A 286,655-nucleotide genomic window follows, 5' to 3' on the forward strand; every position below is an offset into this window, starting at 1 on the left:
AGTTAAAACCACAAATTATTTGAATTAGACACTAAGGCGTCACAGCAGTTCATGTGAAATAATTCTTGTTATGGCAACGCTGTTTTCTTAGAATAGATGTTGTAGCATCTCATAATGCAGAAAAACCAAATTTTTAAATTAATGGATATCTGTGTTATAATCGATGTCGCCCTGTTGCAGAAAATAAATCACGTTACCATGTCATCACGTTACATCCGTTTTCGACAAAAACAACGGTATCATGTTACATTCGTTTTTAAGGAAAAGGAAAAGCATCTCGTTTGCTGTTTCAATTTCAAACTGAAATTCAAACTAACGAAAATTAAAATAGCAGGGACGTGTTTAGAAATTTTGTATCAAAGCCTAACGTGGTGTGCTTTTCAATGCGGTAGAATTCTTGTAGAATCCGTGGCGTTAATTTAATTAGACTTTAAGGCATCGCAGCAGTCTAAGAGAAAAACAAAGGTATCATGTTACAAACCTTTGCACGAAAAGCACAAATATCAAGTTTGCTGTTTCATTATCAAACTGAATTCAAACTAACGAAAATTAAAATAGCAGGGACGTGTTTAGAAATTTTGTATCAAAGCCTAACGTGGTGTGCTTTTCAATGCAGTATGATTCTTGTAGAATCCGTGGCGTTAATTTAATTAGACTGAAACGCATCATGGCATTCTAAGAGAAAAACAAACGTATCATGTTACAAACCTTTGCACGAAAAGCACAAATATCACGTTTGCTGCTTCAATAGTCTTTTATAAAACCAAGTTAGCGAAATTTGACATAAAACACAACGGGTTTAAATGATTGAAAACTTTCTTTACTAAAAGATTGTGCTCTTAGAATGTCATCTAATCGCCCGCTTGTGTGACGTTTCAATTACGGCAATCTTTTTCCCGGATGTAGGTTGTCACGTGATTTAGTTGTTTGCTACATTTCTCAGTTACGATCCGCCATTTTGGAAAGTGGAAGGAAGTTAGACAGCTCGACTGATCTGCTGATTAGTTCGTGTACAAGAAACATTAACGAGTGTTGCAGTGTTCACGTTTATGCTGAACACTGCGTATCTGCATCTAAGCTCACTTACTTACAATATGCACTACGCGTTAGCAAGCGCCCACACTAAATTGAAGCTTCGTGTACGTGAGCGTTTGTTTTGGTCGGGCAAAAGCTTGCTAACCGAAGTATTTGAGTAGTACTTGAGTAGTAATTGTTGGACCTAAATAGTATTTGAAGTTTGACTGTTGAGAAGACTGTCCAGTTTGGAGAAAGACGTGACTTGCGTGAGAATTCATAACAAATTAAAGGTAAGACATATTTCAGTTCAACTTAAAGCTTATATCTATATCTTACCATGATTTCACTCATGCAGTATAGAATGGCCGTGGGTTTGCACTATGCTTTTCTGAAAGCCAGAGAAATATCCCGTTGTGTAAAAGGGCAGTTTTGGTCGACTTTGTTGTTTATGTTTTATCTGGAGGCGATATACTTGCCTGTATTACAGAGACAAGTACGTTTATGGCAAATGAATTATTATGTCAGGTTTTGGTTCACTCAAATGTGGTTGAATCGCTTTTACCTTCCAATGTTAATTAGATTAGCTAATGATGTTGAAACGAATCCTGGACCTTTCTTTTCTGTGGATGCGTCAAAAACAGTTAAAAGTGATCATGGTTCTTCCATGATGGTGTTAGCACTCAGATTATCTCAGCTGGGATTAAAACCCCTGGATGTTGGTGGTGCCGGAGATTGTTTTTTCAGAGCTGTTTCACATCAGTTATATGGCACTGCAGCTTATCATTCACAGGTGCGAGCAGTAGGTATTGAACATCTTAGAAATCACCCTGAACATTTTATTGAAAGCAATGTTGAATATTCTTGGTTGGAGTATTTAAATAACATGTCAAGACAGGGAACTTGGTGTGATAATCTTATTATACAGGCCGTGGCTAATGCATTAAACTGTACAATTTATATCACGGAAAGTGCTGAAAACTTTGCGGAGAGTAATATAATACATCCTGCCGATACACGTGAAAGACCCAGGACTACAATTTATATAGGACACTTGGATGAAATTCATTATGTTTCAACTGCTCCCACGGAGAATGAAGAATGCAACTTATTATACGGACAGCAGAGTCAAATGGGTACTCCAAGTAAATTACCAGCTGTAGAATCTGAGGAAAGAACCTTATTTAATGATAACGCTCAAGCTGGTGTCACACAAATAGTCAGTCCAATACTTCAAAAGTATTCTGATACCGCTCCTATTAATGATAGAGTGGAGAAACGTAGAACGTATATTAGGCAATATATGCAAAAGAAACGGGCTGATAGGCAATTCAGAGAACGAGAGAATAAGCAAAAACAACAAAAAAGGAGAGAAAACCTTGAAAACTCACGAGAAAACCAAAGGGAAGCTTTTACTAGTTATAAACAAGCAAATCCAGAGAAAGTCAAACAAAGCGAGAAAAAAGCAAAAACAAGACAACGAGAAAGTAATCTAGAGAAAGTTAGAGAATGCCAAAGACGGAGGTTTCTAAAATATAAAGAAGCAAATCCAGAGAAAGTCAAACAGAGGGACAAAAAAACAAAAACAAAACAACGAGAATGTAATCTAGAGAAAGTTAAAGAGTGCCAAAGAAGAGGTTTTCAAAAACGTAAAGCAGCAAACCCGGAGAAAGTTAAAGAAATGGATGTTAAAAAAATAAGTAAACGACGGGAGAAAAATCCAGAGAAAGTGAAAGAATGCCAAAGACGAGGTTTTAATAAGTATAAGCAAACAAACCCAGAAAAAGCACAACTAAAATACACAAGATACAAAGCTCGCCTACAAAATGTGAGAGATAGTCAAAACGTTGGAATAAACATCGAAAACAATTGCAAAGACCCTGGTCAAAATAGAAAACGAACAAAGGGTTCAGGCAACAAAGACCAATTCCAACAAGAGACTTGTAAACGAAAAAGAACTAATGAATTTGTGCTGGAAAATAAGAAACAAAAATGCCAAAGTTCGCTCGACCAAACAATGACTGAACAAATTGAAACTTTTCATAAGAATATAAAATGTGGCCCAGAATATATCTGCACTTGCTGTGATCAGTTATGGTACAGATCATCTGTGATAAAATGTAATCCAAATGTTTATAAAGTGTGTTCACAAAACATTCTTAAAGTATCCCTGACTGGAGTTAAAAGTTTAAATAATATTGAATGGATTTGTTCTACGTGTAATTCTAACCTGAAAGAAGGTAAATTACCAAGTTGTGCCAAAGCTAACAAAATGACCTTTCCCAATAAACCGAAAGTATTAAATCTGACTGTTCTTGAAGAAAGACTTGTATCACCACGGATACCATTTATGCAGTTAAGGGAATTACCTAGTGGTGGTCAGTTGAGCATTCATGGTAATGTTGTTAATGTACCAGCCAATGTCAACTCTACAGTTAATGTTTTACCAAGACCAGTAAACGAATCACAGACTATTCCGATTAAACTAAAGAGACGTCTCAGTTACAAACATCACTATCAATTTCAGAATATCAGACCTAGCAAAGTTTTAGAAGCTGCAAAATATTTAGTCCAGACAAGTCAGTTATTTCAGAATGAAGGTATACAAGTTTCTGATGGTTGGCTGAAAACATTGAATGAAAATAACGAAGAGTGGTCAGAATTTCTTGAAAAGCCAAACAGCAAAACCTCGAATTCGGTTGAAGAGATTTACCATACAGATAAGAACCAGGATGAAGAAAGTACATTTTTGGACACAAATGATTACAATGACGACAGCGATAGTTATGATGACTGGTCTGAAGAAAGAGAACGCCCATCAGGAGTTATGGATACTTTGCTTCAAGAACCAGACATGAATGAACATGGGGATAACATAATGAGCTTTGCACCTGCTGAAGGAAACAGACCACTAGGACTATTTATTGATAAAGATTCTGAATTTCTGTCATTTCCGACTATATACTGTGGAAAACGAAGAGCGGATAATAATGACAGATTAGTTCCAGTGCATTATAGTACAATCTGCAAATGGGAGCTACGAAGTCAAGACAGAAGAGTTGCACAAAGTGTACCAAACATTTTCTTTAAGCTAAAGAAGTTGCAAATTAAGCAAATTCAAGGTAGTGCATCACTCTCTCTTCGGAAGTGCAAAAGAAAGGGTAAAAAATATACGGCAGGTGATTTGAAATCAGCAGAGTCTCTGGAAAAGTTGATACATCTTGATGAAGGCTTTAGAGTATTTAGAAATCTTAGGGCATCACCCCCGTACTTCGAGAGATGCAAAAGAGACTTGTTTGCAATGATCCGTCTGCTTGGCAAACCTACGTGGTTCTGTTCATTTTCAGCAGCAGAGACAAGGTGGACCCATTTGCTAAAAATATTAGGACGGCTTGTCGATAAAAGAGATTACACTGACAATGAAATCCAGGGTATGACTTGGCAAAAGAAATTAGACCTGATTAAAAGTGATCCTGTCACATGTGCGAGGAACTTTGAACACATGGTTCAATTATTTCTACGTGACATTATTAGAAGTCAACTGAAGCCTATTGGTGAAGTAGTTGATTTTTTCTATAGAGTTGAATTCCAGCAACGTGGTTCTCCACACATACATTCTTTGTTTTGGGTGAAAAATGCTCCTCAATATGGAGAAAACGCAAATGACGATATTGTTAAATTTGTTGATAGTTATGTTGCATGTATGGTTGATTCAGATGAACTGGGTGATCTAGTTAATTTGCAGAGACACCGTCACTCAAAAACTTGCAAAAAACAGGGTCATAAGATTTGCAGATTTAATTTTCCATTACCACCAATGCCAAGAACGATGATTTTAGAACCCCTTAATGACGAGAATGAGAAGTGCACAGAAAAGAAAAATTATGAAAAAGTAAGCGAATTATTAGATAACTTAAAATACGATGAAGAAATGAACTTTGAAGAATTTCTCCAAAAACTGGGGTTAACAGAAGAAGAATATATCATGGCTCTAAGATATTCACTAAAGCGCGACACACTTTTGCTGAAAAGATCTCCATCTGAAATAAGAATTAATAACTACAATTCTGACTTGTTGAAGGCTTGGCAAGCTAATATGGACATTCAGTACATCTTGGATCCGTACGCTTGTGCTGTATATATTTTGTCATATATTACTAAAGGACAAAGAGGAATGAGCAAGTTACTAAGAAGAGCATCTGAAGAAGCAAGCTCTGGTAATAAAGATATCATGAACAAAGTCAGACATATTGAAAACAAATTTCTCAATGCTGTTGAGATTAGTGCACAGGAAGCAGTGTATTTGGTTTTGCAAATGCCTTTAAGAAGGTCATCTCGTGAATTTCAGTTTATTAACACATCCAACCCAGAGGAAAGAACGTTCCTACTGAAAACAATGGATAAGCTTCAAGAACTACCAGATAATTCCGAAGATATTGAATCTGATAACTTGATCAAAAGATATCAAAGACGACAAAAACAAATGGAAGAATTATGTCTAGCTGATTTTGCGGCGTGGTACAATTGTAAAAAGCAAAATAAAAGCCAAATAGAACATAGGAGTCAAATTGAAACTTCTACTTCTGATGACTGTCTACCTGAAAATGATTTTGACGATAATGTTGATGACGATTTCAGTGACGATGGAAAAGAAATGTGTATTGAATTTGAACTAAAAGGTGGATTTAAACTTACCAAAAGACGCAAGCCAAAAATTATTCGTTCAGTACGATTTAACAAAAACAAGGACCCTGAGAATTACAGCAGAGAGCAGTTGATGTTATACACTTGTTGGAGAAATGAAAGCAAAGATCTTATCGAAAACTGTAAAACTTACCAAGAACGATATGAGCAATGTAAGAACACCATAGCCCAGAACAGAAAACGATATGAATGTCACACAGAAGTGCTTGACAATGCTTTAGAGAATAATGACGATGATGAACTTGAAGAATTTCCAGATGTTGCGCCAAATACACAACATATTGACAAACAGGATCGAGAAATAGGGGCAAAACCAAGTGCATTCTTTGGATGCTTTGATCCAGGCACAAATAAACAACACAATCAATATGATTTAATGGATGATATTGGTATTTTTCCAAGAACAAATGACGCTGAAGACCTTGTGCTTAAACGCATGGCTGATGATGATTTTAGAAAACTTGTTCGTTCACTTAACATTAAGCAAATGGAATTTTTCTACCATGTCTTGCATTCCATCAAAACTAGCGATGAGGCACTAAGACTGTTTTTAAGTGGTGGAGCTGGCGTTGGAAAGACTACGGTTACTAATGCTCTGTATGAAGCCTTGATCAGATACTTGAATAGTGTACCAGGTGAAAATCCCGATGAAGTCAGAGTACTTAAAGTAGCTCCGACTGGGAAAGCGGCATTTAATATTAGCGGCAACACTCTCCACTCTGCGTTTAAGATACCTGCCAACCGAGGTTTTCAGTATTGTACACTTGATAGAGACAGACTTAACACTATTAGAGCACAGTTAAGAAGACTTGAAGTTATTTTTATTGACGAGATTAGTATGGTAGGCAGTGGCATGTTTACATTTCTGAATTTACGCTTGCAACAGATCATGGGTACAGAAAAACTATTTGGAGGAGTGAATTTGGTAACTGTTGGTGACCTGTTTCAATTGAAGCCAGTATTTGATAAATGGATTTTTGAGAATTCAACAGATTCCTATAGTGCATTAGCCACAAAAATTTGGCAAGAACATTTTAAGATGTTTGAACTATCGGAAATCATGAGACAAAAAGATGACAAAGAATTTGCAGAGCTTTTAAATCGATTGAGAGAAGGGAAACACACAGAGCAAGACGTAGAGGTCCTAAAAAGAAGGATTTTAAAAGTAAAGCCAACAGATAGTAGTGATTATCCTGTGAACGTCACTCACTTATTTAGTACTAACAAAGCAGTGGACAATCATAACATTGAAATATTCAATAATTCGAAAAACCCAAAAGCTCACATCTCTGCAATTGATGTTATAATTGGAGATTTGTCTGATGAACTTAAGGAAAAAATGAAACAAAAAATCCCAAATGATCCAACCAAAACCATGGGATTGTATCCTGTCTGTTCTGTCCATGTTGCAGGGAAGTATGACCTAACAACAAATATTTCGGTTCTTGATGGCATGACCAATGGAGCTGAATGTACCGTTGCAAAAATAGACTACAGAGTACCTGATTCGACCAGACCAAGTATTATATGGGTGTTGTTTCGGGATCCTCACATTGGCCGTCATTTCCGAAGAGAATATGCACATTTATATAATGTACAAATACAGAGCACTTGGACACCAATCTTAGAAATCACAAGACAGTTTCGAATTTACAAACGAAATCAAGTTCAAGTTCTTCGTAGACAATTTCCTTTACGACCAGCAGCAGCAAAAACGATACATCGTTGTCAAGGTGATACACTTAACGAAGCGGTTGTTGATTTGCCAGCTTCAACAAGAGAGCACATGCATTACGTTGGTCTCAGCAGACTAAGAAATATTTCAGGTTTGCATGTCTTAAATTTGAATGAGAAAAAAATTGCAGTGAGCTAAAAAGTTTCAGATGAAATGAATAGACTAAGGTCGAAAGCATCTTTAAAACCATACATCCCTTTTCTTTATGAAATATCAAATAGTAAAAGTAACTTGAAGATTTTGTTCCAGAATGTAAGATCTTTGCATCTCCATATAAAAGATGTAATCTGTGATTATAGTGTTCGAGCAGCTCATTTGAATATTTTTGTTGAATCAGCTTTATGCTCAAGAGACAATGATGAAGCATATAACATGGATAATTTTCGCCTCTACCGAAATGACCATGATCCAAAGAGTAACACTAGAACAACATACGGAACAGCTGTGTATGTCAGAAATGATATAGAGTGTGCCTGCAATCCCTTTAGATGGAACTACAACAACACAGAAATGACTGTTGCCATTATAAAGTTCCCTGTTTGTCAAGTACATGTTGTTGGTATCTATCGCTCAAAATCTAAAGTTGTACATTCCAAATTAATCGAAGCGTTAGAACACTTACATCAGACTATTCTCACTGAGCCACAGACTCCAGTCATAATTCTGGGTGACTTTAATGTCAATTTAATGGAACCCTCTTATGAACAAAAAGCACTTGTGAGATATATGATCGAGCAGAAAGGTTACACTCAGCTGGTAAAACAGTACACAACAGATTACAAAACTCAGATAGACCACATATATACAAATATTCCACAACAAATTCAAAGTTCTGGTACATTAGAGTCATATTATAGTGACCATAAACCCATTTTTGTTTGTCTTAGCCTATAAGCAGTTAGCTTTAAAACAAATGATTTTCCATTGCAGTTTGTTATTTTCTCAAGATACAGGGATGATGAGGTTGTTAGGCACAGCTCAATTTGTTTTTGTGGCCTTTTGTTTAGATTTTTCTGCCTTGAGTTATTTTTTGTCTTTTTACCACCCTCATAAGGACCCATAAGGACCATAAGGATAATAAGGATTATCAGGACAATATAGTTGTTGCTGCTGCTGCTGTTGTTGTTGTTGTTATGTTGTTGTCGAGTAAAATGTTTTACCTCACTCTTAAAAGAGTGAGGTACAGTGGTCAGGTAGTGATACAAGTCACTACCTGTTGTCCCTCCCCGAAGGCTGTCACAGTTAAATGTAAGTTGTATTTACTTTCTTCTTAATGTTGAATTGATAGAATGTGGTTAAGTTATTATTTTTGTTTCTGCATGTCACTGCAGACTGCTGTTTGAAAGTAGACAGAATGGTGATGGTTTCAAGAAACATTTAATTTCAAAGGACGTAGTGTACTTTCAAGACATCTTAAAGTACGGCAGATTCGAACCTTAGTACTTTCTACTTGTTTAAAGATACTGAAGAACAGTAATGGACATTCTTCTTACATGTACTACATGTTTCATATGAAGATATTACATATAATCGATCTTAGGATACTTTATGGTATGCACAAGATCAACTCATTTCCAACAGTACTAGATGGTGCTGCAAATATCCCACTGAAGACGCCTGAAAAAAGTTTTGCTCATGGGAGACTACAATTGCACTAAACTGAGTTCCAGCTGGTCTAAATATGTCACTGAAAAAGATACATGCATGTGCAATCAAAAGCCCATGGTGTGCTTCAAAACAATTCTAGAGACACTACAGATGGTACTCAGGATATATATGTGCATCTAAGATTATGTGACCCTTCAAGGTCCTTAAAGGGCTTATAAAAACACCAAAGATGTTACTCATAAATTTTGCCATAGTCACCAACGTTTATAAACTTCTAGTTGTACATATACAATGTACATGCATATACAGTTGACAATATGGACATCAGAACAGACCCAAGTGACCAAGTTACTGCCAGTTGCTGATTTAACTGATGTCTGGACTACTCATTCCAAAAGATACATGTATGTAAATCAAAAGCCCATGGTCTGCTTTAAAACAATTCTAGAGACACTACAGATGGTACTCTGGATATACATGTGCAACTATGTTCATGTAAAGTGACCCTTCAAGGACTTATAAAAACACCAAAGATGTTACTCAAAAATGTGGCCATAGTCACCTTTAAAACGACGTTTATAAACTTGTAGTTGTACATATACTATGTAAATGCATATACAGTTAACAATATGGACATCAGAATAGACCCAAGTGACCAGGTTACTGCCATTGCTGATTTAACTGAGGTCTGGGCTACTCGGTCCAAGAACTACTGCATAGTGTGCTTTGCAGTTCTTTTGTAATCAACAAGGTTTCTTAAACATGAGGAGTTAGAAATATAAATATTATTCTGTTGAAATGTGTTTTGTCTTAAGTTAGTTTTGCGTCTAAAATGGAAATACACACGCTCCTAAGATTATTTGTAAACTAGTGTATGGTCCACTTTGACATAGATCTTTTTACTAGCTAGGCTGAAACGTATTTAGTCTGATCACGAATGAAACATAACCCCCCTCCCCCCCCCCCCCCACAAAAAAAAAAACAAAAACAACTACCCCTACAAAACTCTCTTATCCGTAGAGGCTCCTTCAGTGGGGAAGGCAAAAAAACACGAAAAATGAAAAAATAGGGGGGCTTTTGTTGCCATTCTCCCCAGGCTCCACACGCTTACTTTTCACCTCTCCCCATTTCCCAGCCCGTACGAAACTAAAGGGGCCTCTGCGAAGGAGAGAGGCTCCAAAAACAATCAGCAACTGTTCCTCAGACGACCCATTTGTGGACAGTGTGTTCTTTCACCAACAACCGTCATCCTGCGTACATCAGGTTTGGAGGAAATAAAATGATGCAAGTCAACATAAAAACAGCGTTTCAAACTGAAAAGTAAACTCATTTGACTTATTCTCAAGCGAAATTATTATTATTCTGTCAATTGATTTGCCATATTGCATTCTGCACTTACCTTTGAAACTCTGAGTTATTATCTGATTGTTTTTTGCCATGTCCAAGACGCACATTTTTAGGCCCGGGAAGTTGCAGCGAAGTTGACACTTTGTCTCGGGCAGAAACGTTTTAGAGAGGCCCAAAATGACTTTTTTTCCTAATTATCCCTATGCTTCTTTCGTGATCCTTTTATTTCTGTTAAGATGCGCGCCGCTTTTGCTGTTTATTAAGAAAGGCAAACAGATCACGCACGGAAAAAATAATAAGCGAATCCGCCAGGACTTTTGTGCTACTGCTTTAATTTTCTTATCCTAAGAAATCGTTTCTAACAGCACCAAACATCGAAAACATATTTCGAAGTACCATAGAATTTCACTCGCTTAAAAGACGTGAGCTTTTGCCTATAGCTTGTGAAATTTTAAATACATTTTCTCAGACTGTGATAAGAAATCATTGTTGGTGTTATTACGGATAATTACGTACACTGATTTACCTTTTATTAAGGATTAAGGTTAGGAAATAACACTATAGGATTTAAATTATTCTGGTACTCGATTTTTGTCCAACTCAAACAAATATTACTCGACTTCCTGGTGGATTCCGTCTTAAAACTTTTTCCCGAAGCACTAAAATCACGGAATTTCTAAAAAGTTAGTAGTAGTCAGCACGATTGTTCCATCAAACGGGGGATCTCGGGCGAACAAAAAGAGTAAATCTCTCTGAGCCTAGTGATCCACAAGGAAAAACAAAAGTGAAAGTACAAATTATATACTTTAGTTAAAGAAATAACTTTATCGATTCAACCAAGATAAAACACCTCCACCTCACAGGTGTGAAGGTGTAAGTCCCAGCCAGGATTGTTTTCTTGTCTTGTACTCCACTTGGAACAGAGTAGGAGTTGCCAAAGTTTGTGAATGAATTAGTGTTACTGTTTGCATTTTCATTTATGCAGATGTCGTGTCCTCCACCAAATGTTACACCATGACTTTTGCTCCTCTAAATAGCATGGGATGTCCTTGTTACCATACTCTTGAATGGATTTACACCTTCTTTGTTTCCAAGAAAAAATGTGAAGGCATTGGAAGTAGAAGTGTATCCACCGCTGGACTCTGAAAAGCAACATAATACAGAATAAGCATTACAGTATAAAGAAATTTGTCTTCCTTTCGCGAACTTTTAAGTCAAATTACCTCATTAAGACTTGTTTTTGATCCCATATTTTTTTTTAAATTAAAAAGGATTGGAGGCAAGAACAAAATAAGAATGTTCATGGCGTTTGCAATAAAATTAAAATAGTACTTAAACATTGTAATTTATAGGGATGCGGTGAATGCGTTAAAAATATATGCTTTCTTTTTCTCTACTTTTTTATGTTTAAACTTCAATTTATTTTTTTGCTCGCGGATGTTCTACATTTACAAATAAAATTTTGTTTTCACAATAGTATTCAGGTGTGAGAGTGATAACTCTGGTGGCCAGGTGGGATAGGGGAGCGTGCTAGCCTTGTACAATGACGTCCAGTATGAATACTAAGAAAAGAAGAAATGATATTATTTACCCCAGGAAACGTCCGTGTATCCCCCAAACACGTACTGTCCCTTTTTGATGATGGTAACCGTGTCACGTTTCCCATCACACCTGCTGTGGAAGGTACTGACAGCCCAGCCGTGACTGGAGGCGCGGTAGCATAGCACCCACTGTGGGTGACTTCCAACAGCAGGCGTGAGGAATTGATGAAGGCGACTTTGATAAAATGAATTACCGGCTATTATAGCTGAAAGAATCTATAAAATAAAATAAAATAAAATAAAGTTTAAGCGAAATTTTGTTTACTCAGGGATCTGCCCTAATTTTTGATGATAATCCTTAACATGAATTTGATTACGTCGATCAAGCACTTGTGCAATGCTAAGTACCGAGTGTAGTCCTCTTCTGTCTGTAATTTCACCAGTGATTAAAAATACCGGACGGTAAGACGTACAAAGTGGGAGCAAATTTGTTAAATTAAAGCACCAGTATGTTTAGTAATAGTAATTGGGCCTAGTGGGGTACAATTTAGGGAGTAGTCGGGCGAGTAATTTCCAAATCGGCCGAACGCGCAGCGCGACTCCCAGCACAACTACCCTCTGAATTGTCGACGGCGAGGTCTAACTATTAATAAATCGTATCCACAACAAGTTTCAAGGTTAGAAAGTCTATTATGGCAAAATTCAATACTCAGTAGTTGAAATAAAATCATCGAAATCATGAATGCATCAATCCATAGTAAGATGACAACCAGCCGATTCTGCAAAAAGCCATAACGCAAACAGGCATAACGTACTTTTCTAGCGCTTTTCTCGGTCGCGCGTATTCCCTTTTCATTTAAAAAAAAATACTTTTAAATATTTATTCTTAAAATGAAAGTATCATTTGGGGGCTGGCTTTTCTCTGGTTTGATATATACTAAAACAATCATTCACCTTAGTGTCGGCGAAAAACGGTCGATATTAACATCGCCGGTTCGCGGCTCGGTAAATATCAACACTATTGACCTCTACTTCGGTGAATAATTGTTAATTATTTTATAAGCCGAAGGAACTGAACGTTCTATTCTATATCTCTCCATGCCATAAGGCACATAAGGCTTAAGCCGAAGGAACTGAACGTACTATTGGTTAACTGATTAATTTATGTAAACATAAATTCTCTGTGATATGTTCCGTATTACATGTTATTGACTACATAAGTTAAAGATCTTTAACGGAAGTAAACCATTTTTTACGTCCACATTTGAAGTGCAAGTTTAAGAGACGCGGTAGCATCTTGAAACGCACGAAAATAATAGTGACTTTTAAAAGGGTCGTTTCTTTTATTGCTATTTGTTGAAATGTTTAAAACATATCTTTATCTAGTACTCACCTGGATGAGTATATTTTAATGTTGTCAATGTACTAACAGATCCAAGCTTGTTAGTGGATTTACACTGATAAGTACCAGCATCTTGAGAAGCAAAGTTGGAGATTGTCATTGTGCCATTCTTAACTGTGGTTCGACCTTGTGGTAACGGAACAACTCCTCTGGACCAAACAATTTTTGGTGGCAAAAAACCAAAGGCTCGGCAGGAAACCATCCCTGCTGAATTCCCAACAACTCTCAAAACTCTTTTGGGAATCTGGATAAATTTTGGAGGAACTGAATGAATAAATGAAAAGTTAGAAAATCATTAAAACTAGACTCCTATTGGTAACTCTTTGTAACGTAGCAATTTGATTAGACATAAAGACTTTTGAATAGATATAGAGACCAAACGATCGATAGAAGACACTTGGAGTGGGTGTGCACTTTTTCTTGCTATGTGGCAAAGTATTCAAAAGAGTACACAATTCATGTAAACCATAATATCTCGATTTTCTATGTTTACTTTCCAGAGCAGCTTACCTTCCACTACAAGTTTCACCATTTTCTCACTTTCTCCAAAGATATTTGTAGCCGTGCCAACGTAACTCCCCGAGTCATTGTAACCAGCACTCCTGATCTGTAGCTTATTATCTTGACCGTCCGTATTCACCAGTCCTGAGCCACTTATTTTACTCCAGGATACGCTAGGCTTTGGAATACCATCAGCTGAGCAGTAAAACGTGGCGGTCTGGTTCTGAGTGACAGTGAGTGAGGCAGGAGATACAATCATCTCTGGAGCAGATATGGACTCCCCTGGTTCACTTTTAGGTCCCGGATGTCCAGCAGCTCCTGGATTACCTTGAAAACAAAAGAATAAAGATCAGCTTGTATAAAATGACATATAAGATTCAGTGTCACATTCTATCCGCGTTATTTGTACAATGTATATATTTTGTAAGTTCTAATTGAATGAGTTTTGTGATAGACAATAAGCGTCGGCTATTTTAAAATGTGATGGTCATAAACTCTCAATAGGAGCTAGAGTCTGAGACGTTTTTCAAGGTGGTTTTTCAAGAGAAATAGTTTTTGTCAATTGTAGTAATGTCATCATAATCACTCTTTTTATAATTCTCACGAACAACGCGATCGTCAGCAGAATCGCAGCAAAAGACAAAATGGAGGAAGCCTTGTGAAGATTGTCGCTACGTTTGTCTGTGGACATTTCTTTCGACTCTTTTACGCAGATATCCATTGCTCTTAGATGCTTGATGAATTGTGAGCGAAGATTTACAGTGGAATTTCGCTGAACACACAAACACTGTACGTGATATTTGATTTCAGCGGGTCAAGAGTTGCATATAAATAACGAATACTTGCAATATTAGATTACAGAAAAAGATCCAGAATCCCGGAAAACGAGGACTTATGCCAAAAAATAACACAACTACGTTCCTGGTGTAAATATGTATCAGTTCTTCTTTATATATTTTTTATTCTTCAGTCTATTTTTGAACCACGTAGGGTCAACACTTTTTTTTACTTGAGCATGGGGCAGTGGTAATATGTTATGTTCCCCTTTTCTCTATTTTGATTAAATAATTTTATTATTTAGATTCAATTGCTATCTTCATTTTTCGACGATACCATTTTTATTTCAGTCTAAATGATTTTAATTACCACCATGTGTGCTACACATAGTAATAAAATGGCGGGAATCCACTGTTGCAGGAGTCCAGTATGTGCAAGCTTGGCTCACAAATACCATCAAACCAACTATACACACGCGCATTTGATATATTTTCCAAAATTGCGGACGAAACTGATCTGTTTAAATGTAAGATTGCATTAGTGTAGTGTCTAACCTTTGTTTTACGTATATATAAATTAATCAATAAAAGCACTAACGCAACGCAAACAAAAAATGGAAAGTGGTCATTCTTCAATCTTGCATATCGCATTCACCCTTCCTTTACATCCTTTACATGAGTGAACCAGATATCATTTTCACGTAGTGAAACCAATCATTTTCGCTCTTTATTCGCGCACGGACCGGGTTGGGGTTAAGGGCTCGAAAGGCTGCCGCTAACGCCTGGATGTGTTAACTGATTAATCAATGAACATGACTAGTGGGTCGGCAGTCTTTCAAGAACGTATACTGTAATCTTTCTTTCTTTTTATTAGAATAGGATGACTAAGAAACGCTTTGTTTTAAAGCTTGCTATCTGTCGACCAAGCAACCCTCAAGCAAGACTTCAGTCAATTAAGTAAATGGGTCATTGTAAAGTAGGAGCCTGGCTAGGTGGAATGTTTATTATTTTTTTTTTTTTTTCATTTGAACAGATCGGATAATGAGCTTTTAGACAACGAGATGCATGGTTGGAAAAGTTCACAGCCTGCCAGTGGTCGTTTCCAGTCCAATACTGACACACCAGCTCCATTTTAAAGGAGGGCTGTATTTTAGATTTCACGCAGCATTTTGATAACAGTAACACACAACACTGAGAATAAAACAAGAATTTATTATTTTTAATTTAAGCATACGTGATAATTACATGGAACAAACATAGTTACAATATATATATATATATATATATATATATATATATATAAAATATATAGAGTATACAACGTTTAACGCAATGAAAATAAGAGTTGACAAGAGTTAATCGAACCTTAACACGCTTAAAATTGTATCGAAAGTCAAAAATAATTATCGCTCTCTCGACAGGCAAACGATTTCAACTCTCGCGTATTCTCATGACATTAGAGCGCGTGATGGTCGGTTATCATTAAAAAAACTCTCCTGTAAAATCTGATCCTTCATTTCTCGTTCACCCTCATGTTTGATCTCAGCACATGATGTGCACTTCAAAAAATGTTCACTAGCAAAGGTTTGCACTATTCTGTTTTAAAGTTTTAATGACACATATTATATATTAATATAATTTTAATAATATTATCTTTACTGATGTTCAAACAAAAAATTGTAGTGCCGTGACTTTTTGTTTTGCCGTGACAGTTGTGGGCCACCGTAGGACCAAGTTTAGACAAATTCAAAAGACATGCGATAAAACTTCGACTCGACATTCAGAGTCATAAATGTATGATGAAAGACAAATCAGGCTAATAACGAGGTAATTATATACATTTTATGGGAGAATGGTATAAAAGCTTTTGTAAGTCCTGACTCAGATAAATCATACTGTGATACGAAGCTACTATCTGTAAGAGACTTTATGGACTCTTTGGACTTTTTACTCTCCCATCAGTGTGGGGCTATGTTTTCAGGCTAGCATTTTTAATCAATGTTAGGCGATAAGCGGCTGGTTATCGTGTCTACAAAAAAGATTAAAAATAAAGCCAAAAAAGTAAAGGAAATGAAATTAATAATACTAAATTAATACAGATGTCGTAAAACACATCCATTAATTCAACCAAGATAAAACACCTCCCAGTCATCAGGTGTGAAGGTACGAGTCCCAGCCAGGATTGTGTTACTGTTTTGTACTCCACTTGGAACAGAGTAGGAGTGACCAAAGTGTGTGTATGAATTAGTGTTGCTGTTTGCATTGTGTGCAATGTAGATGTCATGCCCACCAAATATCGGACCATAACCTGAGTTCCTGTAGATTGCATTAGACGGTCTAGTCACCATGCTCTTGAATGGCGCCAGGCCTTCTTTGTTGCGGAGAGAAAATATGAACGCATTGGTCGTATAACTGTAACCACCGCTGGAGCCTGGATAACAACGTAAAAAAGAAATATTAATGATATGAAAAAGGCGAAAAACATGAAACTGCATAAGTGGATTTTTCAAAATGCTATCAAGTTCGGTCACCAAATGTTGGACCATAAGCTGAATTCTTGTAAATTGTATACGATGTAGATGATTGTTTCACCGTGCTCTTAAATGGTGGCAGACCTTCTTTGTTGAGTAGTGAAAATATGAACGTATTGGGAGTGGAGGCATAAGTACCACTGCTGGACCCTAATAGAGGGTGGAAAAAAGAACCATTACAAAACTTGCATTGTAAAAAATTAGTCCACAAAATGTCGAGCAAAATTTACAACAGTAAGATTAACCCTCGGACGAACAAGAGGGGGGGGGTTGGGTATGCCACCCCCCCATAAGGTCTTTCCAAATTTTGAAAAAACGATTTACTCTAAAATGATGAAACTTTCAGTAGCTGTTCATTCATCCTTTGCGGAAATTTTGATATGTCAACTATGTGTCCATGGTAATTGACGTTGCCATGGCAACGTCATGAACACAAGCATTTTTCTTAATTTTTTCCAGTTTTTTAAAACAGAAGTGCAAGATGTGTTTATTTTTACATTCCGTAGGCATTCTGGCTTGATTTTGCATCAATTTCCGTTATTTTCTGACTTTCTAAGAAAATGTTGAAATCCAAGATGGCGGATCCAAGATGGCGGCTCTAATGACGTCACGTGACCTTATATGACGTCACAGCCAATTAAAATTATGTCATCTTGTAGAGTAAGCTAAGGGCTTTCTTCTCAGTTCAAATAATTTCGCTACGCCTTAATATAACGAAAACTCCGGAGAGGGGTTTCATCCACCCCCCCACCCCCCCCCCCTTGTACGATGGTGGGGGTGTGAGTTTGCTTGTACGTCCGAGGGTTAAAAGACAGAGACTTCTTTCTGCGATCCTGAACTGATTGTTGTCTTAAGTATTTTGGGTTTAAATTCTTAGTATTAGTTATGTCTTAAATAACTACAGACGAGATCTAAAACCATTAAACTCAGCACAGAGTGTAGAAGGCTTTTAGCACAGGAACTAATATAAACTATAACATACGTGAACGTTACGAATAATTTTGCGTGGAGTTTCATTCATTTTTCATTAAACCGTCAATGCTTAATTTTCAATTGGATCTGAAACAGTGGTTAAAAAACCACTCTTTGGGTGTGCCACTGTGAATTCCTATTTATTTTTTATTTTTTTTTTAATTATGTCCTCATGTCCTTCGTAACATAAAGGGAGAAAAAATGTATCAAAGAATTGGGTGCCTTTTCGATGGTATAAGTACACCAAATAGACCTTGAGAGGAAAAACAGTGTTTTCGGTCTCGGTTCCCGATCTCTTAGTTCTACACGTCTTCTACCAAACATTTTCTCCTAATAATTCGTGTCCTCAAGGATTTCATATTCATCTTCTTATTATAAAATATTAGGAATTTTTAGCTAGCAACACGAGTACGACACTAAGTACGACAACGACTTTCGAATTTATTTTTTGTTACGGTTAGTCTCGGGCGTTAAGTTACCGGCCCCTGCTACAGTGCTACTGAACAGTTGAATTAAAGACTATATAACGGTACAAGATTGATGTGAAACGGGTGCCAGTCTCATATTTGTGTTCCGAAAAAAATAGATACCTATTTTTTCTTTCCGGGCTTTTATTATTATTATTATTATTTTACATTTACACAAGCGCAAGTCTGATAAAGACAGATGAATGAAATGCAAAGCAATTAGCAATTTCTTACCACTGCTCGGTATACGTAACACGGTCTTGTTAACTTTCGTGTTATTTTGTTAACTCTCGTGTGGCCATTGCAAATGACACTTTCAGTGTTTCTGTCATTTGCAAAGGATCAGGGTTTCGCCCAAAACGTTATTTAAGTGAAGCGTTGCGTGAATTGACCTAATAACGTCACCGCTTCAGTACCTTTATTGTACCTAACATTTCTTTACTTTGGTTTCTTCATATTTATACAATATGTATGTAATTCCAGTTGAGATAAGCTCTTCCTTCGTAATGGTGATCTTGTTGTTAAGTTGTTGTTGTTGTTTTTTTTCTGGGAGCTTTAACATGTGTGGAATGTTTTCTTATGGGGAATGGGCTAGGTGTTGCTGGCGGTGGGAGCAGCTTTCCCTCTAATTCTAATTAATTTCTCAGAGGCAATGAAGTACAGACATGGAATATTCTATTTACCCCAAGGTACATCAGTGTATCCTCCAAACACGTACTGTCCATTTTTGATGATGGTAACCGTGTCACGTTTCCCATCACACCTGCTGTGGAAGGTACTGACAGCCCAGCCGTGACTGGTGGCGCGGTAGCAAAGCACCCAACGAGGGTGACTTCCAACAGCGGGCGTTAAGAACTGGTCAAGGTGACTTTGATAAAATGTATTGCCAGCTATTATTGCTGAGAGGGTCGACAAATCTGAACAGAAACAAAAATAGACTTAGGGTCTTTTCATTCAATCAGAGTTTCGAGTTTTTTTCTTATTTATTTTTTTATCATTATCTAGCACAGGGATCCCACACTTATGGAGCGATTGTTGATGTTTCAAAATTATAAGGGAATGTATTGAAAACGTTCAAACGTTCCAGTAAGAATGAACTGTAGCGAGTAATATTCACAGTTATGCTCAAAATAAACGTAAAATTACCTCAATAGTTGTGCTTTGTCGTCCTTGTAGCTCAAAACGGCCAATTTTAGCGATTTGGTGGGTTTTTACGATGCTGTCTACTGTACGTAATAAGAGTTCTCCCTATGGCTTTATAGACGGGCTTAGTAGCGTTATTTCCTTTTTGGGTTACATTGAAGCGTGACAACCGATAACGCAAGTATAAAGGTGAAACGGCTGCTCTGATCGTGAATTGTTTAAACCGCTTCTACGTCTGTTTTCTTTTTTACACTAAAGCCCAAGAAATATAACTTGTCTCTCTTGTTTATATCTTGCACCATCCATTCTAACTGTCCGGTTCTTTTTTTGCTTTGTGGTGTATTATGCATGGTAATTAAAATCCCTCTTCCCGATATCATCTAAGCATTTTCAAGTTGCTGATGAGAGATGAGTCGTAGTAAGCCAAACAGAATAGGTGACGTAAAAAGCCCTTACTAGGAAAGAAGTAATTAAAATCCCTCTTACCCATGCCCCTTCCCCCATCCTGAAAATTTCAATTGGCTGATGAAAGATGACCTAGTCCAAGCCAATCAGAATGCGTGACCTTCAATACCCTTCCTCAAAAAAAAAAAACTTACCGAAACTATGAGACAGGCCCTTTGCCGCTAGTGGCCTGGGCCCGTCTAATTTATACTTGGATGCTCAAATTTCGTTGAAAATACATCTAATCTAAATAATGGGATAACTTAAATATTGTAGAGTTTTGATAAAATTAATTAAGAGATTAAATGAAAACATAAGATACAATTAATCATTTTTCGGATGCAATATAACTTGCAGAAGTAATGCCAGTAAAACAGAAGCTGGTTCAAACGAGGGCTCACTTAAAAGACTTTTGGTTGGTATTATTATAGAAGAGAATTTAAAAAGAAACTTTCTTAACGTGTCAATAGCAGATAGCCTGTGAATATTCCATACCAATTTGTTTAATTTGGATGAAATAGATTTATTTTCACCTTGTTTAACATAATGCAATGTTGTTAATGTACTGACAGATCCCAGCTTGTTGGTGGCTTTACACTGATAAGGACCAATGTCTTGAGGACTAAAGTTGGAGATATTCAGTGTGCCATTCTTAACTGCGGTTCGACCTTGTGGTAACGGAACAAGTCCTCTGGACCAAATAATTGATGGTGGCGGAAAACCAAAGGCTCGGCAAGAAATCGAAGCGATCGTGTTCCCTATTACTTTTATAACTCTATCAGGAGTCTCAATGAACTGCGGAGGAACTGAATAAATAAGGGAAACAAACTAAATCATTAACCATAATAATCACATTATTCACCTCAGTGAGTACATACAGGAGCAAATACTATATATTATTTTCAAACTTCCTACATAAAATGAGGAACTATATACTTATAACATTGACATCGACAATTATTTAGTATCTATGATATGCTGGACACAATGGATTGCTTAATCATGTCAGGGAACAAACTTAGCAGTGCAACAATATTTAAACATTGAAGCAAAACTGAAACATCTTTAACGAAAAGAAGCGAAAATAAAACAACAACAAACACAAAAACCATCATTCGTTTACAAAAAATGCAGTCCACCTTATTGAAATCCGTCCACAAGAAAATAAAACTTGCATCGACTTTCGACTTCACTTGCAATTGGCTGGGGATAATAATGTTTTTTTTTTTTATAGGTACCCAATTGGCAGATCAGCAAACGTGATTTCTATTCAAAAATAACTTACCTTCCACGAAAAGTTTCACCTCCTTCTCACTTTTTCCCAAGACGTTTGTAGCCGTGCAAACGTAACTCCCCGAGTCATTGTAACCAGCACTCCTGATCTGTAGCTTATTATCTTGACGGGCCGTATTCACCAGTCCTGCACCACTTATTTTACTCCAGGATACCTTAGGCTTTGGATTACCATTAGCTGAGCAGTAAACCGTGGCGGTCTGGTTCTGAGTGACAGTTACTAAGGTAGGAGATACAATCACCTCTGGAGCAGATATGGACTCCCCTGGTTCACCTTTAGGTCCCGGATGTCCAGGAGCTCCTGGATTACCTTGAAAAGAAAACAATAAAGATCAGCTTGTATAAAATGACAAATAGGATTCAGTGTCACATTCTATCCGCGTTATTTGTACAATGTATACATTTTGTAAGTTCTAATTGAATGAGTTTTTGTGATAGACAATAAGCGTCGGCTATTTTAAAATGTGATGGTCATAAACTCTCAATAAGAGCTAGAGTCTGAGACGTTTTTCAAGGTGGTTTTTCAAGGGAAATAGTTTATGTCAATTGTAGTTATGTCATCATAATCACTCTTTTTATAAAATTTTTCCATTGCCTGGTCTCAGTTTAGAAACGATTTTGAAGTGATATAACAACATTTACCCTATGATGAATCTTACTCTTACTGAAATTAATAAAAATAGCTTATTGCTTCAGGGAGAAAGTGAAAAAAAAAACTAGAAAATCACGTCTACCTTTTTCACCTTTGATTCCGGGAGTTCCAAGATCCCCCTTCATTCCTTGTTTGCCGGGTTCACCTTGTGTTCCCATGATTCCTTTCGTTCCCTTTTTACCCTTGGTTCCTTTGGGCCCTCGTTTCCCGCGATTCCCTTGATTTCCTTTCGGTCCGGGGGGTCCTGCCACACACACTCTGCTTGGAGCGAGGCAGTAAGACTCTAAAGATTCCGCAACAATCGAAGTTACGAATCTCTTAAGACCTGTACCATCGCCGACTTCCTTTAGCTTAGAATTGTTGTGGTTGGTTTTTAAGTTGCGACGGACAATTTTGCTCCTATATCCGTCGCCTGTGGGGAAATAATTAAAGAAGATATTAACATTATACAAACTTCTGTGTAACATGAATAATTATTTTAATTTTATTTCTATGGGTTTTTACTCTTACTATTCCCACGACTGGTCGAAATGTCATTTCTCTTTTCGATAACTGAATGATTCAATTTCAACAGACAAGTAGGGAGAACAAACAAAGAAAATTATTAATTTGTTGATAATGTGTTGATGAAGCACTAATCGTTTTTTTTTTTCATATGTATATAACCTGTTTCTTGCCAAGTTTTGCTGAAGGTCAGTAAAGGTCTTCCATTCATTCAGTTTCATGAAATAAAATACAAACCGGGTCACTGCATGGTTTTGGCATGTCTCCATTTCGAGAAAAGACTAGATTGTCTTTAATTAAAGTCTGCTGAATTGCAAAAAACTTAAAGCCGTAATTTTAAATGGCAATCAAAGAAATTTGTACAAGTTGGACTTGAATGACGTCGTCACATACTGACAATTTAATAACGGCATGCTAAGCTTTGCGGTGCTAGCGTCGAATCAATGATGAATAAGCAAGTACCAATTCAGTAATTTTCTTGTCCTCAAAATGAATGGATTAAATGTTAACTTCTTACGTTTATGACCTCCCATATTCTACTAGCAATTCCTATAGATATCTAATCAAACTTATAAACAATTCATCAAAGAAAACTGAAGAAAATTTGTGTTGGAAGTGTACGGTCAACTCCAGTTACATGTAATAATAACGTGTTCAGTTGTTTCGACAACCTATACGTGATTTTCGTCAGCAATTCAGTTGCTGTACCTTTACAGTAGCAGGAACTGGTAACATCGAGGTTCCCGAGCAAGGATGTAGTTGTTTTTTGTGCATATCGGATATTACAGAAAATATTGATGAAACTGATCGAGCTAATAAAATAATGCCATTCTATACATCCGAGAACAGTTTATTCAATTAACTAATGTTTGGCTCATTCAATCTAAATTAAAAAAAATAACATTTTGAACTGTTTCTGGGAATTTCCGACGTTAAAATATTTTAAGGGGACCCTCCATATTGATAACAGTTTGAAACAACCTGAAGAAGACCATTAAAACTGGTCGAAGCGTCGGTTTTAATAAAATATTTTAACCAACCTCGTTCCCAGCCTGGGAACGAGGTTGTATTTTAACCTCGAGAAATCTCGGAAACAGTTCAAAACTTTAATTTTTATAAAGATGAGAGGTGAAAGTTTCAGGAATACGATCAATCTAAATTTTAAATAAATTCTTGAACTTGTATTTGCCTGTATGATTATTGTTATCCAAGATTATCGAACCGTTCTGTTTTAATTCTACGGAACAACAACAAATCCTTATTCCTACAAGACTTACCACTGACAATATCAAAGTTCTCTTTCACACGAGCTTGATGAGTAACTTCTTGTTCTTTCAGAGCATCTTTGATTTGTTGAATTTGCAGCGTGAATTTTGAATCCATCATTTTCGTGTCATGGACCACTGTCTCCATTCTCACGAACAGCGCGATCGTCAACAGAATCGCAGCGAAAGACAAAATGGATGAAGCCTTGTGAAGATTGTCGCTACGTTTGTCTGTGGACTGTTCTTTCGACTCTTTTACGCAGATATCCATTGCTCTTTGATGCTTGAATTGCGAAAGGAGATTTACAACAGTGGAATTTCGCTGAACACACGAACACTGTACGTGATATTTTATTTCAGCGGGTCAAGAGTTGCGTATAACTAACAAATACCTGTAATATTAGATTACAGTAAAAGATCCAGAATCCCACTGACAATATCAAAGTTCTCTTTCACACGAGATTGATGAGTAACTTCTTGTTCTCTCAGAGCATCTTTGATTTGTTGAATTTGCAGCGTGAATTTTGAATCAATCATTTTCGTGTCATGGACCACTGTCTCCATTCTCACGAACAGCGCAATCGTCAACAGAATCGCAGCAAAAGACAAAATGGAGGAAGCCTTGTGAAGATTGTCGCTACGTTTGTCTGTGGACAGTATTTTGGACTCTTTCACGCAGATATCCATTACTCTTCGATGTTTAAGTTGTGAGCGAAGATTTACAACAGTGGTATTTCACTAAACACACGAACACTGTACGTGATGTTTGACTTTAGCAGGTCGAGACTCGCATATACATTGCACTTTAAATAACAACATCCGCAATATTATATTACGATAATGATAGCATCTTAATCGCGTCAAAATATTTAAATTGTCCCCGTTTAATCTACGTCTGTTGTGACTTAAAGTGACTAAATACAGTTTTCCGACCTTTTGAGTACGCGTCCTTTACATTGCTCTGACGCTTAAACCGTTGAAAATTTAGCAATTTTTAAAATTTACAAGATCAGCTACTGCATTTGTAATTTTTGCGTTTTTCGCAGCTTTATGTTTTCACGTAATGTCCTAGAATGTTTAAAAAATTTCCTTTGTTAAATTTCATCAGATTTTTTGTAATCAGCAGTTTTCTTGCTTTCTAAACTACAGCCTTGCAAAATTCTTAAAATTCTAATGACTGGTTCTTTAGAAATCGTGCCTGTCTTTCTGGAAAGACAATAAAATGCGCGATCGCAGCTTTTTGATTAACCGTGCATGCGCAAAACCTAAATTTTGCTTGTTTTAAAGCCTTGAGCGCGCGCGCTTGGATTCGAATCCAGAGAGCGCGGGGAAACTGTGTCAGCCACCTTAGTCCTGGTTCATAAGCAAGCGCATTTCATCTTTTGTTTTCCAAGAGTGCAGATGATTTGCTTTTGCAAAGTTTTCACGCACAAACCAGTTAAGGAAGCTCAAGCACAAACGCAAACAAACAAACGTACAAAAGCTAGGAAACGGGAGTTCCTCATTATTCGTTCAAGTATTCACGTTTATTTTAATTGTGAGACATTTTATCTATCCAGTTTTCACGCATTTGTTTCTCTATACAAAAAAATTAAAAGAGTTTGACACTATTTCTCTGAATGCATGACAGGCACTGTCTACAGCAACATAACAGATTTATACGTATTTTTGTATTAATTCAATAGGCAGAACGGCCTCTTCCTTGGTGGCGCTCCTTGCCCTTTTATATAATGTTTATATATAACGTTATTTTAAGGAGGCTCGATGTAGTTTTTTTAGCCGAAGGGTGGTTGTTTCGAAAAATAAAATTATCTAGAAAGCCAATGTTCAATTTTTGCCAAAATACACCATAATGATCACATATGACCAAATTTTAATTTTTTACCCGTCATTTGGTCACAAAGGTTACCATAGCAACGATTGACGTTTTCTTTTGTTCTCAAACAAGCTTGATTTTTCTCGAAATCGAGATTGACTCTTGGCATTTATATTTTGATATGTTAAAGTTTAGTAGATTGACTAACTGTTGACTAAATTTTAGAAAATCGAACATTGGCTTCCTAGTTAATTTTTATTTTCAAAACAACCACCCTTCGGCTAAAAAAACTACATCGAGCCTCCTTAAAACGAGCGGGATGAAAATTATCCAGACTCCGTTGAGTTTTTGTTTTGAATGTTTTTTATTGTTAAGGATTATATTTTTTAACCACCTTTGAAAATATATTTTTGCCATCAATTTGTTCGCGACATTATTCGTTGTGAAAGCGATCGAGCCTTTTAAAGATAAAACAAATTTAAATTCTGAAAATCAATATCTTCTTGGCGATGACAAGAGTAAAGAGTACTAGTATTTTAAATTAGCAAAAGTATGGTGAATAACACTGTCTTATTTGTTAGTCATTTTTTTTTTTGCCTGATACTTAACTTTAAATTGTATTCCGTTAAAACTAGTAAGTCGTCAGACTCAACTGATTTTCTTGATCATTGCCATCCAAGACTGAGATAGAGTGTATGAAATGAAATTAACCAAAATATATGTGGCTAAAACTGGCTTGTCAAGCTACGTGGTCGCGAACGTCTTGTCATGCGACGGTAAGCTCAGTAACTTTAATTCATCAGGATTCATTGATGTGTAAAATAATGTTTGAAAGTACACGTATAACCCTTGCAATTTCGCAGTAAATTTATTAATAGAGCATTATTTTTATAATGGGGTTTACCTCCAAGCGCCAATAAGACCTAAATTTTAGCCCCTTAAGAAAAGACAAGTAAAAAATCAGCTCAATTAAACCCAGCCGGAAAAGGTGGATTGTCTAATCAACCGAATGACAAACGGACTCAATCGTGTCATTACAACGTACAGTCACCTACTTTTTCGGCGAGAACGATTATCAAAAATAAAGAGGAAGGCATTTATTGCGAGAATATTAATAATTAAAATCATTAATTCAGCTGACTTTAAAACACAGAAATTATTTAACATTAAAGTAACAATATTGATCAGGCTTTATGAGAGAGCTGATAAAGCAGACGCTGATTACAGGTCGAACCAAGTCACAATTTTGTATTAATCTTGGGCCTTTGTACCGAAGGTAGCCACACAATTTTGATTTCGTCTTTATGCAAATTATTTCATCCTGTTCGAACTTGATTTCGTCTTGAATTTCTATTCAATTTTTCTAAAGGGGTGAATAGGAGTACGCAAATCCGTCGAAAAGTGCTATTTGTTTTGGCCAAAACTGTTAATCCGCCTTTATCTTCGTATTACGTACTTGAAAGCTTTGTGTGATATAGTTTCACTGCGACAGACGGTAGATGCTGTTTTTTATGCTAATTTTTTTTTTAAAAAGAAGTTTTGTTTTGTTGCTAGTTTTTGCGACAATTCCGCCAACGTACCGACGAAGACCGACCAAAGTGAACCGAATCGAAATCCTTAAATCCGCTCAATGTATCGCAAAAAATCTGGCCGTAATCCGGGCGCTTTTTAAGGCCAAAATCCTCGAACCTATTTACCTCCCATCATTCCTCAATTAGCAAAGGCACAACTGTTTAACGATCACCGCACAAAATATTAGTTGATAATTACTGTACAATAAATAAAATAAGATTCCATCAAAATCCCAAAATACCTTCAGAGATAAACGGCGTCAAATCAATATCCTCAATCGTAACATGACGGCTTCAAATATAACCGTTTAACCATCGAAATGTGTTTTTCCCGAATGTGGAAAAAAAAGAAAAGAAAAGTAAACTTAAAATATCTGGGGTCGTAACGACGGAATACCTTGTCCTGAAAGCGAGCTTATGCAGTCAACACGGATTTGCGTTTTAAAAATTAATATTTTTTGGCGGCGGCAAGGAGCCTGAAATCTTTAATTTGTACATTGCCGGCTACAATTTTTGACTGGAACAAACAAATTGAGAATAGCCAGTATTGTCTTCTTGTTTTTTCGCCTGTTTTGACTTTAAAAAGTTTAAACACCTTTCTGCTGAAACCGGTATAAAGAAGTGATAACTGAAAGGCAATCCTGCGTCAGAGAAAATCTAAACTGAATTTCATTAAAATGTAAGCCCTCAGGCTCATTTCTGACTTATGACTTGTTATGTCCGAAAAGACTTAGAGAAGACCGCAGAGATGTGTTAGGGACGATTAAAGATTACGTTGAAACTAACATCGTCATATATAAATGCTGTTCCGATCTTACAAACAATATATTGACTGAGCATCGTTACGTTTGAGTGAGGAGAGGAAGCGAGCATTCGAGGTTAAAATTGAGTTGTTATAAGTCCAAGTACAGGCCTGTGTCCATCCTAGTGCTACTCGATAAAGTATTTGAGAGATGTTTGAATAGACAGCTAGTTCAGCACTTCTCAGGTATCCTTTCAAAATTCCTTTCAGCTTACAGAAAGGGATACAGTTGTGAGTGCGTATTACTGCGACTTGTTGAAGACTGGAGACGGGCGCTGGACAAGAAGTGCGTGGTGGGGACTGTAGTAATGGATCTGAGTAAGGCATTCGATATTATCCCTCACGATCTACTATTAGCAAAGCTTGCAGCCTATGGAATTTCTCCTCACAGCTTAAACGTACTGAGGAGCTACTTACACGATCGCAGGCAGCGTGTCCGGATTGGAAATGTTACATCGGATGTGTCAGCAATATCAAGGGGAGTTCCACAGGGGTCCGTTTTAGGGCCCCTACTATTTAACATTTTTCTTAATGACTTATTCTACTTCATCGAGGAGGCAAAACTATCGAATTACGCCGACGATAACCAGATCTACTACTCTGATGTTGACCCAGCTAAGGTCGAATACGTCCTTAACAAAGAACTTGCCGTAGCCTGTAAGTGGTTCAGAGATAACAAGATGACTCTCAACCCTGAGAAGTGCAAGGCGCTTGTTCTCTCTAGCAACAATCGTGCTCACATATCTTTATATGCAGACGGAGAAATTATTCCTCGTGTGTATGAGGTTGAGCTGTTAGGAGTCGTTATAGACGACGCGTTAAACTTTAGCACGCACGTTTCTAAAATTATTAAGAAAGCAGGAAAACAACTTGACGTTATTTGTAGATTACGAAATGTTTTGTCTTCCTCTTCCAAGCTATGCCTGTATGATTCCTTTGTGATGTCTTATTTTACTTATTGCTCTTCGATATGGCATAATTGTCTAAAATCAGACAGCGATAAACTAGAGAAACTTCACGAAAGAGCCCTACGTTACATCTATAAGGGCAGGTCTTCTAGCTCCGCTTCTCTGTGCAGCCGCATAGGCTACACATTAAGTGAACGTCGCATTCAAGATACACTTATTATAATATTCAAATGCCTTAACAACTTAGCACCTGTGTATCTTAAGGACCTCTTCTGTGTCAGGGACAATATCAAGAACTTGAGAGGCATTAATAAGATTGTCTTACCTAAGGTCAATACGACCAAGTATGGACTGAAGTCTGTAAGATACTGGGCGGCGAACGCCTGGAATCAACTGCCAGACCGAGTAAGAACAATTGCTACACTACAGGCCTTTCGTAATGCTGTGCGCAGCTAGATAGTCCCTTTTTAATTTTAATTTAATTTAATACTTATTTATTAATGAATTTTTCGTTCTGTATATATTTTTACATTTGTAATTTATTTTCTCGGCATATTAGCATATGTTTTGCTAGGGGCCTAGCCAGCCCCCGTCAGCTCCGAGGGTAAATAAATTTTATTGATTGATTGATTGATTGATCACGGACCGTGACTTGGGTGAAATATTCTTTGTCATAACTAACAGGAGGTGGAACAATGTCAGTATTTGAACTATCCGGTAAATTACACAAATTGCCAATGAAAGTAAGTGGAAGTAATTATCAAACGTTCGCAAGTCAAACGCCTTTCTCTATCTAAAAATTAACGTTGGAAATATTGCGAAGAAATCTTTGTGAATGACTTAGCTTTGCAGTGATACGATCGCGATCACACACAACTCAACACGCTGATCTTTTAACTATTTGCTTAAATTGATTTGGAAGCGCTGTATGTTAGCCCTGTTAAAAAAGTGATAAATTCTTTAAAGTGATTCGAAGCAAGCGGTAAACCGCAGGGCTCGAGAAGCACGCTGGAAACATAACCCCCGTGTCACGTGACTGCCGTGTGACACGAAGTATTAACAGAGAGCGAGAATGTTTTCGTTTCGGTGGTTCTCTCGAGAATCGAGAATCGAGCATCGAGAATCTTGCCGAATTTGTCAACTCTGTATTCTTCCGGGTACTGTGACATGCGTGGCGTGACAGTGCGATTAATATTTGTATCTTCTGCAGTTCAGGACGCTTCCCAACAAAAAACTATTCGTATTTGGCCTGGATGTGGGCAACAGTGGAGTTGGGGACTTCCTGTCAGTGTGAAGAAAAGTGGGGCCTATGTCATGGGGCCGCTGCAGAAGCGTTGAAATTTTTTTAATATTCGGGGGTTTTCCCTTCTGATCATGATAGTTTATCATTCTACTCCTGTTTCTCTAACTGAAACTAAGATAAAGATCCCTTTACCACAACCTTTTTTTTAATTTCGTGGCAGGCGAAGAAGTAAATCCAGAGTACAAGTTCGGGGAAAGGGGGAGGAGCAGGCTGAGGAGCCATGAATTCACTCCGAAATAACGCGGTTATTTCAAAGGAAGATCTGAGAAAAAGTGGGTAAAGAATTGACTGAAACTACTGGAAATTATGCTCTCATACAATAACGAAAGAATCTATTGCATTGGAAATTATGCTCTCACACAATCACGAATGAATCTATTGGAAACTATGGTCTCACAAAATAACGACTGAAACTATTGGAAACTATGCTCTCACACAATCACGAATGAAACTATTGGAAACTATGCTCACACAAAATAACGACTGAAACTATTGGAAACTATGCTCTCACACAATCACGACTGAAACTATTGGAAACTATGCTCTCACACAATAACGACTGAAACTACTGGAAATTATGCTTTCACACAATAACGAATGAAACTATTGAAAATCATGCTCTCACAAAATAACGACCGAAACTATTGGAAACTATGTTCACACAATAACGACTGAAACTATTGGAAATTATGCTCTCACACACAATAACGAATGAAACTATTGGAAACTATGCTCTCACACAATAACGAATGAAACTATTGGAAACTATGCTCTCACACAATAACGCCTGAAACTACTGGAACGATGTTTTGTTATTAATTGAGGATTTGTGGCAGAGTGAGTGAGCTACAACAGAAACTTTATTTGAAGAGGTTAGTTAAAACGCAGCCCAGGGCTGATGTGGACCTTAGCAAAATAAACATATTTTAAATTAACATGACAATGTGGATAAAACTATTGAAAACTATGCTCTCACACAATAACAACTTTCGATTATTTAAATGGGAATTTGTGTCAGGGTGAGTGACGATGTTGATGAAACTATGCTCTCACTCAATTACGACCTTCGTACAGGCATTTGATTGGCTACTTCAGTTACTGATTCTTCCTGAAACTTAACCTAACTTAAATGCCCGTGTTTATTGATTATTTTCAGAATACTGCCGCAGCAAACGTGCAAACTCTGTACCCAAGACTGACCGAGTCACAAGCAAGGTTAGTTCAAGTCCTGTAGATCATTGATCTAAATGTGTAAGCTAGGCTAAAAGATTATTTTAACTTCTTGGCACACAAACGCTAATATACTACAAGATCGCAGAGACTCGATTCGTGAAGTAATTTCTCGCTTTAAGAACAAAAATCAGCTTAATTTGCTTTTTGACCAATTCATAAGGGAGTTTTCCAAGAAAAAGTCAGGACCGTAGCCGCTTTGTGGCAGACCGAGGCACTTGCGTCGACCCGATGTTTTTTCGTTTTTGCTAACGTTGTTGTACGTAGTAGTTGTTGTTGCTGTTTTTATCCATGGACATTTGTGACTTCTCACGCGAAAACGTTCCTTAAGACTTGCCGTTTTGACACGGATAGCCGCGCGTTTGCCATCCAGTAGCCGTGTGCACGGAAAGGGATGCCTTTTGAGCCGTGTAAGCTATCCGTGTAACATAAATTAAGGGCCGTTTGAGCCATGTGGCCGTTCCGTGTAAAAAAATTGTCAGCCGTTCGAGCCGCGTGACCGTTCCGTGTGAAAAAAATTGACTAGCCGTGCAGCCGTTCCGTGTGAAGAAATTTACTTGCCGTTCTAGCCGTGTAGCCGTTCCGTGTGAAGAAATTTACTAGCCGTTCGAGCCGTGTAGTCCTTCCGTGTGAAAAAATTTACTAGCCGTTCGAGCCGTGTAGTCGTTCCGTGTGAAGAAATTTACTAGCCGTTCGAGCCGTGTAGTCGTTCCGTGTGAAAAAATTTACTAGCCGTTCGAGCCGTGTAGCCGTTTCGTATGAAGAAATTTACTAGCCGTTCAACCGTTCCATGCAAAGAAAACTTTTAGCCGCTCGAGCAGCTAAAGCTATCCGTTTAAAATTCGTCAGCCCTTGAAGCGGCTCAAGCTACACGCTACACATACCAGAAAATTGGCAGACGTTCAAATGGCATGAGCTAAAAACTGCGCCTTAGTAAAATTAATGTGTTGTTTACAAGCACCTCGTTTTAAACAGACACGGTTTTTTTTTTCTGCTCTTGAAATATCTTCACTTTTATAACATTCGATCATCGATAAAATTTTTATCTAAGACTAAAAACTAAGTTCAATTCAACGACACGCGTAGAAGCATAAAAACGAAAAACTTAGAGAAAAAATCTGCTTGGATGTTTTGACTTTAAAATGATTTCTCAGCGCAGGACAGTTAAACAATGGCGGCCTTCTTTTACTTAATTTTGTGACGCACGTAGAAGCATAAAAACGAAAAACTAAGAGAAAAAAATATGCTTGGATGCTTTGACTTTGAAATGATTTCGCAGCGCGGGACAATTAAACGATTGCGGCCTTCTTTTACTAAATTTTGTGACGCGCATAGAAGCATAAAAACAAAAAACTTAGAGAAAAAATCTGCTTGGATGCTTTGACTTTGAAATGATTTCGCAACGCGGGACAGTAAAACGCGCGGCCGTTCAACATCATCCGTGTGAAGAAAATTAACATACGTGTAGCCGTTCGACTTCATCCGTGTGAAGAAAATTTACATCCGTGTAGCCTTTCGACTTCATCCGTGCGAAAAAAAATTACATCCGTGTAGCTGTTTAACTTCATCCGTGAAACAAAAATTTACATGCGTGTAGCCGTTCGACTTCATCCGTATGAAAAAAAATTTCATCTGTGTAGCCGTTCAACTTCATCCGTGTAACAAAAATTTACATCCGTGTAGCCGTTCTCGGTATCCGTGTAGAACGGCTCATCGAGCCGTTTTTCATCCGTTCGCTTGCCGCGCGTTTCGCCGAACACACGGATTCCGTAAGGAACGTTTTTGCGTGAGAGGTCTCATTTATTGCCTCGAGATCAGTCATAATTTTTTTGGCTATTGACCCTAATAGTAAAACTGATTTTCGGGTTTGAAACGGATATTATAATTTTGTTTTGTCATATCTTGGACAAGAAATTAAATGATACAAATAAAACTCCCATTAGGCATTCAAAATAATCAAGAGCGACTTTTCTCCACCCTGATTTTTTATCAAATGAAGCTGGAGGAACCAGCAAATTCAATAGCCAAGTAATCCAAAGAGAAGCTTAATCTTGTATTGCCGTGAGTTTATTACGACTATAAGCCGTAATATTTCTACACCCTGTTTACAGATCGCATTAAAGAGAAATTCGTACATTGCATCTAAGTGAAGTTGTGAAAAGAGCTTAGCGACGACAATACAAAAAAGCTTGAGAAAACTTGTTCGCCAAATCAAGATCAATACGCCCTCACTAGCGAACCAATTCCATTTTACATGAAATAACTTGTAGACGGAGATGAAAAAGTGTATAGTAAAAATTGTTCGAACTGTGAATGCGGCAGAAGATAAAGATTGTAAAAGATGATCGCCGAATTATGACAGTATCCCAGAAAAGTAAGTGAGCAACCAAATGTTTGAACCAATCACAGGCCAGAAAAAGTAAGACGTCAATACCACGATTCAACGAACACTGTGAACAAGTCTGTGAGCATTTGTTGTGCTGTTAGAATCAGTGATCACTTCCGGAAATCCTCTTTTCAATAAAACCTGGAACTAGAAACTGCAAAACTCCATAGAAATCATATTCTTGTTTTGTGATATACATGCAAACCGAAAAAATACGATTCCTTTTTTGTCGATATATTTCACTTTCGTTTGTAAAACCGGAAATAAGTGCTACCTTTTTTCAGATAAGGTGGAGTATTCTTAAGATTTCTGTCAAAACGAGAAATTTCTAGAGTTTTCAGCTTTTCGCCGTCTTCATCAGCGCTTTCTGCTCTGTTCGGCCTTCTTGTTTGACAGCTGTCAAAGATGGCGCGAAATAAAATGCTCGCTCGGCTTTGCCATTAATGCACAAATTGTCTAAACTGCATTTGAAATCGGCGTCTTGTTACGTTATGGAGTATTTTGAAAATAACTTCGACGTGAAAATTCAAGTAAAAGTAAAAAGAACATACACGGAGATCAGCAAACTATTTAAGCAAAACATTCCGGAAATACGAAGAGGCTTCTCGGGAAGAAACTTGCGCTTATTCTGTTGATACAGACTTGTAACCTGCCGCTCGAGGCAGTAGCAGTAGTTCGTGCGAAAATCCGAGAATTTCACAAAATAATGGATGGGTGGATAACGTTGAGCCGGGGTCCTGGGGTACTGGGTACGGCGTTCCGGGGTCTTTGAAAAACACGGGATTCGAAATGTGGAAAAAACGAGATCTTTGGAAGACACGTGGACAGTGGAAAACACGGAGTCCCGATTGTGTACGTAACCGAAAGCAAAAACTCAATGCGCATTTTCCCTGACAAGTTCCAAGACTCAGAAATGTACGCACCGCAACAACAAGCGAGAGACATAAAATTTATTTTCAATCCTAGCTTCACGTAAATTTGTTCAACAAGTTTAATTGCAAGCTCAGAAGTTTACATACCGCGATAATATACGTTTTCTTTTATACACAAGTGAAGGACTTAAACCGGTGGATCAAAGTCGATTGTGTTTGAAAATTGAACCCAATTACTTGAGCTTCAAGAATTCACGAATTCTGAAGACATTAAATGGCAAGAGACGTACCAGCTAGCTTAGAAATGCACAAAAAGCACCAGGCTGAAAGAGTTTAAATTTAAATTTTTGCACCAAAAAGATGACTCTAAGTGCGCCTTCTGCCGTGAGGCACCAGAAAAACTATTTCACCTTTTCTGGAAATGCCCTAAAACGGAATCCTTCTGGTCCGATATGACAACTCGGCTGACGCAGTGCAAAATCATTCCAAACAATAATTCATTGGAGTGTACTGTTGCTATGGGTTTAAGGAGTCTCGATGTAGTTTTTTTTAACCCTAGGGTGGTCGTTTTGAAAATGAAAATTATCTAGGAAGCCAATGTTCGATTTTTGCAAAAATACACCAAAATGATCAAATATGACCAAAGTTTAATTTACTTCATTCTTGATTTACTTGAAAACGCTCTTACAGATTTTTCTAAAATTTCGTCAACAGTTAGTCAATCTACTAAACTTTAACATATCAAAAAAATGAGTACCAAGAGTTAATCTAGATTTCGAGAAAATCAAGCTTGTTTGAAAACAAAAGAAAACAACAATCGTTGCTATTGTAACATTTGTGACGAAGTGACCAGTAAAAAATTAAACTTTGGTCATATTTGATCATTTTGGTGTATTTTGGCAAAAATCGAACATTGGCTTCCTAGATGATTTTCGGCACTTTCAAAACGACCACTCTAGGGCTAAAAAAACTGCATCGAGCCTCCTTAACACCAGATTCTTCTCAATATCACTATCAAATCAATTTCTGTTGCCTTCTTGCAAGACATTTTATTTGGCTTTGCCATACAAAAGAAACTGTCACCCACATAGACGGTCTCCGGCGATATCTTAAACTTGCATATAAACCAGAACAGATATAAAAAAACACTACTCCGAAGAAATGGGAACTTTTGAACAATTTCATTTAAGAAGGTTAAATACCCAAAGAAACCCTTGTATCCCCTGACATTCCATTTTCTAGCCCCACTTGTCTTGAAAATGTCACCAACGTAACAGTCCTGTATTTTTCTGCCACCATATAGATTTCTACCTTTTTTTCCTGTTAAATCGCCACTGTGCTTATTATTTTATTTTAATTTTTTTTCTAAGCAGTGGAGAGTTTTGTAAAGCGCGTTTCTTTTCATTTCATTTATATAATTACCCTTGTAATTTTTTTTTTCGTTCTTTGTTTGTATTGTATTGTTGTCAGCATTATTAAAATTAAAACTTGTCTTTGCATTTCAACAGAGGTTTTATTTTATTAGGTTGCCAGTTTTGAAATTCGGACGTTTAATTAAGTTCGGTTACAGAGCTCAATCGAAATCAATCCACGGATCGAGTTCGATTGAGTTTGATCGAGTAAAATTCCGTTCTTTAATTCCATACAGATACATAAAGGTAACACACGTAGGCATGTGAATACGTGCAAATATCAATTTATTTATTTATTTATTTTCGACAATTTAAACTAACAAATAGTTATTAATTTTAACATGCGTGATAGCGTACAGATACAGCATACAGAAAAGACTTGTATTATATTTGGTATGTAACTTCACTTGGGGGGAGGGAGTAATTTACTCTGGCGCTCGCATTGGAAAGATAAACTACTAAAAGCCATGTGCACTGACCGGCAAATTGTAGCACTTTCGGTAACGGCAACTTAATCTCCTTTACTAATCTAGGAAATTACATTTGAAGCACCGAGAGTCCACTTTTGAACGAAAATCAACCGAAGAAGATGTTCGCGATTCGCTTCACCCTGGTAACTTTGCTACTGGCCTTAATTTTCACCAACCACTTGGTGGCTCCTAAAGCAGCTAATGCTGGTTCCAAAAGTGAGTACTATCGTAGCGTTGTGACTTTAATTTGTCTGGCAGTGTCGATGGAGAAATAAACTCATTCAAAGTATATATATTTTTCCTTTCACGTATCTGTTACAGGCAAAACATTGGCTTTAGGTCATTTTTTTTGTCAACGTAGGTAATTTTTTAGCCTAGCTTTCATTTGTTTTTAACCTAGTTTTTTTAATACTAGGTTAATCAGAAATTTAAACACCTCCCCTCCCTCGGTGTCTCTTAACCCCCCATCACCATCCTTACTCACTCTCCTCTATTATCAACTATTATCCCCCTCCCAAGTACTATCACCTAATTATTATTTTTCACCTTTTTACTAACCTGCACTTCTAGTATTTGATCTCTTAATCTCCAGATTTGCTGTCCAACCACTTATCAATTTTGCCACATAGGAAACGTTGGGTGAACCACTATTTTTTTGTTTAATATATAACTCCAATCCAATCCATAACCCTAATAAACCATCTGAATGCAATGGTCATACGAAACATCTCCAGGACTCATCAGTATGGCATAGTCAGGCGTAAGGGTCTCACATAAGATCATAGACCCCGCCGTTTACTCCAGATGCGAACCCAAAGGTTGCTTTAAACCTCAGCCCAAAATGTGTCGTGTGACCGTTACATTTAGATGGTTCATTTTCAATAGCCTTAATAACAACCCTAAGTTTAACCTAGGTTGGAGAAAATAACCAAGGTTAACAAAAGAAAATAACCTGTAACATAACCATAACACGTTGAATTACATTGTAGGCGCCATTCCGTTAAGTGAGAATGAAGCAAAAGGCTTTCTGCGTCGTAATGAACCAGGAATTATGCGACGGGACAATGAACAAGGGGAATACGGGGAAACTGGAGATACTCAGGAATTTGGGGAGCAGAATGAACAGGATGAACAGTAAAGATCCCCACCTCCTGATTGCTAGGTATATTATTGACGCTGCTGATTTTTTCAGCTTAATTTTGTAGAGTACTTCTTTGTCATTGCCATTTTGCCTCATTCTTATTCAATAAAATATATGTTGTTTTCTAATTTTTTTCTTCCTCTTGAATTGCAGCTTCAAGATATGGCCACAGTTCATGATTCGATAACACGATGAAGTTTAACTCCAAATATGAATCACAATGCAGTTAAAAGTAACAAAAAGAAAATAAAGAAATTAGTTTGTAAAACAAAGATTCAAAATAAAAAATCCTTAAAAGAAATATTTCAATTGCGAGTCTTTCATAAAAGGGAAAATTAAAAGCCAGTTATAGCCCAACAGTAGAAAAAGAAATTACAATGAAGTAAGGTAAGAAAATTAGAGGCCTTGTAAGGTAAAGTTTTTTTTTTTAATTGAAACCATTATACAAGGCTTTACATTTTTTATAATGACATTTATTTTTAAATAAATAGTTTCATAAATTTCTTAAAAGAAATTTATGAAACTACTAAAAACAGTCAGAGCTGTGCGCGCTCTAGTTGGTTATCTAGGCTGTTTCAATAGTGACCAGGTAAGTCTTATAAGCTCTGACATTGAGCACCAGATTTGACCGCATTTTTCGTTTGCTATATATTGAGAAATGATGCACACCACATATTTTCGAAATCACCCTCTTAACGTCAATGCTTTCGAATCGAATTTTAGAATCTCTATGGCACACTATAAGCTACATTATACATGTTATTTATATCGTTATTTAGCAATTATTGGATGAGGCAGAGTATATATGATATGAAGATTTATGCAGATCGAGGAGGGTTACCTTCATTAAATTTCTTGTCCCTTATAATGTCTTTATTTAGCACTTGCTTGAATTGTCTATTGAAGTTAAATCTGATGACACAAAGCGATGTTTTCGAGTACAGGTTTCCATCGTTCTTGCTTACTTCGACGTAGAATTTTGGTAAAACCGTTCCAGGTCCTCCGCTGTGGCTGGATCAGGGATTTTTTCCTCTTGAAGATACGCTTTTCCCCTTCGTTGCTTTTTCCGTGTTTTGACTTTCCTTGTCGTCTAATAACTTAAATATTTTACCTCTTCGTAATGCTCAAATCTAGAGGCCATTTTTGCACTTTCAACCTGCTCGGCAGCAAAGCCGTTCAGTCGCGTGACGTCAGCGGTTCTTGGAAACGAGGTTGCGATCTGTTAATCATACTTGGGAACGAGGTTGCGAGCCATTAATTTTTGATATTGGAATTTCTTCCAAATTTAGTCGGCGCTAGCCAGTTAGCTGGAATTAACCGGGAATCGAAAGCCAATCAGAAACAGAGAAATATTTTGAATGAATAATAATATTATTTATTGCAAGGGCCAAATAATTATTTTATCCGCCAACCACCAACGGGTGAGACGCGGAGTGCTAATGGTTAGCACGATGGACTCGGGATCAAACGGTCCGGGATCGAGCCCCGATGGCGCTGGCATCATTTGATCAAATTGATGGAGGAAACGAGCGTCATGGAAGACTTAAAGATACTGAAGATAAAAACTAAACGAATCAGGATTATTTTAAATGTATTGGGAAGAACTCCAACCGTTTTTATCACCTGATCGTTTTTTGTCATTTTTAGGCTCGGGAAGTTGCAGCGAAGTTGACACTTTGTCTTGGGCAGAAACGTTTTAGAGAGGCCCAAAATGACTTTCTTTTCCTAATTCTCCCTATGCATCTTTCGTGATCCTTTTATTTCTGTTAAGATGCGCGCCGCGTTTGCTGTTTATTAAGAAAGGAAGTGCATCCAAGCACGTGGCCTTCGATTCATGATCAGACAAACAGATCACGCACGGAAAAAAGTGATAAGCGAATCCGCCAGGACTTCGAGTAGTTATTGGACAAAATTATGTAACAAAATTGTTTACATCTTATTGCAAGCTTTTGTGCTACTGCTTCGATTTTCTTATCATAAGAAATCGTTTCTAACAGCACCAAACATCGAAAACATATTTCGAAGTACCATAGAATTTCACTCGCTTAAAAGACGTGAGCTTTTGCCTATAGCTTGTGAAATTTTAAATACATTTTCTCAGACTGTGATAAGAAATCATTGTTGGTGTTATTACGGATAATTACGTACATATTTACCTTTTATTAAGGATTAAGGGTAGGAAATAACACTATAGGATTTAAATTATTCTGGTACTCGATCTTTGTCCAACTCAAACAAATATTACTCGACTTCCTGGTGGATTCTGTCTTAAAACTTTTTCCCGAAGCAATAACATCACGGAATTTCTAAAAAGTCAGTAGTAGTCAGCACGATTGTTCCATCAAACGGGGGATCTCGGGCGAACAAAAAGAGTAAATCTCTCTGAGCCTAGTGATCCACAAGGAAAAACAAAAGTGAAAGTACAAATTATATACTTTAGTTAAAGAAATAACTTTATCGATTCAACTAAGATAAAACACCTCCACCTCATCAGGTGTGAAGGTGTAAGTCCCAGCCAGGATTGTTTTCTTGTCTTGTACTCCACTTGGAACAGAGTAGGAGTCGCCAAAGTTTGTGTATGAATTAGTGTTACTGTTTGCATTTTCATTTATGAAGATGTCGAATTACTCTTATTTTTCTTTTATTTTTTGGCTATAACTTATGCAATAAAACTAGTTTACAGAAACGAGATACTGTAATTTCATGTAACGCCTTCGTTCCAATACCCTCTCACCAAATAGAAGTTGGCAATCTAATGAACACCCCCCCCCCCCCTCGCCCCCGACTACAACTTTACATTTCAGAAAAGACGAGACAAATGAAAACTTCGCTTTGCTTCCCTTTGAAAATTCGCTAAACCCCAAACCACAACGCGTTCCCATCGGTTCTGAACCTGCTAGAAGAAAAAATAAACACGTTTGACAAGCAGTATCTATTTTTGCCTACCCTCAACTCGGTTCACCTTGCGCTCACCTGTTGATGGTTTGATAACTCTGAATAAGACTTACCCCAAAAACAGGCCTGTAGGGTGGATTTTGTTGAGGGGGGTCTTTTTTATTTGGTGGGGGGAGGTATTTTTGGGCGCAGCTAACACGAGCGCCGAAGGCGCGAGCTTCTAGGGGGGTCTGGCCCCCAGGAAATTTCAATTAGGTTCTCTCAATTGCCATTTTCTGCATTTTCACTTTATTTCTAAGGTGGAATGCATTTTCCTTCACTATTAGCTCTTCGGAAAGTAGTTTGCATTCTAAAAAAAATTCTGAAATGCTCAGAAATGAGTGTGTGCATTTAGACATCTAGAAAATTTGGTTTCTGGCAAATGCGCATGCTTGCTTGTCCAGCCAACTAACGCTAGTTCTGATTGCGGCGGGCGCCACGACAAGGATGGAAAGCAAGACGAACATCAATTAAACCAATCCAAATGATTAGAACTTCTTATTATAGTACCAAAATGTTGCGGCTTCCTCCGATAATCCTGGCAAGAAAGGTAGTCGTCCTTGTAATCGACCGGTCAAAGTCTTTTGATTGTTTTGTGTATTTTTTTAATCTTTTCAACCCCCAAAAATGCCGACTTCAAAAAATTTTAGGGGTTTCGTTCGAACCCTCGAACCCCCCATACGGGCCTAAAAATCTTCCCTCAATTCAGATTACCCACCGTTGTTTTCATTGTGTTTTATGTACGTCGCTGAGGGTGTTTTCACATGTAGAAAGTTTCAATTTCCTAATAAATTTGCAACCTTATATAAATCCTTCAGTGTTCTTATTCAGTTTATTTATTACTTTTTTGTTTTGTTTTTTATCTTACAGTATACTACCCGTTGCTTTAAATTTTAATTAAAGTGAAGGTAACTCCTGACTCATCATAGCGGACAAGCTGAAATAATCGTAACATAGTTAAAAAAAGTGACCTATCTTGATAATCAAATTGATTTTTTTTTTCGAGTTCATTTCATCAGAAATCCGATGTATCCTTGTTTATATTCTTCTGTTTATGTTACTCCTTTAAATCAGCCTATTTGGCACATAGCGGCACTGTAGCAACATATCACTGATACGAATCTTTTCTAAGGTTTATTTAAGACCAAGGTACATGTATAGACCAGAAAGAAACGTTGACGCTGTGAAAACATAAACCATAACCATAAGACCGAATGGGTTTCTGGGTAGACAGACAGCCCTGGTAAGGTTAGTAACATTCAACTTATTCATAATCAAGGTATTTTTTTTTTCTTGAGAGCTTTAACAGCATGATTTATGCAATCTGTTGCTATCTGTCGTATCACAATGTTCATTCTGTCACAGAAGACGATTACTGTTTTCCGATTTCCTAGTAAACATTTGAGTCGCATCGTTCATGTTTTTTTTTTCATGGGTCAACGTTTCTTTAATCACGTCTAATTCTAACTTCTTGTCACACAGAGCAGGGAAAGCTCACTTTAAATATTTTTTTGATCCGATTTAGACATCCTACATTAAGATCACGAGATGAAACACTCAACAATAGTTCGACCCATTTAAATCATGAACAAGAAAACCACATAATGTTCCTGTATCGAAAACTGCGTTGTGTAATTATTATTAATTTTCTCATACTTTATCATAGTCCTGCTGCAAATTACCACAAAAACACCGTTGCACGAGCCGTGGGATATCACAGAATATTCAATGGCTTTCCAGCCTTTTCATTGGTTGTATCCTCCACTGCGTGGGATAAATATTAACAATACAAAGCATATGTTGTCCATGGACCGTTAATCCCTGGATATTCTCTCTTTTCTTGCGTCTCTGTCGATCTTCAGTGCGGCGGGGCTATGCTGCTGGCGTTTATATGGGTGGGTGTGGGTGTCAGTACTGTAGGTGACACAATGGCGGTTTTCTTGTTATAGACATATATATCTGACGTAATGGCCTGGAATATTATGCAAACGCCTACAAACGCCATGAATGCTATTTTCTTTGCTTCCTAAAAGAAAAAAAAAACCTGTGAGCTTCAACTGTTGAACACCCAGCATGATTTGTCACTTGTACAGGGTTTATACTTTATTGAGCTTTTGAAAGTCCATTACTTTCCATGACCTTTTCAAAGTTTTCCATGACCGAAATTTGACCATTTTTTTGAAAACGTTCATAAATTACAAATTACATGTATCTTGATTTCGGATGCGTTTTTTTTTTTTTTGGCCTTTTTCTCTCTCTCCCCACTCCCCACCCCACCAAAAAAATGCCTCATTATTTATTTTGTACAATCAATGCCATTTCCCACATCTTTCCACTGCCTACATTTAAATTCTAGGAGTTTACAGGCCTGGAAAATGAATTTTTTTTAAAGTGCATGACTTTCCAGGTTTTCCATGACCTGTTTGAACTAGGGTGACTATGGGTGTTGTAACCGAGCCATATGTGTTTCTTAACCTTGTACGACCCATCTCCCTCTTCGGATAAGAACAACTGGTCAAATCCGTTCTGATCATGTGGTCATGTTTTAAAGAATGTTAAATTATTTAACACGACATAATTGAAGTATATAAAAAAAAAACAATCAACAGTTTGGGAAGCCTTTGTGTGGGCATAAAAAAATAATGTTCTAGCTATTTTCCAATTATTGATAAATTATATTCTTGAAAATCTGCCGTGGTTTCTTTAAGTAGTTGTCTGATTTGAAGGTCTTCTAAAGTAAAATATTTTTCTTTACTTCTGGATTTGACCAGATGTTTTCAGTCTTCAACTCATGTGTGAGAAAAAGGGTGGGTACAAGGCAAGCTGAATTTCTATTTTTACTTTCAACACACATTTACATCATAATTATATGACACCAAAAACTGGCTTTCTAACCGTATAAATAATGTATCATAATATAAAAAATTATGTTTTGAGAGTAAATGCAAATGAGGTTTTTCTAATCTAGATGATAAGAAACACTTTCTTGGCTTCAAACAAAATTTCCGGCACAGATATTTTAAAAATATGCTTGTTGTGCATTATTACGGTTAATACCAGGTACATATTTATGCCAAATAACTCAAAGAAGACAGTAATTGTATACTCACTATGATCCCTTTGTGATACCACCATGTCTAAAACACAGCAAATAACAGACAGCATATTACAATAACAACAAGAAAAAAAGTATATTCCAATATTATTAAGATCAAATATCAAGTGAGGCTCTGCCCAGAGGTTCATTCCATTACCCATGTACCATCCTCAACCCAATACTGAGGTAACCCTTTTGTACACAATGAATCTTTGATAAAAAATGGTAACCCTTTTGAAAACCTACAGTATGGATACTGCATCTATTTTTTAAACTTTTCACTTAAATTATAAACTCTTATAATTATATATACACTGAGGTGAGTCAACTGTTGACTGAGTGGGTCTGTTCAAGATCATAATTAAGGGCCCTTTACCTAAATGACAATTTTTCAACCCTTTGCTATACTCCAACACATGAAATCCACAGCCTTTTATTATTATATACCCCTGGCAGCATCTCATAATAATTATTGAAGTCCATGGCACTGAGTTAGCTGTAACATTGTATCCACTTTTGAAATCGCATCTCATGAAACCGCATATGAAGGTCACAGTTTGATCTGTGACTGCAAAAAAGGTACACGTAATAGCATTTCTTGTTTAGCCCAAAGAAGCCGCCCTATGCTCAAATTTCTCATTAAAATTGCAAATGTCGCCATTAATGGCCACAATAACATGTTTGCACACAAAACCTGTGCTATCTTTGTTTTTGATCTGGCACAAAAGCCACACACGTGAAAATGCCTTAGGTTGAGCCGTTTGACTCTGTCGTGTGAATGCAGAATGAACTTCATTCCAGAACGAGTTTCATTCCAGAATGAAAGTCATTACAGAACCATGTTTACAAACAGGCCTTAAGTTTACAAAGATTAGTTTGCATGCTTGTAAAAATATTGTCATACAATAGACTGTACTTACAATGACTCCTCCAATCACACTGCTAACTGAAATGACAAAGAAAAAAAAAAGCTTATTTAATAGCCCACACAAAATTTTAAAAAACCAAGCTGTTGTAAACGGATAAATTATCGAGAACAGAAGTAAACACTGAGTAAACGCAACTCAATTCTCTTTAATCTGAACATCCGAATGACACGTGTAACTGCACATGCGCAGTCCTAACAATCTGAACAATACCTATATATAACATCTCCCCCTTTAAATGAAACAGTTTCTTTTCTATAACATAACAGTTAACCAATGTCAGCACTTTAACTCATAGTCTCTCAAGTGACTTGGCAGTCCACGATTTACTCTAACAGGGTAACGTCTTTCTAAACAAGGGGGAGTAGCAACCTTATCTGAGTAACTTGGTTTCTCTAACGTAGAACTTGTATCAGGAATTCCTGACAGCAAAATAGGAGGAACTACAGTAACATTGTCATTGTCTGTAACAGAACAGGAAGCTCCAGGTAAAGGACTTTCACAACGTTCGCTAGTACTGGTCAACTGTGACTCATCCGCTGTGGCTGTATGAGAGCCTGAGGGAAGCGGGACAACTTCATCAGAAACATCCACTGGGGAAGCCAATTGAAGTGGCATAGAGTAGTCATCAATTGATGAGGGGCTGTTTGAGTGGTCATCACTAACAGCTCGGCTCAGAAGTTGGTCCACATGTCGTTTCCACAATTTGCCTGACACTTCAACCATATAGTGTCGAGAACCAAGTACCTCAGTGATGACCCCAGGCATCCACTTTTCTCCCTTCCCATACTTTCTGGCCAATACTGGATCACCTGCATGAAACTGGCGTAGACCTCTGTGTGCAGTGGGACTAACCATCGTACTGTACTGTCGAGCTTCAACATGCTTTTCAACTGAAGGAATTAGTAAATCGAGGCGAGTACGCAATCTCCTGCCCATAAGCATTAAAGAGGGAGGTTCGCCTGTAGTGGAATGGGGTGTGTTTCGATAAACAAGTAAGTACTTAGCAATTTGAGTAGACACATCAGTGTGAGTAAGCTGGGCTTGTTTGATTGCTGATTTCAAAATCTGGACAACACGTTCAGCCTGACCATTGGTGGATGGTTTGTACGCTGCTGAAGTACGATGTACAATTCCATTGTTGACACAAAACTTTTCAAATTCTCTCGAAGTGAACTGGGAACCATTGTCAGAAACAAGAATTTCGGGCAATCCGTGCCTGCTGAATATGTCACGCAATGCAGTGATAGTTGTTCCAGCAGTAATATTTGTCATTTTGACCACCTCTGGGAATTTGCTGTATGCATCAACAACAACCATATACATATGTCCAGAGATCGGTCCTGCAAAGTCCACATGAATGCGAGACCAAGCCCGTGTTGGAAAAATCCATGGATGAATTTGAGCAGTAGGAGGTGCAGATCTCATAGTTTGACAAGTACTGCATGAAGAAACAGTTCTTTCAATGTGGGCATCAATATTGGGCCACCATACATATGACCTTGATAGTGCTTTCATTCTGGAAATTCCTGGATGTGTTTCATGAAGTTCATGCAATACTTTCTCTTGAAGGGAAGGTGGTACAACAACCCGAGTACCCCACAACACACAGCCTTGTTGGGTTGTCAGTTCATCTCGTTTATTCTTGAACGGTACTAATGTCGGATCTACTACACTTGGCCATCCACTGAAGACATAACTGTACACTTTGGATAAGACGGGGTCAACCTGGGTTTCTCTTTTGATCATCTGACTGGTCACATTGGTTACAACTTCAGGTTCTAAGAAGAAGCACTCGACATTTTCACATTTGGGTGACCATGTTTGTGGCAAAGGAAGACGTGACATGCTGTCTGCATCAGCATGCGCTGTAGTGCTGCGGTACTCAATTTTGTAATTGTACGATGCCAGGATGAGGGCCCATCTTTGAAGTCGAGCTGCAGCATGAGCAGGAACTGACTGCTGTGGTCCAAAGAGGGTGAGCAGAGGGCGATGATCTGTTAAAATTGTGAAGGAGCGACCATACAAGTACTGACGAAATCGCTTGTTGGAAGGTGCGATCTTCACTTAAAAGCTTTTTACGAGTGGCCGGATTGCGAATCCCACAAACAAACTGGTCGCGAAGCGAACGATTTAAGAACGCACCAAAATTACAACTGGAAGCAAGATGTCATAAACGAGCACTGTACACGGAAACAGTTTCATTCTCTTCTTGAAAACAACGGTGAAATCGGTACGATTCTGCAACTTCTAATCGTTTAGGTTTGAAATGTCGCTCAAGTAATTCACATAACTGCTCGAATGTCTTGTCCTTTGGATTTGCTGGACTGCATAAATCTCGAAGTGTCCCGTATGTCTTCTTGCCGATAACTGAAATCATCACTGCAACCTTCTTCTTGTTCGCAGCTGCTTTATCAGCTGTGGAGGCCTCAGGAGGGTAATGGCCAATACTATTCGCAACGAAATACTGATCAAGTCTTTCCTGATAAGCCGTAAAAGTCTCCGTAGAAGTATCGAACTCCCCAATGGAACCAACTAGCGGGGAAGCCATAATGGCGGCCGAACAAAAAGCAAGAAGGCAAGCAACCACGTGCACAGACAACAGAAACGCACAGAAGAACTTCGTAATTTTCAAAATCGCCATGAAGACAGCAACACATCACTGGAGGATCCCATCCTCGTCGCCAGATGTTGTAAACGGATAAATTATCGAGAACAGAAGTAAACACTGAGTAAACGCAACTCAATTATCTTTAATCTGAACATCCGAATGACACGTGTAACTGCACATGCGCAGTCCTAACAATCTGAACAATACCTATATATAACACAAGCAGAAAATTAAAATCAATGAAAACCTAACTGTTAATTATTAAGTTTGCATGGAAGAAGCAAACAATTACAAAAAGTAAAAAAAAAAAAACAATTTTGTCACTCACTTAACATGTTGACTGCTATAAGATACATCATGGAGTCATCTGCAGCTTTGACAAAGCTTATAATCAGTGTTATCTGTTAAAAAAAATATATACATGTATAATTATTTTAGAATAGGTACGTATTAAAATGAGACTTTAATTTGCCACATTCATTATAATAGTTCAAATGTGGAAAGATCATAATTAGTAGATGTTCTGCCAGTACTTAAATTTGAAGTGATTGGGTACAAAGTGCGATGCAGCGAGACATGCGATCCATTCCGGTTACATGCCTAAATAGCACTTTGGTTAGCCTACAGTTAGCTTATGTAAGTAGCTTGCAGTTAGCCATTTTATTTGGGGTAGGGATTTCTGCCTTGCATTTCTCTCCTCGCATGCAGGGCTGCATTGCCCTGCACGCCTCACAGAATTCAGTTTTGTGACTTGGTTTGAATAATGCAGAGATCTAAGGTTAAAAAATGAAAAAAAAAAAAAAGAGAACAAAAGCAAGGAAAAAGGACAGGAAATGAGTGGAAGGGTAAGGGGAAGGGAGAAAGGTAGAGGAAGGGGAGGGAAGGAAAAAGTAATATAGTAGAGCTTTTAAATCATGTAAAAAACATAACCAATCAACATCTATTGTAGAACAACCCAACCAATCAAAACACAATCTCAAATCAAATGGTTTTCAACAAAGATTGGAAAACAATGAGCAAAAACTTTGCTCTTAATGACAGTTTATGAGAATGAAAGCAAGGGTAAACTTTTTGTTCCTTTTTAAAACACTGCCTTTAGAGAACTTATGGAAAGGCAAGCCAAAAGAAACAGGCTAGGCAAAACCTAAGGAATACAAGTATCATAAATTATGATAAGATAATGATAAAAACCATTCTTCAAGCAGAAAACAATTAAAGTGTAAGTGAAATTAAACATATATGGCTACCAACAGCATACGGAACAGCACATGGCTACCAACTGACGAGGTCTTTTGACGAAACTAGTTTTTGTAGTCGTGTATATTAATTGTGTGTTGAAAGTAAATGCAAATGAGATTTTCCCATATCATTATGATGTTCAGTAATACTTTCTTGGCTTTGGCGAACAGAATTTCACAAAGAAAAAAATTAAAAATGGATTTACTAACCCATCTGCAGACTTTCTAAGAATACTATATTTAAGCACTCTTGGGAACCGAACACCATAGAAAAGAAAAGTACCGGTAGATTGGGTTTTTGATATTTTCACCATGATAATTATTGTTTAATTAACTGAAGTTCTCTCTGTGTTATTACAATAATTTTGCTCAAAAATGTTCAGCGATTTTAGGGTAATTCCCTTAACTGGTGACCATTTCATTGATGCAATACTAAATAAATACTGTACATACCACTACAGTCAGCCCTGTGATGCCTGCCAAAACTCTTAACAATAATTTCTGTGAATATAGATAGAAATCAATATAGTATTAGTAATTTAGTTGTACATATACCTTACATGCTAATTAAAGAGACAACATCATTTTCACAATAAATGAAGCTGATGTCTAAGTTGGTGCACATGCTTTTGATGTGGTTTAAATTTATTAAAACCAGCTTTATTTTTTTTTTTCATATATTATGCCTTATTTTCATGAGTCAGATCGTCTTATCTAAAACAAAGGCGAAACAAAAATCAAAATGGTTTTAGAAATTTGAGACCAAAGATTAATTTAAACCACAACACCTGTCTAATTCAACAAGACAGTTGTTAATTGACTGTCAAATGGCCTGACTGCCTAGTCCACTCAAATTTCTTCAATAGACTTGCTCCAAGTTGCTTGTTTGTTTGTTTGTTTTTCTTTTTTTCTTTTGTGTCGATAGAATTATTTAAGTAAATAATTTGCTAACAAAAGAGTGATAGTCATTATCGTGTACTGAAGACTGGGTGTGCATGATAGCATGACAAGCGACATGAACCTGAAAACTGGCGACATGGAACATTTTAAAAGTGACAAGCGACATCATTACAGCACTGAAATGCGACAGCGACACGAAGCAACAGCAAAACAATGGGGTAAAAAACTACAGCGACATTTTCCACTGTTACACTGTAGCTAGGCGACATGGGCTCTCAGAAACATGCGACATTGCGACACGGCTACCCCCCTTGGAAGGCCTTGCCAATGGCTTAGAACAAATGACTTGCGTCACTTGCAGGAAATCAATTCTGGCTGGTGTTTTCTGCCGTAAGAAATGACATCAGTCATATGATTTGCACTGATAACAGTTAGTTTCTTCATTCTACTGGCATTCTTAGTGTCGAGTGTAGTTTGACGTGGGCCATGGCATATACACAAGTCCCCCGTTCCACAAACAGCTGTCACATGATTTTGATTGTCAAGCCAGTGCGCACCCTCCCTATTCAATTGTCACCATCAACTGGCCCGGGGGGGGGGGGGGGGGAATTCCTACATGAAAGTGAGGGGGATGCTCGTCGGACATTTTGAAAAGAGACCAATCTGGGTGTTGCTCAAGCTTTTCTTGACTCCATAAAGGTACCAAAAAACTATAAATATAATTCATATTTGTATATTTTTTCGTGTGCAACCCTACATCCTAAGCGAGACCAAAAATCCGAAATTTACACCGATAACCGAGACGACAAGCATCCTGTCCCTTTCATTTGCGAGTCACCCCTCCGGACAACTGGCACTTGTTCCCCCGACTGTATAATGTTTATGACGTGTTTAGACAGAGCTTTCCTATCAAGACAAGAAAGATTGTAACTGCAAACTGTATCTTCCTGATTAATATTATTGTACTTTAAAATCAAACAATCATCAATTACTGATACCAATAATATTGATCAATAAATTGATTTCTGGTTATCTCGAGACTGCATGATCAGGGAATGAACCCAACCCCTAAATTGAGTTTCATACAAGTCCAATCATATCGATCAACTCGAATTAATTAATTCAAGCATCCGCTCACAAGGTCGAAATAAATTGGCAAGGAACCAAAGAAGAAAGAGCTGATTACACACGCAACTGGGTTTTAAGAATCAAAGAAAATAAAGAACCATAAAAACAGCGAGAAATGTACTCAATTGTGCATGTAAGCTTATAAAGCTTGTCATTGTCAAGCTTCTGCCCATTCTCGATCTCGGTTGACCTCGGTTGTGAACAAGAAAATTGTCGAAGAAAGGTATTTACAATCCGATCTTAACTAAACACAACACTACCGTAACTACTTAAATTTAGGTTTCGTACCGTCAAAGGAGAAACTTCGTAGTACAGCGGAGCAGATTCGTTTGGAACCATTTTGGAAATCAGTTTTTTTATCGATCCGTCTGTCATGTGAGGTACTCGGAAGTATTCGGAACTGTTCGGCTATCTTCGGAAAAGTGTCGTAATTTTCAAGAATCAAACATGGAGGACGATAATGACAAGAAAGGGCTTCTTGATGGAAGGCAGCCTTACACTCCGCCATACTCGCCTCCTAACGAATATGACGAAGCTCTTTTTCACGAGAAAGGAAAAAGCCCTAAAGAGGTACGTGCTAGCTCTTTCATAGCCTTCGACAAGAGTGACATGTTTGCACTCGTGACTCCTCGATCGACTTGCATGTTTGTTCACATGTAACTTACATGTAAGTTTACATGTTCATGTAAGCTTACAAGTTTATAAAGTTTGCTCTGTGCGTTTCATTAGTTAAGTTAAATGTTTATTATTTCCACAAGCGTTATTTTTTCTAACAGGCCAAAATCTTGCAAATTTTGTCGATGGCTAGCTATAAGTTACAAAGCTCAAATTATGACCTATTGACCAAGCACATCTACCGGAAAATTATGTTTTTCAATATTAATCCACCTATAATTTCATTGAATGTACATGTAAAGCAAGGCATTGTTAACCAGGGGAAATTCACAGCCACGGTGTATCCCAGCTGTACAAAAGAGTCGGAGATGCTTGTTGGAACAGTATTTGAATAAAACCTCCCAAAGAAGACCAAAATTTATGTGGGTCTAGCCCAAAATTTATTTGACCCTGCAGTAAAAGATACCTTGGTTATAGAGAAATAATTACCAGTATTTTAAAGATTTCATGCGTGATTGGTCTACATGTAGACCACCAATGCAGCACAGCAAAGCTTTTGTTGCTTTTCATAGCAACAGATTCAGGGTCAAAGTCATAAGGCCATCCCAATAAAATGTTTCGTTTCCCATTGCCCGACCGACCCATTTTTTTCGAAAAGCAAAAAAAAAAAAATCCAGATTCAGAAGCAAGTACTTCAATTTACAAGCACACGATCATGTTTTATTAACAACAATTGGTATGATGTGATGTCTTTGTCTTTAATAAACATTGATACTCAGTTCTTAAAAGACTGTTAAGGAATAACCAACAAAGAGACCACGTTTTTGAGTCGACTTTGAAATCAGGCTTTCTTACTTAGCAGCCCGGCTTTTTCTGGAACCCAGAACCCTTCAAGTGTTCATTCTTTTTTTTTTTTTTTTTGCCCGACCGACCGACCCACCATCACAAGAGACGGGGCGATGGGAAACGAAACATTTTATTGGGATGGCCTAAGCAGAAGCACACTTAGTGTGGTATAACTATCTAGTAAAATTCAAGCCCAGAGAGTCATTAAAGCAGCAACTGCAGTTGTGCAGTTCCAGAAAATATCCTTACCCAACCCATAGAAGGTCTTTGGAAATTCTGAGGGGAGGAGGGGATCTCAAAATCCAAAACCTTAGAATTTCCAGGAAGGTGGGGAATTCAAACCAAAAAAAACCTTCCAAGAGAGCGTAAAAATTATTGATGCATGACCAGATCAAGTAATCAATACAACACTGCTGGAGTGGTTTTCAATGAACATGGGAAGTAATCTTGAAAGTTCTGCTTTACATAGGTTTGATCGACTGTGACTTTAATAAATAAACAACAACAACTTATGCTGCTTACTACAGTGTATACTTGACCAATGAGATGCAAAACCCAATCCACAATTTGCAAGTTGGTCACTTGCATTATTCTGTACTTTGCACTGGTTATATGTGTATCTGAGCAGTTTGAATTCTAAGGGAGGCAGCGTGGCCAAGAGGTTTTAAGCGCTGGTGTTGTAATCCGGAGATCCCGGGTTCAAGACCTCCACCCTGCCACTAGCTGGATTTGTTTTTGGTCGTCCCGATTTCAAATCCTCGGTCATGCTTTGTATAAATTATACATGTAACCAACTGGTCTGCCTCCTGCCAGTTGGGATTTTTAATCATGTTATGTTCATTTAGAATATTTGTTTCCTCTGTTTCAGTGGCATGCCTGCAAACTAGCTATCTCAAAGCTAAGTGCATTCATGACCACTATCAACAACTTTTACCATTGAATTACATTTACATTTGGTTCATTTTCTATGTGACTGTGTGACTATAATGTTGACTTTGCTTTGGGTTTACCGGTAATTGCTGCTCTCAATTGAAAATCACTCTTTCTTTATTTTTCTTTGTTTTTTCATTCTTTTTTTCTTTTTTTACAATTCCAAAGCATTATCAAACAGATGTTGTATGTTTTGTTTTAACTGTAACATTAGTAGTGAATTATCAGTCTTTCGCTAAACCTGTTGTGATTTGTTTCAGGTTTTACACTTTCTATCTACCTTATTGTTACTTATTTTCGTGGGTACTTAATTTCGCGAAAATGCAACAGGAATATTTCGCGAGACTTAATTTTCGCGATTTGGCCAAAAATACGTAATTACACCTGTAGCATAAAAAATACAATAGAAATTGTTTAGAATTAATTTTCGCGGGTCTTTAATTTCGCGATTTTTTGAAAATCGCGAAAATTAAGTCCCGCGAAAATAAGTAACAATAAGGTAATACTACTCCTCAGTTGTGTTTAAATCCCGATTTATTTTTTGTTCTTTTGTTTGTCTTTCAGAAACTCATCATGTACCTGTTTATTTCATTTGTCATTGTTATGGTCATGGTAAGCCAGGGCTTTTAATTATTTTGTATTGAGGCAGTAAGTTGTCTGTATACATTAAATTACTAGTTTGTCCATGTTGTAAGTTGAAATCACACCCGGAAAAACTGCGAAACTTTCTCAGTATGCCGATGACACCATCGTATTTGTAAAGGACACTCAATCGATAACCAATCTGTTTAACCTTCTAGAAAAATTTGAATGTGTTTCCGGCCTTCGAATAAACCAGACCAAGTCGGAACTCCTTTGGTTAGGATCATGGCGTCTGCGCAAAGATAAAATCTTGAGTTTAAAACTTAGTGAAGAGCCGATTTATGCACTCGGAATTCATTTCTCATATAATGACGAACGCGCAATTGAAAAAAACTTTTATGATAAACTTGGGTCGTTGAAAAAAATTCTCAACATTTGGTCATCAAGAGACATTTCTGTTTATGGCAAAATTAATATAATCAAAACACTTGCGCTGTCGAAACTCACGTTTGTTTGCAGCGTGCTGGACACCCCTAATGGCTTTACAGAAGAGGTCAACAAAATTATTTTCAACTTCATTTGGAAGTATAAGCAGCCTAAAATAAAAAAATCTACGATCATTAAATGCAAAGAAGAAGGAGGTCTTAATATGACTGACTTCACGGTATTCGATAAAGCTCTAAAACTATGTTGGGTAAAGCGCTTATGTTCTACAGATGACGCACCGTGGAAAGCTATACCAATTTCACTGCTATCAAGCGTAGGTGGCACACTAATTTTCGAGTGCAACTACGATATCAAACGCCTAAATTTGGATAAATCGCTTCCAAAATTTTACAATGATGTAATAACTTACTGGCAAGAGTTATCTAATAACGTACCTAAGACGAAAAGCGACGATTATATGGAATAATCAGTTTATAAAAATAAACAGAAAGTCAGTTTTCTTCCAAAACTGGCACCACGGTGGCATAAAAAACGTATCCAGTCTCGTAGATGAACAAAAAAATCTTTTCTTTCTTTTCAGTCCTTCCAACAAAAATTCCATATAAACTGCAACTTTCTACAATACTATGGGCTTTTATCTGCAATACCAAGTGCTTGGAAAAAGCTTTTAAAACAGTCGCAAACCGAAAACCTCTCCTCCTCGACGCCAACTATAGAAAACCTAACGTGCAAAATCACATATCTGCTGATTAATGGAAAAAATCTCCCTCCAGTTACGGCAGAAAAAAGACTCATCAAGTGTGGTTTTGATCCATCGCAACGCCGAAAAGTATACTCACTTCCCTTTGCTGTAACAAAAGAAGTCAAACTATCTGTGTTTCAGTTCAAATTAATACATAATATTCTTAACACCAATAGTCCTCTCTACAAAATGCAAATTATCGATTCACCTACTTGTCCTTTTTGCCCAGATACAGAGCAATCTATCTCTCATTTATTTGTGCACTGTTCAGTGGCTGTATCTTTCTGGAACGAATTTACCGAGTGGTTCCGCTCACAATGCAAAGAGCATAGTGTAACAGCCTTGTCAGAAAACGAAATATTATATGGCGTCTTAAAAGGCTCATCTTCGCTTCAAACCATCAACCACCTTATACTCATAGGCAAGTTTTTTCTGTTCATCTGCGCTAAAAATGACAAAAAATATCAATTTGCGGATTTTGTCGTCTACGTGCGAGAAAAAATAGACCTCGAAAAGTATATCGCCTTACGTGAAAATAAATTCGGTCATTTTAATTTTAAGTGGAAAGATTTTTTGCTTAGTTAAAAATTTATCTCATCATCGGTAGCGTGACAGCATAGTGTGACAGCCTGTAGTTTGTAGTATGTAAGTAGGTAACGTGGCGTGAATAGTGTTTTGTATTGCAAGCTATTAGTATTAATGTAATTAGCATAATTCAGTGTTGTATTGTGAGTAAGAATTGTAGTTTAGAAGTAGTTATAATACACTGTAAGTTAACCTCATAATTAACAATTATTTTTTTCCTTTTGAAAGTGTTGTTTGAAAAGTATGTATTTTTTGTAAATGTAGTAGTACCAATGTAATTAGCATTGTTTGTAATAATAAAGTTGCATTAAAAAAAAAAAAAAAATGTTGTAAGTTACAGTAGGTTTATTGCTTATCAAAGATCCAGATACGTATACTACCTAGTTTGAATACATTGTTTGTGACATAAGTAACAAGTAGAGTATTGAATGTCATGCATGGGTTATACATAAGGCATTTTTTGTGTAAACTATAACTGTAGTCTTGAAAGCTTTCATACCGGTTAGTAGTACATGTAACTGAGAAGGGAAGACTTGATTTATGAGATCTTGCAACATGATTGTATTTTTGAACAACATCATTGCTTTTTTAAGCATCCGTTACGTATACATTAAAGTTATCACCCGTACCAGTTTGCTCTGCATGCAAGTGAAACGTAACCCCCATCAACATCTTTACCCGGACGTAACATTTTCCAGAGTCAACTCAGCCGTAACAGGTGTTACGGGTTACGGCCCTTAAAGCTGATTTTCAGTCCGTACTGCGCAGACTCGGGGTGTGTTTTCGTTTTTGTTTTGAATTGGTTGAAACCTCACACTTCGGTGACAGCATACATGAAGTTTTTTAGTCTGCCATAACGGTTCAATTCGTTCAAGAATTCCCGATGAGCTGAAACGTCTGTTTGATAGAGCGTCAAGGTTATTCTACTCGTTATTATTTGTTCTGCAAGGATATCTGGCGTTAATAATGAAGAAAAAAGTCAGTTTGTCATGGAATTTTTAGTTTTGCTTGTAAACATTCCTTCGTCGGTGAGGCTCACATAAACATTGCAGCTGAGATTGCGCAGTACGGACTGGAATTCATCTTAAATGACTGCCCTGAACATGATTGTGCTAAAGGCATGACTAACAAGTCGGAAGAAAATCTTAGCTCACTTATTTCCCAAAATTAGGCAATCGGCATTTAAATCATGATGTCACATGACTGTACATGTATTACAGTTGTATGTGGAATGGTTGGCAAGTACTGCACCTGTAGTATTTTTTAACTTATTTGCAAAATTATAGTACACTCATCAAAATTACTGCATTCTGATTGGATGAGGGAAGCACAATAATTTTATTAAACCGAAATTGTACTTCATGGGTGTAATCTTCTTTCCGAAGTTGAAACGAAATGTACTTTTGAAGATTTCTGAAGTATCTGAGATTGACCCAAAGTATTTTTACTTCCAAATACTTCTGAACTGAATCCAAATTCCTCCTAAGATTTCTGATGTGGCTTGAAGGTAATAAAGATTTCTGAAGTTAACCCAAAGTACATACAAGTCATTAGTCTGAAAATGAATCGAGTAGTAATGAAGCTTACTGTTCCAAATGATTATGATTTGTATGATGATATAGTATACACGTCTTTGTATGCCTGCTATTTTGTCAAATTATATATATTTATAAATAAAAATCTCACAATCTCATTTTACAATATAATTTTATGTGAATAATTAATAGGAACTTGTGATGTTTAAAAAGTACTCCAATTGCATATGTCTTATGATGATCTAATGGCTATGAGTCTTTAAAAGAAAATAATTTAACACTGCAATGCAAACTTCACTTACAGTTCATAAAAAAATATTCAATTTCCCATTGACAGATTACCATCATTCTGTCCTTATATCGTGGTTCTGCGGTAGATTCAACTTATATCTTGCTAGGAGTGAGCATAATTTGTAAGTATAAATTCTGTTTTGTTTTTTTTAATTAACTAATTATAATTATATTTTTTTGCTAGACCTTATGTTGTGGTTCAACTTTACCCTTGGTACAATTTGTTATTTTCCCTAGTTCTGATAGATAGGTAGATATAACTTTATTTATACACGATTGTAGTTAAAGCTGAAAGTTTATTAAAAATCTAAGATTAAAAGTAACATCTAAAAGCAAAGTTAAACTACATGTACTGAGGGGTGTTTCAAGGGAGAGTGCTTTTGTGTAGGCATGGCACTTATTAGGGATGCGGTGCATACATATAATTTCTTTTTTGACATTAAAAGCTGAATGTATAAAACACAAGAGAATTCTTTCATTTGAAGGAATTGTGCTGTCACATGTAAATTACAGTCCAGGCGGGGGAGGGGGGGGGGGGGGGAGTCCCATGTACATGTAGCTCAGGGCTAACTGGATTTTTCTTTTGTGTTAGTAACTTGCCGATGGGCAAATAACACTTTTGGACTTTCCTAAGTGTTGGCAAATTCAGTAAGACCAATGGGAAAGGCCTTCAGGCTAGCATACAGTGCTTCCAACCTGCCCAAGGCAACCTGGAAGTCCCATTTTCTTTGCACCTTGCATGCAATTGTTGCAAAACATAATTATGGGTGCTTAATGGAATTGGGGAGCTTATTAATTTTGAACTAATGGGTAAGTCATTTACAAAAAAAATTCAAAGGCTGGCACTCACATGTATAAGGAAGGGGGCTTTAAATTGAATCATAATTATGGTTTAAGGACGAATTCCAGTCCGTACTGCGCAATCTCGGCTGCAATGTTTATGTGAGCCTCACACGAAGGAATGTTTGCAAGCAAAACTAAAAATTCCGCGACAAACTTACCTTTTTCTTCATTATTAATGCCAGATATCCTTGCAGAACAAATAATAACGAGTAGAAGGACCTTGACGCTATTTCAAAACGACGTTTCAGCTCATCGGAAATTCTTGAATGAAAGGAACTGTAATGGCGGACTAAAAAACTTCATGTACTGTATGCTGTCAACGAATTCAAAACAAAAACGAAAACAAACCCCGAGTCTGCGCAGTTCGGACTGGAAATCAGCTTTACAGCAAGGCGCCCAAAAGTGTGACCACTTTTAATTTATTCACATTCTTTCGTGCAGACTTAATCCAATCAAAAGCCGTGGATAGCTTGCAGTTGACTTCTGATTGGATTAAATCTGCACGAAAGAATGTGAATAAATTAAAAGTGGGCGCCTTGCTGTAAGTGTAATTCAATTTGACTCCCACTGTACAAATAGTCAAAATTTCTCAAGAGAACCGTGCCTGCTTATCTTACTTTCAATAATTATTGTTCTTTTTCTTTTACCATGCCTACACTTAATCTCATAAGTGTGAACCAGGCCTATGAAAGCCATTAATTAAGGAAACTCCTAGACCACAAGTTGTTGCAGTTGTAAAATGTTTACCTTCGTTAAATACTGTAAAGTGATTTTGTTATTAGTGCTCAAACCGTGTCAGTGGTTTTATGATTTGTAACATCCCTTCTATCTTTCTATTTCTCCTCAGCTATTGGCTTGGTGGAATTAGTTTTGGTAAGGTGATAGCTTTATTATGTTGTATTGTTTAGAAGAAAGTATAGTTTCACATACAATAATGATGCAATTATTTTCGTCGCTTAAGTGCTGATACACTTTAGAAGTGCCACAGAGGCACCTGAACATACATGTAGGGGACTTCCTGATTGAAGAACCACAGGAGTACTTATTTAGTTATTTAACAAACAGTGAACTTTGTTAAATATGCTTAAATTGAAACTTATGAAGCAATAGTGGTCTACTCAGAATAAAGCTAGACTTGGCCATCTGAGCGCTACATGTAATATTGGAAGAGAGGTTCCTTTTTAATGGCGCTTATCGGGATGGGGATGCTAAGTCAATTGGAACAGTGCCAATTAATACACACAGAATAAAAACTTTGAAGCAGGACATTTCAGGGGCAGATACAGGATTTTTCAAAGGGGGCTGTTTACAAATATTTTGTTCACTGTTTTATTTTAGCCCCCCCCCCCCCCTTTTTTTTTGTTTAAGTCGGTGGTTGATGATAGCAAATATTTTGACTTTATTTTAGATAGAAATGTTAGCAATTTTTACACCTTACCCAGTGCCATTGTCGTATTTTTTTAATGTATTTATTTTCATTTTTTTGGTGGATCAAGGGAGGCTAGCCAACCAATCCACCCCCCGCCCACACCCGGATCCACCCCTTTTATTTGTTTGATAAGAATTGTGGCTACGAGACGGAGAGTGCCAAACTGAAATAGTTGTTAATGATCATCATTATTTTAAGAGTATTTTATTGAATAATAGTAAATGTTAATTAAACTATCACAGGTGTACTGGACCAGATCAGGAGAGCTGCCAGCAGAGAAGTTATGGTTCTTGTACTTTGTTGGAATCTGCATCACTCTGGAGTCGGTTTTAACAAATGTTCTGTTGTATCACAGACCCAAAGCTTAAACATAAAGACATGCTTAGCCAAACATAGTTATTTAGAGATTGAGAAGTATAATTTACATATTTAATTACCGTCTTTAGCTTTGCTTGCCTGTAACAGGGCATGCTTAATGATGCTGCCTCACGAATAACGTATATTGAACATTTTTTGGCATTTACGTTTAAAGGGAACCTTGGCTGTAAAACAGTTCCGGCCAAAATAATAAGTTAATACCACAGTCTAAAACCGTTTTGCCGGGTAGTTAAAAGAGGCGGAATCGTTTTTTTATTTGAATACTGGGCCTTTGATTTGTCAGTTTTGTGCTTTTAAATTTCCCGCGCGCCGCCATTTTGGATTTTGTGACGTCAGTGCGTTGCCACTATTGTTAGGAAGCAGAGGTTCTTTTGTGTGAAGTAAATGGGCAACGCACTGACGTCATAAATTCCAAAATGGCGCCGCGCGGGAAATTTAAAAGCCATAATACTTTCCATGTATACTCCCTTGTCCGGTAAACTTTTAAATTTAGGCATTATATCAAACAACTCAATGTTAACTTGCCTCAAGAGCAGAGGTTCCCTTTAAAGTTTTAAAAAATATATTTTTAGTAATCTGTCTTTGTCTTCCTTAATTTTAAACACCCTTGTTCCTTTTTCTAGTTTTGTTCGTTTTTGCTTATTTCGTAAATATATATATATCATATAAAGCAAAGAATAATTTGAAGTTTCATTCAATTTGGCATTAATTTTGTACCACCCAATAAAATGACTGAGCACGAAAGTGGCACTTCGAGGCACTGGTATGCTATATTGTTCTAATTAAAACGTGTGACTATTTAAATGAATTGTAACGGGTGCCAGCGCTTTCATGTGGTGCTGTTCACTCTTGAAAATTTTAGGCAATAAGTTAAATTTGTACTTGGTTACTTTTAAAAGAAGTAAATAGCTGGTCGAGACTGCCATAATCCAGGGCTATTACAATGTAGTTAGAATAACCACCTCAAAGAGTTTTGGAAAATTATTTTTTTCTACATTAGGACGCTCAAGCGTCTACTTAATTCTTTGGAACTTTCAACTCTATCAAAGTTTTCCTGTAACAGTTTCCAGCAATAAGGAAGTGATGTATATGAAAATAATTAATACATAAGTTAATGTTAGTAAAACAAAATAGGTTTATTGCTCTGTGAAATAATAAAAAAATAGACACATGTGGGTAAATGTCTCAATTGTGACGTTTAAATTTTTTACGCATTCACCTGTAATTGTTTCTTACAGAATTTAATTGTCATCAACTTGGACGCTTTGAGAAAGTTGTGTGGCTGATTTTAATTTAGGTTTTAACGATAAAGCAAATCGAACACTTTTTACATGCTATCCTTTTTTTCGTGGTCGGTCGTGACTCGGTAGACCACAGAAATGACGTTAAAAAAAATGTTCAAGCCACGACCCGCAGGAGAGTGCTTCACTGCAAAACTCGCACAAGAGTTTTACTACTGTAAATTTGAGTTCGTGTTAATTGGATATTTAAATAAAAGAGTTGCAACAAATTCATTTGTTTTCTTGTAGCGTTTTTGCTCAGTAGAAACAGTTGCAAATTGACACTGAGAAACGTAACGCAGATTTTCACTTTTGACGCCTTCATCTGGCCTAGTACTGCTTCTTTTGGGCTACACGTTATTGATAGAAGGACTGAAAATCAAAACATAAATATAGTGGATATTTTTAACCTTTGTTTGTATTTTGACTCGCTTTACGCGCAGTACAGCTCGTGAAAATACCTCCTATACAGCGACACTTCAGTAATTCTTTATGCGCGATTCAGTACGACAGTTTCAAAGCCATTCGTTCACACGTGTTTTTCTTTGTTTCTTCTTTCTTTCTTTTTTTTTTTTGGTTGCTGTGATATAATTTATTGCAAGTTTGCATTTCGAAGCGAGGCTTGGCGGTGAAATTAACTTGTCTTACATAGAATATACATAAGGGCTTTTGGGCTCCATGAGCTACATTCAAATTTAAGTTTTTATACGAAGTCTGAAACGGCCCTAACGTTTTGCTCCTTTTAGTTAAGGCAAAAATGCTCTAATTGACGCCGTGTTGTCAAACTGGCGGAACTTCTTCTATGGATGAAAACAAATCTTGTGTTAAAGTTTACTCGTAAAACACTTGTCAAGTTTGATATTAGTGCTTTTGTCTCGCAGTATTTACTTTTTCCCTTTATTGTTTCCTTTTCCTTTACAATAGCGAATTTCATATGACTGTCGCATGACTTACAAGTGCTTTTCTAATTGGCTGAACACCAAATGGCGTGAGAGACAAATCGCGTGATACATAATCTTAGAATATATTGTAATCACAAAACACTGTTTCTGTTTGGAGCCAGAAACATGGAGTTGTCAATGTTGGAGTACTGCACTTTTAGATATATTTTTCTTGCTATCGTTTTCTTGCTGATTCTCAATCAACTGATTGAGTTGTATCAGTTTAGGAACATGCCGCCGGGACCTCGTCTGACAAGTTTGCCATTTATAGGAAATCTGTTGAGCTTTGATTCCACGGCTCCTGGAGACAGTTTTCTTGACGCCACAGCCAGGTTTGTGAACATGTTGTAAAAGTTGTGCTAACTAGTTTAATTCCGAAAAACGTTCGTCAATTAATAAGGGCGAGAGAAGCAAAACTCTTGAACTGACGTTCTAGCCAGTCATTAGTGGCAATGTGTTATCTAGTTTTCCTGTTATCAGTCGTAAAGCCTTTCCTCTGCGAAGCTAATTTATGAGAAGCTAGTTTTTGCCAAGGGCTGAAAGGCAGAGCGGGCTTGCGTGATAAGAATGCCAGATTAAATGCCCCGATTAAACGATACACGTTGCCGAAGGGTGTGTGTGTGTGTGTGTGGGGGGGGGGGGGGGGGGCTAACAAGGCGGGAGAGGCTAAAATGTCAATTAACCCCTAGGAGCTCCTGCAGACTTGAAAATCGACACCTGAGCTCTGAGGTGTTACGGCTGATTGCGCGCGAACTGAGTTATACAATAGTTTTGTGGTTATTTTTGACAGTTAGAATAACACTATTTGTTGTTAAGGCTATCAGGGGAGAAAGAAACCTTTATTCCTCATTCAAGGCTATGGCCAATTAATGCAAGGCATGATTTTAGCACGCTAAAAACATTACTTGCAAGTTGCTTGAGGTAGCGGTACGCAGGTGGAGAAATATGTGGCGCGCACAGAAACAAAAAGCGTGATGATCACGTGTTTGATGACGAAAAGCAGAAACAGGTAGTGAAGTAGGTGGCGTGGTGATCACGCGCACCATGACGTAACAAAGAGAGTGTGCTTGTTTCACATCCGGCAGAATTTTAAATTTCGGAAGCAAAAGTTTCTTTTTCCCTTTGGCGTTACCAGAGTGATTTTGGCTAATCATGTTACACCACTCATATTGCGTGTTTTGTAGTTCAAAGGACGAGTGGTTGACTCCAAGCTTTGCAATCGTTATATAGAGTGTTGGGTCAGGTAACAGCTCTAGCAAGGTCTCGCATGAATGACTCACAAACCCTTGAGAGAACAATAGAACAAACAACAGGAACAATGCCCCTAGCCCCCCAAAAAATAGCAACTGCTACACTAGAGGAGCAGTAGAAGTACAAGCCGTGTTAGAGCAGCTACACCACTGTTCGTGATTGGTTTATTGTTCTGTTTACGTTTGTTGTGATTGGCCACTGAGATGGCTCTGATTTTGGTTTTACGGCACTCCATTGTAAACAAAATAACCTTATTATAAAGCTGGTTAGGCAAATTAAAATTAGGGCTAAGTCACCTTAGTTTGGTGATTTTTGCATTGCCCACTTGTTATGAATTGCGAGCTTAGCGATGACAATATCAACGAAATGCCAGTTACAAAACGGATTCAAGGAATGACCTGGAAATCACATTTTAGTAGCCTGTGTACAGCCGGGACGGCTGTACACAGGCTAACATTTTAGTCGAGTCGGAAAAATGTCAAAAGAGTAACTAAAAAACTCAAAATTAAACGAAAAGGTTAGTGCAGCGTACAGATTACATTCAGGGGAATATTTAGCTAATGGAGGTTCAGAAAATGAGAAATCGATGCATTTATATACAGCGTACGCGTATACGGCATCACTTTGAAACGAGGTACACAAACAATTCTATGTTCAATTTTTGATTAATTTTTGTTTTCAATTCCTTTTAGCCTAAGGAAGAAATATGGCACAGTGTATTCCCTCAAAGTGGGCAGTTTCAAGTTACTTTTTGTAGAGGATAGCGATTCTGTGAAGGAGGTGCTGGTGAAGAAGTCAGGAGACTATGCAGGGAGGCCTCCATTCTATACCTTTTATTCAACATCAAGAGGTATCTTATAATAGTGGTCTATTTGCTCTAGTACAACCTACATGGAATTGAATGGCGATTGAATCTTATGTTCTTTGACAAATTCAACAACAAAACATTAGTTCATACAGAAGTACATAATCCTAGATTTATGTACCGTAATGATTTGATTTAGCGCCCGGGGCGCTTATTAACGTTTGGAACCTCAAGGGAGGGCGCTTATTCGAGACAGGGCGCTTATTCGGGACAGGGCGCTAATTTAATTTTTTGAGAAACAACCAAATGTATAAAACAAAATTTTAATAAATTTGAAAAAAATAACAATGACAGAAACTGTAACAGTAAAAAATTGTTGAAAGTTCAGTTACTTTTACAAGAATTGTTCATTTTAGCAGTAAATATATACATGTACGGTAAGGTGGATGTTTATGAGTTTATCTATTCGACGTCGATGACTTTAGTAGGGGCAGTTATCCACAATAGGCGCGCTCATTAGAATAGGGGCGCTTATAAGAATGGGGGCGCTTTTATTGAATGGGGGCGCTTATTGGAATAGGGGCGCTTATTGACAAAAACACATTCGAAGGGGGCGCTTATTTGGGAGGGGGCGCCTATTGGAAGGAGGGCGCTAAATCGAATCATTACGGTACTTCTGGTTCATATAATTTCGGACGATGTCTTTTAAGACATTTCGGACATTCTTCTTGAAATTTCGGACCGTGATACTCGAAGACGATACAACGAGCAACTAATGTCAAAAGTATTGAAGTAGCTCCTGGATATAAGATCTGTTCAGTTTATACAAAACAAACACAGGACGAAAACGCACGTTTCCGTATTTCTGAAACATGACGGAAACATAGAACTCTATGTTTCCGTCACGTTTACGTGCTGCGGAAACGTGAAAATCCAAATCTCTGTGATAATATCACGTTTCCGTCATGTTTCCGCAACGGATGCGAGTTTACGTTTCCGTCACATTTCCATTAGCGGATTGCCGCTTTGTTTGTTTCCGTCACATTTACGCTACTTTTCTTGTTCTCGTTTTCTTTTTGATTTCGTTACGGATTTCTTTTTTTTCCGTAAATTTACGTTAGCGTTTGAGACTATTTGTAAAAAACAAGCAAATAAATGAAAAGATAGAACTAATCATGTTAGAAGTACATAGTAAAAGTGCAGCGATAAGTTTCTTTTTTTTCCAGTTTATATTTAGTAAATTTTTTATGAGGTTATAGTATATTAATTGTTAGAGTTTTAAGATGGGTAGCGAGGGGGAGCCGAGTATAGGAGGAGTTAATGAGTTCTACCGTACATTGCCACTTTTTCTTGAGATATAAATTCCTCGGTTGCAGGATTGCACAGTTATAGTATTGTCTGAGTTTATTTTTGAAGATAATTTCGTATATAATGATGGTAGAGTGGTATTTGGGGCATTGATTTTTTTATTTAGAGTAATTTTTGATTGTTTATTTAGGTTTGTAATTAAGACATTTGGGTGTAACTTAGTAAGGGTATTTCAGGGTCTCTCATATTTCTTTGGAATATCGATGATTTATATAACTTATGATTTTGGCTAAATAAGGCAGTTCTCAAATAGAGTTGCCATACCATTTCAACCAATAATGTCATGAGTCCTGTAACATATAAGACCAAGCCATATGCTATGTCATGCAGCCTCAAAGTGTGACCAATCACATAGTTCAGGATCACAGTTTTTTCCATTTAAAAGCAAAGATAAAATTTTAACCGTACGGACACTTTTAGTGGCTCCTTGCTTTAACTAATGTAGCTATTAAGTGGCACGTTCCTGTAAGCAAATATAAAATGTCACTTTCTCTTCAGGATGTACTGTTTCTTCACTAGATGTGTCTCCTTACAGTCACTATACAGCTGTAAATAGAGTAATTAAAGCAAGATTCTCCTGATCTCGGTCATCAAAGCCGCTGTAGTTCCTGTGTTCTCCAAAACTACCCGGAAAGATTTGTAGCTAGAGAGCAACCTCTCTTTGCACTATGGCCAAGGAACCGCAAAGTTTCCGTGTCTGAAAGCAAAACACAACACAGCGCATGAATCCACTGCAGTAGATGGGCCGATAAGTGTTCACCTTGACTCCTTTCCAGAGAGCACAATTCACGCAGCTGCCAAGAAAATATTAGGGATTATGTCACTTACATAGTTTTTATGCCAGACTAGGACAAAATAAACAAGCCAATGAAAATGATCATTGTCTCTGATTGTGTGGTATGCAAGCATCCTCAACATCACTTAAGTCCTCATCAGAAAGGCTGTCAAACTCTCTTGCTCCTGAAAGAAAAAAGTTATTACTGAAATAAAGAGGAACCATTCAGAGGATCTCAAGCAACCTCCTGCAGCAGACAAATAGTGAATAAAAGAAATAGTGCAGTGTGCTGCATAAAGAGGAAAAAAAAAGTCGTGAGCTCACTCGATTATCTACCTGTGAACGCACACGCCAAAAATAATGATTCAAACTCAGCGTTTCAGGTGTCAAAGAATTTAGCAGACCGTAATGGCAACTTTCGCGCCGAAAGTTCAACACATTCCAGTTTCGAAATGGCGGAAAGATTAGATATAGAAACTTCTTCTGAGAAACTGATGCTGATCTGTGTCGATATGCATACACAGGTTCACTTGAATCATTTCTAGTGTAAAGTTTCGCCCGTACTCAGTGTTTATGGTGAGCATTTTGAGTGCAAAAGTTCGCGTTTCGGTCTGCTAAACTTCAAAGTTTGACACCTGAAACGCTGATGTTTGACGTCATTTGAAAACATGTTTTTAGCGCGTGCCTTCACAGGTAGATGCAATCGACGGCATCTTACAATTTAAATTGTTCAAGCTGAACAGGAATTACCGTGCTACTTGTAAAACTGTGAACACTTACTTACATGTAAGAGCCAATGCTACCAACAGTCAGACATAAGACAGCAAGAGTCACTCATATTCTTACCACAGATGGGCCTTAAATATGAAACAAATCACTGTATACTATGTTTGGCTGAATATCAATTTGTTTTGAATCAAGAAAATTGATTACTGCAAAAATTGAAATTTCCTCCGAGTTTGCTATAAGTAGCACAAGGACATTATGAAACAATCAAAAAAATTTTCTGCCAAGACCTATGCCCAGCACTACATGTATGTACTAAACACATGTTCTTTGTGACCGTTATTTTCTCTACAGCTAAGGACTCCCTGTGTACCAGAATGCATTGTGTGCTTTGACTTGAGTTTGCTATGATATGAAACCTTTGCTTTGAAGTGTTCGTAAAATTTACAGTAAAATTTATGGAACAGTACTTCAAGATAACGAACCTCGATATAACAAATCAAATCCATCCTAAAAAACCAAACCAATCTAAATATTTTGAAAATTCAAAAATCCTTATCAAAAATGCCCTCTTTATAATAATTTCCTCCAAAAATAAACCCACCAAAAAGTCACTTGAACAAGTTAATTTACACACGTGGCCACAACTTGTTTAAAATCAAAAATAATTTCCAGGGATGTCGCTAAGGGCCGGCTGCCGGCTAATTTCACCGGCTGAAAGAGAACTTAAATCCGGCAGAAATTTCAATGAGATAAGGTAAACTTTTAGATCTGCCAAGGCCAGAAAAGCCAGCTGGGTTTGTTGAAGAGCTGGCTTAGTGTTTTCTTTGCTACAACTCTGAATTTCTAATTTCTCCGATTCCTTAAAGATCCTCAATTTAATGATAACTATTTTTTTTTAAATTTGCATCCGTGCGAGCGGCAAAGGTCATCCGTTCAGAACTGCACATCCGTGCGAGCGGCTTGAGTAAGCTGTTCAGGAAAAGTAAACGCGATCTGTCGGTCTCGTTGACGCGTGCCAAAAGATCAAAAATTTATCTCACAAAAAAAGTTTATAAATGTTCACGGTGCATCATATAATCTTTCATAACACATAACTTCTGGGTATAATGCGTTCGGAATATATTGTAAGCCATTTCGCCATTCATCGCTATGCATTCGGAATAAATTGTAAGCCGTTCCGCTGTTCATCGCTCTGCGTTCACAAATTTTCGTAAGCGGTTCAGTTGTTCATGACCATGCGTTCAGAATAAATTATAATCTGTTCAGCCGCGCAGTTTCACTCGTTCCACACGGCTTTATGAGCCATGCGTTACCCGTTCCGTAGCCGAACATTTTACCGTTCAACAGAAAGCCGATAGTGTATGTTTTCACGTGAGAGGTCACAAATATTTTTTTAATTTTTTTATTTTTTTTTCAATTATTGTATTTGTTTACTTATACGTTATTTGTGTGTATTTTTTCTATTGAAATGAATAAAAAAACAAAAAAAACACAGAGGGGGCTTACCTGAATCACTCCCAGAAAGATCCTGTGCATGTAAACATGTAGCTGGCCCCAATGATAGGTCCAAGTTCTCATCTACATTAAAATACACATTGGTGATTATCATAGGATTTACTGTACATATAATGTAGATTATACCCAGCATATCACCTCGAACAAAACCAAACAAATTTTTCATCAAACTCAATCGAACAAATTTGGAAGACATTGAACGATTAAATTCAATGTTGTTCGGTCATCGAACGAAATCGGACAACTATTCTTATTTGAGTTTGATTTCCAAACCAAATCGAATGAAATCAAAATTAAGCGTTCAATTTAATTCGATTAAGTTTGCAAATTGAACTTGTAGCTTAAATTTAAAATAAAGAAATTGGAACCTAATGAGCGAGTACAAAGTTATTGATTATTCCTTACATGGTTTTGGAATAAGTGATGGGACACGGTATCGTATAATCACAGGTCTAAAAATTAGTATGGAAATAAAGGAAACATAAATTTTGATGGCTGGATCGATTGATGCATTAATAATCCCCATGATAATCAAAAATTAATGACAGAAAACCGAACATTCGATTTTGCTTGATTCAGATTATATTGTGATACGTCATAAGCCACTCGCTTAGGTATCGTTTGACGACAGAACTAAGTTGAACCTCATTGAACTTTATCGAAAGTTCGATTTGGTTTGATTTGCATTTATTTTTTGTAAGTTCGATTTCGTTCGATGACCGAACAACATCAAATTTAATCGTTCGATTTACGTTCGATTGAGTTTGAAAACCAAACATTTGATGTGATACCCAGGCCAGGATTATAAAGCCTGTCTTCACATAATTAACTGTGGGTTAAAAAATTAATGTTACCTAATTAAATGTTTTTCCTGGTCAGAAATAATTTGTCTCTTGACCAGTCATTTGTTTGAGCCCTGGATTAAATCAAGAACCTTGAGCACTGGTTGTAAATTAACAGCAAACGTGTGAAGAGGCCAAAGGGATGGGCAGTTAAATACTGTTGTTTCAAACTTTCTTGTCAACCTAAAAATATGGTTGTTCAAGCCTTCACTTTTCAGACCTTAATTACAAATTCAAATGAGTTTGATCACTGCACAAGGTTAAATTATAAAAAAAAGATAACGCGTAAAGTTTACCTTCGCTTTCACTTGAGCTCGATCCAGGAACATCTTTAGGTACAGAATAAGATGTAGAGGAGTTGATATATCTTTTTTTCCACAGTTTTCCACTGATTTACACTTGCATCGAAGTACAGTCTTCGGTGTTCGTGGTATTGTGAGTTGCTACATGGTTGCTAAGAAGCTGATGGCAATGACCACATCGTTGTCTGCATCTTGTTCGCCTCTTTTGACGACTCGACTCGCCATGCATTTCCTTTCTCTTCATCCTATGCTCGTTTAATGCGTTGATTTAAAATTATACTTAAATAAAAGATCAAAATCTCCTCGAAAAAGCACGATTGATCACTGAAATCACACGAAAATTTATCCACATCAAGGATCGAAAGGTGACAAGTGCGCAGATGCAATTGCGCATGGTGATGCGGGCTCAAGTTCGGTCAGCAAAGACTCGCGTCGCGTCACTTGCGAGGCGGGAAATTTGTAATTAGCAAAGCGAAGATTCAACAACGAAAGCGAGTGTCAGCACTTTTCATCTGTTCTATTTCGACTGTTTGGCAAGTGCTATGGAATCGCCGAGACAAGAAAATGAAGAGAATACAAGACCTGATCGAGAAACCCCAAGAGCTGCTCCAGAGAATCAGGCTACTCCAGAAGATATCAATCTTGTGAGAAAGTTACTGGCCGAAGTTGCGGAAATTCGCAAAGAAAATCAACAACTGAAAAGTGAAGCGTCAAATCTTTAGACAAAAACAAGAAGGCGACTATTCCAGAGATCAAAAGACAGCGATAGTGAGTGCTCGGTGAGTAAATTATTTTACTATTATACTTCTAAACTGAATACTAACCGAATATCGAGACGCTCGAATGGCGGTTTTAATAATGAGTCTTTGGGTGATGTGTGACATTCCCCATGTAAAAATGAACGTTGTCAATAATGAAGGTTACAGCTTACTTTTGCGCTCCGAATATCATTCACTGCAAACTAAACATGTAACTAATTCATCTACGCAAAAGTATGTGCATATATTTGCTTAACAGTATGATTATCGGTGATTAAATCCAAGAGTACTTTAAAACTGTGAGGGAGGGGAGGGGGGAGGGGGGGGGGATGGGGAGTTTATAGACAACAAACGGTGCTGAAGACCTGCAATAGTTTTTGAATCTCGCGCGATTTCTGTGATCTGGATGACAAAGGTGGCGTAGCTAAGCAACCAAGCCTCAGAGTATCTCGACCAATAAGGATGACCTATTCTTATATTCACCTCTGTGCCTCGTTGACCACGCTAATAGAATCAGACATAGAAGACTACAAGTCTCAAATTCATTTTCATTTGATGGGTCCTCTGCACGAGACTGTTTTGAAACAGAGGCAAAGGGTAACTCGGAAATGGCCTATTGAAATAAAATTGGCTTACATTTCGTTGTCTTGCATTATTTTGATTTCTATGTGTTCCTAGAGTGGGTTTTTAGTTATGCTTTCGACGTAAAGAAAAACTAAACCGTCGAAAGTGAAAATCGCTAAAATGGCGTAAAACTCACCCTAGGAACACAGAGAAGTCAAAATAATGCAAGAAATACAAGAGGTTAGCTATTTTAATTTCAGTTCCTTTACAATGTAATATTTAGAGCAATTTTCGAAGCTTTCTCGTACAAGTTGTCTCAAACGGCTCAACCAGAGTTACGCAATCGGCCACATTATATGTCACATTGATCGCATACAACGCCTGGGCCGCCTGTGAAAGCACGAATCAATAAATAAACCACTTTCACTCAATTGGACGACAAGCCTGAGGATTCTATCGGCTGAGAGTTGGCTCAGGACAAGCCAACTATCAAAAGTGGATAAAATCCGAGAGTGAGCCTTGCAGCTAATTGTTTTAGCATGACACAGAAACGGATCTTTTTAACAAAACGGTCAGTATGAGTGGTTTATTTATCTTTTTTTGTGACTTCGGCCAGTCCATGTCGGCACTTTTACTTATATCGAGAATTAAAAGGCGCTTGCCTGGCCAATCAGGTCGCCTGTTTACCTAATAGACGGGCGTTAGGTTATATATGCTAACAGCCGAGAGATACGCGCGCAGGCTGATTTAAACGTCGTTCCCTCCCCGATTTTTTTGAGGGGAGCGGGACGGCTGTACACAGGGTAACAATTTGTTGAATAATAAAACAGATATCCTGCTCAATTATGCGGAATATCGTCTGGTTTTAGCCAACTCGGCCTACGGCCTCGTCGGCTAAGTATCAGGCGCGATTCGCAGTATAATTGTTTAATATCTAACTCGCGCTCATGGAATAATTGTTAAGTACACAACAGTTATATCCTGCGATCTACTTACATGTATTGCGCGTCAGCCAAGTCATGTGGGGAAGAGGAGAGCGCTTACCGTAACTTTTAGTTTTTTTTTTTTGTTACGAGTTGTGATGGGTTCGTTGGATTATTTGTGTGATTGAGATGAGATTAATACGGTGGCCCAGAAGGGACAAGTTCACAACGCTTCTTCTTGAAAATGCAGTGTTGTTCTGTAGAAATCTAACTGTTATTTTTAGAACTGAATTTACGAACAACACTGCATTTTCAAGAAGAAGCGTTGTCCCTTCTGGGCCACCGTAGATTTAACTGCTTCAATTTAGCAGTTAATTATGCGTAATGGGTTTGTATAGTCTTTTATTCATTACCGATCATTACCTCTATCGTAGGTTTAATAGCTAGTCCATCAAACCAGGCCATGGCAAAGAAAGTTGTCAAAGAAGTGCAGTCAGTGTATGGCAAGAAAAAATGGGAAAAGGCTATCATAAGAGGTAAATTTTCTCGTTAATGTTGTATGTACATTACCAATTTTTTTTTGTCTTTTTGATTGCTCGTTTTAACAATATTATTCTCAGTTAAACAGTTTTAAAGGGCCTCAATAAATTTGAAATGATGTAGACTTAAATTTCGTTTTAAGTTTGTTTAATTGTTATCGCTCTAGATCTGTACATGAAGTACATGTATTTTGGGCTTGTAATTGGCGAAACGCCGTAAGTAGCCTCCCTTATTGATAAATATTCTGTTGCATTTTAGTTGCCGTTCAACAACACTGGAGATCCTTACGTGACGATGCAACCAGAAAAACAATGCAAATAGCAAGTTCGAGGAACACAGACGAAAAGTTAAGCGGAACAATCGTTTAAAGAGAGTAAGTATAACAAACATACATTGTTGCTCCTTGATGATTAACTGGAGAGTTTCAGCTTTATCCTTTATTTCTCTCAAACGATTGGCATTAACTTTTGTAAGACTGGTTTTCACTGGCCATAAACATAAGCGCATAAGAAGAGCAGACACTGTCCGATTACAAATAAACAAAAACCAAAAGAAAACGAAACTATTCGTTCTTCTAGTGCTTTTCGTATCCCTTCGGGGCTTATTATTCCTGTGCATGTTGAGAACAGGATGATAAGAAAGAGTGTGTTCAATCTTGTTATGCGCTCTTGTGCTTGTACTTAACTCGGTGAGAATCAGCCTTTTAATAAAGTTCTAAAAAACAATATTTTTAGTTAAACAGAAAGTTAAAGTTCTTTTTTTTGATGCGTTTTCCCTTTCTATCTTTTTAGAAACTATCCAGGCGCCTCCAAAGTCTACAGAAAAGCACTCTGTCAGAAAATGACAAAGACAAGGCGAAAGAAATCCTATCTTCCCCGAATGCGATTGACTTTATGTCATCAGAGGAAAGTGAAATCGATGATCCAGATTCGACGAGTGGTCCAAAGCCAAGAAAAACAAGAAAACTGACATGGGAACGCACCAAGCTCAGGAACATTAAATCAAAACTAGACGAGGCTCATTTAAATGGCTGAGAGCGAGAAACAACGTCGATGCCCGTGTAACCAGAACCGAGACGGCATCTGTACGGCCCTGTCCGACCAATGCCCCTAGTTGGGCAGTACGCATTGATTGATAGCCACTGGACTGAGTGTATTGACTGTGTGATAACCACTCATACAAATTTTTTAGCTTTAACGAACAGTGTGGAACCTTGAAACGTTCATGATCAATATACATTTTAATAAAACATATATCATTTTCCTTTATTCTTGGGGACAATCAGGTTGTTTCCATTTCCAGATTTGCCAACAAGTTATGTTATGATGCGTAAGACTTTTTCAAAAACAAGATCAGTAAAATAACGAGTATTTTTAAAAAAAAATTGAGGAAAATAAATAAAGTTTTGGTAGAAACTATCGGCGTCCGCAACTGCTATCACACAATTACGCGTCCAGTATTGGCCCTGATTACGTCAACGGAAACAAGAAAAAATAACATGTTTCCGGAACGTTACCTAGTATTTCCGTCACTTTTAGGCCTGTTTACGTCGACGGAAACCAGCAAAAATCATATTTCCGGAACGTTATCCCGTGTTTCCGCAAACTTTAGGTCTGTATACGTCGACGGAAACATGAGAAAAACATATTTCCGGAACGTTATCCCGTGTATCCGCAAACTTTAGGTCTGTATACGTCGACGGAAACATGAGAAAAACATATTTCCGGAACGTTATCGCGTGTATCCGCAAACTTTAGGTCTGTATACGTCGACGGAAACATGAAAAAAAACATATTTCCGGAACGTTATCGCGTGTATCCGCAAAGGTAACCATGAGGTTCCGCTTGCGGAAACCGTTGTTTCCTTCAGCTGAAACATGACGGAAACATGTAAAAAAGTGGTACGGTTCCGCTGTGTCCGCAGCAACGGAAACACGAGTAAACGCCACAAAACCGCAGACGGAAACACGAGTTGTCCGTCATGTTTCCGCAACGGTGACACATGTTTCCGCAACGTTTCCGTTTACGGATTCTTGGTATTTCGTCCTGTGAAACCACAAGACATGCGATTAAACAGAACATGAGCACGGCAACGTTGAAACCCGCCAGCTCAGAGCCTGGAGAGGCTCTTCTAGTGACCTTTAACGATCATGCAGTTTAAAGACGATGTATTGTATTTAATTGATTATACTGCTTTGTACTCCTAAACTTTGCTCGTTTTAAAATGCATAATTTTTAATACTGTTATATGTTTGTGCATCTTAATACGTACTCCAGTGTTCGGACAACGGTTTTGATCGCACACACAAATGTTCGGAAACTTTATTTTTTTTGTCATAAAGTTGATCCCTCCGCATATTTTCGTTGCTTAAGTACATTTAGTATATCATCATCATCATCATCATCATCATCATCATCATCATCATCATCATCATCATCATCATCATCACAATATCGGTTACACAGTGCCTCTTAATTTCTCTTCTGTCTGTATTGTCCACTGCAATCAAGTTAATACTGAGATCTCAATATGTTGCAGGTGGAAAAAGCATGTCGGCTGGTCAGTATGGTCCTGCCTGGAGAATCCACCGAAAGCTTTTCATGACAGCTATACGACAGTATATCTCAGACCAGAAACTAGTGGACGAAAGAATCTCTGAACAAGCAACGAGGCTGTTGCAGTTTTTTGAAGATCAACATGGGAAAGATTTTGACCCCAGCCAAATTTTGAAGGAAAGCGTTGTAAACGTAATCTGTACAATAACATTTGGGGATACTTTCAATTCTTCTCACCCTGATTTTGAAGAGTTTTTCCGACTTCACGATTCTTTCTTCACGGATGTGGAGATGTTTGCCCAAAGTTTCGTTTTAGATTTCTTTCCAATCGCAAAGTATTTTCCATTTAAGTGTTACAAAAGAATGAACAAGCTTTCAGAACAAATATTTGAAATTCTTGAGCGAAGACTCGAAGAGAACAAAAGGGACTTTAAACCCTCTGCCAAAACAGACAACCTGATTGGCTGTTTGTTGAAAGAGAGACTCGACGCTGTAAATGAGAATGGCTCACAAGACAAGGCCTCTATGCTGTCAGATGACTACCTCCTTAACACCATTGACGAAATGTTCACTGCTGGTTACGAAACCACTAGTAGCACTCTGCGATGGGCCATTGCATTCCTTGTCCACCATCCTGAATGCCAAAGAGAGATACAGAACCAGCTTGATGAAGTGGTTGGAAGGGACCGAATGCCAGGACTGAGTGATCGTCCAAATCTCCCGCTTGTTCAGGCCACAATAATGGAAGCACTGCGACTGGGAAATGTTGCAGAACAAACTCTCCCCCATTACACAGTGAAAGATACCTCACTTGCTGGCTACCGTGTTCCCAAGGATACTGTAGTCTTTGTCAATTTGATGAATATCCATACGGATCCAAGCTGCTGGGAGAATACAAACTCGTTCAACCCTCGCCGCCACATTGATGCTGATGGCCAGCTCATTACCAACTCTGGTAACTTTCTGCCGTTCTCAGCTGGACGCCGGGTTTGTCCGGGAGAATCACTGGCAAAGGTGAGTTATTACATAGTTAGTAGTCTCCTCTACTAACTATGGTTATTACTGGTACTACTCCACGTAGGGGATACTTTAAGATTAAGTAGTCTAAGAGGGAGTGGGGATACGAGAGATTTTTTGCGATTATGAAGTCAGTGACTTCGGTACCAATTTTGTTACTTGAAAGGAGGGCATGCAATAAGAAGTAAGGATCCGCTGTGAATTTGGACGGACGGTATATATACCCATGCTTTTTACTCGAGAGTTGATACCTAAATACATTCTAGTTTCTCAGGCTACATGCAGAAGAAAATGACTTTTTCGTAAGCGCAGATGATAGTATGTACGGTACTGCTATCCTATGCACGAGATCCAATGCTGCAACTGCCAAAAGAGCAACACAAAGTCATTTAATCGCATTGTTAATCACCTCAAAAACTGACGGAAATCAAGTGCATTATTTGCAGTACATACTACATTAAGCGGTGACTATATAGAAAGGAAGTAACTTCTAAAAAAACACAAACACCTCTCAACCAACGCCAACAACTACCTGCGCCTTACAAATTACGTATTCGTGATCAGGCGTTACCACAACGACAAAAGAGAACCCTTCGAATTTACTTCAAACAGAACCCACACAAGTTTCACTAGCAGTAGACCGATTGAAACTGTAACCATCTGAACAAATACTATTTACGAACTTTACACGAGTCTTAACACTGAGCTAGTATTACATGGCAAAACTGACCAGTAATTTCAAGGAAATGGAGTTCAAGTCTAGTTCAAATCATTAGGACCGACAAGCTACGTTTCACTTGACTATGAAGATGATGCCAGTCATCATCAACGGACTTTTTCAGAACTACCCTCACCCAGATAAACACACAAGGCGAACCACAGATACTTATGCATGAGATGGCAACAACTTATGATCCATTTTACAAGGGGTACTTTAGATTATAGATTGACTGTTGGATGTCCTGGCTAAACTTTAAAAAGCCGCCCGCCACTCAACTAAGGAAATAGTTAATTGTTTGGCCTAATGAGGGTGGCTGAAAATGTTAACACTAATATTTTTTCAGGTCGAGATTTTCATGTTCCTTTCCTGGATGTTACACAATTTCACGTTCCTGCCGTCCCAGAATGAAAAACTTCCAGATTTAAAAGGCATCTTTGGAATAAGTGGCTATCCAGCATCATACAAAATACGAGCCGTGAAGCGATAGACGGGCTACAGTACTCTCCTGACTGAGTGGGCCAGAGCACCAGGGATTTTATTTCTGTCAACATTCCGAGGGATCAGATTACTATACACTCGGTGCATCGTGTATGTAGGCAGACCTGTCGGAGTGGCTTTGAAGAGGGTCCTCAATTCCTCAATGGATGGATTATAAATACCATTTCCCTGCCCAAATTTGCCCAAATCCCATTCTCCAGCCTATTGTTTTCCCGATTTTTTAAATCCCGCTTCAAGTTTTATTGTTTATTTGTTTGTGACTCCCAGTCCCAGTGACCCAAATCCAAATTTTCCCCGTGAAAATTTGCACAAATCCCAGTTCCCATTTTACCGCTATCAGGCACCTCTTTGAAATGCAATGGAATCCCGATTTTTCGAACCTTCAAGGGATACGATAATTGATTCGAAAAAAGAATCGTTCGAGAAATCGGTGCAAAATTGCAGTGTTCGACTGAGTGAAGCAAATCCAAGCAAAACGAGTTTTGGTTCGATTTGTCCGAGAGGTTCGAAAAATCTAAGATTTTAGAATTTGGGATTCCACTGTAAAAAGGCTAACCATATTTTCACAATCGTTACTCAGAAAATTGCATAATATCGATCTCCGGTGTCAGGGTCTCCTGGGGAGAGTAAGGGCCTGTTTATATGGAGGAGAGTTGTCCCTGGTAGGAGGTTCCGGCGAGCCATCTTTTGCTGAGCGTTTACATTAGAAAAGCTATCCCTGCCGACCGAGCCAAGACTTGGCCCTGTCGGTTCAAAGACTGGCGAGAGTCGTTTTGAAACATGTATTATGGCGGCCTTTTCTAAAATCGCTAACGCTGAAACATCGGCGAAGACCATTTTTGGACGAATTTACCGCCGACTTCGATTTCAAATTATCCGCAATGTTGTTTTGGCCGATTGCAGCATTTGCGCATGCTCTGTATGTGCCAAGTTGTCCCTGGTAGGCGATGAAAAAATAACCAAACTGTTTATATGGAAAAAAGTTGGCTCGCCCCAAAGGGTCACCCTTCCTTTAAAGCAAGTGGCCCTGAACCCAGGGTCACCCTGCCCCCCTAGCCAACTTTGCAATTTCTCATATAAACGGTTCGCAGCTATTTATAAAGAAACGTATGATAAGCTCTCTCGCCCGGGGTGGCTCGGTATGGAGGGTAACCCCCCTACCAGGGACAACTCTCTTCCATATAAACAGGCCCTTAGTTAACCGCAAAGGACATGACAAACCTATACTCTAAAGAACTGTAATTCTTTTTACGTAAAGTGCGGTACTGGTTTTATACTATATGAGAAATGTAGTAAGTTACTAATTTCTTGACGTGAATTCTCGTTGTATATAGAGAGGAGACTTGCAGTTGTATTCGCCGCTTTGCACTAAATAAAGGATACGTTAGAATTACTAGATGAAGCTGTAGATGTTACCCGCATTTTGTTCGTGTAATAAGCCATTGCTATATCTAATGTATATTTAAATAGCAAAGCTACTTCTGAGTAGGAGCATGTAAAAAAGATGTTGAATCTATTGTTTACATAGGGAACTAAAAAAGCAAACGGCAAACAACAATAAAAAGTGAAAATTTCGGCTTTCGCTTCCGATCCTGACTTGATGTTTACTTCGTGTTTTGACTTCCTGGACTATGACCAGTCCCTCCTTTTTTTAGTTTGTCGAGCGCGAAGGAAATTTTAAGCACATGTGGAAAAATTTCGCTTCCTACTTGACGAACTGAGAAATAGAGGGACTGGTAGTAGTCTATTAACTTCCAACCTCAACTGAAAAAAAGGAGGCGCGGTGGCTTATGGTTAAGCGTGTTGGATTCACTCTTGATCAGGCGGTGTGATGTGTCCTTGGGCAAGACGCTTTACTTTGTCAGTGGCTCTCTCCACCCAGATGAAAAAAAAGGATAGCAGCGAATTTAAAGCTGGGGCTACCCTGCGATGGACTAGCATTCCATCCAGGGGGAGTCGAAATACTCCTGGTCCCATCTAGGGGGAGCGGCGGGGGGGGGGGGGGGGGGAGTAGAAATACTTTTAAACGCCTAATGCTACAGAAACCGGGATAAGCTCCCGCGGTATGGGTCACTTGGCTCGACGCAAACTTTAGTATGGGCCACTTTGGATAGTTGAAGTCTTTACCTTACTTTTACCATTACTGCAAAACTGCGCCTTATTTTCATTCCTCTGAGCATATATTATCGATAATGGGTGAATCAGAGGCCAATAAATAAAAACAAAAACGAAAAAAAGTCACCTACAATGTACCTTTACTGAGTATAACTTACGTAACACCTGACAGGAAATCAGAGTGCTGGTAGGGTGTTGAACTAATCCTAAACTTTTACCATGTGGCTTTTCCTAGGCTAAAAACTAAGTATCTACTTGTATGTCATGCCATAATTACCTGGCATGCATTGAAATGGAAATATCAGACTCTAGATAAGGTGTCGCATTTGTCTCTTATCTATAACAATGAACTCTTTTTCTATGCTGAGGATACTTCTTAACGGACAATCTTACCGAACTCATAAACGTTTAATTCCACAGTCTGTAAAATACCTCTAGGAGGCCTTTAACTTAATATACCAGGTTCTAAAGTACAGGTTAGGCTATTAAAATGCAGAATTTCACGTAAATGTATTTACAGCTAATTCGAGAAGGGTTGTCGGAAAAGCACAAAAGTGCACGCGACAAGACCGTAAAATAGTATGGGTAGAAGTAGAGAGCTACAACACGCGGTGAATACTAATACGATGACGACATGACAAACGCGAATTTGCAGTTTTTCTTTCTATCCAGACATGTGGAAAAACGGTACTTAAAGCCACTCTGAATTCTAGAAGAATTTTTCTTAACTCAATGACATGCGTCAGTAAAAGTTTAAATACAGAAAAAGGCCTTCCGAAAGGAAAAAAAATCTTCACGTGCAAAAATACAAACTTGTACATTTCCTCCAGGCCAATATGCAAAATTTAGGTGAATACTCAGACCACCTTTCGGTCTTGTCGCGTGCACTTTCGTGTTTTTTCCGACAACCTTTTTTGAATTAGCTGTATACGTGTATGTTGAATGTGTTCTGATTGCAACAATGCATTGCACTCATCACGTTATTTACTGGCGTTTAACAACTCTTACGTGGTAAGGAGCTGGAAACCGAGTAAAACCAGCAACGCCTTTGAGATCTGGTAGAGTGCCATTCTTCGACGGCAAAAATGTGAACTTGTGCAGCATCCAGGACAAGAACAAGAACAGCTCCACCTAAAGAAAGAGAATCAAAATACACCAAAACGTGAATCAAACCGTGTGCACGAGGGAAAGTTAAGCCTATCAATTTCGAACTGTTTTACTTTATAAAGTAACGATATGCGCAAATGTAAAGTGATAGTAAAATATAGCCCTCCTGTTAAAATTGCTGTTTTGCTGTATTTTTTACGCCCACATTCTGGACACAAAAATCGTGATTAATCAGAATTTGTAGTGTGTCAAAATTGATTGTTCCGATTGGACAGATATCATTCAATCGATTTCTGTGATCATTTCTCAACCTGTGGTCTGTTCTCAAATTTTCGGCATTCAATGCGGTTGAATCCAGTGACGAATGTTTTGACGATTTCTCGAAAAGAATCAGTAAAGGAAACGAACTTTAATACACAACGAATAAACTCGAACTGACTCACTAGAAACAGGGAATTTACAAGCACACGGTCTTAACAAAAAAGAATATTAGTTAGTTAGATGAAAGCTCTGAGTTATGTAACTCCCAACACAACACTGATTGGTTAATTTTGACAGCCAGGCGTAAAACAGAGGGCAAACAGATGACTTGTACTTTAGGGGGCTGTTCCCCTTCCCATTCTCTTATCGCGCTTCGCGCTCGAACTCCCCTTCTCCTCCCTCTTTGAACGCCGGTCACGCAGGCTACCCTTAAAGTAGCTTTATGCCACAGAAACAAGAGTTACGTATCAAGCCCTGACGAGACATCGAGGGTCTACGATCCCCTTGTGTTGGGTAAATTCTACTGTAAGTTATTTTCCTTTCATAGCTTACCTTAGCCAGTGCTTCACCGGCACAAACCCGACGCCCTGCTGAGAATGGCAGAAAGTTACCAGAGTTGGTAATGAGCTTGCCATCAGCATCTATGTGGCGGCGAGGATTGAACGAGATTGGATTCTCCCAGCAGTTTGGATCCAAATGGACATTCATCAAATTGGCCAGCACTACTGTATCCTTGGGAACACGGTACCCAGCTAGTGAGGTGTCTTTTAGTGTGTAATGAGGAATGGTGGTTTCAGCAACATTTCCGAGTCGCAGTGCTTCCATTATTGTGGCCTGGACGAGCGGAAGATTTGGACGATCATCCAGCCCTGGCATTCGGTTCCTTCCAACCACTTCATCTAGCTGGTTCTGCACCTCTGTTTGACATTCTGGATTGTTAACTACGTATGCAATGGCCCATCGCAGGGTAGTACTGGTCGTCTCATAGCCAGCACTGAACATGTCTTCCAAAGTGTTGATTATGTAGTCATCTGACAGGATGGATGCTTTGTCCTCTGCGCCAACCTCACTTTCAGCAGCAATCCTCTCTTTTAGGAGACTTCCAGTGAGGCTTTTGATCTCCGCTGTGGGATCAAACTCTTGTGCTTGTACCTTTAAATGATGGCGAAGAATTTCAAACATTCGATCAGCAATCTTCCGCTCTGTTTGATAACTATGGAATGGAAAGTATTTTGCTATTGGAAAGAAATCTAACACAAAGGCTTGATCATTGACGTCAGTGTCTGTGAAAGCTTGATTATTCAACCGTAAAAGTTCCTCGAAATCTGGATGGGACGAATCAAAGTGCTTTCCAAATGTGATTCGACAGATCACGTTTGCAACACTTTCCATTAGAATCTGTCCTGGGTCAAAATCCTTTCCTTTCTGGTCTTCAAAATACTGGATCAGCCGTTTGGCCTGTTCAGAGATTCTCTCTTCCACCAGCTGCTGATCAGAGAGATACTTTCGCACAGCTGTCATAAACAGCTTACGGTGAAATTTCCAGGCAGGACCATAGTTCCCAAAAGCAATATCCTTCCCACCTGAAATGCAAGCGAAAATAATAATATATATAAATCTATGAATCTTAAATCTCTAGATCAAACACCGTGCACCCTACCTTGTGTCTTGGAGAGTTTTTTAGCGGTACGATACCACGAGAAACATATGTATGTTGCGACTTCGAGACGGATTCTTCTTCCGTTGTTTAGGAGCGTCCGACATTCACAAAAAGTAAATCAACGCTAAAATATATGTGTTTATAACAGCAAAAACCTCTGTAGTCAATTAAGCAATTCACGATTTAGACTAAATCGATGCGCCGATTATGCTCGCGATATTTTTGCGAGGAAAAGTTTTTGTTTGATCACAAACGAATAAACACGCCCCGACAAGCGTGAGTTTATCTTCCGATACGTCGCGAAAAAAATTAATCTCCGCTTCTACAAGATCTACAAATCTGTTTGTAACAGTAAAATACTCTGTGCTCAAAGAAAAAAATATGATTTAGCTTGTAATGATGCACCGAGTATGCTTGCAAACGTTTTTGATTGATCATTGAATAAACACGCGCCGACAAGCTTGATTATACTGAATAAACAAGCGCAACCAAAAAAGTAATGTTCCTTTCGCCAGTTTTTGCGTTACGGCAAGAGTAATACCTCTGCTTCTGTAAGATGTAAGAAGTAAAATCGAAACAGCTTATTACAAAAGTATAGAGATACTTATCTTTTTTCAGCACACCTGGAATAAACGATTCACAACGTTTATGAAACGTGAGACATTCCGGCACGATCAGTATCGACATCTGTGAATGATGTGCGCGTGATTGTCGTTTCAATCGGATAATACTTTACTGCGCAGGCTTCGAGTCTTACATCCGAGAAAATTTGAATTTTTTGCCCTAAAAGGTGTGCTGTCTCGTTAACACTCGCCAGCAAGAAGATATTTCAAATTCAGAATTTGCAAAAAGATCCTAAAATATATGTGTTCTCGAATTATGAGGCGAGCCTTTCATGGGCAATTAGAGAAATTGGATCAATGTAGGTTTCTGGGAAACTGCCACCTACCCCTCCCCAAACCTAACATTAACCCTTACTTATCGCTTTGGGCAAAATGTAAGGTTTCGGGAGGGGTAGGTGGGCAGTTTCCCAGAAACCTACATTGATCATCATCATCATCATCATCATCATCATCATCATCATATGAAAGGCGAGGGTTATGAAACAGTTACTGCATGTTTTCCTTTATTGGTACATTCTACATTTTTCCCATTTTTTACAAGACAATGCAGTTTTTAACAACTCACAAGACATACCAAGTGTAGTCATAACAAGGCTGTGGAATGGAGGTCTTCCAGCATAATCTGCAGATTTCTTCACCAACACTTCCTTTACAGAGTCAGCATCTTCAGCAACAACCACTTTGTAACTGCCAACTTTCATTGAAAACACTGAACCATACTTCTTTCTCAAGCTTTGCAGTGAAATAGATACAAACAAAAAGGAATAATTAGTATCCATAGAAGGTGCTCCTAAGCCTAGCTTTTAGTAGCGACGAGTTGGAGCCGGTTTCGGAGTCGTAACCAGAGGCGCGGAGCGTTACGATCTAGTGAAAATTGAACCAACGGAGTCACAAGCAGAGTTACCGATTCCGCTTATGTTTCTTTCACTAACGATCCAGTGAAAACTAGATTGTCGGAGTCGTTAACAGAGAGGAAGTTCTCGTAGGGCATGAGAACTAGCATTGTGATTGGTTTGTTCTTCTGCTTTTTCCTTGCGACTCCGAGAATCTAAGAAGTTTTCACTGGATCATAAGCGACGGACACATAAGCGGAATCAGAAGAAGATGGAAATGTTTTTATTCTTTCGACTACGATTCCGACGACTTCGATTTTCAATTTTCACTAGTTCGTATTAGCGCTGTTACGACTCTGATTCGACCCGCTGCTAGTGAAAAACAGCCTTTAGTTTAAAAATGCGTAGGCAACCTCGTTCCCAGCGTCTCTCATCTTCCCGCCCCTTCTCTCGCTCCTGGGGGCAGGAAGATAAGAGACGCTGGGAACGAGGTTGATGCTTAGGATGATCGATTTTCGACATGTGCATCTGTTAAGTCGAAGGTGCATGTAGTGAAGTGTCGTTTGAATTTAGCCGAGTTTATCTAATAGTAAGTAAGTAAGTAAGTAACGTCTTTATATATAGAGGGTAGCACTTAATAGCTATAAAGCTAACAAACTCGTGGCCCTCCTATTTACAAGTATTAAAAAAAAACTAAGATACACATTAAAAAACCTACGATATACAATAATATATAAGAAGCGAATTACCAATTAAAAACTACCTATTAAAAACTAATTAAAAAAAAATAATAATTCTGTATTCGAAATAAGATCTTACATTAAAAAATGATCAATAAAATGTTTTTTCCTTAAAATTGAACTGCAAAAACTATTTCGAAAACTGTTAAGTGAAGGTTTTTTTCTAAGCTCAAGTGGCAAGCTGTTCCATGCTTGGCATGTTTGAACTGCAAAAGTTCTTCCACCTTCAGTTTGTCTCTTAAACGAAGGGCAAAGTAAGTTGAAGTTCGAATATCTTGTGTTTACCATGCATACTACTATGACTCTCTTGAAGATATGAAGGCAAGAAACCTTGAACCCTTTTATATGCAATTGATCCCGGATCCCGGCCCCTTCACAGGACCGTGAAACAAATCTAAGGATATTAAAATTGAGAATGTGCGTGAATTTGGCTGAAACCTTAAGGGTGCGTTTCTTTGGGAAAAATCCAAATCCGGATTCTTGAACCAAAAACGGATTTTGCGTTTCTTTACCTATATCCGAAAATGGATTAATCTTGGATCAATGATCTGAAGAATCCACACTTCGATTGGATACATCAGATCATATCTGAATCCGGATTTTTAGGATTCATGATCCGTGCGTTTCTTTGGGAAAGGATTCGAAAAAAGTACCTTGGCCCAGCGGTCTTTGCTGTGAAAATACAGGTTCGCTCTTCGTAAACACTGCCATACGGTAAGTTTTTAGGCGGTTATTTCGATCAAAATACAACAATATATCACGATAAAAGGAAACGGTAGCTTCAGATCGGTATGAAGTGTCATTTTAAACGGGATACAGGTTTTCTAGAAAAGCCACCGTGTGCCTACGGAAGTTGTATCCTTTTGAAATTGTCACGAGTGAAGTTTGAACTGATCATTTCGCAAACATTCTTCGCTCTCAGATGCTTTCTCGCCACATTGTGCTTAACGCTAAATAAGAACTATTTCGACGTGTGATTTTTGTAAAAGATTTTGTATGCTAAAATTATTTTAGCTAGGATACATTCGACGAAAAATAAATTTGTGCTGATATTTTATGTTCTGTGCGAAATGTGTTTACGGGGTTGTCATGGCAAAAAATCCGTTTTCGGATTCTTCGTTTCTTTGGGAGCAAAGTATCCGTGTGATCTGAGATCAATGATCCAATTTTGGATTTTCCCAAAGAAACGCACCCTTATGGTGGATTTCCACTGACGCGTATTTTTTTACGTGCGTAAAAAAATTAGAGACAATGTATGAACGGCTTGAGTACACGTTTACGCAGGCCGTTCATACATTGTCTCTAATTTTTTTACGCACGTAAAAAAATACGCGTCAGTGGAAATCCACAGGCCGTTCATACGTTGTCTCTAATTTTTTTCACGCACGTAAAAATTTACGCGTCAGTGGAAATCCACCATTAGTCTTACTGTGCGTGACACTGGAACAACTTGATGAAACTGGTGTCAGCTATTGCGTAATAAGTCATATTTTATGCGTCCTGCTCTTCTCGGCATGCACAGTACTCTATGTTATCGTCGCATAAGAGTAGCAAAATCATCAAACGGGACCTCCAAACATCGTTCATTTATTATTATTTACAACTACGAGTTTGACTAGAAAAAAAAGGAAAGAACAGCAACAAAATAAATATTAACAACAAACCTAGCGGAAAAAAAAAACAAAGAACAAAAGAAGCAAAAGAACATAAACTTACAGAATTTTTCCCGAATGAATCGCCAGCAAGATAGCCTAAGGTATGATATCGATTTTTATAGTAACGAACGTTGCCCACAACTGCTAACGGTTTTTTAAAAAATATATATAAATTATGCGCAAAGCGCAAAGACTTTGTCCCAGTGGGACGCGGGAAACGAAACCTAATTTACATGAAATAAAGTTCAACTGTAAATAACTGCGTGAATGTTTCACTCTATTTCTTTTTCTTTTCGTCATTTCTTATCGTAATCACATGATGGGAAACTGACAGAGAGTGAACAGGAAATCAGGCCTTTGTATAGCAACGATTCCGGAGTATAAGAAGACACTTTTTGTTATTGAAATTTGACAGTAGATGGCTTTTGTGAAATATCATGGTCACCATAATTTAATATGAACATTAAAACATCTGTACGTTAATTTCTAAAAACAAGCTACATTGTGAGGGCTTGTTACATTCAGATAACATTGTCACAAGCATATGTTAGCAAGAAAAGCTCGACACAGGCAGCAAATACCAAGAAGATCCGAGTGAATCAACAAAGCAGTGTGTAAACAAACCTTGCTGTAGCTTCGCGAAGGCTTTCTCCAGAATCGAAGCTCAACAGATTTCCTATAAAAGGCAAACTTGTCAGTCGAGGTCCCGGCGGCATGTTCCTAAACTGATACAACTCAATCAGTTGATTGAGAATCAGCAAGAAAACGATAGCAAGGAAAATATTTCCAAGCGTAAAATACTCCCACAATGACAACGCCATCTTTGAAAATACGAATATGCAAATGTAGTTTGGGTCACGCGATACAACTTCTTGCGTCACGTAGTGTCACGCAACAAGATTATGAGAAATGGAAAGTGATAAAATAAGAAGCTTTAATTTGTTGGATTGAAATCTAGACGTTTCGGCAATGCTGCCTTCATCAGTAGTAATGATATCACAAGCACATCACTTCTAATGAAGGCAGCATTTTCACGAACATCTAGATTTCAATCAAAGCGTTTTATGTTAGCTTATTTTAACAGTTTTCAGTCATTTTCCATAATTGATAACGCTGCGCGGGACATTTAATTAATTGTTTACGGATACGTAACAACAACAGAACAATTGCTATTGCAAAATATTTCCTTTAATCGATAAACTCGATTTCCAAAACGATTGTATATAAGCAATATTAGACTTGCAATAAAATCCTCCTCCTCGACACAAGACCAAAGAACCTTCGATTTTCAATTTTATTTTTTATTTAAGTAAAAATATAAAACGTAATACTATTGAGTAATGTTGGGCAATCCTCTACAACGCTACAGCAATTTCGTCCGTTTGCGAGAAGTCTTGAGTAGGACTGATGTTGGTGACTGACTGTTCTATAACCTGAGCGGAAGGGACTCTGAAGGTTCGTAGTCAGTTGGATACTGACTTAGTGGATCCCTTCAACAATCATAAGTTGTTAGTTCCCAAAGAAATTGTTACGCTACATCGGCGAGAAAGTAAAACACTGTTTATTAGCTGTTTATTATTAACCTGAGTTCGATAAACGTGTATAAACCGCCGCAGCGAATTTTGTAAAGCTGACGTTTCGAGCGTTAGTCAAGTCAATCTTTATTTATTCACACTGTAAAAAGAATCATCAGTTAAACTATAAAAAAAAATTAAAAAAACGCCGCATAATACTGTTTTACATGATTGCCGTGTGGGAATCCGATATGTCAGAGACTCGATTTATGATTTCTCGTTTAAAGTGCCCAATGGAGCCAACATCCCTCATTTGCTGGGGCAAATTGTTCCAAAGAAGGGCCCCACTATAACTAAAACTTCGTTTTAAATACCTTATTCTCACTTAATTTCGCGAGTACTAAATTTCGCGATTTTCGCGATTTTGAAATCGCGAAATTTAATACTCGCGAAATATAGGACACGCGAAGTTTAAAATCGCGAAAGTTAACATCGTACTGATAAAAATTATATAAAAAAATAATGAAACTCGATGTATTTTATCATAGTTATTCTAACATGTCTGAGCTTCATGTTTAGGAGTCTGAGGAGTTTCTTGTTTAATTTTAATTTAATGTCCATTAGTTATCTCCCACTCTATCAGTCGCACTGTTCGAACTGTTCTCTGCCGCCAAGTTCTTCAAAATCTCGCTCTTGCAGTCGTAGATGAACCTATCAGGTATTTAGACTGTTGAATGCCTTACGTTTTGTTATGCGTATACTGTTTTGTTTGCTGTTTTTACGATGACTTTCATATTAATTATGTTGTTACTTCGAGGTCAAAGCTTCATATAGAAGAATAGGTAAAAATCGCGAAATTTAATACACTCCAATTGTACCTTCCTCTCAAAATCGCGAAATTAAGTACTCACGAAATATGGCTCTTGAATTTTCGCGAAATCAAGTACTCGCGAAATTTAGTGAGAATAGGTAGTCTGTGTGTGGCTTGGGCAGGTCAAGTTTACCCTCGAGATTTCTTAAATTGTAATCTGCGCGGCGGGCAGTGAATAACTGGTACAAGTACTCTGGGGCAAGTTTGTGTATTGATTTAACATCATCAATGCTTTTTGCGTCTGACGACGTTTACCTTATTATAGGAATATAACAAGGCATTTTAACAACGCGAACAAAATTTACGCGTAATAAAATTAACGCGAATTTAGGAAAAGTTCTGGTCAAATGCTTATAGTAGAAAAGTTAACATACATCAAATTAACGCGAAATTTTGAAATTCGCGTTAATAACATGTATCGTTAATTTCCTATAATAAGGTAGATAACTTCTCTCACTGAGTTTTTCCAAAAGGAGGTTCGAGCTCGTGCCATAAGGGGATTTGGTAATCACTCTGGCTGCCCGATTTTGGAGTTTTTGCAGTTATCGCTTAACTGGCTGCTCAAACAATCCCAAACGGGGCTGCAGTAATCAAAATGTGGTAGTATTAAGGCATTGTAGATTTGTACCGCATGTTTGGAGAGATAAAAGGTCTTACACGTTTTAAAGCGCCTATAGATGGGGAAACTTACTTAGATATTTCTTCAACGTGTTTTGACCAAGAGAGTCGATCAACAGTAATAAGTCCTAACGATTTAGTATGATCAACCCTCTTGATTTTCTCCCCGTCTATTTCAATATCAAATTCGTCACTTTGAGCGTCAGCCCTTCGTCGGAGCAAAGTGTAGGATTCTGGTTTAGGATTGGGGATCGCTTTCGAGGAATGATAAATTTAATAAAAGAGAACCAAATTACCATAGGAAAAAAAGGCCGGCGTGTATTGCGTCGGAGAAAACTAATCAAATGGACGAAAAACTGATGTGAGCTTAGCGTGATATACGACAACTTAGCGGTATACTCGCAGTTTACATAAAAGCTTATCCCATGCGTAACGTTTACACAAGGAAAATTAAACTTAGAAAAAATCTTTTCACTGAAAACCAGCTATTAGCTCTAGGAATGGAGGAGCTTTCTATGAAAAGAAAATTGAAATCGATTGAAAAATTAATACCAGAAATCCTTAATTCTCCTTTGCAATGTACCTTTTCCGTATATCCTTTACAATGTAATGAATACCTAAAAATAAGTATGCTTGTCATCGGCAAAATTAACGACTTTTAATTCTACAGTCATAGTTAACCAGTGGCATGCTATTTTAGGTTTAGGCTACTTATTTCCCGGACGAATAGTTTAACCTAAATATATTCTGATTATGTAATGTATATAAAATGATTCATTTATCACTTTCATGTATTCTGATTGTAACAATGCTTTGCATCACGTTATTTAATGGCGTTTTTCAACTGTAATTTGGTAAGAAGCTGGAAACCGTGTTAAACCATCTACACCTTTGAGGTCCGGTAGTGTGCCATCCTTCGACGGCAAAAATGTGAACTTGTGCAGCATCCAGGACAAGAACAAGAACAGCTCCACCTAAAAAGAGAGAATAAAACAAAGGACCATGTGAGAAACGCGTCTGGAGAAAAAAACTTTTTTTGTCTTGTTCGTATGTTGACAATATATATTTTTATTACACGACTAAGGCGGTCCGAGGGCCAATAACTAAATCAGCCAATCAGATTACTTTATTTCCGGTCCCGCGAGGGGTGATATTTTCCAAGTATCGTAAAGGGTTTTGTCCCGAATGATCCCGCGCTAATTCCCGCGCGATTTAGCGCAAGATTTTTGCAAGATTTTTTTGCAAGATTTTTTCGGAGTTTTTATTGCTTTGAAAATGAAAAGACCTTAAACACAGAAATAATTGTAACTCCTTTAGCGCGCGTAAAAGTTTTGCCTCACATTGTTTTCCACGACATCTACCGGGTAGCAATTCTCACTGCACAAAGTTTTCAGTCCTGTAATAAATTTCTTATCAACCAAGCTTGCTCAGGACCGTACTGGGCGATTATTGGCCCTCGGTCTTTTATGTACGGACTTCGCTGCGCTCGATCCGTACTGTCAAGACCTCGGGCCAATATTCGCCCAGTACGGCCCTCGCGCGTGGTTAATAAGATATATATATACCAAAATCACGATACATAGACAAAGCAGCTGCCAAGCATTAATTGCCTGCCATACACATTTCTTGATAGACCTGTAGAGGCGAGAGCTACCGTAAGAGTGAGGTGGCTCATCTTAGAACACAGTATAAGGCCGATGAACTCACTCGAACCCGCGCGCAACGTTCCTCTAATGCAGTAACCAGTAGGCAATAGTTCCTTGGAATGAATACCAGTAAAATTTTAATGAAACTGAAATTTATTAATACTGGAAAGAAACCTACAATAAACAAGCGTCACTTCGGGGCAGGAAAGGATTGCGTAGCAACATCCCAGATAGTCTTTTTATGCAACATAAAATATTTAGGTGCCAGTCCTGGTGATACATCAAGGGTCAACAAACCTGGGCATATTCTACTGCATGCAATATTTCTGTAAAATATGTTGTTAGTACTGTATTTTATTATAGAATGATTTTTCGGTCTCACCTTTGCAAGTGCTTCACCAGCACAAACCCGGCGTCCTGCTGAGAAGGGCAGAAAATTACCAGCATTCGTAATGAGCTGGCCATCAGCATCAATGTGGCGGCGAGGATTGAACGAGTTTGGATTCTCCCAGCAGCTTGGATCCAGATGGACATTCATCAAATTGGCCAGCACTACAGTATCCCTGGGAACACGATACCCAGAAATTGAAGTGTCCTTCAGGGTGTAATGGGGAAAAGTGGTTTCAGCGACATTTCCAAGTCGTAGTGCTTCCATAATCGTGGCCTGAACGAGCGGGAGATTTGGACGATTATCCAGTCCTGGCATTCGTTCTCTTCCAACCACTTCATTTAACTCGTTCTGTATCTCTCTCTGGCATTCGGGATTGTGAACCAGGTGTGCAATGGCCCATCGTAGGGTAGTACTGGTGGGTTCATACCCAGCGCTGAACATATCTCCCAAGGTGTTGATGATGTAGTCATCTGACAGAATAGATGCTTTGTCTTCTGCACCAACTTCGCTTTCAGCTGCAATCCTCTCTTTTAAGAGACTTCCAGTGAGGCAGTCGATCTCCGCGTTAGGATCAAACTGTTCCTTTTGTATTTGTAACTGATGGCGAAGAATTTTAAATATTCGGTCAGTCACTTTCTGTAATGACTGATAAGCACGAAATGGTAAGTATTTTGCTATTGGAAAGAAATCTAACACAAAGACTTGATCACTGACGTCTGTGTCTGTGAAAGCTTCATTATGCAACTGCAAGAGTTCCTCAAAATCTGGATGGGACGAATCAAAATGCTTTCCAAATGTGATTCGACAGATCACGTTTGCAACACTTTCCATTAGAATCTCTGCGGGGTCAAAATCCTTTCCATTCTGGTCCTCAAAATACTGGATCAGCCTTCCTGTCTGTTCAGAGATCCTTTCTTCCACCAGTTGCTGATCAGAGAGATACTGTCGCACAGCTGTCATAAACAGCTTACGGTGAAATCTCCAGGCAGGTCCATAGTTCCCGAATGCGATATCCTTTCCGCCTGAAATGCAAGCGAAAATGAAATCTAAAACTAACATCTTCAGAGCAAATATCACACGCAATTCTTTGTATATTGGAGAAATTTAAATTGTACCATCTCAAGAGAGAAATGTTTATGTTTGCAATAAATAACGAACGAACGAACGAACGAGCGAACGAATTAATGAATACCTTAATCTAAAATAGTAGTAAATAACTACTTCCTCGAAACTACTAATATGGGGCCTCTATAAAAACACTAACAAAATTAGAATTTCTACAAGTTTAACTTTGTTAAATAAATCCTAAAATATTTATACATCAACGTGTTGAATTTATATCCATGTATTTAAATATCTATATTGAAGTATTGTGTGGTGAAAGCCTTTCAGCTAAATGCATGAAGGCGAGGGCCATAAATTAGAAAATGCATGTTTCGTTTAACTGACCAAGTGGTTGTATTTTTTTGGGATTTTTTAAGACAATGCAGTTTTTAACAGCTCACAAGACATACCAAGTGTAGTCATAACAAAGCTGTGGAATGGAGGTCTTCCAGCATAATCTGCAGATTTCTTCACCAACACCTCCTTTACAGAGTCAGCATCTTCAGCAATAACAAGTTTGTAACTGCCAATTTTCATTGAATACACTGAACCATACTTCTTTCTCAGGCTTTGCAATAAAATAGAAACAAGGAAAAAGAAATAATAAATATCATAGAGAATTCCCTTGAAAATTCTTTGGATGGCCGACTGTCCACATGTACATGTGATGTACGACACTTACGGTGACACTGGCCGTAAACGGTTCTTTTCTGATTCTTTCTATTGTAAATTCTCTGTATACCGTATTTATTCGATTAAGCGCCCAACCTCGAATAAGCGCCCACCTCGAATAAGCGCCCACCCTGAAGGTAGGAAAAGTTAATAAGCGCCCAGCCTCGAATAAGCGCCCACCCCCACCCCACAAAAAAGTGAAGTGTAGAAGAGGAGTTAAAATTGACTAAGGGCCTGATTACATGAGCCGGGCTGGCTCGGTTTGCCGAGATCTCGGCATGTCTGTTAAACGCAACAAAAATCAACTTCGCGATTACATGACAACCGGGCCAGCCCGGTTAGCCGAGATCCCGGTGTCGCGATGCCGGAATCTCGGCTAGCCGGGCTGAAAATTTTCCATGTAATCGCGTTCACCGGGCCAGCATTAAATTTCTCTTCTGAGCACAATATCCGGCAAAAAAAAACAATGCTACTCCTTCTAAATAAGATGTACAGGTAAAGTAACCCATCCAGCTGCATAAGTGCAAAAATTTAACCACCAAATTGCCGGGAAAAGGTGATCAAGATCCCGTCAAGATCATTCGTGCTCTGATCATTCATGCTGAAACCGGGCTGAAAGTCATCTCAGCAAACCAGGCCAGCCCGGCTAACCGGGCTCATGTAATACCGGGCTGAAAGTCATCTCGGCAAACCGAGCTTGCCCGGCCAGCCCGGCTCATATAATCAGGCCCTAAGTACTACTAAGAGACTTTCCCGTATTTTACAGAAACTTTCAATGAACAGTTAAAATTCTGCTTTGGTACATCTTCACGTTTTGTAATTATTTATTGTTTCGTTACAAAATAAACTTACTACTTGCTGAAAATGGTGAAAATTTAATAAGCGCCCAGCCTCGAATAAGCGCCCACCCTCAAGGTCCAAAAATTTAATAAGCGCCCAGGGCGCTTAATCGAACAAAAACGGTAAGACATACTTAAAAGTAAACAAAAATCCTTAAGAGGGCTAAATTGACTCTCTTTACTGTCCTTATTTTTTTTTCACTGGAGCAAAGTTGCAATACTGTGATTGTATTCATGATAGCGTTTATAGTTTTAGAGTATAGATAAGCTTTAGGTTGATGTAAAGGCACCCTTCGCTGCGCGCGAGCATTCTCTCTTTTGCTCTAAAGACCGTGGAGACGAACGCGTAAGCGAGTGGGCGAGTGCGACTTACAAACTGGTGGAAAAATTGCGACTACAGTCAACTCTCTCTTAACGGACACATCTATAAGACGGAGATCTGGATGGTCCCTGCCATTTTCAGCCAATTAACGGTACCAAACTCCCTATAAGACGGACACCTATCTAAGACGGACAACGAACACTTGAGAAGTGTTTTTTTTGGTGAATAATACTTTAAAACATCGTATCGTCAGAAAGCAAAATTATTAGTCAGCGCCTTTAATTAGTATAACAAACTTACTCACCGAAAACGATCTGTTATGACGGATAACCTCTCTGCTAAAGTGTTTGTGCACCAAAGAGGACGTTTGCTACTTGCAGTAATACAGTTTGTAGAAGCTCTCAACTCTTGCCTTAACAACAAGCGAATATGGTCTCTTGATTAATTTTTAGTCTTGTTCCAGTTCCAGTGCAAAGTGTACAGTTGGGTTTTATTTAGACTAGAAGCCGTGAACGTTGTGCTTGAACCAACGAATACATATAGACATGTTACAGTTTGCAACATGTATGTGATGTACTGCTCACTATTGATTGATACGTCCCCGGAGTTTAGCAGTGAAATTATTTTGCACTGAGTAGAAAGCCCGTCGGTTACTCTACAAGATGACATAAGTTTTGCTGGTTGTAACGTCATATTGGGTCACGTGACGTCATTAGAGCTGCCATCTTGAATTTCACCATTTTTTAAGAACTCACAAAATAACGGAAATTGATACAAAATCAAGCCAGAATGCTTATGAAATGTGTATTAGAGTTTATCTGATCGGATCCCCGACAGGATGGCCTGACAGTACCTGCACAGAAAGTCAGACCTTTGTGAAGCAACGATTCCGGAATACAGAGAGGACACGTTATTTTTGTTATTCAAATTTGCCATTAGAGGTCTGTGCAAAATATCACGATCACTACAAACTTTACTCATGCACGTTAATTTCGAAAACCAAGCTATACAGTTAGAACCGTTTTTTGTTTACACTAACGGTAACATTATCACAAGCATAATATAGCGAGGATATAGCACGGCCTTGGTAGCAATAAAACTACAGCGAAGCCATGCGAAAGCGGAAACGTGTGTGAACAAACCTTTCTGTATCTTCGCGAAGGCTTTCTCCAGAATCGAAGCTCAACAGATTTCCTATAAATGGCAAACTTGTCAGACGAGGTCCCGGCGGCATGTTCCTAAACTGATACAACTCAATCAGTTGATTGAGAATCAGCAAGAAAACGATAGCAAGGAAAATATTTCCAAGCGTAAAATACTCCGACAATAAGAACTCCATCTTTGAATATTCAGATTTTCGAGGTCTCGATCCATTCAACCAAAAATTCCGGTTTGAATTTCCGGAATTTTTGCGCGTTGAAAGGAATGGTATTTTCCAGTGGACTGGTAAAATACACGTTAAAATGGCGGGTTTGTGGCCCGACTCTTGTTTGTTTAATGCTCGCGTACGATTTCAAGTTTAGAGAGTTTTCTGTAGAATAACAAAAATATAATTGTTACCCGTTAGCTTCTTCATGAGAAGAAGTAAATTTACCCGCAATTATGATTATTTTCAGCTCAATCCTTTGCGATGTTTGTCTTTATTTTTATAAAAGTACATTATTACTTGACAATTATTCAATAATCATGAAGCATGCATTATAAGAAAATAGGTCACCAAGGGTGACATAAGTCTAATGCCGTACGGCATAGTGATACAGATTGCGCGGTTTTCGTAAGCCGGTTAAAATTGGTTAGAGGTTTGTGTTCGGGAGTTTAATTTAAAATGCTTATAGCAAGCTAGGGGCATCGTGGATGATTATGGATGAAAACGAAACAGTCATAAATGTTATATGCTTCACAAAATTTAAAGTATGAACAGGAGTTGATGTTACTTCTTCCGTATTGTCCGTAAAAGCAGAAACGATTAAACATTTGGACAAGATTGCGTGACGATTTACAAAAAGCATGTTCATTACAACAAGGGTTGAAGAACTTCACATCGTTTTCTTTCAGATTTTTCACCATTTTGATGATGACTCTTGAAACAGATTTTGCAATAAAAGCACTTGAAATAGTGACTGTTACTCCATTGTACTGTAAGCACTTAGTGACAGATTTTCCTAAAAACGGGTGTAAATGCTCACGTCAATATAATGATGACCTTTTGAACGCTGGAAACTAGGCAATTATTATCGAGCTACCATACACAGGAGCGAAGACTGTTTATCATGATGTACAAATTTCGCGAATCATCACTTCCATATCAATGTAACCATTTTATGATTTTTCTAGCTGTAAGAAGAACTTAAGATCTCTGAGAGTCGTAAAAGCATGAAATTCGATTTCAGTGTATGGCAAAGGCCGGGACAGTGTAATACTGCAAAGCGGCCAAACAAACGCATTTTGATTTAGTCGCGTAACTTGATTTACATTTATCCATGTACATCTTTTATTTTTGAAGGTTTTTGTTTGCACTGTGAAGAAAAAATTGGTCAAAATTCGAATGACTTAAATACAAAATACGAGGTAAAGTTTTCTATTTTTTAAAACAAAATAAATATTTGGTCGCATTGTGTAAATAAACGCGAGTCGCCGTCGAAATATTTTTTCTCAAAGACGTCTTGCTTTTTAAGCAAGACGAAAACACAAGTGCTTAACTGAACTGAAAACGAAGATTTATTTTCACAAAAAGCTTACAAATGTCTTAACTGGAAAATTATTACGTCCTGTTCAAGTGTTGAATAATCGTGACTTGAGAAAGAACTTTTAATTATGCGTGGGAACACGTGTCGCTGATTGGCTGTTTTTAATTGAAACTAATCGTGCGTGTCCGTACGGAGTCCGTTCTTGCAGCTGATCATTGTTTTCTACATTACAGCGAACGATTATCGATCCCGAACCATTCCCTTGGGATTGCTAACAGCTTTTTTCATATAACAAAGAGTCTAATGCGCATGCGCAAAGCGCACGCAAGCATTAGACTCAAAAAACGTATGAACTTTTCTCTCCCCTTCTTGTCTCAAAGTCTATAGAAAAAAAGCGCAGTGCCATGTTCCTAAACTGATACAGCTCGATCAGTTGATTGAGAATCAGCAAGAAAACGATAGCAAGGAAACTATTTCCAAACATAAAACTCTCCGACAAGAAGAACTTCACTGTCGAATTTGCAAAACTAGGTTGTTCTTAGGGGCGATCGTGTTTCACTCCAGGCTAGGTTGATACATGCAATTAAAAATACCTCTGATGAAAACCAAGCAATCGACAAGAGCATGTACTCAACAGTACGAGTGCTAATGCAAGCCTGATAATGTAAAATGATTTTGCATAATGTTATTTCTTTTCTTTTCTTGGAACCTATTTGGCATATTGATTAATTATTCTATTAGCGCACGCTGGGTAAGAAAGTGGTAAATAATCAACCAGGCACGTGGGCCCAAATTGATAAATGAGTTAGGAGTATAGAGGTCTCAAAGTACAGTTTCTGTGTGAGGCTCTCCGATCGATTCATTTCTTTCGTTCTGCTGGTCTCCAATTTGACTTCCTTCCTCGTAGCTTGATTTGCAAAACCAAAATGAGAGAAAATAGAACAACACTGCCACGGCTAAAAAATAACAAGAAAGGAAGAAAACAATTAAAGTCATCATTTGCAAAAAAAATACTAATAATAATTCCGGCTCCATTGGAAACAATACGAGTATAAAAAGAATGCAACTAATACGAGAAACTGTGTAGATGAAACAAGTAAAATAAAAAAGTTGCTATTTGTGCCAAAAGTAGACAAAAGAGACAAAACAAATTGGAACCACAAAAAATCTTCTAAAAGATGTAATCAGGAAAAAAATGTATTTAAAAAATGGTATAACCACAATTATTTTTTAAATAAATGAAACCACCAAAAATTGTTTTCAAAGGGGGACTATTACGTCGATTTTGCTGCATTTTTGAGTCAAAATAGTGCTAAAAAGGAAAAATGATTACAATCTTTCGTTTATGCATTACATACCACTGTCAACCGAAAACTTGCCTTTCAAAATGGTCTCAAATACAATCATGCTCACGGACAAGTTCCAAATATCATATATTTGACACCGGCCACGTATTCCACAACTTTCTCCCCAGAAAAGACACAAAGAATCAAACACCCAACCGACGACAACGGGTCCTGGCAAAAATCCAAAAGAACGCTGGAAAATGAACTGAAAACCAAGGGCGTAGGATCTTTGATTGTCTGGTACACATCTGGTGAGTGAAAATGGACAAGTCAAGGTTTTTAACTTTTCAAAGTATTTACCCTCAATCCGAAAAGAAACGGATTGTCTAAAAAGGTCATTGTGGGTAAGTTATAGGAGGAGGCGTGGCCTAGTTTTTAACACGTTTATGTTCGATTTGCAATAAGTGTCCACAATTGAGTCTGCCTTTTGGTCGAGCGTCGAGATTAAAGTGATTTTTTTTTAAGTATATATACAGCTGGTGCACAAAAGAGCCGATTTGGAAATAAGGGACCTGCCGTTCGGAGTACAAGTACTAGATTGAGAACGAGTACCAATTTTTTAAACCTATTACGTATGCTTTCAATTATCACATTTCACACCCATCTAGTACCCATAGCCCCATTTCATGATCAACTGGTCGGCAAGAGGAAGGAGTGAGGGCTCTAGGACCTAACTGGATTGAAATTCAAAAGTTGTACTCGTACTCCGATCACACGGTCATCATCATCACTTTGTTTACCCTCGGATTTGAAGAGTAGCTTATACAGCTAATATCTCCGAGCATTCGAACAGTACACAGCACAATGGGCAAAGACCAGACCACAACACCGGGAACTCCATGCCCTACTCTTTACGATAAGCGTGTGGGTTCTTTTACGTCCCCTGCTGACCATAACACTGAAGATGCAGGAGACGGGGCCTACGGTTTATCGTCCTTATCCGAGAAGACTAGAATATCTAACCATTTGCAGATGTTATTGCAAAGGCAGCATATTCTTCTCAGTTATTTTAAGACCCTGAGTGTTGGTCCGGTCTGGGAATCGAACCCGAGACCTTCCGCACTGTAGTCCGTCGCTCTACTAACTGAGCTAACCGGTCGGCGGTTATCGCTATTGTTAGCTCGGCGGACATGAGTAGGCCGGGTTTATAATTCGCTAGTGGTTTTTCTATTCTGTTTCTTTACGTTTTTCTTTTCTTTCAATAATGCATAATTTACCCTGTTGTATGGTTACTCTAATTCGACACTTTACTCTCACAGTGCTCCTCTCCACCTAGGTGTAATAAGGGATTAATCGGTGGGAATTAATGCTAGAGAGGGGTAACACTGCGAAGGGCTAGCATCCTGTCTAGGGAGGACAAGAAATACTCTTAGTTCTTCGTGTCACGGAAACAGGAGATATACTTGAATAATCAAAAAGCTGCTTAGTAATATTGATATACAGTCCGACCTCTATTAAGCGGCCACCTATTAAGCGGCCACTCTCCATTAAAGGGGCTACGTCACGGGAATTGTGCAGATTTTTAGTCTAAACTGTGCTGGAGTTAGTGGTAGGCTACTTAACCCATAAAAACATTACCTTTGAACATCTAAAGGAAGATATAACCTTAATTTTCAGATAGAAACCAATCTACGGCTATAAATATTGAGTTTTTGGAGACGCGCAGAAACAATTTGAAAAATTAAGCCTTAATATTTTAAATTGCAGTACATTTCCATCCAAGCCATCCGCAGCCAAAGACGCTTGTTAACAGTATCAGTGCTTTTATATGGCAACTTTTAATAAAACTTTACCATTATTCTAGGTTTCCTACGACACAAATAGAAATTTTGGCTGTTCAAAAATCTGGTAAAATCCGTGACAAAGTCCCTTTAAGCGGCCACTTTCCAAAGTCCCGATTTATTTGGCACTAAACTGCTGTATTTGATACTTTTATTCAACGGCCACCTTTATTAAGCGGCCGCGGCCACCTTTTTGCTGTCGCAAGTGTATTATTTATATGGGTTTTTACCTCCATTAAGCGGCCAGCAAATTATCTTCACAAGCGAAATGGTGACAGATGATATATATCGTCCGTGAAATATCTTGAGCTAATTTTTTTTACATACTAACTGTTGATGCAAAAAGGCCTAAGAAACTTGTCAACAATGTTTTGCATATTTTTCTGTTCATTATCAACCCGAAGAAATACTGTTCATTTCAACTACGTGCCCTCTGCACTTGATGTTTTTAATTGTTACAATGTATTTCGGATTTATCTTCATATAAATTATGTTCACTTTTTATTAGCAATTTGCTATATAGAGTCAATGACATCATGTTTGCTGCCATTCTTATCCAATTTATATTGTACCGCTATTAAGCGGCCACTTTTCGAAGTCCCGAGGGTGGCCGCCTAATAGAGGTCGGACTGTAGTTAATATAGACTCTTTTGTGCATTAGCTCTTATAGTCATGAGAAGAAGTATATCCCCTGGGAGATGACATACAAGATCTACACATGATGTACACTGATGGAAGATTTGTAAGAATGATATAGTAGTTCTTACCGTAGAGCTACGGTTTTGTTTGGTATCGCTGTCAAGAAAACGGCCAAAAGTAACACAGCGCTGATTACAAGAAAATAGATGAAATTCTTGCACCCTGGTCCTCTGTCGCAGAAGCCTTTCTCGGCTGTAGCTTGGGTTCCGTTTACTACATCACCAATACAACTGCAGTTGAATGCCTAAAAAATAGAAACTTTATTTATTATAGCTAAGTTGAAGTAAATAATCTGCATATCATGTTAAGTACTAGTATAACCTGGTTTTCATTTGTCAAGCGAATCAGAATGGCGACAACCCAGATGTCGGGAATTAATCGAAAAGATAAGAGGCCTTTCTGTTTTGCCTGCACGTCCGGTCTGAATTTCTGCAATGGTCGGTAATCACCCCACCATAAATACCGACGGTCTTAGACTTCGCGAGATGTTAAGCTAAGTAAGCAACAGAAAAATCACCTACTCCGCCTCAAGGTAAAAAAAAATTGTGGAGTAGTAGCACTTTTTCCCACTTCCACCCAGGCTTTTATCCATGTTTTAAAAAGTGGGAGTCCAAAATTTTTATAAGGCCCGACGTTGTCCCCATAGTAGGGTCTGAGGAGCATGCAAAGTGCTTTTCTGCAGTTATGAGTGCAAAGGTATCTAAAGATTTCCAAATTTGCTAAAAAAAAACTCTGTATACAGTTATTTATATGCCACCTCAATACACAACTTGTGAAAACCAGTCCTTTTTGTCGCTAAATTCAAGCATGAGCAGTTTAATGCGAAGTATCATTCATTGCGCCTCTGTTATTCTCAAAGCCAAATATAATTAAAAAGTTAAAGCCAGAATCATAACAATTCCTTCAGTATGGCTGCGCTGTTACCAATGTGGAGCTTGTTAGAAATATGGCATGAAATCATTACGGGCATTCTAAAATGTTGTCATGTTTGTTTCACGAGATAATCTAATCGGCGCGTGTCGCGTGTCGCGGGTAAAATGTCGCGTGTCGCGGGTAAAACGTCGCGGGTACATCCTCACACTTCGCCTTGCTCTAGTCATTATACTCTTAGAAATGGGCTTATTTCATAGGTACTGTGACTTTCTCACGAAAATCGTAGTAAATAAAGATCCTACTTAGCCAATCAGAAACGTAAGTGAATTCGCCAATCAGTAGCTAATCAGTAACATGCAACATGAAAAATAGCCCTTGTTCCAAAATTGTGCGCTTAGATCGAAGAAATATAACCGAGGATAGGTTTGCTTTTCACTTGTGGTTTATTGAAAAGTTCAATAATTTTGTAGAACAAACAACCGTGCTCGTTCTTTAAAAGTATCAAAGAGATGTACAAGCGACCAAGGAAGACTTAAGAAAGTGAGGAAAGCGCGCCGAAGACAACTCCGCTAACAGCTAGCCATGACAACGAACACATCTTTGAATTTATAATCTTAGCACACTAAACATAACGAGCTTAAGAGTGGGAGAACAATACACCTCATATTTCATACCTTTAATCCTGCCACCTTTGAACACCCAGCATGACAGGGTGAAAAATAAGTTAACTTATCTCCTCCACATACGGGATTTATGTTAGCGATCGAGCAGCTGCAGTTAATATTACATGGGGCCACTGGACTTCGTGTCTGTAAATGGCTATTCACAAAAAAAGATCAAGACAGTAGGTAAAGAGTAAGACCGTTCCAAGAGGGGGGCAAAGGGTTTATGCGGGACACGTGAAAAGGGCAAAAATTAGTCCGTGACGCGTGAAAATAGGGCAAAAATTAGACCGTGACGCGTGAAAAATAGTTAGAAAAGAAACGTGATCCGTGAATTTTGCTGTTTCAAGTATACGTGACACGTGAATTTGGTTAAAACTTGTGCGTGAAACGGGATCACGAACCCCCCTTTGGTACCCTCTTCCAACCCCAGAGAACAGACAGAACAGAGTATAAAGAAAAAAAAAAAACAAGATGGCGTATCGCTTCATGCGCTTAATCCCGGTTCAGCAGCATGAAATGAGAAGAAATACTTGTCCCTCCCTTGAAGAGATGCTAGAGTGCATCATTGGTAGCATCCAGAATTTTGTACGTAAGGTTTCCTCTACAGTTATAGTTAGAGTTATAGTTATAGTTATATAGTTAGAGACCGAAAGATATGTGACTGTGCTAGAAGTGAAGATGCAAGACCTTTGTTATAGCTTGCATGTCCTGTAAGTTTTTGGTTGAGATTAAAAGATTAATTGTGGGACGAAGCTGGTTTAGCCTGCTCAGTCTTCGTCCCGTCCCGTGACGACGTCACTTACCCGTTGAAATAAGGTTTGACGACTCCCGCCAAATTCACCTGATCACACCCGGGAACTATAAAACAAGTTGTTGTCCATATGGTAAGAACGTAAAACAACAGGCAGCACTTCGCAGACAGTCGGCACGACTTCTTCAAATTGAATTTTCTAACGATAACACCGCTTAACATGGTACCACCTGCAAGACGATCGTCAAAAACATGTTATATTATAACTCTCTCGTAATTGTTGTTTAACTAAGTAAAAATTTCATCCTCGTAACACGTTAAGATTTGGAATAACTGCGGCAATTCAGTTCAGTAAAGTTGAGACTTACTCTAGATATGCCATATAATAGAGTTAAGCTTTCGATGGAAATAAAAAGACAAGAGAGTCCTCTACATTCGAGCATCTATGTTAATTTCAAGTAGCTTTCATTGAGTGTTGCGAACAACATCATTGTCGCAGAGTAAGATGCCTGAAGGTAGTCAGACCATTTGTTATTATAAACGCTTGTTGACCTTTTTCAAGGCATCTCCTCTCGTTGTCTTCATAATGACAATTGTAAAGACTGTTGACGACTGCTGACATGTTTTCTCCCGCCAAGAACACTTAAGTCCAAAAGCGGGCACTCTTTCACTATTGGTAAATCCTGTACTTGTAGTAGAATCCCCAGGGGCACTCCCATATTAAATCCCTAGATATGCTAAAAGAAGACCAGTATATCTGGGCGTGGCTCAAGTCTTTTTGGACCCCTAAAATATGCCATTTTTTATGCCTGAAAGCTTTAGACCGCACACACAATATGACGAGTCCTTGTAATCTAAAAATATTCGGCGTTTTTTCCTGAAGACCCTAATTAACACAAAATCCATATTTTTCACTCCTTGGAGAAACGACGGAACGTTCGGAGGAGGACACAGGAATGTTAATTATCGATAATGACGACCCCCAGAAGGTGTTTAACATGACAACGGCTGGAATCCGAAAAATGTGGATCTCGAAGAAAGAGTTGGCGTCAAAGTGAGGAATTCAACATGAAATGTGTTCTAAAAGAAATGGCCAGGATTCTAAAAAGGTTCAAATGTGATTGCTAGCTGACTGTTAAAAACTCGCAGTTGCTGTTAGCTGGTGGCATGCAGGGATTTAAAGTCTCTTCTCCACAAAAGCTTCTAAGATAATTGGAAATAAATCTCCGCTCGAGTTTTCACTGTGTAATACAAGTGAGACTCTGTAGAGGAGAGAGGATTTGAAAAAAAGAAGAAGTAATAAAAATAGCTCTACCTGTAGCGCATAAGACAAACACGGTTCCTAGAGTGAGCCCAGCCATTCCTGGGTCCAGTCCAAACTTCAGCTGAGCAAACTTGGCAATAAAGGCTCCTAACCCCGCCCCAATCAGCGACTCAGCTGTGATAGCCAGAGTGTTAAACATGTAGGTTGGATTTTTCAAGAGCTTCACTGTAGCTGGGACGATATCTCTCAACTTTCCTCTAAGTTTGTTGTCCTTTTTCGGCAAGTCTCCCTTTTCGATGGCTTTATCTCTCATCTCTTTCGATCCGGGTAATTCACTGGGAAAACCGAGGACGAAAATGGCGCCAACAAACATCACTGTGCCAGCTGCTATGTATGCAAGCCACCACGCTCCTATCCATTGTGGGTTGCTTGAAGTTAACTTGGCTCCCTCCGGCTGCGTATGCAAGAAAAATGTCACTGCATGATAGTCACGAGTACATGTACTGATGAATCACTGAACAGTGATGATCCTGATAGGGATCGGGTAGGAAAAAACATAACACAAAAAAAAGCGATGTTACTCTTTTTTGCATTTCTTGTGAGGTGCACTGTCTATTAAAACAATCAGATTTGCAAAAAGAGATGGGGCATTTTTGGCTATGATGTTCATTTTAGATACCTAAATTTGCCCTTCCCCTTATCAATTTCCTAAGATAAAACGTTTAGAAGTATTGCTGCCTGTTCCTCCGGATACCACGTGCGAGCGCATCGCATTTAGCCCCTCAGCAATCTGGTCAAGTTGCCATGACAGTGTGCCAGTACTCGTATATGATCGTAGACACCTAACTGAAGAAACGTTGACCCGTGAAAAGCATAGACCATGAACGATGCCACCCAAATATTTACTGGGAAATCGGAAAAAATAATCCCCATCTGTGACAGAAGAAATATTATGATGCTCTACTCCAAAAGGATGATTATCAATCAATGGAGTATTACTCAGCTTACCAATGCTGTCTATGTAGAATGCCATTCGGTCTTATCCTTCATAGTTTATGCTTTTCACGGGGTCAGCATTTCTTCAATTAGGTGTATACTTATGAGTGCCCAGGAACACAAAAAAGTGACTAGCTAGCATGCAGTGCAAACAGTAAACTTGACCTATTTGTCCTTATCCGAGAGGTTTAAAGTTCTCGAGTTGCAGAATCCCAAAATTTAGTCCAAAATGAGATAACTTCGATTTTTTGAAGATAAATTATCATCAAGCAAACGAAAATTTACCGCGAAGAAAAGGTTTCAGGTTAAACACCAAATTACGTTATCAAATCACCTGTTTAATCTGTACATAAATCTCGTTTAAAATTGGTCCACCAATTGCAAATCCAAGTCCCATACCGGCTACCGCAGCTGTGAAAAATATTCCGAGGTAAATAGGCGCCGCTTTAGGATGAACGTTCTCATCGATGTACGCAGGCGCAAGCGAATACAGCGGTGTAGTGCCTGCGCCCATGAGCAGTTGTGCTATACAGAAAATAAGCAAGTATAGCCTGTTTGACTCGTATCCGGAAAAGCAGGCGTCATTAGTTGAGCTCCCATTGTTGATGACGCATTCTTCGACTTGTCGGGAACTGAGTGTGGTGTTTCCAAGTACAGGTTGGTATGGACTGATCAAGGCGTGGGGAAGGAAAAACACAAAACATCCGATTGCTGCAAATAAACACAAAGAACGTATGTCAACGTTTAGTTAACCGCTAGTTCTCAACCCTATAGGTTTATAAACTAGCATTAAAGGATGGGTGCCGTACGGTCTGGTTTGTTGTTTGAAGCAACATTTAGCCCTATTCAGTACTGTCTTCCAGCAGAGGGGGGGGCTTATATCCGGAGGGGGCTTATAGCCGGATGTTTGTTTTTGTTTCCAGGTAGGTGAGCCTAAAAATGGGAGGGGAGGGCTTATAAGCGGCTTTGGGGGGGGGGGGGGGTGGGTGGGGTGTGGAGGCTTATTACCAGCACTCTACGGTATCCATTATAATTAATATCAAGTCCTTGAGAGTAGTCGCAAGCGGTAACTAAACTGACCTGTGATAAGAGCTCCATAGCCCAACCATTTGATCTTATTTCCAAATTCTCCATAAAAGCTAACAAAGCAAACAAGAAGAATGGCGGATATGTCGTTGGAAGCAACAATGAGACCGAGGTCCTTGCTACTCAGTTGGAACCGTTTTTCTAGCGCAGGAATATTGATGCTTGTAATGCCGTTTACTATCATGCCTGTTAAAATTGTAATAAAAAGGTACAAGCTATATTTTCGCTATTACATTACACTTACATCTCAAACTTATAATCAGACAGACAAACAGAAATACAGACAAACAAGAAGAGCAAACAACTTAACAGTTAGGGACGGACCATTATTTTTTGGAGAAGGAGGGGGAGGGGGGCGGTTGCACGGCCTAGAAAGACAAAATAGATTTACTATTACAAAATAGATTGCAAAATACTATTACAAAATTTAATTACTATTACAAAATAGATTGTTTGCAAAAAAGATATGTATAACAAAACATATTTTGCATTTCGAAAAAAAAAATGTTTGCAGAGGGAAATTTGTCATACCCCCCTCTTAGAAAATGGTCCGTTCCTTACAATCACGCTCCTTTAATTTTTTTTTTTCTAGCACACTGATTAACTATAAGAAGTTCACAATCGGGTGGCGTTTTTTTTTTTTTTTTTCTAGCACACTGATTAACTATAAGAAGTTCACAATCGGGTGGCGTGGCTCGAATCCATAGAGTACTTGCAGTCTATTTTTCTCTCGCAATCCCAGAAAGGTGTGCTGTGCCAGGGGTTTAGACGAGCGAGAAGGGATTGGGACGAGACAAGGCTGCGGCAAGTCTCGTCTCGCCTCGTATCCCTTTTCGTCCATACCGCTTTATTGGGAGTTTCCCTAATGGTCGCGGGTCGCGGGTTTCAAGTCGCGTGTCGCGGGTTTTAAATAAGTCGCGGGTTTTGAAAAAGTCGCGGGTTTTGAAAAAAGTCGCGTGTTTTTAAAAAGTTGCGAGTTTTCGATAGAAACCATTTATTTCTCAGTAAAATTCATTCAAACAAATTTAAACTCGTTTTCTTGGGAACTACGTTACAAAGTAGCCAATTACTTTGCGGGTTAAACAATCAAATTACGAACTTCGGAACAAACTCCCCAACTTTGTTCCAGCTAAACTTCCCAAGTTTGCAAGTTGAGGAGGAACAAGACATGTTGCTCGAAAGTCATGTTCATGTCGGAAATTCAGGTGATGAAAACATGGCAGCAGCGGTAATGTTCCAGCGATTCCAGTGGCTAGAGTTACAAAATATTTGGTTGAAGTTGAAGAGCCTGACTTCGTTTCGCATGAGCGATCTGCCGATAAATAAATTTTACGTCGGCTGAAATTTGGTCAAATTTAACTTTTTATATACAGCAAATACACCTTTAAAATTTTTGTGAGGCTTTTACTTCAATGTCAAGTCTTCTGCGTTTGTAAACCGAATGAAACTGGACGGCTTTACCGATCTTCACGTGAAATTAATTTTATACAAATGCGAAAGAGTCAGACAAATTTGAATTAAAAGTCGCGACACGTTTACGGCTCAATTCTATTTTTATGGTACGTGTTTTCTTCCGATGGTTTAGCGAAGCAAAACCATTTCTGTCAACATAACTACAGAAGGGTTTTTAAAATCTGCGCCAGTTAAAAATATTTTAAAGAGTTTTTGCCACAGAATACTAGTAAAATATATTTATCAACCGTACGCGTTCAATCATGAATACTTTGGTTCAACTTCATGATCGCTCGCGCGCAACGTTGTTTTCAAACTTAAAAGCTTGATTGCAAATCATGCAATGTTTGATACCCAATTTGAACAAGTTTTTTTTTTCAGGACGTGATGCAACGGACGGTATATGTAATCCTTATCCTTATACTTACTGTAGGTCAGAACGTTGATACCGACGCCGTGCTTGTTCAAACAACTATTTTGAAACTCGAGCAGCTAGAATCGCTGAAATATTTCTGCCACCACTTTGTAACGTGTCTCGTTCCTCCTCAACTTGCAAACTTGGGAAGTTCAGAAGTTCAGTCGGCAAAGTTTGGGAAGTTTGCTCCGAAGTTCGCAATTTGATTGTCTTACTCGCAACGTTACGAAGTAACGTAGTTCCTAAGAAAACGGGATCATTTTAAAACCGGCGTCTTTGCAACCGGTTTAAATTTGTTTGAATGAATTCTACTGAGAAATAAATGCATTCTATTGAAAACTCGCAACTTTTCAAAAACACGCGACTTTTTTCAAAACCCGCGACTTTCTCAAAACCCGCGACTTATTTAAAACCCGCGACCCGCGACCCGCGACCATTAGGGAAACTCTTTTATTGGGTTCACGTTCCCTGGGATATGGTCACGTTCGCCAGACCCCCCAAAAAAGTCGGCTACAAGTAGTCTATCGCACCCAACCTGAACTGACGCACACTGCCAGAGATAATTCCGGTTTCCGTAGCATGAAGTATCAGGAAACCAGATCGGATGCATATCTATCGCAAATTACTCTCAGCATTTTTGCCATCATAGTCCACCGATACCCATCCATTCATAAGAACTACCTCGTTCAAAAAAAAGACAAAAAAAAGATGCTCGCTTACTTTGAACTGACGCAAGAATGACGACAACGAAAAGAAAACATTTCGAATTATTAACAATCTGAAGCCATCTTGGTTTAAAGAAAAACCAGCCATATTTCAAATCCTGCTCTGTGGGTTCAGCCATATCCTTAAAATGTAAACCAGAAAAAAAAAAATGGAATCAGTTTCCTAGCTCCAATGACCTCTAAAAGAGGGTCCCTGTGTCAGGATGTGGGTATATAAAAGGGTAGGGATTTTACGATTAAAGTATACAAAAAAATTGTCGTTTAGATATTTAGGCATTTAAAAAGGCTCATTTAAAATATCTAGCACAGACTCACCGAACGGTCGACTCATTTATTTATTTTAAGGTGTTGAATATTTTAGTGAAAAAGTTCGGGAAATTAAAGGAACAGATGCAACATCCCTTCCGTATTTATGTAAAATGGATGCTATTTTCTATTGACGGTATACAAAAGCGTTGCCTTTTCTATCAAAATGGTATATGAAAGGGTGAGGATTTGGACCCCCCGGGGCAGAGCACCCGGGGGCTACAGGCGTTCCAAACTAAGAAAAGTGTCTGGAGTTTTTAGTGAGCTTAAAAATTGAACCAAAAGAGTAAGCAAGTAAGGCGAAAACCGGTCTTGGCGATGAAAAAAAATCCGTTGCGACTTTTATTGTACAGGGCCTGGTTGTTCAGAGAGGAATTAAGCTAATCCAGGATTAGAGAGAATTTTAATTTCAGTTTTTCAACTTTTCAGTAAGATTTTCTGTTTATATTTTCCGTCCTTCAGTTTTGCCGTCGAATTATCTCAAACTCCACACAACATAAGCAAAAAAAAAACACTTTTATATAAGAGAAATTGAACCCTCGATTAACTTTTAATCCTGGGTTAGTTTTAATCAGCTCTTGAACAACTTGGCCCAGGTTATAAACCTAACAGCATGACAGGCTTGAGTTGTACCGAACAGCTACAATCCACGCCACTTTTCTTGGGACACTCGTCGTTTTTGGCACTTCGGAAGAGGAAAAAAAACAATAATTACCCCCCCGCCCCATTACAATGTTGTGTACCTTGAAAAACCAATGCCTACCGTTGCTGTCTGTTTTGCAACATTGGTTTCGGGGGGAGGGGGTTCTCCATTTCTGAGAAATCGTGACGAAATGTCACGTTATACTTGCTGAAATGGGTGTCCCAAGTCTTTATGGCGCGGATTGTCTGGATGGTCAGTGCATACACCTCAAAAATAGTTGCATTAGGCCGATCAAAATGAAACTTGGCCTAAGTATTTATCTTAAGTACCTAAACCAATGAGCGGAAATAGAAGGTCATGTGACCACCTTGTGACGTAGACGGACAAAAACTTAATCGTCACATGGACGAGCCTGTTCTGCAGTCAAATGCCTTATTTTTATAGAATTAAACGTTCTTATTCATCTGAATTCGTTACCAAACTTTAGACGGTCATTTGGGTCGAAATATAACAGTTTTATGCTTTTCTTCGCCCTACTGTGATTTTGGGTTAAAAAACAATGGTATTTGTACATTTTTGGTGTGAAATTCTGAGATGGTGTCACGCTTCACCAATGATTCACCATTGCAAATGACGTCACTATGACGTCAGCATTGCAGTTATCTGTCATTTTGATAGCAGCATTCGACTCAGCGTCCAAAATTACCTAGTATACAATCCTTTGGCCCTACGTTGAGCCTTATGTTGGCGAATTATAGACGGTTCACCATGGTGAACCTCTTATTAATTGAAGAAAATTAATTATTTTCCTTTTATAATAATGGTTCACCATGGCGAACCATTGATGTTTCGGCGTAAAAAGGGCTAAGATAGGGCAACAAAGATGGTATTCTAGGTAATTTCATGCGCTGAGTCCAATGCTACTGTCAAAACGATCGATAACTGCAATCCTGATGTCATTATGACGTCATTTTCAATGGTGAACCACATGATTCACCATGGTGAAGCGATATTTAGCTTTTCAAATGAGCTTTAAACTTGTTGTAAAAGTGAAAATTGGTACAGGAGTACATTTATAACACAATTAAACGACAATTGACATAGAAAAGCTTCATGTTGCTGACAAATTGAACTTTGTTGTGTTGTTCTGGCTGTGATATGCTTTATGGAGTGTTATATTCGGCCGACTTGATATAAAACCAGGATTTTCCTTAATTTCAAAACATGAAATAACGTTACCAAATAAGATTGGGATCTTGTAGAAGCTTCTGTTTTAATGAGCAACCGATAAGGATAGCACATGCACAGTTTGGGAGGAAATAAGTAAATTCCCCTAGTTTCCTTGATTTCACCTTCGGACAATCCACGCCACTTTTCTTGGGACACTCGTCGTTTTTGGCACTTCGGAAGAGGAAAAAAAACAATAATTACCCCCCCCCCCCCCCCCCGCCCCATTACAATGTTGTGTACCTTGAAAAACCAATGCCTACCGTTGCTGTCTGTTTTGCAACATTGGTTTCGGGGGGGAGGGGGTTCTCCATTTCTGAGAAATCGTGACGAAATGTCACGTTATACTTGCTGAAACGGGTGTCCCAAGTCTTTATGGCGCGGAGTGTAGGTTAAGGAAACCTTTGACCTTTTTGCTAAGGTAAGGTTACGCTCCCTCCTTGGAAACAGGGCCCAAGAACGAGTAATACTTAGGTATTCTCATGTTATCTTTGGAGCACTGCAGCATACTTTTAGAACAAGGAATGTACAAATACCGATTCATGTTATCTTTTGCTCCAGACGTTTCTAGAGCGAAGAATACGGTAAATATATTCGTGATATCTTTTGCCCACGAAGAACGCCGAGGTAACCACATACATATCGTGTTATCTTTCGCGTATATATACGTTTAGATTTACGCTCACTATTGTGCTCTCTGTATTTAAAATTCCTTTGCTAGTTTGCTACTGATTTTAATACTTAGACATTCATTCCACCCGTTGAAATAAGGTCCAAATCTTTACATGAACGAAACATAGTTATCGCGTTCAGTTAACCAGGTTGTGTGGGATTAAAATACAATAGTTCAGTTATCAAAAGCACGCACATAGTTTTAGTGTGGCAATCACAACAACTATTTTTGTTGGCTTAAAAACAGTCATAAACTAACAGTCACTAGTTGAGCTCTTACCTTTTTATCGATTCCCTGTGAAAAGTGAACTTGACTTTATTCGTGCCTTGATGCTAGGCAAATGTCACGATGTTGTAACAGTATCACAAAAATAGGGGATCAGGTGTCTTTTGAGTGAACAAAAGCGTGCGCGAAAAAACTGTTGTTTGCGGTTATATATATGTATCCCAATTTATATGTCGTTTGCGCATTTTCCTTTATAATATTTGCCTTGTCAAAGGAAGTATATAGACGATTGAGATCCCCAAAAGAGATGTCTAGGAAAATGCAAGGTTTCCCTCTGGACTATCATCGCGTGTTTCTCGACAACAAAAACTCCATCCCCTTACGCTGGGTCACGCGATGTCAATATTTCCACATCACGTAGAGTCACGCTACAGTCACGCGATGGCTCGTGCATATGCAGTTACCTTATTCTATGTCACCAATGGTCATTGGTCGCCTCGGAGTCACGTAAGAACGAACTGAAGCTGTGAGGGGGAGGGGGGGGGGATGGGGGCGTGAGGTCGAACGTGTGAAATTTTGTCTACTATCGAGTCTACTTAAAGTTAGCAATGACTTGATGCTCCAAACAACAGTGTTGTAGTGTTAAAAAATCGCTAGGTGGCCTAACCTTTATAAAACTCTTCTGGATGAAAGAACTGGTATGACTGAGAACTGAGGTGAACTTAGACGGTTCGCATATGGAAATTTCTCTTTTCGGAGATTAGACAGATTAATGTCACGTCTATTACCTTTTCCGCAAGAGATGGCAACACAGTTTTTCAAGCAGAAAAATTTTCTCAGAGATCACAGAAGCTGACGATGCCAACAGTGGTAATAAACGGGTAAAGAAATAAGCAATGTATGATGAAAATTGCCCATCAGAAAATTTCTAAAAAACAGTTCTTGTGAATTATAAAAGAAAATGAAGTTAAATATCACAGTTGGTGCAAAACTGTATTCTGCTAACGTTTTGCTGACACTTGAGCGAAGGTTTGTAGCGCAGACGACATGAAGTGCGAAACATCCATGGGAGCTTTTAAGAAGAAACTGGAATCTTTAAATCTCTCTATGTACTTTAGTAAAAAGTTTATCTAAGCGATAGATCCTCTTTTGTTTGTAGATATTTAGTGTATAAATATTTTAATGACTGATGTATCCATCCATCCATACATCAATTCATCCTCCCTCTCTCTCTCCCCCCTTCCCTTCCTTCCTTCCTTCCTTCCTTCCTTCCTTCCTTCCTTCCTTCCTTCCTTCCTTCCTTCCTTCCTTCCTTCCTTCCTTCCTTCCTTCCTTCCTTCCTTCCTTCCTTCCTTCCTTCCTTCCTTCCTTCCGTCCTTCCTTCCTTCCCTCCTTCATTCATTATTTTTTTCACTCACTCACTCACTCACTCGTTACTTAAGGGATGACGTGTAACTGATGACGTCATCGCTTATTGCTATCGCACGATGGGCTCTTTTATTCTGTTTGTCTGTTTGGCGCAACTGAACAGAAATCAAGTTTAACTTAAAACGAAATCGCCGGGTAGAATACAAAAGCAAAATACTCCCGTGCAGTCAGAATGGAACACTACAATGTATAAACGAAAGAGACTTATTTTATAAGAAGAACAAAACCAATTAATACCGTGGTCTATCCGTAAGACAACATGCTCATGTTACTTATTGCATTTATCAACGACAAACCAGTAGACTACAAGAGTTCGAACTCCTGATGTTTAACTTGCCTGTGAAACAAGAGCCCACCAAGCTTAATTCGCCTTTTTAAACCTGAAATAAGCATTAAACTAAACAAATATCTATAAATCCCGTCAAACAGGTATCGTAAACATGTCAGTTAGGTATTCTTACAATCAGGGAAGGAAAATTGGTGTTTCCGTACGGCGCGTTCCTGGTGAAACTGTGTGCAAACCATCAACGCTAACTCCAATTAAGTATATAGTTTCTGAAAGCTTATTGAATGTAGATTTTATTTTTAGATTTCGTTTAGACCATATCGACCATAATAAGAAACTTCAGCATTTTGATTGCAATTATGATGTTGTAAAACATAAGGTTAAATTTGGAACACGTTTACTTAAACACCTAAACGTTTATGTGGAATACATTTCCCCCGTAAGGTTTTTTCCGAAATTTGGAAAAGAGGATCTACTCTACAATGCTGAAACTTTCAGTAGCTGTTCATTCATCCCTTGCGAAACTTTTGATATGTCAACCATGTGCCCATGATATTTGACGTTACCATGGCAACGTCTTAAGTACAAGCAGGTCTGGCCAAAAATCGTTATCTTTAACCTTTTTCTTAAAATTTTCAAGTTTTTTGAAACAGAATTAAAAAAATTTGTTTATTTTTACATTCCATAAGCATTCTGGCTTATCCAAGATGGCTTAACCAAGATGGCGGCTCTAATAACGTCACGTGACGTAATATGCCGTCACAACCAACAAAACTTATGTCATCTTGTAGAGTAAGCGACGGGTTTTCTACTTAGTGCAAAATTATTTAGCTGCACCTTAATACAACGAAAACTCCGTGGAAGGGTTCCATCACCCCCCTTGAACGATGGTGGGGGTATGATTTTGCTTGTACGTCCGAGGGTTAAAAGAGACGTTTCTGGTGCTTTTCCAAGTAAAAAATATCATAAAAGCTAATGCGACAAGGAACCAAAAATCTGAGACATATTTTTGTAGATCAAACTTCACATAAAACTTCAGGTGTTAGTGTAAACGTGTTCTCAAATAAACATAATGTTGCGCAACATCATGTTTTCACTGTCACGCAACTGTCACGCTGCGAAAAAATAAATCCAAAACTATTGAGTCAAAAAAAAAAAAGAATATCACAGAGCGTAGAAATCTATTTTATAAACTTCTTGTCCAAGTCTCAGGTCAGTACGTTATTCCGTACTCGAGTTATCGGTCAAACCGTTTCACGCAAATTTAGAGAGCACAGTATGGAAAAGCCATGCTGGAATCCAACTGCTTGGACTCCAACATGGCGGCCGGAAATCAATGAAAACATCGGGCATTAAATTCTGCTACAAAGGCGGTCAGATCACCCTCATGAACAAGTAAAGATTCGCATGAACACTTCTCGCAAAACCTCAACTGTTCAGATTGTTAAAAATCGCAAGATGAGGCATTTTTTAAAGAGAACGTGACAGCCTCCTGGCGGCCATCTTGGATCTCGTGTGGCGTGAAACTCCGAAATTCAAAATGCTTTATCTTAAAGACGGCGAATGCTATCGAGCTAAAAACCTTCAATAAGATATATATTAAGGACGTCTTATAGCCAGTTGACGGATAAAAACTCAGGGGTATTGCGATTCTGGATTTTAGAATTTTGATGACGTCACGTGAAAACCAAGAATATGATCAAAACAAAATCCACAAATACAATCCTTATTCAATAAGCTTTCAGAAAATATATACTTTATTGGAGTTTGCATTAACAGTTTGCATACAATTTCACTTGCAACGCAAACGCTAATTAAAATATAATTTTCCTTCCGTGATACCTTAAGTTTCAAATTACACTGACTGACAAGCTACAATAGCTTCAAATTTAAATATTGCTGTTCAAAGCACATTTGAAGTTGTTTATCTTTTGTCGACGTCTGACTGCTAGACGATTGACATATAATTTTATTTTTACAAGAAAAGACATCACAACGAAATTGCCTGCAAGTCGCTGCAATCGATTTCGCCGTCCGCTTGAAATTTCATTGGACAATCATTAGAACTGACCATCTTCCAAAAAGTTGTCAAAGGCGAACGCTCTAGAGCAACATATACACCTGCTTGTGCAAAAAGAATTTTAATTCTTTGGCCTGATGTTCGCTATCCATAAGGAAATTTCAATACCATATGGTTCGCGGCATGAGTTCATCGCACATCTTTCACCTTATTTTCTGTTTCTCCTGCTATCTAACTATCGAAGCGCCGTATAGAGGAGGAGATGTTATGTTAGGTGGACTATTTAGTGTTCACCAGTTGCAAGGAATCTCCAAGGGTCAATGTGGGGAAATTACCAACGAAGTAGCACTCGCGGAGGCCATGATCTTCGCCATTAATAAGATAAACAACGACCCAAATCTACTTCCAAACATTACTCTTGGGTATGATATACGAGATTATTGTGAGAACATCACAAAAGCAACAATAATCACCTATGAACTCTTAAAAGAACAGTGTTCTATGAACACATCACGAAGCAATTTAAGAAAGAGATATATCGCCACTTTAATCGGCCCATCTGAGTCTAGCACAGCTCTTGTTATCAGCGGATTTCTTCAAATGCTAAATGTCCCAAGCATAAGCGGAACGACAACGAGTCCTGAAATGAGTTCATATACATACAGACATTTACATCGTACAGTGCCTCCAGATACATTTAAAGCAAAAGCTGTGGCTGACATCATAGAACACTTCAACTGGAGCTATGTAGCTGCTGTTGGGGTCGATGATTCGTTTGGACGAAATGGAGTGTGGTCAGTCATCAAAGAAGCCGAAAAGAAGAATCGATCATTCTGTGTTGCTGTGACAGAATTCATACCCCATAATACGGAAAATTCAAACATATGGGACATTGTTAGAAAGCTTAGGCGACATGAAAACATCCGCGTTATCATCTTGTGGATTTATGGTGCCATTCTAAGGGATTTTCTCAAGGAAGTCAAGAAACAAAACGTCTCCCGGCGAGTTTGGATTCTAAGCGAAAGCATCTTCACACCAAAGATAAACGGTTTTCTCCCTTCGGACTTTTTGCCGCTTAAAGGATCAATAGCAATCCATCCTTATAATTTTCAAGACGCAGGATTTAAAGAATACGAGACAGCTTTGCTATTTAATACGATCAACAAGCAGGACCTTCCAGAATGGTGGATTGAGATTAGGGCACTGAGGAACTGCTCACTACGTAAGGATCACCAAAAAGAATTATGCGTACAAAATGTTGTTCATGACATGTACACCTCATATGTTCCATACGTCATCGATGCTGTATATTCCGTGGCACATGCTTTAAACATCTCAACTCAAGATACTAACATAACTAATAATGATTACCTGCGAAGGTATGGTATGGAAATCAATGACATGCAAAATCTTCTTTCCAGAGTTAATTTTACTGGACTAACAGGAAAAATAGTTTTTGACGAGTTTGGCGATAGGCGATCTGCGAGCTATGACATAATCAATTTTCAGCAAATTGAAGAAGCTGGTGGTATACGACTGAAACAAATTGTAGTAGGAAAATGGGACGAAATAGAACGGTTAAACATAAACCAAAACATTCGTTGGTACAGCCAGAACGGACGGTTTCCAAAATCCGAGTGCCTGAACCAATGCTCGGCAGGAACACGGAAATCAACTACTTCGCCTTGCTGTTGGCAGTGCATCCCGTGTCCTCGCGGTACGATTAACCCAGTTCCTGGTGCTCAAAGCTGCATGGAATGCCCAAGAGGGACACGCTCAAATGAGGCTAGGACAGAGTGTGAAGATTTGCCTTCGGCTAATTGGAAGTATTCTAGTGCAGGAGGAATTGCAATTCTAGCACTGGGCTCGTTGGGAATCATTATTACAGTCTTTTCATTAGCTGTTATCTGTAGATTTTGGAACAGTCCCATTGCCAAGGCGTGCAACAGGGAACTCAGCCTTGCTCTCCTAGCAATCATCTCCCTGCTGTTGTGCCTGGCGTTTATGAATATCTTTAAACCAACAGATACAATTTGCAAGATAATTTACCCATGGCGTTACATAACTTACAACCTGTGTCTCTCCCTTCTACTTGTCAAAGTCTTACGCATCTCGAGCGCTTTCCATGTTATTTTACTTCCCAGTTTAGCGACAACCAATCTTAGTAACAGAATGCAAGTAGTCATAGTCATGACTCTGCAAGCGTTCCTGCTGATTCTGTTACTACCTTGGTTGCTTCTGGATCCGCCAATCATTATGGAACACATACATCCAGAGCGTTATACCTTTATTGAATGCAAGGCATACAACGCATTAGTTGGAAAAAGTCTGTTCCTACTCACTTGTTCATACACTTTCTTTCAAATGTTTATCTCTGCATATTGTTACTTTAAGGTGAGGAACATTCCAGAAAACTTTAGTGAGGCCAAACGAATAGCATTTTCCATGTATATATTTTTGATTTCTTTACTAGCTTATCACCCAGTAGAGTTCTCAATGGATGGATGGTATGTAACAGTTGTGGATTGTGTTACAGCACTATTAAGTGCTTACGGTTTCCTTTGTTGTATATTCTTGCCAAAAATATATATCATCCTCTGTAGGCCTGAGCTGAACACTTCAGCTAGCGTAGGACACGAAGTAACTCAGTTCTCGTTTGGGTCAAGCTCCGTACGTGTGAATCCCGCATTTGATATTTCCAACCAGCAAGACCGAACATAAATACGTTTATCTCACACAGACAAACGTTTGTTTCAGATGTGGCATTCTAAGATATGTGTATCTTATAAATAACAACGTCAGGTAAATCATACAAGTTAATAACTACTCGTAGTGTCTTTTTTATTGAAAAGTTCATACGTAAATTTTAGCTTTGTTAGTTTCCAAAACTCAAGTTAGTTCTAGGAAGTGTTTAATATGTGCAAATTTGTAGCTGTAACTTCCTTGAACATGTAAATAAATGATATTTTATGTGCGCGACAGCAGTTTATAACTTTATGTTTTCAACCTGCGTTTAGCACATATAAGTACCACATATTAGGCCCAAAACGTTACGACCGAATAATTCGTACTTCCTCTCAAATTTTGCCAAACAACAATTTTTGCCCTCGACTTTGCCAGAGATTCTGCTCGTTGAAACACCACTCCTCGAAATACAATATAGTGTAATTTGAGTCAGGGAAGTTCGCGGATTGTTCTTTAAAATTTAAACCACTTTGAACATCAAATACAACTGTCAAATTCGCTTTCTAACTATGATCTGTACATAATGCCACCTGCTTATGTCAACCAACCATTTTAGATGCGACGAATTATAAATACGAAAGGCCGCCAGGGTGTTTCGGGCTGTGAAAAACAACTTAAAATAGAAACTACCCACAATTTCTTCGTTTTCTTTATATGGAAAAGAAGTTTGAATTTACACCGGATACACAAGATTCTAGTTAACTTCCTTAATGAATCTCTATAAATATAACCCTCGAACCTTAGTCAACCCCAATATGTGTAAAACTGGATATTTAAGAGGCAATTTCTGAATTTTTCAAGTATCCAGCGTCAGTCACGTAATTTCGAATTTCTTCTTATTTTGCCCAAATAACCTCTATAATGAGTTATTTTCGAAAATACAGTTCAAAGGTTTAGTAGCGCTTTATTTTTTTTAAAATCTTAAATAGTTCGAAAAACGCTATTTTGGTGTCCAGCTACGTGCACTGTCGAAACAAGCAGAAATTTAGGCATTTTGTTTCCGCTCGTACAAATGAACGCGAAAACATCCAGCAATGAACTTTGAATAACAAAATGTTTTGTAAAACATTTGAGAAGAAAAATAAGCGATAAGAAAATAGAACGACGTTTCGATGACTTCGTGTCATCATTATCAAGTTAAATTCGAATACAGAGTTGAAGCTTTTTATGGTGATCGGAGAATGGAATGAAAATATTAAGGGTGTGAAAATTTATTTACATATAGTCAATTTTCAAAAGCTTCAACTCTGTATTCTAATTTAACTTGATAATGATGACATGGAGTCATCGAAACGTCGTTCTATTTTCTTATCGCTAATTTTTCTTCGCAAATGAACTTTGAAAAATTTATAATACATCTCTTGTCTTACTAAAGCACTAATTTATTTTGAGAAAGCTGATGATATTTTATTGTTTTTGGACGTTATAGTTACCCCCGTTTTAACGCCAAAGCGAAAGCGCTAAAGTTAGCTAACTTTCACACCACCGAAAGCCCATTGGTACGTGGAATTTGGAGTCGAAACTAGGATGAAGCACATCCTTTATATTATTTCGTGTAAAAAAAAATTATGGCGGCACGACAAAAGTATTCCGTCGAGAAAAAGAAACGTGAAGAGTGTATGTTGGCCGTCCCGCCACTCGCGAAGCGATGAAGAAGCTTCCCCGTTTTAAACACTCACTTTATCAGAAACAAACATACACTAAAAGGAATCCTTTACTCTATTCTACGTGGTTCAAAATATACTCTTTACATTTGTATATCATCGTTTCGATTGGAATATTATTAAGTCAACACTTGGCGTAAATGAGAAATGCCGTTCAAGTGTATAAATATCATGCAATTCAACGCCCGCCTAAAAGCGCACATACACGCGACCAAAACAATCCTCTCCGTTCGATTGGCCGTCATTTTCGAGGTAAAAGATGAAAGAATCCTGGCAAATTTAATCGTTTGCCTTCAATTTGAACCATATTCATGACTGGATATCGGAATTTTCAATTGCTGCTGTCGACCCGCCGCCAAACGTCAATAAATTTGGAGAAATGCGAGTAAACACTAATGAAAGCTAAATTAACGAATCCATTAGGGTTTCCAATTAGCGGAAAGTTCACTTAAATTTCGAATTCATGCACCAAAGCTGACGCTTTTATTTGTTTTAGTTTTGTTACACTTCGTTAGCTCACGCTTGTCTCGCTTGCGGTTTTGGGATTTATACCTTTTCTCCACTTTCAGCAAGCATTTAGCTTCCAATGCTAATTTTTAGAATTGGCTTCAAAAGAAATGTTGAGCTAAGGTTTTAAGAGGTAAGGCCGTAAATGATCTAATAAACGCCCGGGGCGTCTATTAAATTTCAAGAAAGTCCTAGAGGGGGCGTTAAATAGATATGAGGCGTTTATTAGAGAGAGGCGTTTATTTCACTTTAACTAAAACAACGTCAACAAAACGTTTGCTCGCGGGGTTAGACAGAAAACAGAGTTTGTGAGTAGCAGTCTAATCTAATCCGCGCTAATGCAAAGCCTGGAGATGTAGTTCATAGTTCGATATCGATGTTTTCATCGACATCTGGTATTGCTTGCCTCTTTGATGTCCGAGTCAAGCAAAAAACTAAATAAATTGCGTTACCTTGGTTTTTTAGGCGATCCTTGGAGGGGGCGTCTATTAGACACAGGGCTTTTATTTGAGTGGGCGTCTAATACAAAATTTACATCTTAGGGGGAGCGTTTATTAGATACGAGGCATTTATTTGAGAGTGGGCGTTTATTAGATCATTTACGGTTCGCGTGTGATATAAATGACGTTATCATATGACCCGTACGGACCGCACGCAATTTTCTTGGAAAACCATATAAAAAAAGTTCCGTATGTGGGCCGTACGTCTTGGTCTGACAGGGCCGGAAAAAGCCGTACGGCCCTACAAGAAAAGCGTACGGCACCGCTACTGCGGCGAGATGCCGAAATTGGAACCATTTCATAACACACCTTTTAAATTCAAAATTAGCGATAGTAAAAATAATTCTAAAGACAAAGAATGTCCAAAACTTTTAGAACTTTACTATCTAGAAACCAATGTAGTTTGCAGGCGCTGATATTTAAAACAAAACGTGTTTCAACTTGGCAAATGACAACAACTCCTGACAAGAACAATAAAATCGAAAAAAAAGGCGGCAAAAACTACATACTCGGACAAAGACGTCTCCTGGTTTCTAAATAAAATCGTAGTCATTATAAACATTGAAGAAAAAATACAAATGCCAAGTAAACTTAAATTTCTCGTTCCTGCTTGTGTTATTTTAAAATCACAACAAAGAAAATGCGATTACATGTTTACGACTAACCTGATCATGACACAGTGTCCCGCTAGTTCTCACGAAGCATTTTAAGGGCTATTACTCTATATGGACGTCAACCGTAATGCAGAGCTCAACATCGTCGAGGAACTAACGAATTCAAGGACTAAGCAGCAATAGCCACTGAGGCGTTCATGAATCTTCCGTTGTAAAGAAAACAACTTGAAACTGAAGAGAAACGAAGCGAAGCAAAATCCTGACCTATGAGTGTCTGTACGATTACTTTCCAAGTGATAAAGTTCAGGGTATAGTTTTATAGATCAAGACCTTACGTTGTTTTTAACTTCCGAAATCCTTCTTTGTGGAAAAATAATTTATCTTCTCGTTGAACTTCGGCTCAGAAGAAACGTTGCTAAGTTGTTCAATACAATACAATACAAAACCTTTATTTAGACACGATGGGATAAAAAGCTACATAGCTTGTGGGGTCGTGTGTAAATAAAACATTAATCCTAATGGATAAAAACATTAAAACTATATTGAGGTAAAAAACGCTAAACTAATTGCTAAAAATAGATAAATTGCTAAAATTGTTACAATGATAAAAAGATAAAAAGCGCTAAGAACTCTTACAATAGAGATTGTTAAAATTTGTATTTTTAATTATGTTCGACTTGTTGATCATTGTCACAAAACACCTGAGGGAAATCGCCTCGTGACACTCTCCCGGTAAAAGGTTCCAGAGAGCACTGCCCCTCTGTAAGATGTTGAAGTTTCATGGAATTGGTATTAAATGATGGGGGAAGTAGTAAATGTTTTTCAATCAGGTTCAATTCAGTCTTCGCTGAAACAAGCACGACAGTGCGTCCCGTGTCCTTGCGGTACGATAAATCCAGTACCTGGTGCTCAAAGCTACATGGAATGCCCAGGAGGGAAACTTTCCAATGAGGCTAGGACAGCGTGTGAAGATTTGACTTCGGCTATTAATTTTTTTGGAAGTATTCGAGTACTCGAGGTCAGGACGCACGGACCTCGCTACGCTTGGTCCGTACGTCTTTGACCTCGAGCCAAATATTTTCCCGTCCGGCCCTCCCCACTCAGTCAATAAGTACATATTATTTCAAGAAATGAGAATAACGACCCAGCAAATGAATTATGAAATAACATTTTCTTTAACCTTTATCCTTCCCCGAAAAGTAAATTATGGAGAAACTTTAATTTCAAAGTATACAATTTATTGTAAAAGAAAACACAATTTTAGGTCCATTTACCTTATTGTTACTAATTTTCGCAATTTCAAAAAAAAAAAACGCGCAATTAAAGACCCGCGAAAATTTATTTTAAACGTTTTTTATTATATTTTTTTATGTTAATTACGTATTTTTGGCCAAATCGCGAAAACTAAGTCCCGTGAAATATGCCCGTTCCATTTTCGCGAAATTAAGTTCCCGCGAAAATAAGTAACAATGATGTATAACATCCCCTTTTATCCCTTTTCTCAAGGAAGAAAAATGCTCTCATAAAACTTTTAAATGATATACCGGTAAGCTCGAAAATAGAAACTCTGAGGTAAAAACGTTTATGCGTAAGCAGAAAAAAAATAGCGAAAAATGAAACGACGCTATCTTGAGCTGCCATGTGTTACTTGGTGGCTACTCGTGATAACATAATATCAAAGCTACAAAATTTGTAAAAAAGCAAAACGCATTTGTAATCAAGAATAAACTAACCCTGCTAAATGAAGTTCATTAGTGGGAGGCGCAGTGGCCTTATGGCTAGTGCGCTGGACTCCAGATCTAGCGATCCGGGTTGTTCGAGCCCTGGCCGAGGTCATTGTGTTGTGTTCTTGGGCAAGACACTTTCCTCTCACATTGCCTCTCTGTACCAAGGTCGCTTCATGCTACTGAAAGCGGAATAAGCTCCAGCCTGACGGACCACTAGGTTTGAACGCAGACTTTACCATTTATGAAGGGAAACACAAAAGGGGAACGAGTTAATTTGTATAAAGTATTTTTTCCAATCGACAGCAATTAAAAAATGCCTCAACAAATGATGAAATAGCCCTTACAAAAGTACTATCAGCTGAAATTTACTGTGCTTTTCGCACTTTGCCTATGTGTATATGGCGTAATATATATAAATTGCAATTTCCTTTATTACAGTCGGGGAATACGTGCCGGTTTTGGCGCACTCTTAACCCTATTCAGACCGGACTTTTTTTAATCTTTTCAGACCCCGGGGGGAGGCGGATTCCGCCCACTCCGTAACTTCCAGAATAGTTAAGCAATCATATTGAAACTTAGAGGATATATAAAATTCTAAAAATCTATCTTTTGGTATACGTCACGTGGGATGATGACGTCACGTCACGTGACAATTTCATCATATAGTCCATGAGCCAGAGCCCCAAAATTGAGTTGTCGGTATCATCCGGGAGGAATAAGGTTCTTTGTTGTTTTAAGGAAGTCCTATCACTGTAGAGTTGGAAAATGCCTGATAGCAAGCAATCGGTGGTAGTTTCTGCGAACTGCAAAGTATTTTGTTATTTTTATTAAAAATGGTCGACCAAAATAAATTGTTAAAATTATACCACGCAAAAAAAAGGTTGATCGAATACTGCATGACGTTCAGGACATTGAATGTTTTAATAATTAAATATATATAAGTTCTTAAAGACAGGTCACGTGACAAATCACGTGATCCGCTGCGGATTCTAATATTCGTTTGTTTTTGAAATTATCCCAAGCCTATGGATAAGGGAAAAATACTCCGAATAAAATTTCATAGACAAACGTTTCCTTTGTGTTACTATTGATTTAATTTTGATATCCTTGATTATTTTTGATAATTTATGACATCAAATTTGGAAAAAAAGAATGATATTCTTGCATTGGCTGATGCACTGGACTCGTGTGCATATCCCCACCACTAATGCCATAAGTGGAATGCAAACCAAACGGTTGCAGCTGAGTTTGTTGCGGGAGCAAAAGACTTTGAATGAAACTGTAAATTAAAAGGCTTCTATGTTACTTTCACTTGGAAAGTATCATTGTAGTTTTTTTTAAAAAGGAAAACTAATGAACTGTGCTCATTGGCTTTGAAGTGATTTTTTTTTTTCATGACAGTTTGTGGCTATTGCCTAAAGGTAGACAGTAGATTTACAAATTTCTATGGAAAATGGCAATTTCTTATCACCTATTCGTTGTGGTAATTCTAATTTGTCGACAATTGCAGGTTTAGAGTGTCTTTAGCTCCAACAATCCAAAACACCTGGCAGGATTGAAACTATTTAAAAACGAAGTTGGGCTTGAAATCTTAGCCTGACTACCTGTTTGCTGCTTTTTAAAAAAATTCGTAGCTGTTGAATGATAAAATCACTTCTCTTCAACATTATTTGCCGGAAATAGGAACGATAATTAGTACAAGATGTATAACAAAAAATACAAGATGTATAACAAAAATACAAGATGTATAATGCGTATTAATTTCTTACACAATACTAACTGTCTTATTTACCCTATTGTATTAGGTGACAATGTTATTGAGTGTGTAAACACCTATAAGATTCTTGGTGTTATTATGGACAAAGACTTAAAATGAAACTGTCATATCGACTACATAACTAAGAAAGCTTGTAAGAAGTTATATTCGCTTGGAGTCTTACGTAGAGCCGGCGTTAGCCAAGCAAATATTCTGAAGATCTATTTACAGTAAGTACAGTCCGGCCTGTTTTAGAGTATGCTGCCCCAGTCTGGCAGGCCATCCCTGGCTACCTCTCTGATGCAATAGAGCAGATACAAAAAAGGGCGCTTCACATCATTTATCCTGAAGCCGAATCATATGCTCATGCCTTACAGCTAGCTCAATTAGTTAGAATGGACACTAGAAGAGAAGACTTATGCGGTAAATACATGAATCAAATGAAGTCTGATGAACATCCTGTTTACCATCTGTTACCGAGACCAGTACTAATAGAGTCTAAGTATAATGTAAGGCAGAAAGCGCCAAAGTTTTACCTGTATAATAATGCCATAAAATGTAGGACAAAGAGAGCTGAAAGCTTTTTTACATTTCGCTACTTTTCGTAACTAATATTATGAGTAGTCCTTTTTTGATGAATTTTTAATTGTAAATAGTAGACTTATCATTTCATGTAAGTGTCACTCGATAATTCAGTTTCTTTTAACTGCAAAAGAGTTTAAATAAACTATTATTATTATATAAACTAGAGTGAATAACCAGGATTTCTCTCGCTGAGAAAAATCATTTATTTCATAGGTACTGAGATTTATCCACGAAAATCACGGTGAATAAAATTCGTACTGATTTTAAACGAAGCCAATCAGGAGCACGAACGACAAAATTTCACTGTGAAAAAATATCGTTCGTCCAATCAGCAACGCGAACGACGAAATTTCACTGGTGATGAATGAACGTACTGAAGGAAACGTCATCCGACAGCCGTTGCACACAAAAAAACGCGCGCTTTGAAAAATGGCCGAGGGAAGGTTTGCTTCTGTTTGCACAGTTGAATAATTCATTTTAGATCAAGAAAACAAAAACACCGCTCAAAAAACTGAACGAGATGTAAGATTGCTTGAAAGATTTTTAAAAACGAAGAACGAAGACAGAAAAATAGAAGATATTCCGGCCGCACCAAAGATGGCAATGAATACGAACCGACTTCTCTTCGAAGTTTAGTGGCTAGCTTCGAAAGACACCTGAAGAAAAAGAGCTATTCTGTAAGCATAATCAACGACTTGGTGTTTGAGAAAACCAGGAAACTTCTTCAGTTCAAACAAAAACAGCTAAAGAAGCAAGGTAAAGGAAATAAACCCAAAGCGTCGGTAGCTTTGACAAGCGAAGAGTTGAAAATATTGTACGAGAAGGGTTTGCTCGGTATGTGTAGTCCCGAGGCACTTTTAAACACGCTCTGGCTAAACAATACTCTTCACTTCGGACTCCGTGGGTGCCAAGAACATCGTGATATGTGCTGGGGAGATGTAAAGCTACAGAAAACGGCAAGCGGAGTCGAGTACTTGGAGTTCAATGAAAGACAAACAAAAACTAGAACGGGATCAGACTGCAGCGATGTCAGAACCGTACCGCCGAAAATGTTTGCGACCGACGGAACTGAAAGAGATCCTGTCGCGGTCTACAAATGTTTTGCCAGGAAGAGACCTGAGGAAATGAATCAAGATGATGCTCCCTTTTATTTGGCTGTAAACAACGGTTTGAAGACGGACTCGCTCGCAACAAAAGGCTGGTTCAAGTCCGGTGCTGTTGGCAAAAACAAACTCAATGGTTTAATGAAGACCATGGTTCAGAAATCACAGCGGCAGAAAGACAATGATCCAGACGCTAAGTGAACACGACATTCCACCTACGCAAATTGCACAACTATCTGGCCATAAGAATTTGAAGAGCATAGAAAATTACAGCACTGTTTCAACGAAGCAACAGATGCACATGTCAAAAGTGCTAAGCAGTGTGATGGCTGGTACCACAGCTTCGTCCTCTTCTGAAACAGCTTGTACGCCGTCCTCCGACTCTCAGAATGGTGGAAAGCAGCAGTCCATGGCACTATTCAGTGGCGCAGTTATTCAAGGTGGCAATTTCTCCATCAACATTAACACTTTAAATCGGTCTCCGACGCTTTCTACAAATCCGTCAAGCCCCGAAGCGGTGCGATGGAAACGTCTAAGGCCTTTGGAACTGGATAGTGACTCTGATGATGAATAAATTGTGACTTATCTTCTTGACTTAACTTTGTTATTGGCATGGCTTCCTTTATTAATAGACATTACTGAAAAATTTTGAGTGATGCAGATGTTTGATTTACTCAGTTGTTGAGCACTTGAATGGTTTTACAGTGTAATTTATTTGTGCAAATAAATTTGTCTACTCAGTACTACACGGAAAAGAAAATCTCAGTACCTATGAAATAAACACATTACAGCATGGAAAATGCTTTGTACGATTTTTATTCACTCGTTGATACGTACACTGCTCAACTCGTGAATAAAAATCGTACGCGCGCATTTTCCATGAAGTAATCTCTATATCTTCACATGTGAAAGATATCATATCTTTCACATGTGAAGATATCGATTTCGAAACATTTCCTGACAAGTTTGCCCTGTTTCAATGATGAATGAGCCAAAGTAAATCGATATTAAGTCGAAACATCTTCGGATCTTCCTCGGCAATCTTCGGAAATTTTCGGAAAAGTTCGGAAAATGTTCGGAAACATTCGTACGACCTTCGGACAACATTTTGCAAATCTTCGGAAATCTTCGGAAAATGGTCGGCAATCTTCGGAAAATCGTCAAAAACATTGTAATTAGTATGTTTATATAATAAACAGAATATTACATGGTTGCTTGGAGATATGAAATTTATCTTCTCGTGTTCAAATCGATATCCCACTCGTTCGCTGCGCTCACTCGTGAGATATCGATTTGAATACTCGATGATAAATTTCATATCTCCGCGCAACCATGTAATATCCTCTATATAAACCATAGAAATGGCACCATAAATTGTCCAGAACTTTTCAGTCAAATCACTTGCCAACGGCTCAATATTCTATCTGAGTTTTGAAAATGTTGTGGGTCATTTCTATGTCGTACAAGAGTGTAAAACATGGAGATGCGGTCAATGACTAATTGGTGCGGGTCAACTAAAACAAAAAAAGTTCGACGAGCTTCTTCAAAGTCACATCATGACAGAGGTCATAACAGTGTGAAAAAGGGTCTTGGAGAAGCAATGCTGTTGTAGTAGTTGTAGTAGGTCTCTAAGATGACACAAAGATAGAATCTCCAGACGAGGAAAAAGCTCTCGCATCCTCTGGAACTATTGCCCTTATGCTTTGTCTACCCCTTTTGATTTCTTTCGCAAGCTTTGGCAGATTTGGCAACTTCGCCACAGAAAAAAAAAATGTGCAACTGGCAGCTCTACGTCAGTATTTGACGGAGTTTGCTCGTCATGCTCGGTTCCGAAAGTGACTGATGGATAAGCTCTCTTTAATGTTGCTAATGCAGTTTTGAATGCTGAGGGAAGGTGAACAGTCCAAGATAATATGTAATTTGACAAATATCAAGAATTGTCAGCACGGGGAGTCAGAGAGATCTTTGCAAGAAGAGGAAAACGGCTTCAGCTGCGCAGCATCAGAATTATTCGGAGTTTCCTAACAAAAAGCAACAATAAAGCAAGTCTCGTATGTTTTATTGCCGTGAAGATACAGTCAGAAGCTAGACTACAAAGAGCCAGTAAAGATAGGTGTGTTTATGATATGCTTTCACACAGGCTAATTAGAGCATGGCTCCTTTATAATCTGAAGACGCCGAGGTCCTTCGTTAAATGTGGAATCAGAAGCCACAGCAATCTTATGGCATCAACAGAGTTGTTGACGCTTTTAGTCGGGACGCCTGTAAGGCTGTTGTTGGCCATATGGAATGAGCGTATAAACTGGATTTACCTTTGCCTAAAATGGAAAGGCGCAAATTTTAAAACTAGCAAATAATTGAAAAAAAAGTTGTAAAACCTTTACCAGGCTAGGTAGGGCGTGGAAACTCTTATTAAAAGATTAACGGCTTTGACCGCCAAATTTATGCTGCAAAAAGAACCACAGCCGTCAGTGACCTTAAATTTCAGCTATTCTTGGTTTTCACGTGACGCAGTCTAAAATCCAGAATCGCGAGAGCCCTGACTTTTTATCCTTCACTGGCTGTTAGACGTCCTTAATATATATATTTTATTGAAGGTTTTCAGGTCGATAGCATTCGCCGTCTTTAAGATATAACATTTTGAATTTCGGAGTTTTGGGCCACACGACATCAAGATGGCCGCCTGAAGGCTGTCACGTATGCTTAAAAAAAATGACAGTTGAGGTTTTACGAAAAGTGTTTATGTTTATGTTTACGTGTTCATGAAGGTGAACTGAACGCTTTTTATAGCAAAAGTGAATGCCAGACGTTTTCATTGATTTCCGGCGACCATCTTGGTGCATCTTCACACGGCCTAAAACATGGCGTCTCCATACTGTGCTCTCTAAATTTGTGTGGAACATTTAAACGGATATTAATTTGAGTACGGAATACCGTACAGACCTGGACTTGGACACGAAGAATATCTAGTAGTTTCCCACAACCTGTAATATTCTTGATTTTTTGACTCAATAGCTTTGGATTATTTTTTTTGCAGCGCGTGATAGTATGGTTACTTGCGTGACAGTGAAAACCAGCAATTCTGTACTAAAACGGGAGAGGCTGTAGTATGGATGCCCCTCAAACCTGTGCTCATTCAACCGAAATAGAAACTGATCTGTTCTTGATGCTTTTACTTGGCTAATTGAATTAGGTGTAAAGACGTGTGTAGACTGCCCAACTGTGAAGATCGACTAGTTTTTCTGGAACAATATTGTAAAGGCGGAAAGTTTTAATATAAAAGGTGTGATTAAAGGTCTTTCAACTTTCCTAAATTATCAGGAATATGGCTATTGTGACGGATAATTTACAAATTTAAGATAAACGGATGCAAAAGTTAAATGTTATCCCAAGAAAAAATAACACCAAACAGTCAAATTCCACCTCAGTATTCATAAAAAATCCTAACCTTTTATGATCACGTGACAGATCAAGTGACTTTTAAAATAAGCAAATATACTTAAATTGAGTCTCTAGAATACGATATAAGATATTATAAAGCTTTTTGAACTTTTTTGTTATTTTAACCGGGTTCTTTTTCAACAGTTCAGCCTAAGCCTCGTTTCCATGCTAAAACAAAACTTTTAAAGGCTCCCAAGTCCACAAACTACCACTGATCAATTGCTATCAGGCATTTTCTGACTATTTGCCACTCCATCTTCCTAAAAATCACCATTTGGGTTATTCCCTCCATATGATACCGACCAACCTACTGGCTCATGGACTAATAATGTCAAAAAAGCCGCCATCTTGGATCCGCCATCTTGGGTTTCAAAATTTTTCCAAAACGTCAGAAAACCGCCCGAAATTACTGCAAAGTAATCAAAATCAATAAAACTGTGCTTGAAAACCGTAAAATGGTGAAAATAAATGCATTAAAGATATTTCTTATTAATAGAAACACGAAACACGAAAATTACCGCTGCCATGGTGACGTCAAGTTCCTGACAAAACGACCTATCCCACCAAATTATTGCCAGATAAATTTTAGATAAACTTGCAATGTTTGGCAGCATTTGGTTGAATCTTGAAAAAGTTATAAGCGTCCAAAGTCAGCGCGGGCACTTTCCGCCCACCCCCCCCCCCCCCGGTCGGGAAAGGGTTAAAATTTCTGAATTACTTTATCCAATAAAAAATTAGCGCAAACGCTCACGGGTTCTCCGAAAGCAAACACGCGTAGAAATACGTCAAGTTGCTTAGCAACTTCTGGGATGAAAACCGCGTGCTCAGTCACCTCTCGGAGAAGCGATGTCAGTCATCGACTGTCACTTCTTCCCCCCCCCCCCCCCCGACTGTATTAAGAATTAACGTCTAGTATGTACCATCACCCTTTTAAAAAGGGTCATACATGTGTATGGTGGAGCTGATGCCGAAGGTGACATTGTCTGATCATATCTTGGTGGCATTGCAACGCTCTTGGCGTGCATAGGAAGACCAGGCTGGAGGCCGTACGGCGGATATGCCGGAATTCGCTCTCAGTTATTAAGGTAGTCACGGTCAGCTTTTCAACTACCGTTTTAATTCCATTAAGAAGCTAAATCCTGGACGCTTATTGCTTTTTTGGACCTTGAGAGTAGGCGCTTATTCGAGCCTGGGCGCTTATTAAATCTTCACCATTTTTAGCAAGTAGCTAGTACGTTTATTTTGCAAGAACGCAATATATAACAACAAAACGTGAAGTTGTACCAAATCCCGAATTTTAACTGTTCATTGAAAGTTTCTGCAAGCTAAGAACAGCTTATTGACCTCGTGTTGGATTATTCTGCCTTACTTGGCCGGCGAGTTCCTTACGGAATTCACGTTATCTAAGAACAGCTTATTGACATCGTGCTGGACTATTCAGTCTTACTTAGCTGGAGGGTTCCTTACGGAAATCACATTATCTAAGAACAGTTTATAGACCTCGTGCTGGATTGTTCTGTTTTACTTGGCTGGTGACTTCTTTAAGGAACTCGCATTATCTAAGAAGAGCTTATTGACCTCGTGTTGGATTATTCTGTCTTACTTGACTGGTGAGTTCCTTGTGGAACTCACGTTATCTAAGAACAGCTTATTGACATCGTGCTGGATTATTCTGTCTTACTTAGCTGGTGAGTTCCTTGTGGAACTCACGTTATCTAAGAACTGCTTATTGACCTCGTGCTGGATTATTCTGTCTTTTTTTTAGAGGGGGGGGGGGGAGTTCCTTATGGAACTCACGTTATCTTAGAACAGCTTATTGTCCTCGTGCTTGATTAGTCTGTCTTACTTGCCTGGTGACTTCCTTATGAAACTTACGTTTTCTATGAACAGCTTATTGACCTCGTGCTAGATTATTCTCTTACTTGGCTTGTGAGTTCCTTATGGAACTCACGTTATCCGAGGGCAGCAATTGACTTCTTGTTGGATTATTGAGTCTTACTTGGCTGGCAAGTTCCTTATGGAACTCTCGTTATCTTAGAACACCTTATTGTTCTGGTGCTGGATTATTCTGTCTTACTTAGCTGGTGAGTTCCTTACGGAACTCACGTTATCTTAGAATAGCTCATTGACATCGTGCTGAATTATTCAGTCTTACTTAGCTCGAGGGTTCCTTATGGAACGCACGTTATCTAAGAACATTTCATTGACGTCGTTCTGGATTATTTTGTCTTACTTGACTGGTGAGTTCCTTATGGAACTCGCATATCTAAGAACAGCTTATTGACATCGTGCTGGATTATTCTGTCTTACTTGGCTGATAAGTTCCTTATGGAACTCACGTTATCTAAGAACGGCGTATTGACATCGTGCTGGATTATTCAGTATTACTTGGCTGGTGAGTTCCTTATGGAACTCACGTTATCTAAGAACTGCTTATTGACCTCGTGCTGGATTATTCTGTCTTACTTGGCAGGTGGGTTCCTTGTGGAACTTATGGATTATTCTGTCTTACTTGGCTGTTGAGTTCCTTATTGAACTCACGTTATCTAAGAACAGCTGACTTGGGGGTAAGTAAGTAAGTAAGTAAGTAAGTAAGTAAGTAAGTAAATAAGTAAGTAAGTAAGTAAGTAAGTAAGTAAGTAAGTAAGTAAGTAAGTAAGTAAGTAAGTAAAGTCTTTATTTAACGAGGGTAGCACTAAAATAGCATAAAAAAACACTAACAAACCAGTGGCCCTCAATAATTATTTACATTAAAATATAAAAATACACAGAACAATACGAATATTAAAACTATGGATAAACTATGAAATATTACGAATAAAAATACAAGAAATACCAGATAAAATATTAAAAGGTAAAAAGAGTAAAAGTGTAACTAAATTACAGAATAAAATGATTTAAAAACTGCTGTTCTTTAAAAATTCTCTTCCAAAGAGAGTTCCTAAAAGCTTTAATCGTTGATAATTTTCGCATAGATAGGGGTAGGCTGTTCCATTTTTTACAAGCAGTCACGGTAAAAGTTCTGCCACCTTCAGTTAATCGTTTGATAACTGGATGAACAATATTAAAGTTGGCATATCTTGTATTTCGTGAATGAGTCTCGCTAGTAAGCTTAAGTAAGCTTTTCAGATAGGTGGGTACATGCCCCTGTAAACGCTTGTATATAATACAGCACTTAGTTAGTTTAGCCTGTTCGGTAAATGGTATCCAGTTAAGTTTATTGAACAGTTTGACAGAGTTCGCTTGGCGATCGGCATCTAGAATTACTCTTGCAGCCCTCTTCTGCAGTTTTAGAACACGTGTGAAGGTATGTTTATCACAGCTGGTCCAAACCACGCTCACGTAATCAATAATCGGTCTAATCATGGTGTTATAGTAAAGTAGTCTATGTCTTAGAGGTAAGCAGCATTTGATCCTCTTTAAAATTCCTATCCGCTGCGACAGTTTTATACATATTTTGTCCACATGAGGGATAAATGTTATAATTAGTTCATGGTCGATCTCTAGACCCAAAACGTGAGTTCCTTGTGGAACTCACGTTATCTTAGAACAGCTTATTTTCCTCGTGCTGGATTATTCTGTCTTACTTGGCTGGTGAGTTCCTTATGGAACTCACGTTACCTAAGAACAGCTTATTGACCTCGTGCTGGATTATTCTGTCTTACTTGGCTGGCGAGTTCCTCATGGAACTCACGTTATCTGAGGGCAGCAGCTTGCTGAATTATTCTGTCCTGGCGAGTTCCCTTATGGATATCATATTATCTTAGAACAGCTTATTGGAATATATGTGATAAACCTGCATGAAAAAATTCGGGTTTGAATCCCGCTCATAGCCTGAAAATTTTTTCCAGGGTTTTTAAGTAGTATGGCCGCACTTTCATTTATCACATACATCTCTTAGTTGTACGTAGTCAATTTCAAGCCCAATTTTAATTCATTAAAAATCAATACTCCCCTTGTGCACTTCAGTTTTTAGGGGGTTTGGGTTGGGGGTGGGCTCTTTATTGGAGGCTGGGCATACATTTTCAATATTTTTCCCGCGAATTGACGCGGTTCGCGGGAAAAATTATAGACAAATGTATGAGAAAATTATAAACGTAACTGAACGCTTTTTAGCCCAGCTACATCCTTCAAACTCGGCGAATAAAAACTTTTGCCTAGTATCTTAACTTTACAATTTATTAGTTGTCCAGAATTCGATTTTTGTAAAAGATATTTACCGTCGGATTCTCATACAAACACTGTAATTTCTACCCGCTTTGCCTACTCGTCAAGATGGCGTCGAAAACTGTGATAAGGTCTATTAGCTTTTTTATTTGTTTTGCAGTGGTCAGTAACACAAAATCAACTATTCGTGTGCTCTGCCTTGTCAATCACTAACACTGCCTTTTGTTGCTTCAATTCAGTGTGACTGTCTCGGGACACTACTTGACGTCAAATATTGACATTGTGTTAGATTAGGGAATTACGGGTCGCCCACTACCTTTCGGAACGAGTTAATTTATTGGCTCTTAAAACAATAGATAACAGTTGACAACAATGCCCCTAGCCCTGAATAACAATAGAGACTGGGAATTACTCATGCAGCACATACAGATTTGCATTTTGCATCAAAGATGGCGTTGTCATTGTCGGAGTATTTTACCTTTGGAAATATTTTCCTTGCTATCGTTTTCTTGCTGATTCTCAATCAACTGATTGAGTTGTATCAGTTTAGGAACATGCCGCCGGGACCTCGTCTGACATGTTTGCCATTTATTGGAAATTTGCTGAGCTTTGATTCTGGAGAAACCCTTCGCGAATCCACAGCAAGGTTTGTTTACATTGTACTGTTGTGATTAGAACCCGCGATAAAGCACAGCGCGTTAACCACTTTTCTAGGCAGTCTAGTTTTTATCTTGCTTATTCCTCAAACTAAAAATACTTTAAATAAAAATCTTTTCCTTCCACTCCCCTACAATGCATTTCGATTACTTTGGAAATTGATTTGTCTCGCAAAAATCAACACAAGCATCCTTGCATAAATTAGACGTGCTTGATCTTCACAATATTCGCTTGGGTCGTCACGCAACGTGTAAAATGCCGAAAAGGGGGTTCGTTCCACTGTATGTTTGATAAGAATACCTAAGGTCTCCGCATACGTGGGGACAAGACGCAGGGACATGTCGCAGCGACATGAAGCATAATCTTTTAGGTAAAATAAGTTTATTTTATTTTATTTTTTTACAAAATTCTTTTAATGACCGCATCGTGTGCAGACCTTAAATTTAAAACCCCAAGGGTCGCGCCACTGCCTTTGTCGGGGGCACACGTTCCCCGTTTTCCCCGCTTGCTGGTTTTCAGGGCTTTTCGTGGCCGGCTAGCTCTGGTGCACTTAGATTTCTGATGTAATTCATAGTTTGTAACTTCTTGCATTATCTGTTGAGATTGAAAAAACGGGACGGTGGCTGAGCTGGCCAACGCACCCAGTTTATAACTGAGATGTGTGTCTGGATGCGTAGTGAGGGCAAAACTGCTTTCCAGTTCTCCACCGGCAAGGCGCTCTATATTTTCATTCAGCTCAGTTTAGATTTTGCGAGAAAATGTTTAATCATGAATGACGAATTGAACCAAATTATTCTCTCGAATTCCACACTGATACTAGAGGTCGTAGACTTTATGCAGACGTCGAAGAATTCGCCAAGCAGCGACCGAAAACCCAGAAACGGTTGAGTAAACAGCTTTGGATTGCAAACTTTTTCACGTTCAAGCAAAACGAATATTCTGAAACAAGAATTATCAATGTCTTACCACTGCCAGGACAACTAGTTTATGTCAAATTCTCTTGGCTTTTCCAAAAGCAGATGGAGGAATCTAAACCGGATACGGTAACATTGAAAGCTTTACACGTCTCGCAATTAGTTTATATTCATTTAAAGTTGTACCTTTTTTGCAAGTTGTATTGATTCGTCTTAGTAAGCTTTATTAACTATTATATGCGTATGTAAGAGGCATGGGATGAAATAGTAATGCAATGTTTTCTCGTGGCATACCGTGAATATCTCACTAGTGACTTGATTTTTCTCTATATACACACACCTAAATTCTCGTGTGTATACTAAAAAATCAAGTCACTCGTGGGATATTTCAAGGTATGCCACACGAAACCATTGCTTAACTTGTATTTATTTATGACGTATAACAATTTTGGACAGCACCTCATGTTCTTTATTTCATTGTTTTTATTTTCTTACAAAGCTTGAGAAAGAAGTATGGTACGTTATATACATTGAAAGTTGGCAGCTTTAAACTTGTTGTCGCGGATGACGCTGAATCTGTGAAGGAAGTCCTTGTGAAGAAATCTGCTGACTATGCTGGAAGACCTCCATTTTATTCCTTTTTGATGACTACACTTGGTATGTGTATATAACTAAAACTACACTACCTAAAGAGTGGACAGAACAAAAGTGAACTAAATTATGGTCATCATTGTTCATTTTTCATCTGTCACATCTTGAGAATATTCGATTTGCCGGAATTGCTACAATATGCAGTGGTGGATCTAGGGGAGGGGCCCGGTGGGCCCGGGCCCCCACCTTATTTTCAGGCCAAACCAAGGCCTGTAGGGCTGAGAAACGTTATGTTCGAGAGCGGGCCCCTCTTATTCTTGGAGTCTGGATGGTCGGGCCCCCCCACTTACCTGAAGGTCTGGATCCGCCACTGATATGTCTCGTGAAAGTAAAAAATGGTGTCGGACAAATGAAAATTATTTACCCTGAGTCAGTGAGGCATGCTATTAGATGCGGAGTCCAGAGACGTCAGGACTTATTAACACGAAGAGTAACAGTTAGTTTAGCCTTTTGATTTGTCATGTATAAATTGTTTTTCCACTTATGTTTTATGCAGTTTTAGCTAGTCAATGTCGAAATTAGGAGACAAAAAATCTAAAACGAACATCTCACTGAAATGTTACAAAGCTTTGAAAAATAAAAAAATCATGTGCTTTGAGCTACCGGATGCTGAACGATCCAGTGGAGGATCCAGTACAGAATTAGGCTCTGCCTTATGTTGTATAAATTTTTTATAATTACTTTTACATTCTTGTGTTTAAGGTGGGAAGGATATTGTAGCAGGAAACTCTGGTCCTACCTCGAAATTTCACCGAAAGCTGTTTGTCACAGCTATACGATAATATATACTATTAATATTTTATTTTCCGTTGCATTTCAGGCGGAAAGGATATCGCCCTTGGGAACTATGGTCCTGCGTGGAGATTTCACCGTAAGCTGTTTATGACAGCTGTGCGACAGTACCTCTCTGATCAGGAAATGGTGGAAGAAAGGATCTCAGAACAGGCAACGAGGCTTGTCCAGTATTTTGAAGACCAGAATGGAAAGGGCTTTGACCCCGGAAAAGATTCTAATGGAAAGTGTTGCAAACGTGATTTGTCGAATCACATTTGGAAAGCACTTTGATTCGTCCCATCCAGATTTTGAGGAACTTTGGCGGTTGAATAATGAATCCTTCACGAACACTGAAGCAAGCGCTCAAACTTTTTTCTTAGATTTATTTCCAGTAGCAAGGTACTTTCCATTTCCTGCATATCGCTCATTCCAGAAAATGTTTGACCGAATTTTTGAAATTCTTCGCCATCAGTTAAAGGTACAAGAGAAAGAGTTCGACCCCACAGCGGAGATCGAGAGCCTCACTGGAAGTCTCTTAAAAGAGAGGATTGCAGCTGAAAGTGAAGTGGGTGCAGAAGACAAAGCATCCATTCTGTCAGATGACTACATCATCAACACCTTGGAAGACATGTTCAGCGCTAGTTATGAGACCACCAGTACTACCCTGCGATGAGCCATTGCATACCTAGTTAACTATCCAGAATGTCAAACAGAGGTACAGAACCAGCTAGATGAAGTGGTTGGAAGGGACCGAATGCCAGGGCTGGATGATCGTCCACATCTTCCGCTCGTTCAGGCCACTATAATGGAGGCACTGAGAGTGGGAAATGTTGCTGAAGCCGCCATTCCCCATTACACGCTGAAGGACACCTCACTGGCTGGGTACCGTGTTCCCAAGGATACAGTAGTGCTGGTCAATTTCATGAATGTCCATCTGGATCCAAGCTGTTGGGAGAATCCAAACTCGTTCAACCCTCGCCGCCACATTGATGCTGATGGCCAGCTCATTACCAACTCTGGAAACTTTCTCCCGTTCTCAGCAGGGCGCCGGGTTTGTGCAGGTGAAGCTCTGGCAAAGGTGAGACGTAAAACTCACACGTGTTTAACTAGACAACCTACAGACATGTTATAGTATAATGTTGAACACATGTCAGAAATTATTATAATGAAGATGGATTTAATTTACCAAAGGAAAAAAATATGTTCCAGTACTAGCAGTCGGAAATGCCTAGTGGCTCATCGTTTGTGGCACCAAACCCTCTTCTGTTACATACAGAAACCGATAATAGTGTTTCATTTGTAGTACCCCTGGATGTGGTGCTTATTTATGTCAAACCAGCATTACCAGCATTACCCGTTCATGCAGTTCCTGAAATGCCAATTTAAATTTAAAAACAATTAAAGGCAGCCAATGACCTTAGTTTGTGATGAGCTCTCAGATACTAATCCGTCAATCACTGTGCCATCCTCCTTTTCCAGTCTATAGAATTAATTACTATGGTACGGGCAATGATTATAGTATAAGGAAATGATTTTATAAAGGGTGCCAAACCTTCACACGAACCAACCGATTGATAAGTGAATTATGTTCTAGTTTAAAAATGTTAATCTTCTTTTGTTTAATTTGTGTCAGTTTGTTATTTGTCAGCGAAGTAATAAAGCAGTCCGTGTTTACTTGCATGTACGATTTTTTACATGTTTGTAATTGGTTCTCTCTTTTAAGGTGGAGCTGTTCCTTTTCTTGTCCTGGATGCTGCACAAGTTCACATTTTTGCCGTCGGAGAATGGCACTCTTCCGGATCTCAAAGGAGTAACTGGTTTTACAAGGTATCCAGCACCTTACCAAATAAGAGTTTTAAAGCGCTTATAAATAAGTAAAAGGGTGTGGAATCCCTATTCATTTTTGGAAATCAGTACTCAGTACCCTAGCATTTAACCTATTATATTTTGTCATCATATACGGTTAAATGCCTGTCACGGGTTAGTTTTGGAATGTACAATTTGGACTTGGTATATATAAGTTTGAACAGTTCGAAAGCTTTATTCTGGTAAGTGTAGCGCTCCGTCCAAAGTTCGATCTTTATTTTGTCAGTTTTGGTGAGATCGTGAACAACTGTTGTAGTTGCGGTCGATAGGCTGCCTTCACATGCTTGAAAGCAATCCAGAATTTTAGTTTGTTTGTTCAGTGGATCGGATCAAGATACGGGATATAGTAAAATTATTAGTTTCAACCCAGAAGTACCAGTAGTTCGTATTATGTGATCGTCCGGTGGGAGTAGTTCAGAGAAGAACTGTTGTTGGTAAATGACGTTTTGACAACCTAAGCGGAAGTTATCTTCACAGTCAAGTGAAAAGTTGTTGTCAGTCGATGATGTTATAGGTCTGGTCCGTTGAAGTAGATTGGTCAGTTTAGCCGTGATGTTATTGGCTGTAAGACTCGTGTAAAGTTTGTCAACAGTAATTGGTCAGTTTTCTTGTACTGTTAATCAAATTAAGTCGTTCTGTTTCGTCTGTTGTTAGTCAAATTAAGTTCTGTTCGTAAATCGTAAAGTTCATATAAAAACGTGATTATAATATATCTATAGCAGCATTTACATTAACATTAGAAATAAATTAAACTGTAATATTTTAGGATGGAAATGCAACTTGTAAGAAGTACTATTGACTGTAATAAAATTTTAATTTGTAGCAAAACTGTAACTGGGTATCTTCCTGCTACTGGTTGTAATAATGAGCCGTTGTCACAAATGATAGGCGAATAAAGTTTGATTTGAATACAGAAATCTTCCCAAGTTCCTTGATAGATTCTTGATACATTCGTCTACCGTTACTTACTTTTAAGAAACGCATGCTACAATGTAGGTCAAAAGTAGTTGGAACACTCATTTACGCGACCTTTTATTCATACAAAATGATTTTTTGTACTACTCTCCTTGTAAAAGATTGCATTTTCCATTCTCCTTGTTATTCTAAATTAATTTTTATATACATCAATATTTTACCCACCATAATCCTAACGTGTGTGACCGTTTATTCGCAACATTGCAGAAGAAGGGAACTAGCAGTCGGTGACGCGATTGAATTGTGTTAACATAGGCGGCGGAGCAGGGGGCATGCATGGGGTGTATCCCCCAAAACATTTGGGGGGCTGAAGGCCCCCCTCCCACGTTTTGGTGTCACACCTATCGCAAGCGCAGCGTAAAACTGGTTTGTCAAGATATTCCGTCTCGTGAGTGAGTTCAACCATCTTCGAAACCTTTTTGGAAGTCTTTGGGAAACTTCGTTTCTTTTCGGAAAAGTCCGAAAAATGATCGAAAACGTTCATGTGGCCTTCGAACAACAATCCAAGAATTTTCTGAAATCTTCCGTCTAGAAACTGCTCAGTAAACAAAAAGGTGCTAGGAAGGATATGAAAACCAGCCGAGAACATTTGGGTCATTCTGAATATGAAATAAGCAAGTTTTTTCGGAAACTAGTAGCAGGAAAAGTTTTTTATGTTGCCTTTCTTTGCGTCTTTTCTGGTATATTACTTAAAAAATTCTTCCCTCACTCGCCAGCATCGCCGCATATTAAATATTCATTTCATTTACCAATTGAATACCAAACAAACAAACAAACAATCGCCCACAGAGCGCACCTTAATAACCTACTATTGCTCTCAAACAGTTCTACTTAAGTCCCACACAAATTTGAGAGGCCATATCAAAAACTCGTGCCTCGTTTTTTTCATCATGGGTTCCAAACACCTCGAAACAATAAAAGCACGACGCCGTAGGCGTATCTCTTTCTCGGTGTTTGGAACCCCTGATGAAAAACTCGCACTCGTTTTTGATCTATTACATTTAACACCCGCCGGTTTCCTCACACAGGGCGCCGTAGCTCAGTTGATTAGAGCGCCTGTCTAGTAAACAGGAGGTCATGGGTTCAAATCCCATCGGTGCCTTTTAGTAAATCGCCTTTTACAACCTCACGTGATGCACTCTTTTAAACCCCACCCAATTGCCTTAGCAATTGCTCATTTTGCCATCAAATGTTTAATTTTTTAAGCAAGAAGTAAATAATTCGTACTTGAAAAGTGCTCTACAGTGAAAACGAATTTACAGTGTTTGTGTTATAACTTTAAAAATTTAGTTGATTTAGTAAAAAAGGAAAATATATTGCCTTTCTCTATGTGATCGAGCTATAATTAGGCCAAGATGTCAAGTAGGCTGACGTCCCCCCCCCCCCCCCCCCATCCCCCATATGAAGCTTTTGTGGCGTTGTTACTTGACTTGAAAAGTAACTGCCTAGTGCTAAAAAGCCCGAAACGTTAAGATGCAGCTGCTATTGCTCCACTCTAGTCCAGTCTACTTCACCCACCCCACTCCACCGGCCCAAGTCCAATCTCCATTTCACTCCAGTCCATTCCATTACATTCCGTTCGAATCCGCGGATTCATTATAACGATTTAGAACATTTACAGAACTGAAAAGAAGCCCTCCTTATGTGAGCTCTTCTTGATCGTGGTTGTTTCCGTAGTGTAGTGGTTATCACATCCGCCTAACACGCGGAAGGTCGCAGGTTCAAGCCCTGCCGGAAACATTTTTTTTCTATACATTGTATAAAACCAGAAAGGGAGACCAACTTAGAAAATGTTTTCCCTTATATATTTTCTTTAAATTAAAGCAACATTTTTTTATCAAATATCTGATGTTCTTATTGGATTATTCATTTTGTGGACTGAAACACTTACATGAGGGTTTCAATAGGGTTAACATTTAGCAGTTAGGCATAAAAATCGGTCAGTGATTATAAATAAAACAGACTAGATCACTTCTTCGTTCCAATCCAATATTTTAGGTCCTAAGACCTAACATATGTTTTCAATAACGAAAATTAATTTTTAACTTTTGTTAACCGCATAATGAAAACAAAACCTTTGGACGTAAAAAAACAAAATTTTAACCGTTAACCGTAAAAGCCACCACTCCATTGAGACCCTCAATTAAAGGTAACTTTGACACCACATTTGATCACATTTCACTCTACCAAAGGCATAGTACCTCAAAATCCACAATGGTCTTTGCCGCGATCAAAGGTATGGCGAGGTTTGGCAAAGACGGCTTTAACCACCTTTTACCCAGGTCAAGTCTGCCGAAAGCAAGTCACTAAGTGAACTTTCTTTCTGGATCTATAAGTGCACATTTTTCCATTTAGCTCCACCATCAACCACCCAAACTCTCCTTACTTATCTCAGTACATGTCTTGTAATCAGTTGGGAGAATTCAAACATACATAAATATATTTTCTGCTTAGACCGCGGGCAGTCCCTCGTTCGGATAGTAAAGTAGCCTATTAAATGTATTCTTGTAGTTTATTTTGTTTTAACCTTTGGCTTATTCCTTACTTTGGAGAGTAGGCTGCAATGCCAGAGTTTTGTTTTTTGATAAAGAGATGCAAGATCTGCAAGAGCCATAATTGAATTAAAGATCAACTATTTTGTTCACGAACGCATTTTAATGCATTTTTATTTTTATAATGCTACATAGCAATAAATATCAGTAGGCGAAGCTAGGGGAGAAGGCCGGGCCGATTGCGAGGTTCCCTTTTAGTCAAAAGGTCGCTTGAAGTGTTATAGAGGTCGCCAACTTTGTAGAAACCATGCCGGTACGGGCATACTTCGGTACTAGAAACGGATTTGTAATAAACACATTCTTATCTTTGAACCACAGGTCAAGTAAAGCAAAGCAAAGCAAATGCCCTGTATTGTTTTCACAGCTCTATTGCTCATTCCGTGAAATTGCAACTTGGTTGGATACAATTTTTGAATAGACCTAATCAAGAGCAGTAAAATTATAAAAAAAGTAAATACATGTGCATGTTATTTTGAAGGCCGGGAGGTCGGAACTGTTACCTGTTACCTAGCTTTTTTGTGCCTCGTGGCACATAAGGCCTCCACAGAATGCTTCCAATTTTCTCTGTTGGCTGCAGCAGCTCTTGCCTCACCCCATGTACGCCATCCCGCACTGTTCCTCTCTCTCTTGACTGTTCTTCGCCAGGTGGTCTTATGACTTCCTCTCCTCCTTTTTCCTTCAGGTGTCCATGATAGGGCTATGTTGGTATGGCTGTTTCTGTTTCGTCGCAGGATATGCCCTATCATCCTCCATCTTCTCATCTTAACCTCTTCACTTAGCAACCTCGTCCCTGCCTTCTCAAGGAGCTCCCTAGTGGTAACGTGATCTTGCCAGTTTATTTTGAGAATCCTCCTGAGGCATTTGTTGTGAAACACATCTATTCGTTGGTCATCTCCCATGTTCATCTTCCATGTCTCACATCCATACAGTAGCACCGGTACGACTAAGGTTTTAAACAGTCTAAGCTTGGTCCTCTTCGTGATGCTCTTTGAGTTCCATATTCTTTTGAGTCTGGCAAATGTGCCTCTCGCCTTGGACAGCCTGTTTTTCAGATCTTTCATTCCTCCTCCCTCCTTACAAATGATAGCTCCCAGATAATTAAACTCCTCAACTTCGTCGATATCTTGCCCATCTACTGCAACTTTCTCCTTACTCTTCCCGTTAATCCTCATCACTTTTGTCTTTCCCTTGTTGATTTTCAGCCCGACCCGTGTTGCTTCCTCATTCATTTTAGTAGTCTTGTTCTGCATATGCTGTTTAGTAGAAGACAAAAGCGCCACATCATCTGCAAAATCTAGATCATCAAGCTTAGATGTAAAGTTCCACCTGATTCCGTTTTCGGGAGGAGGTCGGAACTGTAGGGGAAAACTATTCCTGAGGTCTTGAGGTTTTGAGTGTTCAAGCCCGAGACCACAGTTTTCCCTATATAATACGGACCGATCTAGGCTGTCAAATAACATCTTTATACTTTAATTTGTTCGGTAAAGAAACCTTGAAAGGTTGGTTCGCAAATCTTTGTTTGTATACCCGCGCATTGAATTTCAATGTTAGGACGATCGATGCCATGCTAGAATGAACCGGTGTACTTACGGAAAGTTCATCAAATTAAACGCACCCAGAAGATATTCAAGAAAAGCAACTGAGGTAATAAACACTTTATAAAAATTTAGCACGGATTTTGATTTCACCTTGCGTGGTCAGAAAGGAACGCCATCAATGTATCCGTTTTAGGTTGCACGCCCAAAATTAGCGATACAAGTACAGGCGACGATTTTATAGATCTTGTTTGTCTGTCTGTTTTCTGAGTGTATGTCCGAGAATTAAATTAAAGTTTGAGCCACGCCAAGAAGGATCTCTTAAGTCTTTTTTTTCGACAACCATTCCCGACTCTTTAAAATGGAACAGACTTTTTTCAATTTCTAATAGAGGAAATATTTATTGTCGCAACAAAATAACAGCTTGATTAATTACTCTCATTTCACAAAATGTTTTTATCTTAATATCCCTTACTGATTTAAAGTCTTAGTCTGCCCTTTATATAAAGAACGAGCTAGCTCTTTTAACAACAAGACAAGAAGCTAGCTTTCTGTTGTGAGCAGCTATATAAAATGACGCAAACGAATCAGACTGTAACTTTAAAAAGCAACAATAACTTTCCAAAATTATACCTTAATTTTCATACAGTTATGTCCGCCAATATTTACTCATTCACAACTTTTGCTTTTATTGTACCACTTGTTGTTTCTTTATAACACTTCCTAAAACGGCACACCTGTTTTTATATCCCCCAGGGGAAATAATAGTACTGGTGACCTTATCTATAATCTATATTAGCTTTTTTATGTTACATAAGTACTAAATAACAGTTGATTACTAGAGACCATCGCACGGATACTGATAGCCTTACGTTTCCTATCTAGCCCACAAACAAGTTTATTACTCTACTGTATCTATCCACCAACTTTATGAAAGGGACAAACTTGATAACAGACAGGGTAACATTTTCCTTTTCAGCTCAAAACAAACAAACGAGCAAACATTTTAGATTCCAACGTTTACGACCATTGCCAAGTAAGTCTTGCTTCTTTGTCTTTAGGTTATTTTTGGCCGCATTTTGTCCCGGATTTCTTAGAACAGCAAATCTAAGTTGTCCAGATTCTTTTTTAAAAACAAGACTCTTTCAATAACATCTAGAAGTTGGCAGATTCAAGGGCTTTCTAACACCAAAACAGCCATGTGAACACCACGGACAGATAACCACATAATTTAGTGTGACCTTCTTGAGTGCATTGCCTACAAACATTAAACAAACAAATAAACAAACTACTACAATACTGCAATGCTAGTCACTCACACAGGGGGTACTCGGAATTTCAAGTGACGGGGATGATCGGGCAAAAATCAAGACCTAAAATAATTCCTAGGGCTTCCAACAAAACCCAAAAAAATCCCTGAACCAAAAATCAACCCCCAAAAAAACTTCATGCCGAATTTCTGACCCATTAAATTTTTCAGAAAGAAATTAAAAGAAATTTTTCAGAAAAGAAAGAAATTTTTCACAAAGAAAAACATTAGAAACACGTTCAGTGTTTGTACTTTATTCGCAGTACTATGCGGTCAAGGCAATATCATGAATCTTGGGGGTGTTTTTCAAGCCACTCAAAAAAAAAAAATACTTGCCAGATTTTCCTATCCAAAAAAATCCCGGAATCGAAAATTTCAATCCCCAAAAAAATCCTTCGATCATCCTTGCACTTGAAAACTCGAGTATCCCCTCTCCCCCACCCCCTGGGGTCACTCACAATCTCAACAAAACCGAAGAATGTTTGACCTAGTAAAAAACCTATCTGTTATCATTAATTTTATTCTTTGAAACTAATATATACCAATGATACCCAAATGTACATTCCACAGCTAACCTATCACAGATATTTAACTGGTAATGGTAACATCCTATAATAGAGTATACGGTAAGGTACTAAATACTACTTTCCAAGAGTGAATAGGGTTTTCGCACCGTCCAACTTACATGTATTTACTGGCGTTTTACAACTCTAATTTGGTAAAGAGCTGGATACCGTGTAAAACCAGATACACCTTTGAGATCCGGTAGGATGCCATCCTCCGACGGCAAAAATGTGAACTTGTGCAACATCCAGGACAAGAAAAAGAACAGCTCAACCTAAAAAAAGAAAATCAAATACATGAACATTTAAACTTGATTCGTGCAAACACACACAATAAAACAACAATAAAACAAAAGCGCCAGTTTGAATGCTTTTCAATTGGCGTTTCCCGTTTGAAAAGTTTGCTACTTGTTGGGGTAGTGTGGGCATAATTTGTACCTTTTCCAACTCCCCTAAAGCCTAGTTAGATCATTAGACGCTTACAAGGAACATTTCCAACCACATGGTTCATGTAAATGGTAGGCAACCCCTGACAAACCCTTCTTTATCCTAAAGTCATTGCCCCTGCCATAGTCCTTAATTCTATAAACTGCAGGACGAGAATGGCACAGTGTGAGTTTACTGTCTAAGAATCCAAACTGACACAGGACACAGGCCGTCTTTAAACTCGCATTCACATTGCGACAATTCAACTGTGAGTTATTTTTTTACGTCTTACCTTTGCCAGTGCCTCACCGGCACAAACCCGACGTCCTGCTGAGAAGGGCAGATAGTTACCAGAGTTGGTAATGAGCTGGCCATCAGCATTAATGTGGCGGCGAGGGTTGAACGAGTTTGGATTCTCCCAGCAGCTTGGATCCAGATGGACATTCATCAAATTGGGCATCACTACTGTATCCTTGGGAACACGGTACCCAGCTAGTGAGGTGTCCTTCAGAGTGTAATGGGGAAGAGCGCTCTCACCAACATTTCCCAGTCGTAGTGCTTCCATTATTGTGGCCTGAACGAGCGGAAGATTTGGACGATCGTCCAACCCAGGCATTCGTTCCCTTCCAACCACTTCATCAAGCTGGCTCTGTACCTCTTTTTGGCATTCGGGATAGTGAACCAGATATGCAATGGCCCAACGCAGAGTAGTACTGGTGGTCTCATAGCCAGCGCTGAACATGTCTTCCAAGGTGTTGATGATGTAGTCATCTGACAGGATGGATGCTTTGTCTTCTGCACCCACTTCATTTTCAGCTGCAATCCTCTCTTTAAGGAGACTTCCAGTGAGGCTCTCGATCTCCGCTGTAGGGTCGAACACTTGTTCCTGTACCTTTAACTGATGGCGAAGAATTTCAAACGTTCGGTCAGTTATTTTCTGAAATGACTGATAAGAACGAAATGGAAAGTGTTTTGCTATTGGGAAGAAATCTAGCACAAAGGCTTGATTATTGACGTCAGCGTCTGAGAAACCTTCATTATTCAACCGCAAAAGTTCTTTAAAATCTGGATGGGACGAATCAAAGTGCTTCCCAAATGTGATTCGACAGATCACGTTTGCAACACTTTCCATTAGAATCTGTGCAGGGTCAAAATCCTTTCCACTCTGGTCTTCGAAATACTGTATCAGCCTTTTCGCCTGTTCAGAGATCCTTTCATCCACCAGCTCCTGATCGGATAGATATTGCCGTATAGCTGTCACAAACAGCTTTCGGTGAAATTTCCAGGCTGGACCATAATTTGCTGCTGCAATATCCTTCCCACCTTTTAAAAATACAATAGTGTCAAAGTTAGACATCCTTTAAGCAACGCGACTAGACAAGACTCGATCAGGGACCGGCTGTTCAAGGAACGATAAAGCTAATCCAGTATTAGTGTTAATTATATTTTTGAAGCTTTGTAACTTTTCAGGGACAATTTTCTTCATACATCAAGTTTTTTCTCCGTTCTTGTCCTCCAGTTTCCACTTTGCCGATACGCCAAAAATGCACAAACCATTGACAATGAAAACACTTTATACACGAAGAATTAAAAGATTGCCATTTCTTATTTCACTAGACACATTTTAGCAATTCCGGCAAATTGAAAACTATAAAGAAGTGACAGTACAATGTAAATATATAAACTCACGAACAATGAGGAACATAGTACTTGTTCCCAGTCGCAATCCCCGTTCGTTGGCAAAATGGTTGCACCATCTTATAACTTAAACGTGTACGGCCCTAAAGCAGCCCCTTTACGGTGGAGCCGGTTCACGTCCAATAAAATAATAAGTTTATAAAACAGTTAAAGACGCCTATTCTTAGAAAAGGACATAATTTGTAATCTTGATTGATTTAGAATGACTTAACATTTATTACTACAGGCGTTGTATTATTTCTTTACTTCTCAAACTTATTAATAATTCATCAGGTTAAAACAAAGAAAACCATAACCGTGAAGATGGTTTTGACACCGGTCTTAATTACCAAAGATATTTACTATTTTATTTCGATTAATTAAATATCAAACACTCATGACAGTGTTTCATCGGCTTATCCAAACACCTCGAATTTCGTCAAAAAACTCTGCTGTGCGTCGTATTTTCAACTCTCTTCTTGGTGTTTGGATATCCCGATGAAACACTGTCTCTCGTGTTTGGTATATGACTTCTTTAATAGTGTTACTAAAATTGTATACACATACCAAGCGTTGTCATCAGGAAAGTGTGAAATGGAGGTCTTCCAGCATAATCAGCAGATTTCTTTATCAGTACTTCCTTTACAGATGCAGCGTCATCCGCGAAAACAATTTTAAAACTGCCAACCTTCATGGAATATACTGTACCATACTTATTTCTCAAGCTTTGTGGTAAACATAACATAAAAAGGAAACAGAAAGTATATAAGTGAAATATTGTCCACAGCTTTTTTTACTGATCTCATAGGAAATTTCTTTTCTACAAGACCTACATAGAGATGCCAATTAAATGTCAAATGGATGCTTTGCACTGCCAGTTTTGTGTTAGTATCCAATTGTTTGCCATTATCCATTTTTTTACAATCGCTTTCTGTTTTGTAAGGAAGGTACAACAAACTACAATGAAGTCCCTTTTTTGTCAATTTCAAATGTAGCTTCACCACTGACAGTTGCACGTAATAAACTAAGGTTTTAATTAATAATAATGATTTAGTTGACTACTTTTTGATAGTCATCTCATGGGTTTAATTAACTGACCCAGATAATGAAGATGATGTGCCTGCTCTAGGGGTGAGTAAAAACCCAAAAATGTGCTTCTGAGACGTACCCTGGGTGTCAGGCTTTGCCGCTCACCGTGATAGCCTAGCCGCAAAAAAGAAAAAAAACAAACCCCCTGGCACCCAGGGTATTCGAGACCAAATGAATTGTAGTAATAGCGAGAATTCGAAAAGTTTCCGTGTTTACTTCTCATATTGCTCTGGAAACACGAAAAAGTCCAAGCAGAGGTTCTATCTCGCCATCATACAGCAGAAGTTGTCTCGCAGAGCAAAAGAAGCTTTGCGTGACGAGTTACGCACTTATGTATGCAAGCAGACTTATGCAAATAAACAGCAAATATATTTCGCTGATGGTCAACAAAAGAACACACAAAAATCTATCCGGTCGAAAAAATAATTTTCAAGGGAAAAGTAAAAATTAATATAGATTTAGAAATCAAGATGGCCAAAGCGGCCGTTCGTGTCGGTTATAAGCGCGAGCAACCCCTGGTTTCGCCGCCCGCACGTGTGATGCAAAGGGTCCCAGAGGTTAGCGTGCTCACACGCTAATGTTTAGGAAATCCGAGGAGTCCGTAAAGCTTGTGTCCGATCCTAAGCAAAAGTTTACTATAGCGGCTCTCTAGTAAACCGTACTTTAACTCTTATGCCGATATGTTTTAAAATTGCTACAGTCTAAACGAAAGAAAAGCCTAGAATAGAGTCGCATACGAATTGTATAAAGTATTTAAAGCACTGGTTATGTCCGTTTATGTTGACTTTTGCGCGGCGAATCATAGTTTCTTTCACTTAGAAATCTAATTGCATAATGGTTAATGGAAAAGATGTATATTTTTCATAGCATGACGTGTTGTCGAGGAATAAGCGGATGCTAATTTCGTGATTCTTATCAAAGAAACCCCTTGTAAACAAACCTTGCTGTGGATTCGCGAAGGCTTTGTCCAGAATCAAAGCTCAACAAATTCCCGATAAACGGCAAACTTGTCAGGCGAGGTCCCGGCGGCATGTTCCTAAACTGATACAGCTCAATCAGTTGATTGAGAATCAGCAAGACAACGATAGCAAGGAAAATATTTCCAAACGAAAAATACTCCCACAATGACAACGCCATCTTTGATGCAAAATGCAAATCTATATTTGACGTCAAGCAGTGTCACGAGATAAGTCATACTGAAACAACAAAAGGCTGCGTAAGTGATTGACAAAGCAAAACACATAAATCGTTGATCGTTTTGTTTCTAAACACAACAAAAAAGGCTTTTAATATATAATTTTTTTCATTAGCATGTCTCTCCATACACTGTCGACAGAGGAACCCGTGTGTCATTCGTAGATTGTAACTGCGTACATTTACACTACAAGGCAGCTTTGGAACATCTCTGAATTCGATATAGTTTATGTGATTTCAACACGATGTTTTACGAAAGAAATTCATGCTTGTGTTAATAAACTTGGACGGAATGAAAAGAGAATGTAGGAAATTCATGCGAATGGCACAAAAAAGCATAATAAAAGCGTAACCTACCAAGCGTATCCAATCGAGGGGTCATGAATGGTTCACCAAAATTTTGCAGTGCTCAGCGCAAAGTTATGCTTCTGCTCGGAATGCTCGCAAAATTTTAGTGGGTGCTCGTTTGCTCGTGCTCGCATATTTTTACAAGTGTTCACACGCTCGGTTTTTTATTGGAGGTAGCTTTTTAAAAAGTGCTCGTTGCTCACAAGGCTAACTTTTGTCAATGCTCGTGCTCGCAAAGAAAGACGCTCTGCTCGCATGCTCGCAAATGCTCGCAAAGACCATTCTGAACCCTTCCGTGTTCGATTGTGTTCGATTGGTTTGATTGGTTTGATTGGTTCGAAAATCGAACTCACATCAAAATAGATGTTCGATTTTGTTCGATTACCGAACCCAATCGAACGATTGGTGTTCGATTGGGTTCGAATGATTTTTGGTTCGATTTTGTTCGATTGGATATGCCGGAACCTAGGAAAGCTAGGCAGAAATGCCACCGTTGATTGAAATGGTAATAATATTAATACTTACAAATTATTGATTGGTGGCTACCGTAGCCAAAATGATTCATTATTGATAAGCCACTTTGGCTTGTAGTCAGTTTATTATTGTAGAGCTGAAATAACATTCTCTGTTGTTATCTGTGAATATCCAATATTCTTTTTATCATTAATTTATTTATTTTTTTTAATTTTTTGCCACACGAATTACAAAACATGATGCAAAAATACTATTCTATAATTATAAGTTACATAGAAAAAGCGGTGGGGGGAACCGAAGAAAAAAGCTCATAAAGCTTGTGCGTGATTCGGCCTCTCCAATTAAACGGAGTTGACTACAAATAATTTAAAAGTTAGTTAGTTATATAGCGTAAAGCCGCTAAATATTAAAGTACTTTTTGTAAACACGAGGGCGAGTATTTCATTGGGTTTTCAAACACGAGAAAAAGGATGATTGTTTTGAAGTGTTTGGGAATCCAATGAAACTTGAAGCACGATTTTTTTTAATTTATTCTCCAACAAATAAAATTAGAAACTTTTCTACGTAATTATCAGTGCCTATTTAGACAGTTTTGCTTTCGTTTGCTATATTTTTACATTGGATCCGAATCTAACGGTTCGATTCCAAGCCCTGGTCAGGGCCATTGTGTTGTGTTCTTGGCAGGACTTTTAAAGTGCCACTCTCCACCCAGGCCCTGATTGTTCAAAAGTTAGTTAACGCTAAATCACTATCCAGTGGATACGATACTATGTTTTGTTAAGACTTACCTACTGAGTAGTGATTTATCTGTTGGGTAGCGTTATCCGCCCTTTGAACAACTGGGGCCAGGAGTATAAATGGGTTCCGTGTTTGTTGGATTAACCTGACAGAATGCTAGGAAGTTACTAGCCGTCAAGGTCATTGGGCTTAAAGGCTGTACTAATAAACACTAACAAATTTATCGACTTTGAATTCTGCGGTCCATAGCTAACCCATAGCACTGGTTTTTAAGTTGAATACCAGATTCTAGATAACATAAAAAGCTAATCGAGAATACATATTTCAGTACAAAACGTAGAGTTTCATCTAAATGCACGTGCGGGTATTTTCTTGTTGTAACGACGTTAATTAGTGACGTTTAACAACTCTAATTTGGTAAGGAGATGGAAACCGAGTGACGCCAGATACACCACTGAGATCCGGTAGAGTGCCATTCTCCGACGGCAGAAATGTGAACTTGTGCAGCATCCAGGACAAGAAAAAGAACAGCTCCACCTTCAAAGAGAGAATAAAATACAAAAAAATGTGAGAGACATACTCTGTGCACGAGGAGATCAGAGCTTAAACTTCCTCAATGCTACCAATTTTGAACTGTTTTTCGTTAAGTTCTAAGCAATGTACTGTACAATTTTAAAGAAGCTGTTCTAATAAGATGCTCAGGTTTAAATTGACGGAAGGAATGTTAGATGTTAACACCGTGAACTTGAACGTAGACATAAATGTCTGATTGGTATGTTGACAATATTTATCCCAAAGAAATAACAATGCATAGAGCAACTACCAAGCATTAACTGCCTTACATACTCATTAGACTACGAGCAGTCCCTATTTTTTCGCAGAGTCCGTCGAACTCTTTGAAAAAAAATTTCGCTTCAAGCTCGACGGACTCTGCGAAAAAATAGGGACTGCTCGTAGTCTACATACTCATTTTCTTTATAGACCTGGTAGGAGAGAGCTACAGTTCAAGAGTGAAGTTTCTTGGTTTGTCACAAAGCACAAGGGCACTAAACGCACTCAAAGCCAAGACCCTATCTCATGCAGTTCCCATAAGGGCATCTTCCCGTTAAATGGGTACCAGTAAAGTCTTCCGATACCTGGTTTTAGTTACTGTTGGGGAGAACCTGCAATTAACGACATTCGCATCCGGTGGCGGGAGGGGATGAAAGGCGTAGCGATATCCAAGATAGTCGCTTTTTGCAACAGAAACAAGCGGGTTTAGGTTACAGCCGTGACGAGCCACAACAGGTCTACGATCTCTAGTGTAAGGAATTTATTTTTGTAACTTATTGTTGGGGTAAGTCCACTAACAAGAAGTATACAGAATGACGGTTTGTTCTGACCTTTGCCAGTGCTTCACCAGCACAAACCCGGCGTCCTGCCGAGAAGGGCAGAAAGTTACCAGAGTTGGTAATAAGCTGGCCATCAGCATCAATGTGGCGGCGAGGGTTAAAGGAGTTTGGATTCTCCCAGCAGCTTGGATCCAGATGGACATTCATCAAATTGACCAGCACTACTGTATCCTTGGGAACGCGGTACCCAGCTAACGAAGTGTCTTTAAGGGTGTAATGGGGAATGGCGGCTTCAGCAACATTTCCCAGTCGTAGTGCTTCCATTATCGTGGCTTGGACGAGCGGAAGATTCGGACGATCATCCAGCCCTGGCATTCGTTCCCTTCCAACCACTTCATCAAGCTGGCTCTGTACCTCTGTTTGGCATTCGGGATAGTGAACCAGATAAGCAATGGCCCAACGCAGAGTAGTACTGGTTGTCTCATAACCAGCAGCGAACATGTCTTCCAAGGTGTTGATGATGTAGTCATCTGACAGAATAGATGCTTTGTCTTCTGCACCCACTTCACTTTCAGCTGCAATCCTCTCTTTTAAGAGACTTTCACTTAGGCTCTCGATCGCCGCTGTGGAGTCAAATTCATGCTGCTGTACCTTTAAAAGTCGACGAAGAATTTCAAAAATATCGTCAGCCATTTTCTGCTCTAATTGATAACATTGGAAAGGGAAGTATTTTGCTATTGGAAAAAAATCTAAAACAAACTCTTGAGCACTTATGTCAGTGTCTGTTAAAGACTCATTATTTAATCTCAACAGTTCTTTAAAATCCGGATGGGACGAATCGAAGTGCTTCCCAAATGTGATTCGACAGATCACGTTTGCAACACTTTCCATTAGAATCTGTGCAGGGTCAAAGTCCTTTCCATTCTGGTCCTCAAAATACTGCATCAGCCTTTCTGCATGTTCAGAGATCCTTTCTTCTACCAGCTCCTGATCAGATAGATATTGCCGTATAGCTGTAACAAACAGCTTTCGGTGAAATTTCCAGGCAGGACCATAGTTTCCTGCTGCAATATCCTTTCCACCTTAAATATAAGAATGTAAAAGTTAGACTAGACACGACTAGACTAGACTCGATCAGGGTCCGGCTGTTCACGGAACGATACATCTCATCCAGGATAAGCCTAAAGATTTGTATTTTATTCTGCATAAATCGGTTCGAATCAGTAACAAAGCAAGAAACCAACAATCCAACTAAGCAACAAAGGAACTAATCAACGAGGGAACAAGCAAAAAAAGCAAGCAACCTACAAACCAAGAAACCAACGAGTGAACTAGCGAGCTTACGAACGAACCAACCAACTAATAAATGAATTTTGGCTTTTATATTTAATAGCAGTGAAAACCAACTTAACTGCGGGTCACTAAAATATCAATACTTTAACTTAAAAAAAAAATAGTTTGAAGATCCCAATAAAAATAAATATATCCACGTCCTATGCGTAAACCTTTCAAGATAAGACAGCACAACTACATGAGGAACATGTACAATTAAAGAAATTACCCCTCCTCCTCCTCCTCCTTCTCCTACCCCCCCCCCCCCCACCCATCATCGTCACCATCATTATTATGATTGTTTTTCTTAAGGCAAGAAAGGCGAGAGAGTATTCAAAAAGTTCGTGTTTTACATTAATTTTACATTAATTGGTCTACATTTTTCTTAGTTTTCGAGCCGCTGTCGCATGCAAGACATACCAAGTGTAGACAGAACAAAGCTGTGGAATGGAGGTCTTCCAGCATAATCTGCAGATTTCTTCACCAACACTTCCTTTACAGAGTCAGCATCTTCAGCAATAACAAGTTTGAAACCGCCAACTTTCATTGAATACACTGAACCATACTTCTTTCTCAGGCTTTGCGATGAAATAAGAACAAACAAAAAATAAGTATCCATTGAGGGTGCTATAATATTTTTTTTGGATTATGGACTCTTCGCACGTACATCGCAAGTACGCGAGCAAGATGCATGTTCCCTTGACGCGAGTGACTAAATCTCGAATACAAGGTATGACATTTAACGCCGTACATATTAGTCGTAACTTCACTTCTTGTGTGATTCACCCTAAGTATATTCTAAAAATGGCAACCATAAAAAGAATAAAAACTGCGAAGGTTAAATTATGCTAACTCTAGTTGAAGACAACTATAGGATTTTGTTTTCCCTGTCAATAGGAATAGCAAATCCAAAAATTTTTAGTTACACTGTACTCATAAAGTTAATTGTAAACAGTATAAAGTACGCAATCAGGAGTTGAGGGAGGTTTCTAGTCCACAAAATTTCTACGTCTAATTTCAGAACATCGACTGAAGAACACAGTGTACAAGCGAACAATTCCAGGACAAGTTCACTAGCACGAGGTCCCACCCAGCCCACGAGGCACGCTTAGCGTGCCATACATAAATTACGCCTAGTCGTGCTCGCTAAAGACCGGTTATATAATCGCCTTATCGTTTCTATCGCCCCTGTCACTTTTTCTTGCGTTCAGAGCTATTATATGAGAACATAACACGGACGGTGGCTAACGTCTGCGGCGATTGGGGCGATCACGATCGCTTGCATCGCCCATAATGTATCCTTCTACCTTCTATTTCCCTTTATCGCTGTAAAACGAGTTTTGCTCTTTCATTGAAGGCTATCATTGTGTTGGATCTAGCACTAAATGATTGTTTTTCGTAGGACTTCGCTCATGCATATAAACAGGCGATAGGAACGATCACATGAGAACTTTCGATCGCCTACGATCGTCTCATGATCAGTTTTTTGCAAACGACCGCTACGATAGCAACGATCGGGATGAGAACTACGGAAAGTTCTAACAAAGTGGCTCGATTTATACTAGAGTCGGATGATCCGTCTTGATGACCTTGCATTTTAATTAGGAGAGCATTTTATAGTTTTTATGATAATTCGTCTGTGTCAGTTAAATAATTATATAAGGACAAAGAAATGAATCATTCATCCAGACGAACTATCTGCGTAGTTCGTCTTGGCAGGCAAATTTCGCAGAAAGTTTTTTGTTGGCGGATGATCAATCTGTTTGCCCGTATTTATACACAGATGAATTATCCGAAAAACTATATTATGCAAATTAAAAATTATATTAAAATGCAAGATCGTCCAGAGGGATCGTCCGTCTCTAGAATAAATCGACCATCGCTCTAAAGTCGAAGGTACATGAACTGAAGTTTCGTCTGAGTTTACAAGCTAGAACTTATCCGATCTGATCGACAACATGATAGTCATCAATAATTAGGCTTTGTGTGGCAAATTAGAAGAGCGAAGACACTGTTGTTGTTATCCCAAATTGCCGTACAGAGGTCGTTTGCGAAATTTTACTGAGGATCACAAAAAACCGGCTATGAAGGGCTGGAATTCACTTACACTCACATTAGTCACATAACATTATGACATGCATACGCTAGCGACGACGGTACGAACTTCTTACAAGAACCATGCCAACAATATTCAAAATACGAGTCTGTAAACAAACCTTGCAGTGGCCTCAAGAAAACTGTCTCCAGGAGCCGTGGAATCAAAGCTCAACAGATTTCCTATAAATGGTAAACTTGTCAGGCGAGGTCCCGGCGGCATGTTCCTAAACTGATACAACTCAATCAGTTGATTGAAAATCAGCAAGAAAACGACAGCAAGAAAAATATTTCCAAACGAAATATACTCCCACAGTGACAACGCCATTTTTGAATATTCTAATATGCGAATGTCGGTTGGGTCATACATCGTTACTTAGTTTTGACGTTGCACCCGGCGGGGAGCAAGATAAACGATGGGTCGTTTTGAATGTCGACTCGCTCCGATTGTGTGGCTCATGATCAGTTGGTAGAGCATCACACCAGTATCGGGGAGGTCACGGGTTCGAATCTCGTTGAATCGGGATTTTTTCTGGTTTCTTTCTTTGCAATTTCTTTAATTGCAATTCACAAGGATCATTTTTTCACTTTACAATTTGATAAATTTTTAATGAATTTGACGAAGGAGAGAATACAGCCGAACAATGACTATTGTAAAACATCTTCTAAAACAATTTTTACAAGTGATATGATTTATGCTCGTTGAAACCTGCGGCCATAGTGTACCTGTTTTAGCAGAAACGATTCTTGTTCGATAACACAAATGCATTTTATGTGGATTTTTTCAACACAAATGACCTGTCGGTCGCTTAGCGATTTAAAGGGGAGGTATCACGGGGATTTTGATTGTTTATCGTCGAATCTGTGCTACAATACCTCTCCTTGTTTAGAAAATAATTCTTGAACACCAAGAGGAAGATACCGACATATATAATTATCTTCTAAGTTCTTGAAAGAGGAACAAATTATGATCGTATCTAGAGTGATTTTACTTAACCTGTGAAATAGATAGTGGGATAGTACACACTGCTACTTCGTATTAGTTCTTATTATTCCGCTTTAGTTAGTAGTTCGTTTGTTTTTTTACCAATCGTTTGTTTTATACTAATTAGTAACCACTATTTCAAATTAACTATAAAGTAAAATCACTCTAGCGTATTTTGGAAACAAAAATGTGAGAACCTGTAAAAAAGTCAGGCTGACTTTTTCTAATTGTAATTCATTTCGACCTTTTCAATCAATGGCCAGAGACACTTGTCGACACTTTAAATACACTGGGTGGTAATTTGCAGCAAACCTGGGCCATTGTATGAAATAATTCTTAGGGCCTGTTTACATGATTCCGGAATGACTTTCATTCCGGAACGAAACTCGTTTCGAAATGAAATTCGTTCTGCATTTACATGACAGAGTCGACCGGTTCAACCAAAGGCATTTTCACGTGCACGATTTCCGCGCGAGATCAAAACAAGGTGGCGCATGTTTCGCGCAAACATGTTTTTGTGCACATTTATGGTCGTATCTGCAGTTTTGACGAGTAATTTGACCATAGAGCTGCTTCTTTGGGCTAAACAGTAAATGCTATTACGTTTTTTCGCTCTAAATTCAAACTGTGGAGTCCGTATGCGGTTCAACAAGTTGCGAGTTCACCTCGGAACGAAATTCGTTCTGTGTTTACATGATACCAGAATGAAATGTCATCCCAGAACGAAACTTTCATTCCGGAATGAAAACCGGAATGAACTCATTCCGGAATGACTTGACTTTCGTCTCGGTATCATGTAAACAGATACAGAGAAATGTATGGGGATGGAATGAACTCGTTCCGGAATGAAAGTCATTCCGGAATCATGTAAACAGGCCCTTAGTTTTTCAAATTATATGAAATCCCCGCGATACTTCCCCCTTAAATTTAACAAATGTGATAAACATGAAAGAAGGTAATTTTCTTCAAGTTAAAATGATGATGATGATGATGATGATGATGAGGAGGAGGATGATGATGAGGAGGATGATAACAGGATTGAGTAATGTTGCGCAATCGGCGCAACATAGCCTGCGAATACAACCGCCTCTCATCGCTCCTGGCCGGTTTGGCGCGAAACATCAAAGCGGCATGGAGCTATGAAAGGCGGCTGTATTCGCAGGCTACTAGTTTGTTAGTGACTAATTGTTTTATAAGTTAAGCCAAATTCAAGCTGTCTATGAGAGCGTGACTCCTTCTGTCTTATCGCTACGCTCGCCACTCGCGCGTGCCCCAAGGTGAGCCTGCTCGCAGGCTAGACTCCTTCGTGATGTACGTTGTGCTGTATTTTCTAAAAATGAGTGACAGGTGTCAAGCGGTTTTACAAGCAAAACTCTAAACTACTGTAGTTCTAGTCTCCTTCGCAGCCGCTTTTTGGGACGTCACGCAACGCTGCGAAGGAGACTACTGTAGTTCCAAATGGCAGACCTTTCAAATCTTTTGAACCAACGCAGCCTTTTCTTCCTCACCGCTTAATGGAAACGTTCTTTGTATAGCGTTATAAAAAATGTGGACAGTGAAGGAACACAGGATCATTTTCTTAAACTAAGTTTATATTTTGCATTTAAAAGATGTATTTATACAGGAGCGTTCGTTTGAAAACGTGTACGAAAGGAGAGGCTTAAAAAATAACTTGGAATTCGGGGACTATCCCAGGCGAGCATAAACACGATAATTAACCATGCTGTTTGATGATTTCTTTTTGAACCAGAAAGGTCTAGAACACGCACTTTTAAGACGGATTAAAATCCGTAGATTTTTAGGGAGCCAAGCAAAATAATCCTAATGGACTCAAGAAAGAAATAAAAACAAAGAACCCCGGAAAATTCCGAGAGAGGGAGAGGGTGTGGCGGTAAACGATGATGGCATTCTGAGGGTATGGGTGGTCGAACATTTTAACAGAGAGGACTACATTTACTTTTTTTAGCTCAATTGTTCCAAATTGTTAGACTGCCACGCTACCAACATTAGTGAGACTGGTAGAGATTTGAATACAAAGAATAGCCACGCATTTCAGTGAGCTGTGAGCAATTTTGTCCCAACAATGCGGGTCATAAGTGGTGGGACACTAAACACAATCCTTGCGACACAAACGGCCAGTCCCCTCCTCCCGTCAATGTTGCGAATAAACTATTACACACGGTAGGATTATGGTGGGTTAAATAATAATGTATATTAAAATTATTTACGAATAACAAGGAAAATGGAAAATCTAATCTTTTACAAGGGGAGCAGTACAACAAATTATTTTGTATGAATGAAAGATCGCGTAAACTAGTGTCCCAACTACTTTTGACCTGCATTGTAGCATGCGTGCCTTTAAAGTACGTACCGCTGGACAAATGTGCGACTTTCAAAGGACATTGGCAGATTTTGTCTATCCAACTTTATTCGCCCATCATTTATGAAAACGTCTCATTATTACAATCAGTTGCAGAACATATTAACAAGCTCTACTGGGCTTTTTCAAGAAGATCCCCGGCTACAGTTTTGCTACAATTACAATCAATGGTACCTTTTAAAAGTTGCATTTTCATGCGAACAGCCCCGGTAAAGCAAACCGCAAAATTTTGTGTGACCTTGTGTGCATTATTCCTACAAAAATTAAAACTAACCACTATTATACTACTACACTAGTTATTCACGATCTCAACAAAATCGAAAAAATACGGATCGAACTTTTGCTTGAGCGCTACAAAAATTGTACATTCCAAAGCTTACCCGTGACAGGCATTTAACAGGATATAATGACAAAATATAATTGATTACATGCTAGGGTACTGAGTACTGCTTTCCAAAAATGAATCGGGATTGCACACCCTTTTACTTATTTACAAGCGCTTTAAAACTCTTATTTGGTAAGGTGCTGGATACCGTGTAAAACCAGTTACTCCTTTGAGATCCGGAAGAGTGCCATTCTCCGACGGCAAAAATGTGAACTTGTGCAGCATCCAGGACAAGAAAAGGAACAGCTCCACCTAAAAAGAGAGAATCAAATACAAACATGTAAAAAATCATACATGCACGTAAAAACGGGCTGCTTAATTTCCACGCTAACAAAAATCAAACTGACACAAACAAAAGAAGACTGCACAACAAAAGTGTCATGTAGGATACATCAAATTGGCGTTTTTCCGTTTGGAATGATTCACCAAAACAATTTTGTACTGGTTGGGGTAATATCTACAAGTAATATTTCCATACCAGGAGAGAATTCACTCCTACAACAGGATGGTTCGTGTGAAGGGTGGGCATCCTTTATAAAATCAGTTCCTTATACTGAAATCATTGCCCTGAGCACAGTTATTAATTCTATAATTTGGGAAAAGAGAAAGGCACAGCGATAAACAGTGCCTTCAAATTGGCATTCCACAATCTGAACCGGTACCAGCAGATTGGTGGTGAAACCTGACATAAATGCTGGTCTGACATAAATGAGCATCACATCCAGGGGTATTACAAATGAAACACTATTATCAGTTTCTGAATGTAACTGAAGAACGTTTGGTGCCACAACGGATGATCCCCTAAGCATTTCCGACTACTAGTACTAAAACATATTTTCCCCTTTTCCTTTCGTAAATCCACCTTTTTGCCAACGAGACAGCCGAGCCAAGAGGTGAGGCTGTCGAGGCGGCAGAATCATAGAGCCGTGTGCGTATGAGTGTATAGGCAGAGAAAATCTTAAGTTCTGCGTAAGGGACTTTTTTTTTTACCATATTTGGGTGTAAGTAAACCCCATATTTGGGTTGTATTGTTCTTCCCAACTGGTTCCCAGTCTCTCACTCCTTGCTACAGAGCAAATGACCAAAATGGCGTCCACGCGGCTCGCTGTTTAAATTTTCAATGTGGTCATTCATCCCTTTACCGATAAATACATCTTTAGGGAATTATAAACCGAAAGAGAATACCCTACAGAATTTCGACCGCCGAAAAAATGAACATCAAGGTCTTCAAAGCGATGAAATAATCTTTCGACTTTGGAGTCCTTTGATTTACGATCGAAGAGAGACATTAAAATCAAAAGCGGACTGTTGACTTCAAATAGAGTCTTCTTGACTTATGAGAATGCTGAAGTCGGGTAAATGCTTCCTTTTAGTGTTGATTGTGTTTATAGTAATTGTTTGACCGATGATTTATTCCAAATCAAATACCGTTAATATTTTATTTGACACGCATTTTCGCTCCGCGTAGGAATAACATCAATTCAAAGCGACGCTCACTTAAATTACTGCTTGTCATACACACAAGAAAGTCAAAAGTTTTTTGCCTATCAAATACCGTTAATATTTTATTTGACACGCATTTTCGCTCCGCGTAGGGATAACATCAATTCAAAGCGACGCTCACTTAAATTACTGCTTGTCATACACACAAGAAAGTCAAAAGTTTTTTGCTTCTAACGGCAAATGTAATGTTAACTTGAATAAAAAGTTTGTCTCCAAATAATCCTTGACCGTTCAAGTTTTGTTTTCTGTTCAGATTTTTCAAGTTTTGCGTAACTGAACATGACAATTCGCATGCGAAACTGAAATCTGACCCGTGCATTACTGTCTCTGATTACTGAAAATTATTTTTAAAAAAGCATCTTAGCAGTTTTGATTTTGGGATTTGATTTAAAAGAAGTTCTTGAAATGCAACTATCCCTTTTGTGGACGGAAACATTTTCACTATCGCGTGTTGTATTTATAACAAAAACAGTGATTAAACCTCATTTATTGCCTACATTTTGTGACATTTTAACGTTGAAAAGAATTTAAAGATTTGTCAAGAGTTATCAATCTGTCAAACCCGTAGCCTGCGTAGCAGACATCTGTGTACGTTTTTTAGGGAGATACGCGCGCTGGAAACTACGGCGCCTGCTACGCAGACTATCAAGCCTGTGTCATTTATGAACACCAGAGAAATAGCACTTTTTTCGCATATTACCTAAAATACAATTTACCATATCAGTGGTCATTTCAAATATAGTTCTATCAAAAACCATTCAATATGTCTGTTCTTATGAACAAACATGAGTATTTCGCTCGTTGGCACTTACCGATAGGTACAACTAGTTTAACTTTTTAAAAAGGTGCCCAACTTCTCTGTAGGTTGTCTACTTAAAAATGTGTGAGTTTTACGTCTCACCTTTGCCAGTGCTTCACCGGCACACACTCGGCGCCCTGCTGAGAACGGCAGAAAGTTTCCGGAGTTGGTGATGAGCTGGCCATCGGCATCAATGTGGCGGTGAGGGTTGAACGAGTTTGGATTCTCCCAACAGCTTGGATCCAGATGGACATTCATCAAATTGACCAGCACTACTGTGTCCTTGGGAACACGGTACCCAGCCAGTGAGGTGTCGTTCAGCGTGTAATGGGGAAGGGCGGCTTCAGCAACATTTCCTACTCTCAGTGCCTCCATTATAGTGGCCTGGACGAGCGGAAGATGTGGACGATCATCCAGTCCTGGCATTCGGTCCCTTCCAACCACTTTATCAAGCTGGCTCTGTATCTCTGTTTGACATTCTGGATAGTTAACTAGGTATGCAATGGCCCATCGCAGGGTAGTACTGGTGGTCTCATAACCAGCGCTGAACATGTCTTCCAAGGTGTTGATTATGTAGTCATCTGACAGAATAGATGCTTTGTCTTCTGCACCAACCTCGCTTTCAGCTGCAATCCTCTCTTTTAAGAGACTTCCAGTGAGGCTCTCGATCTCCGCGGTTGGGTCGAACTCTTGTTCCTGTACCTTTAACTGATGGCGAAGAATTTCAAAGATTCGATCAGCAGTCTTCTGCTCTGATTGATAACTATGGAATGGAAAGTATTTTGCTATTGGAAAGAAATCTAAGAAAAACGTTTGAGAACTTGCTTCAGTGTCTGTGAAGGATTCATTATTCAACCGCAAAAATTCCTCGAAATCTGGATGGGACGAATCAAAGTGCTTTCCAAATGTGATTCGACAAATCACGTTTGCAACACTTTCCATAAGAATCTGCCCTGGATCAAAATCCTTTCCATTCTGGTCCTCAAAATACTGGATCAGTCTTGTTGCCTGTTCTGAGATCCTTTCTTCCACCAGTTGCTGATCAGAGAGATACTGTCGCACAGCTGTCATAAACAGCTTACGGTGAAATCTCCAGGCAGGACCATAGTTCCCAAGGGCGATATCCTTTCCGCCTGAAATGCAACGGAAAATAAACTGAAAATAGAATATATTACCGTATAGCTGTGACAAACAGCTTTCGGTGAAATTTCCAGGCAGGACCATAGTTTCCTGCTGCAATATCCTTCCCACCTTAAGTACAAAAATGTAAAAGTAATTACAAAAAATTTATACAACATAAGGCAGAGCCTAATTCTGTACTGGATCGTTCAGCATCCGGTAGCTCCAAGCACATGATTTTTTTTACTGAAGCTTTGTGACATTTCAGTGAGATGTTCGTTTTATATTTTTTTGTCTCCCAGTTTCGACAATGACTAGCTAAAACTGCATAAAACATAAGTGAAAAAACACTTTATACACGATAAATCAAAAGGCTAAACTTATTAAGTTTTGACGTCTCTGGACTCCGCATAGCATGCCTCACTGACTCCTGGTAAATAATTGTTATTGGTCCGACTCCATTTTTACTTTCACGAGACATATTTTACCAATTCCGGCAAATCGAATTCTCAAGATTTGACAGATGAAAGAAATAAAAAATGAACATGAGCACGAACAATGATGACCATAATTTAGTTCTCTTTTTTTTTTTTACTCTTTAGGTACTGTAGTGTAGTTTAAGTTATATACACATACCAAGTGTACCCATCAAAAAGGAATAAAATGGAGGTCTTCCAGCATAGTCAGCAGATTTCTTCACCAGGACTTCCTTCACAGATGCAGCGTCATCCGCGACAACAAGTTTATAACTGCCAACCTTCATGGAATATACTGTACCATACTTCTTTCTCAAGCTTCGTAAGAAAATAAGAATAATGGAATAAAGAACATGAAGTGCTGTACAAAATTGTTATATACTAGTTATGCAATGTTTTCGAGTGGTATATCGTGAATTATACCATGCCATAAAAAATACAGCCAATCAGAATACAGGAAAGCCGTTGTATATTCGACGGTATTCAACCCAACCTTCCCATAGTGCGCTGCGACTGTATTCTCGACGAAATTTAATAAGTGTATTTTCTATGGCATGGTATAAAATAGTTACACAACACTTTCTCGTGGTATACTATGGAATATCCCACTTGTCACTTGTATTTTCTTGGCATACACACTCGCCTAAAGGCTCGTGTGTATACCGAGAACATACAAGTGACTCGTGGGATATTCCATAGTATACCACTCGAAAGCGTTGCATAACTAGTATATATCCCACGAGTGACTTGATTTTTCAGTATGCACACGAGCCTTTAGGTGAGTGTGTACACAAAGAAAAATGACGTGAAAAAGTTCGCAATCCAAAGCTATTTACTGATTTCAACCGTTCCTGGGTTTTCGGTTGCTGCTTGGCAAATTCCGCCTTCCGTTTTCCGCCTTTAGTATCAGTGTCGAATTCGAGAGAATAATGTGGTTCAATTCTTTATTCGTCTCGCAAAATCTAAACTGAGCTGAATGAAAAAATAGAGCGCGCTGCCATTGGCCTTCCCGGAAACTTTCGTGGAATACATTGTATTCCCCGTGGAATACCGCAGAATAGGCAACGGCTTTCTAGGCTCCTGATTGGCTGTATTCTTCCGAGGCACGGGATAAAAATAATTATTATTTGGTATTTTGCTACAAATTGAGACCTACTAGGCAAAATGTCCAATACATGTCTTGTTCCATTTTCGCGAAGATGGAGTGCCGCCGTGAAATGTTCAAATATTTGCTATAATTTTGTTCTGTTTCGTACGTAAAGAAGGAACAGTTGGCAGTTTCAACCGTCGACTTATTACAATTGCCGCTTAACAATAAGGTTCTGATTAATAATAGTAATAACGTTTGGTTAATTATCTGATGCGTTCAATCGACCAAGACTAATATAAGGAGCTAGCAAAATTAGCAAAAAAATGGTTGTATAATGTCTTTAATGCAAACACCGTGAAAACACGATGCACCAAAAAAAAAAAAAGAACGGGGACCGCAGGAAAGCACTGATGTATCCAAGAAACTTCAGTCAAGAAGTAGAAAAGTCTAAACCAGAAGCACTTACAAAAACGATCGATTATAATAGATCTACGTATAATTTATAGGGTGAGTAAAACAAAACAATATTTTGCCTGTTGTGGCCGAAAGAACTGTTCGGAAATCTGTAATAGCCAGAGCTCGTCTTATAGGGATGCCCTTATTTCTGTAAACTGTCACTGTTTTTTTTTTTCAAAAGTTGGCAAGATTGTTACCATCAAACGAAAGGAAAAGAGTAGAGAAGTGGTCGGAGAAGCATTGCGTGACGATACAAGAGGACAAATTGAGGAGACAAAAGCGTTTGTATGCAAGGACGTTTAAGTTCTGTTGACTTGTGGTTAATAAGCAAATCAAATAGCCAGCCAGAAGAATAAGCAAACGTCTAACCAAACACAAGAACATAACTACTGGCAAAAAGAAGAAAGAAAAACAAGCCAAGACTTCCCAAACGACCGCTAGCTTGGTGTCGGTTAATTACTGCGAGAGTAGAAGCTCTGAATAGAATAAACTATCCGCAGATCGAAAATGCAATCATGATAGTTGATCAAGCTGATTATGATTAGTCTCTATAAGCGTGGTTATCATATATAGAAGACCCACAGAAGGTTTTTCATGACTATGATATAGAAAGAAGAATTGGAGAAGCGTTGCGTGATTCGACACGATTAACCAAGCGAATAATGCGAAGATCAAGCATGTCTAATGTATGCAAGGATGCTTGTGTTGATTTTTGCGAAGCAAATCAATTTCCAAAGTAATCTAAATGCATTAAAAAGTGGAAGAGAAAATGGGAAGAGAGATTTCTATATTTTGGGGTGTTTGTGGTGGGTTATGTGTGAAGGGGAACCAAAAAAGTATTTTATTTTCAAGGAATAAGCAAGACTGACTTTAGAAAATGGTTAACGCGCCGTGCTAATCACGGTTCTAATCACAACAGCACGATGTAGACAAACCTTGCTATGGATTCGCAAGGGTTTCTCCGTAAATCGAAGCTCAACAAATTTCCCATAAAAAGGCAAACTCAGTTGTCAGACTAGGTCCCGGTGGCATGTTCCTAAACTGTACAGCTCAATCAGTTGATTGAGCTGAAAGAAAGCGATAGCAAGGAAAATATTTCCAAAGATAACTGAAAATACTTCGACAGTGGGCGACTCCATCTTGGATTAAAAATGCAAATATCATGAGTCATAACACAATTTCGATATTTGACGTCAGTTGTGTCACGAGATAGTCACACTGAACAATCGAAACAATAAAAGACAGCGTAAGTGATTGACAAGGCAGAGCACACGTGTCGTTGATTTTTGTTGTTTTGAACATAGAAAAGCTATAAATTATCTGTTCCCATAAGCGTGGTCATCATATAGAAAGAAGAGTCGGAGGAGCGTTGCGTGATTAATCAAGTGTGAAGCGCGTCGTCTAACGTATGCAAGGACGCTTAAGCCCACAAGTTCTGTGTTGCACGTCAATTTCTTAAGCAATCTAAATGCATTACAGGAAAGGCCTGAAGAGGCAAAATGGGAAGAGAGATTTGGGCAAATTTTCACGGGGAAAATGAGATTTGGACCACTGGGGCTGGAGATCACAAACACATAAACAGTAGAACTGGGACTGGAATTTGGAAAATCGGAAAACTATAGCCTGGGGAATGGGATTTGGCCAATATTTGGGTAGGGAAATGGGATTTTATACCCCCCTTTAGGACCACTTACAGTCAAAGGAAAAGATTTCTATGTAGTTCCGAGGATTAAGCAAGATGAAAACTAGACTGAATAGTAAAACAGTTGACGCGCCGTGCTTTATCGCGGGTTCTAACCACAACAGCACAATGTAAACAAACCTTGCTGTGGATTCGCCAAGGGTTTCCCCAGAATCAAAGCTCAGCAAATTTCCTACAAATGGCAAACTTGTCAGACGAGGTCCCGGCGGCATGTTCCTAAACTGATACAGCTCAATCAGTTGATTGAGAATCAGCAAGAAAACGATAGCAAGGAAAATATTTCCAAGCGTAAAAAGCTCCGACCACACCAACTCCATGTTAGTGGCTACAATGAAGAAACAGCGTTTTGTCGATTACAATATATACACTAAAATTATATATGTATCACGCGATTTGGTTTTCACGCCATTTGGTGTTCAGCCAATAAGGAAAGCACTTGTAAGTCATGCGACAGTCATATGAATTCTGCCATTGTAAAGAAAAAGGAAACAACAAAACCAAGAAGTAAATACTGCGAGACAAAAGGAAAAAGCACTGACATCATCAGTAAAACGTTGGTGGAGATTTGTTTCATGCATCAGGAAATCACAAGATCCGTCAGAAAACACGGCGTCATTTAAGAACAAATTGAAAGGAACAAAACAAGGGCTGTTTCAAATTTCGTGAAATAAATTTAAAGGTAAAACATTTCGTCAACAAGTCTGTCTTTGACGGAAAATGCAAATTTACTCGGGGTAACACAATTTCAATATTTATCGTCAAGTATTGTCACGATCACGAGACAGTAGCGTAGGCGATTGAAAACTCCGGGCACATGAATCGTTCACTTGTTAAAACGATGACGTCAGTCATGACGATATCGCTTGTGATAGGGCGATCGACAGGATCTGTACTGTTGTCCTATGCGCACGAACGATCGGCCGAAATGATTATATGAACAGAAATCAGGTTCAACAAGAAATCGCTGCGTAGAACACAAAAGCAAAATACTCCCGGGCAGTTAGAAAGGTACAATACAAGACATACAAAGTATAACTACAATAATAATATCAAACTAATGTCCAATTTGAATAAAGTGTAAGAGCTGAAAACCGTTGTGGGCCACTTTTTACCACAGGGAGCTCAGGCTTACACTTTGACAACTCGGTCAAAATGGCGGCTTCAAAATTATAAGGATTTGAATGAAACATTATAGGAAAAAATCATATCGAAAGAAAATATGATAAACCGCTAGTTAAGTTCACATTTCACATCATCTGTAATTTATGTAATGTTGTAAAGCATTTAAACCTTTTATAACCGATATCTTTAATTTTTAACACTTCCGACGCTCAAAAACACCACTGTTCGATAAAAAGAACCCAAAAATTGCTTTTGTTTTGATTCGCTCTCCAAAACTTCGCATGGGCATAGTTCGAAGACCATTCTTTTACTGCAGCAAATTTTTGATCCGCCTGCCTCTCTCCGCGATATAAGAATACGGAAAAATAACCATGGTTTGCAATTTTTTGGGTTTCTCCAACAACTTGAACCAGAGAGAGTGGACGCATTTTTAATTAACCTTGCCTTTCACGTGCAGCCTCACGCTGTGATTGGGAGATAGGGGAGGGAGGCAAACGAGAGTGTCGAGGGTGCCCTGCCTTACACATGTACACTGGCTCGAGCACCCACAGGATAATTTTGCCTCACATACAAATCTAGACTGATAAACCACTGTTGCTTAGTTGAAGTCATGCTAAACTGAATATCCTTTTCACTTAATTTTTTTGTGGACGTCCAATACAAACACGAAAACTGACTGAATCTTACGTAACTAAAGTCATCACTAACCTGACATGCGCAACTACAGTAAAATTCAACCTCGTTCACAGGGTTCTCACCTTCCCGTCACCTCTATCTCGCCCCAGGTGACAAGAAGCGAGGACCCTGGGAACAAGGCTGCATTGGAAACCTGATTACTCGAACCAATTATCGTTTCCTTTGGGGATTTGAAAAGGGAACGACGAAAGGAAAAAAGGGAACGACGTTTGGTTCGAGTTATCAGGTGGCTCTTGAAATCGAGGGTTCGTTTTGTTTACCATAAAACAATCACAAGAACAAAAGTTCCAAATACTTCGTGGTACTATGTAAACAACTAAGTGGTAAATAACGTTATTCACCACTGATGAAGGGCTAAGCACGAAACGTTTGGTTCCATCATTGAAGATGTTTTTGGCACTAAACATTCCCTTTACATTTTACTTATTTGATTTTTCTTATAACGAGGTTACTTATATTTGTCTTGCTCGCAAACATGTTACTTAACACTACAACATGTACTGACCAGGACTGTGACGAACCTAGTGACAGACGTGTTGGCAGTACAAAGGATCAATTTTAAATTTTCAGACTACCAGGCAAACTGGATACTGCCATAAGCAAAGATATCAGAGAACGTGTTAGTCTTTACAATGTAAGAAAAAACAGACAAAACGATAAAAACAAACCAAACAAACAAACTTCTCTTTTATTTGTCCTCTAAAATGGAAATCAAAGCGACATCTACAAGCATTTATAGCCCATCTCAGAAACGCACATTTTAAATGTTTTTGTTGTTGTTGTTGTTGTTGTTTTTTCTTTATGCAAAAGCCTTGCTATTGCTTATGAAAGTGATTCCTAGTTGCTGAAGGGTAACATAAGACAAGTGATAGCTTTGTTGTTTTGACCACTGTGCTTTTGCGCAACAGCTTAATGTAATGTCTGTGTTGAGTACAAGACGAGTGAGTGAAGAGGAAGAAAGATGTGAACAATCACTGATGAGCACATCTAACGATGACACACAAAGTTGTGGGTGGACTCAAACCATCACGTAGACTCTGGAAAGCTGGCAAATTGACTTAGAACAAGTACATCACCTTGCGAACCAGTTATTCACGACCTCAACAATGAGAAATAAAAATCACAGAGTCGAACTTTGACCGAACGTTTTGACTTTGAGGTTATAGTGTACTTATTTTATTGAACGGAGCAAAGTAAACTTACGCTAACGGACAAAACACAATTTGACACATGCAGTGATTTCCAAGTCTACATGCCAAAATGCAATGTTTATCCCTGAAAGGCGTTTAATTGGAAGCATCAGATTCTTTAATAGGGTATCCTTGCACGATTATGATTGACCAGGCATTGATTCAAACCACGATTAAGCTAATCCAGGATTAGCGTGAAATTCAAATTTAATTTTATAACATTTCGTTGAGGTTTTCTGTTTTTATTTTCTGTCCCCCATTTTTGACGTGGACCAATCTCAAACTCAACAAAACTTTAGCTATGGAAAACCCTTTAAAACAAGAGAAATTAAAATCTTGATCATCTTTTAATCCTGGGTTAATGTTAATCGTCTTTCGAACAACCCGGCCCAGATGTAGAGCCATTTTATACTAAATGTTTCTATTATACTTAGTAGGTAGAAGTTTTTTATGAGTCAAATCTTAGCACCCTTCATCTTCTTCACTGGCGTTTTATGACTCTAATTTGGTAACGTGCTGGATACCGAGTAAAACCATTTAATCCTTTTAGATCTGGAAGGCTGCCTTCCTCCGACGGCAAAAATGTGAACTTGTGCAACATCCAGGACAAGAATAGGAAAAGTTCCACCTAAAAAGAGAGGGAAAAAATTACGCACCTGAAAAACGTCATGTGTGCACTAAAACTTGGAGTGTTAAACATCTACCAAACTGTTACGTTTGACCGACAAAAAACTCTAGTTTTCACACACAGGTATGGATTTTACACAGAGCTGCTAGATTAATTTCAGATTGTTATTGATATATACTTATAGTAATATATTTACTTGCATTGCTATTAGTATTAGTTAATTTTTTAGTTGTGCATCGGTTTATCCCAGGCTAAAAGGCTTTGACACCCAAATAAAGTTTTCTATCTTCTATCTTTCTATCTATTAAGAAGGGAACCTGCGATATGCAAGAATCACATCCAGGGGGAATAGCAACGATTAGGCTCCCCGACTCCATACTACTGGAGACCTCCTTTGAAGTCTTGTTAACGTACGGTATCTTTAAAACCCCACAGATGTCTCAACAAATTAAAACGTAAACTAACGAAAAAGGCTGCGTTATGTGGCATAGTGGTTAAGGGCGCTGGATTTAAAATCTTGTGGTGGACATTGTTAAAATGGATAATTCAATTCTCTGATCCAACCAGAAATAACGGAAAACCACAGTCAGCCAATCAGAATTGGACCCATTCATTCACTGTTTGTACCGTTTACTTGCTAGCTGGCAGCTCTTCGTGCCGGCCATTTGACTCGAAGTGCTACCATCAGCAACTGCAAACTGTTATGAGCTTTATAACAACAAATGGCTAAAAAAACCTTAGGGGGATGCAAATTCTCAGTCTTGACAGCTAGAATAGATAAAGAGAAATTATACAGGAACTCAAAGAAGAAACCAGGCAGAAAAGCGAATGCCGGAAAGTTTGTCTTCGTCGAGCGAAACCCGCTTTCGTCAGCCAATAATGCTTAACTGCCAGTTCAGTCAATTGAACAATTACGCTTATAAATGACTACTTCCATGTTGTCTATGGAATTCTGCAATATTTCTATTCATTTTATTTCACAATTTCTGAAGCAAAGATGTTTTAACATGTTTTGGTAATCTGCCGACTCGACGCCAGCAGTGTTCAAGATATCGCTTCCTGTCTTTGATTCCTTTTCTTAATGCCATCTGAAATCATGACAATAGGGTAATATAGTTGAATGTTTTGGGGAGTAAATATGTTTTTGGCCATTCCTAGAGCTTGTTTTATCCCTCGCCTGCAGCTTGGACTCAAGTTAGCCCGGACCGTTATCTCCCTTTTGCACAGCAGTGCTAGTTAACATTGACTCTTAATTACAGCCATTTTTCTAGAGTGTCCACTAACGTGTACAAGACGTGTAATATTTATAACTGCAAGATTTTTTTTTTGTCTCACCTTCGCCAGAGCTTCACCAGCACAAACGCGGCGCCCTGCTGAGAACGGCAGAAAGTTTCCGGAGTTGGTGATGAGCTGGCCATCAGGGTCAATGTGGCGGCGAGGGTCGAACGAGTTTGGATTCTCCCAGCAGCTTGGATCCAGATGGACATTCATCAAATTGACAAAGACTACTGTATCCTTTGGGACACGGTACCCAGCTAGCGAGGTGTCCTTCAGGGTGTAATGTGGAAGAGCTGCTTCAGCAACATTTCCCAGTCGTAGTGCTTCCATAATCGTCGCCTGAACGAGCGGAAGATTTGGACGATCATCCAGACCTGGCATTCGGTCCCTTCCAACCACTTCATCTAACTGGTCCTGCACCTCTGTTTGACATTGAGGATGGTGAACTAGGTATGCAATGGCCCATCGCAGGGTTGTACTGGTTGTCTCATAACCAGCGCCGAAAACGTCTTCTAAGGTGTTGATTATGTAGTCATCTGACAGGATGGATGCTTTGTCTTCTGCACCCACTTCACTTTCAGCTGCAATCCTCTCTTTTAAAAGACTTCCAGTAAGGCAATCGATCTCTGCGTTAGGGTCAAATTCTGTCTCTTGTAACTTTAACTGATGGCGAAGAATTTCAAAGACTCGGTCAGTCAGTTGAAGCACAGTTTGATAACTACGAAATGGAAAGTATTTTGCTATTGGAAAGAAATCTAAAATAAAGTTTTGGGCATTTCTTTTAGTGTCTGAAAAGCCTATGATATTCAATTGTAAAAGTTCCTCAAAATCTGGATGGGACGAATCAAAATGCTTTCCAAATGTGATTCGACAAATCACGTTTGCAACACTTTCCATTAGGATCTGTGCGGGGTCAAAATCCTTTCTTTTCTGGTCCTCAAAATACTGGATCAGCCTTCCTGTCTGTTCAGAGATCCTTTCTTCCACAAGTTGCTGATCAGAGAGGTACTGTCGCACAGCAGTCATAAACAGCTTACGGTGAAATCTCCAGGCAGGACCATAGTTTCCTGCTACAATATCTTTTCCACCTTAAAAGTGAGGAACAGAACTGTAAGAATAACCAGTTATCACATATGAATACAATACGTTTGCCGACTGGGATTTTTTGTGTAAGAGGAATGACTTATAAAGATTTTGCGCAGCGGCCATGGAATGAAAATGTTTGCCTTATAATTAACATTTTTTCCATTGAAAAAAGATTCTAACACACAGAGGATTAGAGCAGTTTTTAATTGAGTGTCGTAAAACCAAAACCAAAGTAATTACTCTGGCCAATCACAAACGACACAGACAATCCAGTGAACCAATCAAAACTCGAAGCAAATACTTGTAGCTGGCACGAAGCGCGGGAAAACGTGTGCGAGCGAGTCACGATTGGTTTTGGTTTTAGTTCTGATTGGCTGAGAAAGTGGCGCGAGATTTTTAAGCCAATCAGTAAGCGCAGCAATGCAAAACCAAAGCAAACGCAATTTACTTTCGACACTCAAGTGAAAACCGCTCTATCTGCCTGTGATTGTACTCAGGTCAGGAACCATTTTGCTGCATCACGGTAACCGGCGGTGATTTGTTGTCCACAATAAATCACTCATAATGATTTTATTTGTTTTGTGATGGCAACTTGCCGCCACGGCTTGTGGTCACAAATCGTAGCACGCTCAGCAGCTATGTTGTGGTTAAAATTTATCTTTGGTTTAAAATTGTCAAACCAGTTTGATTTCGGTTTCCCTGTTTTACATTATGATATTGAATATAGCTTTCACAATTATGGCATACTTACAAGTAAAAGAAAAAAAAAGAGTGTACAGAAATGGAAAAGGACAGGTATGTTCATTGTCTCGCCTAGGATGTCATAGTGTGAATGATAAGAGCCAAAATGAAAAGTCCAAGTTTTTTTTCTCACTTCAGTCTACATACCAAGTGTAGCCAGCTGGAAGGAGTGTAATGGCGGTCTTCCAGCATAATCTGCAGATTTTTTCACCAACACTTCCTTTACAGATGCAGCATCTTCAGCAACAACAACTTTGTAACTGCCAACTTTCATTGAAAACACTGTACCATACTTCTTTCTTAAACTTGGTGATCAAAAGAAAATGGAAAGAATTTAACAAAGTAATAATTTAATAATTAATAATAATTTAATACTTATTCAGCGAAAATAAGCATATGAATATGATCAAATGCGCCTACATTAAGTTAATTTAAAACTTAAAAAGAAGAAAAAACAAATCAAAACCCAAACAAACAAATTTACAAATATTATATGAAGATATATAAGAATACAATGTACAAAAGTACATGTACATGAATTGTTGGCCAAAAGTTCAAATGTTATGTGTATTACACAAAGGTTTCTACTGCAATAAATGTCAATTGAGGAAAAGAGGGTAGCTCCAGGAGGTGGGGGAATAGAAACGAGGTCTGGGACCGAGTAGCGATGCTCTCACAACTTGCGATGCGATCAATTCACAATGTAGTCAGTGGTTTTTAGAGGATGATGCAACAGGCAATATTTTCCCGCGAAATGGAAGCTATGACAATCCCGACTACCATGCCGTGGAATCACTTATTATAAAGGGGTTCAATTCTCTTAACTACGAATCTATAAGCAGTGTGTTTATCCGAATATTTCGTCATCGTCATGTAGTTATAAGAACGCAGAATTTTGTGATGCCATGCTACTTTTTAGTGGTGAAATGCAAATGATTGTACCATGATTTTCAACTGGCCCACATGGGGATTGTAAATGAGGTAAAACAAAGAATGACCATGTTAACAAACAACCTAGAAACAATAAAGCGAGAACATTATCTCCAACCGGCACGGGAATATTCGATCGTAGCCTGCGTAGCAGGCGTCTGTGTAGTTTTCAGCACGTTTAAAAGAGTGCACGATCGCGCTACAAAAACTACTCAGACGCCTGCTACGCAGGCTAATTCGATCGCCATGTTTTCATTACCATTTCCGTGATGGTTTCAAACACCACATATTAACACCAAGAAGCTTTTCGGAGAAACTTTCATTGCTTTAAAGACAAAACTTAGAAAACCTTTTTTTACTACTATTAATAAAAAAAATCGAACTTTCCCACTGGTCCTATGTTGTTATTGTTTTGGCAAGTTCACAAAGAAAGGAGCTGCTCATGTGCCTTAGAGACATTCCCACATTGTCAGAGCTTATCCTGAAATTCCCCCCCCCCCTCCCCCCCCCCCAAGATGCTAGTCCATCTCAGGGTAACCCCCAGCATTATTTTGCCGTACCCATTTATACACCTGGGTAAAGAGAGGCACTATGAGAGCAAAGTGTCTTGCCTAATAACACTGCAAAGTGGCCATGGCCAGGGCTCGAACCCGAACCACTCGATCCGGAGTCTGTCTCCAAAGGATTTGAAGCAGTATTTTGAAACAGATTGCTGGCTTTATGAAGCATCCATTAAAGTAAGCAATAAAGTAGCTGAAAACATCTCCTCTTTGTAGGGAGCTGCCAACCTCGTTTGGGGGCCGGGGAGAGAGAGACCCTGGGAACCGCCGAGGTTGGGGAGCTGCATGATATTTAGTTTGTGATAATCATGACTGAATAAAAAAAGATTGAGTGACACCGCCTAAATTATTTAAAAACTAAAATAACTCATCTAGCTAATGTACATTAAAAATTTAAAAAAATTCTATTTACTGGATCAAAAAAAAAAATAAAAGTTTCATCAGTAGCAGTCCTTACATCCACCTTTTCATGAATCACCCCCGTATGAGGTCTTTTATTTGTCAGTTCTTATAACTTCATCAATTCCAAGCCCACTCCTGCCCCGCAACCCCTCTCCCCTCCCCCACCTCCAGTTAGTTGTCAGGTATTTGTGCTTTTATCTCAATAATGTGCCAAATGCCCCTGGGTGGGGCTAGCTTATATGTACAGATTCCTATGGTAAGGCTTCTGGAGGAATTTTCTGCACCATTTTGAAATATAGTCTTGAACCGAGCTCTTACAATCCTGTGAGGCAGTAATAGTTTGTTAAATACGCATCCTTTTCACAGCTGCATTACTTGCATTGTAGCAGTTCATATTCAAATGTGTGAAAATGATTACATGGTTTTAAAGATAGAACCTATTAGCACCTTTCAAATGAGATCGAAAGAAATCTCAGTTATCTTGCGATTTATTAGTTTTCAGTAACTAAAGAAATTATATAAGGATCAATAGGCCATTTCCAAGTTGCCCTTTGCCTCTGTTTTAAAACAAGTCTACGTGCAAATTATTCAAATGAAAATGAGTTTGATTTGCATGAAAATGGACCTGTTGGTGAAACACATTTTCATATAAATGGTTTCGCACGTAGACTCGTTTTAAATCCAAGGCAAAGGGTAATTAGGAAATGGCCTATCTGTTTCTTGGAAAAGTTTCAATCAAGCCTTCCAAGCCTTGGTCACTTAAGCAAGAGCTCTTCTTTCTGTTACATTTCATTCGTGCATAAAAACAAAGTGCTAATTTTCGAGCATGTTGATGGTGGGGGTTCGCTTAAAAATGATGTTTATCAATTCAGTTTTTATATTTTTATATTGGGGGTAATCAGGAAATTTACAAGCAACCAAGCTCAACTCACTTTTAAATTCCATAACATAACATTGTTTTTGACAGTTCCCCACTCCTGGGCTGACCTGTTTTAGCAAATGTCCCACCCTGGGCCGGAATAGTGAGAAAATGCCTTGGAATTGATGGGAAAATCTTGGAATTGAGTTCACTTTCATATTTTTGCCCATTTCCTCAAATGTTCCCAAGAAAAAAGGGCCAATCCTCATCACATAAAAACTACATCCCCACCCCGAAAGGTCCTGCAAATGAGTAGTTCAAGAAAATATCCATACCCTCCCTGTGGAGGTTCATTGGTAATTCTGAGGGGGAGGGGGTCTTAGAAACCGAAATTTTTAAAGGAAAGTGTGAACCTAGACTGGAATTTCCAGAGGGAAGGAGGGGTTCAAACCCCCAAAACCCTCTGTGGGGCGGCTTTTGGGCGGGGAGGGGATGGGGGAGGCGGATATTTTCTGGGACAACACAATCTCACAATGTTTGGGGGAGGGGGGTGTAGGGACAAGGATGATTTGAATTTCATTTCGAGACAAAGCAAGAAAATATTTCGTGCTCTAGCATTATGGAAGCGAAATAATAACTGGTAAAAGCTATTCTGCCTTGTATCATAATTTTATTGAAAGAAAGATTTATGTATTATAAACAAACCTTGTTGTGGATTCGCAAAGGCCTTGTCCAGAGTCAAAGCTCAACAGATTTCCTATAAATGGCAAACTTGTCAGGCGAGGTCCCGGTGGCATGTTCCTAAACTGATACAACTCATTCAGTTGATTGAGAATCAGTAAGAAAACGACAGCAAGGAAAATATTTCCAAACGTGCAGTACTCCAACAACTCCATTTTGGATCGGCCAGACAGTCACGTGATGTGTAAGTGGAGAACGAGAAGGACTGGGTCCAACAACTCGATGTACCCGCGCAAATACAAAATGGCGGCGCCAACAAGACAGAGTTTCTCGTCATTTTATGTGGATTGTTCGTTTTTACAACGCTTTAAAGCGTTAACGATAGAGAAAGCTCCATCTAAGCTTATTCCTTTGGATACAAATCACAGTTTTACGGCGAAATTTTGGTAGATAATCCTCAGAACTCAACTGTTTACCGGGATCTTGTTGAAACGAAAATGAGTTCAGCCATGTCTTGTGATAAGTTCTCGGTAAGTAATGTGCGAGGCCGGTTTGTTTATGTTTTTTTTTTTTTGAAGTAAAACTTTTAGCTTTACTGCACTGTTCAATAATGTTACGGCTAATATGATTGCTAGACGTTGTTAGTGCAAGGGGATGGCCCTGAGCATCAAATTTGTTTGATTAAAATATTATTTTATACTGCTCATGTAGGTACTTTACACTCATCAGAAGACAAAAAAGGCCAAGACATGGCAGGTACAATTTTATATTTAAATTTGAACATGTAGATCAGTACTTTGTGGATATATGGGACTTTTTATTAGTGATATGGCTAAGTACAGCAGTTTACAGTGTAAGTAAACTCATCTTGAATTCACAAGAAGATGTATATGTAGCTTACTTGCGTGACAAGAGGAAAGCAAGGAAACTTTTACCTTGAAGAGAGAGATTCCCATCTTTTTCTCGCAGGGAATCAATCCTAAATCTTTCCTCCTTTAATATTGTGAGACGCCCCCAAGTAATGGTAGTGTGATAATCCATCAAAATTAACTGCTCCCAGCATTAAATTTTACATTGTATTTCAAACATGGCCTGGCAGACCCAGCCTTACATTTGACTCAGGCAGCAGTTTGTTCAAGCCTGGTGTTTATCAAGACAGGACGTTTATTCATTATTTTCACAACTATAGATTTTTCCATATACTTACAACTTATTGCGCCTTCATGTTTGAGGTGCTTGTTTTCCTTTGAGACTCAGCATCTATTCGAGAACTGGTGTTTTATTGAGAAACCGACCGTGTGCATTACAACACAATGGTTTTGTTGATGCAAAAGTTGAAATTATACAGTATAATTGGAGGGTTCATGTTTTTGGACCTTTTATTCACTTTTGTTATACATGGTTCCAGTGTTAGAGTTAGGTGGGGATCTCAGGTCAAACACTAATGACGGCAGCTTTCTGACCCGACAAATAAATTAAGAGTTTCTGACTGAGAGATCCAGGCAATATTGCAAAATGTCGGAAGAAGGGGGTCGGACGATCTCCACCATATTTATACGGTATGGAGGCCTTACCTAACTAGTAGCCATGGTAACATTTTTTGATTGATTGACTTTATTGTTTTCGAGAACAGACCACCCCCCCAAAAATTGCCCCAGTGGCGTGACAAAAGTTGTGATTTTAGGTCAACTTTAGCAGCGTATATCTCTAGATTTATTCAAGCAACAGACTCCAATTTACATCAACATAACACTTGTCCTTGGGTTGTTTAAATGCATACTAGAAAAAATCTTCTCTGTATATCATTCACGATCTGCATGCAAACTAAGAAGGCATGCTTCCCGACATTTTCAAAAGTCGCAAAACTAGGCATTTTCGAATTCCAGTTTCTCAAGGGTCCGGGAAGATACAAATACAAAACAAACTGCAAGTTACTCACCATACATAGGAATATGTTTTAAGCCAGTGTTGAAATTGGACCAGCGAATATATTTTTTTAACGGTTCACTGTTTTTGCCGCTTCGGCCGATTTCACACTCCCAGGCCAGTACCAAACAATTACGGTTTTTCTGCTGCTGTCGATCTCATTATCCGGATTTCTCGGTTTGAACGCCTTCGATAAGTTTATAAAACAAATAGCTATGGTTTCTTGTTAAAGTATTTATGATTTGGCTGCAAGTTGTATTCCTTTTAAGCGAGAGCCCAAGTAACATTTTGCCGTAGATTGCGTGACAGCCATAGAACACGAAGCCTTCAGCGTAGCCATCAAACCAAACCAATATTATCGCGTTGATTAACAGAATGTTGCCTTTTCTTCATGAATAGTTGCTCCTGATCCATAAAAAGCTTTCAGACATCCCATGAAAGAGTCCAGAATTCAGTAAACAACAGGGAAAATATTGTCGATCTTCGTATGTTTGTATAAACACTTCTGAACATTGGCACTAATTTTCGTCTCCTTGAAGCTTGGTTTTGGTCCGTTAATTCGCCTGATAATTACGATCCATGTTACTTAGTCGCATTAAGAGGTGGATGGCATTTGCTCAGCCGTTATACTGCCATAAGTAGCAACGATACTTTGGCAAAATCGTCACACAACTTCATAAATCCTTGCGGGTAGACTGGGTATTAGAAAGGCCTTCCGAAATGAAGTGTTTGAAGGGGGGAGGTGGAGGGGGCGGTTGGGAAGCGGGGATGGCCTGCGGGCAGTGGCGGTGCTGATGTGTCCCTTGTTAAAGTAACATTCCGATCAATATAATAATTTACAACAATTTTTCAAATTTTATATTTTGTTGTTTATGAATTATCTTAACAATTTTCATTGGCGACCTTTATTTCCTGTCTTTGATATGCTTGGCCTGCATCATAGCCAGTTTCCGAATAAAACTTTTAAAAATTGCTGATGAACGTAACACAATAGGCCTGGTTTTAAACCGCCCCATCTAAAAAAAAGACTAGAATTGCCTTACCATCGAATTATTCTTTTCTGTTTCGTGATAGAGTGGTAATTCAATTACCTGCAATCAGACAGGCTTATTTACTTTGTCGTGCTTCATAGAAGGAAAAACAAACAATAAAGGACCAGTGTTCACATATTGGAAAAGTACAAATGGATCAGCTAAGAACTGTTCCTGTTAGTTTGAAGAATAAATTTAAGTATTGGCATGTGGGTTAGAAATCGCTTTGAAGCCTGACGTTCGTCTGAAGACGTACCTACATGTTATCAGGAAAACCAATTCGGAATTGACAACATTCACAAAATTAACAAAAAGCAGCCGCTACAACGCAAGGTTAATAGGTACTTGGGGGAAGAGCTTCTTACAATAGCCGTTCCGTCCGACACTCAAACGCGATGCGCTCTTTCATGTGGTAGTGTCATTTTATCAATAAGTTGGAATTTGAAACTCGCCTCAATTCCCTGCGCAACTTCGAAATGGCCAATAATCAAGTCACTAAAAATAAAAAAAGCAGTTATAAATATTATGAAAATCGCATTTTACTAAAATTGACGTTTTGGGAAACGTCAAAATTAGTAAATAATTGTGCGATTTTTTATAACGTTTGTCACAGCTGTTTGTTTTATATTTTTAACCAAGTTACGATGGCCTTAAACCAGGGGCCTTTTTGAAAATGACTACTTACGTTCATTTCAGTTAAACGTACTGGAGTTTATTGCCCGCGTTACGCATAGGTTGTTGACATGTTTGTTTTTTTCACCAATTAGTGTCAGGGTTGGCCACCCGTTTTATCTCTGATTCTCGGGGAGGGGATACATTTACCCTTCTTTCAAATGCGGGTGGTACTGTCCCGAAGTCAAAAATCTTTTTTCTGTCATAAACCATTTTCAACAGGAAGAGTAATGCTTCCGTATACCTTCGATAAAATCGATACCCTTTTTACAAACCTATAAAAGGTACAATGCATTTTTTGTCGTTTCTCAACTACATAGCCCCTTAAAACATCTTTAACAGATGAAACTACCTTTTGGTTGGTATGTTCCAGATATTTTGTACACTCATTACCTCATCGCATAAGATTAAGTTATGGGAAGAGTTCGCGACTGCTGAGGCAATAGGCATGCAACGAGGATAAAACGTGAAGTTCTGTCAACCGCCACCATGGGAGGTGGGTGGGTCGCAAAAGATGGCCGTCGTACCAGAGTACCGTTAAAATGACCACGTTTCAAGCGAAATGAGGAGATTTATACTCTTAGATCGCAAATCATCAACACTGCAACAAGCATGCGCCGAAAAGAAGGAATTCGGACATATAATTAAAACTTCTGCTATGAGCTAATTAATTATGCAGTAAGAATAGTGGCAGTCTTTGCTGTGCGTTTGTATACTCTGACCCGGGAAATGTCTACTCTTTCAGTAACATAATTACAGCCTCATAAAGGTACCCCTTTCGGGTGGAGCCTTTCTGTATAATCCATTATACCGTTCACCTACGTAGGCAATCCTAGAGGTCCTTTGTTTTTTACACGTGGAGGCTCCTTTTTTTTCGAGGTCCAAATCCTTACCCTTCTTATAAACTTTTTGACACAAAAAGTAACCATTTAAACCTGCGGTTTATAATAGAAAATGGTACCCCTTTCAAATACCTACAGGAAGGATACTGCATTCCTTTTTTCCTTTGTTGTTGTTGTTTTTGTTTGTTTTGTTGACGTTTTATAATGATATACTTCTTCAATGTTTTATGTAATCGACCGAGATATTTTTGAAGGTCCTTTTATAAACTACACTGAAAGTTTTCTCTGCACTTTTATAATTGTAATTCCAATGGAAACGTAAGTCCTTCCTGGAGCCTCCGTGTATCGTTTTCTGTAAAGAGTACCCGCCGAGCCTCTCCAGTTTCCCAAAGGTAAACCTTCCGGTCACGTGGGAAACGTAACCAATTGAAGGGAAAAATTCTCCTGAGGAAAAGCTTACAAAGGCTGTTTGTAAGTTTTGTAAATTGGATGAAATGGAAAATATAGGAAACTCATTTTTTGCCAGGAACAAAATTTAAAGTTGTTCTATTTCATTTCTCTATGTAAAGCATATACCGTACAATTGCTTACGTGACGCTGAGAACAACAGCTATTGTCAAAAAAATTTTCCCCAAGGACCTGCTAAAGTTACGTTGCAGCGGCTGCTTTTTAATAAATTTGTAAAGGTTGACATCCGAATTGCCTTTCTGATTACTTTACATGTAGGTACGTCATCAGACGAAAGTCCGACTTCAAAGCGGCTGTAATTACCTTTCTTACCCACAATACTTGAACTTATTATTTTAACTTGAGGGTCCTGAAGGGGGGTACCAAATCCCATTTCCCAGCCCAAATTTTGCCCAAATCCCATTTCCCAGCCTATTTTTTGTCCAAATCCCATTCCCAGTAGCAAAATTCCCAGTGTATGGAAAACCGGACTTAAGCATAATATATTTGTTGTTTTGATTGTCCTAAATGTAGTCCACTCCCTGAACTCTCCCTTCGGTGAACCCAGTTACAGGCGTCGTTGAGCGAGTCCAGAAATATTGACCTGCATGCGCATTCTCAGAAATCTGTCAACCCCACCCCCCTCCCCCCATCCCAAAAAAAGGGGGGAAGTTGAAGAAACCAAACCATAATCGACAGCACCTTTGGAAACGCACGCACAGATGTTAAATTCAAAAATTTAGTACTTGTGGGTTTAATACCTATTCATTACGGAGATTCATTACCGTGGAGACAGAAAGAAACCGGCTGGGTTGGTGTTCGTGGGGGGCTGCTGTCGCATCGACGGCGGACCGGGATGGATGGCGCAGTTTTAGTTTTTTGGCCGGCCTCAAGAGTCCTCATGGGCACGATGAGGATAAGTAAGTAAGTATTACGGCTTTAGACAAAGGTTATGACAATTTTTCTTGTAGATGTCGCGCAAATTTGTTGCGTAGTTGAATTTTTCATTTTAGCAAACTATTTTTACCCTAGCGCACACGTTGCATGTAAGAAACGCCACACGTCTCTGTGGTTTTTCATTGGTTTGTTTTAAGCATGCACATGCAAGTTATTCTAGACTGTCCCTGGGTCGCAGAAGGAATAATTCAGGGAATGGACTATCCAAAATCATGTTCTGCTAGTTATATTATCACCAATTGCAATACTGTTGAGAACATCACTTTTCATTTGTTCGTTTGTCTTGTAGAGGATGATAGAAATTTTCAGTAGCTTTAACTAAAGCTTTCAAGTTTTTATCCCTTACTTACCACTACCCTGTAAAACTTACTATCACTTTTTTTAAATATTCCATTTGTGCCCATGCTCAGTCATAGCAGTTCCGCTGAGTAATTAAATCTCTTACACGAAAATTGATCGACGCTTGATGGACACTCGTGCAGTGTAGTGGTTTCGTTTCAGAGTTAATTTTCAGCGTTTTTACTGTCTATGTCGGACTTTAAGAATATTATAGAGCGTAAAATATGCAGGTTTCGTCATGTACTGACATGCTTCCCATTCCCATTTTTTGTTTCCGAATCCCAGTCCCAGTTACCTAAATCCCATTTTCCCAGTGAAAATAAACGCAAATCCCAGTCAAAATAGGCAAATCCCAGTTCCCATTTTACCCCTTCAGGACCCTCTAACTTACATGAAAATTTCTTAGCTGATCCACTGGTACTTTTCCAATTTGTTAACAAGGGTACTTTGATTGTTTTTCTTCTTTGAATCTATTAAAGCTAAACGAAAGGGCTGATATTCCCACGACAAAATAAACAACCCTCTCTGTTTGCAGGTAATTGAATTACCACTCTATCACGAAACAGGCAAGAATAATTTGATGGCAAGGAAAGTCTATTCCTTTTTTCCAGATGGGGCGGTTTAAAACCAGGGCCCGGTTGTTCAAAGCCTGATTAAGCTAATCCAGGATTAGCGTGAAATTTGATTTCAAATTTATATAATTTCGTTGAGGTTTTCTGTTAATATTTTCTGACCCACAGTTTTGACATGGACCAATCTCAAACTTAACAAAATATTAGCTTTGGGAAACCCTTTATAACAAGAGAAATTAAAATCTTGATCCTCTTTTAATCCTGGGTTAGCGTTAATCGTCTTTCGAACAACCCGGCCCAGGCCTATTGTGTTACGTTCATCAGCAATTTTCAAAAGTTTATTCGGAAACTGGCTGTGATGCATGGCCAAGCATATCAAAAGAGGAAATAATGGTCGCCAATGAAAAATTGTTAAGATAAACAACAAAATATAAAATTTGAAAAATTGTTGTAAATTATTATATTGATCAGAATTTTACTTTAACAAGTGACACATCAGCACCGCCACTGCCCGCAGGCCATCCCCGCCTCGCAACCGCCCCCTCCCTCTCCCCCCTTCAAACACTTCATTTCGGCAGGCCTTTCTAATACCCAGTCTACCCGCAAGGATTTAGGAAGTTTTGTGACGATTTCGCCAAAGTATCGTTTCTACTTATGGCAGTATAACGGCTGAGCAAATGCCATCCACCTCTTAATGCGACTTAGTAACATGGATCGTAATTATCAGGCGAATTAACGGACCAAAACCAAGCTTCAAGGTGACGAAAATTAGTGCCAATGTTCAGAAGTGTTTATACAAACATACGAAGATCGACTAATATTTTCCCTGTTGTTTACTGAATTTTGGACTCTTTCATGGGATGTCTGAAAGCTTTTTATGGATCAGGAGCAACTATTCATGAAGAAAAGGCAACATTCTGTTAATCAACGCGATAATATTGGTTTGGTTTGATGGCTACGCTGAAGGCTTCGTGTTCTAAGGCTGTCACGCAATCTACGGCAAAATGTTACCTGGGCTCTCGCTTTAAAAGGAATACAACTTGCAGCCAAATCATAAATACTTTGACAAGAAACCATAGCTATTTGTTTTATAAACTTATCGAAGGCGTTCAAACCGAGAAATCCGGATAATGAGATCGACAGCAGCAGAAAAACCGTAATTGTTTGGTACTGGCTTGGGAGTGTGAAATCGGCCGAAGCGGCAAAAACAGTGAACCGTTAAAAAAAATATATTCGCTGGTCCAATTTCAACACTGGCTTAAAACATATTCCTATGTATGGTGAGTAACTTGCAGTTTGTTTTATATTTGTATCTTCCCGGACCCTTGAGAAACTGGAATTCGAAAATGCCTAGTTTTGCGACTTTTGAAAATGTCGGGAAGCATGCCTTCTTAGTTTGCATGCAGATCGTGAATGATATACAGAGAAGATTTTTTCTAGTATGCATTTTAACAACCAAAGGACAAGTGTTATGTTGATGTAAATTGGAGTCTGTTGCTTGAATAAATCTAGAGATATACGCTGCTAAAGTTGACCTAAAATCACAACTTTTGTCACGCCACTGGGGCAATTTTTGGGGGGGTGGTCTGTTCTCGAAAACACTAAAGTCAATCAATCAAAAAATGTTACCATGGTTACTAGTTAGGTAAGGCCTCCATACCGTATAAATATGGTAGAGATCGGCCGACCCCCTTCTTCCAGCCGCTGCCTGGATCTCTGAGTCAGAAGCTCTTAATTAATAAAACAACTTGTGGTGGCAGCTAGCCACCAGGCCATTTTTATATGTACTTTGTATCACAGTACATATTGCACAATCATCAAAATAATGTTCCCTCGCAGGTGTTACAAGTTATGGGTTGCGGGTTTAACCGGGAACACTGTGTATGATATGAAACCCTGCATTGTGGTGTCCTGATTAGTGGCCATATTTTATTTACAGCCCCTATACATCACCTTTTTTGGCCCATAACAAATTGTACAAAAGCAGCTGAGAGTCAACATACTGTCTGGGTGTTTAACATGCATGTACATAAAATGTTAATAGTCCTTTTGCATCTTGATTACCTTGCAGGATGGCATTTTGAAGGTTACAGGAACCAAGGTACAGTATGTACACAGGATATTAATTTCAATGTACACAAGCTTACATACTTGTATGTATTCACAAATAATCCGTGCCTGACACTGTGTTCAAACATTCTCAACTACTTGATCAGCTTTTTGAGACAGGTTATAAGACATTGGACACCTCAGGGTACATACATGTACACACTGTGTCTTCAATGCTTTTTTTCAACATACAATTTACTGATTTTAACATATGCATTCTAAAGTAATGATATATGAGTGCAAATAACAGATAAATAATGACTACCCGTAATAACTATTGTATCTTTTTTGTAATTTGAATCCATTTATTTACCACACAAAATAACTTTAATTTTATCAGTGGTCAGAACAAAAAAAAGTATTACATATGTTAGAAATGGTGGATAGACTAGGGTGTTTACCATTTGGCTATTTGGAATGATCAATCAATAGTGTCAAGTGTTTTCCAAAATCAACAAACTGACCAAAAGAGATGGACCATTTATAATTAAGATTCTGGTAACCGTAATTTTTTCCTTGATATGAGACAGAATGACAAATGAACAAATAGTGCAAAAGTTTAAAAACAGTTCATACAAAATGTACCAACCAGAATGAAAGGACCACATGTACCTGAAAATAAAATAGGTAATTTCCGAACGGATGTTCCATTTGCTTTCGAACTGAAATTTCCCTACATGTATGTGTAAGAGTAAGGCATTTAGAACTGTACCATTTACTAGACTCATGAATAAATCCTTAAAAAAAAAAACAGGCAAGAATACTGAGATGTACACTTTCCGACCACTGTTTGCATGCAGCATGTTGTACTGTACTTTAAGGGCTTTTCAATGTTGTACCTTTTATTATGACAAGGCCAACAGTCTGTGTTATGGTGTCAAAAGTGGTATTGTGTGTGCACAGTGCAACACTTTTATCAGGGCAACCACCATGGATATGCATGCAAGTCATTCATTTTCTTTAACCCCTCTCTGTTGTTGCATTTCATGATATTTTTCAGGCCGTGCTTTATGATGAGGAGTCAAAAACTCTGGATTCCCTGTTTGTACGAAAAGATCAGGTCAGTTTGTAATCTTGATAATCCCTTAAATTAAAGTGTGGAAGGTTATCTTACATGTACAGTAGGTCATTAAGTATTGATGTTTGTTTTTTGTTGTTCTTTTATTTGAGCCATTGTGGGCCAAGGTACAATGTATATGTTTCTAGTCTACATTGTATTTGTCTCAAAGAGAGTGAGATTTTGCAACAACACTTTTTTCTCATCTTGTGGGCACCTTATTAAATGCAAGAGTGTATACCCTGGTAAAGATGACCACATCCTTGTGAGAATCTTCTTGACAATCCTTTTGGGCCTTCGTGTATAATCCTCAAAGATATATGACAAGAATATTGGACATTTTTGCAATTATTCTAAATGTTCCTCAAGGATCCTTATAAGGATCTTTTTTTAACTAAAGGTAAAATCCTTATCAAATACAGGGTACATGTAGTCGGAGTTCTTGAAAGATTATTCTTTCAAAGGTCCTTTAAGGACACTTAATCTTTATTAGTTACCTTTGGCAGTTCTTTAAGTATCTTTGAAGATTCTGAGAGATCTTACCAGGTTTTTGACCAGGGAAAACACTGTCCTACAAGCCACATGACTGTACACCTTGTACTCTTTAAGTGCTTTTAGAATTATTCCTAATTACTGGTATTTTCCAGTAGCAGTGTTAACCAGGTAAATCAGTTCAACTCTTGGAACAGGTGCTTTCTAGGTTGGTTAAGCTGAGCAAAATTAAGGCACAGCATTGAGGTATCCATGGTAACACTGGGAGAGGCAACCACCAGGCACTGCATGTTACCATTGATTTTTTAAATCAATTAAAATTGAGCTAATGCTTTTGTCCAACTAGTAAACAAACAGATTGAGTAAACAACAAATGGTAATCAATGAGTGAGAGAGTAATACCAACATCACCTTATTGTAGTATACAGATGGGTTCTTGAATACAATATTACAACTAAACAATATGAGTACCATAAAGTTCCGTGGATAAGCCGCACCGTAGATAAGCCACACTCCCAATTTGGAAGCTCAAATTTCGGAAACAAAATACAGACAATAAAGCTTGAAGTTCAAGTGAAGTTCTATTGGTAAACAAAGGTTATCGCCAATAAACAATGAGTAATCAATCAATAATTAAAGGCAAAAAAAATCATGCCCTAGTGACTACTCATGAATTATGATTATTTATTGATGTTATTAATCACTTATTGATTTCCTATTTATTACACAGACTCTATTACAATTAATTATTTGCACAACTTTTGCAAATTTCTGTCATTATTTTTTTCTTGTTTTTAACTGAAATTTTTTTGTCATTCTTCATCCCACAAGGTTGAAACAGTTCACATAAAATCTAAAACCTAAAGTTCTTTTATTATTTTTTCCATGTTCCTTCTTAAACAATAGATACATTGTAAAAAATGTAAATTTTCTACACTTTGTGACTAATAATCAAGCAAAGAGTGTTTAAAGCTTGTGGCCATGTGGTGTATTGGTCACATTTCCACAGTAAGGTAATGTCTGCATTCTAGCCTTGTGGCCTATGAAAGCAGGTGCTCAACTCTGGAAAAGGCAAATACATGTAGGAGTATTTCTACTCCGCACCCCCTGCATAGGATACTACTCTATCGCAGGGTTAACCAGAAGCATTTAATTCGCCACTCACTAGTAAGCATTTATTCAGAGAGGTACTGTGAAAGCAAACTGTCTTGTTGAAGAACTCAACATGGTGACTCTGGCCATGACTCAAACCCAGACCTCTCTATCCAGAGCACTTGCACAATAATAATAATAATTGTAGTTTACTGAATAAAACTAGTAGTAATCAGTGATTAGGGGAATGCGTTCGAGTAAGGCTTGAAAGGAGGGGTAGTTTTTGGTGTTGACTGAGATTTCCCCTTTTTCTTGTACAATTTGTTGGTGATGGGACAAAAGAGGAAGGTGAAATGTTTGTAAGAATAATTTAACAACATTGATTGCGAATAAACTGTGAACAATAACTTTATTAATTCCAAGAATGAATGACAATTGCTTGTCTTTGAATGTGTGTTATGTGTAACACACAAGTATGAAAGTAACGACACAGTTCAAAGTTCAAACTTAAACTCAGCTGTGGCACTGTTCCTTTAAGGTTACAGACAACATTATTTTATATTTGAAACAGCAACATGTGAATTCCATAGAAAGCACTTTTAACTTGAAACAGCAATATATTGAAGTATGAATTGATATTGCAGAATTTGCTTTCAACTAAAAATACTTACAAATGTATGGTACAATAAAGTACATAACTTATGAGATCAAAAAATATTAGTTTAAAAATATGAATGAAAAAATATTATAGTTCTTAATCAAGGTTTTTTGGAACAACAACATTGTGTAATTGAGGAATATAAAGTTAGACTGTCCACAGCCCTTCTATTTTTTCGTGTATTTTCGATCGATGAGCGCGCGGTGAGAATGGCGAGAGAACTGGATGCCGGCGCAATTTTCTTTCGCTCCCTTCGCTCGCTCAACCCCCCCCCCCCCCCCCCCCGGGCGCGCTCGCTTCGTTGCCCTTTTGCGCTCACTTCGTTTGCTTTTTTTCGTTGAAAAATCGAGAGGCTGTGGACAGTCTAATATAAAGTAAAAACACCCATGACTTTGTTGACCGCAGGCGTCTGGTGTGAAAACAGCATGTGTGGAAAATTTTACAAGTACAAATTTGCTTCTCTGGTAAATGTTTTATTTCAAGTACTGTAAAAATGTTCAGAGTTACACAAAATAAACCATTTCTTGTAATTGCTACAAAAATTTCTAATAAGTGAGGAGCTTGGGAAATTATGTTTCAGTAGTTTTTTAAGTCTACTTCTGTATTTCTTTCTTCTAAGCAATTTAGTAACTCTACGAACAGAAATTCGAGATTGTTCTCTGTCTCGTTTGTTGCTTTTTGCTTTTATCACAGCCTGAGATTTCTCAGCATTTGTAGAGATCATAGCAACAGAACAACTCCTATCGCCATTCTTTCCAGCTACAACACGGACATCTCTTTCATATCTCTTTATAAGCTTACTATCATAATTATTGTGGGTATCCGTGATTTATCGAAGTCTGGACAGAACTCTGTGCACGACGTGATTTGGTCACGTTATACAAAAGAATGCTTCCGGTGCCGCATTTACTCGACTGAACAATGGTTCGGTTGTATTCGATCGCTTCATCTGCTCTGATGTCGTCTACACCGTGCAAATGTTTAACGCATATGCGAGCCTCATCACTCGATAACCTGATCACAAGTAATGATCAAGTGGCTCAACAGCCGCCGAGCTACATAACTCGAAAAGTTTGTTATTTGATCACAAGCCATGATCAAGTGGCACAATGGCCGCTGAGCTATACAACTCAGAACATTTGCTATTTGACCACAAGCAACGGTCAGTTTTGGTCGCAGCGCCGCACACCTCGAAGAGTTACAGTTTTTTTGGCTATACTTTATTGGCTGCGTAAAATGTTTGAGTTTTCTTACATTCCTGCAGACAGCAAAGGTGGGAGTGTTTCTCGTCCAGCGCGACACTAAATTCTTATTCCAAAGGGAATATTTTAGGAAAGCACGTGTACAGTCCAGCGACCAAATGGAATGTTGAAGCAAAGCACGTGTAAAGTTCAGCGACCAAAGACGACAGAATAGGCGATTCTTGTACGAGAACGAAAGTACACAGTTTTACTAAGTACACAATCTAGCGACCAAACGAAATGTTCTAGCGAATTCGTGAAGCACGTGTGCAGAACAGCGACCAAAGACGACAAAAGGGACGATTCAATGCGAAAACGAGACTAAAATATCGTCGCACCAGTTTCCCGGCCGAGACTTGCCCCTGCAAAAATCAATCGGGGCGGCCAATTTGGAGTCCATACACCTGCGCGCGCATTACTGCTCGATTCATTCCGCATAACAGTGCACAGGCCTGCCAACTCAAAAGACACAGGACGCAAAACAGAATTAGGCTTGCGCTCTCCTTCGTCGAACGCAATAATTTTTACATGATTTTGACTGAGCGAGAGCAGTGCAATAATCTATCTATCCCAAACTCTGACGTTTTCGTGTCGCCTTAGCTTTCTTACAACATCCGAAATGTTTGAATTCTGCGTATTATGGGGTATGAATTCTGTCACAGCAACAAAGAATGAGCCATTTTTTTGGCCTCTTTAATGACTGACCATACTCCATGTCGTCCAAACGAATCATCGACCCCAACAGCAGCTACATATGTCCAGTTGAAGCGTTTTACGGTGTTAGACATGGCTATCTGAAGACACTGTTCGATACAAATGTTTGTAAATATATGTTAGCTATTAGTTTGTGAATCATGTATGGTGCTTTGAGTGTTCAAATCGTGTTTAAATCGTTACCTCGCTTTCAACTTGCTCTCACAAAGACATCCGTTCATTCAGGTTTTATTCACAAAGCTGTGAACGCTTTCATGTCTTCGCAGGTTTCAAGATAAGCCTCAGAGTTTCTTTTCTTTCGGTTTAGTTTTACACAAAGTGAACAACCCTCTTCTTTCTAATTTATAATTCGCAACTTAAATGGTTGGTAGCAGCTGGTACTATGTTCACATCATGGATATAAAGCAAATGTGACAATTGCATTTAGGGCTCGAAGTTGAACGCTAATCGGAGTCGTTAAAAACTTGAATGTATTTCGAGGACTTGTTTTTTAACGACCAGAAGCACTGGAAAATTCAGGGAAGTAAAATTTTGCCTGGCGAAATTCGAAAACATGTAATTGTATCCTCCCTTGACGTTTCAGGCCTTTAGGTAGTAATATAATTATGCCAAAAGCAAGTTGAAAACATAATCGCCGCAAGCTATGAAAACAAAAAAAGACAACATAGAAAGCAAAGATAAATAATGTATATAAGTATATTAGGTTCATTTTATTGTGATTATTGAATATCTACAGGTTCAACCAAGCTGCGACCTACAACTTTACTCAATAAACACTCGTTACCTGAATTTTTACAAGTAAAACTACGATGAGCTTTAAAAAATCGCTAAAATTTTTGCTGGAATAAAAACAATTCAATAATAAACAACTCGGAGTTGTCATTTACATAGATGTCTACCCTGAACTCGTTATTTATACGATCTACATTTCTCAAAACATATCAATTGAAACGAACTTTTGTCCTCGTGAGATAAACTCATTTATGTCCGGCCTTGGTGGTTGGAACTATTAAATGCGGGATTCACACGTACGGAGCTTGACCCAAACGAGAAGTGAGTTACTTCCTGACGCACGCTAGCAGAAGTGTTCAGGTCCGGCCTACAGAGGATGATATATATTTTTGGCAAAAAGACACAACAAACAAAACCGTAAGCACTCAATAGTGTTGTAACACAGTCCACAACCGTCACATACTTTTCATCCATTGAGAACTCTACCGTATGATAAGCTAATAAGGACACAAAAAATATATACATGGAAAATGCCATTCGCTTGGCCTCGCTAAAGTTTTCTGGAATATTTCTTACTTTGAAGAAACAAAAGGCAGAAATTAACAACTGAAAGAAGATGTAGGAACATATTAGCAAGAACATGGTTTTTCCAACTAACACATTGTATGCCTTGCATTTAATAAACGTATAACGCTCTGGGTAGATGTGTTTAACCATGAAAGGTGGATCTACAAGCAACCAAGGGAGCAATGCAACCATCAGGAACGCTTGCAGGCTGATAATTATCACCGCTTGCATTCTATTAGTAAGAGAGGTTATCGTTATACTGGGTATTATTGGAACTTGGAAAGCGCTGGAAATGTGCAAGACCTTTACCAGTAGAAGGGAAAGAGAGAGATTGTAAGTGATGTAACGCCATGGGTAAATAATCTTGCAAATTGTATCTGTAGGTGTAAAGAGATTCAACAACACTAGGGACAGCAGCAAGAGAATAATTCCAAGTAGAGCAAGGCTCAGTTTCCTGTTGCATGCCCTAACAATAGGCGTGTTACAAAATTTACACATAACAGTGAATATAAAGAGTGTAGCAATGATGCCCAAAATGCCAAATGCAAGAACTGCAATTCCTCCTACAGTGGAGTATTTCAAATTGGCCAAAGGCAAATCTTCACACGCTGTCCTAGCTTCATTGGAGCGTTTCCCTCTTGGGCATTCCATGCAGCTGTGAGCACCAGGAACTGAGTTAATCGTACCGCGAGGACACGAGACGCACTGCCAGCAGCAAGGCGAAGTAGCTGTTTTCCTTGTTCCCGCCGAGCATTGTTCCAGGCATTCGGATTTTGGAAATCGTCCGTCTTGGCTGTTCCAACGAATGCTACCGTTTAAGTGTAACCGCTCTGCCGCGTCCCATTTCCCGACTATAACTTGCTTAAATCGCTTGGCGTCAGCTTCTTGCACTTGCTGTATGTTGAGGACATCGTAGAACGCAGATTGCCTATCGCCAAACTGATCATACAAGATGTTTCCCGTAAGTCCTACAAAATTAATTTTGGAAAGCAGCCTTTGCATGTTGTAATCATTATCAGTCAGGCTGGTTTCTTGACTGGAGATGTCCAAGGCATGCGCCACGGAATATACAGCATCAATGACATATGGAACATATGAGTTGTACATGTCATTTACAACATCTTGTACGCATAATTCTTTTAGTCGATCCTTATGAGTACCATTGTCGTTACTGCCCGAGCAGTTCCTCATCAGCTTCCTGATATCGCTCCACCACTCCGGAAGGTCCTGCTTATTTGCCTCGTTATACAGCAAAGTTTTCATGTGTTCTTTAAACCCTTTGTCTTGGAAATTACGAGGTTGGAATGCTATTGATCCATGAAGCGGGGAAAGGTCAGAAAGGAGAAAACCATTTTCATTTAAAGTAAAGGCTATGTCGCTAGGAATCCAAACTCGCCCAGAGAGGTTTTGTCTCTTGACTTCCTTAAAAAAATTCCTCACAATGACACCAGAAATCCACAAGATGATAACATTTATGTTTGTTTGTCGCCTTAGCTTTGTAACAATGTGTCTAATGCTTGAATTCTGCGTACTGTGGATTATGAATTCTGTCACAGCAACACAAAATGAGCCATTTCGATTTTCAGCTTCTTTGATGACTGACCACACCCCATGTCGTCCAAACGAATCATCGACCCCAACAGCAGCTACATATGTCCAGTTGAAGTGTTCTATGATATCAGCCACAGCTTTTGCTAAAAATGTATCTGAAGGCACTGTTCGGTACAAATGTTTAAAGTTATATGAACTTAGTTCAGGACTCGTTGTTGTCCCGCTTATGCCTGGGACATTAAGCATTTTAAGAAATCCACCGATAACAAGAGCTATGCTAGACTCAGATGGGCCGATTAAAGTGGTGATAAATCTCTTTCCTAGATTGCTTCGTGTTGTGTTCATATAGCACTGTTCGTTTAAGAGTTCATAAGTGATTTGTGTTGCTTTTGTGATGTTTTCACAATAATCTCGTATATCATACCCAAGAGTAATGTTTGGAAGTAGATGTGAGTCGTTGTTTATCTTATCAATAGCGAAGATCATGGCCTCAGCGTATGCCACTTGCTTGGTTATCTCCCCGCATTGGTTCTCCGACGTTTCTTGCAACTGGCGGACACTGAACAGTCCACCCAACATAACATCTCCTTCTTTATATGGGGCTTCAACAACAGCGTAGCACCAAAAACAAACAAATGCGAAGCACTGTGATAAAACCATATTGGTTAATTACCTCCCTTGTTTTAAATGAGCTGAACACCTAAGGGTTTAGTTGCTCTTTTTATGTACTGATATGTAGATGATGCTTAAGGGTATTACTGTTTAAAGAATGGTCTGCTTGAAATTTAAGGCGCTCAGTGATTCAGTTTGAACAACGAGCAGGATCTTTCTGTGTATTATTAACTATCTGTATGCTTCTCTTTTTGTTGTTCATTTAAAATTTTATGTCAATCATTTAGCTGCTAAAATGTGTAAAAAACAAGTACGGAAGCTCGTGCTTTGGACAGCATTCATTGTTTGCAGCCAACTTGTCGGTGGGGTGTTTAAATATTTGTTGTTAAAATACCTTTTAGTGTCATAAAAATTCAGCTTTTGACGTCTATTGCAGGTGGGCACAGTGTTATGCCGTGAAGTTTTTCCATTTAAAGGTTGCTAGTTTTATGCCTTTTATGTCACTAGGAAGTTAGACAACAAGAGCAGAAAATGTCGGGGTTTTTCCGCTGGCTACTTTTGGTGTTGGTGTACATCTTCCTAGAGCATTTGAATCCGAATGCGGTCGTTTTTTGGTGTTGTTTGTGCCAAAAGCTATAAGCATACGATAGTTTAGGGTTTCTATTAGATAACGGTTTTAATTAGTTCTCGTGTGTTTGCTTGTTTTTAAACATCCGGATGTTTTACGTCGAGTGAATAATTTTAATAGTGTTTCTGCAGATCTTACGTGCGTCCCGTGTCCTCAAGGTGTGATTAACCCAGTTCCTGGTGCTCAAATCTGTACCCCTTACCAAAGTGGGAAACGCTCTAATGAGGCTCGGGCAGCGTGGGGGCGAAAGGAGGGGAGAGAGGCCAGAGCAGGGAAGAGAGGGAGCAGAAGATGAGAAGAAAAAAACGCGGGCGCAAAAAACGCAAGGTTTAGTTAACGCTCAGCCTAGATAGTTTAGTTTTAAATAAACAAGCCTTCCGTTCCTTTGTACGCATAATTCTTTTTGGTGATCATCTGGTGCTGAGCAGATCTGCAGTGCCCTAATCTGACTCCACCAGTTTGAAAGATCCTGCTTATCTGCCCCATTGGACAGCAAAGCTTTCATGTATACTTTGAATCCTGCGTCTTGAAAATTATGAGGCTGGAATGCTATTGATCCGTGAAGCGACAAAAAGTCCGAAGGGAGAAAACCGTTTATATTTGGTGTGAGGATGCTCTCACTCAAAATCCAAACTCAGTTGGAGAGATCTTGTTTCTTAACTTCTTTAAGAAAATCTATAAGAATGACACCATAAATCCACAATATGATAACTCTGATGTTTTCGTGTCGCCTTAGCTTTCTAGCAACATCTGAAATGTTTGAATTCTGCGTATTGTGGGGTATGAATTATGTCACAGCAACACAGAATGAGCCATTTTTAGTTTTCGGCTTCTTTAATGACTGACCACACCCCATGTCGTCCAAACGAATCATCGACCTCAACAGCAGCTACACAGCTCCAGCTGAAGTGGTCTATGGTGTCAGACATGGCTTTTGCTAGAAAGCTATCTAAAGGCACTGTTCGATACCAATGTTTGTAAGTATATGTTAGCTATTAGTTAGCAAATCATGTATGGTGCTTTGAGTGTTCAAATCGTGTTAAAATCGTTATCTCGCTCTCAACTTTCTCTCACAAAGAGATCCGTTTATTTAGGTTTTTATTCACAAAGCTGTGAACGCTTTCATGTCTTCGCAGGTTTCAAGATAAGCCTCAAATTTTCTTTTCCTTCGGTTTAGTTTTACACAAAGCGAACAACCTTCTTGGACTTTCTTATTTATAATTCGCATCTAAAATGGTTGATAGCAGCTGGTACTATGTTCAAATAATGGTTGTAAAGCGAATATGACAATTGCATTTAGGGCTCGAAGTTGAACGCTAATCGGACTCCTTAAAAACTTGAGTGTATTTCGAGGACTTGAGTTTTAACGACCAGAAGCACTGGAAAATTCAGGGAAATAAAATTTTGCCTGGCGAAATTCGAGAAGATGTAATTGTATCCTCCCTTGACGTTTCAGGCCTTTAGGTAGTAATATATACCAAAAGCAAGTCGAAAACATAATCGCCGCAAGCTAAGATAAATAATGTATAAGTTTATTAGGTTCATTTTATTGTGATTATTGATTATCTACAGGTTCAACCAAGCTGCGACCTACAAATTTACTCATTAAACACTATTTACCTGAATTTGTACAAGTAGGCCACGATGAGCTTAAGGAAAATGGCTAAAATTCTCGCTGGAATAAAAAAAAAAATTCAACAAAAAACAACTTGCAGTTGTCATTTACATAGATGTCTCCCCTGACTTCGTTATTTATATTATCTACATTATCCTCTCTTGATCTACAGTAACATTTCTCAAAACACCTTAATCGAAACGAACTTTTGTCCTCTTGAGATAAACGCATTTATGTTTGGCCTTGTTGGATAGAACTATTAAATGCGGGATTCACACGTACGGAGCTTGACCCAAACGAGAAGTGAGTTACTTCCTGACGCACGCTAGCAGAAGTGTTTAGCTCAGGCCTAAAGAGGATGATATATATTTTTGGCAAAAAGACACAACTAACAAAACCATAAGCACTCAATAGTGTTGTAACACAGTCCACAACCGTCACATACTTTTCATCCATTGAGAACTCTACCGTATGATAAGCTAGTAAAGACACAAAAAATATGTACATGGAAAATGCCATTCGCTTGGCCTCGCTAAAGTTTTCTGGAATATTTCTTACTTTAAAGAAACAGAAGGCAGAAATTAACAACTGAAAGAAAATGTAGGAACATATTAGCAAGAACATGGTTTTTCCAACTAACACATTGTATGCCTTGCATTTAATAAACGTATAACGCTCTGGGTAGATGTGTTTAACCATGATAGGTGGATCAACAAGCAACCAAGGGAGCAATGCAACCATCAGGAACGCTTGCAGGCTGATAACTATCACTGCTTGCATTCTATTAGTAAGAGAGGTTATCGTTAAACTGGGTATTATTGGAACTTGGAAAGCGCTGGAAATGTGCAAGACCTTTACCAGTAGAAGGGAAAGAGAGAGGTTGTAAGTGATGTAACGCCATGGGTAAATAATCTTGCAAATTGTATCTGTAGGTTTAAAGAGATTCAATAACACTAGGGACAGCAACATTTGAATAATTCCAAGAAGAGCAAGGCTCAGTTTCCTGTTGCATGCCCTAACAATAGGAGTGTTACAAAATCTACACAAAACAGCGAATATAAAGAGTGTAGCAATGATGCCCAAAATGCCAAATGCGAGAACTGCAATTCCTCCTACAGTGGAGTATTCCAAGTTAGCCAAAGGCAAATCTTCACACGCTGTCCTAGCTTCATTGGAGCGTTTCCCTCTTGGGCATTCCATGCAGCTGTGAGCACCAGGAACTGGGTTGATAGTACCGCGAGGACACGGGATGCACTGCCAACAGCAAGGCGAAGTAGCTGCTTTCCTTGTTCCCGCCGAGCATTGTTCCAGGCATTCGGATGTTGGAAACCGTCCGTCTTGGCTGTTCCAACGAATGTTACCGTTTAAGTGTAACCGCTCTGCCGCGTCCCATTTTCCGACTATAACTTGTTTTAGTCCCTTGGCATCAGCTTCCTGCACTTGTTGGAAATTGACAACATCGTAGAACGCAGATTGCCTATCGCCAAACTGATCATACAAGATGTTTCCCGTAAGTCCCTACAAAATTAACTCTGGAAAGCAGCCTTTGCATGTCATAATCATTATCAGTTACGCTGGTTTCTTGAGTGGAGATGTTTAAGGCATGTGCCACGGAATATACAGCATCAATGACGTATGGAACATATGAGTTGTACATGTCTTAACAACATCGTGTACGCACAATTCTTTTTGTCGATCCTTGTGAGTGCTATTGTCCTTAATGCCCGAGCAGTTCCTTATCAGCTTTCTGATATCGCTCCACCATTGCGGAAGGTCCTGCTTACTTTGTCTCATTATATAGAAACGCTTTCATGTGCTCTTTAAACCCTTTGTCTTGGAAATTATGAGGTTGGAATGCTATTGATCCATGAAGCGGGGAAAGGTCAGAAGGGAGAAAACCTTTTTCAGTTATAATACTGGAGGTATGTTTCGCTAGGTACCCAAACTCGCCCGGAGAGGTTTTGTCTCTTGACTTCCTTAAAAAAATTCCTCATAAGGGCACCAGAAATCCACAAGAAAATAACACGTATGTTTGTTTGTCGCCTTAGCTTTGTAACAATGTGTCTAATGCTTGAAATCTGCGTTCTGTGGGGTATAAATTCTGTCACAACAACACAAAATGAGCCATTTTTATTTTCAGCTTCTTTAATGACTGACCACACCCCATGTCGTCCAAACGAATCATCGACCCCAACAGCAGCTACATATGTCCAGTTGAAGTGTTCTATGATATCAGCCACAGCTTTTGCTAAAAATGTATCTGAAGGCACTGTTCGATGCAAATGTTTGTAGGTTATATGAACTTAGCTCAGGACTCGTTGTTAACCCGCTTATGGCTGGGACATTAAGCATTTGAAGAAATCCGCCAATAACAAGAGCTGTGCTAGACTCAGATGGGCCGATTAAAGTGGTAATATATCTCTTTCCTAGATTGCTTCGTGTTGTGTTCATATTACACTGTTCGTTTAAGAGTTCATAGGTGATTTGTGTCGCTTTTGTGATGTTTTCACAATAATCTCGTATATCATACCCAAGAGTAATGTTTGGAAGTAGATTTGAGTCGTTGTTTATCTTATCAATAGCGAAGATCATGGCCTCAGCGTATGCCACTTGCTTGGTTATCTCCCCGCATTGGTTCTCCGACGTTTCTTGCAACTCGCAGACACTGAATAGTCCACCCAACATAACATCTCCTTCTTTATATGGAGCTTGAACAACAGCGTAGCACCAAAAACAAACAAATGCGAAGCACTGTGATAAAACCATATTGGTTAATTACTTTCCTTGTTTTAAATGACCTGAACACCTAAGAGTCTAGTTGCTCTTTTTATGTACTGATATGTAGATGATGCTCAAGGGTATTCCTGTTTAAAGAATGGTCTGCTTGAAATTTAAGGCGCTCAGTGATTCAGTTTGAACAACGAGCAGGATCTTTCTGTGTATTATTAACTGTCTGTATGCTTCTCTTTTTGTTGTTCAATTTAAAATTTTATGTCAATCATTTAGCTGCTAAAATGTGTAAACAACAAGTACGGAAGCTCGTGCTTTGAACAGCATTCATTGTTTGCAGCCAACTCTGTCGGTGGGGGTGTTTAAATATTTGTTGTTAAAATACCTTTTAGTGTCATAAAAATTCAGCTTTTGACGTCTATTGCAGGTGGGCACAGTGTTATGCCGTGAAGTTTTTCCATTTAAAGGTTGCTAGTTTCATGCCTTTTATGTCACTGGGAAGTTAAACAACAAGAGCAGAAAATGTCGGAGTTTTCTCCGCTGGCTACTTTTGGTGTTGGTGTACATCTTCCTAGAGCATTTGAATCCGAATGCGGTCGTTTTTTGGTGTTGTTTGTGCCAAAAACTATAAGCATACGATAGTTTAGGGTTTCTGTTAGATAACGGTTTTAATTAGTTCTTGTGTGTTTGCTTGTTTTATAAACATCCGGATGTTTTACATCGAGCGAATAATTTTAATAGTGCTTCTGCAGATCTTACGTGCGTCCCGTGTCCTCGAGGTGCGATTAACCCAGTCCTTGGTGCTCAAATCTGTACCCCTTACCAAAGTGGGAAACGCTCTAATGAAGCTCGGGCAGCGTGTGAAGGCTCTGCCATTTTCAAACGAAAAAAAAAGGAAGGTTGGAAATGAAAAAGAGTTGCCCAAAACCATGAGCCAGCGGCATTATGAGAAGGAAAAAGCCGATGATGACGAGAATTATAATAAACGCTGGGCGCAAATAAACGCAAGGTTCTAGTTAACGCTCAGCCTAAATAGTTTAGTTTTGAATAAACAGGCCTTCCGTTCCTTTGTACGCATAATTCTTTTTGGTGATCATCTGGTGCTGAGCAGATCTGCAGTGCCCTAATCTGACTCCACCAGTTTGAAAGATCCTGCTTATCTGCCCCATTGGACAGCAAAGCTTTCATGTATACTTTGAATCCTGCGTCTTGAAAATTATGAGGCTGGAATGCTATTGATCCGTGAAGCGACAAAAAGTCCGAAGGGAGAAAACCGTTTATATTTGGTGTGAGGATGCTCTCACTCAAAATCCAAACTCGATTGGAGAGATCTTGTTTCTTAACTTCTTTAAGAAAATCCATAAGAATAACACCATAAATCAACAATATGATAACTCTGATGTTTTCTTGTCGCCTTAGCTTTCTAGCAACATCTGAAATGTTTGAATTCTGCGTATTATGGGGTATGAATTATGTCACAGCAACACAGAATGAGCCATTTTTAGTTTCGGCTTCTTTAATGACTGACCACACCCCATGTCGTCCAAACGAATCATCGACCCCAACAGCAGCTACACAGCTCCAGCTGAAGTGGTCTATGGTGTCAGACATGGCTTTTGCTAGAAAGCTATCTAAAGGCACTGTTCGATACCAATGTTTGTAAGTATATGTTAGCTATTAGTTAGCAAATCATGTATGGTGCTTTGAGTGTTCAAATCGTGTTAAAATCGTTATCTCGCTCTCAACTTGCTTTCACTAAGAGATCCGTTCATTCAGGTTTTTATTCACAAAGCTGTGAACGCTTTCATGTCTTCGCAAGTTTCAAGATAAGCCTCAAATTTTCTTTTCCTTCGGTTTAATTTTACACAAAGCGAACAACCTTCTTGGACTTTCTTATTTATAATTCGCATCTAAAATGGTTGATAGCAGCTGGTACTATGTTGAAATCATGGTTGTAAAGCGAATGTGACAATTGCATTTAGGGCTCGAAGTTGAACGCTAATGGGACTCCTTAAAAACTTGAATGTATTTCGAGGACTTGTGTTTTAACGACCAGAAGCACTGGAAACTTCAGGGAAATAAAATTTTGCCTGGCGAAATTCGAGAAGATGTAATTGTATCCTCCCTTGACGTTTCAGGCCTTTAGGTAGTAATATATACCAAAAGCAAGTCGAAAACATAATCGCCGCAAGCTAAGATAAATAATGTATAAGTTTATTAGGTTCATTTTATTGTGATTATTGATTATCTACAGGTTCAACCAAGCTGCGACCTACAAATTTACTCATTAAACACTATTTACCTTAATTTTTACAAGTAGGCCACGATGAGCTTAAGAAAATGGCTAAAATTTTCGCTGGAATAAAAAAAAAATTCAACAAAAAACAACTTGCAGTTGTCATTTACATAGATGTCTCCCCTGACTTCGTTATTTATATTATCTACATTATCCTCTCTTGATCTACAGTAACATTTCTCAAAACACCTTAATCGAAACGAACTTTTGTCCTCTTGAGATAAACGCATTTATGTTTGGCCTTGTTGGATAGAACTATTAAATGCGGGATTCACACGTACGGAGCTTGACCCAAACGAGAAGTGAGTTACTTCCTGACGCACGCTAGCAGAAGTGTTTAGCTCAGGCCTACAGAGGATGATATATATTTTTGGCAAAAAGACACAACTAACAAAACCATAAGCACTCAATAGTGTTGTAACACAGTCCACAACCGTCACATACTTTTCATCCATTGAGAACTCTACCGTATGATAAGCTAGTAAAGACACAAAAAATATGTACATGGAAAATGCCATTCGCTTGGCCTCGCTAAAGTTTTCTGGAATATTTCTTACTTTAAAGAAACAGAAGGCAGAAATTAACAACTGAAAGAAGATGTAGGAACATATTAGCAAGAACATGGTTTTTCCAACTAACACATTGTATGCCTTGCATTTAATAAACGTATAACGCTCTGGGTAGATGTGTTTAACCATGAAAGGTGGATCTACAAGCAACCAAGGGAGCAATGCAACCAGCAGGAACGCTTGCAGACTGATAATTATCACCGCTTGCATTCTATTAGTAAGAGAGGTTATCGTTAAACTGGGTATTATTGGAACTTGGAAAGCGCTGGAAATGTGCAAGACCTTTACCAGTAGAAGGGAAAGACAGAAGTTGTAAGTTATGTAACGCCATGGGTAAATAATCTTGCAAATTGTATCTGTAGGTGTAAAGAGATTCAACAACACTAGGGACAGCAGCAAGAGAATAATTCCAAGTAGAGCAAGGCTCAGTTTCCTGTTGCATGCCCTAACAATAGGCGTGTTACAAAATTTACACATAACAGCGAATATAAAGAGTGTAGCAATGATGCCCAAAATGCCAAATGCGAGAACTGCAATTCCTCCTACAGTGGAGTATGCCAAATTGGCCAAAGGCAAATCTTCACACGCTGTCCTAGCCTCATTGGAGCGTTTCCCTCTTGGGCATTCCATGCAGCTGTGAGCACCAGGAACTGGGTTAATCGTACCGCGAGGACACGAGACGCACTGCCAACAGCAAGGCGAAGTAGCAGATTTCCTTGTTCCCGCCGAGCATTGGTCCAGGCATTCGGATTTTGGAAATCGTCCGTCTTGGCTGTTCCAACGAATGCTATCGTTTAAGTGTAACCGCTCTGCCGCGTCCCATTTCCCGACTATAACTTGCTTTAGTCCCTTGGCGTCAGCTTCTTGCACTTGCTGTATGTTGAGGACATCGTAGAACGCAGATTGCCTATCGCCAAACTGATCATACAAGATGTTTCCCGTAAGTCCTACAAAATTAATTTTGGAAAGCAGCCTTTGCATGTCATAATCATTATCAGTTAGGTTAGTTTGTTGATTGGAGATGTTTAAGGCATGCGCCACGGAATATACAGCATCAATGACATATGGAACATATGAGTTGTACATATCATTTACAACATCTTGTACGCATAATTCTTTTTGTCGATCCTTATGAGTACCATTGTCGTTACTGCCCGAGCAGTTCCTCATCAGCTTCCTGATATCGCTCCACCACTCCGGAAGGTCCTGCTTATTTGCCTCGTTATACAGCAGAGTTTTCATGTGTTCTTTAAACCCTTTGTCTTGGAAATTATGAGGCTGGAATGCTATTGCTCCATGAAGCGGCGAAAGGTCAGATGGGAGAAAGCCTTTTTCTGTTATAATACTGAAGGTTGTTTCGCTAAGAACCCAAACTCGCCCGGATAAGTTTTGTCTCTTGACTTCCTTAAAAAAATTCCTCATAAGGGCACCATAAATCCACAAGAAAATAACACGTATGTTATTTTGTCGCCTTAGCTTTCTAACAATTTGTCTTATGCTTGAATTTTGCGTACTGTGGGGTATAAATTCTGCCACAACAACACAAAATGAGCCATTTTTATTTTCGGCTTCTTTAATAACTGACCACACCCCATGTCGTCCAAACGAATCATCGACCCCAACAGCAGCTACATATGTCCAGTTGAAGTGTTCTATGATATCAGCCACAGCTTTTGCTAAAAATGTATCTGAAGGCACTGTTCGATGCAAATGTTTATAGGTAAACGAACTCAGCTCAGGACTCGTTGTTAACCCGCTTATGGCTGGGACCTTAAGCATTTGGAGAAATCCGCTGATAACAAGAGCTATGCTAGACTCAGATGGGCCGATTAAAGTGGTGATAAATCTCTTTCCTAGATTTCTTCGTGTTGTGTTCATATAACACTGTTCTTTTAAGAGTTCATAAGTGAATTGTGTTGCTTTTGTGCTATTTTCACAATAATCCCGTATATCATACCCAAGGGTAATGTTTGGAAGTAGATGTGAGTCGTTGTTTATCTTATCAATAGCGAAGATCATGGCCTCAGCGTATGCCACTTGCTTGGTAATCTCCCCGCATTGGTTCTCCGACGTTTCATGCGACTGGCGAACACTGAACAGTCCACCCAACATAACATCTCCTTCTTTATATGGAGCTTGAACAACAGCGTAGCACCAAAAACAAACAAATGCAGAGTACTGTGAGAAAACCATATTAGCTTAATTACTTTCCTTGTTTTGAAAGATCTTCACAACTAAGAGTTTAGTTGCTCTTTTTTATGTACTGATATGTAGATGATGCTTCAGGATATTGCTGTTCAAAGGATGTTCCGCTTGAAATTTAAGGCGCTCAGCGATGAACTACGAGCTGGCTTTTTCTGTGTGATATTAACTGTCTGTATGCTTCTTTTTGTTGTTCTTTAATTTAAAATTGGACGTCAATCATTTGCCTGCTAAAATGTGTAAAAAAACAAGAACGGACGCTCGTGCTTCGAACAGCATTCATTGTTTGCAGCTAACTTGTCGGTGGGGTGTTTAAATATTTGTTGTTAAAAACCCTTTTAGTTCCATAGAAATTCACTTGCAAATTGACATCTGTTCAGCTTTTGACGTCTATTGCAGGTGGGAACAGTGTTATGCGGTGATGTTTTTGCAGTTAAAGGAAGCTAGTTGCATGTCTGTTGTGTCACTGATAAATAAAACAACTAGAGCAGAAAAAGTAAGAGTTTTTTACTTGTGGTGTTAGTGTACATCTTTTTAGAACATTCGAATCCGAATTTGGTAGGTTTTCTTTTTTGTGCCAAAAACTGAGCACACGATAGTTTAGGGTTTCTGTTAGATAACGGTTTAAATTAGTTTTAGTGTGTTTGTTTGTTTAAACATCCGGATGTTTTACATCGAGCGAAAAACATGATTAGTTTCTCTTCAGATCCTACGTGCGTCCCGTGTCCTCGAGGTGCGATTAACCCAGTTCCTGGTGCTCAAATCTGTATCCCTTACCCAAGTGGGAAACGCTCAAATGAGGCTAGGGCAGCGTTTGAAGAGTTAACTTTGGCCAGTTTCTCTTCTGGCCATTTTTAATAAAGAACAAAAAAGCGAAGGCTGGAATATGAAAAAGAGTTGTCCAAAATTCAATGAGCTTCAAGCGGCATTGATGAAAAGTAAATAAGGCCATCAAATGATGACGATTGACAAGCCATACCTCAAATATATAATAAACGCTGGGCGAAAATAAACGCAAGGTTCAAGTTAATGCTCAGCCTAGATAGTTTGGTTTTAAATAAAGAAGCCGCCGTTCCTAAAATCGAAAAAAAATGCGGTATTCTTTAAAGGGATGTAGAATGCATACAGCACGTCTGCAGCTGTCAGCGGGAGGAGCGAGCATCTTCGCATTTTTAAATTAAAAGAAACAACGTATGCGGAGCTGGCTTGTGTTAGCTTTGTTGTAAATGGGGAATTTTTGCATTAGTGCTCCGAGAAATTAAATTTCATTTTGAATTTTCAAATCCTTTTTTTTTTTTTCAACTGCTACTTGTCACTAAGAGAAGATATGAATTCTACGTATCGGCAAATCCATAACCTGCATGGTGGCCTTTCTCATCTAAAAATGGTTGGTAGACATAAGCAGCTGGTTGTACTTATTGATCATATTTAGAAAGTGAATGTGGCAATTGTATTTGATGCTCAGAGTAGTTTTAAAGAACAATCCGTGAACTATTCGGACTCACATCTTAGAGTATTTCGAGGACATGGACATGCATGCTTCAAAGGGCAGAAGCACTGGCAAAGTCGAGGAAATTTGAGATGAGTTACATATTATGCGGTGTTGACGTTTCAGGCGTTGTGGTATAAAAATATAAAATTATGCTAAAAGCAAGTCTAAAACATAAACTGATTAAACTGCTCGCCGAAAAAAAATGAAACCCAGAAAAAAAGTTCATTTAATTTAACGTACTAGGCACTAGCATTTAAATTTATTGCAGTCATTCCCAGTGTGCCTTTTTTTCCAGTATGCAATCATTTTTCATCGAATTAATTAGCGTGAAAAAAGGAGTTCTATTTTTAGTGCGTTCGACAAAGGAGAACGCTTCCTCACCTATGGTTTTTCGTTTTTTCTTAGTGCCGTGGAGGGGGAAATTTTTTTTTTTTTTTTTTTTTTTTTTAAGTTTTTTGGGGGGAAAAATAAAGTGTTCGTAACTCTTTCGGGTCGCACACACGCTGGAATTGCATATAAAGGCCGGAAAGAAGGTGGATATTCGTAGTCTTCCTAACAAATGCCAAAAGGTTTTTGTGCTTATAGAACGATGGTGTTTCACATGGAGGAAAGGTCCCAAATTTAGCCCTTCCAATTCCGGGCTATCGATAAATATGAACATGACTTAGCTATATGTACCTGCGAAACACTCATTAAAAAGTGATCTCTAAATTAATAACTTCATTTCTTATTGTTCATGCGTGCCTTGCTGTACTGAGTTTTATAAATGGTTAAATCAAGTTAGCTCAATTGTCCAAGGCAGCACTGAACTTGTACCCAATTCTTCTCTTTCATCTGGTTAAATCGATAGCGTTGCTGTTAATGAACAGCATTGTCTGTTTGCAAGTGAAAATGTTCATTATGAAATGTGGTCCTTTGGAACACAGCACTTCCACTTTCACTTTCATATGGAAGTAAGTTTGATTTGCAAGACAAATTTTAATAAACGAGTAAAAAACTAATTTCCATATGAAAAGAGTGCGCGATTTTTTGCTCGCGTGGCCCCCTCGCGCCTTTCGCGTTTCCCATACGCACGCTCGAAACAACGGCACCTGCTACGCAGGCTAACACTTAGTACTTCTTTCCTTCAACTCTCTATAGGTGGCCCCAGGGGAAGAGTTAGAAAGTGAACGATATTTAATAACAATCGAGGAAAGGCTGCATGCCTTATCTGACCAAACACATGAGGTCATCTCAACGACACAAGAAAAAAAAGTGAAAGACTGTGTAGGTCCTCTCTATCAACCAGGCAAGAGAAAAAGACAGGTATTCAGTTTGATTGTGTGTCATGTTTACACGTGTGTACGGCTGCAACTCGTATGAGTTATTCTAACAACGTTTCGTCGCCTTTATGTCTTCATAGTTCGTCGGCTTGGTGTTAATTAGACAAAGTAGTGTATGTTTTTGACCATTGGTGCCTTTTTATTGACATATAATTAAAGGATCATGATTCTTAAAAAGATGTTGTTCCACTAGGCACTTGCGATTCCTCACGATTCCCCATCGTTAAAAAGATAATCACAGACGTAGAAAAACTGACATTGCAAAAAAAAAAAGAAAAAATACAAGGATTTAATGTAAATAGCTACAACATGTAAAAGTCGCATACAAACGTGTTTGTCAAACCAACATAATTGCACATGTCTTTTAACAAATTGAATTTGAAACATAAAACTAGTTTAGACGAAAGTAATTTAAAATGTGTTTTTAGCTTTGCAGATCTGCGTAGTTCTTTTAGCATCTCATTGTTTGAACCTTTCCCGGTTTTACAATAACAAGCTAAAATGAACAGAAATCCTCCAGGGTATTCAGTAATTAACTGCTCATTTGTCTTTTTGCGACGTGTCCTTACCCACCTTGATAGAGCCACAAACAAATATCTGCCTATTTTGTTACTGTCTTCGAACCTTTCGAATTAGGACGGGACCAATTACCAAGTATCAGTTAGTTGACTAGAGAGACAGGTACTTTAAATAAGTTGTGTATTAACATTAAAATGTCCTCCCTTTTTTCCAGTGTTTCAAGCCGCCGACATTTAACCAAAAGAAACCCATGATAACTACTCTGACTGAACCTGAGTTCAAAAAGGTAGCAGCTGAATAACTCGGTCGGTATAAAACGCAGACCATGCAGACTGCAGACTGCAGACTGCAGACCGTGCAGACCGTGCAGACGGTGCAGACCGTGCAGACTGAGTAATTTTTTTTTCTTCTTTTTTTACATTGTGTTTCACAAAACTTTTCACGAACGGTTTCCGAAGTTCGTTTGAAATTCGCGAAGTTCGCTACGAACTTTAGGGGGAATTTCATTATGTAGTTGTCAATCAAATTACGAACTTCGAAACGAAATTGTGAATTTCACGTGCAGCGAAGTTGAAAGGTTGAGGAGTTCGCAAGTTGAGAAGAAGTTCGTCCAGTTTGTTTAATTTGGTGAAATGAATCCGTTCCCAGTACAGCAAAAAGCAATCCCAAGTCCAGTAAGGCAGGACATCAACGGACTAAAAAGCAAGGCTGCCCTGAAAATGGTTTGTGAATGTTACAACTGAGTTTTCCCAATGTCACCCGACACCCGACTAAAAATAGATTACAAGTTCTGCCGTGTGCAGTTTCGAAGGAAAAAATTTCAACAGATGAACCGGTTTACATATAAAAATACTGTTTGTGTGTGCCGTAAAAATCTTCTAAAGAGAAAAAAACGTTTTCCTTCTTGAATACACATCAGTTTGGAAAATCTGCGGAAAACCAGAACTTTTCAATTCCGTGTTGTTATACTTCTGTGTTTACACAACACGCAAGACACGCCATCTGTCTGTTCGTGATAAACTCTGTTCCTCTGAAAGAATTTATATTTGCAAAAAAATAAGCTTTGGTTAAAAATCTTTTTTACTAATAAACAACACTTGCTTTGGAACAATTGAAATGTGTATTTATTTACGAATTACTTATATTTTATTATTAAGGACAGTGTAAAAATTTTTGGGGGATTTCTCAAGAAAACCCTGTATTCCCAAAGCATAACTACCAACCGAAGCATTTGTTTACGTTATAAAATTGAACTAGAAACCTGAACTTAACAAATAAACTGCTATATCCGACCAGTTCGTTTTACCTATAACTTAAAATGTTCCAATGTTTACAGTGTAACGCGCTCTCTGACAGTAGAAGAAAACTCAACAAGCTGGAAGCTAAATAAAATAATCCTTGACCTTGAAGCCAACTTTAGATGATTTCCTGCCTTCCTGGACTTGAAATTGCCTTTCCTTGTACCGTGAACGGATTCATTTCACCAAATTAAACAAACTGGACGAACTTCTTCTCAACTTGCGAACTCCTCAACCTTTCAACTTCGCTGCACGTGAAATTCACAATTTCGTTTCGAAGTTCGTAATTTGATTGACAACTACATAATGAAATTCCCCCTAAAGTTCGTAGCGAACTTCGCGAATTTCAAACGAACTTCGGAAACCGTTCGTGAAAAGTTTTGTGAAACACAATGTAAAAAAGAAGAAAAAAAATTACTCAGTCTGCACGGTCTGCACCGTCTGCACGGTCTGCAGTCTGCAGTCTGCAGTCTGCATGGTCTGCGTTTTATACCGACCGTGAATAACTCGTGGTTATTTATTTCTCATGTTTTTGCTGTGTTGGCATCTTTTGAATCGTTAACTGAATGGTTATACTATATAGCAATTAAACTTTCATAATGATGGGCATGCGTTTTTTCTTTTACCCATGTACATCATACATTTCTACGCAAAATATATTATTGATTTCTCCACTGCTTTTATATCTGGCAATTGTTGGATACAAAATGTATTTACAATGCCAATAGGGTGGCAATGACGGGGCGAGCCCTCTATGACTCGAGGACATCTGGCTTGTACTTATCACTGAAAAAAAAAAAATGTTGAAATATAAAGCTCACCTACGTCAGTTTTTCTAAACAAATCCTGTTGATTTTACTCGTAGCCTGCCCTTTGAAAGCAAATCTGGATCTACCATTGTTTGAGATACTGCAGTTCACCTGAACCTATACTTGTACTTTTGTTCACAAAAATGTCGCCTTTTCCTTTCAGTCAAGGGAAGATCCCTTTGATCCACGTGAAAGCAGATTGGGCATGCCAAACAAACCTCCAAGCAAAAGTGACTTTTTCAATATGTACAGTGCTCATTCCAGCAAACGAGAGAGTAACATTTATCAAATCTCTCAAAGAAAGAAACCTGACGATGAAAGCCCCACAGTTCTGCACACTCCAAACAGATCATATGCTGCTTGCACAAAATGGGAAGAACAACATGATCAAAGAGTTCCCTTCAATATGGCTGGACACTGCAGTGCTGCAGGAAAGGAGAATCGATTTCCCTCTAGTGAAAGATTGTCCTGTTCCAACCTTCCTGTACAAAAGGAAATAATTAGTGGCAGTGAAAATAAACGCAGTACATGCCAGATTCTAGCATTGTTCGCTTCTCCCAAAAATGTGCCTCAGCCTAAAATGGCACTTGGTGGGCAAAAAGTAAATGAAGCAAATTCTGGATCGATGATGGACAAGCAGTTACGCATTTGGAATGACGCTGCAGATACAAATTCATCTCAGGTGGATGCAGCAAACCTCAGTGCCCAAACAACAAACAGCATTTCTGAAATGGCAGACATGTCGCAGCAAGATACTTTGGAAAATTATTCTTTTGGACAAGATCTAGAAACAGGCGATGATTTAGGTGACTCCTTAAATTTGTCTCCAGATTCGTTTGCAGCTGGTTCTAGTGGGAGAAATACAGAGAGTACCGTTCTTCAAGCTGGTGTTTCAAAGGGCAATCGTGACTGTGATGTCGATATGGGAGGCGAAGTATGCGAAGACGCTACACAAGAGTCAGCATTTAGCAAGTCACCATATCAGAGGCAAAATGAGGATTGGTCTCAGAACGATTCCGAGTCTGTCTCCCCCCTGATGAGACTTCTGACAAGTGTTGACAAAGGTTGCACCGTAGCTGATCCTCAAACTCGCATTGGTTTGAAGAAAGATGGAAAACAGCCTTGTAACTTGTCACTAGAAAGCAGTCAGTTGGATCATTGCAACTTTGAAAGCCCTGATTTAGCTACCACAGGACATGCTAGCTTAGTTTTACCTCCATCACAATCCCCAAATCTGTATTCAACACAGCAATCTTCATACAGCTGTCAGAAATCAAAACCAAAAAACCTCAGCAGTCAATATTTTGAACCAGACAGCTCCTTGCCAGAACGAAGTCTATTCTCTTGCATCCCTGACTGTATCTCGCCTTCAATTCCAAGGAACGATGTTTGTACAAATTATAAAAGTATTCCTCCAACTCGACAAAAAGGAGATCGTTTCAGCGTTAATGAAAATAGGTTTTCCAGTCATCCAGGCTCCTTGTTTGCATACAGTGAACTGCAAAGTCAAGATCAAAACAACAACTTGATACATTTTTCGGAGTCACTTACGTTTAGAAAAGGGTATAATGGTTTAGAGCAATGGAACCCGTCATTTGAACAAAACATCGAAGACGCTGAAGGGAATTTCCTGCAGTCTGAGATGTCACCAGAGTTCTTCCCATCAGAAACAGGGACAGTGACTCAGTGGAAAACTACTCCCATTGTAACAACGAAAGTTATTCCAACAGATAGCCGATCGGTGAGTACAGGTGTACATTCAGTTGTTAATTACAGTAAGCCAACCAACATTGTCCATTTTGTACACGTGATCATTACAGCCCCCTCCCCTCCCCCTACCATCCGTCTTCCCGGCCTAGCACTTCCTTGAAACGAAGAAGCGAATTGTTATAAACAAAGTCATACACCATTACAATGTGATCATTTAGACCTATCAGCAGGTTAAAAATGACGTTTTCAAAAGATTGGCTTCTGTTTCCTCATATAACTGGTAAAATCTAAATCTGCAGAAAAAAGATAACGAGAATAGGACACTATTATAATAAGAATTCTATCAAAATCTTTCACTTGTAGTCTCCAGACTAAAAATCCACCTTCCTTTTTTTTATGTTCTATCGGAACCACAGGGCTTAAAAGATAAAATTGAATTCCACAAGAACTATTACATTTTGCTTGCACGGAGCGGTTACGTGCGTGCTTGTCGAAGATTACTTTTTTTGTTTGAAATAATCATTAAGTTAGCGGAGGGTTTGCCTGGACCCTTGTGCATAATTCAAGTGACCATAAAAAGTTACTTTTCCGATAGGAAAATCTACTTGCCCTGGACGACCAGACGGGACTAAATGATACTTGTCGACCTTCTGTTCCCAAATTAATGCATGAAAAACAACAAAACAAACAAACAAAAAATCACCATAAACTGGACAGTTTTAAAAATACTCCACATCGATTAAAAGCGTACAGTCAACTCTCTCTTAACGGACACCTCTATAAGACGGACACCTCCATAAGACGGACAACGGACACTATGAAAACGTTAACGGTCACTTAAGAAATGTTTTTAATCATGTTTTATTAGTGAAAATACTTCCAAACTTCACAAAGTTAGTCAGTGCCCTAAGGATACGTGTATACCACGAACAATGACGCTTTAACGGATTACTTCCTTGCTTACGTATATGGAGACTAAAGAGGTCGTTCTCTACTTACAATATTACAGTTTGTAGAAGCTCTCAATTTTTGCTTTAAAAAGCAAATACGGTCCTTTTATTATTTTAGTCTTGTTGCAGTTAGCAAAGGTTTGTTGCATTGTGCAAAGGTTTAGCTTTATTATCTCAGAATTACTGGTGTCATGTTACCTCGACTCTCTACAAGACGGACACCTCTCTAAGACGGACAGCTGCAGCCGCTCCCGAAGGTGTCCGTCTTATAGAGAGTTGACTGTAATCTCATGGAAAGCGAGAAATGGAGATTTCTGAAGTGTCGTAAGTATATCGCGCAAACACACACGTGTATGTCAAGATGGGATCTTAAACTGATGTCATGCTTTACTGTTCCCAGGTGACTGCAGGAGATGGCCACTCGTGGAAGGGTTCAGTTGTCAGTGACACTGTAAGGAGGGGGTGTCCTTCTGTACCAATGGTATTAGTCCAAAGGCAAGATGTTCACATTCATCCTAACAATGGTAAAGTGACATTTTTTTTCTACTATACATCTTGTTTACAGAACTGGGGCTGTGGCACAGTTATGCTTATCCAGGATTAACATATGGTTTAATTGATTGTGTAAGTTTTCAGAAAGGTTTTTGATTTATTTTTTGTGAACTTCAGGTTTGACTTTGACCGATGTCAAATTCCACCTAAGGTGCATAAGGTCACAGGTTCCCCCAATTCCTGTAAGGAGAACCCCCTCCCCCGTTTTTTTAGCCTCTTTTGTCACTTATTGATTAACACCCTTTTTTCTCATTCTAGAATCAATATTCGATTTATATCCTTATTTCCCTCGACAGTTCACATTGTTGATCCTCCGGGTGAAAATAGTCGTGAAAAGGACAGTTGTTGATGTCTTAAATTTAGGCAACTGAGGTTTAGGCAACCTGAGCGAAAACATTTTCAGATTCAGTAGTCTCTCATGCTGGACCTGGCAAGATTTTAATTTTAGTCTTGGTTTTAACTATATATTTTTCAGTTGACCAGAGAGCTCCCCCATCGAACTTGACCTGGATTGACTCAATTTCATCACGTGACGCTGATGAAGACTCGCCGTGCCCGCTTAACACCCAAGGATTTGCCACAAGTGAAAGTATTGCACTGTCTTCTACTGAGGGATTCATTAGGAATAGTCAGCTACCAGGGGAAGAAGACACAGACAACAGACGCGAGATTGTACAGAGAGTACCACAACTGGTAAGAAAGATTCCCTGTAAAAAGTTTTAATTATTGTTGTTTATACAGAGTCTTCAGATATGTTTTACTTTTGTGTGAAGAAGCAAGGCGGCCTGATTCCGCATGGTGTATCTGAGAGACCTGAGAATGCAGTACAATGTAACGCACTTCTATCACGCCGGCCATAGTGCTCGATCTACTGCCTGCAGCTGACTTGTGAAAATCCTGTGTTGTCGACTGACTTTTTATGCAGGGTACGATTAGCACAAGGGTTACACCACACAAGAACTTCTCGAAAACACAACCTTACTTTCGAGACGCCCACGTCGGCGCCATATTTGTTTACAGCACGAGGTCTCATCTGGTTTACTGGCTACAAGGTTGCACTGACGTAAAAACCTACACGAAATAAATCGGTGTTACCTAAACGCAATGAAATTTCTAAGCGTGACGACAGTAAACGGCATCTGAATTCTTACTACAGTATATGATGAGACCACTTGGTTTAACACGATACAAAATTCGAGCACATACGTCTTCACAACACAACGGCAACCGCACACTTGCGCACCATTCTGGAACGGACTCCCATAAAAGGAACAATTGTTGAGGATTAGTCAACACTTTCTTTAAGTGCCCCTTATATAATTAGTAAGTTCCACGCTGTAAGATAAGGACCAATTTTACGTTTTTACGTCGATTGTTTGATAAAACTAGGTAAATGTTGTTTCAAATGAGTTTTCTTTCTTTTGCAGTCAGGACGAAGGGCTCCCCTAGTTACCGCTCCGCCTGAAGATCTAGACACACAGCAAACAGATTTCCAAAACTCTGTCGCTTTCTATGACCCGCCAACTGGGACTTGTTCCAACGAATTCCCTCTAATTTGTTCCAAAACGACGGCGACGACGGAACTACAGAAACGTGGTCCATCCCAAAGAGAGATCGGTCAACCTCACGAAGAGTTCGATGGAAATTTGACCGAGAAAAGACAGAACCCAAAGCATTCAACATCGCTTGGTTCTTGTCGACGAGTGGGTCTAAGGAGGGTGGGGCTGGGATGTAAACGCGACCTCCCCAGTAGTCAAAATGCGATGTTCCAGGCAAGAAAAGAGATTTGCCAAAAGTCAGATAGTTATAGACCTCCCACTGCACCAGAATTCTTGGCTAACAATCTACCTGGAGACGTAAGTATTTCCTTCCTTTACATAACTACAGCTAATTCAAAAGTATTTCTTTCATCATCGCAAATCTTAGTAAGGAAATTACAATCAAAATGAAAGACGCACTTCTTAAGGTGGCTCGTAATGGTTTATATATTTCTTCTTTAAACATTTGAAGTAGGCAGACCGTTATGCGAACTTTCGCACCCAAAAAATAAAGTTGGCATCGTTTTATCGGATCGTCAAAATGTTTTAAACAAATAATTACAGACGAAAAATCAATAGTCATGCAGATAGTACAGGAAATTCCTGGTTTGAAATTTCGTCCGTTGACGACTCGATGAAACCATATCAACTATGTTGTACAAACTTCAAATGTTTGATGACGGTTCATGCAACTTTTGATACCCACTCAGATCATGTTTTTGCATGCCGTGTTCTAACTAAGATGGTTTAATATGCTATCATATGCAATTGGAATTCGTTTACCTTCTGTACGATGGCGTACACAAATGAGAAGAAATGAAACTATTTAACAATTAGACGGCAAGCTCGAGGTTTCTACCGGCTGATAGTTGGCGAGGGGCGAAGCCCCGAGCCAACTATCAAAAGCCGGTAGAAACCGAGAGCGCGCCGTCTAATTGTGTTAGCATAACCCACTGACCGACCTATTAAACACAAAATATAGCTAGGGTTGATTTATTGAATGTTTTGATTGATAAAATTCAGCGAAGACTAAGCGCGCGCTCCGAGAGCCTTCTACGGATCAATAGTAGGCACCTGTGCAGCCAATCAGATTGCGTGATTACCAATAGTAGGTCAGTGTGGTTATGCTAATATCAGTGATGCTATGTTCTGGCAATACTCTTTCTTCCTGAACCGTTCCTTAAGTGAAAAATCAATATTGTTTTTCCTTTTTTTCTTTTTCTTTTTCCCGTAAAAACAGCGTAGCATGGCCGGTGAGTTGAGTTTTCCATCAGCTGAGGAGTGTGACAGTAGTGTCACGCCAACTCGACATGTCACTGTTCCTGTGGCATTTGAGAATGTCATGCAGTATAGACAAGTGTTTAAGGCGGCACTGAGAGGTGAGTGAATAGTAGACTTTATGGAGTGACTTAATTAATAATCATTGACTCTACTACTACAAAACTTTGAATAAATTTATTCCAGTGTCTTTCTTGTGTAGCATTTTAATTTGCATTTCCTGCTTCCCAAACTTCACTATCTACATAATGAAATTTTCTTTCAATTCAAATTTCAGAACATCTGAACATAGTTTTGTTTGAGCTAGCTCGCACCTACCACGCTGCCCTACAGAAGGTTGACGTGTCAGGGTTTGGAGCCCACGAACAAGGTACTGTACTTCTTATTAAATGAAAAAAAAAATCAATTTTGTTTTACTACCGGCTTCCTAATTCTTGGCTTTGAAGATCACGTCATGTTTTGATTTTGGTTGGGGCATGCCCAACCCACGTACCCAGGGTATTCGTACCCCTTTACGAGCGAAACGAGCGACCCTGGAAAGTTCTGATCGGAAGTCCGAAAAACATTCAGACATAATTCTCAAGAAATGAAACACGCATTATTAAAAAAATAGAGTAGTTTTAACTCTGAAAATATATTTTAGTGTACTTGGTATCTAAGGTGTTGCAGTAGAGTATATTGTGGTGGTACATCAAAAAGTTACGAAAACTAACTTAAGTTTATTTCCCCTTCCAGGAAATCGTCCAAGCTCAGATGGTCCCAGCTGCCCTCATGGTAACATGTCACACTTTGCTTAAAGTGCTTATGAAGTAAAAATTAATTAATGCTTATTTGAAAGGCTTTTACAAATAAAAAAGAATGGCGTTTACCGTTTTGAAAGATGTTCTTTCGTTTATGAGATATTCACGTTTTTGTGTTATGCAAATGAGGAAAATGATGACGTCATAAATTGTTCCACTAAAAGATAGATCACAAAATCAAGGATATCTCTGAAAATATAAACGTGATATTTCTGAAACTTGGCAGGTGCAAGGTGCAAGATGGCTCATACTATGATGTAACCATGGCAATACTCTTGGTTCCAGGCTCTTTCTGTCATAAACCAAATATCTCAATTTGCAAACCTTTAAAGTAGGACAGAGGGTCCAGTTTGGAACACACATAATGCCCTATTACCCTAACTCTCCTCATTAGCTTGTTGGGAGTGGATCATCGTTGATTAAGGAAAAACTGGGGATATCAGTATTTCCTAAAATAGGTATTTACAGCAAAACTGTTACCACGGCAACGGCACGACAGGTGCCATTTTGTGTCTTTTGTGGTGTACATTCATCGTGCCAAGTTTAAAGAAGAGCACTCAAATATTCATCTTTTTGTGGAACAATTATTGACGGCCCAATTTTTCTCATTTGCATTATATAAAAACGTAAATATCTCTAAAACGAACAAAGATATTGCAAAAAGGAAAACTACATTCTTTATTTTGAAAAGCCTTTAAAATAAACATCAATTATTATTTTTTCCTTGGGCACTTTAATGCAACTATTTTTGTTTCGTTGTCTCGAGGAGACTTGCGTTACTAGTAGTATGCTTACTTGAAGCAGTCAATTCGTTTATGTTTAGATAACATTGTTATCTGAACATTTTCACTCACTCACTCATTTTACTATCTCACTATTTTTTTAATAATGTAGGCCAGGCACGTTTAAGAGCTGTTAAAAAGGACGGGGCTAACAAGGTTAGTAACGTCGGGTTGTTACTGATACACAGTCACGTAATTCGTGTCATTTTTGATCATATCTTTATAGAAACACTCAAAGAATTTCGCGTTATTAATTGCTAGACGTAAACGAAAAAAAATAATAATTAAAAGACACGTCGCGTTGCCAAGCAACTACTCCACTGTCAAAAGTCAAGAGCTCAGACACGATTGTTAGGTTTGTTAAGAAGAATAGTGCAATGCTTACCGCAGATGAGGGGGCGGGGGGGGGGGGGGGGGAATTCGCAATATAATAGCGAAACAAAGGCCACAACAATGAAATTATTTGGGGCCTCAAGCTTTCACCCCCGAGGAAATCACCTTTCACTCTGCAGGTAGTAGTTGTGGTCATGTTTATTTGCTCTTTACACAGGGACGACTGTTCTACACCTGCCCAGGAATAGGACAAGCACAGTGCAAGGTAAAGAGTGACCATGTTTGTAAAAACAGTTTTTGTCATTTCTTTACTCACTAGCACGATGAATCAAACTCCACGTCAAATTCATCAAAGATGATTTTTAAGCCCATACCACGTGGAATGGGATTGAGTAGTTACAATCCATATCGCTTGGGTAGTAGCCCGGATATCCAGGACTTTTCAGTCTATTGTTCACTACGGAACCACATTCTTTCAGCTCTGCGACGGTAAATCTCGATATGAGGCTAAAATATAACAATAACTTAAACACAAAAGTGATGATGATGATGATGATGATGATGATGATGATGATGATAGTTCGTAGTGGAAGGTGTCTTAATCAGTCATGTACTAAAGCGCGGGTTGTGTTCGTATAATGTACAGTAGGTGTACGACTTACTAATAAATAATAACAATAATAGTAATAGTTTATTTCTCATTACCTCTGTGTATGATGAAATGCGCCTTGCAATTATAACTTCCTACAGTAATTAGTATGAATGATCGAGGGTAAACTAGTCAAAAAGTAATTTTAAGTTGTACCTAGTTAATCCATCGATACCTATTATTCAACTTCTCCGCGGTAAGTGGAGCATACTGCCTCATCTATTTTAATGTTTCTCTGTATATGATCATGGATCCGAGTACGCGCTTTCCGAAATAATGACACTTGTATATGATTCGTTTTTTTGTTGCAAACATTTGTAACTTCGTCACGGACTACGAAAAAAACGTCGAAAACGCAAAGGGGGGATTTGTCATACCGACATAAATCCACTGTTTCCAGCTTTCTTTTAGGAATTGCTTACCAACATTTTAGTTCCTTTTTGTTTACAAAGCAGCCCTCTTTATGAGAAAAAAATGTGAAGAACAGTCAGAAAACTTCACTAACCGATCCAGTCTGATCACTGATACCTTTCTACTCCCGATCTTGAAGCCGGGATAAAAAAAATTTTTTGAAGTTATTTTGTTGCGACTTATGCTAAAAGAACTGTATGCAGAATAGTTATCAAGGCTGAAAAGTTAACTTCTGTACGTGTGTAGTTCTTTAAGTGGGCCGATGAATACCAAGCAAACAAGACAGGATCGAAAGGAGCGGAGCAAAAGTCCTCAAATAAACTGACGCTGTCATCTTCTGAAAGCTTGATGTCCTTTTTTAGAAGTCACGTAAGTTTAAAACAATACATTACACTTCAAGCATCGCAAAAGCTTCCTTTCAATTGTCAGTTTTCTTGCGTTATTTGCATAGGCTTCCCATGCCAATTTGTCAAAAGTTTCACTCATTTGAAGATGTCAGTTGCCAGTGATTACCATGCTAACCACTGCTAACCACCATGCTAACAATCACTGTTACTGCGAGAGGCAAAATAAACCAATTAGAACTTGAATAGAAAAGGGCACTCGGTGCTGAAAAGCGCGGGAAAAGTCACGTGAGACGCAACAGCGGTGGTTGTGGTTTTGCAAGCTGATTGGCTAGATGTCCATGGTATTCATTTTGATTGGTTAATGCAACTATTACAACAAGCAGTAATTACAAACCGCGTAACTACCTTCACTTGGACAGCTAACAGTGAATGACATGGCTACACATGAACTGATTTTAATAGTTCACAGCAATAAAAAATCATAAATTATTGTGTCACAATAAACCACTCTCATACTCTCTTCTTCGTCAGAATGTCGCATTTTACTGTGAGTGTCATCTGATAAGGAAAAGCGGAGACGCAGCAAAATGGAAGTTTGGAGCAGCAAAAACAAAGGTAACTGTTTTAATTAATCGCGTAACTTAATCAATGACAGGGCGATGTAAAATACGTTAAAAAAATAAAATTACTGCGATTTGAAACTTTACCTGCATGGGCGGAGACCGCGGCGTTTCGTTACTTCTTTTTTAATATTTTACTCAATTCAGTAAAAATTAGCTATTTTAATTTTGCTGTTGTTGTAAATGTATCGATGTTATCGGTAAAAAAAAGTTTTTGCATAGGCATTTAACAGTGTTTTTTCCTTTTTAGAAATGGGGAAAGCAAAAGGGTGGCGATGCTGAATACGGAAAGAAAAAACTATATTTGGAACTTTCTCGAAAAGATCACTCTTCGACTTATTCAAAAGGTGAGTTGAATTTCTCTGTTTAAACACACTAGAAATAGTTCTAATTAACAATTAGACTACGAGCCCGAGTTTTCTATGAGCAAATAGTCAACGAGGCGCAGCCGAGTTGACTATCGCCTCATAGAAAACGAAGGCGAGTAGTCTAATTGTTTTAGTAGAAACTGTAAAGGATTGCAGTTCAAAACCTACAATATTGTGCACTTTGAAGACAAAAATCAAGAAAATTTACCGCTTAAAGAGCTACGCGCGCGCGGACTGTTTTCTATCGGCGAATAGAAAACAGTAGAGGAACCAATCAGATTCGTCGGATTTCCAATAGAACACAGCTGAGTTTCTACTAAAACCTGGTAATGCCTTTGCGGCCTGTCTTTTGTAATGGCGGTTACTCAACGTTCGTTCGTACTTTCGCTTGTTCCTTTGTAACCCATCATTCAGTTTCTCCGTCGGCAAGTTAGTTATTTTCCTTTAATGTTCAAGTAAATTACTCGTAACTTTTTGTTACGTTTCAGATGACATCTGGATCATATCAAAGACTTTGTCGTTCAATCCAGATTCCACATTTATAGCAAGCAGTGCTTATTATGGACCGTCCTCCAGCGGGGAGCTGGAAATACAACCAATCAGGTATTAACCTGCTATCTGTTTCTTTAAGGTGATTCCACGGAATTGCATTGCGCATCGTTGCTGCGCATAAGTTTTCGCGTCATTTAGCGCGCGCACGAGCTAAGCTCGGTAGGGAAATAAATGGTCGTTTTCTCTTAAACGAGCACGGTGACCCCCATTTTGTAATGCTTAAATTAAAATGGCATACGGTTGTCTACAATATATCGCGATTTAAAGAAAAGTTTAAAATTCTACATTGAGATATTTTAATTTTAATGCCGTAAAAAAACACGTTTTTAGGTAGTTTAATTTCTTTCATTATCTTAATTGCTGTACAATAAGAATAGTTTTTAATACAAGATCAAAGTGTATTTTGTTGAACTAGACTAGTACTTTAATGCAAAAATGATTTTTTCTGGAAACAATAGCGATCCCAATTTGGATTACTAGGGTTCCTAATATATACCTCGCGGGTCGTATATTTACTATAATGCCCATCCATTTTACTCAAAAACTAGCGCGGTGACCCCCATTTTTTATTTCATTTTTTTAATGCTCATAACATAATTGTGACCTGGACGAAGTTTCAGAAAATTTGTAATACTCCTTCTATTTTAGTGGAATCACTGTAACTGGTTTTGTAGAATCTTAATCTACATCAAAATAGGAGATTGGACAGCAAAAAAGCGTAACAACACACAGAACATTACATTTCTTTCTTTTCGTTTTTGTGTTGTTAATAAAATCACTTATTGTTGTATAGTCTCTCATTAGTATTAATACGTCTTTTTTTATGCAGTGGGTATTCTCCTTCCAACTGGCAAAGTGGAGGTAAGCTTACCGAGCTAAATGCAACACTTACTAATTGAAGGATCACAGTGTATGTAGAGTAAAAAGACATTCAGAAGCGTTGGCCTAACTAGGCACTTGAGATCAGTGACGGACTCGCTCAGTTTGATTGCAGGCTGCAACTCATTCCACAGAGAGGTCGCTCTATATTGAAGCGTCCTCTGGCCGCTTGATGTGATTCAGGTCGAAACAACAACAACAACAACGGCAACCATTTTATTTTGCCAAAAAGAAATAGAAAATATAAAAGCATAAAATAAATTAACTACAATAGGCCAAAAATATAATCAGAAAAACAACTCTTTGATCACTTAAGCTTTCCGTTTTCCCTTATTGGCATTACTGAAACGTGGATTAACAATTATTCTGACCATTCCGGCAATGGCTTGTCATTTCCCTGGATATAAATTTATTTTCCAGCCAACAAAACTGAGGTCAGGGGAAGTTGGTGCTTTTATTCATAATGGTATAAAATTCCACATCAGGGATGATTTGAGCTCCTGCACTGACAAATGAAACATGTCTTACAAATTGAGAAACATCGTGACCTCTCTAAAAGTTGCGATTCGTCTTCGAATGCTCTGTCGACCATTTCGTTCCATTATTAGCTTTCATGGATCACAGAATGATAAACTTCTGTCTTTCCACAGAAACCGTCCATGCTTTGATGGCTTGCAATGCTGGCACTGAACTGACTTGTATCAGCAACATTGAGGAGCATGTTAAGATGCAGAACATGCCAGTTCTTCCTTACATTCTACAAAGGTGTGTTCCATCACCCCCTTTGTAGATGTTGTTACTCTTTGTTGAGTAAATTTCTTTATCGCTACTAATAGGATTAATTTTAATTTAGCGACGTTAAGGATGTTCATTGTTATTTGGCAAAATTGTTCAAGTTTGTAGATCGTCTTCCATTTCTCCCCCAGTTTTACCCATCTCTGTTTGGTGGCGACGCTGATGAACACTAAATATAATTGATTCAGGCTTAGTGCATATTGTACAAACATTTAATTTTACTTCTGATTGTTTTAGTCGATTTTATAAGTTTTAGTCCATCGTAATTCCACTAAAAAAGAGTATACATTAAAATGCTTGAAAGAATTGTACCTATTCTAGTTTCATATCTTTCATTGATGGCAGATTGCGAATTGGTGCAGAATTAAAAACTTGTTCCCTGCTTTTCTTATTATGTTTTATTTATTTCGTGTAGCAGAGGGCAGCTGACAGTGGAACCAAACATTAGGAATGCGTCACGTGTGTCTTCGTTTGTTCCGCCCACGCTAGGGACTTCCGCTGGACAGCTGGATCTACCGCAAGACGTAACGGTAATGAAAGAACTTATCACTTCCTGCCACAAATTGTTAATATTTTAATTTGTAACTTTTTGTTTTTTTTTTTTTTTTCAAAAACGACGCAGTCAGTTAACAAAGGTCTTATAAAGGCTTTAAGCTGCCCTGCGTAGCATTCGGTTCCGGGGATGCCAAAGCAGAGAAAAAGAGTGCAAGCAAAAGATTGGAATGTGATTACGGCAAGCAAAGGACGGAAAGACAGACGGACGGACGGACGGACAGTCAGACAGACAGACAGACAGACACTGGGACGTCTTCCTTTCCTCTTCCCCTTTCCCCTCTCGACTTTTTATCTCACTTTCATTCCCCTTCCGTACTTTCTTCAACCTCTTTTGCGTCGTCCCCCCCCCCCCCCCCCCTAAACTGCCTGCTTCAAAGGCAACGTAACATCAAAATAAACACTATATATACTGAATTTTTAGGCGGTAAACAAGAAAGAAATGGTTGCCGAGTTGTTTTCCTTTTCTACAGGAGCTACTTTTTGTCGTTGTTGTTGTTTCGGGGGGGGGGGGGGGGGGGGGAGCTGTTGTTTCGTTTTGAGTCGTACCTAAAATCCAGGTAAAAAAAAAAATAAAGCAAAAAATTAAAACACTGGCAATATATTCGTTTAAGTATCATGTTTGTCTTTAAGCTCTCTCAGCCTAAGGTTTAACGAACGGTATTGTTCGCTCCAGTAATAGTAACATATATGAAAAGGACATCGACATAACGAAACCTCTTTACAACAAACATACTGTGCCAGTCCCTAACGCCTTGGTCCTTCGTTATATAGAGGTTCCACTTATACTTGGAGTAACATTCCACAGTCAACATGGCCAGGAGTACATATAGTGTGGAACCTTACCGTAAACAGGACACATTTCATTTGTACTGAAAACACTTTGTTGGATAATTAATAGGGTGTGTTGTGCTTACATTCTGTATTTTTTTGACACAGGAAAGCTTAGCTGAAGAAATGATAGCGCGTTTTAATTTAAACAAGGTAGGTGTTAAAGTTAACATTTTTATAAGAATGCAACCTATAAAGTCGTTGATCTCTTTTTTTGTTTAGCATTGCTTACCTTTTTGTTCTTGTTTTTCTATTGGTCTGTTTCTTAGGATCAAGCGGCCGCTCTGCTATCCTGCGCCAACATGTTTAGCTCGTCTGCAGCGGACAGCTCCTTCTCTGCCAGTGTGTTTGATACACGGTAAGTTTCAAAGTCTTTTATTGTGCTTTCCTATTTTTCTTCGAGTTGAACCGCGTCAAATTGTTGGTGTTTAGATATTAATATTGACTAAAAGTGCCGTATTATTTGTTGCCGTATAAATTTGGAAAACATTTTACTTTTCGAGAAATCCACTTTATTTCTTCCGGCGGTGTTGTTCGTTGATTTCATAACCCCGGAAGTCGCATCTAAACAGCGTTTTCTGCTTTATGTAATCACATCGCACCTGGATTATCTCAAAAAACTCAAGCAACTCAATGAGCCAATCATAACTCGACACTTAAACGTTTAACCGGTGCGAAGCGCGGGAAAACTGCCGTAAGCCAAGTCACCATTGCTTTTAGTTTTGCTTTTCATTGGTTGAGAAAACAACATGTTTGGTCTGATTGGTCAAATTCGTTGACGTCATTTTTCTACGTTTCATAGAATTAGCTAAAGCACTACCATCACAAACACAACTGTCGTCGAAAATCAATGATAAAAACGTGATCACATGATATACATCTTTTAGTAAAATGTTAACCTTAAGCAAATCTTTTCTCACATACAGGCGTTTTTGGTGCGGGAAAAAGCTTTTTACTCGCTGTTGTTGTTCTGTATTTGGTGGAGTTATTCAAAGCCAGTGATGCTCTCAATCAGCAGAGGTGAGATTTACTTATTGAAAGAGATAAACGAATAGTGATTAACTGCACTCCTACCAGCATGTAAATCGTCTTACGTAGCATCCACAGTTGTTCTTATGCCGTGTGTGAGTACACCGGTTGCTTGAGATACCAGCATACGCTGCTCCTAATACTTAAGTGTATCTCGGGAAAGGAAATGCACAGGAGAGCTGCCCGTTTATTGTGAGTAACGCCTACTCTGTTTCTGAAATGACGCTTTGCCAAAAAGCGCGCGGGTAGTGAACAAACAGAAATTTTAACTAAAATCTGGAAATGATGTATAGACCCTATGCAAATGTGGCTGCCGTTAACTTTTGGCTCCCAGAAGAATCATTTGTCAACAGAATTAAATTACTTTACCTTAAAGGTCAAGTCAAAATAAATCAGTGTATGGAGTTATAAGGCAAAACTCTCATCTATTAATGGGAAGTTACAGGGATATATTCATTATCCAAAACATGAAAACGAGGCTAGGCATACAGATGTCTTGAATTTGAATTTAGCTTGCAGAACAAGCGGTTTATTTTGCGGGTTGCGGGTAAAGTGCGAGTTTTTATTTTGCGGGTCGCGTGGGGGCGAGCGCGAAGCGCAAAGGAAAAAAAAAATTTCCCTCGCGCTCCGCGCTCGTGGGGTCGCGCTTCGCGTAATAACCCCGCAAAAAATAAACCGCCTGTTCTGCAGGCTAATTTGAATTAGGCACAAATCCGCAGCCTTTTAACCAAAAACACTAACTTCTCAGTGTAGCATATATTTTCAAGTATCCCCATCAGCGTCATAAGAAACCTGACCACCAAACAGCACAATTAAATGGAAGGCATTTTTGCAAAAGGTCTATAGATTCTCACTTAGTTACAAAACACCACTGATATTAAAATGACTGTTTTTCCTTGTCAGTAACTCGACGTCTCCGTGGAAGATCCTGGTGTCCTCGACAACAAACGTGGCCGTCGATAGGATTCTGTTAGGGTAAGATCCCCGTACAGCGGTTGTTGATTTTCTTTATTCACACCCACCTGCTTGACAAAAGATTGACTTTGCATGGAGAAAACAACGTTGATCACATGAAATAATTACTTTTGCTATTCAGATTGTTGGAACTCGGGTTTGAAGAGTTCGTTCGAGTGGGAAGCATTCGTAAGATTGCCAAACCAGTGCTTCCCTATAGTGTGCATAGTACAGGAAGCGACAGCCAGGAGTTAAAAGAACTACAATCTCTCCTGAAGACTGAACTTACACCATCGGAAAGAAAGTAAGCACTTATAATTCATTTTGCGAACAGTGTTCATGTACTGTTCGGTGTGGAATTTTTACGTTCGTTGCTCGGACGCCGTTTTGTTGGCGAACAGGTAGTATCCCCGCGGAATGTCATAAGTATTTGTCGTTTGAGCGCAGCGAGCACAGGCCTCACGTTTCAGTTGACCTCTAAAACAATAACTGTAAATGTTTTATTGAATTGACCCCTGTTCACAAATATTCCTAATTTCAGCATTTGAGTTCTTGTGTGGCCACCTTATGTGCAGGATAATTCTGAGGCATTTATTACTAATTAATTTCCTGTGTTATTTTGCAACATTCTGAAATGTAAAACAGCAGAGACTGAACATTCGAGTAAATTAAATAGCCTCAGCTTGGTTTTCCGAGAACTTTTTCCAGAGATTCAGATGGATTTCAGCGAGGCAAATGTGTGCCTTGCGCTGTGAACGTATAGTTAGTTTATTCCTGGAAGCTCCTTTCAATTTAATATCCCCTAACATTATTTGACCTGAGTCTATTTTTTTTAATATTTCAGTCATGTCCGAAAAGGCATTGAACAGCACAAGCTAGGAGAAAATAAAAGGGTAAGTACAAAAATGAAATAAAATAAAATGAAATGAAAAAAAAAAATAAAATAAAAATAAAAATAAAATAAAAAAAAACAGAAAAAAAAATAATTTTTAAAATGTCTTAAACTTCGGAAGATAAAGACGTTAAAAGATACAGTGAACTGTTCAGATTCTCTTTTATGTTACAAGCTACCAAACTTCGCAATGGTGTGTCATTTACCGGTAATGGTGAAGATGAAAACGTCAACAGTTCAGTTGTTTTGCTTTTAAAAATCACTCTGTATTGAACTTTCAAACACGGATTCTAAAGTGTTTATTTAGTAATTGACCGTTGCTAAAAGAAAAATAAAAGTTTCGACGTCCCATAGTCAATTTGATGTCAAATAGCAGTTTTCTTAATCGTTTTCGTATTTACTGTCTGTCCGAATACTCGAGAAACGATTAACCCTTTTAAAAATCCTCTGTCCAATCGACATCTTGTTAGCGAAATTAATTTATCCTTCAATATCAAAACACTCTCAAGGAAACAGGTGAAAAGGATAAATTATTTCATCAAAAAAAATAAATAAATAAAAAGTATTTTTATAGCGCCAAAATCCACTAATTGCTCATGGCGCTTTACAATAAAAAATATTAATAAAATGATGTTAAAAAGTTAAAAACTCTAAAAATTTTAAAAACGGATATTTACAAATATAAGTTCAAATGTACCTAAAAAAAATAATAATAATTAGAAAGCCTGTTTAAAAAGGTACGTTTTTAAATGTCTCTTAAAAATGTCAGTAGAAGGACTTAATCTAAGTTCAAGTGGGATTGTGTTCCACAGCCTTGGGGCTGCCACGGCAAACGCTCTCTCTCCATATGTTTTTAATTTTGCTTTGGGGGTCGCCAGAAGGTGCTGTGTGTAGATGATCTTAAAAATCAAGTTGCAGATATGACCTCGATGTGACACTGATAATCATTAAGGAGAGTTAATCATGATTTCAAAATCGAATTTTAAGAATTTACGCGAACGGACTCAAATAATATGGACAGCTGTGCATAACTTATGTCAAAATTTGTTATGGTAATATGAAGAGTACCTTTTTTGCCAAGCAGCTAAATAATCGTTATAACGAGCAACTATTATAGAAAACGGCTACATCTTAGGGTTTTATTAATCCCTGGTATAGAGTACACGTATTCTCGCTCCCATCGAATTCGTCCAAGAACTTGCAATAAGTTCTTCCCACAAAGAAGTGTTAGCAGAGAGCTAACAAGACGACTTCTATACCCAGTAAACAACTTGACGCTGCAAAAATTTATCTTCGGTGGAGCCAAACTTGGATTCAGGTTGTAGCAAAATAACTGCCTCAACTATCGAAAATTCATCTTGATGTTACAGAGTATGTTCCACATATCGATTTTTCATGGATATTGCAAAGCTTTAAACACCCCACGATTAATAGAATTGATTGTCTTAGTCTTAGGCCTACGAAATGTCATAATTTTTTTTCTTTTATTTTTATTTTCCAAATATCCTATACAGAGGGTAATATATTGTGACCAGTAAAATGTTTCTTTATGAGTGTGCGGAACGTTCTGTTAATAATTATAATAATAAGAATATTAATGTTCTCTGCTTACGATTACCCTTTTTTATGACATTGTGATCGTTTACACAATTGTTGCACGTAACTGTATAATTCGAAAGAGAATGTTCGGTTTTAAAATATCTAGATAAATAACTGAAATGAAGCACTTAGAGTGCCAGCAGTCTCCTCCTTTCCCTTTTTTTTTTCTTCTTGTGCGCGAGGAGAAAGTGAAGCGACGGAAAAATTGAGTAGTGAGCGGCGGTGGGCGATGCGCGAACCATAGTTATTCAAGACGGTTTTCGCTGAACATTCGAGCAATAAAGGCAAAAATAAAAGTTACCAAAAGGTCCTCATAGCGTGGTCACAGTTTAAATACTAACAGTTAAGAAGAACCTATTGAAATTTAAGCTCTCAAGCTGACCCCGCGAGAGAAAAACGAATTTGAAGTTTTTCATATATTTAGTTAAAATTGACGTTTCACGTCAGTTCAAAACAAAACTACGCGCGTTTTAAGCTCTCCTTACGAGGTTTGACATCAAATTTCTCGAGAATGCTTAAGAATGAAATAGCGGGGTTAATTCGAGAAATGAATTACCGTGAGACGTTTTAAGCCGTATAAAAAATGTTATCGCGCTAAGAGTAGATTTTTGGCAATTCATTTTTGCGCTCATTGCTGGCACTTTCAGCGGAATCCGTCTTAAATTGTCGCTCGTGCCTGGGATCTGAGGGAAAGAAGGCGTCTGCTCCTGGCCCTTGTTATCTTTGTTTCTTTTTATTCTTTTTCTTCCTTCTAATCATTTGCAAAACAGTCAGTCATTTTGTAGGAATTATCTGTTAACAAATCGAGGATATTTTGTTTGCGCTCTCACGGCGATACGTTTGCCGGAGCCGTTCGCTGTCGTAAACTTGAACACGGTCACGATACAGACAAGGTAAAGACATTTTAAACCCGTTTCTATAGTTGGAACTTTGAAATGCGTACAGCACGGGATTCAAGCAGGAACTCGTGTACATCAGGCACTTGACCGCCTCAAAGCCATTCAAAAACTCAATCTTTTGATCAGAGCTAAGCCTGTCCGCATAATTCGACGCAAGAATCATCATGTATAGACCGAACGGTAAGAAACAGGTGTAGAACATCAACGTCACCGCTATCAATAGTTTAACGATCTTCTTTTTGGATCGTAGATCTCTTGGATCAAATGTTTGAGCGCTGGTTGTCTTATTACAGTGGAGCGCATTGATGATCAGCGCGTAACAAAAACTGATAACAATGATCGGAAGGAAGACGTTTAGCGTGATGATAACGACCACGGCTGTACGCATCGAGCGCGCCGCGTTCCTATTCGTCCATGGGCTCTCGCAGCTACAGGTGACTTCGTTGAAAGTCGTCTCGATGAACGCTGGTATTTGAGCAACGCTCGCAACGACCCAGGTTGCAGCAAGCGCGTAGACTACGTTGGTTTCGTGTATCCGTGGTGGTTTAAACGGTCGAACGATCGAATGAAAGCGCTCAACCGCCAACAAAATTAAAGTGTACACGGACGCCGCTAGCGTAATCCCTGCCACGTTGTTAGCGCTGAAAAGCTTACATAACCATATCCCCCCTTCTCCAAAGGGGTGCCTGTCGATGACATCGAAGTATCGCTTTGGTAGTGAGCAGATTAGAGAGAGGATGTCGGCGACAGCGAGGTTCACCAACATTAGGTTCGTGACGGTTCGCATGTGACGGTTTTGCCGCACAACGTTGATCACGAGTGAGTTTCCAGCGATCCCCAGCACTGTTATGATACTGTAGATTACAGCTAAGGTTATTTCTACCTTTTCATTCTTCTCTAGGAAGCAGCTTTGTGTTTCAGTAGAGTTATTGTGGGCAGCCATTTTCTCTTTCGGTTTTCACAAGGCTCTCGTGTTTTACATGGAATTGAGTAAAGCTGTGAAAGTTGCGAACACGAATTTTATGTTTTTGTCCGTCAAGGTCTCGATTCAACAACTAAAGGCGTTAAATTATTTTGGCTTTCCTATGACGCTAGTAACACCAAAATGTTGAAGCGATGAGTAATTTGGCATCAACAGTGGTCAAAGAAATATCTTTCTTTGACAAGAGTTGTAATCTACTCTGAACTGCAATCTACAAATCAAAGCTTATAATTTTTAAGACTGTTTACCTTTAAAAAATGACGTTATTGATCATCGATTGCAAATGTTAATCAGGATGTAATTATTGCACTAAATTTTATTTGACCCTTGCTCGTTTTTGATTACCGAAACGCAAACAGTAGCTGTATTTTCACTTCTAAGAAGATTATAGGTGTCACTTGAACATTTGCGTGTAGGCTGCGAGCGTTATTTTTTACTTTTTATTTTTTTTTTATTTCAAAAACTTTGTGTAGGGAGGACAAAACCATCTTCTTACCTTTTGTGTGCTTTTTTTTCCTTCTCGTGTCATTGACCAATCTTTATGCAAAGTCTTTTATTATAATTATTATATTTCCAGCTTTAAGTTCACTAGATGTCGCATTTTTCGTGTAAACAAGCTGTTTGAAATGAGTTTCGACAGCTGGTGTTTTCCAAGCCTTATCTCCGACTGATGTTCTTCCAGCCTGTTTCCATCTCAATCTACATTTTATCTGACATCATATCAGGTCGAACAAAATGAAATTTGCTTTTGCCTCTGTTGTCAACTTACTTCATTCTATTCCACAGTAAGCTTCGATATAACTGATTGAAGTTTTCATCTTTTGTGTTTAATCAGCTTTGTTTTGCTACTGTTTTGTTTTGTGAAGCCGCTTGGTTTGATTAAATGCATTCAGAGATCATATTACTCTCGTTAAGCTACTGAAGTGCTGCAAAGTGCTGTTATAGGCTGTAAAAATAATATCCTTTATACAGTTGATGATTTTTTTTTCATCTCCTGTGCCTGACAATGTATTGTATTTGATAGGAGAATTCAGTTGTTGATCAATCTGTGGAAATTTAAATAAAGCTAAAATATGTCGTGAAGCTTATTTTTAGTCAGTTTTTTCAGCAAGTAAGTCTTCTTGAAGCGCTGTATATAAGCATACAAGTACGTTAAGCTTCACAATATGATGTTAAAATTCCACTGATGGTGAATAAGAATTAAACTTTTCTCTGAATAAACGGGACAGGCCTCATGTTAATAGGGCGGGAAACTGTTAAGTACAAGGGGATTAATGCAGTTTCCTCCCGGTAGGACTAAACTCTTTTAAAATTGTTTAAAATTCCGAGAAAAAGGGAGGGAGAAGTGTAATATTTAAATTTGAAGAATTGTATTGGTGATGTAAGGGAGGATTTAAGAGAATATTCCCGAGTGTGTTAATTTCTTTCGGTCATATAAATATTTTGCTCTAAGTCGTAATTTTGTTGTTTGTTTGTTTGTTTGTTTTTTGTACTTTTTTTATATTTTTGTAATTAGCTTACGAATTTTTCTCGTGCATAAAAAAAGATTATCCTATTCTATCGTTATCCTTCCTTCCTTTCTTCGCTCGCTCGTTCGTTTGTTCATTTGTTCGTTCGTTCGTTCGTTCGTTCATTCGTTCGTTCGTTTTCCTTCATTTGTTCGTTCATTCGTTCTTCATACGTTCTGCAATTTTTGTCTTTTTGTTTGTTCGTTTAAGCAGTAAACAGTGTTTTTTTTTTGTTTTGTTTTCTGTTTCTTTTTTTATTCTGTGTTTGTTGAACAAAAACTTATACGTCTTGTCCTCAGAAATTATCGCAGGTTCGAGTTGTTGGAGTCACGTGTGCCGCTTGTGTGTTTCCTTGCTTGGACAAGTTGAAGTTCCCGGTATGTTCCACCATAACCCAGCATTATTTAAGAAACAAAAAACGTACAAAGTATGAAGATGACGTGATGCTAACTCGCGCATGTGTGGAACTCGTTTTCTTTTAAGGTGCTACTCCTGGACGAGTGCAGTCAAATGACAGAACCGGCTTCTCTTCTTCCTATGGCCAGGTAGGTGAATTATTATGCTTATGAATTCAGCGAACGTTCACATACCTGGCTAGCCAACCATGTAAGTAAGTGAAGGGAAACCTTTATTTGAGTCTCAACGTATTTAGCCCGAGTTGTCTAATTGGAGACACTAATTAAAAAGAATCAAATGTTGAAATAATAAAAAAAACTTGTGACAGAAATTAAGCTCTATCCCATTATTGTTCTGCAAATTGTTACGATGGCCATGTATGGGCAGGACGGCCTTGTTATCCGTTATCCGTACATAACAGATATCCTGCGTTATTATTCAACAAATGCGCGCGCTGCCCATATATGGTCAAAATGTTAACGTTATCTGTCATCTATACGTAACAGATATCCTGCGATATACGTAGGTTGCGAAGATTCGTCCGAAATCTTGTAAAGCGGTGCATAAATACAATTTTTCTATCTGCAAAATGTGTTTCGATGACAATTTGTTGAATAATTAAAGCGGAATATCGTCTGATTTTAGCCAACTCGGCCTACGGTCTCTTCCGCTAAGTATCAGGCGATATTCCGCGCGATTTCGCAGGATAATTGTTAAATATACGTAGTTTGCCAAGATTCATCCAAAGTATTGCAAAGCGTTGTGTAACCACAGTTCTTGTAGCTGTATAATGGTTGACAACTTTTAGAACAATAAAACAGTGGCAAGAAAGCTACATCTTGCGGAATATCGTGTGATTTTAGCCAACACCACCTATTACATCGTGAGCTAAGTATCAGGCGACATTCCGCGCGATTTTGCAGGATAATTATTAAATATCTTGCTTAATTATTTTGCAGATTTGAATGCCGGAAGTTGGTTCTGGTTGGAGACCCAAAAGTACGTAAATCACTTCTTTTCTTTCATTGTTTGTTTTTCGTTATTTCTACCCGGTTGGCTTGTGCATGCCTGGTTGTAACCCCTCAGTTACCCTGACCAGCTTTTGTTCATATTCATTTTTCTTATTTAGCAACTGAGTCCCACGATTCAAGGTTCAGAGCCTGATCACGAAGCTGGACTTGAACAAACTATGTTCGATCGCCTCATGAAGATGGTAAGTCATTTTTTTTTCTTCGTTTTTTAGTCTGTTTCTCGAAAAATACGAGGTTCATAAAACAGTTTTGCAGTTTAAGAGCAGCTTTGAGGTAAACTGCACACTATTTCCAGCAATTTCTTGTATATGATCTGGTTTCGCTTTCAGCATCGGCCACCTTTCAAAAACCACCAGGGATTGTTGTAAATAGTTCACTAATACTGTTATAATCTCTATAACGGCCTTACCTCTCCAAAATAGCTAGTTTTGACTTAATCCTGCCCCCCCGGGAAAGCTTTTGACTACATAGCAGTATGTCGAGAGAACAGAGGAAATCGATAATTAAAAAAAACATTCAAAGAGCTTAGTGGGAATGTTTCCACGCATCCATTTTGTTCATTAATCTTTATTCATGATAATTGTAACAAATGTACTTGAGGATGATTTGGAAAATACGAATTCATTGCTGTTAACATTTGGCTTATAATGCTACAGCAGGAGGGCATTTTGCGGGCGCATGCGTGCAACCGCTGTACAAAGACCGCGTGATCTTGGGAATAAAAATGGCGCGGAAGATTCAAACTTTGTTTTTTGTACTGTTTATCGTCACATAATTTAATATAGACGTAAATTTCGCCAAGAAAAAGTGCTTTGTGTGTGGCAAGGCTCTTATAAAGCAGATTTTCTGGCCTGCTTCGGGATCGTTGTTGCAAATAATAGGAAAATATGTGGGACAGTTAGGAAAGCCTTCACCGACAAAAATCAAACAGGCCGTAAAAAGAGGAAAACATTTATTCGTGTGCTGGAGTGTGATATATTAGGATCAAAACTTCACATCAAATCAATTGCTGTAATACAGGCAGAGTGTAAGCAATATTATAGCTTGTCGGGAGATTTTTTGCCTAAAGGGACGGCCACCAAAGAAAAGGGTTTTCCCTGAGGAGAAAGACATGTTTGGGTGTTCTGCACATGATAATGCAGCTCACTGATGACTCTAAAGCAAAGCCAACTTGCCCGCGACTGGCAAACAGGGTTTCCTGGAACAAGAACTGCAGTTCTTTAAATCACATTTAGGCGACACAGAAGTAAAACAGTCGTTATAACAGAACGAACATCAATCTTAAAGAAACAAACGTTGAATGAAAATTTGAAAATAACATTGTTTATAGTTAAAAATTATTTCTTAAGACATTTTATGCAGCAGTTATTAGAACGTTTCTGAAAAATATATATATCGCTTGTTCGTTTCATGCTATTTTTTGACTGGTGATCAAGGCTAGATTTTGATAAAGGAGCCAAAAATGTACTAATTAACATAGTAAAATGTAAACAAATAGTCTACCAGCAAAGAATTACCATAACACTTTAAAATTAAGACCGATCTCAGTAATTCTTTTCTTGTTCAACGGAATAATTGTGGTACATCGAAATGTGAAGTTATTTTGACCAATGCTTAAGTTTAAGGAAATAATCACAAACGATAGTTTCTCTGTTAGAATAAACCAGCGAGAACGTACGTTAAAGAAAGCTAAAAATTATCACAATAGACCATTTTTTAACGCTACCTTCACAGCATTAGACGATAGTTTAAGTACTTCAGGCTCCATATATCATCGGTAGACGCTGGAGATCAAGGTTAGATTTTGAGATTTTTGCATCGTGGGAACGATGAAATTGCAGTTTTATGAAAAATCTGAACAAAATCATGACCACTCGCTCAAACCCGAGATACTTGATTATAACATCGTATAGATAAAACTGCTGTTTTATATTTTAGTACTAAGTAGCCGTAGCGCTTTGTCCGTTTAGATCTCCCAGCTATTAAAAACATGGGCAAGGTATTTAGGCTCTCGACATTCGGTCGCCATTTTGTCCACGCGCAATGTTTAATACACATAGCCAAAGTCGATCAGATAAACGGCACGCCGACACCAAAGTATGCTTGTTGTTGTCAGAAGATAAAGCAAGGACTCTTAGGATCGTATACAGCATATAAAACTTAAAACATCTTTTATTTTGAGCTGAAAATTAGGCCATAAATTGTGAAAAATATGTAAACAATCGATAGCAGAACTTCTCTGTCGTGCGCACTAGCCCATATCGACGCATGCGCACGCAAAATGCCCTCCTGCTTAATGCTACAAGTATTACATATTGTGATGTGATGTGATATGATGTGACGTGACGTGACGTGTCTACAAAGGTATCAGTGATAAGTCACATTAGAATTACCCTTGTCTTTTTCAGGGTTATGAGCCCACTCTGCTTAGAACACAGGTAAATATTGATCATAATCACGGCTGCGGAATAAATATGTTTAATTGTTTGAATTCCATCTCCGTGATTAACTTAATTTGCTTATGTCTGGACTGATATTTGGGATGTAAGATTTTAACAGTACCGCTGGAGCGAAGCGCTTTTTAAACTCTATATATAACAGCCAAAGGAACATTTTGAAGAATATATTGTGACATAATTAAAATCTAGCGAGTGCTAGCATACTTACAAGAAGATAAAATCGCTGCTAATACGTTTATTTTCTTTGCAGTATCGTTGTCATCCCGTAATTAGCGCCATATCAAACAGGTTAGTATTGAGTTAATCTCTTTGACCTAAGCTTGTGCTAAATGCCAGTCTTATGTTGGGCGCATTACTTAAAGGAGTTCACTCCAGAATGGCCATTTATTTTCTTTACGCCAATAAAAAGTTTACACAAAGATATGTTATTCACCAAAATTTCAGCCTCCAACGTGCGCTATAACCCTATAAAATCTTTCCCAAAACTCGACAACTGAACGCCGCCATCTTGGAGCTGGTAATGTATGCATGACGTCAAAGAGCTCAGCCTGAAGTTTGGCGGAAATATTTTAATAGTAAAAACTCCTTGTTTTTTGTATTTCTTGGAGCTCTCTTTGAACAAAATGGAGCTGCACAAACAGGCATTTGGACAAATAAAAGCCACTACAAAGAAACAAGGAGTTTCTAGTATTTAAATTTTCCCGCAAAACTTCAGGCCGAGCTCTTTGACGTCACGCATACATTACCAGCTCCAAGATGGCGGCGCTCAGTTGTCGAGTTTTGGGAAAGATTTCGTAGGGTTATAACGCACGTTGGAGGCTGAAATTTTGGTGAATAACATATCTTTGTATAAACTTTTTATTGGCGTAAAGAAAATAAATGGCCATTCTGGAGTGAACTTCTCCTTTAAATATCGCTGAAATCAAGCACGGACGGGTAGCAGCTCTCGGAGAGGTCTCGCATGAATGTCTCGCTACCCTTCGAGAGAACAATTAAACAGCAGGAACAATGCATTAAGCCACAAAACAATAACAACTGCTACGCTAAAAGACCAGAAGAATTACAAACTTACGAGAGCCGCTACACTAACAGAACTTTTTCACGCTATTTAATATTCATTTATGTTTATGTTAGTTGTCCTTCAGACCTCATTTTGGAGTTAAAATTCTTTTGTATTTTGTACATGCTGACGAGGCTCGGAGAGCAGATTAGCATGAACACAAAAGAATAACAAGGTCTATTAATGTAGTCTTCTGTCCTGATCACGGTTCCTTGAATTTGCCCAGGTTTGTGTCTATGGCAATTCAAACAGAATTTGTGAGTGTTTCAAGTTACTTCTGTTCTCTTGCCACAGACTGTTTTATGAAAACAAGCTTCTTGATGGAGTAACTGCAGAAGACCGTACCCCAGTAGTGGTAAGTCATTGTTTAAGATCGCCATTAACGTACCAGCTGATAGTCAGAACCAATAGATTCAATAAACAGAACAAGTAACTACGAATCGCTTTCCATAAAGACTCTACTCATAATTATCTATCTCCAATAGGATCTGGTTCCCACTCTGTGTTTTTACAACGTGGCGAAAGGGAAGGAAAAATGCGGACGAGACGGAAGCTACTACAACGAGGAGGAGGTGAAAGTGTTCAAAGTTTTTGTTTGTTTGCTTGCTTGTTTGCTTGTTTGGTTGGTTTTGCTTGCTTCCACTGCACCTGCCAAATCCTTTCTATCTTTTACTTTTTTTACTTCCTTTTTTCATAATTTTCTTGTAGATTTGTGTCGCATACTTCTCAATGCTGTTATTGTATCAGTAAGGTTTGTTGCATTGACTTTTTGCAGGCGAAATTTGTTGTCTTTCTCATCGAGTGCCTTCTGGAATCTGGAGTGGAACCAGCGCAAATGGGTGTGTGATAACTCAGTTAACTAAATAATAGTGCTTAACAGTTAATCATCGTAAAGGATATGAAACCAATGCTGAGAAATTGGCTCAGAAATCAGGCTATCAACAAGCTATCTTACCCCAGTGGCTTGTTTACTTGTTCACTGAACTAAAGTACAAAACTTTATGAAGTTTATACTTTTGTGCCAAACTCACAGACGAAGTGTTTCAAGAGTCTTTTGAACAATATGTTGATCAGCTTAGAAATGAAAGAGGTAGTAAATATTACGTCGGTGTGTTTTGATTGTACCTGCATTGTGTCCAGATTATGGTAAAGAGAATTTGGGAAAGGGAGAAGTGGCAATTAAAAATAAATAAAAATTTACACATGCACAGCAAGCTAAAGTTGAAGCTACACAAGCTACAGGTGAAAGAAAAATGTAAAACACAAGACGGAAAAAAATTCACGCCCAGAAATATCTCTCCCCCCCCCCCCCTCCACCTCCAAAAAGAATGGTCCACCACTTAAAGAAGCTTCTTCCAGTATCCTTCCGTTCTTGCCATGAAGCCATCCTTCACAGTCAAGTCTCCGAATATTTCTGTAACCACGCAAACCCAGTGTTTTGCTGACTTCCTGTGCACACAATTATTGCGGCATTATTAATGTTAACGCTTCCTACTGTTTCAGGAGTGATAACGTTGTACAAGTCCCAGCTGCATACAATTTCAAACAACCTAACAGATTCTAGGTAAGTGAAACAATCTTTTTTTTTTTCGTCGTACTTCCGTGAACTAAAAAAATATAGAAGTGCATAAAGCTGTTATTCTTGGTATTGAGTGGCACTGTCGCTATTCAATACTTTGGAACTGTTGAAGTTTACAATAACAAGCTAGAATAAGGTGGCGTTCTCTGGCCATAACAAAACAACTTCATTTAAGGGTTACGGGTAGGGCACTGGATGGCAGATAAAGCTTTTCCTGTTTGCGCCCTGGCCTGGGTCATTGCGTTGTGTTCTTCGGCGTTTTAAGTATGAGGACTTAGGAGTCATTTAGTTCACGCACGTTCTTTTAGGCTTACTTTTGTAAATACTAACAGAAACCCATGTTTCTTATACTAACCACGAGTTTTCATTTAATCTTCTTATTCAGGGCCACTTCTCATGCCGAACTTAAAGCTATTCAGGTTAGTGACTGTTACGCACGTGTAGGAAAAAAAAACAGAAGTAAAACTAAAACTAAACAACAAGAACAACAAAAACAAAAATTAACGCGCACGGTAAAAGCTTATTGTGCGGAAACAAAACTGGTGTTGCCAAACAGTTCTTCTGGTAATTAACGCTTCTTATTCCCCAGTCAGACGCTAAGCGATTGGCCAGACGTTTTCACGTACGGTATCGATAATCGCAAGCTATATAAAATCTCTGAATTTTTCCACATCAGAGTTCAATGTGCAAGGTGTGTCGATCGGAATTATCTTATAGAGATAAAAATGATGCTACGCTCCGTGCTTTTTGCAACTGAATTTTTTCTCAAATTCTCGCATTTCTTGTTTACATAGAATGTTGTAATTAAATTGCGCTATTCAACTTAAAACCACTAACTAATTGTATGCTTTTTTTTTTCAACAGATTTCAACGGTAGATGCATTCCAAGGCGGCGAAAAAGATGTCATCATTTTGTCGTGCGTGCGCACGGATCACATTGGATTTATTGACTGCGACAGGTGAGTTACACGTGCTAACACGTGTTTGCCCATGTTTTATCTTGATGATCTCTATGGTCTAAAATCGGTTCCATAGCTTACTTGTGGTTCCATTCCAAGTTGTTAATACTGTGATAACAGAGGGCAAGATTACTGTATTCAAGTCAGTTTAGATGTAGTGCATTTGTCTTAATTTTTGCTTGTCATGCAGGAGTTTACTCAGAAGGTTAGCGACGATTACTCGAGAACGATTGATAACTATTTACTTGAAACAAAATGAAAGCAAATTTAAACTGCAGATTGGCTGCTTTCCATTTTATGATCAGCCTTATTATTGGTCAGACCTTGTCAGTGATGATCTTCTGGCTAGAGAAAATTCGGTGAAAAGTCACATAAAATAGACTAGTCACATTACCTAGACTAGGCCCCATATGCAATCTACACTGCTTAGCCATTTATTTTATTTTTCAGACGCACTAATGTTGCGCTTTCAAGAGCTAAAAGGTTTGTATAATTATCTTTCAATCTACTTGATTTCTAAAACTGTAGGCTGATAATCAATTCTTGACTCAATCGGCATCTTGCCAGGAAGAAACCCAATGTTGTTTCAAAATGCTGGATTGCCTATCGATATTGACAGCTGTTTGTCTCGTTTAGGCATCTCCTCATTGTTGGTAATCTGAAGATGCTTTCTTGTAACACCGTTTGGGGAAAAGTCATCGAGCACTGTCGTGGTAAGAGAAACTCTTTTCCATCTGCCACATGAAAATACATCTGATTGATCTAGCAATAAAGTATCTCTACATATTGGCATTATTGGGAGCATCAAGACACATGTTTGAAATCAGCTTATTTTATTTCTCGCGCATTAGTCTTTCCTGGCGGACTTTGTAACTCGCAAGACTTCATCAAGGAATGGAAGCAAAAAGAAGACAATGATATGACTGATGGTGAGTCCGCGTAGTTTGCAAGGTACTTAAGTCGCTTAATTTGTGATAAATTTCGTTTAGCTGGCTCCTGGTACGCAAAAAATCTGACGAGCTCATTCGCTAAGGTGCTGAACAGTCAAAAACACTTGCATTTTTTGCAGACGAATCAAACGTAGATTTAAAAACATAGGGAAACCATATTGGGGCCTAATACCTTTATCGCATTTTGGTGAGACGACGCTGAGCACAAAGGAAAGAAAAAATGATTATTTAACTTGTGAATCTCGCAATTATCTAGGCAAATTCAGTGCATTTACCGGCTTACAAAGCAGCTCCAACTAAATATGGAAAGGCAGTTCTAAAAAGGAAATAGAAGAAAAGTTGCCGGTTTTCTTCACGTTTCTCAGATACGCCAATTTGGACATTTTTATGTTGCAGTTTATAACGCACGTCCAAAGTTTTTGTCACGTTAATTAAATATTTCGTTTGGTGACTTTCTCGTTGATGTTACCGTTGTAATATACCCCCTATCGCCAATTATATTTAGCACAGTTATGAACATTTTTTTTTTTAATTTATTTTACAGAAGCTTCGGATGTTGTCAGCAAAGAGTCAAGTTTACCAGAGGCAACACTGAATGCTGGCCAAAGGACTGACTGCAAAGAACACAACCGGGCGCCATCTCTTTCAAAAACTCAAAGTTCTCCCACATTAAATGAAGAAACAGTAAAGGATACAGAAGAGTGCATTGAAGAGAACGACAGCTCGGTACCAGCATCAACGGCTCCACTTCTGCCATGTCAGGCAGATATTTTGAGCACAAGTAGTGCTGTGGAAGATGACAGTGATGGCGAACTGCCAAGTTTCGACATATTCTCCTCTTTAGGAATTCAACCGGTCTAGCCGACAGGCCCTGTTACTAGACAGATGTTATGCAGAGGTGGACGTTTTAATAAAGTTGTAAGAAGAATAAAACTGGGCTATTTGAGGGAGGCGAGATAATCAAAGGCATGAAGGAAAGACAGGAGTTTGCGGTGAAGTGAGGAGAGAGGAAAAATAGTAAAGCAACTGCAATTGCCGATAGTTAACTGCTACGTTGACTAGACAGCCAGCAAAACTTTACCCATTGGCATTCATATATTATTTTAAAAATACTTTATGAACCTTGTAAAATAAGTTTGCATATTTTGAGGATATTTGTACAGACGTTGCAATAAAATTGATATTTGCAGGATTGTTTTGGTAGCACTGTGTCAGCTTCTTGTTAAAGGGGAACTCAATTGTTTTTGCCCGTTTCTGAAAACAACACTGACAACAACTGCAACCATGCATGGACACAAGTGTAATTGGACAGTGCGCGTCATTTTGCGCGCGCTGTTGTTGTTCATTTTGTTGAGTAAACTGTTATGTTTTATTACAATTTCGCTGGTTAATTTCGATTTTGTTAATCGCTCATATAGCTACAGACCGAACTGGACTCCACTCAGTCCTATTTCCATTATTATTACTTGTCTGCTTGACAATGTATTGATACTGGTAAAGGAAGTAATTTTTTTGTTCGTAGCCTACGACGTAAGGACGAAAAAATACATAAGAGAGAAAACACCAAATCTCAAAATAAAACAAGAAAGTGATCTAAAACTTGAATTGTTACTGAAATTTGAAAAACAAGAATCTGAGAAAGTATTGCAGAAGCGATTTACTTCAGGTCATTTCTTCCATTGATCCACATGATCTGTGATTAAATAATACTTGTTACAAATAGAGTAAACGGCTTTATCTCGATACCAAGGTTGCAGCTCCGTATTCGAATGCATGGTGTTTTGAGACAGTTTAGGGATGGAGTTATTCTACACTTTTTTGAAAAGAAATTGGCAATCGACAAGCTTGTACTAAAAATTTAAGCGTATATAAATGGGAAGGATGTTTCAGTGAGGACCGACCGCTTCACGCAACGAAATTTGTTTGCGCTACAAGAAAATGAAAGTACGTACTTATAAATTATTGCTTTTATTAATTCTAGTTATGCCAATACCTGGAGGTCAAAATGTAAAAAGCTAAAAGGAAACTTTATTACATTTTGACCTCGACGAGTCGTAGCCGAGTGATCCGCAGACTACTTTGACAATGTTATGACGAAATCCATTGTCAACAACAGGACAGACTCATGAAGAACTGACGTCAATATGTTTTTTTACAATAACAAACTGGAAGGAGCCTACAGTCGAAGCTCTCGTAAGCGGACACCCTCGGGACACGAAAAAAGTGTCCGTAACTGGAGCTGGTCGCTTACGAGAATGGTTCTCGTAAGCGGCCACTAGAGGTGTAGGGGATAGATGGCCGCTTACAGGAGCTTGACCAGCTAACAATAACCGGACGGACGTAGATGACGACAAAACAAACACTGAAATATGGTACTGTAATTACTGTAAAATCATTGTGACGAACGTCGATGTGAAGATGATTGATAAAAACAAGATACCAAAGTTTTTTTTTTTTAGGATTTTCTTTCGGATGTCCGCTTACGAGAGCTTAAAAACAAAGAAAAAGTCTAAGTCGTAATCTGTGAAAGTGTCCGCGGCCGCTTACGGGAATGTCCGGTTATGAGAATGTAAAAATACAGAGTTTGTATGGGAGTTAAAACGGGGTTTCAGACAAGCAGAGACAAGGCGGCCGTAAGTAGAGCTGTCCGCTTACGAGAGTGTCCGTTAAGAGAGCTTCGACTGTATTTTTATAAAAAACAATGCGTACCATAAACATGTTTCGGAGATCGTCAAGATTCCCGACACATAAAAGGCAATTATACGAACGATTGGGTATAAAAAAGAACTCAAAGAAACTTTTATAAATACCTTTTATTCTGTTACTGAATATTTCTCTCGCTAGAAGCGAGCGCTTGTACACTGAACCTCGACAGTTCGCTGTTGTTCGCTAGCACCGTTCAGCAACGCAAAAATTTCAGAAGCCTGGCAAAATTTTCAGTCAACAGATAAACATAGCAGAAGTCCAAGCCCAATTTCCGAATACGAAAATAAATACGTACTTGGTTTAAAGAAAACAAGATGAGATTCGCTTTCATTCATCGATCCACCGAAGCGTTGCGTCAGCATCGCATAAATTATAAATTCACGAGTCTGTTAGCTTATTGGCAATGAAAATTAGCCAATGCGTGCGCGAGAACTTCTGCAGTTGTTTTAAAATTCCTGATTCGGTTTGTACTGTAGTCCAGAAGCAGTGTAGTCCACTCCAATTCTTTAATTCAGTATATGTACAAAGGGGGTGTGTCGGGGGCGGGTCTGGGGCCAGTTTACCTCGTACCCACAATCCCTTGAGATCCCGCAGCCAAAAGAGCAACAAAATGGCGTCCGAAATGCTTGTGCTCGAGAACTTCATCGGTGGAAAGTTCGTGCCTTGTGCGAATCACATCGACAGTTACGACCCGTCAACAGGAAAAGTTTACTGCAAGGTTCCTGACAGTGGGAAAGAAGAAGTTGACATGGCTGTTAAAGCCGCAAGCGAGGCATTTGAGAGGTAAAGTGTGTGAAGTGAAGCAATATTTGCAGAGTGATTTATTGGGGTTGATAGTCTAGCTGTCGATAAACGAGATGCCTATTCCTGATTCTTGTATCGTATGATATTAAGTGTGAAAATGATTGTTTTTCGTTTCACTGCAGAGTGATTAGAGAACAAGAACTAGTGTGAAGTGAAGCAATATTTGCATAGTGCTTTATACTTGTCTAGTACACAAACAAGTGAACGTATGATGACCCCCCCCCCCCCCCCCATCCCTGTACCCCGCCTTCCCTCTCCATCTACATCTCATTCTACTCCTATGCCACAAATTCGTATCTCTTGGGATGAGGAAGGAGAGCCTGGTTTCTTTTACAGGTTACAAGCACAGTACACCGTACGTGTTACCAATTTTATATAACAGGCTAAACATAGTGCTCTAGCCCTAGAATACTTTATGGATAGTGGTTTAGGGCTAGGAGACTGTGTTTAGCCTGTTTATACAGTATATGAGTAGCATGGTGACCTCACAGTACTTTTGAGCTGTGTAATGTGACCTGTAAAAAAAACCTGGATGCATTCTGGGCACCCTTGGTGCGAAAGAATGTCAAGGTTTTCAAAATTCAGGGCAACTTCAGAATATCCAGCAACTTTGGATTGTTATTAATCTACAACTCCTGTGTTCCAGTGGTGGGGAAAACATTGTATTTTTGGTTATCTTTTTTGGTTATCTTAACCCTAACTCTCAAAGTCTAAAAATAGTTAATTAAGGAGCATTATCCCTTAGTAGCGAACTGGAGACAGTGGCACTGCACTGCTTGGAATTATCTCAAGGACACTTAAATTATCTGTGTTTAAAAAGTGCCATTCATACAGTATACGTAACATGACTGTGATGTAATTGGTTGTAATGTCTGGCTTCAAGATTTTACTTATTTTTTTTTTTTTTCCTAGTTGGTCTGTTACCACACCAGAGTTTCGTTCAGGGATTATGAGAAAGATTGCAGACCTAATTGAGTCCAGATTAGATGAGTTTGCTGAGGCAGAGTCAAGAGATCAGGGCAAACCAGTTTTGCTGGCCAAAAAGGTGGACATCCCACGTGCCTGCCTGAACTTTAGATTCTTTGCTTCGACAATAATAAATGCTTCATCTGCAAACCAGTGAGTATTGTGTAGTTCCATAAATTACCCAAACCTCCCCTATGGAAGGGATTTTTTTCTAAGATCCCAAACCCCTCTGGTTATTTTAATTTAGCTTCATACATTTTATTAAAGGTTTCGGCCTTTGTTAACTCACCCCTTTAACACTTGTTCTGCAATCAATAATTGTTTCTTGTGTTTATGCATTGAATAGATGAAACCTTTTTTGTACATGTAACAATTATTAATTTTTAGTTACTTATTCACAGCGCCAATGTTCTAGAAAATGTGGGTGCAGTTAATTACTCAATCAGATCCCCGATAGGTGTGGCTGGGCTGATCTCACCGTGGAACTTGCCTATCTACCTGTTGACATTTAAAATCGCTCCTGCTATTGCTGCGGGCAACACTGTTGTGTGTAAACCAAGTGAAATGACATCTGTTACAGCCTGGATGATGGCAAAGGTGCTGAATGAAGCAGGTACTGTAGTTTGGTGGTTTTTGTATAAGTCAGCTTTTGTTAAGCTGTGGAAGTTGTTAAACAGTAAGGCATTGATTAGACTGTTCACAGTTCCCTATTTAAACATAAGCTTGTAGAGGTTGATGATTGAGTTGAGGGGCCGCTATCTTGGTTTCTAAAGGCGTGCGAAAACTAGGGAGAGTACAATGTCTAGCACCCCTACTCACTGGCATTTTGCACTCTCCCCAGTTTTTGCTTGCCATCAGAAACCGAGAAAAGGAAAATGATTTAAAGCTAAATTGAAAGACATTGTTTTAAAGCTGCTCAGGACAATGGCAATCACATCTAAGGGGGGGGGGGGGGTGCCCATGGACTCCTCCCCTCCCCCACCCACCCCTTCAAGGAGAATTGGCCTTTGGACTCCCACTTTCTGATTACTGGCCAAAAACCAGTGCATCAGAGTGTCTGAGTGCAAAACATAATTTAGTTTTTCACCATTGATGTTTTGTTCTCAGGGTTGCCACCTGGTGTCGTCAACTTGGTGTTTGGTACTGGACCCAAGGCAGGAGCTCCAATTGTAAAACATCCTGATATTCCAGTGATTTCATTCACTGGTTCAACTGCTACTGGTCAAGCCATCACTGAAATGACTGCTCCATTTTACAAGAAAATTTCACTGGAAGTAAGTAATTTTGAGAGATAGTCTCCTTATGTACACCTACATGACTGCACATGACTGCCTAATTGTAACTGTAGCTTGTTAATAAGGGCAGCACAATATCCACAAAAGAATGAAGTACTAATTAGTGCAAATTTCATTTTTGTGTTTCAAATTGTTTCAACTCAGTCATGAAATCAAGTTTCTGATGACAAACATTATTTTTTTCAATAACTGTGGAATGCTTGACCTGTTTTGACCATACATGTAATGTCAATTTCCTTAGCGTAAGGTGCTGATGTTGGCAGGACTGGAGATAGATGCCTTACATCCCCTCAGATGGATTACTGTATTGACAAAAATGATTGCCCAACTTAAAGGGGCTATGTCACTCAATTTTTAATTAGACAATTTTGGCTCTGGCCAACTGTTCATGGAATTAACTGAAATATCACAATAACAGCTTAAAACTGTAAAAGAACTCAAAAGAAAGATAGAAAGGCCAAAAAGGGACATGGATGGGCAAATTTCGAGAAGATTAAAACGGATTGCGTTTGGGTTAACTTGAAAAGCATCGGACCGACTTTTTTCAAGTTTATCTCAATTTCAATGAAAGTGTTGTTTACAATGCTCGAAAGTCATCCTTGTTTGTTAAATGTGGCCGTGATTTTACCAATCAAAGACTTTTGCCTGCCAATTTAAAGTTTGGAGCTCTTAAAACAAAAATAAATAGAATTACCTAATATTAGTAATAGTGTAATGTAGTGTGAGTGAAGAGAACACTGTGACAGTATCAAAAGTAACCTTGGCAAGTGGCACTTCACCAGACTCTGTGCTTTGGAGCTGGATCCCAGCACAAGTTAACCATAAAGGCCACTGTACAAAGTTTTTGTGCTTTTTGATTCTTTAATTACAATTTATGAAAGTTGAAGTTTTGTTTTTATTCATAAACTATACAGTCAAAAGTAATCTTGCCAAGTGGTGCTTCACCAGACTCAAACTGTTTAACTTTGCTGTGGAGCTGGATCCCAGCGCAAGTTAACCGCATAAACCGCATACAGTTACTGCATGTGCAATGTTTTGGTCCTTTTTGATCTTTTTATTACAATTTATTAAAGTTGAAGTTTTGTTTTTATTCATTAACTATAGCTTGGAGGGAAGAATGCTGCCCTAATTTTTGATGATGCTGACCTGGAGAAATGTGTTGCAACAACTATCAGGTTTGTAGTTTTAAACTAAAGTAATTGTTTTGCCAAGCTGTACATGTATAACTTGTTAAGAAGGCAGCCTGGCCTAGTGGTTAGGGCACTGGACTTGTTATTCGGAGGTTCCAGGTTCAAGTCCTCCTCCCTCTCACTAGATGGATTTGTCTTCGATCGTTCTGAATTCAACTCCTCCATTCTTTGTAAATAGCCAACTGGTCAGCCTCCTGTCAGTTGAGATTTTTAGTGAGTTTCTGTTTCTGTTTGATTTACAATATTTGTTTCCTCAGATTTAGTGTCAGTGGATGAAGAGCCACTTAGTGGAAATGCCACTGCAAATTCCCATTATTATTATTTATTTATAATATTAACATAAAATCAATCAGCTGAACTTTTCTGAGCACAGCCATGAAGAGATAACATACTTTTGTGCTGGTTTTCAACACAGAATTTTAGGGTGCAAAAAAAATTGATTTTCCAGGGTGCGCTTCGGGCAAGTTGAAGCCATTGTGTACTAGCCTGAAGGTTTTTTTTGTCAGTGGCTTTTCTTAATCTTCCAACAAAAAGAAGTCCAAAATGTTACTTGCCCATCAGATAAGTGGTGAATAAAATCCACTAGCCTTACAGGAAAATCCACTAGCCCTCCCAAAGGCTATCAGACAGGGCTTTCTTTGCTTGCTGCTGGAATTTACCGACACAATTATATTATGCTGTTTTTTCCCAGGTCCAGTTTTGCCAATCAAGGAGAGATCTGCCTTTGTACTAGTCGAGTTTATGTCCAAAAAGGAGTTTATGACAAGTTTCTAGAAAAATTTGTGGAACAAACTAGGTTGGTATCACTGCCGTCTGTTACCACTTTATTCATATTAATTTTTTTTCTCGCACAGCATTTGAAAGATAAATACTTTTGTGTTGTGAATTCAGAAAACCAGTAATTAATGTTCTCTCCCTAGGAAGGCTTTCTGGTGTGTCTCCCCCCTCTGTAAAATCCAGTTTGGTTTTTCTCCCCTTAAAATATTTTGGCTTTTGAAATTATTTCCCCTCTTTTATCACAATTTCCATTGACCTTTCTTTTGGTGGGTATATGGATATGTGTCTTGAAACTGCATATATAAAGGTTTTGGACAATGCTATTTTATTAGTAATTAGGCCTGGTTCACAATTGTGATATAACAACATAACGGCAAGGCACGCAAAATGCAAAGAACGCCTCACATTGATGTGAACAACATAACATAACGACGTAGCTGGAGCACAATAATGACATAAGCATAACGACATAAGGAAATACATGTAACTGTTTTTCTTTACGTCGTTATGTCCATGTCGTTATGTCCTTATGTCGCTAGTATGAACTAGGCCTTAGACAAGTGTGGTTTGTTCTTGTTGGATGGAACCCACTCAAATTTATTCATGTTGTTACATCAGGCAACTCAAGGTTGGATCCCCCAAAGATGCAACAACAAATGTTGGAGCACTGGTCAGCAAAGAACATTTGGCTAAGGTAATCTTTTGTTCATTAAAGATGAGTACATGTATATGCAATTATAAAGGAATGAATAACAACAACAACTATCTTGACTCATACTAGATTAATGAAAAGAGAAAATAACTAAAGAAAAGATTTTAAAAAGAGACGCATTCAATCATGTGAAATAAAGTATTATGAGCCAATCAGAGTACAAAGACGGACGGAGGGAGGGAGGAAGGGAGGGATTATGTCTAAAAATTATTTACATTGCATAACTAATAATAAAGAATTCCATGAAGCGATCAGTGCGACAAACTGGAACTTCGCTAATTCTCAAACGCTGGGCGTGGAAACTAGTTATGAGAGATAGCAGATTAGCCAGCCTGTGATCTTCCTTGCTGAAACTGCCAGTCATTTACAAATCTTGAGCAGCCATCTTGTACAGTTAGCTCCGTGTATAAATGCAGATTTATTCCTTTTACACTGTCGTTAACAACGTTCGTGTTTTTTCTTCAAGTTGCTTTAGTTAATGTTTATGCACCTGACTTTATATCTTCTCAAGGTTTTAGGATATGTGAAACTTGCTGTGAATGAAGGTGGGGAAATTGTGTGTGGTGAAGGAAAGGACTCGCCTTTGGAACTCCCAAGCCCTCATGCAGAGGTACAGGAATTTAAAAATACATGTAAATTTCAAGTATTTCTCTGTAGTGTTGTGGACCGTTAGCCACGAATACAAAAACTTCTCTTTGCTCTTGGCCATTTGGGGAATTTTCCAAAACAAATTTTCTTCCACAGCCCGAATCATGTTTGTTGTTCTCTCCCTTGCTTGCCTTCTAAGTAAATCGCAACGATTCTATCTTTTAAAATCCCCAATGTCTTCGTTTTAGGGATACTTTATGCGGCCCACGGTTATCACTGGTTTAGCTGATAGCACTCGCTGTATGCAGGAAGAAATATTTGGTTAGTACATGTATAACTTACAGTGATATTCTGATTACTTGTTAAAGCGAAACCAAGGTTCAACCTCACATCTTTCCAATCACAACTAACCTAAAAAATGCAGTGAACCAATCAAAACTTAGCAAAATCAGGCAACAGTGTGAAGCGCGGGAAAACAAATAATTTGTATCAATTGTGGAGAAAAATTACGTAATAGCAACCACCCAAACCACTTTTTACTACCCATTGGCGGAGTTCACACCCACAGCTACAACCTCAGGCCAGTGACGATCAGGAATACCGATCGAAGCATGTATATACGTATCAACAGGAACATGTGCCCCACAAAGTGTTCCCACTCATTAATTACTTTCCAACCATGATATAATGTGTAATTGTTAATAGTTGAGTCGAATAGTATAGTGTTATCAGTAGTGTTAATTTTTAAAACCTGTACTGTATCCTTTTAATTCAATTTTTAACTACAATGACGATAAACATTAGTTATTATTATTAAAACATGCGATTGATGCCAAGCACGAAAAAACAAAATAATGATTTGCATCAAGCGCAGAAAACATGCCACGGATGGCAAGTGCGAGAAAAGATATCCGACCTAAAGTGGAAAAAAATTGCAATTGATGCCAAACGCTGGAAAACGTGTAACCCCATGCCAAGAGCAAAACACCATCATTTGTACTAAACCAAGGAAATCATGCAATCGAAGCCAACCGTGGAAAACATCGTTTGCATCGAGAGCGGGAAATCCCGGTTGGTTGAAAAAGGAAAGGGAACGTATTAGTTCTGATAGGTTACAGCTCATTGCAGGACTTTCAATTGACCCTGCATTGTATAGTCTTAGATAAAATAGATCACGGCAAAGAAAGGGGAAAACGAGACATGAAGGGCGCTTTCCATAAATCAGAACTGGCTGGCCAGACTTGTATATTGGAGAACAGAATTCCGTTGTTAGTACGATTTGCCCTCTTAAATCAGTCAATGCGTACAAATTATAAACCAGGTGGCGTTTAGTTTAGAGAAGGATCAGGAATGGAGAAAGCTTGCAGAAATCGTCCATTTACGAGCTACTTCAAACCTAGAAAGGCGCAAAGGCCTGAACATTTTGATTTAAACCCCACCAGTCCCGTGTTCGAAATATATCAGCAGGGAGTCGTCTTAGAAATGTATAAATGGTGTAGAAAGAAGCTTAATGTGGGTCATTCTTTATTCCTTTTACACAGGTCCTGTGGTTGCTGTTGTACCCTTTGATTCCGAGGAAGAGGTGAGAGTCGAAACAGATGTTATTCACATTTAACTTTTGTCTTTAATATAAAATGACTTAAATAGCATTTATTTTTGTGTTACGAGGGTGCCTCAGTTGTTACATCATCGGTGTCTTTGAAGTCTAGTCCAGCTTCGATCAATAAAGGTTAAAGAGGAAGAAGACGCTATCTCAGGATATCTCCTTTACTCTAAGCAGCCTTCTGTTTCGTTAGTTTTTGTTACTATTAGCGTTACTATGTATGTAGCCAATACTTATTCACCAATCATCGCGTAATATCTTTTATTATACAATATATGATAAATGATTGGGAAACTAAACATAACACGTCAATAAACTGAAATAGGCTTTCCAGTTGACTTGCCAAATATGTGCGGACTTCTGTCAATTTCTCTTGTTCGTTAATGGACTACTACAGTCCAACCTCTCGTTGCAGACACCTTTAGTACGGACAACTCCTTATTACGGACTGTTCACTTGGTCTGAAAGAAACCAAACTTTCTAATAACTCTACAACTAGAATAGGGACACTGTCCGTAATACGGAGACACATTTTATTCTCCTTTGGTGCCTGTATTGCAGACTGGTTCGACAACAGGTCTTATCTTTAAAAAGTCAAAAGCAAATACAGACAAACAGTCGAACTTCTCCTTAGGGGCACCTCTGTAATACGGACACCTCCCTACTACGAACGGTTTACCTTGTCCGACAAAAAATCATACAAAACGTATTATATGCTGTCAATGAGGGGAGCAACTTAGTTATAATTTTAGCGCTTGATAGTACCCCTCTGATGTATTCTCTCTTTTCGTGTCAGGTTATCAAGCGAGCTAATGGTGTACAGTATGGATTAGCAGCAGTAGTTTGGTCGGAAAATCTTTCACGAACCCACCGCGTGTCAAAACGCTTACAGGTATAAGAACCGGTTGATTTTGTTTGACTAAATTTGGCAATGTACTCTGCAGTCTGAGTCCCGGCTTTCTTAGCGAACGATCGTTAAGTTCGTTTCTGTGTCCAGATCGATTGGCTCACTAAACAATAGATAAACTGCCCAAACAATGTTCACATCCCTGAAACAATGCCATGTACCATCCTCGGAGACCCAGAGGCTAGCCAACTCGGTTTTCTACATGAACTTTGTATTGGAATATACACAAAGGATTGTAAACCTGCAGGCCGCCGATTGGGCAGAATAATACAAAGGATATACAAAGAACTTTGCTGCCCAATCAGGAGGCAGCATTCAGAGAGCTGTTTGAAACTGACCTGGTAAGACTCTTACCCCAAGGGCACCTTTCCTTCGCTCCAACTTTTCTATTGCCGAGTCTTTTTCCTTGAAGTTTCGCGTTTCCCTCATCCCCATTAACTGCACCTGGGTCTCCGAGGATGGCCATGTACATGTTCCCGGGACTAACGAAATTAAAGTCCTAGAACAACTGCATGGTATGAAAATAATCGCTACAGGAATTTTCCCAATTTATTAAACTCGTCCACACTGCGTTCATCTTTATGCAAAACATCCTTTATGCCCTTTCCACTCTTGCATTGTGACTTCCCCCCTTCACCTAGTCGAGTAGGGCCTTAAAACGAGTTTCTTATTGCTACTCAATTTACTTATGTTCAAATGACTCGTCACGCAATAACCGTTTTATCCCCAAGAGATGACTGTTGTGTGACCATTCAACAAAAGTGTAACAACAAGGAAACGCTTTTTTGTTACTGTTATTTCAGGCCGGGACAGTTTGGTGTAACTGCTGGTTGGTCCGTGACCTTAACATGCCGTTCGGAGGTTTCAAGGCTTCAGGAATTGGCCGAGAAGGAGCCAAGGAATCGTACGAGTTCTATACGGAAGTTAAAACAGTTTGCATTAAGATGTAGGATCTACGGCTGTCCACTCATTTTAGGTCTTGTAGTTCGTGTCACCAACAACAAAGACAAGCACAAGCACACTAGGAATAAGGAAGTTGACGCACATGTCGGGAGATCGATGGTCATTAGAAGAAACTCTTTCCAACGGCGTTTGAAATAGTTTTCTCTTCTTATTCAATCAAACAAGCAAATGCTTGTAAGCACTGGGATAGGTGTCACGTGATTGCGACACCTAACGTTGCTTAACAACTTTTCTATTCAGATAAAGCAAACAAACAAACAAACGAACGAAAACAAAAACAAGTAAAGAAAACAACCCAAAAAAGAGTTCCCCTTATAGTGTTAGGATCAAATTCATTTATCACTAAACATACGTGGACATTTCGAGTCTTGACATGAGAAAGAAGTAAATGGGTTAAGAAATAACATAAAAAAAAATAACTTGAGAAGTAAAGTCTAGTCCACACCTTTTAGAAAGACCTTTATATTTGTACAAACGCTGGACGTTCTCAAAGCATTTAGGATAAATAAAGACCACCTGTATCTGCTTTTTAAGCATTGCAAATTGATTTTCGGGCAGTGGTATATTTTACTCCCCGCGTCTTCACCGTTCGTATTCAGTAAGACACTACCTCTCTGGAACCTCTATTTTCATTCGCCCGCTGTAAACACTACCTCTATTGTTATTCAGGGCTAGGGGCATTGTTGTCACCTGTTATCTATTGTTTTAAGAACCAATTATTTAACTCGTTCCAAGAGGTAGTGGGCGACCCTCGTATTCCTGACGGCTGCCAAAACCAAATAAAGCAGTGATGTGATCATCTCGCCGGCCACAGATGTATGCAGGCTTTGCTCGATCAGGTATAAAGTTAATGTAAATTCAGACATTCTTTTGTCAAAGGGGAAACCACAATTAATCCAGTTAACCTCTTGCCTCCTATACGCAGACGCTCTTTGCGCTTGTTGCTGCGTCTACATAGGAAGCAAGTTCTCATCCCGTAAAAGCAATCCTTTAAAATTGTTTCCCCTTATCTAAATTGACAAAATTGCCACTTGGTTGAGCCCGCGATCCACTCCTGTTTCCAAGGTCTTTCCGGAAGCATTGTTTTTCAAAATCCCAACCAGCCGCCATATTGAAACCGAAGGACAAGAACACCCCAGAAAAAGGTTAATATTGATATTTTCTTTGCTTTGGGCACTGGTTACTGTCCTTGGCTTAACACTTTCACTGCTAAAGTCGACTTTTCTCGATATTTGGAGGAGCAGTCAATGAACCACTTGTGACGTCATCAATTTGAAAGTCAGCAGATTTTAGTGATAAGCATCTGATAGAGCTAGGTTTGACCTTTTTAAAGAACTATTCATTTTGCGTATCGGTCGCATCCTGGCAGAGCTAATCGAGAAAATGTCAATCACTTTTTAGTGCAAAATCGGTGCTTAAACAGGCCAAAACACCTGTAAAAGATCGAGGTCCTCTTTTTTCAGGGTTTACCAATGTTTTAATCAAAACTTTTTTGGTCTAAAGGAAGGACGGATACAGTAGAAAGAAGTGAAAAAAAAAAAAGAGAGAAAAAAAAAAAAAAAAAGGAAAAAAAAAAAAAAAAAAAAAAAAGAAAAAAAAAAAAAAAAAAAAAAAAAAAAAGTAGACAAAGCACAAAAAAAAAAAATTTTTAATGGAATCTTCGTCAAAATCTTGCTGCATTGTGAAAAAGTACTTTTTAAGCAAAGTTAAAGGAAATTCAGGATCGTAGCATCAAAAATTCAGTTTAACGGTAGAAAAAAACCCTGTTTTTGGAGAAATTTAGCACTGAAAGGGTTAATCCTTCACAATGGTAACTTAACTCCTACATTGTATCAATTCCCACAAATATCAATTGAACCAGGGTAATGGGCTCCTGCCTGTCGCTTCCAGGGCCAAAGAGGGAGTTCGTTCCCGCAAAGGTCCGAAAGGAGCAACGAAAGGCGGCTACATTTGCAGGATAGGTGAGAAGACAACCTTTGAATTTTGCAAACTACACAATAGTGCCATACGGCCACTGACCATAGGTTTACTTCTCATGGTGTCCAAGTCAGTATCCGAACGATTGGTGACTTTCTATACAGCCTGCCAGAAGCGTTCAATGAAATTTTTTGTTGGGTATTCTGTGCAATGTATCCCGATCGATCTCAAAATTAAACAAGTTAGCGCTATGGCTGCCTCATTTTTATTTTCTGTTAAAAGATCCATGGAAATGGAAAGATCTTGTTAAGGCTGAGGCAATAAATGGTGCTCGTGGGAGACGCACGTTCCCCGTTTAATTTGTAAGCGGTCGATTCCACATGATTTTGGCGACGCTCGATGTTTTTCTGCCAGTAATGTTTTTCTTCGCTCGATGTTTTTCTTCCTCACCCAGGATCGAACTCGGAACCTCTTGTATGCTAACAGCCTTCTTTACCATTACACCAGGCCACGATGACCCTCGAAATCCTCGAATTGAATTTCATTTAATAGATGCCTTTCTTTTTATAAAAACTAAACTCTTAATTATAATAAAGATCCGATCCAAACCTTTTCGTTAATTTTACTTAGGTCAGTAGAAATCAACAACAACAAGCATTTATTTGCATGACTACATAGAGTAGTATTGCAAAAGCTACTTAAATTTAATTTCTTATTATTTAATTAACTAAGATAACTAGTAAAACAGAAAATAACATAACATAAAATAAAAGAATAATTTATTACAATAGTTGTTCATTTTAACGATTCGAGGTGGTGGTTACTGTCACGAGATTGTCTCTTAATTCAAAGCATGCCGAGATAAATGAAATTAGCTGAATTTTTACAAAGGAGCACGGTCAGTGGAATTCATAAGATGTGATAATAAGGTTTCATACAGGGCGCTTGTGGGCTTTTTTGTGATAGTAAGTGTAGTAATGGGATTTTAGGGGTTCTATTTGAGAGAACAATGTCTCGTATATGAGAATACGTTGAGCAATTTAACAAAAAAGTGAGTTTCATCTTCAATTTTGTTGCAATTGCAGAAGTCACATTGTCTTATATATTCCAAATTTTATCGAATAATCATAGCACAGTTTCGACCTAGTCCAGACATAAAATTTGAGCAGCAATGGCATTGACCATGGCTTACATGTAGTTACCAATGATCACAAACCCTTAAGGAAAATCAGCAACAGCGACGTACGGCCTCGACAGACTACAAAACACATGTAAGTTGTCGACAACTAAAAATGAGTCGACAATTATTTGCGCTCGATAACGCTCTTCTGCACACCACACGCCAAAGAGGAACACGGAAGGTGCGGTGTTCAGTTCCGGACCGGCGTCATATGTGGGTTGAGTTTGATGCTGGTTCTCGTCCTGCTTGCTCTGGGGGCTTTCTCCAGTTTTCCTCGCTCCGCAAAAACCAACACTTCTAGATTTCAGTTTTACCCGAAAACAATAAATAAAGACCTACTTTGTGGATATTTATAAATTTATAAATTAAAATTATCTATTTTAATATGTATTATTTTATTTAACGTTATTATAAATATTTTTTTATGAGAGAGCTTCATAACCTTATGCAAAAACAAACTTAAGTTCGCGTTTGCATTCCTCGTTTATAAAACGTAATTAAGCATATAAAAATAGATTTCTCCAAATCGGTTTCACTGTCCAGGAGAGACTGTTTAGGGATATCCTCCTATAAAGAAATGTATATGACAGGTTGCGGATGCAGTGTCTTGTTAAAAAGTTGTTGTTTCGTTTGTTTCGCATGGCTAGACAGTTTACTCGATCCCCTTAAGACTGCACGAGCTGCTGATCCGAAAATTGAACCATTATTTTGAATATCAAAAAAGCGCCTTACATGAAAACAGACTTATGTCCAACGCAAGTTTTCCTCATTCTAAATGCCCGTGGCTAGATTAAAAAAAAAACGAAAAAATTTTTTGTGCTTCATTCGAATTCCCGTATTAAATCACTCTCGGGCTGCAGATGAATCGTCCGTGAGCGAAGAGGGACATCAATTAATTGAATAAATAACCCTTATATAAGGTTCACCCTCTATTGGCGCTAAAAGGGAAGCTTGCACACTCACAGTCAACATTGTTAATAATGGTCAATAGGACTGAGTGGAGTCCAATTCGGTCTGTAATCATACGAGTGATCAACAAAATCGGACGACCGCGTAGCGGGGGTCCGATTTTTTTAATCTCGAGAAAGATTACAGATAAACTAATCAGAAGATTAGTCCGAGTGGACTTCTCATGAAAAAAGGCCTGTTTTATAGTTGGTCAGTTTCGATCCGAACAAATGGTTTAAGTTTATAAGACAATACCGTTTGTTTTCGAGCTCATGCTAAAGGTAATTCATTTTCTAACAATGAAAGTGAATTTGTCTTTTCCGTTTTCATTCGTTCCGGTGACATCTCAGTTGCGGGTACTTCAACATGGTGAGAAAGGGTGACGTGTCTTGATGTAAGTCAGTGAGTGGTCGAACGTTTTGTGTAGCAACGTCTCCTTATCGCAACGTTTTCAGTGTCGTTTTAAGCAAAACTATTACAGAAAAAATTTAAGCGTATTTTCCGGTATCTAAGGGAAATTGAAATCCAAATTTTCCCGGTGGTGCATGGCCGCCCCCTTAGTTGCGCCCCCCCCCCCTTAGTTAAGCTCCACCCCCCCCCCCCACTCAAATTTTTCCTTCGCGGTCCCTGCACAGGCATGACGCGTACACTGTCGTATTAGTGCATGCTCAAATCGGGCTGTTGATAACCAATCACGTTTAAAAATTTTGTTGTAGTTGTGATTAGCTTAGAAATCAGCAACCAACGATCTGAATTTGCAGGAAAACGAAAAATAATGCACTGCATGTAATAAAATGTAAATATATAGGTTTTGGAACTCCCTTTGGGTTGACCGCCAAATGACGCTTGGAAACAAAAGAATTATGTTTTGGGGGGTAAAAACTGATTGGCAATAAAGATGTTAATCAGCGTCTATAGTCATTTAAAAAAACGGAATCTCCATGCAAATGATTACATCCATAATTGGTCCAACAATAGTTTTGCTCGTATCTGAGCAGCCCTTCTAAAGAAACATTTTGAAATTTCTGTCTTTTTTTCCTTTATACCGTACTTTATAAGTTTTACAGTATGAACAGTGCCGAGTCTGATCTCGCCACCGGCTTGAATTGTAAAGCGCATTTGAACATTGTGTACGTATGGAAAATGGGCCTGGTAAATGAATTGCTATTCATCTATTTATAAACAATGCAGCGTTTCTTTCTGTTGATTGCACAAAACCCTAATGGATTTCACCTTGACCCAACTTTTCTGCTGACCATACCATTAGGTTAATGGATTAGAGTTGGTAAAAAACGGAGAAGGCGAAATCAGAGGTTTCTTCAATTCATCGTGAATTGAACAGCTTATCCGAAAAAAAAGCATGTCAAACAGTGTACGCCGTGCATGCCAGAAAATGAACAAACACTTTGTAAAACAATTGTTTTCTAGAGACAATGAGTATAACGTTATTAACTTTATTAAACAATAAGATATTAATCCTATTGTGTTTTATTAAGATAATAAAAAGGATCGCTCTTGATTCAAATAGGACATTCTTAATGTTAAAGGTGGAGGGAGACGCAATCCTTATTGAAAGCTGTTAACTCAACGGCGAGGCGAAATCAGAGGTTTCTTCATTCATCGTCAATTGAACAGCTTATCCGAAAAAAAGCATGTCAAACAGTGTACGCCGTGCATGCCAGAAAATGAACAAACACTTTGTAAAACAATTGTTTTCTAGAGACAATGAGTATAACGTTATTAACTTTATTAAACAATAAGGTATTAATCCTATTGTGTTTTATTAAGATAATAAAAAGGATCGCTCTTGATTCAAATAGGACATTCTTAATGTTAAAGGTGGAGGAAGACGCAATCCTTATTGAAAGCTGTAATTCAAGTAAGGTAACCAGGTAAGGTTAACTCTGTTCTTCGATGATATCCACAAAAAGTTAGATAGCACGGTTTACCGTACTGTACGTATGAATTGTCATAGCTGGTTTACCTGCGGCTGTCCTCGGTACATGCTTGATTAATTACGACAACCGAAGAATTGCGCCTAAGATGCTGCTTCATAACGTAATGAAAAAGAAAACTTGAGGCTTGGCAAACTTGAAAGGTGATCAAAAGTCTAAACTCAGTGCATGTCATTTTGAATGACTTTCTTATTTCGAGATGCAACCTATACATGTACTTATGTGCCTAAATAAGATGATTTTGCTATTAAATCATTTGCACGCGGTCCCGTGTTGGAGATAAAATCCCTGTATTTCAAAGGATTTCAGTGCAAACTACGTTTCCACGTCTTCAAGACACAAGAGAGGGCACTCTCTTGTCAAGACGTCATTGTGCAGAGGATTTGCAATGTTATTTACTATGTTCAGTGAATGATGTCGGAATTTCGAAGTCAAAAAGTGCTGCCAAAAAGTGTGATGCCGCTTTTCCGGCTTGCCTTTCCGATTTTTATAACACATCTTTGAGGATAACACATGGACGTGGTCCCCCGGCCAGGTAACACCAAGCAAGGCAAGGCTGTAGCAGTTTACAACAAACAATTTATTTTTGCCTTGCAAGAAAAAATGATCACGCTAGCCAATATTTTATCCTCACCAATCCGTGTTTTCCAGTAGAGTAAATGTATGCATGTATATGGTACCCTGGCTTAGGACAATAATCGACATCATGGACAATAAGCTTCTTGGAGCTAGCCCAATTCCGACAAGATTAATTTTCGTTGGCTTTCAAATGTTAATAAGAAACGGCAATTCAAAGAGTAGATAAATAAAATGAGATCTTGGAAGCAATGGAAGGGAATCGCTTTGTTTAACAGAAATTAACATTCTTTGACTATTGTTGCGCAGATTGCGGTGTTGTGCGGAGAACACGTAGCTTGCTAGGGAAGCACATAAATTTATTGATTATAATGCGAACCTAAGATATGTTAACTACAGCGATGAATTGCGTTAAAACCTGTGTACTTCTGTCTGCAACTAGGGAGAAAGCGCTGATTGGCATGACCTTTTGGCATACCGCGAATACCGTATTTCCAATGGTAGTTTCCACCTAATTGCCTCCATTGTGCACCTAGGATTAGATCAGTCTGATGATAATCAAGTTCCTAACAAAATATTACAATATTCCCACGGTATATTTCGTGGGGCCTCAAGGAATACGCCTAAACATTTTAAATTCGTCATCTTGCCTTAAGCCTGGTTTTCACTAGCGACGCAAGCACAAGCGCAATCACGCAAAAAGGACAAATTTTGATCCTTGTGCTTGTGCTTGCCACAAGCACAAGCACAAGCATCTAAATACAATGCGCTTGTTCTTTTGCTTGAGCCGAAGCCTTTTTCACGGAGAAATAAGAGCTGTTATCCTTGCGCTTGTGCTTGCGCTTGTGCTTGCGTCGCTAGTGAAAACCAGGCTTTAAGCATCCTCGCTGTAATTACAACAGCAGAAAAAACCGCACGGGCGAATTTAGCGAATTTAATAATGCCCACAACAGTACAACTCAAACATAGAGAAAGAAAAGTGTAGAAGGGTTAATAAATGAAATGAAAAGAAACGATGCTTTACAGAGCTCTACACTGCTTAACCAAAAATGAATGAATTAGACAGAAATTACTATTCTGACGGCACGATTGAGAGGTTCGTGGGTTGTTATGGGATGTCTAGGTATATATAGGTTTTTGGCGGGAGATTTAGGTCATTCTACGTCGTCAGTCCTCGTCTTCGCTTGCGTTTCTTTTTTCTTTAAAGCGTTGTTTGTTCAGCTTTTGTAACAAGTCTATTGAAAAATGCTCTAGATTATTTAGTGCCCTTTCCTCGGGGTCTCGTGCTGCTGCATTAGATGAGGAATACGTTTCCACTTATTTTTGGCCACTTCTAAAGTGTGTTTTTTTTCAATGGTTTTTCGTATCTGGCGTAGCACACACACCTTACTACTCTAAGAACGAACTGTTGCTTTTTGCTAGATTCGAGATTGTAATCAGAATGCATTTTAGATCAGATGACTGTATTCGGATACATTTTGCATCAGATGACTGTATTAGGATACATTTTGCATCAGATAACTGTATTAGGATACATTTCTTATCAGATGACTGTATCAGGATACATTTTACATCAGATGACTGACTGACGCATCCTCAATAAACTCTTCGCATTGAATGTCTCGTGTTAGTGTAGTCAGAATAATACTGTTGAAAAAGACTGTTGGTGACATATCCAAGGCAACTGGGGGTATAAAATGGAATGTCATGGGGTACATGAGTTTTCTCTGGGTATTTGACCTTCTTGAATGAAAGTGTTCAAAAGTTCCTATTTCTTCGGTGCGGTGTTTTTTTAATGTCTGTTCTGTTTCGTATGCAAGTTTAAGATATCGCCGGAAACCATCTTTTGTCGGTATGGCAAAGCCTAATAAAATGTCTGGCAAGAAGGCAACAGAAATTGATTTGATAATGATATTGAGATGAATCTGGTGTTAAACCCACAGCAACAATACACTCAAATGAATTATTGTTTTGAATGATTTTGCATTGCGTCAGCCGTGATGTCAAATCGGTCCGGAAGGATTCCGTTTCAGGGCATTTCAAGAAAAGATGAAATAGTTTTTCTGGCGCCTCAGGGCAGAAGGAGCACTTAAAGTTATCTTTAATTCCTATTTTAAACAAGAAATCGTTTGTTGATATTCTTCGGTGCAAAAATTTGCAAGGTTGCTGCCTCGCTGAAATGTTTGTTGCCTGCCTTTTCTTAATTTTCTAGATCCGCCCCTGTACCGACCTCAATTTATGAGAAACTGACAAAGAATATGGCACTGTAATTACATACTTTGCGTTAAATTATCGTAACAAAGGGTGGTGCAAATTTCGAGCATTTTAAATTCGACATTTTGCGTTATGTTCTCTGATCTCAAGCAAGGGAAAAACAAACTAATAAGTGATCTCGGAGCTACCAATATGTGATAAAACATTGTAGAATTTATTTTCTTTGCAAGTAATGTGTTTGGGTTACATTAAATCCCATTGTTGTTGAAAAAGAAGACTGAAAAAACGATATTGCTAAAAGCAGCAAAAAAATGATCCTTTTGCTCCGTTTGTAGTAACTTGAAGGTTTGCTTCACAATGTTTTTCAATGTTATTTTTCTTTCGTGATGTTCTCTCAGTTTAAGCCCTATTGCCTCAGATCTATTAAAGAAATAAAAAAGCGCCGAGTGCATTATTGAGTTATATAAGCACGCGGGAATTTTTAAGAACACGAGAGAAGGCATAAAGAAGGGGCGCACGAGTGCTCTCCACTTCTCGAGTGTTCTTAAAATTCCCAATGCTTAAAAACCAATAATGCACGAGAAGAAGTTTTTTTTTATAATGTTAAAGAAATGCACGCGCTTAAACTCGGACGAGCAGCGTGCATAGAACTCAATAAAGCACGCGCGCGACGATGCAGCGTGCTTTATGGGATTATAATGAATCGAATTGACCAATCACAGCGCGCGCAATTCCTCGACCATTTTATAATTACGGAGAATGTATAAGTGAATAGCTTTAGCATTAGTATTATAGCACAGTGAATAGCATTATAGTCCGGCGGCTTAGCTCGAAATTTTAGTTGAATTGTGCACTTTTTGATACAGGCATGAAACGTGGCACAATGAAAGTGGTCACTAACAGAAGTTTTTTCAGATATAGTGCCAAGCCCGAAAAACATCGGTTTCCATGGAAACCGTAATTTATCAAAATCAATTGAATTTCGTGAAATATTTGTTTGTCCTAGTTTATAGACAAATACTATTATGTCAGGAAGTGATATCAAGTCGCACGTACAAAATTTAGAATGAAATGCTGTAATTTAGACTGTTCACAGCCCTATATTTGCCTATTTTTCTTCTGTTAGCGAACGGTTCGCCGATCGCGAGAGACCTGGACGCTAGCGCAAAACGAAAGACGCCAGGGAGCAGAGGGCGGGGAACGAAAAATCTTTTCCCATGCAATAATTTCCTAGTAAATTATTGGTATCAAACAGATGGTAAAAAATGACAATTGTAAGGCTAATTTAAAGCATTCACATCTGTATTTATGAATAAAAATCTGCAATAAAAGGTTTATAAAAGTACAAGAAGAAGAACTTCGTGGGGGAGGAGTCCTCTCGGCTGAAAATTTCATTGCTGTTTACTAGATGAAAATAGGAAATTGACGTTGGCACTATATCAAGAATTGATTAGTATACGAATGCTTGTAATCCCGCAAAGTTTGGTGCTTGTATCAAAAATCGCACAATTCAGGAGCTAAGCCGCCGGACTATTAGTGATGAATAGCGTAGAATGTTTTTGTGGATAACAACCTAATTTATTCAGTATTCAAAGAAAATCTTTTCATTTAAATCGTTTCTCATGCATCAAATTGCATACAAATTAAAAGAATACTTCAATTTAAAGGGCGAAAAAGTATACAATCATGCACAATATACAGTCATGTAAAATATTCATACGAAACCATACCCACATTCAGTGGATCGTGACTTCACGTTAAAGCAGTATTTTATGAAATAATAATGATAACTCGACTTCGACCTTTTCAGCAAACTTTTTTTTAGTTTCAACGTTCTGTTGTTGTTTGTTATTGTTTTTGTTATCGTTATAGTTTTTGGTCACCTAGTATAGGGCTGGTATAATATATATAGTATTCGAGCAACTTTTTCCCCTTCGAGCAACTTTTTTTCCTCTCGAGCAACTTGTTGCATATTGAGCAATTTCCAGACCGAAGGTCTCCGAAGATTATCCGAGTGTTGTTCAAAGGCGATGCGAACGTTTCCGAAGATTTACGAAGTTTGCCGAAGATTTTCGAGGAACATCTGACGACATTTTTACTTTCGGCTCATTCTGCATAAACACATTACAAAACTCGTCAGCAAACATGACGTCATCGATATCTTTACGATTTTTCTCGGTTAAAGAAATCCTTGTTATCCGGCCCTTAATATGTTATTTAGATACTTCTTTTGCAGTACAATTGCATAAAACTGCTTACAAATCTTACCCTCATAGGGAAATTAGCATATATTTAGAAAAATTCTCTTGATTAGAAGCAGCGTTTTGGATTTTTTGGAACAACTTTCGAGCAACTTTTGTTATCAGAAGCAACTTTTTTGGAATTTTGGAGCAACTTTTGAGCAACTTTTTGAAAAATTACGGGCAACTTTTTGGGAAATCTCGAGCAACTTGTGGAAAGCCCTAACCTAGTATACTTTAGCCGAGAAAAATTGGTTATCAAGTGAGCGTACGCGCGCCCGTTCGCCCGCGCCAACAGACTCTCGGAGAGGGGGAGGGGAGTCACAAGGCAACCCGACAGGGGAAGGAGAATGTCATCTTATCATATCCCAAAGAACGTTGAGGTTAACGTCGGCTTGTATCTTTGATATTGGTCATCCATGTTATGGCCGATTGACAGCCATCAAAACAAGTTATCCACTGACCAGTATCACATGACTATATCGCGGGTTCAGGTATACATCTCATCGAGGTCAATACAATACAATACTTTAATTTGACACTCCCCTTACGGGGCTTTTCAGTGACAATAAATTACAATATGAATAACAATTTTAAAATTATAAAAATTACAATGGTAAACATTACAATGATAAAAAGTTACAATGATAAAAATTTGGATAAAATCAATTACTTCTAATTAATCTATGTTAAAAACTCCTCCATTAATTTTGATTTTAAATGAAATTTAAAAGATGAAATCGTTTTAAGAGTTTTTAAGGTCGATGTGAGATTGTTCCAAATGTTCACTGTTCTATAATGGAATGTTCTTTGACCACAGGCAGATTTAATCAAAGTCTCTTCGAGATATCGACGTTTTTGCATGAAGTATGAGTCGAAGGTTTATCCTGTGCATTGTTCTTCGAACTTATCATTACAGTTTCTTTGTAGTTTAGTTTAACAATTTCCTATCTTCGCGGAGGAAATGCAGCCATATAATTTTGTCAAAAATGGCTCTTCCGCGCCGGGTATTTATACACATATTCCTTAACATTACACAAATAAACAGTGCAAATTTCACCGAGATCTGACAATTCTATACTTTAAAATTGCAAGGACCTTTCGAGGCAGTCGTTCAATGTGTTCAAGGCCGTATCGTTACGATTGCTCCACGAAAAAGCACGAAAAAAAATACGGATATTTCAGACTACTGTCGGAAAAAACATTGCGCATATAATTGCGGCGTAAACAAATCGTTACACTCAAGCTGCGTTTTGTCTAGGCTCTGCGAGGGTCGGATATCAAGACCCTGGATTAAACAAAAGCCATATATACAGTGAATGCTTTCGAATTATATTTAAAGATGAAATACGAAAGAATTTTGCTGTCTTTGACTGAAATTCCACTCAAACTGCATAGATACGATCGCATGTTGTAAAGCCGATTCATGCAACATTGCTGTCATTCCCTGTCAACGCGAGGTCACGTCCCTAACGACCTAGGCTGATGACGAAATAGAGTTGCGCTTGCATGTAGCGACCAATTTTGGCATAATTTTTAACCGCTCCTAAGCTAAAAGAAGCCCCCATCTCTTGCATTTGTTTTAACTTCAATAATATCTTTGAAAAGAGCGAGTTTTTTGGTGTGGTTTATTTTTGACGTTTGTAATTTTTAAACGATGTAAGTGCTAGTGATTATTTATTCGTGTTTTAGTTACGCAATCCATTGTTTGTGCGACGCTTTTTATAGATCGCCTTTCAGACACAGGTGCGTTGAGATAAGAAAGCTGACATGTCACTTTTAAAATTGTTATATAACGTTTGTAAATGTGACAAGTCACGTTTTTTTCACGAGATCGCAAGTGATCACCCACAGCGGAAAGTAATCCCTTGAGAAATTAAAACAGTCCCTTGAGAAATTAAAAAAGTCCCTTGAGAGTTTACAAATATGTGGTTCCAAATTTTGTCCACATAACCCCTATTCTACGTTTTTATCTTGTAAACAAGCAAAAACGTGGAAAAAAGGGGAATATTTAAAAGCTGGCAGTTCCGGGTCGCACGTTTGGTGATTTTGTTGCGGGTGGTGAACTGATCGCTAAGATAGCGAGGAGCGCATCCAGTCATACATTTAAAGGCTGACACAGCGTCACGAAGGTAGAGGTGTTGTTTAATAGGAAGCCAGCGCAGATCTTTGAGGTCATGTGTTTTTTGGAAGCTGACCGCTGACCAGGTTATAGTTTTTCCATTGAAGCGCGGGAATTGAGGATATATTTCGGGTATAGATTTTTCTTGAGTAGTATACGTTTAGTATCTTCAATAACAGTATTTTCAATGAGAGTATTTTCATAAAATTGTCAGAACCAGAAAATAAATGTAAAGCTCCGCTTTTAGGCTTGGCTAAGTCTATATATTATATCTTATAACTAACAGAGCCCGCGGAACAAAATGGCAGAGTTCATGAAGTGGATAATTCCGTTGTTAATTATCGGAGCAGCTGCGGCCGACGAGCTTCAAGTAAGTTGGAAGAAAAAAAGTTCACATATTCCAATCGCTAGGAAACTTTGTAGAATATAATGTACGAATGAATTGTCATAGCCCCACAGGCATTACATGGTTATGTAGAATTTTGAGTTTTATCATCATCATCATCATCATCATCATCATCATTATCATGAGTATTATTATTATTATTATTATTATTATTATTTTTTTTTTTTATTTTTTTTTTTTTTTTAACTTTTTTTCAAGTAAAAATATCCAGCACCAGTGAGTTCAGTAATGTAACCGGTTCGTTGGTTATTTAACACTGTCTCGTATCCAAGGCGCTCTCATGAAATAATTATGAACTTCTGGAGCTATTCGTTATGGGCGTATAAAAACACCATTAAAAAAATCACTTCTGGAAGGATGTAAGAAGTAAACCAGAAGCAAGTATTTGAACTAATCAATTCCATTGAATCGTTTGCAGAAGGAAATCGAAGATATACAAAATGACCAGCAAAATGACGGTAAGCCATAATACTTCTTTTTGATACGCCATTCTGGAATAATGTACTTTCCATTTCAGAGTTGCTTTGAGTGCAGTGCAAATTTTCTTTCTTATTGTTTTACCAATAGTTATTTCACACCAAGAAAAATACTTTTTCAACTGTGGCCTTATAGGTTTTGTTTACAATTGTTTACAGTTTGAACCAAGCTCCTTATGTAATTTGCGACACCTTATAACATGCAGAAGCTACTTCAATCCCTGTGTCGATAACAGGCCATTCTCTTCCCCAGGCTAGAGGCTACAAAATACTGACTGAACCAAAAACCGGTTACCAAAGGTTGCTTAAAATAACTCAAAGCGACAGTCACAGAAAAGTGGACGACTTTTATAAGCTTTTTTGTATAAACTGTGGTTTTATTAACTTGACTCAAAGTTAATTCGAAAGTTTTAAGCCTCGCTTTCTTTTTTAAAAAAGTACTTTTTATCAGGTATTTACGCATTCCCTGTACGTTTTATCAGTACTTCAGGGTTATTCTCAAACGCAATGGTTTTTGGCCAGTTTGGTTCTGCGCACTTCGAAAATTAGCATTTTTTTTATTTCAGAGACTCAAACACAAACATATTTATATCTTCATTCCGTTTTAAACAAAAAAAAGAACTTTTAACCAGAATTTCATCTTTTCTTAGCCCTACTATTTTATTGAATATTAGCAAAGTAACAATTCTACCTATTTTAGACTACGGTTGCACCGTATGGGGATTTTGCAGCAAGAAGAACTCTGATTTTTTGAAAGGCTGCAAAAAAGGCGATGAGAATAATTTTAAGAACAAATCACTTAACGCGCACACAGTTTATGAGAGAGAAGCTTGGTTTGTTAACCTTATTCAATAGGCGGCGTTATATGCGTGTGCAGTTAGTTTATCGAATCGTGAACGATTATAACTGTCCCAGGCAACTACAAGGCTACTTTGCATTAAGATTCGACCTCCGTGGTAAGGTCTTGAGAGACAATAGAGAACTTCATCTCCCTAGAACTAAAACTGCTATGGGCCAGTCCACATTCATGTACGTTGCTGCCAAAGAATGGAATGACCTCCCAAAAGAACTTCGAAGCTGTGGTTGTCCGAAAACTTTTAAAACTAAACTTTTTAAATTTTTTTAGTGATTTAGACAAGACAGAACATAAATGTAGTGTTTAGATTTTCTTCTCTTTTTTATAAATTGTATTGATTTATCGATTATCGTTTTTTAACATGTAATTTAATATTTTTTTATATACTGATCGCCGGTTTATACCAGCGTCTTCCTTCCTGGACTTCGCTGATCGGTCTTTCAGTTTTAAATAAAGCTTTTTATTATTATTATTATTATTAAAACAAGGTTTTCTGCTGGATTTTTCTCTTGAGGAGTTTTGGGATGTGTCTCCTTACTAAAACATTGGCGCTGGTTCGAATCCCATTTCAGTACGGTGTTAATTCATTGTTCTTTATGACGATCAACTAGGGCTGCTTCGGTTACAACCGGTGAAATTAAGAATCACTGTGTCTACTGTATGACTATTGTTCTTTCCTACCTCCGAGATGCAACATGCATTTCACAAGGTGCCTTTTCCTCTTTGCAGGTGACGAATGCCAGCAATACAAAGAATTGGTCCACGCTGATCGTGCCACAACCAACTCTGATCAAAGTAATGTGAAATGCGACCGTAAAGCACCAAATGAAATCGGGGGTGGCTGGTACCGCATCGTAGCAGCGGGTAGTGGCCAGCTCCCTGAAAAGTGCGTTCCCACCCATCGCTGCGGTACTAAGGCTCCTGGTTGGCTGAACGGTAAACACCCGTCTGTCCAGGAAGGCATAGTGACCCGTGAAGTTTGCTATCACTGGTCGGGTAACTGCTGTAAATGGAAAAACAACATAAGGATCCGCAACTGTGGCAGATACTTTGTGTATGAGCTACAGAAGCCACCTACGTGTGATTTGCGTTACTGTTTTAAAGGTAGGGGTTTTTTAATCCCTAGACCCTCATCTCCAAGCGAGCTTATGACTTATGACACAGCCCCTGAACATGCACTCGTTAAAAAAGAGGTTTCCTGCTGGCTTTTTTAGTCTTTTTAGTTTATTTTGGTATGTTTTTCCTCGCTTAATCATTGGTCCTGTTTTGAGTCCCATTTTAGTACGGTGTTAATTCACCCGTCTTTATAACGATCGAACTAGGGTTTGCCTCGGTTTCAACCGGTTAAATTAAGAATCACTAATGTCTACTGTATGACTGTTGTTTTTTCCTTCCTCCAATATACAACATTTCACAAGGTGCTTTTCCTCTTTGCAGGTGACGAATGCCGGCGATACAAAATATTGGATCAGTCTGACCGTGCAATGAGTTTTGCTGACTCAAGCACGGTTAAATGTGACGGAAAAGAACATATATCTTCACCAGGCTGGTTCCGCATGATGGGAAACGCTGGCCGCAAGATCCCTGAGAAGTGCGTTCCCACCCAGCGCTGCGGTACTAAGGCTCCTGGTTGGCTAAATGGCAAACACCCAACTGTCCAGGAAGGTGTAGTGACCCGTGAAGTCTGCTATCACTGGTCGGACAACTGCTGTAAATGGAAAAATAAAATTAAGATCAGAAACTGTGGCGGGTACTTTGTGTATGAGCTGCAGAAGCCACCTACCTGTGATTTGCGTTACTGTGGAGACAAAGAAAGTGAGTACGAAATCTTGTTTATCCTGTTTGTTAGACTATGCAGAAGATTCGATAGCAACACTGCTGAATGTAGACAATAATGCTAACAGATCTGCTTTAAAAAGGAGGTATCATCCAGGAATATTACACTCTAAAATAAAGTCTAGCTAGCTGTTTTTTTGTTTGTTTGTTTGTTTGTTTGTTTGTTCTTTTTCAAAGATACAAGCCTTCTTTCTTGTTTTGGTTTTCAATTAAAGGTTTACTGATACATCACTGTTTATGATCAGGGGAGATAAAGATACTGCGTTTTCGTTAAGCATAACCTATGACAAAGCTTTATTGAAAATAGATCACTGAAAACCGGACAGATGTTTTTGTGCAATGGTTTTCCGAAATTTCATTCTAAAATGATATTCGAAGGGAAAAATGCTACAGAAAAGATAAGTGTTTACAAAACCCACAGGTCGAGTCCTGCACAGACTAAATTGATTTAGTAAATTATGGTAAGTTATGAATTTTGCTTGTACAGTGCATACGTAAACTTTTTTTTATTATTATTATTAATGAAGTATCTTTATTGCCATTAATAACATAATACAATTATTACAGTGAAAGAAAAAAAAAAGAAAAGAGCAGACGAAGTTTGATTACAAACTGTTACAAACTGTAGTTACATAGTTTACAAGCTGTTACAATGTACATAGGAAAATAGAGGTTCACTGGTACATAGGAAAATAAAGTAGATAAAAAAAAAATAATAAAAAATAGATAGATAAATAGATAAAAAAAAATAAATAAACAAGGAAATAAGCTTAAATAAAGTCTTTCCACTTTAATTCGAAATTGTCAATAGTTTTATTTTAACTGAATTTGTTGTAGAGTATCCAATCTGTTTTTTAGAAAAGGAGGAAAGCTGTCAAAAGGTACATCATCGCAGTCTTGGGTCGTGCAAAAGATATAATACTTGGCTACAAGTGATATGTAATATAAAATATCTTTTGATTGTGTGGCGTTGTCATGCCAGCCGTAAAGGATATCGCGTTCTCAGAGAGTAGTTGTCTTTTGTTGTTTTTCGGTCCACCAATTTTGAAAAGCAGTCCAGAAATTGGAAATTTTAGGACATCGGTAGAGAAGATGAGGCAATGTTTGCGGCTGAGTTTTACATAAATGACAAGTTTCAGAGTCGCATAAATTCATACGAAAAAGCGAAAACCTGGTAGGAAGTGTATACGTAAACGCTTATTGAATGTAGTGTTTTTTTTATTATTTTAACAGTTGAGCTAGGCTCTGAATGTGAATCCTACAACATCCTGGACCAACCCGATCGTTCAGTTTCAAACACTGATAAGAGTAACATTCGATGTGACAAGAAGGCACCGTACGACATCAAGTATGGCTGGTACCGCATGGTGGGAAAAGGCGGTGTAGAGATCCCAGAAAAAACGCCACCCACGGAGCGATGCGGCACCAAGGCTACTGGTTGGCTCAATGGAAAACACCCAACTGTCCAGGAAGGCATAGTGACCCGTGAGGTTTGCTATCACTGGTCGAGCAACAACTGTAAATGGAAAAACAACATTAGGATCCGCAACTGTGGCGGTTATTATGTGTATCAGCTGCAGAAGCCCCAAACTTGTGACTTGCGATACTGCACAGATAAGAAAGGTACTTTTATCTGAATGTAACCATGTTGTTAGAATATTCTGATAGATGAGAAATCTACGTTAAGAAAGGTAGCATTCCAAAAATGCATGCCATTTTTGGAAAATTAAGCTTTGCCAATTAACTATCGGACATGCAAAGGAGGAAGAGCAGCCAAATATGAGTCATTTTACAATTATAAGTACTTTGTACTTTTACGAGAAGTCGTTTGTTTTTCCAAAACCACTACCACACCGAGGTAGTGTTTAATAACAATTGCCCTTATCAGAATTAGAAAAAGAAAACAGTCAAATGCCACCATGCAAATCACCTATTTGATATAACAGCTTGTTGGTAACGCTTCTTTGGGTAAAAAATATAAGAAATGAAAAGGCATTGGATTTGCAGGTCAACCCAATTTTCTTCGTTTAATATGATAGTTTTTAGTTATCTCTTTATTGCTTAGGAGCAATTTTGTATCGCTTTATAACATTTTCTGAGGTCAAAAACGCAAATTGTAAAAACCAAGATGGCGGAATTTATGTCGTCATCTGATGCCACACTTAGCAGATAACCATCTTATGTTGTAGATCAAGCTAACTACTTATTATAAAGGAATGTTGTTTTGAGATAAAATAACACCAAAAACCAAGAGGGAGAAGGGCCGGGGGAGGGGAAGTGGGTGGTTCTATCACCTCTTCCATGATACTGTTGCTATGTACGTCAATGTCTCAAAGTGTGAATGTTACTTTTCAGATCCTTTTACAACATTTGACAAGAACGGAGATGGTTTTGCCAGCAAAAGTGAGATAGGCGATGGAAAGTGGAAAGTGTTTTCCGATTACGACCTTAACAGTAAGTATGAGAGAGAACAGACCAGCTAAGTACACAAACGACAATGCGCTTTTACACTTGTTTTGCCTTAAATTAATTTTAAAAATCCATTTGATTCTTATATCCACTGTTCTTTTGCTGAATCCTTAACAGCGACAACGTTAGAATATAAATAGTGTGGCCTGGGTTCGTTTCCGATCTGGTTACCATAGATGGACTGTCTTTTGTGGGTTCTCGCCTTGCTACAAGGGTCAGTTACACCGGGAAATCAGATTCCCCATTCTCCTAAAAAAGACAGCATTTCCAAATTCCAATTTGACCTGGATTTAGGACACGCACGAAAGACATGTACAGGCTAGGCCTGATGTGGCTTGCTTTCTAAAAATCGTTAATTTGTTTGTTCGATTTTTAAAGATATACCGATGTATTTTAATTAACTGTCTAGTAAAACAAACAGTGTTATTGCTTATGCTTTTAAAATTAGAATATAACTTTAGTCATCATTTATTATTATTTTCATTATGTTCCTCGTAGGTGACCAGAAAATTTCTCGAGATGAGTTCGACATCCTGTTGAAGGTTTCCCAAGACATCAAGGAGACAAATTATCTCAATCACTTCAGAGCTGCTGACTCAAACCATGACGGTTACGTCACGGTAGCAGAGATGCAACAGCGATTTGCTCAACTTGGAAAGGATGCCAGTCTGTCTAGTGTCCGTTCTTTTATCCGAGGCAGTGACCAGAACAACGATGCCAAGTTGAACTACAATGGTAAGCAAACGTCTATTGGTGATGTTCATTTGACGTCATTAAATAAAAATCTGAACTGTTACTGACTCTTCCCCAGTCGTCTTTTCTGTCTCGCTTGTGTCCAGAGAAACTGGGTTAAACTAATCAAAAGCCCTTTGGGCTTAGTGTCTCGTGTCACTTTTCAGAGTTTATTTAAAAAAGAGATCGCTTTTCACGTCTATTTATTGCTTGCAAAGATATCGAAAATTGAAAAGCGTGTATGTAACATAAAAAATTAAATTCAAAGTACACTTCAGCATCTGGCCGTTGAACAGTTATAGGACTCCAAAAACAGCAGAAAAAGATGACAGACAGATACTTAGCTGTGGAAAAACGCTGTATTGCACTTTGGTTCACTAAGCATTCATTCTACTGTATACTTATACTATGACTTCCATGTGCTTTTCGTCACGCTTTATGAAGTATCGCTTTGGGTGTTTATTCGTGACCGCTTAGCCTGTTGTGTGATAATGACATGCGAGTGGTGATGATTTTGTTAATTCTTATAACCTCTTCTCCTGATTTAGTATTGATTTTGTGAGGAGAAATTTGATTTTGGTCACTCTTGAGCCGGTCTTAATGTTTTTGTAACGCCAAAGCTACAACGCAGCAGCTGATGAACGTGTAAATTACAGTCATTTTCTTCGCAATTTTCTGCCGTTCCGCGCTTAGACTCTGGCCTGCTTATTGGATGAAATCTACTGAATGAAATATCCTGCTAGGTTCTGCTAATTAGAAAAACATTCGATCTTGCTTGACACGTGATTCCGCGCGAACGTACGCAATAAACAATAGTGTTTAACTCGCACAAAATCGTTATCAAATCTCACTTTTAAAGGGAGACTTTAACTTCTACACAGAGCTACGCTGTTTGATAACTGGTCATAACTTTAAAATGGTTGGGTATTCAATCGACTAACGATTCAAACGATTCAAACCTTTTGTTCAAACGACATGTGCTATGTGTGCAAGATTAACTTTGACATTCAATCCCGAACCGCCAACTAATTGCTTAGATTACAATCCCTCTTTAACCCCGATACAATCTATTCCCACGGCTAAATTTAAAAACGGTTGTCTACACAAGGATAAGAACAATGCTTACAGATCGAACAACTGATATTTACATCGTCCTCCCTTTCGGCAACATTTTTACCATTAGGTATACTAGTTACGTAGATATGAAAGCTATATCTGCTATATTCCACGACGGTAATCTCTATAAATACAGTTGGAGCAGTAAATATCCTGTTGAAACCTGCACCATTTTCCTACGCTTGGTAAACAGAAATGATTTTCAACTACTTTCCAAAACTCACAAGATAAAATAATAGATATCAAATGAAAGCACGCTATTCTTTAAATTGGCAAAGTAAAGCTGTTATTCTGATACATCTTACAATTGCACTAATTAAAACTTTACAAGCGACCACAAGACAAGACACTCCAAAGAGATTTTAGAGCTTCATTCATCTATTAAGAAAAGTTAAAAACTGCTTTTCTCGCTCAATTTAAGTTGCAGTATACAGCAGCGTTATATGCACAGATGGACCTGACTTGTTGATCGGACACTTCTGCTTTTCAGATCCGTTCTAAAACTCAACAATATAATTTCTCTCTTTCGGTTAGTATTTTGTATTATGCGTTTGTAATAACCTGGTGTATTTCATTCTTCTTCTGCGCGTTTTCTGCTTGAGTTACAATTGATTTTCATTGATTTTCAGTACAATCTTGTCGCAAAGGTTAGAATGTTATTTAAAGAACGTAAAACTTGTCTGTATTTTTTTTGATAACTGCTGGCTGCAGCGCAAATATATCCAAAATTGAAAAGCGTACAGCTAATTTAAAGAAAAAAAAATGCGTCACATGTACGTGAATTCCTCTTAATAGCTTCATTCATCCACTGAAAAGGCTGTTGTTGTCGTCTATAAAAGTTGTGTTACATTGTAGCGTGGAATTCACAGCAGGATATATGAACCTACATGTAGTGCCACTTGACTCAGGTCAATCTTCGGGTCAAAAAAAATACAAAACAATGTATGTTTTGCGCTTTAGATTGACATTTCTGCTCTTCAATCCTAAGAAAACTCATTAAATATAATTTCCCTCTTTCGGTCATACATTGAGTTCTACCTTTATCTCAGAGCCGAGTGTAAACGAGGCTTTGCAAATCGAAAGTGTAAATGTTTCTCTCGATGAATCAGAACCGCCTGAGAAAAGAAAGGCAAAAAAGTACGACTCCAGACTGGCAGAGTTCTTTTATTCAAATGTGGGAAAAAAGTATGGAACAGCACAACGCAAGATTTGAACGATCGGCTGAAATGTTCCGTGACGCCCAGAGCCGGCAAATGGACTGAAACAAACGCCACAGTTGACATTTTTGAAGATTTGCCATCAAAATAATTGTCTTTATCTAATCGTTTATCTTCTGTTATTAAATTGTTGTTATTCGTGCCACAAAGGTCACCCCTTTCAAAACACATGTTGTGCAAAAGTCACGTAGCAATCATAGTCTTTTTTTAGGATGCTCGTTTTTTGTTCAACCTTTTTCAACGCAATTCTCCAACGAACTTTGGCTTGTTCCACTACAGATCGTAGCCCACCGAACTTTAGGTTTTAAACTTTCTCTGCTTCTGAGTCAGGCGTCCTCTGTCCGGTTAGGGTTTCACTAGCCAGTTCGTTAGCGGATAGGCACTGTTGCCAGCTAAAAGAGGCCTTATTTCCATTTTTATTGCCTGTTGGACCACTAAAAATTTGCTCGTTTGCTGCAAGTTCAGAAAAAAAAACATCATCTCTTTTTAGCGTGCTTGTATTTTTACATAACAAGCCCTTTACAATAAATACTCCTAACCTACTGTTTAATAAACCAGCGCGTTAGTTGCGACCTTTGTAAAGAAACATTAGTTCTTTGATATGAAATTCCGGCGGCCTCAGATCGATCAATAAGGAAATGTTGACATGGCGGGAAAAATTCCGCGGCCTCTCAAAGCAAATGTTGACATGGCGGGAAAAATATTGACATGGCGGGAAAATCCCCCCCTGTACAATTATCTCGCGTCGTCATGACAACGTCATACGACACGAGACAAAAACGGAGGGAATCATGGGTTCCCCGCGCTTCTCACGTTAATATTAATAGGCGAGACTGTGAGAGACGACTGGGGACGAGTCAGAAACTGTTACACCTACAAAATCACTAGGGAACCTCACATCAAATCGGAGGACAAATGAAAGATAGCCTGTTTCCTGCTAAGGGGCTGTTTGTTTTGTCAGACTTCAGGCGGAAGTAAATAACTTTGTTTGTTCTGTTTTTTGGAAATAAAATGATCATCTGAATGGGTAGATATACAAGATATAAAACCGCACGGGAACGTGTAGAATGGACGTTCTCATGCCATTGCTGTTGTGGTTTAATTAAATTCCCCAGTGTCAAGGTGCCGGCTTTCCACAAGTAGCAATTTTACTTCAAGTGATAATATGATATTACACTTCAGTTAACACCAAGTGGCACACGCATGTGACCACGGAAAGCTGGAAGATTCGACCCATGTCACTCTATTTAACACGTAGAGCGATCGTATGCCGTCCCGAGAATTAATTTAAATTTCTGATTTTTTCGGTCGTCCTAGACTCCTTAACCTTTCGATTCCAGACTTCCGACACGCGTGCTAAAAATTCAAAACGGCCGCTTCAAAGCAAATGACATAATAACAATTAAGATTGATCTTTTATCCATCCTTTTATGTGATGTGAGGGCCCCCTATGTAGAAAACTAGTCTTTTTACATATTCTAGACACAATAAACATAATGCCTTATGTAAATTTTGGAATCAATTCAGTGCTTCGTTAAGAGGGTCTGAATGGGGGCACCTCAATAACACTAAACACAATTTTTTGGGCTCTGTAACATGAAACAGTTAAATTTTAGGCATTTTAACACTAACAGTAAAAAATTCACTGTGACAGTAAATTTTATCCAGAAAGAAACAAAAGCGGCTTTACAATGGCCAATATCAATTTTGTTTAGTATATCAAGAAGTTTGCGGCTACTTTCTGACGATTCCTGACCATTTCGGAAGATTTCAGTAGACTACCGCAGATTCCCGAACACTGCCAAAGATTTCCGAGGATGTCGGGACACTACCGAAGATGTCCAAATACTGCCGAAGATGTCCGAAGAGTACCAAAGATTTCCGAGGAGAAATCCGAAAATTTTAAGCCCAAGAAATTCCGTCAATTGTTTCTTGACGGCTGTCACGCTGGATTGCTTTGAAAGGTCAAAAGTGACCCTCCCCGCTTCTATAGAAGCCCACTAGCTAGAACTTTAACAACACCGGAGGCACCTCCTCGGAAACCCACGGGCAGTTCGTGGGGGTGAGGGAAACGCAAAACTTCAAGAAAAAAGTTCGCCATAGAAAAGTTGGAGCGAATAATGAGAGATGACCCTGGGCCAGGCCAGTTCCAAACAGCTCCTTGAATACTGTCTCCTGATTGGGAAGAAAAGTTCTTTGTATTATTCTGCCCAATCGGCGGTCTGGCGGTCAACAATCCTTTATGTGTATTCCAATACAAAGTCCATACACAAAGCCAGTTCGCTCGCTATCTTGCCTGTTCGCCAAGATTTCGCTCTAGAAGGAAAAATTTCGCTTTGCCTTCCATAGAAAGTAGGAAGGTTGACGGCCGTTCCCGCGGTGAAATGTTGGATGACAGCCCCTTACATTTATTAATACAGTTAAGATTGATCTAGAGTTTAAGATATAAAAAAGGTAAACGATTTTTGGTGATTTAGTGCGTCAAAAAAAACTCAAATAATTCAAGACTCAAGAAAAAAAGCTGTTTGGAACTTGCCTGGTAAGACTCTCTCCCCAGGGGCACCTTTCGTTTGCTCCAACGATTCTATGCCGAACTTTTTTTCTTGAAGTTTCGCGTTTCCCTCACACCCACTAACTTCCCCATGGGTCTCCAAGAATGCACTGGAAGGAGATCCTCTCGATGCCGCCATGATGTTTGACTTCGCCCTCGACGCTGACCAAAGGATCGCGGGCTCTTGGTACGAGATTGATCACCCGTACTCCCCAGTTTTCCCAGAATTTTGTTGGGCATGGGTTTGAAAAAAGACAAAATGAAAGAGACTACGGCCCCTTTGAGCACAGGCTCAATGTTCATGAGTGATTTTATTACAAATTTTCAAAGAGCAGATAAGAAATAAGAATTTACAATGCTTGAAGACTATGTGTTTTTCACAAAATACCCTCCAAACACTTAACAATATTTTTCTGGAAACAGTAAACATTAAAAAATTGGCCAATTTAACAACAAACCCTAGAAATTATGGGCAAATAACACTCATTCAGACCCTCCGTTAAGGATATAAAGCACTTTGAAATTGGTCATGTCCCTGACGAATGGATTTTCATTGCATTTTTTCAATTTTCAGACATGACAAAAATTTAGACGATTTTAAGTGAAATCAAAGAAAATAAATCGTAAAATTAGTTTTAGTAGAATTAGCTTTAGTTGTTTTAATTTATTCGCGTAAACACTCTTTGCTCAAAATGTTCAATTAAAAGGCTAGTGAAACTCGCTATTCATAGTGCATATTGTCCATATTGGAAGCATGAAGAGAAAAATAGTTTCAAACTGTTATTAAAACTTTGAATGATTCATTGACCATTGAGTTGCTCTAAAATCTGACTGTCATTTTTTTTTTTTTTCTAGAGTTCAAGAAAGCGTTTTTTAAAGTCTGAGGCATGTACGGCAGCACTTGCGTCATACCAAGCTAATGGAAATTCAGTTTTCGTTGATCAATAAGTTGACGGAAAAAGGTGTAATAGCACCTTTTGTTTCGGTTTTATTTGGTAATTCTTTGGTTTATTGTATCTCAATTTAGAAGCACATCCACCCCATTTTACAATATTCGTGTTGTGATCGTTAGACTTAAACTGACATAGGAGCTAATATTTCAGAACAAAGTTTTCGGCATATCCAGGGTAATTCCTTCAACGGTTTATTCAAAGGTTTATTCTTAAAGTTCCCAAAAAATATAGGTTCGTTTGCTACCACAAAATTAAGATGAAAATAAAAACTTGCATTGTAAAACCTATACAACATTATCGTTGATTGTTTGGCTTGATGTTTTCTTTTTTGAGTACGTTTCTATCCGAATGTACGCAATTCTTTTGTACTAAACTTCTTAGCGTGGAAGTTGAATGAGGTAAAACTGTACCATGGGGATCTCAACCCCTATCTTGAATTACTGGCTTGTGTGTTAAGATCTCTGTGTTATTATCTGTGGGATGTCATAATAAAAGAACTGTAAAACAAAGTGTTGTTTTGATGTGTTGATTTTGCAGGGTTGAAGTCACAAGAAGTGATAAAAAAATGTGCGTTCTTATTTGTAATGATTCCTTTTTCAGATGTGTGATCCTTGAAGACTTTTGTATAGAAAACATTGTAAGAATTTTTATTTGGTGCCTTCAAAAAGGGTTGCAGTTTCATAAAGTTTCGTTTGCATGCCCCAGTCGCTGTAGCCTGAATTTCAGACGTCTCTCTCTGTTCGCCTGCTCCCGAGAAAAAACGTCTGAAAAGATCGCCCGCTAATAGCGTCCAGTGACGTCAATACACTTTGCTTTAATTCATGCGGAAAAGTTTCTGTTGAGGCCATGACTTTGTGAAAGAAAAAAAATCGCTTCAATAAAGGATAACAGGGTACAATTTTTTTATAGTAAACTGTTGAAAACTTACATGAAATGGAAGGGATTTTAAGGGGGGGGGGTCCTTCTTAACTACCGAGTTGTTGCTAAGGAAGATTTCTGACCGTCATTTTTTGGAAACCAAACCTCCTATGGATAAGATAACTTTTGCACAACTTTGTTCTATGGATGAGTCCTTTACAGCAAGGCGCCCAAATGTGTGACCACTTTTAATTTATTCACATTCTTTCGTGCAGATTTAATCCAATCAAAAGCCGTGGAAAGCTTGCAGTTGACTTCTGATTGGATTAAATCTGCACGAAAGAATGTGAATAAATTAAAAGTGGTCACACATTTGGGCGCCTTGCCATCCATGTCCAATATACACGACCTGATACGGATCGTAAAAACCATTAGACGAATCGTACGGTTCGTACGAGTCGTGAAACAATAGTTTACGAGTCGTACAGTTGTTGAAGTGCATATGATTAGTGAGACATAATGGGTCCGAACAGTGCTACGAATCGTTCGGTTGGTACGGTTCGTACGAGTCGTGAAACAATAGTTTACGAGTCGTACAGTTGGTGAAGTGCATATGATTAGCGAGACTTGGTGGGTCCGAACAGTGCTACGAATCGTACGAATCGTACGGTTCGTACGAGTCGTGAAACAATAGTTTACGAGTCGTACAGTTGGTGAAGTGCATATGATTAGCGAGACTTGGTGGGTCCGAACAGTGCTACGAATCGTACGAGTCGTACGGTTCGTACGAGTCGTGAAACAATAGTTTACGAGTCGTACAGTTGGTGAAGTGCATATGATTAGCGAGACTTGGTGGGTCCGAACAGTGCTACGAATCGTACGAATCGTACGGTTCGTACGAGTCGTGAAACAATAGTTTACGAGTCGTACAGTTGGTGAAGTGCATATGATTAGCGAGACTTGGTGGGTCCGAACAGTGCTACGAATCGTACGAATCGTACGGTTCGTACGAGTCGTGAAACAATAGTTTACGACTCGTGCAGTTTGCTAACTGCATAGCATTAGTGATAAAGCGTGATACTGTAATCAAAACACACCAAGCATAATCATATGTATATTTCTCGTTCTGTAAGCGTCACGTCCCCAACACGGTAAACACACGTCCCCAACACGGTAAACACAATGTATATTTCTCGTTCTAAAAACGTGGAAACCCAAACACGCTTTAGAATGGCCCAAACACGCTAAACGCAATGTGTATTCTTCGTTCTATAAAAAGTGTGCTAGCGAAACTCGCTAAACACAACACGGTAAACACAATGTATATTTCTCGTTCTAAAAACGTGCAAACCCAAACACGCTTTAGAAAATGTCCCAAACACGCTAAACGCAAAACACACCAAGCATAATGTATATTTCTCGTTCTGTAAGCGTCACGTTCCCAACACGGTAAACACAATGTATATTTCTCGTTCTAAAAACGTGGAAACCCAAACACGCTTTAGAAAATGTCCCAAACACGCTAAACGAAGTGTATTCTTCGTTCTATAAAAAGTGTGCTAGCGAAACTCGCTAAACACAACACGGTAAACACAATGTATATTCTTCGTTCTAAAAGCGTTTGATGGCCCAAACACGCTAAACGCAATGTATTCTTCGCTCTATAAAGAGTGTGTGCTAAAGAAACTCGCTACGAACCGTACGATTCGTACGAATCGTAGCACTGTTAGGACCCACAATGTCTCACAGTAATCATACTAAGTCATACTAAGTCTCACTAATCATATGCACTTCACCAACTGTACGACTGGTAAACCCATTGTTTCACGACTTGTACCAACCGTACGAACCGTACGACTCGTAGCACTGTTAGGACCCACTATGTCTCACAGTTATCATACTAAGTCATACTAAGTCTCACTAATCATATGCACTTCACCAACTGTACGAAACGTAAACTCATTGTTTGACGACTCGTACGAACCGTACGATTCGTACGATTCGTAGCACTGTTAGGACCCACTATGTCCCACTAATCATATGCCCTTCACCAGCTGTACGACTCGTAAACTCATTGTTTGACGACTCGTACGAACCGTACGATTCGTACGATTCGCAGCACTGTTAGGACCCACTATGTCCCACTAATCATATGCACTTCACCAACTGTACGACTCGTAAACTCATTGTTTCTCGACTCGTACGAACCGTACGATTCGTACGAATCGTAGCACTGTTAGGACCCACTATGTCTCACAGTAATCATACTAAGTCATACTAAGTCTCACTAATCATATGCACTTCACCAACTGTACGACTGGTAAACCCATTGTTTCACGACTCGTACCAACCGTACGAACCGTACGAATCATAGCACTGATAGTACCCACTATGTCTCACAGTAATCATACTAAGTCATACTAAGTCTCACTAATCATATGCACTTCACCAACTGTACGACTCGTAGACTCATTGTTTCACGACTCGTACCAACCGTACGAACCGTACAATTGGAGTGATGATTTTTACGATCCGTATCAGGTCGTGTATATTGGACAACCCTCCGCCTTGCTGTAAGAGTTTCAAATCACGGCCATATTTGACAAGTCACGTGACCGAAATCGAAAAACCCTAAAACTGAAAGGGCATATAGATCTGAAAAATAAAATCAGTGCCAACAGATAAAAAATGTCCACGTGTTTAAAGGAGCTACGCCACGGACAATGCATTTTGAAAAAAATGGCAAGTTTGTTCAAGTTTCTCTTTCGTAATCTGTCTAAATCTTCGTCAGTCAAAACCATCCTTGGTTATTTTTGGGTTTTTATCACTCCTTGGGTGTTTTTCTACGCTAGAAAACTACTATTGCATGACAGAAAAACTGAACACTTTAAGGCCCTCACTAAATGCGACCATCAATCAGCTATTGCTGATCACATAAAAACCACAGGCCATAACATCAAATGGGATCATTTTGAAATCCTCGCGTCAGGCAAAACTGACCTCCACTGCAAGATTAAAGAGACCTTATACATTAATGAACTACAACCTTCTTTAAATGCCAATGTCGGCAGTGAGAGGTTGTTACTTTATTAACCAAAATGTAAATATTAAGTTACTGCTGTAGATCAATTGTCACAGTCTCGGTTCCAGACCCCTTTCATACAATATATAAATAGTTGCCAAAAATTTTAACGGTCATACTTTTGAAAATGTATGTAGCTTAGCATACGAAACGTCAAGTTTATAAAAATGCGATTTTTCATAATGTTTATCACCGCTGTCTGTGTTATATTTTTAATCAAGTTACGATGGCCTAAAACCAAGAGTCTATATGATACTATTTTGAGGTTTCCTTCAATTTGAAAGTAATCAGAAAAAAAGACTTCTTACATGTAAACGCTTATTTCATACGAACAATTGTAAAGAAGACCATTTGTTTCTAATTCTTTAAAAAATACAGCTCTACTTTTTTCTCCCCAAGTTTTTCCGGGCCAAACTATTTGTGTGACATTGCATATTTTATTATGTTAATCTTAAGACAACTTTTTTCTGACATTTCATTCTTTTCGTTTTCAACTTTGATTTTCTCGTTTATTTTTACTTACTTATATATATATATACCTTTGCTTATTAAGTTCTTAGATCAACCAATCAAAATCGCTACCCGGTTTTTGGATAGTGACGTCAGCAGATGACATTAGCGGGCTATTTTTTAGACGTCTTTTCTCGGGAGCAGGCGACCAGAGAGAGACGTATAAAATTCAGGCTATAGTTGTTGTACTACTGCTATCAAAATAGTAAAAGAACTCACGGAGCTACACAGAGTATGCTTTACTTTTCCGCGCTTTAATTCCATTAACCTAACAGGAAAGCCTTGCCTTCGATCCCGAGGCAGGTCAGTTAGGTAATCTTTATTTCCACACGGTTATAACATCAGCTTTAGGCAATTGATGTAAGGGTCTGTTTATATGGAGGAGAGTTGGTAGGAGGGTTCCCCTCCATGCCAAGCCACCCCAGACGGGAGAGCTTTTCATATGTTTCTTTATAAGTAGCTGCGAACCGTTTACATGAGAAATTGCAAAGTTGGCTCGGGGGGGGGGGGGGGGGGGGGTAGGGTGGCCCTGGGTTGAGGGTCACTCGATTTTAAAGATAGGATAACCCAAGGGAGCGAGCCAACTTTTTCTCCATATAAACAGTTTTGTTATTTTTGCCTTGCCTACCAAGGACAAGTTGGCACATACGGAGCATGCGCAAACGCTACAATCGGCCAAAACAAAATTGCAGATAAATTGAAATCGAAGTCGGCGGTAAATTAGTCCAAAAATGGTCTTGGCCGATGATTCAGCGTTCCTGATTTTAGAAAAAGCAGCCTTTATAGATGTTTTAAAACACCACTCGCCAGTATTTTGAATCGAGAGGGCCAAGTTTTGGCTCGGTCAACAGGGACAACTTTCTAAAATAAACACTTGGCAAAAGATGGCTCGGAGGAGAGGGTAACCCTCCTACCAGGGACATCTCTCTTCCATATAAACAAGCCCTAAGTCTCTTCAAGGCCTTGGAGTCGCAGGAACGTGATTGCCGACTATGGGTATCACCACCGCTGATTTTACTCCGTTGTATCCTGAACAACATGTTCCTTTTAACTAAATTTACTCTAAGCATGGCTAAAAGCACAAACATTAGTACTTGCCAATCTAATATCACTGTGATAGCATTAAACACTTTTGAAAACATTTTGAGCTATCAAACTAACCCGAGAGATTAACAAAAAGTGTTAACAGCAAACGAAAGTTAATTCAGACTTCGCGGCCAAGCATCAGTGGCGATTCATTAGCGGAAGTAATTACGTTATTGACCAACGCATGGTACAGAATTTTTCCTGGTAGTATAGAAATCGACCGTGGGAAAGTTCTGTAAAAGTAAATTGACGGAGTGAAAGGATTAGAGCGGCAAGTTGTCTTTGTTCGGAACACTTCCTGTGCCGAGGAAGGTTTACCTACGAGATAGTTTGTTTTTCAGCAAATATTTTTAATAGCGTACCGGTATGCCAAAAATCGAGGCCTAATTTAATGTCACACTTCAGTTAGAAATATATATATATATTTCAACATAAATGAAACGTCTTACGTCTCCCTGGTTGTTAACCATTGTACTTTATTTCTTGGCATTCTTTCTATCACAAAAGACGGAATCATAATTTAGCCTTAACAAGGTTAAATATTCCAGAATGCGGGATTTCATTCGTAAAATAACACCGCCAGATTTCACGAAGTAACTTTTAACTGAAGAACTGTAAACTGAGTTCTCCAATATTGGCTGTTTTGCCTTTCTGAAATAGAAATTTAACTTGATACTTTAAAGTCTTAAAAAGGCCTCGACGGAAACAAACTACACCGAAGTATGTTTTGTAAACGATATAATAGATTCTTATGAGCACCCTCCCTAGCTATACTCAGAATTAATTATACACTCGCGGCTACATTAGCAGGCTACATTTGCTCGCGGCTACATTTAGCATGTGCTTGTGCTTGCCTCAAGCACAAGCACAAGCACATGCCAATGTAAAGAAACGTCTTTTTGGGAGTTTAAAAAAACACGTGATAAATTTCTTTAGATTCAAGATCCTTGACTCAGTCTAGCGTCGTGTTCAGACACAGAAAACCAAAGTACCCAAGTACCCTTAAGTGCCCGAGTGCAATTATGACATGGGTCCTTAAACAAATAGCATGTTCACGTTAGTGCTCAGCGAGAATCGTACTCGGGCACTGTGCCCAGGCACCAAGTGTGAACGCAGCCTAATATGCTTTACCGGTGTATTGGTGTTGAACCTTAACTCACAAAATTTGAAAAGAATAAAAAAATTCAAACATGCACAACCATAGGGATAAAGAACTGATTTAATGGATTCTTTATTTCAATTAATTACAGAATTAATCCATGCACATAATTAATTCAATATCTTGATTAAATATTTGAGTATGTACATCGATGTGATTCATTTTTTACAGCAATAAATCACTATACAATAGCAAACCTATGTG

General features: G+C 38.6%; 19 protein-coding genes, 2 long non-coding RNA genes, 2 other non-coding genes and 5 pseudogenes across 27 annotated transcripts; 13 read left to right on the forward strand and 15 right to left on the reverse strand.

Annotated features, from left to right (window-relative positions):
* The first annotated feature begins 1,321 nt into the window (after positions 1–1,321).
* On the forward strand, positions 1,322–8,786 carry LOC144665645 (uncharacterized). Its single transcript, XM_078526911.1, has one exon. It carries the CDS (start codon positions 1,355–1,357, stop codon positions 7,589–7,591), a length of 6,237 nt encoding a protein of 2,078 aa, XP_078383037.1. The 5' UTR covers positions 1,322–1,354; the 3' UTR covers positions 7,592–8,786.
* A 1,264-nt stretch (positions 8,787–10,050) lies between these two features.
* Positions 10,051–14,573, reverse strand: LOC144664933 (immunoglobulin superfamily DCC subclass member 3-like; annotated as a pseudogene). Its single transcript, XR_013572879.1, has 5 exons — positions 14,528–14,573; positions 13,862–14,179; positions 13,380–13,615; positions 12,000–12,225; positions 10,051–11,550 (listed from the first exon to the last, which is right to left on the reverse strand). The product of XR_013572879.1 is annotated as an immunoglobulin superfamily DCC subclass member 3-like (transcript).
* LOC144665696 (uncharacterized) lies at positions 14,556–24,711 on the reverse strand. The gene is made up of 7 exons (XM_078526986.1): positions 24,639–24,711; positions 23,912–24,221; positions 22,213–22,542; positions 21,471–21,788; positions 20,719–20,991; positions 19,282–19,515; positions 14,556–17,059 (listed from the first exon to the last, which is right to left on the reverse strand). The coding sequence occupies exons 2-7, from the start codon at positions 24,168–24,170 to the stop codon at positions 16,752–16,754; spliced, it is 1,722 nt and encodes a 573-aa protein (XP_078383112.1). The 5' UTR covers positions 24,171–24,221; positions 24,639–24,711; the 3' UTR covers positions 14,556–16,751.
* A 6,441-nt stretch (positions 24,712–31,152) lies between these two features.
* LOC144665822 (uncharacterized) lies at positions 31,153–38,113 on the forward strand. Its single transcript, XR_013573032.1, has 5 exons — positions 31,153–31,171; positions 31,456–31,514; positions 36,733–36,885; positions 37,659–37,831; positions 37,964–38,113. It is a non-coding gene; the product is annotated as an uncharacterized LOC144665822 (long non-coding RNA).
* A 4,051-nt stretch (positions 38,114–42,164) lies between these two features.
* On the reverse strand, positions 42,165–51,039 carry LOC144665803 (uncharacterized). The gene is made up of 6 exons (XM_078527104.1): positions 50,933–51,039; positions 49,070–49,117; positions 47,707–47,779; positions 44,762–44,787; positions 43,855–43,881; positions 42,165–42,770 (listed from the first exon to the last, which is right to left on the reverse strand). Exons 1-6 carry the CDS (start codon positions 51,017–51,019, stop codon positions 42,603–42,605), a joined length of 429 nt encoding a protein of 142 aa, XP_078383230.1. The 5' UTR covers positions 51,020–51,039; the 3' UTR covers positions 42,165–42,602.
* Positions 51,040–51,048: 9 nt separating this feature from the next.
* Positions 51,049–61,042, forward strand: LOC144665806 (uncharacterized). Its single transcript, XM_078527107.1, has 5 exons — positions 51,049–51,214; positions 53,600–53,647; positions 57,264–57,339; positions 58,908–58,933; positions 59,732–61,042. The coding sequence occupies exons 1-5, from the start codon at positions 51,092–51,094 to the stop codon at positions 59,855–59,857; spliced, it is 399 nt and encodes a 132-aa protein (XP_078383233.1). The 5' UTR covers positions 51,049–51,091; the 3' UTR covers positions 59,858–61,042.
* A 1,172-nt stretch (positions 61,043–62,214) lies between these two features.
* LOC144665702 (steroid 17-alpha-hydroxylase/17,20 lyase-like) lies at positions 62,215–78,202 on the forward strand. Its single transcript, XM_078526993.1, has 4 exons — positions 62,215–62,420; positions 64,032–64,189; positions 74,999–76,029; positions 77,097–78,202. The coding sequence occupies exons 1-4, from the start codon at positions 62,215–62,217 to the stop codon at positions 77,238–77,240; spliced, it is 1,539 nt and encodes a 512-aa protein (XP_078383119.1). The 3' UTR covers positions 77,241–78,202.
* LOC144665810 (uncharacterized) lies at positions 67,074–69,919 on the reverse strand (annotated as a pseudogene). The gene is made up of 3 exons (XR_013573021.1): positions 69,670–69,919; positions 68,523–68,594; positions 67,074–67,144 (listed from the first exon to the last, which is right to left on the reverse strand). The product of XR_013573021.1 is annotated as an uncharacterized LOC144665810 (transcript).
* LOC144665829 (uncharacterized) lies at positions 70,141–73,450 on the forward strand. Its single transcript, XR_013573071.1, has 4 exons — positions 70,141–70,454; positions 72,355–72,456; positions 72,719–72,833; positions 73,252–73,450. It is a non-coding gene; the product is annotated as an uncharacterized LOC144665829 (long non-coding RNA).
* Positions 78,203–78,896: 694 nt separating the features above from the next.
* LOC144665707 (steroid 17-alpha-hydroxylase/17,20 lyase-like) lies at positions 78,897–87,066 on the reverse strand. The gene is made up of 4 exons (XM_078526997.1): positions 86,870–87,066; positions 83,592–83,749; positions 81,287–82,317; positions 78,897–80,497 (listed from the first exon to the last, which is right to left on the reverse strand). Exons 1-4 carry the CDS (start codon positions 87,064–87,066, stop codon positions 80,351–80,353), a joined length of 1,533 nt encoding a protein of 510 aa, XP_078383123.1. The 3' UTR covers positions 78,897–80,350.
* Positions 87,067–89,108: 2,042 nt separating this feature from the next.
* LOC144665709 (steroid 17-alpha-hydroxylase/17,20 lyase-like) lies at positions 89,109–95,925 on the reverse strand. Its single transcript, XM_078526999.1, has 4 exons — positions 95,365–95,925; positions 92,800–92,957; positions 91,277–92,307; positions 89,109–90,222 (listed from the first exon to the last, which is right to left on the reverse strand). The coding sequence occupies exons 1-4, from the start codon at positions 95,559–95,561 to the stop codon at positions 90,076–90,078; spliced, it is 1,533 nt and encodes a 510-aa protein (XP_078383125.1). The 5' UTR covers positions 95,562–95,925; the 3' UTR covers positions 89,109–90,075.
* A 1,330-nt stretch (positions 95,926–97,255) lies between these two features.
* Positions 97,256–112,154, reverse strand: LOC144665689 (solute carrier organic anion transporter family member 4A1-like). Its single transcript, XM_078526977.1, has 10 exons — positions 112,091–112,154; positions 108,958–109,084; positions 106,365–106,556; positions 105,619–105,995; positions 104,340–104,742; positions 103,077–103,254; positions 102,283–102,427; positions 100,804–100,979; positions 98,289–98,503; positions 97,256–97,865 (listed from the first exon to the last, which is right to left on the reverse strand). The coding sequence occupies exons 2-10, from the start codon at positions 109,079–109,081 to the stop codon at positions 97,732–97,734; spliced, it is 1,944 nt and encodes a 647-aa protein (XP_078383103.1). The 5' UTR covers positions 109,082–109,084; positions 112,091–112,154; the 3' UTR covers positions 97,256–97,731.
* Positions 112,155–115,941: 3,787 nt separating this feature from the next.
* LOC144664934 (extracellular calcium-sensing receptor-like) lies at positions 115,942–118,825 on the forward strand. The gene has a single exon (XM_078526132.1). It carries the CDS (start codon positions 115,942–115,944, stop codon positions 118,489–118,491), a length of 2,550 nt encoding a protein of 849 aa, XP_078382258.1. The 3' UTR covers positions 118,492–118,825.
* A 7,472-nt stretch (positions 118,826–126,297) lies between these two features.
* Positions 126,298–127,172, forward strand: LOC144664935 (uncharacterized protein KIAA1958-like; annotated as a pseudogene).
* A 7,856-nt stretch (positions 127,173–135,028) lies between these two features.
* Positions 135,029–140,604, forward strand: LOC144665708 (steroid 17-alpha-hydroxylase/17,20 lyase-like; annotated as a pseudogene). Its single transcript, XR_013573003.1, has 4 exons — positions 135,029–135,225; positions 136,650–136,807; positions 137,622–138,653; positions 139,299–140,604. The product of XR_013573003.1 is annotated as a steroid 17-alpha-hydroxylase/17,20 lyase-like (transcript).
* Positions 140,605–141,444: 840 nt separating this feature from the next.
* Trnat-agu (transfer RNA threonine (anticodon AGU)) lies at positions 141,445–141,518 on the forward strand. The gene has a single exon. It is a non-coding gene; the product is annotated as a tRNA-Thr (tRNA).
* Positions 141,519–142,083: 565 nt separating this feature from the next.
* Positions 142,084–142,156, forward strand: Trnav-aac (transfer RNA valine (anticodon AAC)). The gene has a single exon. It is a non-coding gene; the product is annotated as a tRNA-Val (tRNA).
* Positions 142,157–144,914: 2,758 nt separating this feature from the next.
* Positions 144,915–150,715, reverse strand: LOC144665704 (steroid 17-alpha-hydroxylase/17,20 lyase-like). 2 transcript variants are annotated; one of them, XM_078526996.1, is made up of 5 exons: positions 150,508–150,715; positions 149,046–149,203; positions 147,094–148,124; positions 146,498–146,650; positions 144,915–145,761 (listed from the first exon to the last, which is right to left on the reverse strand). In XM_078526996.1, the coding sequence occupies exons 1-4, from the start codon at positions 150,702–150,704 to the stop codon at positions 146,504–146,506; spliced, it is 1,533 nt and encodes a 510-aa protein (XP_078383122.1). In that variant the 5' UTR covers positions 150,705–150,715; the 3' UTR covers positions 144,915–145,761; positions 146,498–146,503. The 2 variants fall into 2 exon arrangements, with proteins under 2 accessions (XP_078383122.1, XP_078383121.1); XM_078526995.1 differs by having other exon boundaries at positions 144,915–146,650.
* Positions 150,716–152,114: 1,399 nt separating this feature from the next.
* On the reverse strand, positions 152,115–157,406 carry LOC144665701 (steroid 17-alpha-hydroxylase/17,20 lyase-like). Its single transcript, XM_078526992.1, has 4 exons — positions 157,201–157,406; positions 155,405–155,562; positions 153,704–154,734; positions 152,115–152,858 (listed from the first exon to the last, which is right to left on the reverse strand). The coding sequence occupies exons 1-4, from the start codon at positions 157,404–157,406 to the stop codon at positions 152,712–152,714; spliced, it is 1,542 nt and encodes a 513-aa protein (XP_078383118.1). The 3' UTR covers positions 152,115–152,711.
* A 3,044-nt stretch (positions 157,407–160,450) lies between these two features.
* On the reverse strand, positions 160,451–168,973 carry LOC144665703 (steroid 17-alpha-hydroxylase/17,20 lyase-like). The gene is made up of 4 exons (XM_078526994.1): positions 168,094–168,973; positions 164,886–165,043; positions 163,233–164,263; positions 160,451–161,080 (listed from the first exon to the last, which is right to left on the reverse strand). Exons 1-4 carry the CDS (start codon positions 168,288–168,290, stop codon positions 160,934–160,936), a joined length of 1,533 nt encoding a protein of 510 aa, XP_078383120.1. The 5' UTR covers positions 168,291–168,973; the 3' UTR covers positions 160,451–160,933.
* Positions 168,974–171,085: 2,112 nt separating this feature from the next.
* Positions 171,086–178,363, reverse strand: LOC144665710 (steroid 17-alpha-hydroxylase/17,20 lyase-like). The gene is made up of 4 exons (XM_078527000.1): positions 178,171–178,363; positions 174,862–175,019; positions 172,945–173,975; positions 171,086–171,609 (listed from the first exon to the last, which is right to left on the reverse strand). The coding sequence occupies exons 1-4, from the start codon at positions 178,359–178,361 to the stop codon at positions 171,463–171,465; spliced, it is 1,527 nt and encodes a 508-aa protein (XP_078383126.1). The 5' UTR covers positions 178,362–178,363; the 3' UTR covers positions 171,086–171,462.
* Positions 178,364–178,428: 65 nt separating this feature from the next.
* Positions 178,429–242,667, forward strand: LOC144665647 (5'-3' DNA helicase ZGRF1-like). The gene is given in 45 exon segments (XM_078526913.1): positions 178,429–178,676; positions 178,858–178,902; positions 187,004–187,033; positions 188,042–188,101; positions 208,430–208,594; positions 209,345–209,416; positions 211,401–212,978; positions 214,298–214,421; positions 214,925–215,142; positions 215,877–216,305; positions 217,228–217,366; positions 217,543–217,635; positions 218,001–218,039; positions 218,960–219,003; positions 219,398–219,445; positions 220,487–220,609; positions 221,119–221,202; positions 221,458–221,554; positions 222,064–222,178; positions 222,957–222,988; positions 223,657–223,775; positions 224,227–224,331; positions 225,293–225,337; positions 225,454–225,516; positions 225,518–225,542; positions 226,111–226,204; positions 227,117–227,188; positions 227,310–227,471; positions 228,012–228,060; positions 233,347–233,424; positions 233,531–233,592; positions 234,403–234,442; positions 234,573–234,656; positions 236,883–236,912; positions 237,184–237,221; positions 238,288–238,348; positions 238,479–238,565; positions 238,769–238,832; positions 239,497–239,557; positions 239,958–239,991; positions 240,437–240,531; positions 240,982–241,014; positions 241,168–241,244; positions 241,383–241,460; positions 242,026–242,667. Coding segments are annotated over 45 exon segments (5,541 nt in total). The 5' UTR covers positions 178,429–178,643; the 3' UTR covers positions 242,343–242,667.
* On the reverse strand, positions 193,093–195,936 carry LOC144665672 (extracellular calcium-sensing receptor-like). Its single transcript, XM_078526951.1, has one exon. It carries the CDS (start codon positions 195,803–195,805, stop codon positions 193,277–193,279), a length of 2,529 nt encoding a protein of 842 aa, XP_078383077.1. The 5' UTR covers positions 195,806–195,936; the 3' UTR covers positions 193,093–193,276.
* LOC144666574 (extracellular calcium-sensing receptor-like) lies at positions 197,972–205,788 on the reverse strand. Its single transcript, XM_078527982.1, has 2 exons — positions 203,202–205,788; positions 197,972–198,156 (listed from the first exon to the last, which is right to left on the reverse strand). The coding sequence occupies exon 1, from the start codon at positions 205,786–205,788 to the stop codon at positions 203,257–203,259; it is 2,532 nt and encodes an 843-aa protein (XP_078384108.1). The 3' UTR covers positions 197,972–198,156; positions 203,202–203,256.
* Positions 198,162–200,766, reverse strand: LOC144666573 (extracellular calcium-sensing receptor-like; annotated as a pseudogene).
* LOC144665741 (somatostatin receptor type 5-like) lies at positions 229,164–231,696 on the reverse strand. The gene has a single exon (XM_078527037.1). The coding sequence runs from the start codon at positions 231,498–231,500 to the stop codon at positions 230,454–230,456; it is 1,047 nt and encodes a 348-aa protein (XP_078383163.1). The 5' UTR covers positions 231,501–231,696; the 3' UTR covers positions 229,164–230,453.
* Positions 242,668–244,785: 2,118 nt separating the features above from the next.
* On the forward strand, positions 244,786–254,258 carry LOC144665711 (2-aminomuconic semialdehyde dehydrogenase-like). The gene is made up of 12 exons (XM_078527001.1): positions 244,786–244,970; positions 245,904–246,110; positions 246,359–246,570; positions 247,065–247,231; positions 248,357–248,427; positions 249,134–249,238; positions 249,838–249,913; positions 250,443–250,541; positions 250,768–250,840; positions 252,061–252,101; positions 252,919–253,014; positions 253,833–254,258. Exons 1-12 carry the CDS (start codon positions 244,798–244,800, stop codon positions 253,977–253,979), a joined length of 1,467 nt encoding a protein of 488 aa, XP_078383127.1. The 5' UTR covers positions 244,786–244,797; the 3' UTR covers positions 253,980–254,258.
* Positions 254,259–259,881: 5,623 nt separating this feature from the next.
* Positions 259,882–280,256, forward strand: LOC144665700 (uncharacterized). The gene is made up of 9 exons (XM_078526991.1): positions 259,882–259,929; positions 267,431–267,514; positions 267,969–268,008; positions 269,612–269,986; positions 270,320–270,697; positions 271,952–272,341; positions 273,074–273,172; positions 273,686–273,922; positions 279,659–280,256. The coding sequence occupies exons 2-9, from the start codon at positions 267,446–267,448 to the stop codon at positions 279,685–279,687; spliced, it is 1,617 nt and encodes a 538-aa protein (XP_078383117.1). The 5' UTR covers positions 259,882–259,929; positions 267,431–267,445; the 3' UTR covers positions 279,688–280,256.
* Positions 280,257–286,655: the final 6,399 nt, after the last annotated feature.

This window comes from Oculina patagonica, chromosome 9 (genome assembly GCF_052425735.1).
Source record: "Oculina patagonica isolate OP01 chromosome 9, crgOcupat, whole genome shotgun sequence".
Taxonomy (NCBI): Eukaryota; Metazoa; Cnidaria; class Anthozoa; order Scleractinia; family Oculinidae; genus Oculina; species Oculina patagonica.

Coding starts and splice junctions, on each gene's coding strand:
- LOC144666574 (XM_078527982.1), bottom strand. CDS start 205,788: ATGGTTTTCTCACAGTACTCTGCATTTGTTTGTTTTTGGTGCTACGCT.
- LOC144664934 (XM_078526132.1), top strand. CDS start 115,942: ATGGTTCGCGGCATGAGTTCATCGCACATCTTTCACCTTATTTTCTGT.
- LOC144665689 (XM_078526977.1), bottom strand. CDS start 109,081: ATGGCTGAACCCACAGAGCAGGATTTGAAATATGGCTGGTTTTTCTTT. Junction 100,980..102,282: donor CAAAGGTGGCAGGATTAAAG/GTATGAAATATG, acceptor TCTATTTTTTAG/GCATTCAACTGCAGTTGTAT. Junction 97,866..98,288: donor ATTTGAGACCATTTTGAAAG/GCAAGTTTTCGG, acceptor GTTATTTTTTAG/CCGTGGCAGTGTTGTTCTAT.
- LOC144665710 (XM_078527000.1), bottom strand. CDS start 178,361: ATGGAGTTGTTGGAGTACTGCACGTTTGGAAATATTTTCCTTGCTGTC. Junction 175,020..178,170: donor CTTTGCGAATCCACAACAAG/GTTTGTTTATAA, acceptor TTGATCACCAAG/TTTAAGAAAGAAGTATGGTA. Junction 173,976..174,861: donor CTTCCAGCTGGCTACACTTG/GTATGTAGACTG, acceptor CTCACTTTTAAG/GTGGAAAAGATATTGTAGCA.
- LOC144665704 (XM_078526996.1), bottom strand. CDS start 150,704: ATGGCGTTGTCATTGTGGGAGTATTTTTCGTTTGGAAATATTTTCCTT. Junction 149,204..150,507: donor CTTCGCGAATCCACAGCAAG/GTTTGTTTACAA, acceptor TTTACCACAAAG/CTTGAGAAATAAGTATGGTA. Junction 148,125..149,045: donor TTTCCTGATGACAACGCTTG/GTATGTGTATAC, acceptor TATTTTTAAAAG/GTGGGAAGGATATTGCAGCA.
- LOC144665703 (XM_078526994.1), bottom strand. CDS start 168,290: ATGGAGTTGGTGTGGTCGGAGCTTTTTACGCTTGGAAATATTTTCCTT. Junction 165,044..168,093: donor CTTGGCGAATCCACAGCAAG/GTTTGTTTACAT, acceptor TTTCTTACGAAG/CTTGAGAAAGAAGTATGGTA. Junction 161,081..163,232: donor CCGGTGAAGCACTGGCAAAG/GTGAGACGTAAA, acceptor CTCTCTTTTTAG/GTGGAGCTGTTCCTTTTCTT.
- LOC144665701 (XM_078526992.1), bottom strand. CDS start 157,406: ATGGCGTTGTCACTGTGGGAGTATATTTCGTTTGGAAATATTTTTCTT. Junction 154,735..155,404: donor CTTTGTTCTGTCTACACTTG/GTATGTCTTGCA, acceptor CTTATATTTAAG/GTGGAAAGGATATTGCAGCA. Junction 152,859..153,703: donor CTGGTGAAGCACTGGCAAAG/GTCAGAACAAAC, acceptor CTCTCTTTGAAG/GTGGAGCTGTTCTTTTTCTT.
- LOC144665711 (XM_078527001.1), top strand. CDS start 244,798: ATGGCGTCCGAAATGCTTGTGCTCGAGAACTTCATCGGTGGAAAGTTC. Junction 246,111..246,358: donor AATGCTTCATCTGCAAACCA/GTGAGTATTGTG, acceptor ACTTATTCACAG/CGCCAATGTTCTAGAAAATG. Junction 247,232..248,356: donor ACAAGAAAATTTCACTGGAA/GTAAGTAATTTT, acceptor CATTAACTATAG/CTTGGAGGGAAGAATGCTGC.
- LOC144665806 (XM_078527107.1), top strand. CDS start 51,092: ATGGAGGACGATAATGACAAGAAAGGGCTTCTTGATGGAAGGCAGCCT. Junction 53,648..57,263: donor TTGTCATTGTTATGGTCATG/GTAAGCCAGGGC, acceptor TCCCATTGACAG/ATTACCATCATTCTGTCCTT. Junction 57,340..58,907: donor GCTAGGAGTGAGCATAATTT/GTAAGTATAAAT, acceptor ATTTCTCCTCAG/CTATTGGCTTGGTGGAATTA.
- LOC144665672 (XM_078526951.1), bottom strand. CDS start 195,805: ATGGTTTTATCACAGTGCTTCGCATTTGTTTGTTTTTGGTGCTACGCT.
- LOC144665741 (XM_078527037.1), bottom strand. CDS start 231,500: ATGGCTGCCCACAATAACTCTACTGAAACACAAAGCTGCTTCCTAGAG.
- LOC144665709 (XM_078526999.1), bottom strand. CDS start 95,561: ATGGAGTTCTTATTGTCGGAGTATTTTACGCTTGGAAATATTTTCCTT. Junction 92,308..92,799: donor CTTTGTTATGACTACACTTG/GTATGTCTTGTG, acceptor CTTGCATTTCAG/GCGGAAAGGATATCGCATTC. Junction 90,223..91,276: donor CTGGTGAAGCACTTGCAAAG/GTGAGACCGAAA, acceptor CTCTCTTTTTAG/GTGGAGCTGTTCTTGTTCTT.
- LOC144665702 (XM_078526993.1), top strand. CDS start 62,215: ATGGAGTTGTCAATGTTGGAGTACTGCACTTTTAGATATATTTTTCTT. Junction 62,421..64,031: donor TTTCTTGACGCCACAGCCAG/GTTTGTGAACAT, acceptor AATTCCTTTTAG/CCTAAGGAAGAAATATGGCA. Junction 76,030..77,096: donor CGGGAGAATCACTGGCAAAG/GTGAGTTATTAC, acceptor ATATTTTTTCAG/GTCGAGATTTTCATGTTCCT.
- LOC144665645 (XM_078526911.1), top strand. CDS start 1,355: ATGATTTCACTCATGCAGTATAGAATGGCCGTGGGTTTGCACTATGCT.
- LOC144665707 (XM_078526997.1), bottom strand. CDS start 87,066: ATGGCGTTGTCATTGTGGGAGTATTTTACGCTTGGAAATATTTTCCTT. Junction 83,750..86,869: donor CTTCGCGAAGCTACAGCAAG/GTTTGTTTACAC, acceptor TTCACTGCAAAG/CTTGAGAAAGAAGTATGGTT. Junction 80,498..81,286: donor CCGGTGAAGCACTGGCTAAG/GTAAGCTATGAA, acceptor CTCTTTCTTTAG/GTGGAGCTGTTCTTGTTCTT.
- LOC144665700 (XM_078526991.1), top strand. CDS start 267,446: ATGGCAGAGTTCATGAAGTGGATAATTCCGTTGTTAATTATCGGAGCA. Junction 269,987..270,319: donor TTTGCGTTACTGTTTTAAAG/GTAGGGGTTTTT, acceptor TCCTCTTTGCAG/GTGACGAATGCCGGCGATAC. Junction 273,923..279,658: donor TGCCAAGTTGAACTACAATG/GTAAGCAAACGT, acceptor TTTTTTTTCTAG/AGTTCAAGAAAGCGTTTTTT.
- LOC144665803 (XM_078527104.1), bottom strand. CDS start 51,019: ATGACAGACGGATCGATAAAAAAACTGATTTCCAAAATGGTTCCAAAC. Junction 44,788..47,706: donor TATAGCAGTCAACATGTTAA/GTGAGTGACAAA, acceptor TTGTCATTTCAG/TTAGCAGTGTGATTGGAGGA. Junction 43,882..44,761: donor GTGTGATTGGAGGAGTCATT/GTAAGTACAGTC, acceptor GCTGTGTTTTAG/ACATGGTGGTATCACAAAGG.
- LOC144665696 (XM_078526986.1), bottom strand. CDS start 24,170: ATGGATATCTGCGTAAAAGAGTCGAAAGAACAGTCCACAGACAAACGT. Junction 19,516..20,718: donor ATTGCATTATGTTAAACAAG/GTGAAAATAAAT, acceptor GTTTCTGTTCAG/ATTTGTCGACCCTCTCAGCA. Junction 17,060..19,281: donor ATACACTGATGTACCTTGGG/GTAAATAGAATA, acceptor GTTGTTATCCAG/GCTCCAGCGGTGGTTACAGT.